At 40.7% G+C, this 288,358-nt stretch overlaps 12 protein-coding genes across 20 annotated transcripts in view; 6 read left to right on the top strand and 6 right to left on the bottom strand.

The window, feature by feature from the left end:
* The window catches only part of sema6d (semaphorin 6D), a 16,208-nt gene extending 9,915 nt beyond the window's left edge, over positions 1-6,293 (top strand). Inside the window, exons 16-19 of one of the 2 annotated variants that reach the window (XM_073465269.1) lie at positions 177-233; positions 746-928; positions 2,013-2,254; positions 2,353-6,293. In XM_073465269.1, coding sequence (XP_073321370.1) covers positions 177-233; positions 746-928; positions 2,013-2,254; positions 2,353-3,474 — 1,604 coding nt within the window. In that variant the 3' untranslated portion in view covers positions 3,475-6,293. The remainder of the gene's footprint in view (positions 1-176; positions 234-745; positions 929-2,012; positions 2,255-2,352) is intronic. The other variant, XM_073465268.1, reaches the window with a different exon arrangement.
* A 22,794-nt stretch (positions 6,294-29,087) lies between these two features.
* On the bottom strand, positions 29,088-31,878 carry LOC140994635 (RING finger protein 148-like). Its single transcript, XM_073464366.1, has one exon. It carries the CDS (start codon positions 31,453-31,455, stop codon positions 30,367-30,369), a length of 1,089 nt encoding a protein of 362 aa, XP_073320467.1. The 5' UTR covers positions 31,456-31,878; the 3' UTR covers positions 29,088-30,366.
* Positions 31,879-38,987: 7,109 nt separating this feature from the next.
* slc24a5 (solute carrier family 24 member 5) lies at positions 38,988-46,838 on the top strand. The gene is made up of 9 exons (XM_073465031.1): positions 38,988-39,144; positions 39,443-39,622; positions 41,425-41,508; positions 41,773-41,876; positions 42,011-42,111; positions 43,830-44,113; positions 44,194-44,400; positions 46,313-46,414; positions 46,498-46,838. The coding sequence occupies exons 1-9, from the start codon at positions 38,988-38,990 to the stop codon at positions 46,818-46,820; spliced, it is 1,542 nt and encodes a 513-aa protein (XP_073321132.1). The 3' UTR covers positions 46,821-46,838.
* A 1,168-nt stretch (positions 46,839-48,006) lies between these two features.
* On the bottom strand, positions 48,007-60,838 carry myef2 (myelin expression factor 2). Its single transcript, XM_073464421.1, has 17 exons — positions 60,677-60,838; positions 57,872-58,074; positions 57,069-57,121; positions 56,096-56,103; positions 55,902-55,995; positions 54,985-55,176; positions 54,742-54,895; positions 54,607-54,656; positions 54,467-54,527; positions 53,286-53,396; positions 52,711-52,770; positions 52,498-52,587; positions 52,278-52,373; positions 52,039-52,098; positions 50,020-50,198; positions 48,552-48,603; positions 48,007-48,390 (listed from the first exon to the last, which is right to left on the bottom strand). Exons 1-17 carry the CDS (start codon positions 60,784-60,786, stop codon positions 48,227-48,229), a joined length of 1,737 nt encoding a protein of 578 aa, XP_073320522.1. The 5' UTR covers positions 60,787-60,838; the 3' UTR covers positions 48,007-48,226.
* Positions 60,839-67,472: 6,634 nt separating this feature from the next.
* On the top strand, positions 67,473-67,718 carry ctxn2 (cortexin 2). Its single transcript, XM_073463726.1, has one exon. It carries the CDS (start codon positions 67,473-67,475, stop codon positions 67,716-67,718), a length of 246 nt encoding a protein of 81 aa, XP_073319827.1.
* Positions 67,719-78,141: 10,423 nt separating this feature from the next.
* On the top strand, positions 78,142-94,435 carry slc12a1 (solute carrier family 12 member 1). 4 transcript variants are annotated; one of them, XM_073464153.1, is made up of 26 exons: positions 78,142-78,381; positions 79,522-79,665; positions 80,681-80,756; positions 81,445-81,540; positions 81,842-81,981; positions 82,869-82,979; positions 83,070-83,181; positions 83,822-83,949; positions 84,165-84,249; positions 84,409-84,566; positions 84,655-84,762; positions 84,854-84,977; positions 85,165-85,266; positions 85,583-85,738; positions 85,824-85,923; positions 86,593-86,704; positions 87,015-87,155; positions 87,721-87,827; positions 87,945-88,027; positions 89,599-89,721; positions 90,406-90,528; positions 92,125-92,236; positions 92,431-92,517; positions 92,678-92,810; positions 93,371-93,438; positions 93,531-94,435. In XM_073464153.1, exons 1-26 carry the CDS (start codon positions 78,142-78,144, stop codon positions 93,661-93,663), a joined length of 3,102 nt encoding a protein of 1,033 aa, XP_073320254.1. In that variant the 3' UTR covers positions 93,664-94,435. The 4 variants fall into 4 exon arrangements, with proteins under 4 accessions (XP_073320254.1, XP_073320250.1, XP_073320253.1 ...); XM_073464149.1 differs by having other exon boundaries at positions 90,400-90,528; XM_073464152.1 differs by having other exon boundaries at positions 89,599-89,740; positions 90,422-90,528.
* A 1,711-nt stretch (positions 94,436-96,146) lies between these two features.
* On the top strand, positions 96,147-99,467 carry dut (deoxyuridine triphosphatase). 3 transcript variants are annotated; one of them, XM_073464353.1, is made up of 7 exons: positions 96,147-96,293; positions 97,042-97,198; positions 97,460-97,551; positions 97,709-97,753; positions 97,860-97,934; positions 98,848-98,918; positions 99,330-99,467. In XM_073464353.1, the coding sequence occupies exons 1-7, from the start codon at positions 96,176-96,178 to the stop codon at positions 99,384-99,386; spliced, it is 615 nt and encodes a 204-aa protein (XP_073320454.1). In that variant the 5' UTR covers positions 96,147-96,175; the 3' UTR covers positions 99,387-99,467. The 3 variants fall into 3 exon arrangements, with proteins under 3 accessions (XP_073320454.1, XP_073320456.1, XP_073320455.1); XM_073464355.1 differs by lacking the exon at positions 96,147-96,293 and adding an exon at positions 96,305-96,488; XM_073464354.1 differs by lacking the exon at positions 96,147-96,293 and having other exon boundaries at positions 96,509-97,198.
* Positions 99,468-100,495: 1,028 nt separating this feature from the next.
* On the bottom strand, positions 100,496-177,100 carry fbn1 (fibrillin 1). Of its 2 annotated transcripts, XM_073464724.1 has the most exons (66): positions 176,873-177,100; positions 176,388-176,674; positions 172,972-173,054; positions 170,085-170,183; positions 169,157-169,252; positions 167,504-167,599; positions 159,484-159,681; positions 158,398-158,523; positions 156,169-156,294; positions 154,894-155,046; positions 154,528-154,791; positions 153,281-153,433; positions 153,076-153,195; positions 152,857-152,982; positions 151,564-151,686; positions 150,378-150,500; positions 148,341-148,493; positions 147,797-147,850; positions 147,102-147,227; positions 146,878-147,003; positions 146,640-146,759; positions 145,053-145,190; positions 144,916-144,966; positions 144,676-144,801; positions 144,326-144,553; positions 144,110-144,235; positions 142,452-142,580; positions 140,898-141,023; positions 138,508-138,633; positions 138,261-138,383; positions 136,885-137,010; positions 136,156-136,281; positions 132,449-132,571; positions 131,488-131,610; positions 131,261-131,386; positions 129,587-129,709; positions 129,199-129,321; positions 128,928-129,095; positions 126,754-126,822; positions 126,535-126,660; positions 125,316-125,438; positions 125,070-125,228; positions 124,908-124,979; positions 124,693-124,818; positions 123,343-123,465; positions 121,531-121,656; positions 121,303-121,419; positions 121,084-121,209; positions 120,565-120,684; positions 119,843-119,968; positions 115,218-115,370; positions 115,026-115,088; positions 114,810-114,929; positions 114,070-114,189; positions 113,852-113,974; positions 113,172-113,303; positions 112,527-112,652; positions 111,466-111,672; positions 109,739-109,864; positions 109,371-109,493; positions 108,577-108,693; positions 105,447-105,575; positions 105,229-105,348; positions 103,625-103,856; positions 103,367-103,547; positions 100,496-102,126 (listed from the first exon to the last, which is right to left on the bottom strand). In XM_073464724.1, the coding sequence occupies exons 2-66, from the start codon at positions 176,588-176,590 to the stop codon at positions 101,746-101,748; spliced, it is 8,745 nt and encodes a 2,914-aa protein (XP_073320825.1). In that variant the 5' UTR covers positions 176,591-176,674; positions 176,873-177,100; the 3' UTR covers positions 100,496-101,745. The 2 variants fall into 2 exon arrangements, with proteins under 2 accessions (XP_073320825.1, XP_073320826.1); XM_073464725.1 differs by lacking the exons at positions 172,972-173,054; positions 176,388-176,674; positions 176,873-177,100 and adding an exon at positions 171,199-171,279.
* Positions 177,101-197,350: 20,250 nt separating this feature from the next.
* LOC140994795 (SHC-transforming protein 4-like) lies at positions 197,351-210,127 on the bottom strand. The gene is made up of 12 exons (XM_073464577.1): positions 209,645-210,127; positions 205,966-206,036; positions 203,484-203,544; positions 203,230-203,349; positions 203,066-203,119; positions 200,726-200,777; positions 200,479-200,605; positions 200,032-200,218; positions 198,950-199,022; positions 197,796-197,880; positions 197,570-197,717; positions 197,351-197,479 (listed from the first exon to the last, which is right to left on the bottom strand). Exons 1-12 carry the CDS (start codon positions 210,125-210,127, stop codon positions 197,351-197,353), a joined length of 1,590 nt encoding a protein of 529 aa, XP_073320678.1.
* Positions 210,128-212,859: 2,732 nt separating this feature from the next.
* On the bottom strand, positions 212,860-234,138 carry secisbp2l (SECIS binding protein 2-like). Of its 2 annotated transcripts, none has more exons than XM_073464406.1 (18): positions 233,893-234,138; positions 228,272-228,480; positions 225,873-226,200; positions 225,603-225,741; positions 224,825-225,048; positions 223,600-223,624; positions 223,313-223,428; positions 222,880-222,990; positions 222,646-222,756; positions 222,078-222,245; positions 221,743-221,884; positions 220,905-221,080; positions 220,646-220,778; positions 220,373-220,535; positions 218,494-218,714; positions 218,041-218,195; positions 217,610-217,829; positions 212,860-216,553 (listed from the first exon to the last, which is right to left on the bottom strand). In XM_073464406.1, the coding sequence occupies exons 1-18, from the start codon at positions 233,911-233,913 to the stop codon at positions 215,922-215,924; spliced, it is 3,294 nt and encodes a 1,097-aa protein (XP_073320507.1). In that variant the 5' UTR covers positions 233,914-234,138; the 3' UTR covers positions 212,860-215,921. The 2 variants fall into 2 exon arrangements, with proteins under 2 accessions (XP_073320507.1, XP_073320508.1); XM_073464407.1 differs by having other exon boundaries at positions 223,313-223,425.
* Positions 234,139-234,289: 151 nt separating this feature from the next.
* Positions 234,290-243,292, bottom strand: cops2 (COP9 signalosome subunit 2). The gene is made up of 13 exons (XM_073464783.1): positions 243,154-243,292; positions 242,552-242,665; positions 242,362-242,439; positions 242,143-242,268; positions 241,947-242,036; positions 241,773-241,850; positions 241,289-241,463; positions 241,009-241,187; positions 240,684-240,736; positions 237,434-237,531; positions 237,256-237,338; positions 235,860-235,918; positions 234,290-234,887 (listed from the first exon to the last, which is right to left on the bottom strand). Exons 1-13 carry the CDS (start codon positions 243,205-243,207, stop codon positions 234,743-234,745), a joined length of 1,332 nt encoding a protein of 443 aa, XP_073320884.1. The 5' UTR covers positions 243,208-243,292; the 3' UTR covers positions 234,290-234,742.
* Positions 243,293-275,820: 32,528 nt separating this feature from the next.
* Positions 275,821-283,336, top strand: fgf7 (fibroblast growth factor 7). The gene is made up of 4 exons (XM_073464716.1): positions 275,821-275,964; positions 276,405-277,065; positions 281,729-281,835; positions 282,372-283,336. The coding sequence occupies exons 2-4, from the start codon at positions 276,780-276,782 to the stop codon at positions 282,585-282,587; spliced, it is 609 nt and encodes a 202-aa protein (XP_073320817.1). The 5' UTR covers positions 275,821-275,964; positions 276,405-276,779; the 3' UTR covers positions 282,588-283,336.
* The last annotated feature ends 5,022 nt before the right edge of the window (positions 283,337-288,358 follow it).

The raw sequence follows: 288,358 nt of genomic DNA, 5'->3' as shown, positions 1-288,358 counted from the left end.
CAGAACCAGAGGGCTTTCAGAGACTCCAGTGAGAGGAGGACACTGCTAGCGAGTGCTTTATATCTTTATCGTTAAACCAAATAAACTGCACTCTTAGTGTCTCTTAGGGATTTTAGTTTTTAGTTTTTACTCCTGAATTCCCATATGCTGATTTCTTGTTCTTTTAATTCTTTTAGCGTTTTTGGGCACTACATCAGCGCCAGATTACAAATCATTTGGCGACCCTACCTCTGGTTAGTTTGATCTTTTACTCAAATGGTTTCTTTCCTTGAGTTCAGCATCTCCAACCCTGTCTTTCCACCACTGCAACCATTCATCTTTTCTTACCTGAATGTCACCTGCTTCATTTTCCATCGTCACAAACAACAGATTCACCAGGCGACATCGGTGCTCTATCTCAGCACAGACTCACTTCCTCCTTTTCACTCATCGATTCCCGTTCAATCCCTCCGCCCTTCTTGCATGCCCACCCACCCACCATCCCTTGGCATCCTTACTGTTGTGTACCAACTCCTCTTTGAACCTCAGTCTCTTTTTCCTGTTCCAAATTGTCTGAAAAAAGGTACTTTGATTGGTCTGTGAATGTGAAAAACACATTTTGTTAAAACTTAACTGTGGTTTATTCACTATTCTTTCAGTCACTAACCTTAAAAATTACCCATTGCCCAAGCGTACTAACCGGGATGATAACAGTATGCTTTACCCACGTCTGCACAGTTTGTTAACAATTTGTTTGTCACCACAGACATGGAGTTTTCATCAACGCCAGTCACTGTCCACCCCAGTGGACCCATACACCCCCCAGTACTCATACCCACTCAGAGCCCCAGCTCTGGGCCTGGTCCAGAGCTCTACGGCTCAGGCTTTGTGCTGCAGGATGACCCAGCCACCTCCCATTCTTTAGACTCTATCCCAGGGGGCCAAGAGGGTAAGGCCCGCAGGGAGGCAGCCAGCATGCTGCATTGAGCTTGATCTGAGAGCTGCCAACAACTCTCACTGAGCCACACAAATGGGAATCCACACATAGACTCACATATGCAAACACACACGTGCACACAACGGCAGCTTTTTAGGGTTTTCAGTAAATAACCTCGCAGATTTTCATTTAGTCTCTTTCTTTTTCATATAAACACTTTCATACATAATTTAAGTTACTATACATATTATATTTTAATGTTCCCATTGTTATCTTTTCTTTAACTTGTAATTTTCTTCTGTTCTTTCTTATTTCTTTCTTTTCAATAATTTATTCAGTCTTCTTATCATTAAACCTTACACTCCTTTTTCTCATATAGTTTCTTTAAAAACTTTTGTTTGGATTTATCTTCTCTCTCTGCCAGTATAGATTTTTTTTAACTCAAGCTCTCTAGTAATAGTTTACCCTGGCTGGTAGATCATTGACTGGGCCTGCTCTGCCACATCATTGTTGTGGCTGCACGGTTGATGACTAACTCTTTCAATGTCTGTGGTTACTAACAAACCTCCAGTAGAGCAGTCGCTACCCCAACACCTGGAAGGCAAGCACTGCTTCTCTATCCTTCGAACAACTCCCTGATCTCTTGAGCGGAACATTGATTTGGCTCCTGACCTCAGATAACAGTGCACTCCTAACCCTCTGGTACCGGCTAAACGCATGACAAAAAGCCTCTCATGGAACGTGGATCAAGGCAACACTTTCAGTCTTCCCTTCTGAACTAACATAGCTCTGCTATTTATAGATGGTGAAATGGATGTGGGTACCTAACAGCTTCTGCCAATTTTCACCATCTCTCTTCTCCATCTGGGTTTAGATGAATAGAAATGTGACAATATTTATGTAATTGGTTGTGGTTGACTGCCTACCTTGTATTGGGGGGGGGGGGGGGGGGGGGGGGTTGTAGAAGCAGAAACTCATGCATGAATGTGTCCACACACAAACATGCACATTTCTGCAGTCGAATGGGGTGGGATGCTTCACTGAGCACTTTGACTCTTTTCACCAGGGGGTTAACCAGTGCATCAATGTTTTGTAGGTGTGTGGGATAACCAAGCAGGTGAAACCAACCAGATGGTCCACATGAACATCCTCATCACCTGCGTGTTTGCTGCTTTCCTCATGGGTGCCCTCTTGGCTGGTCTGATTGTTTTCTGCTACCGAGATTCATTCCTTCGTAAGCCAAGACATGTACACAAGGATGCTGAGTCTGCACCATCCTGCTCTGATTCCACTGGGAGCTTTGTCAAGCTCAACGGCCTCTTTGACAGCCCTGTAAAGGTAAGGCCATAAAAACAGCTCCAGTACTACAGTAGCGATTGAAGTAGATGCGAAACAATGCCTAATCCAACTCTCTTGATTTGTTTTCTTATCCTTAGGAGTACCAAACCAACATCGATTCTCCCAAGCTGTACACTAATCTGCTGAGCAACGGCAAAGACCTGAGCACACCCAACGGTGACACCAAGACCATGATCCTGAGGGACGGCTGTCAGCCCCCTGAGCTGGCTGCCCTGCCTACACCAGAGTCCACCCCTGTGCTTCAGCAGAAAGGCCTGCAGCCCATCAAAAACCAGTGGGAGAGGGCTCAAGGGAAGGCCAGTGGGCCCCGTAAGGAGTCCAACTCGTCAGCCAAGAGTCCTCAGTTTCTCACTGCTCCTCCAAACTCCAACTCCCACCAACCTCACCTCGCCCTGGGACACTCGCACATCCCTAGTGCAGTTGTCCTGCCCAACGCCACACATGACCACCACAGCTTTGACGATGGAGATGATACACTGCCACATTCATCAGAAAAGAAGCTGAAGAATCCAGATTCTAAGGGAAGTAGGAAAGAACAAAAGCGGTCTGTGGATGCCAGAAATACCCTAAATGACCTTTTAAAACACCTCAATGACTCTGTGGCCAACCCCAAGGCCATTCTTCAAGAGGGACAAGGGCCCCGCCCAAGGCAACACCTCACACTGGAGCCCATGGAGGAACTAACTGAATTGCCCCCCAGGGTGCCCAGCCGTGAGGCTTCCCTCTATTCTCCCTCCTCCTCCTTGCCCAGGCACAGCCCCACCAAGAGGGTTGATGTGCCCATGCCCAGCACTCCCACCACACCAACGGGCAGCCTGAGCATGGGGGGTACCCTGGAGAGGCAAAGAGGGGGGTATCAACTCCACCGGAGTGCCTCTCACAGGCAGTCCTTATCCACCTCACCAAATGGGGTAACCATGGGGGTGTCTGTGTCTCGCCAACACAGTATGAACAGAGGGGGTTACATGCCTCCAACACCCCCCTCCAGACTTGACTCCCATGGCGGAGTGATGGGGGCAGGAATGCACTCAGCCCACCCATCCTCTGTATCCCGACAGAGCAGCTACAGTGCGCATGGCTCACTCCCTCGCACAGGGCTTAAACGGACCCCATCGCTAAAGCCAGATGTGCCCCCTAAACCCAACGGGTTTTCACCACAGACTCCACAGATGCGAGTGGTCAATAAGTACAGTTATTGAAGGAGCATGGACACAAGAGTGAGCTCTTGGCCTCGACTGTAAAGCTTTGAGCCCTGAGGGCTTGGGGGGCGGGCTATGGATGGGGTAGGGCCTATTGTGTGTTTGTGTATCGACTTGAGGTGTGTTCCCCCTTTAAATGATATGCACATTCACTCACACTAAAAAGGGAAAATCACACATGTGGCCAAAGATACTCCTTGGAGCTTTTTCGCTCCCTTATGTCTCCATCTCGCTCCCTTGTCACGGTAACCGCAGGATATGAAAAGTGGACAGTGGTGAATCTGCTGCTCCCCTTATATCTGGGCTTGGGTGTCACCCGTTCCCATGTTAGGTACGAGGTTTAGGACACTAGCTGGGGCCGCCACGGCGTCGGTGCATGTGGTACCAGGTTAAAAACAGTGGAATACTTGAAGAATGGGTCTCATTTGTCACTGCCCTTGAGCACTGTCTTCCCACTAATGTGAACTGAACAAAGAAGAGAGGTAGGCCATGCCTTTGTTAGTAAGGTGGCTGGGGGCAGAGGAGAGGATACTCAAAAATCATAGTGTGCGTGTTGCTTAAAATACATATGAGCGCAAACAGCTGAATCAAACAGCAGGCGAACAAAGAAAAAGAGTGCGGATGATTGTGTGAGTGTGAGTGTGTGTGTTGGTTGACTGGAAAGCAGGTTTGTGTAAAGGCTGTGCTCAATGTGGCTTTCACATTTGGTTATCAAGAGTGGTGCCACATGCCAGAGGATGCACCTTAAGACCTGTCTCAGACCTGAGTCACTGTCTTTCATTTTAATATTGTCTCTTCTCTGCTCTTGTTTGGACCCATCTGAACAGATCCAAAAACACATTTTGTGTATCACTGTAGTGTTTCTGGTCATTAGGTTAGACTGGTCATGCTGGGTGCATACTGGGACAGGGTCTCTGTAACTCACTGGGAAATTTTACATAGTACATTTGCTGCTATTGGTTTTAGACATAGGTGTTTGTCTTTGATTTCTTTCTCTACCCGACTTGGATAGCCCTTCATATGGGTGTGCACATCTGCTTGTGTGTGTGTGTGTGTGTGTGTGTGTGTGTGTGTGTGTGTGTGTGTGTGTGTGTGTGTGTGTGTGTGTGTGTGTTATACTGCAGACAGAAGCCAAGAATTACAGTTTTCAGCAACCAAACGCACTGGTAAAATAGACGTGAAAAAACTATTCTCTCCAAGACTGAAACCTCTCCTAACCTCCACTGCCCCTTTGTAAGAATTTATAGGTGGTTCAAGAGACTTCTTTCTTTATGTAGCAACGGTATTAAGAAAAAAAACATTTCTCATCTCATTCTGTAAGTGAATTTTGAACAAAATAATTTGCCTTTATCATGTTTTACTGTGTTATTTAAAAGAATTTACCATATGAACCTAAAGCAACACCAATGGTTTAGCCCACGTGTACGAATTCAACATTTTAGGGCACTTCTGTTCTGTTAAACCTGTGTGTCCCCTAACAGATGAACACTACAACTTTCCTCCTACATTAATCCTATTAAAAAAAGGTATATTAAAACTGACCCTAGAACAATACATGGATGTAACACCTCTGTCATCATCTGCCGTGCTGGTTCTGCAGCCCGTGTTCCCTGTGCAGCTTCCCTGCGAGTGGCCAGTGTACAATCAACACAACATTTTACCAATGTGTCCAAATGAGTCATGCTGGGAATGACAAGATCCTGTATATACTTAAATATTATAAATAAGGATTATAAATATTTTTAGGCAAGTGAACCTGAATCTGTGCATTGTGTGCCTTATTCACAAAACTACTACAGTATATAATATTGGCAAAGTCAATTGGTCCTCTGTATGTTATTGTCATATAGTGAATAAATCATTTTTTATACAAGCAATTTGAAAAACAGCAGGATGTGTTGGAAAATCACTACCTAATCCAAACTGAATTGATGTGGAAAAGAATTTTTTTGACAAGCATTCCACTTGTGAATGCTGGTTGTACAAAAGGACAGTCAGAAAACATATAATTTGGGGTATAAATCGATTTCTCCTTTACTGCCGGTGTTGAAAGGAACGGTGTTAATCCACCACGTGGAGGTGCCATGCAGTGAATGTATTTTCTTGACAGTGGGATGTAGGGTGGTTAGACCTTGTACTGTGGAGCAGTCGGCTCAACGCAGCGCATCCTGCCCACAGCCAATGTATTAACACAGTGTTCATGTGAAAGCCGTCTGTTGGCATGGGCGGCGGTCACGCAGAATCTCAAATTCCCCAGGATTGCAGTGGCAGGAATCGTTTCTATTGGCCAGTAGGGACGACTGGATTCATTATTTGGGTGACATCTGCAATCCTATCCGAGTGTCAGTTGCCTGTTCAGCCCAAAGCCGCATTTTGTTTACAAGTGATGATTGTATGTAAAGACTTTCTGCCTGTCATCTAACCAGTGTTTGGGCTCTCTTTTCTACTCCACACATGCACACTGACGACATCACAGACATACACTCAACATACACTGCTCAACTGCCTTGTACATTGCAATATGAACGGGGTCTTTCTGTTGCAATCTAAATTGAAGCCTTTATATTTCAGTCTGAGCTCGGTGTATGTGCAGATGAACCGGATTTTGTCATGTCATTTTGATTTAAAATACTGTGCAACATGGCGATGCAAGGCCAGCTGTGTATATATGATCTCCAGAGTATTTGAGCGTGTAGATAATGTTGTAAAGTTGTACTGTGAATGTGTAAATAATAATGATGGTCTTTGTTTCATGATATTTTTTGTTGATTTTTTTAACACGGCATGTATAGTTGAAATAAAACATTACTGCACAGAAAGAGTAGTCTTTGGGGGGGTTTAAGTTGTGACATTCAGCCTGGGTGGGTTTTATAAATCAGATCATTATGTCATGTGTTTGCGGTGCAAGAGAGCACGATGGGGAGCTGAAAACAGTTAAATCAGATGCTTAGTGTCTTGTAAATCCAGCCTAAGAGCCATGAGATGTATTTGGTACTTACTGGATGACTTGGATGGGGGTAATTTATGTGTCCATGCAGAGCTCTGTGAGCTGACTATGACAGACTTTAAGAGTCGGCAGAATGATTAAGAGCTTCAGACTATTTTTAGAGCTGGGTTGTTTTGAAGTTTGGGGCCAGTGTAGAGTCAACCACACCAGATAGCATGTGGGAAAGTTTCCAAAGTAGTATGTTCCTGTGGACACCAAACATCTGGACTAACTACTGCTCAAGGCTTAAGATCTGAGCCACCAATGAGCTGTGGAGGAATGCACACACACCAGCACATGCGTGCATTTAGATGCATGCAGCGTAAACATCCAATGCATGGTGTTACGCACAGATAGGCCTGTGATAACATTAGCTGCCAACAACAAAGAATAAAGGAGTGATGGTCGGATGAAGATCACTTTTATGTGTTTCCGATTTGCAGAATGGAAAACAGTTAAATTGCTCGCTCTGTGCATCTGTGAAAGAAATGCTCACACATTCACTGAACTGAACGTCTTATCATAAAGTTCACACAGATACAGAAACAAGAAGAAAAATAGATTGTAAAAAGTGACAACAGGAATGCAGATGTCCAAATCATAGATGTCACGGTGGCTTCGCGGTCTGAAAACATACACCACATAACAGCAACATGGCCAGTTTGAATCTGGACGGAGATCTTTGTTGCATGTCATCCTTCCTTTGTCTTCCCCACATTTCCTGTGTGCCTCTTCATGTTTACTGTCAAACAAAGCAAAAATGTCCAAAACATCATCTTAAACTAGTCTTGCTTTCACACACCAGTCAAGTTGCTGTTCCTGAGCTATGGTGTTGAATAATGGCCAGAACATTTCCACTGTCACACTGAAGTTGACCTTTGACGTTTTTGGATTTAAATGTCATCACTTCATCATTTTATCTTATTAGACATTTGTGTAAAATTATGTGATTATCATATGACTTGTTGAGAAATGGGCAACAATGTGTTTTGTGAAGACTCAGTGACTTTGACCTTTGACCTTTTGACCACCAAAATCTAATCAATTCATCCTTGAGTCCAAGTGGAAGAAATTCCGTCGACGACTTTCTGACATATCATGTTAACAAGAACGGGACGGACAACCAGAAATCTCACTGCCTCGGGCCACGCCTACGCCGGCATGGAGGTATAAAAACAGAACAAAAACTTCTGACCGTCATTTATAATCAACATTTTGAGTCCTAACTTCCTGCGCGAGCTCGAGTCATCGACCGGGAAAAAACTTAGAGTCAAATCTCGAGATTGAAAGCGAAAAGGGGGTTTTCAGCTCACTGATCTGCACACAAAGAAGAAGTGCAAGAGGGCTCTGAGAGAGCGGCTCCTGCTTTTTCGCAGGGAGGTTATGCAGCCCTTTGGCTGTTTGGCCTGGAGGCTTTGTGGCTCATCGCTGCCGTCAGAATGTTGACACAAGTGCTCCTTCATTTGCTTTCAGCAGGACCTCCTGAAAACTCACACCTCCTAGCAACCCGGCTCTGTCTTTCTCACACACACACACACACACGCACAGACACACACAAGGGAAACATTCTCCCCTCTGGGTGTTCTAACGGGGGGTTGGGGTGTGATTTGGTTGGGAATGGGGAACAACAAAGAGGCGCCTCTTGCTATTCTGATGTACATCCCATCCTCTCAATTTATCAGATGGTCTCTTTGAATTAGTGGAGGCAAATCAAACACAGCTAGTGATTCTGTAGCCGTTTCATTCACTTGTCCCTCCGCCTGGCCACACTTAGTCTCATTACCAGTGCCGACTGTTCCCAGACAAAAAGCATGCGTTTGGTTGTCATGCAGACTTGTCTGTGTGTGTCTGCGCACATGTGTGTGTGTGTGTGTGTGTGTGTGTGTGTTCACTCCACTTCACAAGGGACACAGAAAGCAGATGCTACATTTTTTTTTTTTTTTAAAACACACATCTCTTCGTTAAGTCTAAGTGGGACACAGCAAGGTCACTCTTCTTAGATGCAGGAAGATGAAAGTAAATTGCTTAAATTGAAAGAGCAGATTAAAATGTTCACTGAAACGGCAACACACACACATGCAGAAAATAAAGAAACACAGTACATACGAACACACAGAGTGCGATCTGGTCCATTTCTCTGCTTTCTGGCTTTCTCTGCGGCATCTCTTTAGAAATTTAGGGATGGTGATTAAACCAAAAATCATCCATCTGTACTCTTTCTTGTCCTCTTTTCCTAAAAAGCCCGGAGGTGAAAGCAGCAATTACATTTACAAGCCTCAGTCATGGAAAGGTGCTTAGAGGGTTTCTTTGTGGGCTTTCACAAGTACATGTGCTCTCTCTCTGATGCATTAAAATCTGACAGAGTGTTCGGGTAATGCCTCATTCGAAAGCAGACTTAAATGACAGGGCAGAAGACGAAATTTCTCCAAGTTGGATTGGAAAAAAAGTTTTGACATTTGTGCAGTATGGACTCCAGACTCGGGAAAAGCCATCAAAGTCTAATCCATGCGGCAAGAACCCTTACATTGACAGCTGGTTAATGGCACACATTGCTTTGAAAAGTGACTTAAAAGGGAGGCAAGCCGAAGCAAGAAAGAGGACGGGATTGATGAAATCTAAGGAACGGAAGTGCAGACAGAACGGGACTAGTATTTCCTATGCCTTCATGAATAGACACAGACTTTTGGATTGTGAATAAACCACAAACAAAGCGGCTTAATGAGAGTATAAAGCACATACAGGGACTTTTCCCAGTTCTCCGTTACTGAGTTTCAGCCAAGCCCTACAATCAAGAGCATTGACACCACAGACAGAGACAGTGAAAGAGATGGCAGGAGGGAGAGAACTCGGCTGCAGACATTTTAATTCATTGGTACATTATATAATGGCTGCTGATATATCCCTGCAGTGAATGGCTGCTGTGTTACAAAGATAACCTCCACAAATGACATGACAACCTCTTTTTAATGCCTGCATCTGCACTGCCACCTGTGTTTTATCATCAGACATTATTATTTAGGAGGAACATTGAATGGGATGCATATAGAAATAATTATGTTGATACCACAAAGGCAATTTATTACATCCAGTCCAGACATTACTGAAACAAAAAAAGACAATATCGTCGGTATTACTCATAATTTTTTCTCCTTAATTTCTGTGCAGTCAGGACACAGCTGCTCTGTTTCTTCACGTTAGCACATTGTGCACTATTAGAATAGTCATTTTTCCATTCAATTTTTCTCACTGTTTCTGTTTCCAGCATTTGCAGACACCATCAAGCCTGCCAGGGCAGATTTTTTCTTTCAAGTAAATTGCACCTGGATAACACAATCAAGATTTATCAAGATGGATGTGATCACAAGTTTCATGTCTTTTAAGATGAAAGTTACTCACGCAACACCAATGAAGCAGCACAGGCACTCAGAAACACACACAGGCACTCAGTCTGTTCTGTGAAAAGGTCTGCGGAAAGACATGACCTTGTATTAAAAAATGAGCTAATGTTACACAACAGGAAATATTAATGGCGAGTCAAGAGCCGACTGTAAACAATAACTTACTGTAATTAAGCTAGCCTGCAGTGAAATGTTAAGATGTTTGCAAGAAGGCTAAACTGGTCGTGATATCACTAAAGTAAAGGGGTTTAGGCAGCTACAGTACATAAAGAGTTATGTTGCATAAGGTCTCCACACTCATTTTGAATACTAGCAAGGTTTCACTCAACAAAACCAAACTTTATCGGGCATAATGGCTGTGTCCATTACATACATTGGCACTCCATATGTTAGTCCGTACAGTCTGTTCAAGGTGGGACCTCTGCACTGTTGTCCCACTTCACTGTACTGTATAAAAAGTTACATAGACAAGTTGACATCTGTGTCCAGAGTGAGCCAGCAGGACGGTACAGGGGTGTGATGTGTTGATAAAGAAGCTACCAGCCGTAGCAGCCAACTCAAATAAGAAGAGCAGCAGCTGAAAAGGACTGCAAAGGACCGGAGGTCTTTATTTTTCGAGGAGAGGACGAGACAAACCTTCATAAAACAGGAACAGTAAAATGTTATTCACGTGTTATGCCTTTGTTATTGTTCAGAATGGCAAAAAACAAGAAAAACAGCGTAACGTAGGGCCTCCACTGTCGTTTGCTCATGTAGCATTGCCTATGCCAACTTCACGGGAGAAAAAGTTAATTTGACCAAAAACAGAATTTGACTTCTACTTTCGCCAAACGAACAATTTGTGTGCTGCCTATCCCAGGACGGATTAACCAGCAAAGAAGGGAATCGAACTGAGTTTGTAGTAAAGGTAACATAATGTAACGTAGTGTAACATAACACTGACACCAAAGAGTGTTGCTCAAACTTTTGCCTAGGTAAACGTTTGATCATTCCTGGCAGCCTGCACACTGTGACATCACAGATACCTTTGTCTATTCCACGTACAGCTGTTAATTACACTACTCAAAATGACATATGTCCCTGGATATGCAATAAATATCAGATGAAATGGGTCGCATTATTTTTGGGGACCAAAAATATTCACAAAACACAAAATAAAAATTCAGATATTTCAGTGAATAAACAATCAAGTGAAACACTGAATATCCCAAACTAATGTTGAGCAGTGTATGTCTATCAAAATAAAATTAACTTTTGAACTTTTCCCCTAAACTTAGTATAGGCAGCACTATGTGACCAAATAACTGAGTATGGAGTTCACAGGTCACACAGGGGCTAGCATCATCTTTGGCGTGTGACATGGTATTGGATCTAGATTTATGTCATTCAGTATTACCATGCAGAACACCAACCTGGTGATACGGGCCTGTCTGAGAGAGAGTCAGCTGACACAGATAGAGAACAGCGTTAAGAGCGAGCGGAGAGAGTGAGATGAATATCTGTTCAATGTGGTTCTTTAAGATGCACGGTCCATGCTCCAGCACCTGCAAGTAAAGGTACTTATCTGTCAGATATCATCTGCTCGACAGGCAGTGTGTATGTGTGTATGTGCGTGAGTAAATGTGTGTCTTGCAGAAGGGGCTTCTGTTCTTTGGGGCGAGCTGCAGCAAGCCTATCAAGCGAGCATTCACTGACTGAGACTGTAAACACCTGACAGACTCGAACTCTTGTTGCGAACGAGTCACGTGTTCAGGTCAGGTTTTATTTCCACATCTAATAGCCGCACAGCCCTCAACCTGCTTTGTCTAGGTAGAAAAAAACAACTTTATTTCTCCTTTCTTCTCTGTTTCTTTCCACTCTCTTTATCCGCCCCCCTCTGAAGCTTGACTCAGGCCTTTCACAGTGTGGGTGTTCTGGGAGCTTTGTTGGTAAACCAATGGATTATCCCAATTGCTTTATGACTATAGCCAAGCCTGCTATTACAGTGCTTTGTCATCGGGAAATCACATCTTCCCAGACACTCACTCTGAGACACACCCCGACACACACACACCCATTCCCCGAGGGGGTTGGCGAGATCGTACACATCACAGCTGATGGGCTCTCATCACCTGCAATACCCCGAGCCTGGGAAAGCCCCAGACGCACAAATATATACAAACACACATAAACAGCCTGTAACGTAGACCTACCTTCAGGCAAATACTGCAGCTGAACGAGCAGGATGCTGTAATAATTGTTAAAATCTTACACCATGTGCAGCAATAATTCTTCACACAACAAAGAGTCCTTTTAGTTGCTGCTCAAATCGGAGTTACAAAAAAAAAAAGATTACTGATCAGAGCATAAACCTGCATGAAGACAGGCCACATGAATTACAAGAATACTCGAATGTAACTGTGTCCCATGGATCAGATTATGCGGGGCAGTTGTAAGTGTAGCACTCTGCCTTTGTTACCGGGTTTAATTGAACATAGCTTGGATCTGACGTTGGCTAACAACATGAAGTTAGCTCCCTCCTGCATTAGTGCCAGAGCAAATTAATTCTCCCTACAGATCAATGGGCTTATAGTCTATACACATCAGCACTGAGAGATTTCTCAAGCAGGCCGCTGTATCAGCTGCCCAATTTTCTGCCTCTACTTCACAGCCATCCCCTCAACCAACCCTGTTTATTATTGAGAAATGAGATCAGCACGCCGAGGCCAATACAGAGCCAGCAACTTTCTCCTGTTGTTTCCCCCTTTTTCATCCATATTGATACAAACATAAACGTGCCCTCGCTGCCTTGCACAGAGTCCAGATCGATACGTAATGGGCTTCACGCTGAGCAGACCTCTCTGACTCTTCCCATCCTGATTGAACACTGTCTCTTTGTGTTGTTAAGGCGCATCTCCAGTCTCTCAGAGCGAGCGAAGGCTGGAAGGAGGGTAGCTGGAAGGAGAAAGAGGAGCGAGGACAGAGAGTGACGGAGGGGAGAAGATGGCACGGAAAGGAGGGAAGAGCCGAGTGCCAAGATGTTGCACAACAAGCCTTAGTCTTTCCAACAGGCAGAATTATCATTCAGGGCAAAAACACATCAACAACGATCCAATACCCTGGACTCACAGGATACAGCTTAGCACCACCCCCATCCCCAACAGCACATACCCACACATAACCTAAAAGAAGCCTTCAGCCGTCTCTAAATATACCTAAGGAAAATGATATCTTATAGCTCACTCTATAGAAGTTATTGTAAAAAGTTATTCCGTTTTTTTTTTTTTTATTGTGAACAAATCTCAAAAAAGTCCATCTCTAATACTTCTGACCTTTGTCGTACGCTCGCATATTGGCTGGTTAGGTTTAGGAAAACTTTGTGGTCTGGGTTTAATTATTCACGTTACTTGTCACGTGTACAGTACTTCAGGCACCTTATCTACATTAACAAGGTAGAATAACTGGCCCTTGACTTTTGGTTTCAAACAAGACATGCGGTCTCCTGGGTGAAAATTTGTTTTACCTGACCACCCATTCCATTCTCCTCCCAATGCAGACTTTGTCACTCTTTATAATACAGGGTCTTCACCTGACTTCCTCCTTTGCTGCTGTAATAATAAGTACAGCCACCAGAGGTCGCTGTTTAACAAGAAATATAAATATGAGTTGTAAGAAGCTGCTTGTTCAGCGGATCTACATGGTCGTTTTTCTGATGAGGACAGGCTGATTTGTTCCTGCTGAAGATGTAAATATTAAAAGATATTATGTGTACGATTTCCAAATACGACTAGACCTTTGTCATATATTTTGTTGAGTTGTGTACCTAGATTATTGCAAATGTTTCCAACAATGTTCAAACCCAGAGAAATATATATATATATATGTAGTATAATTTTATTCAAGGTAACGGGGTGTTTAATTTGGTCGCCTGACGCTATAACTTCCGGAAGATTGAGTCAGAGAGTGAGGAAGGAAGGACTAGACAAACTAAATAATGGAAATAAAACATTAGACCTTGTCCGTTAACATTTCTGCCTGAGTCAGACAGATTGATTTTCACTGGCAATGGTAGTCATCAAACAATGAAGACAACACCGATGAATCCGCGCTACTTACGTCTTTTGTTTTGATTGAGAGGCCCCTAGTGGCAGAACTCAAAGACTGCGCACATGTAGCTTCATTTTTAAAAAGGGTCAGTAAAAAGTACATTTGTGCAGGACTACTTTCAGATGTGTACACGTTTGGTGCACCAGTGAGTATTTACAGTGGGATTTACCCAAAATAAGTGCCCATGCTCATGGTAATGAATAAACGTTGAATATCAATAACAGAATAAACTTTATAGGGCTTTGGCTACACAAGGAATACCCTTTAGTGACTGCTGATTCTGTTGTTTTTGTTGATAATAAAAAATAGAGCATTGCCATTTTCTTCTGAATAACAAATCTAAAACCATTCTCTTTTTTGGAAAAATGTTTTTGTAAGAAAAGCAAACCTACAACTACTTACAACTGTAGACTACCCAAACTATGCACCAGTCAAAATGGAATGAATACAAAGTGAAATCAAGTTGTCAGGTTTCCTTTTCTTTTAGAAATGACAGACCTAAACCCAGCGCAACGGCAACCAGGGTATTCACTCGGAAGTACTTGCTTTTACAATCATGCTAAGTCTTCTTGTATGAAGTGCTTTTAAAATCAACATCCTGTTGAGAAAAATGGCCAAAACCTTTAGTCCTCCGCAGTCCGCCCCTTGAGTGCTGCTCTTACAATAGTGGCTGGTCAGAGTCGTAGCCTTAGCTTAGCGCTTGCGCCCCTGCATGATGTGAAAAGTAAAAAGGCTGTCGTCTGGCCTTAGGAGCACTTCAAAAAGCCCAAAGCAGTGTGAGCTGCAGCACAAGCGACACACACACGGGGGGCCGGTGGCTTCTGAGTGTGTGTGTGTGCGCATGTGTGTTGCATAGGTGCACGTATATTTGCGTGCGTTTATGCATGTGTGTTTATATGTGTGCAGCTGGAAGTGCGTGGTGAGGGGAGGCCTATTAAAAAGCTGCCTGAGGAGAGGGCTTTCAGTTGGGAATCTATGGGGGGCAGAGAGGATGGCAGGGCCATTGTGTGTCAGAGTTCCATCCTGAGAGCTGGAATTAGAGCCTTTCTCCTCTGCTCGGCTGGAAGACTCTGTACCACCACCGACCCCGTGTTTAATTAGAGCAGCTCTGTAGAGACAGCACAGAGGAGAAGAGAGGGAGCGATGAAGACAAGAGAGGAAAAAAATACATAATCATCAGGGGGAAAAAGGGGAAAAGACAGAAAAATTGGATTCACACCGTTTGGCAATGCTGTGCTAGTTTGATTGGAAGTGTAATGAGGTGAGTGATAACAACATGATGTGAAATATGATGAAGGTTTGCCCCGGTGGTGTCACGAGCATCTCTGTAGCAGGCCACTGATTGGAAATAGCGGCTAATGTGACCAAACTTTCACGGGGTGGATGTGACTTTCAATTCAATTACGCTTCCACCCTTTCAGGACTCCTCACGTAAACAACAACGTCGCTGAATGCACGATATGCCTTTGTGGAGGTTATAGTCCAATCAAATTAGGTAAACAAACATTAATGGATGATAATGAATGTGAGCATTATCTCCAAACAGAGTGGCCATTAATATTGATGATTGTTTTTCATCCCGACGCATCACAAACCGAAGCAACATCAATATTTGTCAGAGCAAATGAGTGCGAGAATGTACATTTATCAGTGATTGGATAACTAAATGGAGAGATGGAGGAGATAAACACAAGCTGTTGTCTCTGCTGCGGATGATCTATCCATTTAGGCTTGTAGAGTTCATTTATGTTAAATGGGCTGATTGTTATAGGAGGTAAACAATGTGTCGAGCTTTATTCCAGGACAACTCATTCCGCTTAGCAGTTAATGCCATTAAGGCCTGCTGGTAAAAGGGGTTGTCTTCCAGTGAGCTGCTTGTTTGTTGTAAAACTGGATGTCAGTGGAAATGTTGTAGATTTGTAGGTGTGTGTGTGTGTGTGTGTGTGTGTGTATGAGTATGAGTGAGAGAGAGAGAGAGAGACTTTAAACGCCACCTGACAAGACTCCTCACAAAGAGAAATGAAGGTTTAGTGATGTTGATGATGGATTTTCTGAGACTCTCATGTCATAACACTGTAAAGCAATTAGATAGAAAAAAACAAGACCTATCATGAGACATCACAAGACTGGCTCTACAGTCACAACACACACACACACACACACACACACAGAAACACACACTCCCCTAGCGTGCGATGTGTGTTGACCCTGGCTATATTTGGGCTTTCTCTCTCCAGTGTGTCTTAATCCTGCTGTCTGCTGTGTTCCACCTGATTAGTCTGATCATTCACTTCTGACAGGCCCATTTCTTAACCCTCCACACATACAGGCGCGCGCACACACAAGGAAGTCACGCACACTCATACAAACACACATGATACATCTCACACACACACACATAGACGAAGGGCAAAAAAAAATGAAAGCCCGGAGAGAGAATGACGTGTTGGCCCAGTCACTCACAAGGAAAATATCCCATCATAGCCTGCAGTTACCAGCGTCACACATCACTTCACATGGCCAGTCGCAAACATTGCCTCATTTGATGTGAGGTGCACACACACAAACACACATAATTAAAGCCAATCAACGCGTATAAATCCCTCTGGAAAAGGTTTCCACACCGAAACATGCATAATGAACCCGCGTATATTGTCCTGGGGGATTTCAGTGCCGAGAGATAGAGAGGTGTGAACTCAGGAGGCAAGAAACAATATGCAAATGTTAGATGCGACTGTGGTGTCGGAGCGAGGTTTCCTGTACAATGCCTGAACAATATTGTCCTTCACCTGCTGAGATCTAAAGTAGTAATCAAGAGGCGTGGAGAGCCGTGGCGACTATTTCTGTGCGGGGGACCTCTCCGACTCGTCCTGACTCCCTCAGGCTACAGATAAGAGTCAGAATAGTGAGTGTGTGTGGAGGTGTGTGTGTGTGAGTGTGTGTGTGTTCATGCATGTAGGTGAAGGGAAGTGTATCCCTCCCCCTCTGTTATGCCATCTCTCCTCGTCTCTCCCTGTCGCTCCCCCTCTCATTGATCCTGTATTCTGAGCGGTTCCTCGACGACCGGCCTGCTGCTGGAGCTGTTGTTGTAGTCGGGGTTGATTTAGTTGAGCTCGCCGTGCCTGAACTCTGAGGGACCGCTCTGCTCTGTGGCTGTAAATTACATTTATTTACAAGGAGGATCAAGAGAGGGAGGAAACTGTGTGAGTGTGGGTGTTTTATCTTTGTTCATGTTGTGCAAGTCCAAACCAACCTAGTTACATTTTCTGCAAAGATAACATGGATAACAAGAAGAAAGGTTTAAACTAATGTAACTGTTAATAACTAATGTTTTGTGAATCATGTGGACTCACCAGAATAAAAGTAAGCTAAGTATGTTTCTGCAAAAGCACAGATGAGTTCAAGCTGAACTTTCTTCATGTTGCAACTTATTGTTTAGGTTGAATTTTCCATTTCTCTCTTGTCACAACGTTGTGCATATGCCCTGCTTAGGTTAAGGGACAAAAACAACTTGGTTAGAGTTAGGAAAACATCATGGTTTGGCTTAACATACCTGTTTTGGTAGCCACGATCACAGATGGAGATGGTTCAACTTCCCATGAAAAATAGTTGGTTGAAGTCGCTACAAAAATGGCTGGAGATATCTCTACGTACAATGTTTTTTGTACCAAATGTAGCAAACGTGATATGCCATATTTGGTAGAAATGTCAAACTTGGGCGTATCTGTGTTTGCAGAAATGTTAAGTGCTAACATTGTATCCTGGCGACTGGGCTAGGCACGCATCTGGTGCGCCTCCAAAGAGCCTACAGATAGCCTGCAGCTGCACCTCCAGACACTTATCCTGTCTGCATGAGACAATCGAGTCTGAGATATTTGGATTCTTTTCTTTTTTCAGAGATCTTTTATTGATTTGTTTGGGAAGATGGCGTACTAGGGACAGATTTGCGAAACCAAAATGAATTTCTATCTTTTCCCCTTTATTGTTATTGGTATTTTTTTTAAACTCTGGAATCATAATTTTTGCTGAACGTTATTTGAACTTGCCCTCACCTGCAAAAAGCCACCAGGATAAAGCCGAGCTGTTGTTGTAAAACACTCCTATCTAAACACTAACTATCTTTTCATGTAAATGACAGTTGTCACAGCAAAAAATACATCTGTTAATCTTTACAAATCCAAATCCGACAGTCTTACAATGGCAAAGCCAGCAGTGACTCAACAGTCAAATGAAATCACGGATTTGTAGATTTGTGACACCCATCGTAGATCAGTTATAAGCCATTAATGGAACAACATAAGATTTGGCTCTCGGCACACAAATTGACATTTCGGGAAAGAGTTAGACGAGAAGGATAAATATGTAGTTGAAGCCAACAGCCGGTTAGCTTAGCTTAGCATGATGACTGGAAGCAGAGAAACAGTTAACCAGACTTTACTTCATGCAACAAAATCCACCTACCAGCACCTCTAAAACTCCTTAATGAACACATATATCTAGTTTATTTATCCACACAAAAACCAAAAAATAAAAATTTACATTCACATTTTTGAACCACTAGACAGAGCTGTGCCAGCTGTTTCCTCCTGTTTCAGGTCTTAGTGATAAGCTAAGCTAATCAGCTGTCAGACGTAGCCTTATATTTAACAGACAGATATGAGAGTAGTCTCCATCTTCTCATCTAACTCTTCACCAAAATGAAAATATCTCCTTACTTTTCCTTTGATTCCACTGGGCTGCACAATATGGTAAAAAAAAAATAATAATTTTGCGATTATTTTGACAGATAATATGATTGCGATATGATTCACAATGAGTAGGAATGATCATTTTTGCATCACAATATTCATTTTTACTGTGTGACTGATGTAACATTTGTTGGCGTCTGTACCAAACAGACCTGTTTCTCTGCAGCACTACAGTTCTTCATTTTAATGCTGTTTTGTCACACAGTTTATCTTTATCAAAAAATTGCAGCTTTATCTTTTGCGCCTGGCCATACTGTGATTCCGATAATATTTCAGTTGCAGCCCCACCACTGATCAATTGTTGGACCACTTACCATATGGCAAAGAGCTGCAAAGCATCTGGGCCAAAATCCATTTATTCAGAATCCACTGATATTTGGTTTCTCATTTTCTAATAAGCCATCGTGTCTGGAGTTATATAAGCTAATAAGTCATTAATAAAAGGTTTTTGGCCACAATTCATCAAGTCTGCAGCTGTAAATGTTAATTTGTTGCTAATAAATGGATTGTCGTCCAGATGCTCTCCAGCATTTTCCAGAAAGTGAGTCATCCATCTATCTGATTTATTATAAGACCAATAATCATTAACCATTCATTAATGCATTAGTTACAACCTATAAACCAATTACAAGAGTTTCTTATCACAAAATGGTGCCACTATTTCTGACATGAAGCTAAAACTTCCATGATATCCCCCTGGTGGTGTCCTAACCTCACCTAAACCACAAATCCCAGCTCAGTCTAGACCACACAGGAAACTCTCACAAAGAGCCCCGGCTGCGGTTTGGAGAAGGTGAACACAAACAAACTTTGTCAAGTGCTTCCCTCTTTCTGTCTCATCGGCGTAACAATCTTCTTCCAGCCTCGGGCCAAGATCCTCTTTTGTTTACTCAACGTCACATGGTGTTCTGGATGACCCTACCTGGAGCCAGGGACTCATATCTGTTTCCAAACTCTAGCTCCACATCCCTCCCCCCCGCTCAGGCCTCAGCTCAACCACAGAACAGCTATCCTCTGGACAAAGGAAGCTTCACTGGGATGTAACTCATGCCTGCACATATAGAAAGTCGAGACAAAGCCGTCTATTCTCCTCGAGCAACAACAACACCTTTTGTCTTCTCTTACAAAAGAAATACACTGTGAGCATTTGCCAGCAAGAACTGAGAGTTATAAACCGCCTGAACTTTTAGTTTAACTAAACACAAAGAGAATACAAAACTATTAGAAACCATGGAACAACAACAACTCAATAGATACATGCTTGTAAATTGAATTTGCGAGGGTTTGTGTACGCACATGCAACCGGCCAATCAGAGGGGAGCTAAAGATACTTGAACAGGTCAAGATCCCTCTGGACAGCCCAGAAACACCCTACTGCCCCTGATGTTGTGATGTTAGTGCACAAAAGAAGTGTGAAGTGTCCCCTCAGGACATATCCTGGATAAAATGAAGTTGTAGTATGTAGGTGTACTGGTGACACCCCGTGTAGATTTGACAGCTGTTTTGCGCTGTGAACAGTGTCTGACTCTGTAACAGAGTTTACAGCAAACAAAAAGAAAAGAAGTCCCTCCTACAATTATGCAATCAGGATCTTATCTCAGACTGAAGTTTGCTGCCTGCTTCTTATCTGATTTCCATGTGACTGCAATACATAAATGTTAAGGTCACAAGGAACCAATATGACGATAATGTTGTTTCCATAAACAAGATATGAAGGTGGGGCAAAGCACAGAAAGATACTAAGCAGACACTTGGCTCAAGTAATTTGGTCCAGGTTTCAAGGAAGGCCCAAGTCAATCTGCAGCATCTGGTCTTCATAAAGGGAAAAAAACATTATGATAGCATTGTATAATTTATTTAACCTGTTCAAAAAGTATGATTATGAATTGAATTTGTATGATAACTGCTGATATTTAGTGAAATAAAAGTAATCACACAAAAACAAATAACTATAAATCCACATGTATTTCTTGATTTCTTTATGAATCCCACAAATATTCCCTCCCCTTCACTTTTAAGCAGTGAAATACTGACAGCCAGACTCAAAATAATTATTTAACTAAACTGACAACATAAAATGAACACAGTCAAGTCAAGTCACAAGTCTTTAACTTCCAAGTCAAAGTCGAGTCTCATGTCATTTGTTTCCGTCAAGTCAAGTTGCAAGTCATCGTAACAGTGAGCTGAGTCGACTCGAGTCTAATGTCACAATGTCACAACGATTCAACTGTGTTCAGTGGTGATCAAAAAAACATGAGCTGAATAAACTGAATGTTCTGAATGAACAGAACCAGCCAGGACCACAACTGTGTGAATTATAAAAATGTTAGAATTACCGCCTTGTGGTCGTTTACCTTCGCACACTGGTCAAGTTGCTTTCCTGAGCTATGGCGTTGAATAATGGCCAGAACATTTTTTGCAGATTATGATTATGACAGTCAAGTTGACCTTTGACCTTTTGGATATAAGATGCCATTACTTCACCAGTTTATCCTGTTAGACATTTGTGTAAAATTTGTCACAATTGTGATATCAATTGTTGCGTAATGGCCAAAAATGTGTTTTGATTCACGTACAGATAAGTAATTTTCCAAAACACATATGCAGCTGTGGTGATACAAATTATCTGTAACTCAATAAAACACAATACACACACAATAACCCCACTGACATATACACTCAAACCACACCAACGTACACAGTCCTCTCCAGAAACTGTTTGATTTGTGTTTCCTAACACCTCAGTTGTCCTTCTGCGTCCTCTGGACTCTGGACTTCTCCCCCATTACTGTATCATCTACCCCCTTCTCTCTCCTTTTCCCATCGACTTATATATGATTTCACAATGTGAAAGCATCTGCTGTAACGTAAGCCAGCAGACATAACCCAGCCTGGCACGGGCACTTGGCATGAATATAAATGCAGAGATGGAAACACATGGCAGACAGAGGATACACAGATAGGAGGCGTATGGATGAACTGCAAAACAGACAGGGGAGGTGTCTCACACCGGAGCCTGGTTTAGTGGTAGTGGATTGTTTGTAAAGTCAGAAATGTTGTGTGATGTCATACTGCTACATACTGAACTATATTATCAGGAGAAGGTGAAGTGAAGGCTGAAAGCAGAAAAGAAATGAATACTGGCAGATCTCTCTGAGCATACTAAAAGATGTAAAACCCTTTAACTGCAATAAATCTACTCTAATTTTCATTACTATCTCTTTAAAAAGGCTGGCGAAGTTGAGCCGTGTCCGAGCACTGACCCATGGTGTACAGAAATGAGGACAAACCTTTGAGTGACTTTTATTACAAAACCAAATGGCAGCCACAGCTTGTGGACAAACTGTGTAGGGAAGCCCAGGCAGGCCTGCGACAGATGGTCAGAGCGAACGGGTGACTGTTGACAATGTGTGCTCCGTTCAGGAGAGCGCATTCAGCACAATGACACAAAACGAGGCAGCAAAGAAGCTGAAGCTTCTGTTGTGTTGCTTTACACACACACACATTAACCCGCACTCCCAATGGAGGGACACACACATAAACCACAACAGGACCGCAAAACACCACGCTGGCAGGATAAGACAAGGTACACAGCAGCACCCTGGACTGACTGGTGCACAGTAAATCTTTCAACTTAGATTTTCTCTCCTCTATTTCAGCTACTCTCTCCTTTAAAGGAGCAGTTCACCCAGAAATGAAAATTCAGTTCTTATCTACTCACCCCCATGCCAGTTGGAAGTCGGGTGCAGACCACAACACATTTCTCGAGCTTCACAGCAAAACAGCGTTGCAGCATTCTCCTAAACAACTGAAGTAGCTGGGGAGTTGTTTTAAAACGCTAAAAAATAACCAAAAGAAAACATAAAATAGCATCCAGCAAAACTCTATGGAAGCCCCAAGATCCCAAAATATTTTTTATTTTGGGTGAATTGTTCCTTTAACACATTTATGAGTGGAAAATGACTTTGTTTTGTTTGTACTGTGAAATCAGTTTTCAAGTTTGCATTGTCATTTTAGTACAGTCCCCTATGGGCTTCCGTACCCTTATGTCCAAATCCAAACACAAACATCTCCCCCTCCGCTCCCTGAGGTAGCGCCTCCTTTGCTTCCCTCTTTGTCCTGCCAGCTCCTGCAATTAAGCAAATGGGTCATTAATTAATCGCCGCAGGCAACAGGACACACGAGGAGTTAATCAGAGTGGATGGATGGACTCCTTGGAAAGCGCGTGACACACAAACACACATACACAATCGCACGCACGCACATAAACACATGGCCACTTTCACAAACAAATGACATTTCTGAAAAGTGAGCCTCCAGTAAGACGCACATGGATAGAATCAGAGAAAATGGCAGGAGTTGATGAAAAGCAGCTTGATCATTGATTCGTGTTGTCAGAGTGTGCTGAGTGGCAGTTTCTTCTGTGAGGAAACTTTGGCTGAAACCTTGCCTCGGGCCATCAGCATTCAGAGTGAGACAAGAGGATATTTTTACAGCGTGTGGTCGTACACAGCTCAATCATCGAGACTGAGGACTGCTGACAAATCATTTTCATGAAGTATATACAAATAGGGGCTATTGATGGGAAAACCACACAGGATTCGTATAGGCTGGATTTATACTGAGTAAATTGGTTTGATAAGTACGGGGCCAGTCCCAGACAGGTGCAGCTCAGTGCTGAGACATCACTTCAGCTGTTGAGACAGAGGCTGATTGTGAATGCAGACATGTTTCTCAGACCTTTTCTGCTTTAAAGGTGGGTTTCTCTTGAGGCACATAGAGCATCTCTTTTTTATCTTTCTCTTTCTCTGGCTCTCGTCCTCTCCCTCTGATGTGTGTGTGTGTGTGTGTGTGTGTGTGTGTGTGTGTGTGTGTGTGTGTGTGTGTGTGTGTGTGTGTGTGCGCCTGTGCAATAGATGATAGATAGATTGGGGTAGGATTGAGGTAATTACATGCACAAACCTTGGGAATGTTTGGAATCTGCACCAGCAGAAGAGAATACCAAATGTGTCCCGCACCACACAGCAGGACGTGGGAACAGGCAGCAACGAGCTCGAAAAAAGTTGAGACGCTGTCTACAAGGCTAAAAGACCGAATGCAATCATTTTCAAACGAGCTGTTTGCTCCTTGTCTTTATTTTTTTCAAAGGAGATATTTGCACATCCAACTAACTAAGATGCAGGTGTGTACCATTAGTACATACTGCGTTAGAATTATTCATACATTTGGCGATGCTGAGCAAGATCTTCTTTTCTCAAATACTCAAGGAAAGTGCCTCAAAATTGTACTTAAGAACAGTGCTTGAGTAAATTGTACTTTTACATTCAGATTTTAATTTTTACTGCAAATGAATATCGGTCCCAAATATCGATTTCCACTCTATTTCTAATAATTGGTATCAGCCCTGAAAAAGCCATATCGGTCGACCCCTACTCAAGACTGGTCATTTCTTCTTAAAAAGTGACTCAATTAATTGACAAATTGCTTCACCGACTTTTACTTTCTGCTCCAACTCTCAGACCAATTATGAGCAAGTAATGACCCCACCTCCACCAGCACATACACAAAAACATACACACATATCAAGCCATCAATCAAGTCAACAAAGGCTGTATTAATCCTCTCATCTTATATTAACATTTCTCCAGTAGATGGCAGACTTTAGTTCATTGCAGCCCCTTTGGCAGCTAAACCAAACCAGATTCAGCACAAAATGCACAAAAGGCCCAGTTCAGTTACCTACAGTACAGTATTTGGAAGCATCGTGTGGGACACACAGATAAATGTGTGACATCACTTCCTTCCCCTGCCACTGAGTCGGCAGGGAAGAGGCGTGTATTCCCCTGACATCCTCCCTCGGCCTGCTAGCCCTTTTTGCTTCCTGTCAGCAGGAAAAGGAGAGCAAAGGAGGGTCAATGTGTCAAAGGACAGGACAGGACGAGGCAGCAGCGACAATGACGACAGGATGAGAGCTGTTTTGTGCAGTGCACTCAGCGCTATCTGATCTGCCAGAGGGACAAACAAGAGGAAGGAAGGGGTGACAACATCACAAGACCCTCACCTGGACAAAGTAGAAACACTGCTGCTGCTGTGGCGGTGGTGGTCAAGTTATCAGAAAAATGTGCAGAACATGTGAGGAAGACGTTTCCTGATTAGAGAACGCCTGCAGCAAACATTTAAGCACTGAAACTACAGCGCCAGATATGAAGCAGAGGAACCATCAGCCACATATCAACTCATATTTTCAGATTAGAGTCTCCATAAGGCAGACACCCTGCTGGGAGAAAAAGGAGATGTGACTAGTATTCTCAATATTTGCACTTCATCACTTCTGAGCCAGTGAGACGCTGAGGATGAGGAGGAGAAGGATTAAATATATCCACCAGAGCGTTTGGTCTAATAGTCAATGTAAGCAGTAAGAGAAGAAAAACATGTTTTATGTTGTACTTAGCCACTAAATGGATTCATTTGTTTCTTGCTGCACTTTTGTAATCAAATTTCCCTCCTTCATTAAGATAATTACTCAGACAGTCTGGAACAACAGAGCCTGAGACAGGAGCAACTACTGTAATTTAATTAGAGAGACTTTCCTGCGCTCTGCTGAAGCTGCACAGCAGAGGGACAGACAGACAGACGGACACACAGACAGACAGATAAAACTTCAGCAGGGCCATTAAAGTGTACAGCCAGTGAAGTACTAAATTTCATTATGGTGGGATTTATTACTCTGTACTTTCCACTCAAGCAAGAAATTGCCCCGCTACCTGAAGACCAAAAATGAAAGGATGGGACTGGCTTGTGAGCAGTTTTACCGAGTGATTGAATGTAACTAAGTACATTTACTCTAGTACTGTACTTAAAGGGGAATTTTCCAAATTAAAGTGTGTAGGTCTCGGGGAGTACTGCTGCATATGTGAAAGAAAGTAGTATAAAGCCTTTTGTTTTTCATCCACTCCACTGCATTTCAGAGACACATATTGTACTCCACCACATTTATTTGATAACTTTAGTTACTAGTTACTTTGCAGATTACATGCTGCAACAGAGCCAAAGTGGCACATTTTTACATTAATTTACTATTCAGCAATAAGATTATAAAAAACATTGATTCATAAAATCCAAAAAATGCTTATTAATAATCAGTTGGCCCATAGTATACAGGCTATACTATACTATAGGCTATACAGAGTACATACATGTAAATATATGTATTATTTACTTTTACTTGTACTTTTGATACTTAGTACATTTAATATCAGCTACTTAAATACTTTTACTCAACTATTATTGGTATGGGTGAGTTTTACCTAAGTAATATTTTATCATGATATCTTTACTTTTACTCAAGAATGACTTTTGGGTACTTTTACAACACTGGTTTTACTTTTGCTGGATTGAATTCAAATTAATTGCGAGGTGGGACTTCCTCCAGCAGGTGGAGCTGCAGGGCTATCATAAACATTTCACAGGAACGATCTGAGACCGTTTGAGCCTGAAGCCTGAAAATAAAGCAGTGTCCTCTTGTATATTTAAACATAGCCCGGCTTCTTATTCTTATTTAATTAAAGTCTTAAGATTTCAGGTTTATCCGTTGCCACAGAAAACATGAGATATATCCTGTGATCAGACTGTACAGGAGCAGATAAGCTCTCAGGTCACCAACACTGGTTAATTCCACTGTTTGATTCCTATCTGGAACTGAAGGTCAAGTGCAGTATTAGAGTACAGCCGCAGACTAGCATGCCATTAAATGAAAACCTTCTGACTCAATTTTCTCTTTAACAACTGCAATAAATCAGAAGAATGCCACCGCTGAGCAGAGCGTGCCTCTAACACAGGGCCTGCCGGTTGTTCCCAGCTCGGCCAGTTAGTTCAGTATTGATTCTCTGTCTACGCTGTGATACCACTATAACCGTCCAACCTATGAAGCTCACAGCCCTGGCCTGAAATCCAGCACGCACTGCCCTGTGAGGAGAAAGGGAATACCATGAGAGGAAAGGCTTGTCTCACCCTCTGTGGCTCTGGACTTTAGTTCTTTTTTACAACTTCTGCCCTGGTTGTTCACCTGCTTCAGTCTTTACACCTTTCACCCTATCACCCCTCACCATGACACAGCACATTCTTCCACCCCAACTCACACACACACACACACACACACACACACACACACACACACACACACACAGACTTTTAAAAACTTGCTCTCATGCAGCTATGATAAATCACCCAGTCCTCCTCGAGCAATTTTTGAGACTTTTGGTCAATATATTAAAATAGCAGGATGTTAAAAGGAAAATGATTATTAACAAAAGCATTGAGGGGCCATCGCAGCAGTGATAGATCACCAGGCATTAGAATGGGGCCAGTATCTAGGAGCCTCTGACCATAAAGAGGCCCAGTACCAAGTTAAAGATAAGGCCTCGGGCCACAGAGGACAATATTAAAAATCTAAAATATATCATTTGAGCATGAATATGTAAATCATAGTGAGACATCACGGCAGCCAAGTGACAGACTACTGTCAGAGTGGGCTGGATGTTTTTAAGGAGGTGGCGGGACAATTTAAAGCCGTGTTTATGGTATTTTTTGTGCCTCAGACTTACCAGATCATAAGCACAGCGTTGACACAGCATGAAATTAAAAACTAAACATAAAGAAACAAAAATTATATAGATTCAACATATCCCTGGTTTGCAGAAATGCACATTGCCAACACTGATTCTGGCGATTTGGCTGAAATGAAACAATCCCAGAAGAAAAGTCACGGATTGGTTGAGATGCTCACTCAACTCATGACTGACACTAAAATCCATGCTGAGGGGTCACACGTGGGTAGGGCTGGGCGATGAGGCCTTAAAATTCAAATATCACAATTAATTTGACCAAATACCCTGATATCAATTGCAACATTATTGTAGGAATGACTGTCAGTACTTTGACAAAACATTAACACGATGAGACTTTTGATTAATAATCATCAGTAATGTGGATATAATGACTAAGTGGCTAAAGGCAAGTATTAGAACAAGTGGAGCAGTCTGGGAAGTTCAGGGAAGTTCAGAAAAACCTGGAAAACATGTATGACATATCATTATAAAATATTAAAATCTAAAACGATATACAGTACAGTGTCATAGAGCCTGACCGATACATGGCTCAGCCGATATGATGCTTTGGGTAGTACATAATGATTCAAATCCCAGTAAAGTTTATTGTTTCAGAGCACTGACGTCATTTTAGACAATAAAGTTTACTGTAAAACTGTAAAATATCCTGCCTCCAGTGTCTTTGTCACAAGTGTTTGATAACCACATCTGATGGATCAGAATGTGTGTGTTGCAACATTATTGTAGGAATGACTGTCAGTACTTTGACAAAACATTAACACGATGAGATTTTTGATTAATAATCAACAGTAATGTGGATATAATGACTAAGTGGCTAAAGGCAAGTATTAGAACAAGTGGAGCAACACACACACACACACACATATATATATATATATATATATATATATATATATATATATATATATATATATATATGTGTGTGTGTATATATATATATATATATATATATATATATATATATATATATATATATATATATATATATATATATGTACACACACACTCCCTAATATTGGTGTCAGCCCCAAAAATCAAGTATCAGTCAGACTCTAAGCTCATGTGACAATAACAATATCATACAAATGTATTGGTATTAAAGGCCCAGATAACTTGAAGGTAAGACCCCTAGACACAGAAATTAAAATAAAAAATTAAAGTAGAGACACATGTGAAATAAGTTCTAGACTGAGTAATGTTTATCATTTCCTGATTTTTCTTTTTTCTTCACAATCCGAAAAAAGAAAAATCACTCTGGCCATGATCCTTCGGGCTTCATCCTAAGAGGCCACAAGACAAAAAGGGGTTGTGGATCACTACAGTAGAGAAGAAGCAATCAGTTTGTAATCATACAAGACTGAAGTCCAGAATGACTCAGAGATATGTAACAGCCTCACAGAAAAACATCTACCGTGATTGCCCTTTAAAACACACTGGAAGGATAATAAAAAAAAACTTTCCATTCCATTCTGCATACAGCTGCATATCTCTACTTGCTCGGTCAGGCCCTTCTACTTATTTGATACGATGATTATCCAGCTCAGGCTCAAGGTGTGTGCGGATCGGCTCCCACCTGTGCAGAGGTAATTACAGTTTTGCGCATCTCCAACAGTCACCAGGACCAAAACTATAACTCTGACAATGAGACACTACTTAACCACACACAGACCCCTCTGATGTAGAGCAACACACACACACACACACACACACACACACACACACACACACACACGTACAGAAACACCATTCTTACAAGCACACATGCTCATAACATTTGGCCTCATTTTGAGGGATTTATTGCTTTCTAATAAGCATCAATGTGATTCAATACAGAAAGTTACATTCATTTTTTTACAGAACAATTTAAGACTCCTGGAATCTGTTCAACAGTAGTGACAATGATTCAACATAGAAAAATATATATTAGGTACCATAATCAGCAGCGTATCCCCAGCAGCAAACAAAGAAACCAAGCAATTCATCAGCTTTATCATTTACCGAGGGACACACTTCATCTCTGAATTGCAAGAATCTTAAACATGTTCAACAATTTACCCATGAGAGAGTTCAGAGGTAGGACTGAATAAACTCCATGACAAATAATTTAAAAGGAGAAAAACTGGAAGACCTGTTCAAGAATAACAATTTGTGTTTGTACATAAAAATCAGCTGTTTAGAGAAGAACGTTTCATACACAGCATTACCTCGATTGAACTTCATGATCAATAAATCTCTCTCAACATTTATATAATTCAAAAAACCGTACACATTAAGATGATTTCCCCCTATCCAACAGACATAACATTTCTAACATGACATTCGTCGTGTTGCCACACAACTACGGGACTTTCTATTTCTTGAGGGCCCTCAAATTATAAAGGGATTTGTTGTTAACATGTTCCTACAGACCATGTTTCGAGAGAGTCACGGCCCCTCAGGTGATATTTTACACTCATCATAGGACAATGTGTGTCATCCTGCATTTCCAGGCAAGGGTGTGTTCATAAGGGTGTGTTTGTGATTCCAGCCTGACGACCTGACAGCAACAATGCCAAAACAAGGTTGTATTGTTTACGTGAACTGAAATAAAGGAAATAATTCTGCTGTGAATTTAAAAGACAATGGTCAATTGTGAGCGATGCAAGCTTAAACATTCTCTGTGGAAGGAAATTTGGCCCCTATTTCAAACAAATAGTCAAATGCTCTGCTGAACTTCCTCTTTAACCAGTGTCGAGCGTGTTTACTATGCAAAACAGCAATTTGACACTGGCAGCACTGCATGACTACTCAGTTTTCAGAATCTACTCTAAGGCACCTGAAAGTTAACTTTATGAACACACGCTTGCAACAAGACAAACAGAAAGAAAAATGCATAGGCATCCCAGCTAATTACACATGGTCCATTAAGATTTCTTCAGCATCCCTGCATTTGAAAATCAAGCTGAAGTCTGATTCCACTGTGCTGGTAATGTATCCCAGATAAATATCTCAAACAGGGGATTTAAGTGTGTCGTGGTTTGTTGCTGTTTTGCTTCCGTTGCTGTTGTTCATCCTCGCACAGCCTCCGACTCGCCCTCGAAGGCCCTGTTGTCATAGAGATGCTGATGTCTCTCTGGGTCAGGGCTCGCTGGATCAGTCAGTGGGACTTCATAAATGGGCTCCCCTCCCGTCACTGTGATCACAGTGGCATCTGGTGGCGACTCGACAGAAAGTGTCTCCTTCGTCTCCTCCTCAACCCCCAGGGCTTTCAGGATGTCGCACTTACACATGGGGCAGGTCCTCCTCTCCAGCAGCCAGGGCTCGATGCAGGCTTTGTGGAAGATGTGGTCACATGTCAGCACTGTCACCACTTCGCCTGCCTTGTAGGAATCGATACACACGGCACACATGTGGGAATCGGAGGTGGTTTCCTCGTCCCCTCTCTTGAGCGTGCGCACTTGTAGACGCTTGATCGCCTTCTTAGCCTCAGATTTCAGCCTCTTCTCAGCGCGCCTGTGTCTGCCCAGGTTGTATAGACGGTTTGCTGAGATAAACACAAAGTAGGTGATGGAGGCTGCTGTCACAATGAAGAAGGCGATAGACAGGAAGTAAAGCCAGTAGGTGTCCATCCAGGGCCCATGAGGGCTGCCTACGTCAATATGCATGTGAACATCCGTCCCATTCTTCACCAGCTTGAATATCTCCATTCCCTGAGTGTTCCCGATCATGATAGCCACAATTTCAAGTGCATCTGAGTGCGACATGTGAGTGGTGCTGTTGCCACTGCCCTCCACATTGTACACCACCACACCAGATGCCCCCTGACTTTTGGCAGCATTGATCTTCTCACTGAAGGTGCAGTTGCCTCTTTTCACCAGGGCTATCCAAGCCGGGGAGCTGGAGTTGCGGTCGTACACAGGATCTGGGCCACAGCCTTTAGGGTCTCCCTTGGGAAGTGTAACAATACCGGAGGCTTTGGCCAGCGGAGAGTTACGACCATACACCCCACACTCACAGTATTTGTCCACAGTCTCATTGTCGTTCTTGGCATAGCTTATTTCCACCACGGCTGTCCAAAACACCAAGCCAGCAGAACAGTGAACAAGCCCTGATAAACACAGCAAAAGCAGCAGGCGGTGTTGTGTCTTCTCACCCATGGTAACGCTCTTCTCAAAACAACAGGAAGCCCCCGGTTAGCTTCTTTAGCCTCTGTAAAACTCCTTTGTTTGTCCCAGTTCCTGGTTTGTTCGAGCCACGACGATCTGAATACAGCTGCAGTTTCACCCAACCTGCTGTCTACCGTAATCTGATATGAGCGGCTGGTAACATAACACGGGCTATGCGTCAGCCACTCACCTCTCGTTATCTTCCTGAACCTTGAACACTCCTTGCAGAGGGCAGGGTGCTGGTATTCAAGTTGAAGTACAGAAAACAAACAGAGCTGTGCTGAGCCAAGGAACAGTATAAGAGAAGGCAGGACACGGTGCACAGGTCAGGAACACGGAGTGATCCTGTGAAACTAATAAAAGCTGCCGACTTTTTCTTGTGTAATGGTGAACAGAGCGACTCAACCAGTTTTTCCTGTTGGGCTTGTTTCCTTCCCCTTTTTTCTGTTGCTGACATCACTGCGGTGTAATGCAAACTGACAAGTCACCCTGTAGCATGTGACAATTCACTCCAAAAATAGATGTTTGGAATAATTAATCAATCAGTTTGTCAACTATTTAGACACCAACTATTTTGATAATCAATTAATTGGTTTAAGCAAGTCCAAATTCTTCAATTCCAGCTCCTTAGCTTAAAATATTTTCCGGTTTCTTTACTCCTCTATGACAGCAAACTGAATATATTTGGGTTGTGGACAAAACAAGACATTTGACGAGGTCATTTGGGCTTTGGGAAACACTAACTGACCTTTTTATGGAAATTTTAATGACCAAACAACTATTTCAGAAAATATGCCATCAACAGACTAAAGGGGCACTTTGTAGTTTTGGAGAAAAAATTCAAATTTAGAGTTTCAATATTTACAATAATAATGAGATATCAATACAAACTCAGAAATATTTATTTTTTTCATAAGTGAATAAACAAGCTGTTCTCAGAGGAAAATAGGGTCCCCAGAACACTGTTTGAAGCTAGAAAGGTGGCAGGGTCCGCCAAATATAAAAGTAAAATATAAAATAAATATAAATATAAATATAAATATAAACAAAGTAAAACAGCATGAAATTGTGTTGTCCTTTAAGTTTATTCAGTCATGAACATGAAGAGAGTTTGTTTACTTAGTTTGTTTAGGCATAAAAAAAATCAAAAATTGAGATTAAAATTTCTTCCCCAAAATAACAAAGTGCACCTTTAATGGACAACGAAAATAATTGTTAGTTGCAGCCAGATAATAAATGAATTCATGTAGGACGTGCATATTGTCATATAATAAAGGTTTCCTCTGTGTTTGGAGGCACTTTTAAGAGCTTTCTTTTACATGGCTAGAATACCAGTGACAACTGAGATGGAAGAGGGTATTGTCAAGTTTCCATTGTATCTTCTTACACACAAGTGAAAGCATGCACGCGCGTGCACACACACACACACACACACACACACACACACACACACCAGGAGACAGAGAGGCTTCCAATGACAAATTAGATGGAGAGCTTCCTTGCCAAGTGGCTATTTTACCTTAGCTCTCCAACACACACAGAGAGAGGAGCTGCTGTACACGGGCTTCTGTATAATATGCTATCAAATCATTTATCTCAGTCGAAGAAATAAAAGTGAGCCGGTATGATATTTATTTTTATGGCTGCGGCTCACAGGCCTTGATAAGAGGAACAATGGTGCTGCTGTGACTCTTGAACTCGTGAAACTCAAATAATTACACAGCAGATAGTAAAAACACAACATGAAACTCATAAATTAACTTTATATGAACTTCAGGGAATATTATTTTGTTCTTAAAAATCCTTTTACCATACTGGAATGAGTTTAGGAATCATATTTTCATAATGTCCTCAAAGACTTTGTGCTCCAACACTGGCATCTACTGGCTGGTCTGGTCAGAGACAGAAACAAACTGCTGCACACATCCAGGCCTGAACACTGTGAACAATAACGGCTGATATTATCCATGATATAAGAGTGTAAGTCAGCTGTTTTTAGTGGTTTTCCATATTGTGGGCTAGTCTGATGATGAAATAACACACCACATTAAAGAAATACCAAGAAATAGAACTGAAGTCACATCTATGGAGATCCAAAGAGTTCACTATTGCATCAATTAATATGTCATTTAATTAATATCTTATGAGTCAATACAAGAACTAGAATGGCACTCAGTAGAGCGCATACCTCCACCAAGGCCCAACAGCCCCCTTTAATTCAATCAAGCCTAATCCAAAATCAAACTCGATAGCCCTGTATCACTCTAAACTTTATCAAAATACTTTTCATCAAAATACTAAACCTGAAGAGGGGAGTTTTTACAACAGCGATGTAGAGTTTATGGCAGAGAAACCTGCCACAAGGGGGAGACAAAAGTTACATACGCCAGTTTTTATTCAATCATGCCTGTAGCGCCAGTTGAAATTAATGAAGCTTTTACTGGTGGTGGTCTGAAGTATTCTATTCCTTGAAGCAATTCTTTATAACCAACAACGACATAAGAGCTAAAATAAAAACAAACAAAAAGCTATTAGTCCATACATCTATAATTAGCTTGTGGCATTTAGCTTTACTTTACATAAAATTAACTTAAATTTCAACACAAACATAAATGTACCATAAGCCTTTACCTTGCTTCCACTTTCAGCCAGGCTAATAAATCACTCTTGTAGTTTAGTTCAACGCCGTAGTTATTTTTCCTTTATCCGTGAATTTCCTTATATCCATGTGATGCTTGTTTACCTTCCTCAATCAATTTACCGTCAATTAGCTCCTTTTCCGTGTCAAAATAAAATATCTACAATAATATATAGTAAATAAAAACCAACATGCACTATGTTGATGTCCTTTACAATGCTTAATCCAATATCAAACTCCACAGCCCAGTATCACTTTAAATTTGAGTCCACCCATAACTGGGTAACCATAATTTAAAATCACCAGATCTACAATTTGCATCAAATAGTCCTCACTCATAGATACCAGCCATCTAGATACACCTGATTTTTTTCATCAAGAAATGAACAAAAATGTTGAAAAATGCCAAATCAACAAACAAACAGACATCGGTAACCAACATAATCTCATTGGCAGTTTTAAATATACACTCACCGGACATTTCATTAGGTTCACCTGTACAATGACATGCAATCCAATGCGACAGCTCTGCCATTAACATTATCTCTTCCTTTATCTGGAACCGTGCAAACATACAACCATTACAGCTCTGGCACTGTAAGGACCCAGGAGCAGATGCACTGTCTTTGTTTACAATGAGTCTCTATCATGCAGCCTGTCCTCCTTGCTTTAATTTTCTGTCCAACTGACACACCTTTAGCAAACAACACTACGGAGGAAGAAAGTTATAAAATCAACTGTTAAAATCTGGTAACAGGTACGACTAAAAAATCTCAAATTCATTCAACTCACTAACTTAAGCCCTCTCTACTGGGTGAAGCCTTGTTTTCTGGCACAACATGGGCATTAATGGTGCTTGTAGCAATTAACATGTTTTAATCTCTTTTGTATTGGCCATATGTGAGCAGATTGTAACTTCTCTGTCTCTCTCAGTTGCCTATAAAAGCTTGTGGATTATTTATGTTTATTATTGAGGCCATGCTGGGTGGTTTTGTTGTAGTGGAGTGCATTATGTGGGCAGGTGTTTCTAGTATTGCCCTTCTCATGTATATAAATGAGGTGGCCAAAATATTAGAAACTCCTTTTCAATCAGATGCAGTCCAGTTCAACACCACTGCAAACTACAACCTCGATAATAAACATGCTTTTGAGGTGATTTTATAGCCACACAACTGTAAATTATTCAGATACATTTGTAAAGCTGTTTAAAAACTGCTGTCCTCCACTGAGTGATAAAAAGTGTCATTATGGAACAAAATGGCCACTGGGGGAAGTGTGGTAAAATAACAAAGACTTAAGAAAAAAGATAGTTTGAAATAGAAACTTTTGAAATTAAATAGAAAATGACCTGCAACAAGCTCTGGTAGTCTCAGAAGAAGTGAGATGAACTAACATTTCATTCATTTGAGCCGAGTTTTCAAAATGTATGGAATGGTTTCACTTTCACTAGTTATATTTCCTATTTTTCTATGATTTACTTATCACTTGACGTTTATTTATTAACCTGAGGGTGGTCTAACACGGCTACACATTTCTTTAACGTCAAAAAATGGTCAAACTACAAGATACCTTAGATATCAAAACACAAACAATAGTAAAGATCTAAAAGCCTTTATCCAAAATGTGATTAATGTGGTCATCAAACTACAGTAAGCTTAAATATGAGAGTGTAGGCTACAGCATGGGTGTGACATGGGCAGGGACTGTTGTAATACTGTCAGATGTTTGTTCTGTTAAATGGATGTTTTTATCTTGTGGACATGTTTGTGTTCATATATCTCTGCCTCAGCTGGACAATAAAGTTTATTCAATTCTCTTTTTTCCTAACAGAAACAATCTAGACTAATTACTCCACACAGGGGCGCCATTTACTCACTCTTGTCCATTATTGGACCATAAAAAACACAGTTTTGACACAGTGATCCATCACAACAGGAGAAGCGTGTGCGGCCTTAATGAGCTGATGTGCTGGGAGCACTAATGCAATATAAATGCCAACAAGTCATTTTAGGAATTAATTGGCATTCACAGAGAACTTCAAGAGCTCGTGCTCAGTGTTTTCCATCCATGCAACCTGCAACATGACCAGCACATGCAGACTTCACAATTTAGTCCAGCGTGGTTAACATAACGAAAGCAATGAAGAACTCACCTCTTGTCCTGCAGGCCTGTCTCTGTTGTGGACACAGACTGTCCGTCAGCTCAGTGTCTCCTGCGTGTGAAGCTGTCTTGTAGTGCGCACGTTCCCTGGTTTGTGGATTTGGGGGAAACTTTGGGGCATGTCCGAGCAAGTCCGACACCCCGTCACTCCGCACACGTGCGCACACACACACACACACACACGCACACACACACACACACGTTGTCCTGACCAAGCTTCCTCATGTGAGGAGTTGTGGTGAGAACGTGGACGCACACACACCCCTTTCTCTCTGTCACACAGGTTAATTTGATTGGCCCACTTGTCTAATTAAAGTTGTAATATGAGAATTTCTAGCTCATAGTTTCAGTATTGACACACTGTAGCTCAATGTACATGTCATATCTATAGATCAGGGGTGCTCAAACTTCTTTCCTTAGACGGCCTAAACTGAACCATAATGTGGGGCAACAGGCCAAAAGCAAACATCTATATTACATATTACTAGGGTCCCAAGTTCCCTCAATAAACAGGCAAAGTCTTACCACTTCCAGAGTACCTTATTTCAGAGGGGCAAAATAAATGTATGACCCTGTTTGAATTGTGCCATGAATCACAAATATGATTGTTTGTGAATTTTAAAGATAATTATGCAGGTCCAAGAAAGTCGCAGTTTGTCACAAACATAGTAAAATAACATTTAGTACTCGTTCAATATACGTCACCCACACCAACATGGCCGCCACCTCAAAATTAAAGGTGAAAATCACAATAAATCTGCTCATATTGATAACTGCAGTTATATTAAGCCATATGACCACACAACCAGCGCCCCTCTGTGGCTGCTCCATTGGCTGATATGTGTATGGATGTATATGATTGGTTGTCTTCTATATATCATTTTTTTCTTGCCTTTACCTGCCTTATTTAAATATTGTTTGGAATTTGTTTCTCAATGACCCTGATGAAGGCAACAAGCTGAAACACATCAGTCTCATAAAGTTGTTCTATATACTATAAGTGTTGCTGGAGCTTTTCGACCTTTAGCTCCACTTATGTGAAAGGAAAGTTTGTCAGTTTTGTCAGATAGCTAATATAGCCTATGGGACTGACTCTACAGGGTTTCAGTTATGGGTTTTGGTGATGACGTCACTAACACAACTGTTGGATGTGTAGTCTTTCTAATCCAGTCTGATATTAGTTTCATGACAAACTGAGACTTTCTTGAGTTGAAAAATGAGCTTTTAAATTGACAATCATCATATATGTAATTCCTGTTACAATTCAAACGGGCTCTAAAGAATCATTTGTCTCTCTCCAATCACTACCATACATATATTTTTTTCTTAAATAAGGTCCCATGGTGGTTCACCAGAAGGGACATGACTTCAGCTCTCTACTGACTGACTTCCTGCACATGTCGCAGGGCTCAGATTATAAAAAATAATTAACAATTAGTGACCCAACATATTTAAAGTGTATTTTTATCTCAGAAAAATATGACAGCAATTTATATTATAATTTATTTATTTATTTTTATTTTATTTTATTTTATTTTATTTTGGCCCATGAGCCCCTCTGTGGGCAGCCCTGCTTTAGATGATGTTTCTGCTATATCCGTATAACTAAATGTGTGAATTGACATTGATTCACAGATAAAAACTGTGTGCTTTGAGACTTTCTGAATTACTCAAGTTATATATTGATTAAACCCCTTTAAAGTTGATTTGATTTATATTATATTATATTATATTATATGGGCGTGGTTGTTGTTCTTATTAGATTGTTTCTTGTTTATTTTTTGTTGTGTATTTTCTCCTTGTTAAGTGTGTGAACACTTGCTTGTTATTTGAAGATGTTAAATACAGTTTGGGAGTATTTGTACTGTACTTACTTCGACTCTGTAACATTCCAGAGGGAAATATTCTACTGTTACTCCACTACATTTAGCCTATTTGATAACTTTAGTTACTTGTTACTCTGCAGCATCAGAGCCAAAGTAGCTCATTTTTTTTAAATTATTTATTTATCAGCGATCAGAAAAATCAAATACTGATTCCAATAATTGAAAATAATGCTGAATATCAGATTCAAACCCATAGTATACATATATATATATACACATATATGTCAAATTTACTTTTACTTGTACTTTAATATATATTTCATAATCATATATTTCTTCATATTACAGGCCCAAAAACGACTGCTTTGTACTAACATATCAGTAAATGAACTGCTGAATGATAAACTCTATTCCTGACACTAATGCACATGAAGGTCAACTTATTTTTTATTTTAAAAGTGAACTCTGACCTGCGCAACTTTAAACCTGCTTTTACCCACTTTTATATCTGACAGGCGTGTAATGTGTGTTATAATTCTGTTAGCAGCGAAGAAACAACTCATTTTCCACGTGTGAAGATGTAACAGGAGTGTGTTTGTGTGGCTTCATTCTGAAATTCACCCCTGATGCGCCTCAGGGCCGTGGTGTGTTCAACTCGACTGGAATGACTCGCAACTCGTGATGACTCCCCCCCATTCCTGTTGGACCTTAAAAGATGCTCTCTCCCCCCCAATAATCTCTCTGCGTGCAGCTCGTAGTGTAGTGTAGTGTTAGATGCAGCGCTCACAGGCAGCTTCAGCTCACATTTAATCTTTTGCAGGCTTGTCAGGCTGAAGAAACATACTGCATGCCTCCCTGGAGAAGTAATTTCTAATTCCACTTCACTGACTGCATTGACAATGAATAAGGGGGCAGCTCTGCAGAGAAAGAAGAGAAAAGATTTTATACCTTACTTTCTAGGATTTGTATTATTTTTGTACTGCAGCGTCCATCTTGTGTCATATACAGCACAATCAGCTGAGGGGACCCACTCTGCCAGGGTGCGTCGGGCTCTGGGTAAGACATTAAATGTGTGTGTTTGTTTGTGGTGTTTTGAATGTGACGAAAGTCCTTGGTAGGTTTGTTTTGTTAGTATAATCTGATTTTAACGCGTCATTATAAATGCCACGGCTCATTTTGGTGTTGTGAGAAATCCATTGTGGCTCAGCAGCTGTGAAACTCATGTCTGATTGGCATGAATCACCGTGAAACTGCTCTGAACACTCCAAACTGTCTCCAGCAACAAGATGCTTGTTTTATGACGGATTTTGTCAGTGATGTTGTGTGTGTGTGTGTGTGTGTGTGTGTGTGTCAGAGAATGAGACAGAGTGTATCTCTCCACAGTCCTCAGAGTTTCCCGGCGGGTTCTTCACGGTGCAGGAGAGGAAGGATGGAGGGCTCGTCATCTATTTTATGATCATCTTCTACATGCTGCTGGCTGTCGCGATAGTCTGCGATGATTACTTTCTGCCCTCCTTAGAAGTAATCAGTGAACGTGAGTAACGTGAAATACCTTGCTTGCGTCATCATTGCATCATTAAACATTGCTATTTTAATAAGTGATGGTAAATGGATCATTTGCACTGGTTTTATTCTTTTATTTAAACGCCACAGCAGTCACAGACATTCAGTGGTAGAGAGTAACTAAGTACATTTACTTAAGTACTTAGGTATAGTTTGGAAGTATTTGCACTTTACTTGAGTATCGCCATTTTCTGCTACTTTATATTTCTACTCTGCTACATTTTAGATGCAAGAATAATCCTTTTTGCTCCTCTAAATGTATTTGACAACATACTATAAGTTACTTTCAGTTACTTTCCAGATTCAGATTAATGCTGCAAGCTTTACTGATCCCCAGGAGGAGGTTCACAAGCTGCTAGAGCCGACTGATATATCGGTTAGCCGATATTATCGAACGATATCAGCCTATTACAGATATATCTGTATTGGCATGTATTTCCTCCGATGTGAAAACTTTTTTTGGAGATTATAATGTATCATGCAGTAAAAGCTGCTTGGGGTAATTTATGATTATTAAATTCCCAGTGTAGTTCCCTCTTTTAGTGCACTGATATCAGTCTGAAGTTTATTTATGTTAATTTATGTTGAATATCATGCCTCTGTGACATGTCTCTGTCTCTGTCACAAGGATCATTGCAAAGAATATGCACATATCAGTCAATATAGTGATATCAGAATTATTTTTTAACTCACCAATATCGACAACAGCCTCAAAAACCAAGTATCGGTCAGGCTCTACAAGCTACCCTACAGTATAAAAAGTACTATATGTGAAATATAAATAAATAGGAATTGGTCCACATTGATGCATCAAAAGAATATAAAATACTGTGCATTATTCTGAAATAGGCCATTCTGCGCAATGAGTCCTTACTTTAAATGCTTAAGTTTTAATGCTAATACTTTTGAACTTTCACTTGAGTGAAATTGGAAATGTTGGACTTTTTACTTGAATCAGACTATTTCTACAACTTTTACTTAAGTATATAAGATCTGAGTACGCCTTCCACTACTGCAGATATTATAGTTTTGGATTGGACTTCAAAGATGTTATTGGACTTTAAAGAAAACTTAAATATGTGGACAGATTGTGTAAATATATAACCTGTATAAATAATATGATATGTAATGTGCATAGCTGATTGAACAGTTTGTTTAGTTGGATTGTAATGACTGGAGATAACTTTCATCAGGCTTTGGTCGTGTTTTTTCAACTCTGTTTCTACTTTTTACAATGTGTGTACCTTTCTCATCGATTATACCGACATCAAACTTAACGGACACTTCAAGTAATGATTGTTTTCACCACCAATTAATTTGTCTATTACTTTTCCAATGTACAATTAATTTACCAATTATTTGTTCAGCCTTTTGAAAGTCTACAAAATAGTGAAAAATTTTCAAATATCTTGTTTTGACTGACCAATGGTCCAAAACCAAAATATATTTGGCTTAAAAAAACAAACAAACAGCAAATCGTCACATTGTAGATATATATTCAACATTTTTGCTTGAATAAATGAATGAAACAATTATCAAAATGATCTAAACTGTCGACTGACTAATTGAATAATTGAGTAGCCGGTAATAAGAAGCTTAACTATTAAAATCTTACAGGGGGTGGATGAATAACATACCTGTATCATAATATATTTCATACATTAGACATGGCCCTACAATTTACTGTTGGACAGCTTATCATCAGATGTCTCTATTATTTTGTCCACATCATGTAAACTGGTGTATTGTTGGTGTTTCGTGTTTTTCTCTCAGGTCTGGGACTGTCTCAGGATGTAGCCGGAGCCACGTTTATGGCAGCTGGGAGTTCTGCACCTGAACTGGTCACAGCCTTTCTGGGTAATCACGCATTAATAGAATAATTACAACCAGCTATGTTGGTGATGATGACAGCAGCAGCAGCAGCAGCATCAGGGTCACTGTCCCAACCTGATGAACTGTGACTCACCGCCATATGGGAACAGAGAGGGACTGTGGCCTTTTATTAGGGCATTTTTTCTCTCAGCACTTGATTATTTTTGCTTGTACTTACTCTGCTTTTTCATCAATGCGTCCACATCGTCCCTTTCCTCAGAGCTAATATGTGCTCTTCATGTGTTTCAGGTGTGTTTGTGACAAAGGGAGACATCGGGGTCAGCACCATCGTGGGATCGGCAGTCTACAACCTGCTAGGAATCTGTGCTGCATGTGGACTCTTGGCCTCTATGGTACAGTCTGACACAATATTCAGACAAAGATTACCCACCTTGTACATAAAGTTTCACCTTTTCTGGGTCAAAGCAGAAGAATCATTGTATATACTGTGTTGTTTAAGCTGTAAACTGTTTATTTTGTTTAACAGGCAGGGCGACTCACCTGTTGGCCTCTGTTCAGAGACTGCCTGGCATATGGCATCAGTGTCTCTGCTGTTATTGCCATCATTTCAGATAACAAGGTGTACTGGTGAGTGCATTTGTTTGCACTAACACAATATCAGGATGTATTTACTTGATCTTCAGACCTTACCCTGTGTACATGTAAGGTGGTTATAAAACACAAAGTCATCCTGCTGTTTATTGCGTCTTGCGACACCGAAAGCAAAAAAAAATAGACCACAAAAACAACTGTACAATAGTGAGTCACTGACGTTTATTACACTGACAGTGCAGAGCAGTAAATGTCCTTTAAATCCTACAACATCACATCATAAACACAGTGATTGCAGTAGCACTCAGTGTTTATGAAAGAATTTCATGTGCAATGGAATTAATTTTATTTGATAGGAACACAGGATGAGCTGATAAAGAGCACAGCTTTATTGTGATCAGGATACAGAACCTCGTAAAAGATGGACTACATTTTTTCTTGGGAAATAAAAAGAAAACAAAACCAAACTGTCATAAAAACAAACAAAAACTTTGAAAACAACTCCAAAATAGTCTCATCCAATGATTCTTGCAAAAAGCTATTTTAAAAATCACCTGATTGACACAAAACACTCTCTGAGGTCATTTATAAACTGTATGTCTTCTGTTGTAAATCTTCTAAAAGCGACATCCATTTGATTAGATATTGTAAGTGACTTGCTCAGATGTTATCACATGGCCGAGGTCCTGTACTTAGGTCACATGATAAAGTTGTATTCTCTGAAGTAGGCCATGGGATTTTAGTCAAAAGCTCCAACAACAGCTTACTAAGTGGACCTTGCATTTAGACTATATACTAGAGTGGGACTGATCAGATCCAATATCAATATCAAGTGCCTTTACTGAAGTAGTTCACTCATCTCATATCAACTACTGATCCACATACTAGTCCAGATTCCATAATCAAGAAAATGAATATATGTAATAATGCAGTTTTAAGCCCATAGTCAAAATGATGCAGCACAAATTAATTACTTAATCAGTAATTAAAGTGTCTATAAAGATATCAAGTAGTCCCCAGATGTCTTGTGCTGGACTGTGAACATACCACTGCAACTGAGTCCTTAGGTTGGAGATATTTTAGTTACAGCTGCAACCATGAATTAATTAGCATTCATCCTATTAAATTAATCGCTACCTATTTTGATAATTGATTACTGAAAAAAAAGTCAAATTACTCTGGTTTCTTTCCTCCTCTGTGACAGTTAACTCAATATCTTTAGGTTGTGAACAAAACAGACATTTGAAGTAGTCATCTTGGGCTTTGGGAAACAACGATCAACATTTTTCACAATTTTCTGGCATTTTATAGCATCTGACTCAAGTCTTTTGGTCTGAGCCTCAAGTAACTCCCAAGTCATTTTTTCTTATGCAAGTCAAGTCACAGGTTGTGTCAAGTCGAGTTGAGTCCTTAGTTAAGGCAAGCCAAGTCCAAAGTTCAGTCCCTTAACCTCCCACAGATTCTGCAGTCTTACCCGCAGTTTTTATGTAACTGGTTCAAAAAGTATGGCAATGAATTGTATTTATACTATAACTGATAATCAGTGAAATACATGTAATTAAACAAAAAACTAATAATTTTGTTAAAGCTTATTTATTACTTAATTTCCTTCCCCATCACTTTTAAACAGCAAAATGCAAAATACAATCTGAACTGAAAAAAGTGGATTGGTACATGTCTACTGTTAAATGCTTAAATCTGTACGGGGGTCATTAAATGAATCTTAATGCTCAAACTGTGTCATTTGTCTCCAGGTATGACGCTGCCTGTCTGCTGATGGTCTACGTCGTCTACATCATAGTTCTGTGCTTCGACCTTCGCATCAGTGAGTTTGTCCTGAGGAAGCTGAGCCCCTGCTGCACCTGTCTGGGTAAAGGATCCGGTGAGAAGACGGAGACGCAGCCTCTGATGGGCTGGAACGACGTCACCAGTCTGCGAGTCCACAGTCGGTCCAGAACAGACAGCGGGATCTTCCAGGACGACTCGGGATATTCTCACCTGTCCCTCAGCCTGCATGGCCTCAATGAGATTCCTGAAGGTATTTTCAGTATGTTTCCACCTCTATGACCCCCTGATGATGTTTTAAGAATCTACTCATTGACATGTTTCATCCAGCAGAGCATAAAAGTGTGTTTGCTGTGCCGGAGAGCGACCTGAAACGGATCTTCTGGGTTCTCTCCTTGCCCATCATCACCCTGCTCTTCCTGACCATACCTGACTGCAGGAGAAGGTTCTGGAAGAAATGGTTCATGATAACCTTCCTCATGTCAGCTGTCTGGATCTCGGGGTTCACATACATACTAGTGTGGATGGTCACTGTGGTCGGTAAGATCATTGCTGAACTTAGCATGATGAGCTTGTGTTAGAATCAGTTCATTTCCTTCGTCTTTGCAGTTGAGCTGCAGGTGGAAATCAGGCTTCGCTCACTGGGTTATAGAGCCTCTGTGGATCACAAGTGTTTGAAACTTGTGAGAAGAAATGTCTCATTCGCAGAGTAGAATCACATGTTGGTCTGCTGGCTAATTCCTGAGATGCCATTGTCCTGGAAAGTTAAGAGGGGGGTTATTGTAGCTCCAGTGGGCCATGTGCCTGCCGAGCCGCAGCAGGATTACAGCCTGCTTCACCCTGAAGGAAACACCGTCATGTGAGCTGTGCGTGTACATACAGAGCGACCCACAGGCATGGGTCCAAGAACAGCTTTACCCCCACCCATCCACAACAGAGATGTAAACTATGAAACTGACCTAGGATCAGGCCAAAAGGGCAGCTTCATCATGTGATGGTGGCAGGTCTACTGAAGTATAATGAGATTATTATCCCCTAGTCGTCAGATAGACTCACATGCGAGGAGAGTTAAGGCTTAAATAAGAGCAGGCATGGGACCGAAAAGGTACAAACGTGAAGTATGTGACTGAGAATGTTTCTCTGTTCCATCTGCATCAACGATGATGATTTAAGTTACAGTGCACAGGCAGGATGGTCATGATTCATTGGAAGTGTTGGTTCAAAATACGAGGTTAAAATTTGGACTCCATAGGAGCTGAAAGGAGGTTTTCCCACAATGGTCTCCAATCAGAATCATAGGTACCACTGAGGACACACAGTTATGTACTTACAAATTTGATAATTGATAATGGGGTAGTGTATAGTGACATGAAAAGAAGTGTGCACTCAAGAATTACACACATATTACACAGAAATTAAAGACATTTAGTAGTCGCCCCTGAACCCTCAACTGGAACAGAAGCAGCCACTGGGAGCGGTTCCATCATTGTGTAAATTTTTATTGGATAAATGGATATTGCTCCTGATGTGCAGGAGTCGCTTTGCACGGTACGCTCTGCGACCAGTGTGTTAATGTTGACTTCTGTTGCAAATGCTTCGAGTGGTTGGTAAAACTAGAAAAGCACTATATAAATACAGTCCATTTAACATAAATGCAGAGAAGAGTTTTGCACCGGAAGTGTTCTGGTTTCCATTTGTAATCCGTTAGTGGTCCAACAACTATTGACAGATCACGTCTGGTATGTGTGGAGAACAAAAGAGGCCGAACAAGTTGGCTATCGCTTGAAGACAATGAAACTTTTAGTGTTTTTCAGCGCATCCATCTTCACGTCTGAAGTTGCTAATTGGACTGAAAAATATGACTGGTGCACAGAAAAGAAAGTCTTTGGCCCGTACAGTCGCTATCCAGTTATATACTGGCTACACCGGAAGTGCAGAACCAATAAGCCTTTGTCCCAAGAGACAGGGGCCAATGGGTTCTGAGATTGCCACCAGACTTACAGATCTGGCACCAGAACATATTGTAAGAGAAAAGATTTACAGTACATATAATAAAACAGTTAAATGTTGACTGAAACATAGAATGTTATACCTGTATTTTCTCAAATGCTCAGAAATTGTACAGAGCTAAATGAGTGGCTACTTGATATTTGCTTCAGTGGGTGGGCTCTGCTGGGGGAGTCCTGGCTACAGCCCTGCCTCCAGTGATAATTTATTAACCCTGTAACCACGGTCGGTATCAGCTGATGGTCTTTACTTGCTTGATGTTGTTGGAGGAGGCAGACTCTTTTCAATTTTTTTGTTACCATTATGCGGTGGTGGAAAGTGCAATTTTGTCCTGTCAAGTGAACACCTTGTATCTCCATGTTTGTGATAAACTGAGGGATGAAGCGTACCTTTATGGGTTGAGAAAATTATTCTTCTTAAGCTCACTGCTGTTATGTTTATGCAGGTGAGACCCTCGGCATCCCTGATACAGTTATGGGACTCACTCTGCTCGCTGCTGGAACCAGTATACCTGACACTGTGGCCAGTGTGATGGTGGCCAGAGAAGGTAAACAGCAGGGTCACATTCTGTTGTGTTCTGTGTGAATACAGATTTAAACCCAGTATGTAAACATGTTTTCTGTTCATCAGGGAAAGCTGACATGGCCATGTCCAACATTGTGGGCTCCAATGTTTTCGACATGCTCTGCCTGGGCCTGCCTTGGTTCATCAAGACTGCCTTTGTGGACACAAACAACCCTGTAGAGGTCAACAGCACTGGGCTGGTCTTCATTTCCTGCACGCTCCTCCTATCCATCGTCTTCCTTTTTGTATCCGTTCACATTAACGGATGGAAGTTGGACTGGAAGTTGGGAATCGTTTCTCTCATCTGCTACATCCTCTTTGCAACTCTGTCCATCCTGTATGAGCTGGGGATTATTGGGAATAATCCTGAAAGACTGTGCAGTGACTGATCTGACCTCCCGAGGACTGAAGCCATATCCTCTGAGACTAACAGTACAAAAACACAAGTGTCAAGCCTAGAATGTCAAACCAAGGAAGTTTTGTCCCCTTTACATACCGTTAAAGATACTGTGCCATGACAGACATGTGCTGGTCACATCTCAAGAAGAGGATGATAATATATATGTCACTAAAGGTGGAAATGTGCCAAAGATCACTCTCTTGTGTTTGTGTAGCTGTCAGACCAGACGCCTTATATGAAGAAGACCTGTTATCAAGCTCTGAGGTGTCTTCTGTCTTACTCAAGAACCATAAACAGAAAATGTGCCACCACAGGAGTGACTGCAGAGTTCAGATAAATCCAGAACTGACTGGTCAGAGTCAAGTAATAAAAAAGGTGTCAACTATAATCACGTGGCCTTGTCCTTCCTTTTAGGTCGGTGGGTGAGTTGGGACAAAGAGGCACCAACTACGCAACACTGATAAGGTTTTATGAGCCCTTTTATAAGTCCTTACCGTCGGCAAAGAGGAAGGGGGAAAGAGCCACAAATAGCATCAAAAACAAAGAACTTTTCATGTTTCTTTTCTTATCTAGAAAGTAAAAATAGATTTACTTGTTTACAGATTACTGCAAAGCTTATATGGACTCAAGACACTGATCCATTCTTAGATTTGTATCAATGCAGTACAATCAAGTGACTTTCTAATGCAAGGTGAGACAAAACTACCAACAATCAGAGATCTGGGACGTACAATAGCTTCCTGTGGTTACTGTTGGACACCATACTACAGCTGAATGATAACTTTTATTGTCCATCAATATGTATATTATTTTCTTGATTAATCTTTTAGTTGCTTGGTCTATAAAATGTCAGAAAATGGTGAAAACTGTCAGTGGTTCCCAAAGACCAAGATGACGTCCTCAATCACTTATCAAAATAGTTGGCCATCAGTTTAATATTTAACAACTAATCGATTACTCGTTGCAGCTCTACACCACACCTAAAAAACTCTGTTCTCACTTTGTTCCAACTGCTGCTGCCTTCGTCATTAATATGGAATTTCCCCACTTCCTGGAAGCCACCGTATGGCAGTGTTGAGCCATAATGCTTTATAGATAAACACCTCAGGCTCAGTTTACACAATGTGAAGAACAACTTCCAGACTTTGATCCCACAAGACTTTACAACCACCAGGTTTAAAAATTAAGAAGTTTATTTGTTCAAATTAAAAAGGGTTTACAAAACAAAGATAAAAGAGCTATGTAGTATATATAAACAAAAGAAAAAGAGAAAAAAAAGAAATGAAACTGTGGACACATGGAGATATGAAGTAACTGTGTTTTTAAAACAAAACAAAAGATCATTGGCAAAAGGGCTGAATGTGGAAGTGTGTTAGCAGGACTTCTACAAAAGCTCTAGGCGTTGCGATCGATGCGGACGTCCACCTCTCGGCCGTTGATCTTGGTTCCATTCATCATCCTGCAGGCTTTCTCGGCGCTCTCTGGAGAGTCGAATCTCACAGTTCCACAGCCCTTTGACTTCCCGTTCTCCATCTTGATCTCTGCGAACATGACCTGGCCTGCAATGGACAAGAAAGAGAGATGAGAGATTTCTGAAATCATAGTGTTTCACAAAGTGTTGATGAGTGGTAAATCTGTCATTTTGGCATTAATGTTCTGTAAATCAAGCAATTAAGATTTAATACATTCTGAGTAATTCATACTAAAGCCAAAGACATACCGCAGTGACTGAACTTCTCTTTCAGCTTTTGCCATGTCAGGTCATAGGACAGCTGCAACACAGAAATCAGAAATTCAGTCAATACATTTGACAACATGAATATAGTTGAGGCAAGAGGAAGGTAAAGTATGTCAAACAAATACGTCATAAAGAGCTTATTATGCTTACGCCAACAGCTTAACTCTACTGTAAAGTACAGCATCAGTAAATTCATCCAAACAACTCAGTTGTAAAAAACTCATTTACAGAATCATTATTACATTAATACATAACAAGTAGGCCTGTCACGATAACAAATTTTGCTGGACAATAAATTGTCCCAAAATTTATTGCGATAAACGATAATATTGTCGTTTAGGTACCATTTTTCAAATATAATGATGTTCTATAAAAATGCAAATTCACCCCTTTTAAAGATCAATGAACATTTATTTTTAAATTAAAATGTAATTGTTATATAAAAAGACATTGCAAATATCCAAAATAAATAAACAAAACAACCAATAACAATGAATGACATGGACTCTCAAAAAAATTAACTTAAATAAAAACCTTACCACACTGAAACTATAAATAAACAACATTTGCCGAAATGCCGGCTTTTCGACGGTATTAAAGGGCTGCATTTCTTGTGCAATGTAGCGAACTACACTGTCTGTTAGTGCGCACCATTTAGCACTGTCACGCTTATATTTTGTTTGCTTAGCAAACGCACCACTAATGGTGGCCTGTCGCCAAGACGGAGACTGCCCCTCTGTAGTTTTGGTAGCAGTGTTTTTTTCCAAGCTGGGAATACTGCATGGGATGGTTGTGCTTCAAATGCAGGTTCAGATTAGTTGTGTTACCACTTTTGGTTACCACCGTTTTGTGGCAGATGCGACATACTGGCTCATTCAGGTTTAGTTGCTCACCGCGGTCATTTGGCTTGAATCCAAAGTGCTCCCACACATCCGCCGTTGATTTTAGCTTTGCAACGAACTCCATGTTGTCATCCAAATCTCTCTCTCTCTCTCTCTATCTCCATTCCTCACCTGTCTCGCATGCTGCACTGTGTACGCCAGGAGACCCGCCCCTCCCCCTCACACACACACAGACAAAGAGTGAGTGATTGACAAGATGGTTCACTCCACGGAGGAGTAAGGAACCGCGAGTAATCAGTCAAGATCAATGCACTGGAGTTAACTCTCTTGACATCCAGTGTCTTTGATAAATGAAAATTATCGACCCCAGAAAACTTATCGACCTCATTTTTTGTTATCGTTAGATTAATTGATTTATTGATTATCGCGACAGGCCTAATAACAAGCATGGGCTGAATCCCATTAAAACCTCGATCTATACTTGGGCATTAACGCATAGAGAAATGTTACTAAAATAGTCATTAAGTGGCTCTGTCTCTCCCATCTAATTTAATACACTTCCAATTCTCTATACTAGCATAGCTGTCACATATCCAGCCCACACTTACATTTCGCACAAAGATCTGACAGCCTCCTTTGGAGCCAGAGCCTCTGTCAGACATGCCTCCACCCATGTGGCCCCCGCCTCCGTAGCCACCAAAGCCACGGTTCATGTCCATTCCTGACATGCCCATACGGTCAAAGCTGGAGCCCATCCGGTCCATCGACATGCTGCCCATTCCACCACCTGCAACACACATAGACACACACACTCTTGTAATGAGTAAACAACTTAAACTAATGTATTGAACAGGTTTGTATATAGAGGTTATTCTAGCTTATGACGGATTTATATTAATTACATTTTAAGACAATATTTGCATACTGAAACTGCCATACACTAACATTACAATACCTTTCACTATGACACATAGCTCTTCATTAAACACTGCATAAACACTGTTAAACTATGTAAGTATTCCATTAAATCAGAACAAGAGCTGTCAGAGAGCCCAATGTCACTGTAACATTGTTTACACAAAGGCAGACTTTGGACAAGTTTGTTTTCTTAATCACAAACTCAACAAGGAAGTCCATTCTGTGCACTGCCCCATTTTGAAGTGTGCAGCGTCAAATGCAAAGCAGACGGCACTGGGTGCAGTGATGTTTGTGCATCTCCAAGCACAAATACATGAAACCAAATAGCAACAGTGCAAAGTGCACAAGTGGATTAGAAATCAGAGGGTGTGGTGATTAATAAATAAACTCTCTGTCAATGACATCACTGGTCTCATTGCTCACAGTGAGGTATGACAACAATTGTTCAACAAATGGAAACAAATGATAGAGAAAATTCCTACTGTTTTCTAGATGATGGCAAAGCAACACATATCTGCAGCCAAACGACAGTGTTATGCTTTTCACGAACAAAACGTGAGAAGCAAGGGCACAATGACCCACTGAATTGATGGGCCGCTATAAACTGATGTGCCAATTTTTAACCGCCCACTCTGATGTGTGTATAATTGTATGGGCCTGTTCTGCAGCAGTCTGGTATCATTTGCATGTGATTTAAATCAGGGTAAACACAGAAGATGGCAGTACACGATGGCACTGAGCTCTGGTGCAATACTTCTTATGAGAGGCTGCAGATTTGTCGACACAGCTGTTCTGCTCCCTCCAAATGGCTTTCATACAGTATAAGCTAGGGCTGCAACTATTATGTTCACTGTCAATCAGTCTGCTGATTATTTTCTCAATTAGCCGTTAGATCTGTAAATGTTAGAAAATGGGGAAAGATGTTGACCACTGTTTCCCAAAGACCAAGATGTTGTCCTCAAATGTCTCCACAATGAAATGATGGGAGGAAAAGAAACCAGAAAATATTCACATTTAAGTAGCTGGAATCAGGGAATTTTGTCTTTTCTTACTTAATATATTACTCAAACTGATCAGTTGATTTTAAAAATAGCTGGTGATTAATTTTGTTTTCATTGCAGCTCTAGCAAAAAGCAGCTGTGGACAGCAGACACTGCAAGAATCATATCAATCTATATTAATTCAAAGATCAATGCAGACCGCTTTTCCTACTTCAGCCACATTATTATGAAGTAAACTGCTGGAGAGCTTTGAAAAATTTCAATTTAAACACTGTTTGGCAAATAGTCTTTTTGTTGCAACTGTGGGCACAACATCATGCACACACTGTCTGTCCCAATGTGAATCACTATTGATCCAACTGCAGTATGCATCATACACCAGTGTACGGGACTTCATGGTCTGTTTAAGGACAACACAAGAGCAGAGCCAATGTTTGTACGGAGGTCATCTGAAAAAAGGACAGTCTCTCAAACATCTGGCCCTCCTTATTACCTATTCACCAAGGCATGACACACAATGACTTTCTGCATCATGGACCTCAAATTCTGACGTTTACATAATTGGCTACAAACATTCAAAAGTCAACAGTAATAAAAGAGGCCCCATGGCTCTGCTAGAGCTGTACCCCCAAAGGTAATGTGTACCTATAGAGGATGAATTGATGTTTAACAGATTTAGAAAAACAGTGGATGGAATATTTAATGTACCTAATCCAGTCCCCATGTGCCCCATGCCACCACTGCCCATGCCTCCTCCAAAACCTCCACCTAAAAAGTAGATAAAGCGAGTTAGTGCAGATTAGATTAGACCGTAACACCATAACTTAACACCAGCATACAGAGAATCAGTCAGCCTATAGACAGACCACCACAGAGGACAAAAAGGCAACCCCTGAACACCCCAACAAACTACTTGCATGAAATCCTATGACAGAAGTATCACTCACCCATTCCACCAAAAGAATCCCCAAATCCTCGATTCATTGGCATGTCACTGTGGCCAAAGTCCCGATCCATTCCACCCATCCCTGACCGGTACATATCTCAACAGGAAAAAAATGTAACCTTAGATTTAAGATAGGGACAGTGCAAAGGTTCTTCTCCCCATTTACAGAATAACACCCCAGAACAAACCTCTACCCAGTAGGAGTGAATGCAGTCTCTTACCTCCCATCCTGCCAACTGGTGCCATGTCTCTCCCTCCAAAGCCGCCCATGTTGCCCATGGTGTCCATGCCCCCGAAGCCACCACCACCGCCTCCACCACCACCACCACCACCACCACCACTCATTCCTGTTAGATGCAGCACCAAGTTTGAACAAAAGTCTCTCATTCCTCCACAAACAGATGATGATGGCTTTCACAGGGAAACTCATGTACTCGCAAAAACCTTACCTCCTCCAAGTCTGTTCATTCCACCACAACCTGGAACATCCATACCTGTGGCAGAATATGTCAGTCAGATCGTGTTAAAGCACACATTATATCTATTTACATCAAATGGGTATATTATATATTCATGGAAAGACATTGTGTGTGGTCTGATTTTCACTGTTAAAAAAAAAAAAAAAAAAAGGTGCTTTCAAGTAAAATGTAGGTCACATCCGAGTCATGTAAGGAGGAGCGCTACCTTTCTTATCTCTTTAACCCACTGCTGCAGGAACAAAAGATGAGCCGTGAAAATGTCAGCTAACACTTGATGGTTGAATGGTTTACACATTAACTGTGTACATAAGGTTTGCCGGAATATTATTACAGAATGATGTTCAGAGTTGTTGATCAGTGCTTCCTTGTGCTACTCGTGATGACCAGCTAGTGGAGATGTATCTGATTAACTTTGATAAACATTTTCTTTCATTTCATTGTATGTAATGTACTGTAGCAGCCCACGTGAGCATTTGCACGTGCACAACACAACTGAAGACACTGATAAAAATATTTCAGAGGTGACTCACCTCCAGGCCCCATGGAGCCCATTCCACCTCCTCCGCCGCCGCCGCTAAGACGGTTGGCATTAATAGGCTGCCCTCCTGGCCCCAGTCCCATGCCAATACCACCTAGACCACCTACACAGAAAACAGAAGAAAATAATTGATTTCATACCGCAGAAAAATTTAAACAAAGCTAGATAAATAATCACTGATGCTACTGACATTCATCATCACAGACTTTCCCAGGAACTTATAGAATGCAGTTTATAAAAAGATAAAAAAGACACATTTAATTTTATAATCCTTTATTGCAAGTGCAAAGCACCAATTCAAAAGTAAGATGTACTGCTTAGAGCAAGGGTGCAACATTTTCCCTTAACTAAAATTTAATGGTGGGCCACGGGCCAAGGCAAACACCTGTACTAATATTTTTCCAGAAAATTGTACTAAATCTGAAGTCCCCTTAACTAACTGACTTCCTGACAGTGTCACTCTGTCAACCATCCCCAAGCTATGAAAAGTGATTACATAGTAGTTGTCCTACATATTTAGAGAGCACTATTACCTCACAAAGTATTAAACAGCATAAACGGATTCATATTACAATCTCTTTAATTCATTTTTGCATTACTTTCACTAGAACATCTGGTGGGTCAAATTAAACCTCGTGAATTTGCCCCACTGGCCCCACTTTGGGCAGCCCTGGCTTAGTGCATACTTTACATTAAAACATATACAGACATTGCCTTTAGGTATAAAAGATGTTATTTATCCACCCATGTGTCATACCATTTTTATTTGTGCAGTATTTCCATATCCTATTTTGGTGCAACATGTCTTAACTTTCAGTGCAGACATCAGACTTTTGTCCATTCCATTAATAAACAAGCACACCGTGGCATGGGCACATACTCTAACTCCACTTGACTGTCTTTTGATATAAGGGTTTTCACTAGACTACTACTTCCAAGTTATTAATGTTTTCCAATAAACCAAACTTATTTCTTTTGCAAAAATAATGTTTGTCACCAGAGTCAATTTAATTGCAGTCTGTGTTTACACCAAAAACCTGCCATTTAAATAAATGCTGAGAAGAATTCCTTCTCATGCAAGTCTCTTAATACCTAACTGCTGTATCAACCACTACTTCTTTTATCATGTCGTTAAGCATGAACCACCATGCAGTGTGCTGATAGTATACTCACGTGGTAACTGAGGTGTTTTTTCTACTTGACGGAAATCATCAGGGGGAAGAGATTTCTCATCCTATAAAACACAGCAAAAGTAAAAATTCATGCTCTCATCCTGTACAGCTGAAGTTATATAATGAATAAAAATAACATACCATTTTAACATGCATCTGTCTGTCAAAGAGCATCTGTCCATTAAACATGGCTGAGTCCAGAGTCAAGGGGAAGGTCACAGTAAAATTGTAAAGCATTGATTTTTTTCTATTTTAGTGTTCAGTTTTGAAGGATACAAATGGCCTGCACAGCCTCTAGCGACTGCTCGAAAGTCACTGTTCCCATCCCGCGACTCTTTCCGTCTTTATCCTCCTTGACGTCGGCTCGTTTCACCACACCTGCCATGCCAAACACCTCCTTTAACTTCTTCCAGCCCACCTTGAAATCCAGCTGTAAAACAACAAGACATGACCATTTTTAATGAACATGAATAATCATGACTGGCTATAGTAAGAAATTGTTTATTACTGTGTCCTCACATTGGCCACAAACACTGTGTTGCCAAGTCGTCCGGCCTGCAGAGCATGGATGACGTCAGGTGGGATGTTAGGGTTGTTGGCAATGGAGGGTGGGATGTTCATCCCGCCAGGCCCCATGTCCTGCCCGCGACCTCCCTGTTGACCTCCTCCCATGCGCTGAAGCACACGCCGAGCATGTTCACCATCAGGGTCCTTAAATAAGAATTACATTACAGTTTACTTCTGAGCAGCCAAATCAAGACAATCATGATGAATCAATCAGGTAATCGTTGTCCACTAACAACTGTACAATGCTATTCCACACCTGATTGTGTTAAACGTGGGGTATTCCACTGTCCATTTTAAATTTAAATTTCACTAAAAGATGTATTCTGTTGTAATAAAAGCTACAATGATTTGTGACCAGTTACACGTTTTTCAGACCTTGAATGGATTAAACCTGCAGAAAATCCACAAGCAATGTGAAAGAAAATGCATCAGCATTGTCAAAGACAATACGGAAATGTATAATCATTTGTCGCTGGAAGTATTGTGTACGGAAGCCCGGGGAGGCAAAAGCGAAAAAACATGGTAAAAATTGGTTTTGGCAGTTTTCTTTCCTCATATTTTTCTGTTAGCAGGTGAAAAATGTGTATTACATCATCACTTTGATTTTTTTGTAACTGCCAAAACCATTTTCCACCTGTTTTACAGACGTAAAAATCTGGAAAAAGCTTTTCTCACCTGTTCTTAAGTCATACACATTGTAGATAAGACAAATGCAATGCAAAAAACAAAACTGAAATCTGCTGCTACTCTGAGGAAAGATGCATCTAAAATAGTGGAGGAAAAACCTATTTCATTTACTTCTAGAAGCTAGAAGAAGAAGAAGAAAAGTTGTGATTTTGGTAGATAACAATTTAGTTTGTTGTTCTCACCTCCTTGATGTTCAGTGGCCTTCCACTCAGGTCATGCTTATTCATAGTTTCTATCGCCTTCTTCACAAACTCCTCATCTTTGAACTCCACCACACTGTTGAATCAGGGAGAGATGAGTCAGAATCAGGAGTCCACGCAAGTGAAAGATTACAAAAAAGAAGTTCTATGCTTGAGAAAGTGAGGTAGTTTCTTACCCACAGCCCTAACCAGGGGGCATCATAGGAGTTCAGGTAGCGCACACATCCAAAGTTGAGGGAGTGAACAAAATACAGTTAGAATCGAAACAAATCACGAGAACATTATAAATCTAATGTATCAACATGCTTCTAGTATTTTCTATAGTGCATGTTGGCCATATCTTGCCCACTGGCTTGAGCCAGCAGGTTGTTGGTTGTGTTTATGTCTACTACAAACAAGATTAAAACACTAATAAGAACATATTATTTACCATTATCTGAAGCAACATTGACAATTAATTGTTTAAAAACAAATAAACAATAATAGTGTACATTTTAGGACAGGTTTTTTAAAAGACATGTGACACTAAAAGATACCTACGCATTGTAATTTAACTGAAACATTGTATTGTTTTGAACTGGACACAAATACCAAGGTGCAAGATTTAAAAAAAAAAAAAAAAGCATATAAAAATTTACATTTTTTGGGATGAACCAGTTTTAGGACTGCAATAAAGAAAAAATGTGTGGTCCACCTTTACATCTATAATAAAAAAAAAAAAAACATTACAGGATCTTTGAAGACTGTTTTGTTCCTTTGAAGAGAGAGCTGTGTCATATAACAAAATTTCAAAATATGATTTTGAGCCATGAGGGTCAATCAATAAGACAAATCACACAACCCACATTTCCCTTTGGAAAATGGCCAAACAAACAAACTTTAACACCAATTGAAATAACAACAACAAAAGCAAAAGTGTACTCTTAGAAGAGTTCATTAGACTACTTTTCCAAAAAATCAACAGGACATCTCCCTTTCAAATGAATATCAATCATTAGCCATCTATCAGGCTCTAAACACAACCTACAGTATCTCCAGTTCAGTAACTTGGTAAGACCCAAAGGATCAGAACCTATAAGAGCACTGGATTAATAAGAGCCTGCTGAGGGCATTTAAAACCTCGTGCAGCAAGTTGGCCACATCACTTACCCTTGACTTTCCTTCTGCATCCTTAAAGAGCTCCACGTATGTAACCTCACCAACTACATGAGACATACAAAGGAAAAATACCAAAGAACAAAGGAATTTAAGTCACCAAGTCTTCAAGTCGCCGGTGGCCTTGGCAATGCCGCTACTGATGGAAATGTCCCATTAATGATCAACAGTCAGCCCAGACCAACATCCCACCAGACAACACCATGCCTTTCTGGGCAGTGACTGAGACACCCAAAGGCCAAGGCCAGAGAGAAACACAGCTACGTTAAACCTGGGAAATTCAAAAGACTTCAACATGATCAGTTTGTCAACAGATTCCATTCATAGCAGTTGAAAGTTTTAAACTGTCCGTTGACCTTTCAAAAGGCTTCTTAAAACCCCCATAATTCAGAGAGTAAAAACATTACAATATTTCATTCATGTTATCAAGATTCACCTTTCAACAGATGCAACAAAATCATTCAACAATCAATTCTACTGATGGTTTGAGGTTACATTTTGGAGCTGACAATGCCATAAAACAAGTGACAATGTAACTAAGTTCATCTTCCTTTTCTCACAGACATATCAGCCCAAACTAAATTGGTGTCCATCCAAAAAAGAATTTATTAAAACTCCAATGACCTAATAGCACACTATGTTGCTTCCCTACTATCCAGAGAAAGCTACAAACTAAATGACTACTGCTAGAAGCAGGATGCTCCATCTGGTAACAAAAGAAAAAGGGTCAAGAAGTTCTAATGAGCTGAGGAGCTAGAGAGAAGGGATGACACCATTCCCATCACTGGGGACATTACCTTTCTCACGCATTAGATCTTTAATTGCCTGCCACTTCATATCATAGGGGATATTGCTGATGAACACCCGGTTCCTATGAGCACCCTTCTTTTCTCCACTGTGTTTGTCTTTGTAGGGATGGTAACGGTTTCCTCGTCGGCTCCCAGAGGACTTCTCTTTACCATCATGCTTTTCTTTGGGGGGCTTAGTTTCTTCAGCATCCCTACAAAATGCACAAAGCTGCGAGTCAGAGAACAAATCTAACAGACCTGTCAATAATTGTGAGAAATAGCACGTACCCATTGTGTGTTATGTATTTTCTTCACCTGTAAGCAACACTTTCTCCCACACAGAATGAGTGGGACAGCTCAACAGCACCTCATATACACCTGGTATTAAAATGCAGTCTGTGTCTGGACAAGTTATCCAGATAAGGAAAAACTGTGTAAATGCGTAGTGCTCAGGATTCGATCAGATCTGCCTGACCACATCTTGAGGTCATCTGACCTGCATTGTGTTTCGATCTCAGAACTGAAGAAACCTCTTGGATGAGAGGTGAAATGTCTTCAAGAAACTAGAAACAAGTCCAGTTGCCTACGATACAGCACTTAGAATGTCAGGTAGGTGTAAACGCATTTCATACAATGTGTTAGTATCCGTACACAACATAACTGTATTCAGCTAACAAAAATATAGGTTGTTCAAAATTTTGAGAGCAAGCGAGCAACAAGGCTAAAAGAGAGACACCATATTCCTGATTATATGTCTCTTCTGTGCCATGAGAGTGCCAAAAGATGTGCCAAGATGTGTGTTGCACTCATCTGTGCAGCTGATCTGCTGTTAACAAGGCGATTAGTCACCGGGTGGCCAACATCCCAGTCCTGTAACATAACTGGAAAAACTGACACAATATTTTATTTATTTTTGTAATAATTTTTTTTAAATAAATTAATATACTGCATTTGCAGAATTTAGAAAAGCGGAAGAATAATTAGGAATCCGTCACAGACAGTGATTCACTAACTTTATAAAGTTTCTCCCCGCTCAGCAACTTACAAAACTGATTTTTTTTTTAAAAGGAGTCTGGGACTGATTTGCCTCCTCAAATTACTCATGAGCAGGTTTTGCTCTGGATGACGGAGATCGAATCTTAATGAAGATAATAAGAACGCATTTAAAATATCAGGTGTAAACAAAAAGGTATGATTGAATTATGTGTTATCCAGGTAAAGACCCCACTTTAAAACCAGGTGTAAATGGGGTGTAGACGTTTCATTGATGGCACTACTTACCTTGAGGAAAAAAATGTCAAAAAGGTTATTTGGAGAGCCCGACCGACTGAGATATTGGTTGGATATTATCGGCCTGTGGCAAATATATCAGTCTTGGCTATGTTGTCCAATATGAAAACTTGTTTTTACAGTATGTAATGTAGAAAAGGTTCTTGGGGTATGTTTTAATCATTAAATTACTAGTTAAGTTTACCCTTTCAGTAGGACTGATGTCATGTTAAACAAGAAAGTTGATTCTTAATCTTTAAAATATCCAGCGTCCGTTTGTCACCAGTGTTTGATAACTATATTTGAGGGATTGCTGCAAAACATCTGTGTATATTGGCCAATATATCAATATCAGATTTATTTTTTCAAAAAATCAAAAATCCAGTATTAGTTGAGCATAGAGCCTAGTTATTAGGTAACATAATGAAATCAAAACTACTACATTTCTATGACAACTCTGTAACGCTGGGACACTTTTAGGCTCCTGTGAGTGTAAAGGCAGATTAATTGATGAACAATTGACCTTTTCCCAACAATTAGGTGTAATATCAAGATACATAACATTCAACATACAGGTGGACACTTGTTTGACACTTTTTCGCTGATTTTTTTTTTACGCCCAAACAAATTAAATAAACAAACTATCTTCCCTTTCATGACTGAATAAACAAACTGACCTTAAAAAAGGACAACACAATGTTATACTTTGTTTATGTGTGGCGGACCCTGCCACCTTTCTAGCTTCAAACAGTGTTCTGGGGAACTTATTTCCCTCTGAGAACAGCTTGTTTATTCACTTATGGGGAAAAAAATAATGTATTATTACTTAATTAATGTTGTAAATGATACATATTTTATTTTTAATTTCTTCTCCAAGACCACATAGTGCCCCTTTGTAGTATAAATAATGTATGGTGAAATAGAGTCTTTATGACTCATATATTAAATAATTGTATTTATGACTGATGCAATAGACAAAAAATTCATAATTTGCAAAAATAATTAAGGTAGCCAGTGTCGTTTATTTATTAAGCCTACTTTACGGTGTAGCATCGCTGCTAATTGGAAGCTTAACTCAATGAAACGTTACGTCAAATCTGAATGAGAATAACAGGGATGCTAATGCTAGCTGACAATGTTATCTGAGATCACGTAAAGCCTAATTGATTATCACATTAGTTAAAGGGTTAAAATAGGTTCAACTCTATTATTTCACATGAGTTTCATTTCGGCATTTAGCGTTAGCAAAATACTAACGTTGTCGAGATTAGCGCCAGTCAGGCTGACCCACTACACGATGATTAGCTATGGCGAGAGAGCACAATTGTGAGAGTCCAGCTAGAATTTATACAGCATACCTTTGACGTCAAGATAGCTACAAATTTAGTAAATATCATAAAAGGTAATTAGCAGCTACAGTGTGTGTTAACAGATGACAGAGGCTTATTGGCTAACAATAGCTAGCATCACAGGACTCCATCTTAGCTAGGCTAGCTAACGGCTGCACAGACGGGACGGACAGAACAATGCATCATCTTTACTCACGTTTTCACGCCATTAGGTGTTTCCTCGGATGTGTCCTCGGTTTCGGACTTGACGGATGCAGTAGATTCCTCTTGCTTCGGCTCCTCATCAAGGCTTACAACATCTGCCATGTTGATTCTATTTGCCCAACACAACGCAAGATGCCCCTGTCGTTACGCAGTTCAAAATGTGCAGTGAGGAGGCTTCTTCTTCTTCCTTGCGATTTTTTTTTTTTGGCGGATTACAACTCCAACGTTTAGTCCACCTACCGCCCTGGAGGGTGTAGCACAGGGTTCACCTCCACCGCGAGATCTGGGAGATGTTGCTGGGCAGCTTGGGTGAATAGAGAAGATTACAGTCGAGGATTAAGCGCAAATATAATGGGACCATTTTTAAAAGAATGTGCACGTGATTAATCTCAGGTGAGTGGACACTTTCAGGGTTTAGCAAGTGAGCAACTGTGTAACTGTGCGCAGAGAGCGACCCCTCTGATGGATGCATATTCGTGCTTCTGAGCAGAACCAAGACCTAGAAAACAAAATCAAGACATGTGCAGCCCACTAAAGCAGTCTGATTGATGCACAGGACAAAGCCAGAGCATCTGAAGTATCTGCTAGAAGCAGTAAGTCCCTGAATACTCTGCAAATGTTGTTATGCTAATGATAGAGTGCAGAATAAGCCAAGCCAATTCATCATTCCTCAAACTATTGATTGATGCACTTTTGCTCTGCTGGAAGAATAATTTCATTTTCTTTATACAATATGCTTTAACATTTGTAGAGAATCTGCTCAGCAGGCCTGTGCAGCAGATTCCACAGCCACAACAAAACAAAAACACTTTTCAGTATCACATAAAGTTGATTGAATTCCTGTTAAACAAAAAACTTTGACAAAGTTTTTTTGACATATGAGGACAAGAACTGTTTGACCTTAAAGGAACAGGAACAACAAATTAAACTTAAGTCATCATCTCACCTTCATGCAGATGGAAGTTTTTGTACCTTTTGATAATGGTGTTTAAACTGTAGTTCTATGCTGTAGTATCATTAACACACACCTAGCCTACGTGTGTACATATGAGCAATAATTCAAAGCAAGTCTTTTTAAGTGTGAGGCTTACGGGTACAGTACTGATAATAGGGGGGAAATGTAGACATTGTAAAGCCAGATGTTACAGTTAATTCACACTAGATCTGCAGAGTCCAAATAGTGATTTTAATTGCATCAGAACCTTCAGTACATCTTCAGGTGAGCTTCTCTGGCTAGGATGTTTGCTATGTTATGGAAAGTGTCTTATTCATATACTGATATTTTGGGTTGCATGTTATAGCCATAAGTTCAACAAATGGTGCAACCTTACACCTGGAAGTAAATACATTTCACTCCATCCAGGAACAGATTCCACTGATAAGTCAGGTGTGATGAAGGACAGATTGCAACAAGTTTTAATTACAACATGGATAAGGTTGACCTGTAGCATAGCTGTGAAGTTAACCTTTAACTTTATGTACAGTACATATTTTACTCTGTCAATAAAAAATCAGGTCAATAAAGTGACAGTACACTGCCTTGATGGCTAGCATACATCCAACAGATTAGTGTTGCACAATTCATACCAAGACAGCTGAAATATAGCTTCATAACTTCGGTTCCCTTACAAAGAACGAACAGTTCGCTCTGAGTTGCATTGAGTTAATGTTGAAGCCTCCCACATAAAGTTAAATGGGAGTATGACTTTCTGCACAGCACTGACAAAAGTTTAAAGTCAGATTTATAATAGTTGTTTTTTTTTGTAGAACCAGACGAGGTCGTTAGATATGATTTTTCAAAGTAGTTACTAAAAGATCCTCTTCCTTGCAAACACTCCTGACTGAAATATTATTTACTTGAAGAAACATGAAGTTGTTTTTACAACACACCGAACAAAGACACAATCAGAAAAGTTACTTCACCCTTTTTCAACCAACAATAAAGTCAAATTGGAAACTCATGATTGACAAGCTTTTTTTTAGCTTTAACTTTGCATTATGAAGTAAATGTTGATTGCACAACATAATGGCTGTAGAATAATGACACCATTGGCGTTTAAAAATTGGTTCCCCTTAAACCTCACTTTAACTGTGTTATTCACTGCCATCGAGCACGAACTCTCCCATATAAATGAAGGCTGACTGGCACTATTTCTGTCTGTTTTTAACGTCGGCAATAATTACTAAATAAATGAATAAAGTCACAATTGTCTTGTGTTACGACTCTACGGGAAAAGTTGTCTTTTTCCACTTGAAATGTTTTGTTTATTTATGGTGTGAATACCACAGAATAACTCAATATAAACCTGGTCCTGACTTGCATATGTCTAATGTGGCTATCGCTGGCTTATTGAAGACATTTTCCGAAGAGAGATGCCAGAATGTTTGTGTTCATCTTTGAATAGTCTTATGAGTAATTACAGCAGTATTTCTATTTTTGATGTGTACAATCACCTGCAATATGTAGGATGTATACTGCTGTATCTTGTTACAAATTACAAATACACTTAGCAATTATATAAACATAAAACTCAAAATGCCGGTATGGGAAAATGTATGTAATTAAAATACTAGTAATTATTTAAATACCAAAAGATATTCTATAAAAACTGCTATTTGAGCCATTTAGTCGCCTCACTATGGGCTGGAATTGGTTGGCCAGCTGTTGAAGAGCTCTGCAATTAAAATGAAGTCATTATTTTGGGTTATTTAGTTTATAATTCAAGTAACTTGTTACTTTATCTAATCTTTTAACTCCTAATGCATGATTTTGCATTGTTGGAAAACATCCAACATGTTTCAGATATTATTAATGATTAACTGATAATCGATTGTCAAGGCAGTCAACTATCAATTAGAATAGAATTTGCATTCCTAGGTTTGACAATAATATTGTAGATTATTATATTTACTCTAAAAAAGTCACGCCATCGTTTTGTCTAACTTACAGACCATGTAGATTTAATTAAGTTGTCAGCCTCGGGAGAATTAGTAATTGCTGCAATCAAGCTAATGAGGAGGCTGAATAAAGTATCTAAAATCTTTGTAATTTCACTGCATCTGCCTTTATACTGTCTTGTACAGATTGTATTATCACAAAAGGGCGTGGTGTAGAGTCCATTAACATTATAGGGGGATACCGTGAGAGCAGTTCACAGAATCATGGTTTTATAGTTCTCAATATCAGTTTTGCTGCTGAGATAAAAGTCTAGCGATCTTTATCCTTATGTCCTATGAACACTGGGCAGCATTCGAATATGCTTTATGCAACAGGTTTAGACTGTCTCAGCAGTTCTTCTTCCAGACACAAAGGAGTCCAAAGCACGTTGGCACTCAAGTAAAAGCTTAAATTGCTTGTTATGACTATTGACAGATACGATAAACAGAAGTGGCAAAAGTAAACATCGTCTTTACTCAAGTAGAAGTACATATACTTATGTAAAAACAGACTGTGGTAAAAGTAGAAGTACTGAATCAACTTCTATACTCAAGTAAAAGTAATAAAGTACAGGCTCTGAAATGTACTCAGTATCAAAGTAAAAAGTTTCCCTCTGAAGACATTTCTTCCGGCCATTTCTGTGCAAAGCTAACTGAAGCTCACCTCATATTCATATAATTCAAAGACAATTAAACTTAAAAGTTAGAATCAGTAGGATTTGTCCCAGCTGTTCACACCACAAAGATAGTTGATTGTTGAGTCTCATTCCCAGGACGTCACATAGCCACATTTTGTGTTGGTAAAGCGACCCCAGCAGCAACAAAGTGAGAAAATGAGAAAATCCAGGCAGAGGGCTGCAGGGTCTCTGCAGATACGAGACACTAACAGATCAAATCAGTTTTATTTATATAGCCCAACATCCCAATCATGCTGCCTCAGTGGGCTATATAGTCGATACAGCGAGCGACAGCCTCTGTCCTTAGACCCTCTAGTGAGGAAAAACTCCCTCTCTGCCTGTTTCCGTCTTCTTACCTCATTTTGTCCCACTACGTCTGCTGTGGGTGATATGTACTGATGAATGTTGAAATCAGTCTTGTGATGTTGGGAAGGCGGCGTGCAATGACGCAAAATCAAACCTCAAATGCGTTAAAACTAAAGGAACGAGCCTGTTTTGAAAATGTAAGGAGGAGAAAGTTCAGATATTTGTGTTCAAACGTAGGGAGGAAACGTCAAAATACTCAAGTAAAGTACAGATACCCGAAAAATTAATACTTCAGTATTTGTACTTTGCTACTTCCTACCTGTGACGATTAATGCTATATCAGCAAATGTCCTCATGTAAGTTGTTGATGTTCTGTTCATGTTCACATGAATGATCTTATGAAACAGCAAACTCACCATAATGGTTTAATAACAATGACAATTCACACTGTCTGCAGCTCGGCCTCATCACTGACGATCGCACACTATTGCGCTGTGACCCCATACTTTTCCATTTCGACCTTGTCTTTTAAATTGACACGAGTGCAATGAGGCAGCGTCTAAAGATTGCATTGTCTGTACAGTGTGACATCTCCTCATCTAATTTGCAAGTGCTGTCCTTGAAATAAAAAGGTGCTTATGAGTAGCTGACTCTGGTGACAAATCACAGCGGTGCCACGCTACCTATTCCTACTCAGTTACAGCCCGGTGTTGACAACACAGCAGGGCTAGGTACGTGCTGATCCAAGGAAGAAGGACAGTTTAAAAGACACTGCAGAGGCATAAAAGTGTGAAGTAAAAGTAGATGTGAGGGAGGGAATTCACCTCTGGGAATTTGCCTGCTGTTTACAACCCAGAAAGAAAAATGAAGCTATCTATACCACTTTTAAGTAACGATGACCACCTCCCTCATGGCATGCCTTATCCTTAGATCCGAGTCACTGCACCACTGTGACAGAAACTACATCGCTGATATGAATTTGCGCTGCATAACAACAAAACAGATGGCCGGACGCTTCACTGCTGCATTCTGTTACAGTGGGCGATCTCATGACCTGCTGCCTGTTTCTCTCCCTCACAGTGATGCTTTTCATTCTTTACAGTGAAATCTATTTAAACACCAGTGTCTTATCCTTCACCGTGTCCAGGGAGGAGACTTGCGTTCGTAAAGCCTTTAGGCAGAGGGTCTAATTCAATTTGACCACAGCAAACTGCACCAATTAAAAGCGCATCATCAAACCAGGCTCGGAGGATAATGCTGTGCTGTACCAAAAATACCTTTGCAGCAGCATTTACTGGCCAGGAGCGGTGAGAGGCGGCATTTCCCCTCCTGGCTAAGCCGTGGTATTCCTGTCACATTTTGGCGGAGTCATTTTTAGAAAAGCCAAATAAGCCGGGGAGGGGAGAGAATGAAGAGAGGAGGAAAAAGAAGAGGCGGATTGCTTGTTTATGCTGCTGCATCCGTCCTGGTGTTGCCGAGGAGGAGGAGGAGGAGGGGGGCAATGTTGTGAATGAGTGAGGCAGCAGAGCAGCTGAGTGAGACTAACAAGTGGTTGCCATGCAGCAGGAGCAAGCGTGCGTGCTTCTGGAGGGAGAGATAGAGAAACAGAATGATAATGAGTAGGAGGCAGCAAGTAAGGGAGCATGAGGAGAGGAGCTGTATCTCCGAGAAGAGACACATATCATAGCTTGATCCTGCCTCTCTCCCCCTCTGCCTCCCTGTTTCTCCCTCTATCTCTCGCTCTGTGTTTAGATGGGAGGCTAGCGTAGCGCATCCAGAATGCCAGCGATGGATGGATTAATGGATACGTGTCTGAGGACTCCGAGGAAGAGGAGTTGCTCGCAAGAAACAGCAGCAACAGGTCTGTAAGGATGGAACGATAATGACGGTGAGACGCCTGCTTTTTCTTCCTGAGACATCCTCGCTAGAGAATCTGTCAATGCAGTCTCTCTCTTTCACCCTACCTCACCCTCCCTCGCTGTCTCCCACACCATGCATACTTGTGCAGCGTCCTCCTCAGCATTCTACTTCCCTCGCCTCTCGTCTGTCTTCCCCAATTCTGTCTGTTCATTCCCCCTGTCCCCGTCTGTATGTACCCTCCCTCTCTCCCCTCCCTTCCTCTCACACGAGCCACCTGCTGCTCGTGTTCATGTTAAAAAAGATTTGGGAGGAAAGAGGATGACAGGAGCAGGCATGCACTTGTGTGACCACACCAGTTCTGGGATCATGTTTCGGTCAATCGCCGCCGCTTTCCTCTCTAATGGAATTACAGTGTCTGGCACGCAACAGGTAGAGAGCCCTTTCCTCTAAAGCAAACATACGTGACGTCACATCTTCATGAGATGAGGCGCTCGCATTGACACCTCCGCGCTTTGCCTATGTTTAACAGCTGGCTATGCACTGCGACACACTGTAATTCCAACCCGACTTAAAGGAATGTATCCATGGCATTGGCTCGTATCCCTTGAACCCGTTTTCCTGCAGTCTCCCTCACTCTTCTGTTCGTGTTTGCCTTTTGTAATTTTCTGCAAAATTCCCAGAGGGGCAGAGTGAGGGAGAGAAAGATCGAAGTCTCCGGACATCTGTTTGATACCACATTCAAAAGAGGCTATTTATAGAAACCTGTAACCCCTCATGCTTCATGGTCAGCGCCTTTCAAAACATTTAAATTGTTTCTCATATCTGCACCGTTGTTTCTCGCAGCCTGCGCAGTGCGTGCATTATATGTGATAACATGTTGATTCAATGAATTCTCTCAACACAGCACTAACCTGAAGCCATCATGTCATCTCTGCCCAGGTAACATGCAGGCTTCCAAACGCCTGACCCTATCAGAGGAGAGATGAGGCACCTAGATGTTGGTTTACCATGTGTAGCGTCCACTACAACCACTCCCTTGCTGCCATGAGCGGAAACGACATGATGGCGCACTCTCTGACTCTGGAGCAGAAGACAGCGTTTGCCTTCGTGGGGATGCTACTGGTGTTCCTGGGGCTGCTCATAGTAAGGTGTTTCCGGATCCTGCTGGACCCCTACAGCAGCATGCCTTCCTCCAACTGGGCCGACGGTATCGAGGGGCTGGAGAAAGGGACGTTTGAGTACGCCCTAACTTAACACAGGGACACGCACATCCATAGATGTCCTCGCAAACAGAACTGCCTATAGATATGTATACACACGAATACACACACACAAACACACACAAGCCCTGCACAACCATTGCACCTGACACTGACACACCATTAAGACATCTCTCTGTGACGGACCGAGCCAAGAGACTGAAGCTGTGTATGTTGTTAAATGTGTGTGTGTGCTGTTAGTTCAGAGCCAGTGTAGAGTCTCTCTACTGTATGTGACTACATGTCTGTTGTTGTGCGCCTCTGAGTGAGTGTGAGGCAGACGCTGTGTCATATTCTTTGCCCTTCTGCCAGGGGGTGTGCATTTCAGCTCATCGATTTACAAGGAAAGCGGCTGAAGCTCCCTTTAACCCACACCTACAAGTTGAATGTCTGTAGAGGTGGTTAGAGGTGGATGCTCGTGGGACAGGGTGGGGATTTTGGGTGCAGTGGGATTATTCAGATGTAGTTTGAAGACTCAGGGACAAGATTCCTTACGTGAAAACAGAGTGGTCGCACCTCTGCACAGCAGAGCTGTTCTGCACAAGAATGTATCTGGTTGGAAACAGGGTATTACGTGTAACTTGTGCTTTGTGGACAAATCAAATCCAGTCTGTTGGTGATCCAAAGGAGTGCTGCTGCTGCTGCCGCTGCTGCTGCTGCTGCTGCTGTGTGTACAGATTGGTCCTTTCCGTAGTGTGAAAGGCATTTGAACAAACTGTGATTTACATTATGGTGTTACTGTTTCTAAATGATGCAAAAACAGCTCTCAGAGTTTGTACTGCTGCTGTCTGTGAGTGATGGTACACTGTGTGTCGCCACAGTTACATGTCCGAGTGAAAGAGAAAAAAACCCCAACTGTTTACTTCCGACAGTATGTCTGCAGAGACATATGATAATGTTGATTTATGGACTGCCAATTGTTCCGTCCGTCAAGCGTTCTGTCTAAAGGTTGGCTGATTGCAAGCACGCCAAAGAACTTTGAAGGGAAATGCAGATTACAAACTGGGAAGGACTTTCTCTCTCTCAGCGCTGCTAGTTTTCTAATGACAAGGATAAACTCTCACTACCTGCCTGCAGAGGAAAAGGTCACATGGAAAACAGGGGTGGGATGTCTGTCAGCAGTGCACCTGAACATCTTTTTCCTCCCGTTTCTCAGCCATCCTCACCCTCTCTCACCTGCTCTCTTCCTTGCCGACAGAGGAAGACAGGACAGTCGGAAAACAGAGATTCGTTAATACGGCAGACTGGTCGAAGTCTTGAGTGTTCCTTTGCTAATTTCTACGGTCTACGGTTTCTCCTTAGTGCTGTGAATCTGCCTTACTGTGACCTTCAATGGGTTTATGTGCCTTCATCTAGAAACATTAGAGCACCTGTTTGTGTGTGTGCATGTGTGTGTGTGAGCGTGTGGGCGCGTGTGGCATATCATGATGACAGATAATGCATCTCCTGACCTGTTGCTTGCTCAGCTGGTGGTAGAGTTTTCTCATTGATATAGATTTGATTCAATGATGTGAAATAAATAGAATTTCTTCACTTTAAATATGGTCGGTCAAATCTTTGTTTTGTTTTTTTTGCAATCTGCAGCGCACGTCAGGTAAAGAATAATGTTTGTGAGATCAGTTGAGATCAAATTGGCTGGGTAGTTTAGGTGACAGTTTTTGGTTAAAGGATTGCAGAAGCTCAAATTAGAGATTTTTTTTTGTTGGCAGTAGTCGTCTGACATTTGCTGCAGCACAGACAGAGTGGGTCTGAGAGGCTGCATTATAGCAGCAGTTCCCAAACTGAGGGTCCCGACCCTCACTAGCATTACTAGCATGTTCTTCCAGGCCTCATGGGAACTGTCACAGTTAGCTTGAATAATGGCTTGCCTCCTGCGCTCGTAGGAAGCAGTAGCATGATATCTCCCTCTCCTCTGGCTCTGTCCCCGAATCCCTCAAACTGGCCGCTGTCACCCCCATCCTCAAAAAACCCGGCCTGGATCCTGACATCATCTCAAACTTCCGTCCTATCTCAAACCTCCCTTTCCTGTCAAAGATTCTGGAACGTGTTGTCGCCTCACAAATCCAAACCCACCTCCACTCTCATGAACTGTACGAACCTTTCCAATCTGGATTCCGCCCCAAACACAGCACCGAAACCGCTCTCCTTAAAATCACCAACGACCTCCTCCTCTCTGCAGACTCCGGCCACCTCAGTATACTCATCCTCCTTGACCTCACTGCAGCCTTCGACACCATCAACCACTCCATCCTCCTGTCCCGCCTACAAACATTTCTCAACATCACCGGCTCCGCTCTTTCCTGGCTCAAATCCTACCTCTCAGACAGACAACAGTTCATCCATGTCAACAACTGCTCCTCCTCCACTGTCCCCCTGCTTCAAGGCGTCCCCCAGGGCTCAGTGCTTGGTCCTCTCCTCTTCATCATTTATCTACTCCCCCTTGGCTCCATCATCCGTCGTCATGGTCTTCGTTTTCACTGCTATGCCGACGACATCCAGCTCTACATCTCCACAAAATCCATCACCCCTGCCACCCACTCTACCCTCACAAACTGCCTGTCAGAACTACAATCATGGCTGCAAAAAAACTTTCTCAAACTAAACTGTGACAAATCTGAAATCATACTCATCGGCCCAAAACCCCTCACCACATCGACCCAGAACTTCTCCCTCAGCTTTGACAACATCACCCTGTTTCCCTCTCCCTCCATCCGTAACCTTGGCATTATCCTGGACAGTACTCTTTCATTCGAACAGCACATCAGCCGCCTCACCCAAACTGCCTTCTTCCATCTAAAAAATATTGCCCGCCTCTGCCCACTACTCTCCTTCTCTGCAGCTGAGACTCTCATCCACGCATTTATCACTTCAAGACTGGACTACTGCAACAGCATCCTCTATGGTTCATCTTCCAAAGTCCTCAATAAACTTCAATACATCCAAAACTCTGCTGCCCGCCTCCTCACCCACACCCGCTCCCGTGAACATATCACCCCCGTACTCCAAAACTTTCACTGGCTCCCTGTCCCACACCGAATCAACTTCAAGCTCCTCCTACTCACCCATAAAGCCCTCCACAACCAGGCCCCTCCCTACCTCACAGACATGCTCCACCACCACACTCCTTCTCGAAACCTCAGATCCTCCGACGCTAACCTTCTCTCACCCCCCCTCAGGACCAAGCACCGTACCTGGGGGGACAGAGCCTTCTCCATTGCTGCCCCCTCCCTCTGGAATTCCCTCCCCAAACACATCCGCGACTGCCCGGACTCATCCACCTTCAAGTCATTACTCAAAACCCACCTCTTCAAATCCGCTTTTCATTTGCACCCGTAGCTGTTTGTTGTCCTCAACCTGTTCTCCCTAAAAACCTACACAGATCCATATCCTTCATACATTGTTCTTTTTTCTACATATTTCTCCTTTTATCGCACCATGCACTTGATTTTATGCACCATGCACTTGATTTTATGCACCATGCACTTGATTTTATTTATTCTTGTATGTTTTCTATTCTTGTAAAGTGTCTTTGAGAGTTTTTAAAAGCGCTGTACAAATAAAATGTATTATTATTATTATTATTATAATGTAGAATGCTAACATAGACAACACCTGTAATTTGTTATCCATGTTGAATTTTCTTCTGGAAAAAGGAGCACATGATATGGGCATGGCCAATCAGGGATGGACATGTCATGACTCTTAAGACCGAATCGGGGCTCCTTCACATTTAAATGCAACCCGTTTTTTTTAACTAAAACTGGGCCAGCAGCATTTTCAAAAGTCTCCGTGTTAGGGTTCATAAAATGCAGCAGTAGTGCGGATGACAGATTTAACGAAGCAAAACTGATAAAACGTAAACATTATAGTGGACGTATAAGTTTCACAGGGGCTGCGATTTTAAAAGTTGTATGAAAACCTTTTAAAAATATATACAGCAGGCCTATATCTCAGCATTCCTTTTATTTCAGCTAAATGAAATAGTTTTTTTAAGTTTGGATTCATTATTTAGAGTTAAACTTAAAAAAGTACGCGGTTAAAACAAGTAAAGCACTAATAGAACAGTGGCCAAGCATTGAGGTAACGCTTTATGATAACCATCATTAATAAATGGTTAATTTATAGTTTATTAAACTTTAGTTAATCGTTACTTAACTGTAAAAAAAAAAAACAATGAAATGCTTATAAACCATTTATTAACCCTTTACAAAGTATTATAAACATCAGTTGCAACTTCACAATAAAAAATTGCTTGTTAATGGCTTATAAAGCATTTCATTGTTTGTTAACAGTGAAATTACTGTTAACTAAAGTTTGATTAACGATAAATTTGACATCTATTAATGATGGTTACTATGATGTGGTACCGAAAACACTGAATTAGGCTATTAAATGTGAATGATTATAATCTTCATTCAAATCGCTCGTTTCACACAAACCTCCTGCAATAATAGTGTTCACAATGTGGGTTCATTGGACAGTTTATCAGTTGTTCTGTGGGATTATTCTTATGCATTAAATATAAAATGAAACATCCACAAAATATGTCACTTGATAGAATAAGGTGTCCCTTAGGAACCAATGCATTAAAGCAATACTAAAAGAAGAGGTGGTGATAATGTTTCCAGTCACACTGTAGAAGTAGATTCTCACACAGGCCCTCCTGATGTGCTTTATTGCACGTGTCGTCGTCTAGAGAGAAAGGAGCTACTGTAGCAGCAGAAGGCGACACATGCAGACATCCATTGACAGTCCTGTGGTGATAAGGCAGGTCCTGATCTGCAGAGCCAACCGGTCTTTCCTCCTGTGGCCAGTTGATACTCACAGAGGCCATGCCACCGTGCACACTTCCCCTCGGCACGTCAGGAATGCAATCATTATTGCGCCATTATCTCTGTCACCTGTGTGACATCCTTATCTCAAATCTGTTTTTAGTGGAAAAACACACACTGCCCTTTTCCTCTTCAGCCAGCAGGCCCAGTAACCTCAGAGGAAGAACTGACCCGACCAGGAACAAGGGTTATAAATCCATCAAATTTTAACAAATGTGTCTGCGATCCATTTTATGTTCATGTCTCAGCATCTTATGTTGTCTGAAATTTAAATAAAGATTACTTTCCCTTCTTTGATCAGATCAAAAGCAGAGACAACTGACCTCATCTTGGCATCCAAGAGTAAAAATTATGAGGAAACATTTCAGAGCTGCAACAATTAATCGATCAATCGATTAGTCAAAAGTCATTCATTTGCCAACTATTTTGATAATGATTTAATAGTTTCAATCATTTTTCAAGTGAAAATGTGAACTTTGAGCTGGTTCCAGCTTCTTAAATGTAAGGATTTACTGCTTTTCTTTGTCATTTATGGCAGTAAATGAAGAGTCTTTGGGATAAAAGAAGAAGAAGAAATCTATTAATCACAAAAATAATTGACAGAATAATCAGTAACTAACACATTTCAAACAGGGCCCACAGTTGCAGTTACACTGTGCATATTTCAAGTGATCCCCTAACATTTTTCTGCATGCAGCAGCAAATAGCAATCAGGAATAATCCAAATGATTTGAAATATACTCTTTTGTAATTCCCTTCCTTTAGGGACACTAATGTAATTCTGCTCGGGCTGCTGCATTTACAGAAAAGAGGATCCGAGTGCTTACAGAATCTTTGTTACATAGACCAATGAGTCAGCTGAATAGTGAACCTTAGCTTTTGCTGATTATCAATCATCAGTTTTATTGCTATTGGTCTTCGGACCTCACATGCTACGTCCTTGATTTATTGTGATAAGACCAGAAGATACAATAGCCTTTCTATTACCAAAGCAATCCAAACAGCTCTAAAAGTGCTGTAATATACATCTGATGGTTCTTTTAGTGCAGCAATTTCCAAAATTAGCTCAAGGCAATCAAGTCAGTGAAGTGGTGAACACTGTAGTCAACATGTTTCTTTTCTTTTATTGAAGCAAGAGTGAAGGCACAATAGCTGTGATCACGTCTGCACATGCATTCATGTATTCACACACACACACAACCTCACATGGCACCAACAGTGCCAGTGACCAACCTTTCCACATTTCTCTTGCAAGTCTGTGAATCCCATTGGAAGTAATTAGCCTTTTTGCGTAGGCCCCTCCAATTGCTACGCCCCCACTTTTATCCAAAGCATGAACATAAACAAGCGCCTTCACACACACTTGACCTCCACGGCAAATTTCAGCCTCGTAGGACAAAATCTATAGCTTCCAAAGGATGGGGCAATATGAGTGGAGCAGCCGACAGAGCTGCTGGTCGCAGCAAAATGAGCTATTTTTATCCTTTATGTACTTTTTCAGATTCACACTACATAAAAACAGTTTCTCACCAGAGATAGTGGAGAATTCTGCTGCTGCTGCTGCAAATGTTGACCAAGGTGACACAAACTTATTTCCGCTCCTCACTGGCCTGCACTGGTGTGGAGCCTGAGCTCAGGTTGTGGACTTAAACATACTGACCACCTCTAGGTCAATGATTACCCACCATGACATAAATTATTATATTATTAATGATTATAAAGTTATTATGTTTAATAATTTACCATCAATTGATTCAAAACTGCTCTTGACTATGGAGTAATGTGCTCAGTTCTCAGATATCCTTTTGTTTAAAGTAAACGTTGATTTCACAATGTAATTGCTCTGGAATCTGGACACCATCAGCATTTAGATTGGCTCCCTATCAACCTCGACTTCACTATGCAATTCTGTCTGCCACCGGGCACAAAATCCCGCAGGAAAATGAAGAAATGTTGCCAGCCCGATTGGTGCAGCCCGGCACTATGTCTATCTGCTTTTATGTCTCCAGAAGCAATCCATTTGTCTTTGTGACGGAGGCGGCAATAATACCACTTGGAAACGCTAAAATGTCTGTTTCTACTTTGAAATAAAAATTAAAAAAGAAATATCACATATTAATATTTAAAATGAATAAATTAGAACAAATAATAAGGATAAGAATCTTTATTTATGTAGCACCTTTCTTAACAAGGTTACAAAGTGCTTGTACAGTGAAGTAAAATCAAATACTGTACAGATGAGTTGAAATGATGCAAATACACAACACCAAATTAAAAACATAAAAATCGGTAATGCCAAAACATTGACAGACAACATTTATAACTATAAGTACTAAGCCAAGAAAAACAGGAAATTGACTTGACCAACCTGCTGCCTTCTAATTTAAAACACAATTTTATAAAAATGAGTTTTTTAAAGTGTAGCCAACCTGACGTCGTCGGGCAGGTTGTTTCAGAGTCTGGGGGCATTTAAAGCGAAGGCCCAGGCGCCATTAGCCACCTACCTAGACTTTGGGACAACCAGCAGAGCCGTATTTGAGGACTTGGCACATATGAGACTAGGAGCTGAGTGAGGTATCTTGGCACCATACTGTGAAGAGGTCTAAAAGTTGACAAAATAAAATCTTAAAAATGATACACAAAACGTTTTTAGAGAATTATATACAGGAGAGTTTTTACATTTTCTAAATAATCATGAAAATCAAATGATTCAGTTAGATTTACTTCAGTGAAACATTACTGGAGGACAAAGTATATGCATGTATTATAAGGGCTGGTTTAGAAAAGTACCTCTGACAGACTAGGCCACGGTCCAACAACTCTGACAGTCCAGAAGTATCGCTGTAGTCTTGAGTCCAGACTGTGGGATAGTTAGCAGAGCCTGAGGATCTGTATGATATATGTGGAAGTTTTACTGCATGAGGTAGTTCTTCTCTTTCTATTTTGGGTTCACTTGATTTGGTCTCTGCAGGATTATAGCACAGATCAGCCATTAACCCTCCACACAGAGATCCTTCTCATTAAAACTCCCGTTTGTTTTTACTCTAACTGCTCTTGTTTGAAACCTAATGAGATCAGTGGGTAGAATAAATTCCATGAAGATTTCAGTTTAAAATCCATATCTGATTTGTTTAATAAGTAATGGGCACGTCAGATTTCTCCTTCTGCATTTATTATCCTAAATCATATTTTTCTTTTGCACTTCAGTATCGATCAAACAGGCGTTGGGTTGTTCTGATAGCTCAGTTATTTATTTTTTTTACATTGTTTTCTAAATCTTTTTGTGTGTGTACTTCAGGGGATATCAGTCAAAATGATGTTTGTTTATCCATTAAAATATTGATTTTATCTGTTTTTGCAAATGAACTCTTCAAGTTTTTCAAGAAAGCATCAGAGGTGGCAAAAGTCAACACATTCTTTACTCAAGTAGAAGTACAGATACTTGTGTAGTAATAGAGTACAGGCTCTGAAATGTACTCAGAGTATCAAAGTAAAAAGTTTCCCTCTGAAGGACATTTCTACTGGCCATTTCTGTGCAAAGCTAACTGACGCTCACGTCACATTAATACAATTCAAAGACTATTCAACTTAAATTGAGGATCAGTAGGATTTGTCCCAGCTGTTCCTAAACGCACCACAAAGATAGTTGATTGTTGAGTCTCATTCCCAGGACGTCAAATTTTGGGTCAGTAAAGGGTCATAAATGATCGATAATTCCCCTCAGATGTCTTAAAACTGAAGTAACGAGCCTGTAATGTAAGGAGGAAAAAGTACAGATGATTGTGTCAAAATGTAGGGAGGAAAAGTCAAAAGTTGTCAGAAAAATACCTGAAAAATCTACTTAAGTACATTAACATATTTGTACTTTGTCACTTCCCACCCTGAGATATGTCATTTTATTTCTGACTGATATAATTAGCAGGCCTATGTTGACTGGAGCTGATATTAGCTGCAGGGTTTACCCACCCCTTTATTTATTGCAGCCTTTTAAGACGTCTTATCAGGGATCCTGTCTGCTCATATCTACACTTAATAACGCTTTTAACGTTGCAGTGGTTCAATAAATGCTACAGATGGTTGTTTTCTGCCTCTTCTAAGCCCTTTGGACATTAACTTGAGTGCAGATCCCCTTGTTCTGTCCAAATCGGAGCATATGCGCCTGCTGCCGCGGACTCGCCCTATAGGCTCAACAGTTCTCTGAGGAGCAGTGCATACTGTGAATTTACTCAAGCAGAGCAGACAAAAGTCCAGCAGGCCTGATAATAAAAGGGAATCACCTTAATCTGGAGTCCGGACTGTGGGAGAGGGAGCAGGGCCTGAGGATCTCGAACTGCACCAAGACAACTGCAGTGTCGCATGAGACGAGACCTAAACAAACAGAGGCAGAAGGGAAGAGTTTTATAGTTATACATCCCCATGTGGAAAGTTTTCTTTCTCCGGCATGACTCAGTTTATTTCTTGAACAAAAATCGCACCAACTTTGAACCACCGTGTTCCCAATCTGATAAGGCTTGTGCAATTGATTGCTTCCTTTCGATCTGCGCATGAAAACATGTGCTGTTTTTTTTCCAGCCAAGGTCAGATTTCCAGTCATTAGCCTGCCTTTCACTGCACGCATAAATCACAGAGGTGTAACAGCAATAAGGAAGTTTACCTGTTAGGAGGTCTTTTAAAGGCACTTTAGAAGTCATGTGGCTTTAGAGAAGTGCCTCCAGCATGTTCCTGTAATTCATGGTCTCATATTAACTCTCATTGTACTCATGACTACGGCTGTTTATTGTGTGCTACCACCAACTTTGTGGCAAACAGAATCATTAGAGATAACATTTATCAAATGAGTTGCCCAATGGCTTAGTCACTAGAGGATTGATTTCCCTCGTTATCACACTACTTCTATTAATTATATCCTACTGCTTATGTGTGATATGAGATTGATATTTTCTTATCATCCCAGATTATCTTAAAATTTTTCCACCACAGTCGTACACATCATAAAGTGTCTGTAACCTTGAAACTTTTCCTTCTTGGTTAAATTAGCGTTCATGTGGATGTTTCCCGATGATTCATCCAAAAGGGCCCATAGGTCTGAGGAAATACTATCCACAGCCCCATAAACTGCAGCCACAGAACAACGTGTGCTGTTACGCTGCACTTCAGACAATAATATTAGTAATCAATTCTCCAGAACTCAGGCAATGAGCGCCTTTATCTCTCGTTCAGCGTTTATGACTTGGTTAATAGTTAAGCAATGCCTTTGTGTCCCCTGGGATGGAGCAAGGACATATCTGACACCCCTCTGTCAGTTTTCTGAGGGTTGATCCAAACAGTTAGCCAATGGCTGGCAGCCTGGGTATGACCCTGGCATGCGGGGTATAAAGGTAGGCCGTCGGAGACGAACCAAGCTTACATGCAAGGAGCTCAGAGCGGAGAGCTCTATAAATCTAATCCTAGCCTAGTTTATATGTCACTAAACAAGGATAACCCTGCCAGTTCATGCTCTGCTCTTTATTGTTGGATGACAGAAGACTTAAGAACTACACTGGGCTTTTATCCTTGAAAATCTGAGAATCTCCTCCAGAATTCCTGATGGAGAGATCCAGATCTAACGGAGGGGAGCATGTTAACGATGCTTATGACCCCACTCTGGATGAACCTCCTCACTACGAGGAGACCAGCCGGGCGGTCCGGCCCTCGGTGGTCAGCGCCTTCGGTCACGACACGTTGGACCGAGTGCCCAACATTGACTTCTATCGCAACGCAGGCAGTGTGAGTGGCCACCGCGCTGTGCGGCCCTCCCTGCAGGAGCTCCACGAAGTGTTTCAGAAGGTGAGTGCACTTCACTTATATTCTCTACATGTGTTTCTGTTTTCCCTTGAATAGTCTGCACACTTTCCTTCTTCCATTAGGCGTGTTTGTCCTTCACCTCACCTTCTGCACAGTGTTTTTTTTTTTGCCTGTTTTTCTCCCCGTGTCCCAAATTCAAGTCACTGACTCTGTAACTGCAGTCTTTGTTCTGCTCCTGAGCAACACAGTCCATTCGCTCAGGTTCAAGACTCCAAAGAGAGCGAAATGAGATATTTTACAGTTGTTTAATCATTCCAACATCATAACGCTCAGTGTCCACAGTTCAGTCATAAATCTCTGCCTAAAAAGGACACTGAAAGTTATTTCTGGAGCACAACAGCCATCATCAAACTTGACACACTTAACAGTTTTTAGTGCTTTTTACTAGGCCGTTATACTGCCTTGTGTTGCAAAAGAGACGGGGTTATAGGTCATTAGAGTTTTATAGGTTGAACTAGGTTAGCGTTTCTGAACTGACAAAAACAGGACAGATCTTTCACAAGCCCTCCGCGGCGGGAAATGAAAGAAATTAGGTGTCGTTCCAGTTTAAGACCGATTGCAAGACGAAGTGTGAAAGTGTAAGGTCATCTATCACCCAGTCGTCAGCAGCCTGACAGAAAGATCTTGAAACGTTTCACCAAGAAGCAGTGATCCACGAGAATCCCCGGATTCATCAGGGAAGACTAAAAACAGCTGACTCATAGTTTGTTGCTGCGATCTTCACTTTTGTCCAAATCTCTGTCTTTAAGTAAATGAGTATAAAACATATCCGAGTGCTCTCCTTAAATCAGATGTCAGGGTGTAAGGAGAGTCTTTCAACAGTCAGTTTTCACCTTAATGGAAAGTTAAAATGAGGTTTTAACATTTTTCTCTTCAGACACACACAGTGCAGCGATTCTGCAGATGCTTTATCAAGCTTCACCCAAATCAAACCGCCACGGTCTCCTCTCCCTCTTGCAGGAGAAAGTCAAACACACATCTCTACATTAGAGGAGAGAAAACACTTTGTACCGGAAGCCACACTTTCTTACTAATGATGCTCTTTTGCACCAAAAATGAATATATCCCAGTACATGATCATGTTTTCTTTCCCTTGTATTAACATCTACATTTTCCCACCAGAATGGAGCGATCTCTGTGCCAGACACCGTGGAGGACGATGGCGAGGGGAGTAACGGGACGCCCTCTGACCCCGATCTGGAGTCTGCCGTTCCCATTGACACCAACAAAGGAGGCGTAAAGTTTGGCTGGATAAGGGGCGTCCTGGTGAGTTATGTTGGGTCATGGCGGGCTCCCTCTGCTTTATAGAAACGGGGTCACTCTACATAACTGTGGCCTGGGCAGGAGGAGGCTCCATGTGACGCGATAACACAGCAGGGCCAAGTGGGGCTTTCAAGATCAGGATCCAGGAGGGATTTTTAGATTTAAAAAAGACCCCTCATATTTTGTTTGGTGGTTAGGGTTAGGGTTGAGTTGCACATGTTTCAGTTTGACATTACTGTGTTTCTATCTTCCACTTTACATAATGAGAAATCATCAGTGATTAAATGTAACTAAGTACATTTATTCCAGCACTGTACTTAAGTACAATTTTAGATACTTGTACTGTAATGGAGTATTTCCATTTACTGCTACTTTATACTTCCACTCCACTACATTTTGGAGGCAAATATTGTACTTTTTACTCACTTCATTTACTTAATAACTTTAGTTACTAGTTACTTTGCATATTGCATCAGAGCCAAAGAACAGCATTTTTTTAAATTAATTAATTTTATTGCCAATAAGATTTAAACAAAATAAATTAATAAATAAATTCTCTTTTCCAAAGCAATATTTTAAACAATACTTTGACTCAAGTATGACTTTTGGGTAGTTTTTACAACAGTTGTTACAACTTTTGCTTTACTCGAGTGTTTCCATTTTAGGTTAGTTGATACTTCCACTCCACTGCATTGTGAGGGCAAATATTGTACTTTTTACTCACACATTTATATTATAACTTTAGTTACTAGTTACCCCAGAGATTACATGCTGCATCAGAGCCAAAGTAGTTCCTTTTTAAATTTAATGTTATTGTATTGGCAGTCAGATTGAATGAATCCCATAATCAGATGAAATGTCCTCGTCCTTGTACGTATACTGAAGTACATTTAATATGAGATAGTTTAAGACTTTTACTCAAGTACTATTTGTATGAGTGACTTTCAGGTAATGTTATAACACAATATCTTTACTACGCCGAAGACTTCTGAACTTAAATTGTTCTTCTCGTCCACAGGTGAGATGCATGCTGAATATCTGGGGTGTCATGTTGTTCATCCGTCTGTCCTGGATCTTTGGTCACGCAGGCTGGGGTGAGTGCGGGTTATATTTCCTTTTTCCTTCTTACATTGCTAACGGTAGGTTGGTACCCTCCAGATTCTGTGTGTGATACAAATGAACTGAACTTGATTGAGGCAACCCATCAGTCCAGGGTTGACAGCTGACACATCCTACATGTCTGTTTTAAGAAATGAGGGTGCTGCTACCAGTGATTCCAGACAATCAAAGGATACAGTCCTCCACTCATTATCAGGGAGTGATTGAATTGGGGCAGATTCCACTGAATGAGGTCCTTTAATAATCTAAACTTGCTGAAGGTCTGTCTGGAGCCAAATGAGCTACGTGTGTGTGTGTGTGTGTGTGTGTGTGTGTGTGTGAGAAGCAGGGAGAAAAGGGGAAATTGTGTAAATGGCTTCATGAGTGTGTTCATTGCTTAAGAACCTATCGATCGGCAGCAGCTTCTGTTCAGGCGCCGTAACTAAATGGTTTTGAGAAGCAGAAAAAGCTGCAGGGAGAGCAGGTAGAGCAGACGGCTGTAAGTTACAGCCCACAGGCTCCTCTGGGAGTCTGACTCTCTGTCTGTGTTTAAAGGTGACTGTGAGGAGGAGGGTTTCATTTCACAGTCAGAATGCTTCATGACTGATTGCTTAAATATAATGCCTGAGTATGTTGTCATTCAAAAACAGTTTTTTTGAGCTGTTACATGTGTGTGTGTTGCAGGTCTGGGAATCGTGGTTATTCTTCTCAGCTGTGTGGTCACCACCATCACCGGCCTCTCCATGTCTGCCATCTGCACTAACGGTGTGGTCAGAGGAGGTAAGACAAAATCCTCATAAACAGAGTCACTGCAGCCAGTTTAAACATTATTTATGAATGCATACAGCCTGAGATAACACACACTCGTCCTGACATAAAATCTTTCACAGAGAGAATGGAATGACCCGGAGGACACTCCGTGTAGATAAAGACACAAGGCTCAGATCTGCACCTGAATGTCACCTCTCGAAGCCTTTTCTCTGTTTTACAGCCAGCCTGCTGAACCTGTCCTGACATCAAATCAATGAATCAATGATGAGGTGATTAATCATCCACCATCCATTCGTTCTGTCATTTTCAGGTGGAGCCTACTATCTGATATCTCGAAGTTTGGGACCAGAGTTTGGCGGGTCGATCGGTCTGATTTTCGCCTTTGCCAACGCGGTGGCTGTAGCCATGTACGTGGTGGGATTTGCTGAGACTGTGGTCGAGCTGCTCAAGGTGTGTGATGTCATAATGATCAGGTGACTGTAGCAGGAAGTGTGGAAATGTCCCATCCAATATATCTAACCCTGATGTTGATCATATATGCAATTATACAGTGTAATTACAACATTTCCACCTTGTAATGACACTGATATGAAGAATTGGCAGACATCTGTTTGAAATTAGTGTCATCTTCATGTGTATTAATACATCTATTTAATAATGTACTTGCAGTGTATTACTGAATATATCAAATTCCATATTCTCTAAATATTAACATATATACCAATTAGTGATGTTCTTCATAGATTATAAAAATATTACCATCTATTTTTCAGAAATATACTATCTTATGCTCGCTCCTCAGCAGAGACAATTAAAGAAAGCTTAACTGCTTGTTAGCCCGTCATAAACACACTTTATTCAAACTGGAGATAAATTAAATTAAGGTCACAGACACAGTCTTGGTTTGACAATCACCTCTGATTTGGTTAAAGTAAATCCTCAATTCACAGAATAAGATAAATATCTTCCAAAATATTCCAGCTCTAAACGCTAGTTACCTAACAGTAGCTAGCTACTGCCAGGGATGGCTAGCCAGGAGCAGCAGCTGTCTGGTGATACGCTGCCCCCTATGGTTTCTGAGCTACAAATAACACCTAATAGACAGTAATAGATTTTTTGAATACACATCAGTAGATATTACCAATGTTTTATCAAAATGTACATTCATTTTATTTTGTTATATTAAGGCAATATATTGCAATATTGACAACATATTGGCATGTACTATCAAATATATGTCCATATATTACAGTGTATTTTTAATAAATGACATTACATTTTTCAGTAAATGTCGATACTTGTTCCATAACTCACTGTGCCTCTTCTTCTACACTCAGGACAACGCTGCCATCATGGTGGATGAAATAAATGACATCAGAATTGTTGGCTGTATCACAGTGGTGCTGCTGTTGGCCATATCAGTTGCTGGAATGGAATGGGAAGCCAAGGTGAGAACAGTATGCTGGTTGCTCGCCAGTCTCTATCCTTGTTGTGGTCCAACCATTACTTTAATCACTTTAATTGTTTTGTCCCTACAGGCACAGATCGTTCTGCTCATTATCCTGCTGGCGGCCATAGTGAACGTGTTTGTGGGAACATTCATTCCTGTGACGGACTCCAAGAAAAGCAGAGGCATCTTCAATTATGACTGTAAGACATTTAAAGGGATCCTCAAAGGAACGGTTCACCCAAAAATGAAAATTCAGTCATTATCTAGCTTTATAGTTGACGAAACAGTTGTGGAGAAAAAGCATTGCAGCATTCTCCTTAACAGCTGAAGAGGCTGGGGACTTGTTTTAAAATGAAAAAAACGACCAAAAAATAAAAAAGGCTCCATACAGCTCCTGTGTCTGCCATAGTCCAGGCCTCCGGAAGTCCTGAGATCCCAAATTGATTTGAAAAGACGTTATGTACACCCTTTTGTAGCCGAAATCTGCGCTGTCGCTACCTAGCTAAAAGCGTTAGCACACACCCCGCCAAAGGGTGTAAAAAGCATCTTTTCAAAGCAATTTGGGAAACTTGGATTATGCCGGAAAACCTGTGTGGAGCCACTTTTTTACATTTTAAAACAAGTCTCCATCTACTTCAGTTGTTTAGGAGAATGCTGCAACACACTTCCCCCTTCTTTCCATCTGCATGGCGGTGACTAGATGATCCGTTTTCATTTTTGAGTGAACTGCTCCTCTAACTAAAAAACTTGGAAGATTTGAGTCGTTCACAAATTGCCGTTTGCCTAAATTGTCTTTCTCCTCCTCCATTTCTCTTCCCTCTCTCATTCTCTTTTTCACAGCGAAAATATTCTTAGAGAATTTTGCTCCAGATTTTCGAGAAGGTCAGAATTTCTTTTCAGTGTTTGCCATCTTCTTCCCTGCTGCGACCGGGATCCTGGCTGGAGCCAACATCTCTGGAGACTTGCGGGTAACATTTCATACACTTTATTACTGAACAGAAAAACATGAGTGACATGTAAACAAGTAAACCACTGTACTCTAAATACTTAGTCAATCATGGCATCATTTTCGGATGCTGTTTTACTGAAATGTATTCAATCATTAACATTTTCGAATCTTTATCTTTACTACTTCAACTATTTTCTTCTAGAATGTGATTTAATCACAGATGTTGTTTTACAGGACCCCCAGGCAGCTATCCCTAAAGGTACCCTGCTGGCCATCCTGATAACGGGTATCACCTACCTGGCTGTGGCCCTGTGTGTCTGTAAGTACAGTAATCCATGAAATGCAACTCCAATAGGTACTTCACTGATTTTGCATTTGTGTTTTTCATATAAAGACATTTTGTCATATTTCTGTGAGGTTGGTTGTCAGACAAAATGAATCCTCAGCAATGCATCTGTTTTTGTCTCTAACTAATCAGCTGCCACTGTTGTCCGCGATGCCACCGGAAACGTTAATGACACTGTTACTCCTGGAGTACCATGCACCGGTCCAGCAGTAGCTGCTTGTGAGCTCGGCTATAATTTCTCCTCCTGTGCAGAGACAAAATGCGAGTTTGGCCTGGTTCACAACGTTCAGGTACATAGCCTCACTAGGTCTAATCCACTTGGAAGAAGAGTGTCTCTTTGTCATCTTTAATGCTCTCCTCTCCTCACCTCTGGTTCAGGTGATGACCATGGTGTCTGGCTTCGGTCCCCTGATCATTGCTGGAACCTTCTCAGCCACTCTTTCATCAGCCCTGGCTTCCCTTGTCAGTGCACCCAAAGTCTTCCAGGTCAGTAATAAATGCACTGCTCTGAGATACAACTCCTGAAAACAAAAACAAAAAAATCTTTTTTCCTAATTCAAGCTCTGTCTCACCTCAGGCTCTGTGTAAAGACAACATCTACAAGATCCTGCACTTTTTTGCCAAGGGACACGGCAAGAACAATGAGCCAATCCGTGGCTACGTCCTCACATTCATTATATCTGTGGCCTTCATTCTCGTTGGTCAGTTCAACTGTTTATCATGGCCTGGCCATCATCAACATCAACATCTACCAAACAACTAAAATCTTATATTACTATTAATCATGCGAGTGACTGTTTACTGGCTTTACTAGCAGAAATGACTTTTATCAATTGAAATGAAGTTGAATTACAATTTGCCTGAGGCTTTTTTTTTTTTCCTCCTTAGGTAACCTCAACACCATCGCTCCCATCATCTCAAACTTCTTCCTCGCATCTTATGCTCTCATCAACTTCTCCTGCTTCCATGCATCCTACGCCAAGTCTCCAGGTCGGTCTCTATTGTCACATGAAATTTGTTCATAGGTGGTACACGTTTTTTTTCTTATGTGGATTAGAAATAAATCACAGTTTTACATGTGAACTGAACTTTTTACACATGTGAACTCAAATTTTAACATTGGTGATTAGCTTCGTCTTATATGAATGTAAAATTAAATGTTTTCATTCTCGTTTCATTACATTTTCATTCTCATCATGTGAATTTCACATTTTCACTCATTTTCACATGTGGCTAGCTATTTTCACTTGTCCAGCAGTCTGCAGTTACTAAATGTGGTCCTTACTCTGTGATGTTTTTTTCCCAGGTTGGAGACCAGCATATAAATACTACAACATGTGGCTATCCCTGCTGGGTGCATTGCTCTGCTGTGTCGTCATGTTTGTCATTAACTGGTGGGCCGCTCTCCTCACATACGGCATTGAAATCCTCCTCTACATTTATGTCACCGTCAAGAAGCCAGGTGAGCTGTGTGTACATGTTTGGAAGTACGTTCACGATGCCTGAATGCTTGAACGAACCTGTTCGGACTCTTTTCTTCTCTCCAGATGTGAACTGGGGTTCGTCCACGCAGGCGGTGACATTTGTGAGTGCAGTGGGCAACGCTCTGTCTCTGTCTGGTGTCGAGGATCACGTCAAGAACTTCAGGTACAATTTCAAAACAAGTTTACAAAAACTTAAAGGGACAGTACACCCCAAAATCAAAAATACATATTTTCCCTCTTACCTGTAGTGCTATTTATCCATCAAGATTGTTTTAGTCTTGGTTGCTGAGTTTTGCAAATATCATCCGTAGTAATATAACGAAACTACATGGCATCAGTTTGTGGTGCTCAAAGCGCTACAAATGATAATTTGAAAAACTCAACAGCAATGTCTCTTTTCCAGAAATCATGACCTGGTTACTCAATATAATCCACAGACCTTGTTGTGAGCAGTTTCACATAGGAACTATTTTCTTTCTGTATCGCTGCGCAGAAGTAAGTGAGCATCTACTCATGGAAGAGTCTCGCGCTCATGATCGTGTGGGATGTCAACATTTTTGCATCCTTCTCGGCTGAGCTGTAACGTTTGATAGTTTGGTTAGCTTAGTTCGCTAGCAAACGGAGTGCCATTATATTAAAGAGAAGGCGGACTCTTCTTCAGCCGATATCTCCAAAACTCTGCAACTCACACCAAAACAATCAAGATGTATAAAGAGCTCTACAGATATGAGGGAAAATATGTTCTGATTTTGGGGTGAACTGTCCCTTTATCAGTATGAAATATAAAAAGCTGAAACATTTTAAATGCAACACATTCTTGTTTCTTGCTCAGGCCTCAGATCTTAGCACTGACAGGCGGAGCACGGAACAGACCGGCTCTCCTCGACCTGGCTCACTCCTTCTCTAAGAACTTTGGACTCTGTCTCACCTGTGAAGTCTTTGTGGTAAGGTTATATTGTAATTTGCAAATGCATAACGATGGATATAAGCAAGGCAGGGCATATCGTCCTCCCCAAATCTTCTTTTAAATATCAACCTTCTATTTAAAAAATGAGTGCAGAGCTCACATGCAGTGGATAGTAGGTGAATATCAAGCAGGGATGAGGGAAATGCCAACTGTCTGGACACCTGAGACTAAAGTTTGGGTTCATTTGTGTCCTCTGAATATAAAAAAGGTGCGTGTAGGATGTCTTTTACTCTCAAACACACTCACGCAAATACTCACATACGGCTGTTTGTTTGTGATGTCTTCAGGGCCCGAGATCAGAGGCCCTGGAAGAGATGAACTCCGGCATGGAGAGGAACCAGCTGTGGCTGAGGAAGACCAAACGCAAGGCATTTTACGCTGCTGTGGCCTGTGAGGAGTTCAGGCAAGGTGCAGAGAGCCTGCTGCAGGTCAGTGTGGTCACCATTTACAAAAACAAACCAACTAACCCAGAAAAATTCATGTTTAACCTGGGAGTTTTGATCAGAGGGAGACGGCAGATTGAAACATTGCAGCGAGTATCTATTGCCGTGTTATGACTCTTGAACCTGATCTGGCTGGGACATTAGTGCAGGAGGAAGAACAGGGGAGAGTTAATGAGGAGCAGGAAAACAGTGTTATGGCTCTGGCTATCGCACGTTGGAGATAAGGCCCCAGTTTATTGTCAGGATTGCTTACTTCAAACGGCACGGCAGATTAAAAGCTATAATTGATTAACACTGCACTGGATGAGTCCCTGCAGACAAAGTGAGATCTGCTGAGTGATCCAGTCATAATTCCTGGCAGTAAAACAGCTTGACAGCCTTCTCGTCTGAGGACGTTTTGAAACTTTTGGGAGATTTTTTCTCTCTTTTTCAGTTAATGGGGACACCAGGTTTTAAAACCGCAGGGTGACATGGTGCCTGTGTTGCTTCAATTAACTGATTTGGGGAAATTTGAATCTTTATGCAATGCGTGTCGTTCTTTTCCCCACAGGCTTCTGGTCTCGGCCGTATGAAGCCGAACACATTAATGATCGGCTTCAAGAGAAACTGGAGGACTGCAGGCACAGAGGGAGTGCAGACTTATGTGGGAATACTGCAGTAAGTCACAACTAAACACACATAAGCACACATGAGAATAATGCACTCATATAATTAACATAAATTGGAGATCTTTATGTTGAACTGGTGTCCTACGTCTCTTTTCCTTTTTGACAGCGATGCGTTTGACTTTGAGTACGGGACACTGATTCTGAGGATGGACCAGGGACTTGATGTGTCGCACCTTGTCGAGGCAGAAGGTCAGTATGAAAACTTCTCTAGGCTGTGTGCTTTAAAAAACTCCTGTATCAGCGTGACAACAAATGTTTTTATGAAGCACCTTTCAAACAAGCTGCACAAAGATAGGTTAGGTAGGAGCACAACAACAGGAAATATGTGGCCTTAAAACTGCAGCGTGAAATGTACAAAGCAGCAAAGATTGATACAATGTAGCAAAAAAATATAAATGTAAGATATATACTCGTAAATAAAAGCATTAACATACATATATGAGAGAAATTATTCGTGTAAATAAGCCACATTGCCATTTGTAAATGTGTTTTTAAGATATTCAAGTCAACCTGAACTGAACTACCAAAAGAACAACAAAAGTAGTCGTCTTTTAAAGCTGCACTGCTGTGGTCAACAACCCACAGTAACTGACTATGATAAAATAACACTGATAAGACAAGATACTTTGTTCTGTAGATTACAGGTATTTATTAATCTGTAGAAATCTTTACGATAACAAAGATAATGGCCGGCTGTAGCTCAAGAGGTAGAGCGAGTCGTCCAGTAGTCACTGGTTGTGTGTGAATGGGTGAAGTATAGAATATTAATAAGACTATAGAAGTGTCAATAATAACATAATTAATACATCTATTGTAAGACATTCATAAGCACTTGTAAGAAACTGGCTGAGTCCTTGATTCCAGGGCTCTGCTATCTCTCTAAAGGCCAATAAAAATAATCTTTAAAAAATGTTACCAAGGGCATTATAAAACATTTATTAACCTTCATAAAGTATTGTTCTCGCTTTAGAGTCGCTCGTACTTGTCAACCCTGAGACCTCAGAAAAGGACGTCTGGGGCTCCACTACCCGAAAAGAGTTTCAAAGATTTTGTTTCCTACTTTCTGGTGACTTCTAGAGAATGAAAATTGCAAAATGCTTTTAATTTTAATTTTAAGGAAACAATGCAGAATAATTCGCTCCTCTGGCATAAAGTGCTGTTCAGTTTTCATCAATCATCAGAAAATTTGATGCAGAAATTTTACAAAATGCATGCCCCTTCTCTTTAAAAGTTCCCATAGGAACCTTGATTCAAGTATTTCTTTCTCATGTAATGAGGACAACGCGCAACAGAACACTAGACAACACACTGCACAGTGTCAGATAAAGAAAGAAATGGAAAAAAAAGGTGTGAAAATTGGGAGAAATACAGGAGAATTGTGACCCCAAGAGGAAATCAAGAGAGGCCAATGAAAAACAGGACTCTCCTGGGACAATCAGTAGCCACAAATAGCATAGTTAATAATGCTAATAAATGCATAATAAATTATGTATTATTCTTAATAAAGCAACAAAAAGCTAGTGTTAATGTAACAATGTCATAATAGTTAACTACTATCAATAATTATAAGAAAAATCTTCTTAAAGGTACTTATAAATGTTTTATAATCTAACAGAGTTAATAAGGGCCCCATTACATATTAACTGATGCTTATTACAAGGCCCTTAATACAAAGCGTTACTGATGATCCTAATAACGCCACTCATATTCACAGTGATTACATGTTTATCATAAAGTGGCAATCTGATTCTGTCTTTCAGAGGAGATGCTGAAAGCGGCAAAGGAGCAACAGGCGCTGGACAGTGAGATGATGCCAAACGGAGGGAAAAGAGGACTGTTCAGGAAGTCCAGGAAATCCTCGCAGCAAGTGCTCACGACCAGAGGTACGGTATTTCTCCAGAGGTTATTTCTGTCTGTGAAAATCTTCCCCGACATTTCAGAGAGGCTTCAGTCTGAGCTATTTAACGTGTCAAAAGACGAGCGTGATCTTTAAATTTGAGGGTAAAAAAGGTATCCGTCTCCCTCTCCTCCACACACTCATATTTCCACTGAGATAACATACATTTAACGAATGAAGCCAATGACACACATCTCTTTTTGGAAACGTCTCCACACTCCCATTGAGATATAATTGAATCAAGCGCTCCCACTAAAGATGACTCTGAGGGTGTAATCCAATAATATGGTCCCTTTCGTTCCAGTTTGGAGAGCATCTCTTAAGAGCAGTCCTTTAACCCAGACAGCAGAGGGTGCTTGCAGCCTCTCACTCAATCTGTCTGTGTCTCACACACACACACACACAGACAGACACACACACGACTGAGCTGCGTCTTGGCAGCACTGCGATGGTCGTTAGTATGCAATCTGAATCCCACTCACTGGAACATTAAACCTGAGAGATGGCTGTTCCTGCTGATGTAGAGCCAGCTCTTAATGTTGATTTGCGCTAGTTTTCCCATCCAACTTAAATCTCCATGCTCACTCAGTGAATTACATCCCCTCCTACTGTTCCTCTCCCACATCCAGTTCTCATTTCTCCTATCTTTTTCTCTCTTTCTCAGTGTCAGTGTGCGGCCCGCCGCCCCCGCAAGTTGCCAAGATGAATGAGAAGCTGTTGGAGGCCAGTGCTCAATTCAAGAAGAAACAGCCTAAAGGCACCATTGATGTGTGGTGGCTGTTTGATGATGGAGGTAGGTGTTGGTTCCCTCGGGCGGCCTTCTCCTATGTACCTCTCTTATAGATTTTAACAGATACGTGCACGGAGACGCATAATGTTCTCCTGGATGCTAATGCAGACAAATGAAGAAAACGATAGCTGAACAATAAAAGAAACTCAATAAAGGAGAACAAGAAAGCAAACTAGAAGTCATTAATGCAAACAACACTTCCTCTAAATGATGCCACACACAAAGATAACTTTCTTATGAATATTTTTCTTTTATAAGAACAACTTTTAAAATATAACCTTGACTTTTGAAATCGAGTTACTTGCCACAAAAATCGTATTAATTGTGTTCTGGCCAAAGCTTCATCTGTCCACCAAATACTGTATAATGGAAGTGCTTTAAAGGGACAATTCACCCCATAAAACATATTTTCTTTTACCTGTAGTGCTATTTATCCATCTAGTTTGGGAGATATTAGCCACAGAGATGTCTGCCTTCTCTTGATTATAATGGAACTTTTCACTGGACGATTTTCGCAGCCAAAATAATTCACAATAATGATATTAATGCATTATGTATAGAAATGAAAAAAAAAAAACATGCTCTCAGTCAAATTCATCTTCACTTTGTTTTTTGCCGTGGTTTATCTGTTTTATGTCAAATGAATAACAGTCGTTATACGAGTGCAGGGAGGTGGAGAGAGAGTCTGTGTCTGTCAGCAGTAGTAAATCAATGAGTAGCAGCCACACAGCAGATCCGCGCCACACACCAGCTAGCTAACAGTTAACTGTTACTGCAGCTTTTTCTTCTTTTTACATTGTATGACGTTTGGCAACCAGTGTTAAGGCGCATTAACAAAGCGAGAACAGAAGGAAGCAGAAACTATTTAAGAGGCGCCAGATTATTTACAAGATATTATCATATGTTATTAACACAATATCAATATTGAATTTTTGAATATCACGATTATTGTCAATACAGGTTGTCAGTAACACCCCTAAATGGAACTAGATAGATAATCCACAGACCTTGTTGTGAGCAGTGGGAACTATTTTCTTTCCGTATAACCGTGCAGGAGGAAGCGTGCATCTATCCACTCATCGACGAGAAACTAGCTTACGTACTGAGCTGTCAACAGCAAGAGCCTCTCGTCCATGTTTCTTTCTGCACGATGATACGGCTATAGTTTGGTAGGAAGGAAATAGTTGCTCACAACAAACTGTGTGGATTATCCTAAGGAGCCAGGTCGTGATTTCTGGACAGAGACATTGCTGTTGAGTTTTTCAAATGCTTTCTTTTGGCGCTTTGAGCACCACAAGCCGAGTGCCATCTAGTTCCATATCATAGAGAAGGCAGACATCTTCACAGCCGATATCTCCAAAATTCTGCAATTCACACCAAAACAATCTAGATGGATAAATAGCACTACAGGTAAGAGAAAAAGATATGTATTTCTGATTTTGGGGTGAACTGTCCCTTTAATTTCAGACACCCCCAGGTGATAGACAGATAAACTGACAGGTGCAAAAACAAATGTGAAATATAAATATACATACTTTGTTTGATAAAACCAACTGGATTCATTGTTTTTTCAATAAAACTGCATTCCCCCTCTCTCAGGTCTCACCCTGCTGCTCCCCTACATCCTCACCACCAGGAAGAAGTGGAAAGACAGTAAACTAAGAATCTTCATCGCAGGACAGCCTGGACGCAGTGATCTGGATAAACAGGAGTGAGTAAAAAAAAAAACAAATTAATGTTTCCATATCAATTATAGCTTAATGGGAGGAAGTTAGATTGAGCAAATTAATTAAAATTCATGAGCCAACACTGAACATCACTTCAGAGGAGATGATATTTAGCATTAACTGAAGATAATTACCAACATTTACATGAAAGCTAATCAGTGTGTGATGTGTTTTGCAGGATGAAGTCTCTGCTGCAGAAATTCAGGATTAACTGCACTGACATTAATGTCATTGACGACTTCCATATCCAGCCCCGTGTTGACAGGTAACTGAATTTTTTATTTCCAGTTACATTAGCGACAGCAGCCCGGAAGGTGCGACAGTAATAGTAAAATGTAATCACCTAATAAAATCTGCATATTATATGATTCTCAAAAGTGAATATTTTCCACATTCAGCTCATGTTCTTATCTGCTTTCCTCCAGCTTGAAGAAGTTGGACGACATGATTGAGCCTTTCCGTCTGCATGAGTCGACAGACTCTGCTCGGGCTGAAGCCATGCGGAAAGCACATCCCTGGAAAATCACTGACGAAGAGCTCAGCACCTTTGAGGAGAAGGTAGGACCACGAAATTAAGACTTTATATACAGCGTAGACATGACTACATAATAGTTTGGTTTGAAGTTGCTGCGTTAAACCAGGGGTCTTTAATGTTTTACAAAAGTACCTTTGCTAAGAATATGTTAGAATTATGTTAATATGTATTTTCTTCTGGACATTTCACCTGCTTGTGAAACTAACCGCTACTCAAAATCTTTTATACCCTCTGCAATTTGTCTGTTAAATGCCATGCAAATGTTTTTTTATTGATTTTATCAAACTATTTATTTACTTTAATTATTCACAGATTTTAGATATAGATCGTCTCAGTGCCTCTCTCCGCTGCATTAACAGAGATCAGCAGTAGCTAACGTTAGTTTAAAAGTTAGTCCACAAACACAAACTAACGTTCGGCTTCCAGCACAACACAAAAGTTCCACAGAGCCCCTTTGAATTAAATTAAATAATAATAAAAGCTATAAATAAAAACTTTAGGTAGGAACTCTGAGAAAGAACGTGTTGAAGACCAAACAGAGCAGTGAAAATGAGGTTGAAATCCAATTATTGCTGTTTTGCAGACCAACCTCCAGGTACGACTGAACGAGTTGCTTCAGGAGAACTCCAAATCTGCTAATCTGATCATTGTGTAAGTATAAACTAACAACACTGAGCCGCAAAGCTTAATCCAGTGTGTTAAGGAACAGTCTAACATACTAACATACTCCCTCCCCCCCGCAGGAGTATGCCCATTGCTCGTAAGGACGTCTCTGATTTCCTCTACATGGCCTGGATGGACATTCTGACAAAGGACCTTCCACCCACCCTGCTCATTAGAGGCAACCACAAGAGTGTGCTTACGTTCTACTCCTGAGCAGCTCGCAGGCTAAACATTAGAGTACAGGTAGCTATAAAGGAAAGAAATGCTGGACCATGTTCATAAAGTGTACCAGAACCTTTGGATGATGTCCTTCAGACCACCACCACAATGTAACACAAGCATTTTTAGTTCAGTCTAAACAAGGACATTCATACTACAATACACTCAGAGTTCTCTGTGAACACACTGTGAATAAGTCTAGTCAAACTAAAGAAAAATGCCTTTCTGACAAATGTCAGACGGTCTAAATGTGAATTTAGAAGCAAAGCAAAGGTTAAGCTCTTTGTGACGATGGACATGTAAGAAAAAATGTTTTTATACTCATGTTATTTTAGCATAGAACTAAAACAAAATGAAATCATTTGGTGTTAGAACAAAGTTAAATTACACGTCTTCCTAACTCGGTCAGACCAGTCTGAGCTCTGGCAGAAATACGAGGCTGCTTTCGATGGTCACACTGAGTGACTGTGTCGGCTGCTGCTGTAAAATAAATGTATATAGTAGATGTCTGAATTCACAGGCTGATATTTTCTGAGCAAACGAACCTTTCATAAATGATTAACAGCATATGTCTTTGAAAACACGATGGTTTGATTCTTTTTTTAAAACATTCTTTTAGTGTAAAATACACTGATACCTTTAAGCTGTTTACCTGTTCCACTGTTTAAATATTTTTAATGTTACTATCACAGTACACTTTGTGTTAAGAAAAAATTAAGTGAAAGAAATGATTGTAAAGACAATTCTTCTGTATATTTTAGCCTATTTTCTGTCTTTCTATTTAAATACATAATTGTGATTACCTGAAATAAAGATTAAATACAAATTTTGAGCAGTTCTTAATCTAGTCTCTGTCATTTATTATCTGATATCGTCAGATATTGTTTGTCCTGAGCAATGTGTCAGTGGAGGGGGGACACACAAGCTGAGGTATTTTTTTTTTTTACGTACTTGCTCATTAACTCGAGTATTTGATTATACAGTTTCTAGTTTTCTGATGTTATTTTTAAAACCTAATATGTGGGTTTTGTATGCAAAACACAAGTATATAATCTAAGCTTTCTGAAAGGTTAAACTAGCCAGCAGTTCATGAGACATTTTGACCAGAATTACTACTATCGCTACATTATACTAAGATTGAAGATGTTGCTCTGTTTTGAAAGACAAACAGTCTGGAGAGATCAGGTTTGACCAAAAAGTCATTTGGACACTTTGCCAGAAACAGTTAGATATTTATTTAGGGGAAATGATTTATAAAAGGTGTTTACAGTTACAGGTCATATGCAGGTCACTGAATGTGAATCCTAATAGTCAACGTCCTGCATGGCAATGCTAATTTTTCCCAGTGGGGGGCAGTAATGGGCTTGAGATCTAAGACTTGGGATATAACTGTAGCAATTATCTCAAGTTTGAGGAGAAAGCCATTAATAGCTTGCTGCACACATGGACCAATGGATTTCACGTACCATTAGTTTATATTATTATTGGATTACAACCCTTATTAAAGAATGAGCAAGAGGAATTGTTTTATTGATTGTTTTTTTATCAGATAGGTTAAGTGGCTATAAGTACTTCACATCTAATTTATGAGGAAATCAATATGATGACTGCCAAAAGACTTACTGTTTTAGCTAGACACACACACATCCTGTAGGTGTTTGTCCTGTGAAATTAGCTGTTAAAACTGCCACACCACTGTATATACATTTACCTGTACTATCTGCTTTAACTACTATATTCTACTAATGTTTAAACTACTGTCCATTATACTGTATTTATCTGATCTATATCTGTTTATTTTATACTGTAGGTGTCACTGTTTCAATTGCTTGTATTTATGCCTATGATGTATACATTTTATTTTGAACTTTTTTTAACCACAACGTTCTCTCTTTCTCACATCGTTCAGTAAAACAACAGCTCCATATTCTGTTTTATAGCACTACACATGATTTTTGTAGATTATAGATATGTGGATCAGAACCAAAGAACAAGGACACAACAACAAAATACAAAACACTTTGAAAAACACGAGACAGCAGTTGACTGTTTTTAGCTCTTTGTTCTTGACATGGCTGACCATATATCCATAAAGTGTCCATTTTCAGCTGTATTTTAGCTGTGATCTTTTTCATAATGAACACCTCATTCATCCTTTGTTGACAACCATAGGATTGTAATAGTTTTTTGGTGGTTAAATCTGGGTCCCTACTCAATACAATGGTTAGATACTTACTGCATGTGTTTGACTCTGTGCAAAGAAGTTGAAACTAATCTAAAAAACACAGACCATACAAAATATAATTAGTTTCAGGTCAGTATGACGTAAACAGATACACTTCTATGCTTTTAATCTACATTTCTATCCAAATCCAGGTTGTATTTAACATTAGAGTCTGTCATAGAGAGAGCAGAGAGAGAGCAGCTGCACGACAGGAGAGGACGTGCAGTGCAGTCAGCTGAGAGGACGTTAGCTCCTGGCTAGCCAGTTAGCCAGTTAGCGAATATGACACGACCGCTGCTCAGGCTCAAGGATCTGCGGCTACGATGCTCTTCGATTTTTGAAGCTGCTCCACGTTTCTTAGGAAGGGACTTACATATTCAGACGCTCGCTCGAAACAAAGGCAAGCAAGAAATTAGGATGGATAACGTTACTTTTAGCAGTATGTCCAGCGTTTATTGACGTTAGCTTTGCTAGCCTGCCTAGCATTTTGTAACAGACCGCTTTGGTCTTAGTATGTGGAATTATAAGCTGTCTGTCGTGTGCTGAACGCGTAAACGACCCCAACACTACGTCTGCTTTATAACTGGTGCCATGCGTAAGTAAAGTGAGGCTTTATTGTCTCATGTTTTCTCAAATGTATTTCCTTGTGCTTTTATTAGCTATGTTTTTCTTTCGAAGGCTGCACTTTGTTTGTATCAGTAACTCTCGCGAGAACTTCTCCCTCTTGTATTACGGCGCTAGGCCTCTCGCGAGGCCTCTGTTTTTCAGAGGTACTTGGTGACGAAAGGGTTGCCATAGTTACAGAGCAGACTTACTTCTTGCCGATTTATTCATGAAAATGTTTTTCTTCATGTGCATTTATGTAAAGACAGTTCTGTAGCAACTTGTATAAGCTATTAGAGTAAACTTCGCTGTATTTTGCGGTGTATAATAAGTCTCTTTAAACGTACGTGTTTTGGAGGCGGGGCTAATTTGGCGCCACTTCCCGCGCGGGAAATTCATAATAGTCAGACCGCCAAGACACTGCAGCAGAAGCTTCGGGGATAGTTTGTAGTAGTCAGCTGTAGCTCTGTCTCCTTCTTAGTAAACTTCAAGTCTTTTAGCCCGGTTTTTAACTTGTACAAACTTTGTCAACATGCCCGTCCTAGAAGTTTCAGATGCTTCAGCAATTTCTCCATCAAAGAGGGCAAGGACAGAAACAAAGCCTGCGGAGGAGAGACCTGTCCTCAGGTTTGCTAAACTTTCTGAGCATGCCACGACACCGACCAGAGGCTCAGCTAAAGCAGCAGGATATGACCTCTACAGGTTGGTTATACTTTAACATTCAAATTATGAGTGGGTTCAGGGGCTTAATGAGCAGCTTGCACCAGGCATTCATACTTTGACCCGAACAGAAGTTGTAATGACTCTCTGTAGTGTAAATGTAAAATGCATTTGTAAATTGAACTGCAAATGTTTAGCTTTTGTTCCTGCAAAAGCTGAGTCTCATTGCCTTGCATGAAAGCGTCTGTCATATGAATATAATGCCACATAAACCTGCTAACTTTAACATCTGTGTTAAAACAGTGCATATGAATACTCCATTGGTCCTCTGGACAAGGCCATTGTGAAGACAGACATCCAGATAGCAGTTCCTCATGGCTGCTATGGGAGAGTTGGTGAGTGTTTCAACTTGCTGATGCAACTCTGGTATTGCAAGTTTTTCCTCCTGTGTCTCAGTGCCTGTGAATTCAGGTCAAGGCTTTCTGTTTCTGGATCATGTTACACCAGGAAGAACAGGCCGTAACGGTCTCTTTTCTTTTTTTCCCTCCTCAGCACCGAGATCTGGGCTGGCAGCAAAAAACTTTATCGATGTTGGTGGTGAGTGTTTACCTACTTATGAGAATCCATGGGAGCAGGTAATGATTTAACCCTTCTCATGTCAGCCATTTTAATTTCTCTAAATGTCTCTGTATGCTCTCCTCAGCTGGAGTTGTAGATGAAGACTATAGAGGAAATGTTGGAGTTGTGCTCTTCAACTTCAGCAAGGAAACATTCAATGGTGAGTAACTGAAATATATCACCACCTTTAGTACTATCAATCCTTAACCCACAGGTGTTATTAGTAGAGTGAGACATTGTAGAGTAGGGGTGCCTGAACATTTTTCCCCTTAGAGGGCCAAAACTGAAACCTAATGGTATTGAATTGTTAAGAGGCAAAATCCCAAATTCCATTAAATTATTGACTACCCAGTGTCACTATGCCTGCCATGCTTGGATTATGAAAAAAGATTAATAATATGGGATTTTACATATTTAAAGAGCATTTTACCTTACTAAACAGTGTAAAGTTTAGCGGTAGTGTTTTTTTTGCTAGAAACAAATGGTAGGCCAAATCAAACCTCCATCTTGGGCAGCTCTGCTGTACAGCCATAATGTTCAGGCTTCTTTGGAGCTCCTCTGAATGAGCGTGATGATTGAAAGTGAAGTGAAACTTTCACCCTAGTTTAGTGTTTTTGATTTTCAGTGTCGTTCACAGTAAGCAAAACATGTCGCGTTTAAATCTGCTCCATGGCCCTTTGGGTTGTTATCAAATTCAACTGTTTGCTGTAAATACCAATGAGAAGTTACATATGTACATATAGCAGAATTAATGAGGTCAAAGCATCTCTGATACTCAAACTACATACATAATGAAACTATCTACTGTGAAAACAATTTTCTTAGTTTAGGAAAACACAAAACTAGCCAAAAGTAATCTTACCTGTAAATTAATGAGCAGTAATTAATAACACTTCCAATATTCTGTTCTCCACATTTGTTTAGAGCTTTACATCCTGTGCAGATGTCTGGAAGTGCCTCACACAGACTGTATATAAAGACTATTATAAATATGTGAAGAACCTTTACAAACAATCTATGCTACAGATATACAATGTACAAATTGTTTCATCTCCTTCTCTTCCTCTTTCCAGTAAAAAAGGGCGACAGAGTTGCTCAGCTGGTGTGTGAGAGGATCTGCTACCCAGAGTTGGAGGAGCAAGAGGTAAACTGACAAACTCAAAGGCAGCATACACACATACACTCAGTTGTCAGATTATTAGGTACAGCTAGCTAAAACTAATGCAGGTTAATATAACAGTACTGCAATAATTCCTACCCTCATAAAGGTTCAAATGAAACTGTACAATTGTAAACAGTTTGTCCTGCTGTTAAATTGTATTCTGTTGCACTGCTAGGTGTTTCTATTATTTTGTTCATCCAATTCGCATCAGCAAAAAAAAGTTAAATGACATGGTGTACCGGGAAAAACAAGCAACTGAGTGTAATTTACTTGTTTAGTCAGATTTCCATTGAACATGTGGCCTTACAGCGGTAGAAATAATTGAATGTTTATGTCAACAGATTAGTTTTGAATGTTAAATTAAAGAAAATGCTTGGTTCTGTGTTCTTTCAGACACTTGACGAGACGGAGCGTGGCGCTGGGGGTTTCGGATCAACCGGACGCAACTGAACACCCAAGCAATAATAGAGTGGCAGAGTGTATATGTTGAAAATATTAAGATTAAGTGCTAATAAAATTCTCTGTTTTGTACTTTGCAGAGTCTGGTGTATTTACTGAGACAGTCACCCACATGTTCTTAGTAGGAGCTTTGAGGGTAACACTAAGTACAGTATAAATCATATGCTTTACTAATGCATCACTCATGATGATTTAATGCACCATTAACAAATGATCAAGTTACTACAACTTTGATTGGTTTACACTCAGTATCACATCAGATAAGGATTGTTGGTTCAGTTACTTCATACTTGAATTCAAGTTGGCTGGATTCAAGTGATTTAAGTTTATTTTTGTAATTGTATTGATGTTTTAATATGAAAATGTTTGCATCCGATGACCAGTTTGATTACAATAATAATAAATGAAATGGAAAGTTAAACACAAACTTAAATATTTGAATTAATACAAAGGTAAATGGGTAAATTTAAAGCAGAAATATCAAGTTGTCACACTATAAATTCATGCTGATGTTTTTAAAGATTTTTGGTGCATTTAATGGCATATTAATTTATTGAGCCATTTGTTTAATTTGGCAGTCTAAGTCCTCATTCTTTCAGAAAACTTTTCTCAGCTGCGAGCAAAGTCTTATGTAACTGGTAGCAAATTAATGTGTGAAGTATAATGGAATGGAACTAATCACATAAAGTCATAGTAAGTTCATCCTTTGTTGATGATGTGCTGCCAGAAAATACCTGATACATCCTGCATTAAATAACCATTATTAATGCATTAGTTAAGCATTACTTAAGTATAGGATTTGTACCATATTTACAAAGTTTTACCCTTGTAAGTTCTGTCTGATAAACTTAAAAAAAAGTCTTCCACATCTCCACATGGGGGCAGTGCAGGACAAGAGTTGCATCTCAGCCTGGTGAGTAAGCCGAAACACATTGTGCTCAGCACATAACTCATTCCATTGGGGTAATGTGAGTTTCACTCACTAAAACATTGAGATCATGTTGCACTCTACTTAAGGTAAACACAACTAGCCACCTGTTTGATATGACTTTGTTACATTAATAATACAGTCTGGATTAATGGGAAAGCACAGCAGTGAATACATATACACCAAAAAATATGTTTTATTGTGAATTTACAACTAAACCCTCACTGATGTGAACAGAGAACACAGACTGGTGTCAGACTGGTCCGTGGCAATGCAGCACTGATTGTACTTGTGAGAGATTTGTGTGGCCACGAAGACCTCAGTGCATAATCATGAAGGCCCAGGTTTGGCATCATCGATGTGTGTCGTGTGTGTGTGTATGTATACACAGTTTACAAAGGAAGTAGTTGGTCATTATAAGCACCATTACAAACCCCTCTATTCCAGGGGCTTCCTCTAGTTTACAAATGCTTCATAGATTAAAAGTGGCATCGATTATTACAGTATAAACACAATTTACATGTAGTATAGAGGAGAGCAGACAGGCTTTGAAGCTAGCTGTTACTGTTGCAAAGACATGAAATCTTCAGAATGGCCGATGGGATTGTATCTTGTTGACTACAGAGTTTTGTATAGTAGTACAGTGCATTCAGAAGTCTATGTGGTCGTGTTGCTAGCACCAGTAAATATGAATTATTCTAGTCAGTAGGAAAGATGGAAAAGCATAGTTTAAATATGCAGTAGGAGTCATTCAAGCTCAGACATGGCTACATCTCAATAGTCCATTGTGGGTTCCTTTCCTCTCCTAACTATTCTCATAATCTTTTACTTTCATCTTCACTCCATTAAATTAATATCTGGGGAAGGAGAAATGTGTTTACTTCCATGTATCCAGGTTGGTTCAGTCGTGTACCTGAGGGGAGGAAATGAATTTATTTCAGACTATTGGGACTCACCCTTTTCTTCCACCTAAGCCGAGTTCTAAAAAACTCAACTTTTTGAGCTTTCTGCAGTCCACATGCCCTTCAAAGTGGCACCTGATTCCACATATCATCATACAACATTAAAACCCTACAATTAAAAACCATTCACACTCTCAATAGTGCTTCACACAGCTGAAGTTGTGTGTCAGGTGCTCTTCATTTGACTGAAATCTTTCATATTGCCTCATTCAGCTGGCATTTTCCACAGAAATTGTATCTATGATATGTAGAATCATCTTTGGCAATCAAATGATGCAGTCCCCCCCACCCCACCCCCTTCATGTCTCTTTGGTGGCGAGCCCTTCTCCCTGTCAGTACCAGTAGAAGTTGCCCCTAACCACTGATCCAGAGTCAGAGATGTTTGGCCTTTAGGGAAGAGTGAGCCTGACACTGGATTAGCAGCTGCCGGCAACATCTGCCTGTCTCAGTCTTGTGATGGTTAATGGAGGATGATCTGCACCCTCATCTTCAGTACGTCTCCCAGCTGTCCTGTGAGGTAGTCTTTATCGTGTCGGTCCTCCAGCTCAGCCAGCTCCTTCTTCCTGTAGAGGGGCAGGCTGCTGATCTGAAGGGAGTATGCCCCTGGCGAGAGGGCCTTCTTCTTGCTCAGATGCAGGTAGCTGACGCCCTCCCTCTGGTTGATCTTGAAGTAGCCTTCGTCGTTTCCGTAGTCGATGCTGTAGCGCACGTGGTCGCTGAGGGTGGACAAGGCCGGGGTGAACTCGAGGATGTGGTCACGGTTGCTCAGGTCACTGATGTTCAGGTGGATCTGCAGGGTGTCCTCAATGTCCACACTGGCCAGGCTGACCACCTCAGTCAGCTGCAGAAAGAAAACAATGACATGTAGAGGATGTAAGACATGTGATCTACAGGAGAGTTTGTTTCTGTCATTAATCAGGGACAAGGTGTAATAAAAGAAAGAGGATGAAGTACTTTTCTCAGAGTAATAACTACCAACACAAGACAAATTATGATTTTATTCATTCATTTAGTCTATAATGGAAACAGGAAAGCAGAGAGAAATGGTGCCAGGCCACCAGCCTGACTGGACGGTCAGTCAGCCTCCGTTTTCCCGGGAGAGTTCTTGCCCAGTGGAGGACAAAATTACATGGTGAAAGTGAGTTTTATATGGAACCAGTCTAAATACAGATGATGTCATCTTTTTCATAATGATGCATTAAAGCAAAAAGCAAGTCTATTGCCAGTTTAAGTACAAAAGTATCAGCATCAAAATATACTTAAAAGTACCAGTAAAAGTACTCATTATGCAGAATGGCATACTTCAGATTAATATATATCATATATAGTATCAATATGTATAGCATTATAATTATCAATGCATTAATGTGTTCATCACTTTAATGTTGAAACTGGTAAAGGTTTATATAGTTTTTCTTCTGGGTATCTTGTGAATGTCCCCTCATGGATTAATACAGTTTTATCTTAATCCATAATATTAAATAATATATTTTATATTTGTTGATTATTATATTTTATATTACTAAATGAAATCTGAAAAGTGACAAGTAACTAAAGTTGTTAAGTAACTGTGGTGGGGTAAAAAGTTAAATATTTGCCTTTGAATTCTAGTGGAGTAGAAGTATGAAGTAGCAGTAAATGAAAATACTGAAATAAAGTAAAAGTTCCTCAAAATTGCACTTGATTAAATGTACTTAGTTACTTTGAACCATTGAAAAAAGTATAAATACAGGGCTGTTTCCATGATTTTAGCAATAGTGAGGCCCTGATTTCATCAATGGACTCCTACCATTGTTAAAAAATGTAAGAAAACTATTTGGACTTGTCTATTAACTGTTCAATTATATTTTCAGTCCTTTCAGGACCTTCACCAAACAGCCAGTAAAAACATTCCTTTATTTATTATTTTCTTGGCCTAAAAGTGGTAAAACACTCTAAATATTGAGTCAAAAATTATATAAACAAAAATAAATAATCGGGTTATAAAACACCAAATTCCCCTAAACATTACAGGGGATATGACCTCGGTGTCCTCAGTGGTAGCTCTAGTCCTACACACTGCATTCAGACAGACAGATTACCTGCATGTCTTCCAGAGGATCCTCCTGTGTTGAGTTGGTGCTGCGACGTTTGCGTCCCTTCTTAGGATAGCCGTTGATCTTACATTCATAGCAGGCCTCAGGAGACAGAGAATTATCATCCACCTCACCTCCCTGTCCAGCACTGGAGCCACCACTAAAGCCAAGACCTGTGACACAGTGCCTGAAACAACAACAGAACCGTCAGTCAACTAGAAACGTCTACAGACAGCTTTCACACACAGTTATTCAGTCACATACCCTTGTCCTGCACGGAAGTATCCAGGTGGGCATCCGCAGAGGTAGCCCCCATCTGTGTTAGAGCAGCCAAACTTGCAGGGGTTCTGGCTGGTGGAGCACTCGTTGACGTCCGTGCAGCCTCCACCCCCCTGCTCATAGTTGAAGCCGGTGGGGCAGAGGCAGCGGAAGCTCCCCAGGGTGTTGTGGCACGACGCTCCCCCGCAGATCTGGCTGTTCAGGCACTCGTTCTCATCTGGGTCACAGGAAGTGGACAGGAAGTAAACAAACAGAGCGGTCATTCCAGTTAAAGGACACAAACAATACTGGGGAGATGTGCCATGTTTTTAAACATGTGGAGAGATTGAAAGTATAAATAGAGGTTAAACTAACAAAAGCTAGTTATTTTGGGGTATACGCGGAGGCAGGCACACAATGACTTTGCCTGTAACTAAGCTTTTTCTAATTTTATTTATTTTGCTGTTGCACCCTCCTTCTTTCATCTGTTCTTTGTCCTAACTGCAACAGGTCACTTTGTCCCTTCAGTGACTCTATCTTCATTGTAATCGTTTGTATTTTTGTCTCTTTTATATTGATTAAACTACAGAAACCCTGAGGGGCAAGGGACATTTTTTTTTGGTGATCCATTTTCTAAGTTCTGAAAAAAAAAAAAAATGTCGTGTGAAACTGATTTTTTTGTCATGAGATTTTTTCTTTTACGAGTGTGGAACTGAGTGAAAAAAAATAAAAATTCTTGTGAAAAAAATGTCTTGTATTCAACAGACAAGGAACGTTTAACTACTGATGCTTCTATTTTACCTACTTAAGCAAATGAGAAGATTAGCAAGCAGATTGGCTATTTCTAAATAGTTATTCTTAATTTAATCTAAAATTAAAACTATTCTTTTTGGCAAAGAGCTGAGGATGACTTGATGAGTCTCAACCTGAGGAAAGAAGCTGCTCTGTAGTCTGGTGGCACGGCAGCGGATTCTTGTGTTGCTACAAACAAGCTTATATTATGAAGACAGGACTTTACCAGGGAATGTTGATAGCTTTAGTTCAACAAAATTACCATTAAGCAACCGATTTTGTTAGCTGTGGGCTTACATGTAACCTACAGTAGGTGGAAACAGTAACGTAACTAAAACAAAGTTTTATTAATCTTACATAGCCACAAACAGAAACATGACTTCATCACTATGCATCCTGCAAACAGCTGTGTTTAATTAAGAAAAATAGTATTAAAAATATGTTAATAATATTCTTTCTTTGAATCACTTTCAAGTAAAGATCAAGATGATCGAGATCTTTGCAGGTGGTATAGGGTCTTAAGGAGGATGTTGGGCATTCCGATTTAAGACTGCATTTCCTCTTCACATGACCTTACTACAGCAAGGAAAGGGTTGAACTTCCACAGGAAAGGAAAAACTTCTTAGATATATTTATATTCTAAGAATCGCAGGAAATAGGTGAAGGATTGATAAGTCGTTTTAAAAAGGCTCCAGACTGGAGTCTAGCTCAGAACATCTGGGCTGCATGGTACATACTTTGGCAACCAAACAATCAGGATGCACCAAAAGGAAGGAATTTTTATATTTGCTGATAAAAAGAGCGGTGGTTTAACTCACCCACGCACTGGTTCCACTGGTAGTGCTGCAGGTAGCCTTGAGGACAGCTGCACCTGTATCCACCCACTAAGTTCTGACAGCCATGCTGACACCTGTGGTTACCGTCACACTCATCCATATCTGTCAGGGACACACACACACACAACGAAATGACTGTAAGAGTCTGTTTTCTGTAGTGAATCAGCTGATACTGAGGCTGGTATCAATTGTCTTCAGACCTTCACAGGTTTGTGCATTTGGATCTAATGAGAATCCCCGCTGGCAATCGCAATTGAAGCTTCCCGGAGTGTTCTGGCAGACGCCGTTGGAGCCGCACAGATTGGGGTCTGATGCACATTCATTGTTGTCTACACAGAGAGGAGGGAAGGTTCAGACAAGGGTAAAACTGGAAACATGATATAAAGGCTGATTATAAACCTGATTTGGACTGCTGAGTCATTTTAAAATTCGTGGAGAGCTGACATGGGTCTCGAATAATGAGGCAGGTCACCGTGGACTGTTGGTACAAATTATCTCAGTCTACAGGGGATTAGGAATAAAATCTCTCAACTACTGATTTAATCTCAGACCAGAGGAGGCTATCATAAACATCTGAGTGAGTCAGACACTCATTTGAGTCATAGCAAAGTAATCAGAAGTGAATGTCCATTTACAAGCCTTCCTTAGAAAAAAGGTAGTAAAGTGAGTTATGAGTCAAGATAACCTACGCAGTTCACCCCAAATCAAAATCTGTAGTGCTATTTATCCATCTAGGTATTTTGAGTGCGAGTGTTGTTGTTGAGTTTTGGAGATATGAGCCGTAGCGATGCCTTCTCTCCAATATAATGGAACTAGATGGCTTGTGGTGCTCAAAGCACCAAAAAAATATATTTCAAAAATTCAGCAGCAATGTCTTTTTCCAGAATTCATGACCTGGTTACTCAAAATAATCCACAGACCTTGTTGTGTTCCATGTAGGAACTATTTTTCGTTCTACCTAACTACATCTGCCAGTTGTGTCACTGCATACACAGAAGCAGGTATCTTCTCATGGATGAGAGGCTAGTTAACCACTACTCCTTTCAGTCTGGAAACAACCCACTAACACCTGTTAACATCTGGCTTTTATCTTCAGTGGGAGACGACACAATCGGCATCCATTCCTGCATCAAATTACTGCAGTAGCCAGGGTTGTTTATCTGTTTTAGCTCCGATTGGCTGTGATGAAGCACAACACCATTTATGGACATGCTAATTTTTGCCCCTTGTCATGCACGATGCTATGACGCATGCTGAAGTTCAGGGCGCTGACTTGTTAGTACTTTTTTATACGTTGTTTAGTCGGCGCTGAGTTTGAAAGAGAGGCTTAAGTAAAAGATATTAAAAAAGTCACCACTGTTACCGTCAGTGGCTTCCATGTCAGTGGCCCCATCAGTTTCTCTCACTCCGGAAAAACTGTGTCTAATTCATAACATTACTAAGACTTTTTTAGTAACAAGTTAAATGTCTTCTGGATGTAGTCTGAGGTATATGATCTACTGCTTTCTACTGTTCCCTGTTTCTCGGGCGCATTCATGATGACGAACGTGACACGCAAGTGTTGTGAAAATGGTATAAGCTAGCTAACGTTCAGCTCAGTGGAGGAGGACACCATTAATGTTTACATCCCGCACTGTCATGAGCATGAGCCTCTTATTCATGAGTACATGTACACTTCCTTCTGCATGGTGATAGAAAGAAAGAAAATAGTTCCTACATGAAACTGCTCACAACAATGTCTGTGGATAATCTTGAGTAACCGGGTCATGATTTCTGGAAAGAGACATTGCAGTTGAGTTTTCTTTATGCATTTTTTGGCAATATGTGCAAACAAACCGAGTTCCATCTCGTTCCATTACATTTGAGAGAGGACAGACATCTCTATGGCCAACACTCACACCAAAACAATCTAGATGGAAAAACATGGTTTTCGATTTTGGGGTTAACTGTCTCTTTAAGCTATTTAGCAACTAACATCAAAGCAGAGAAGGCCATAATCTCTAAATATCAGTTGTTTCATGTTTGATCCTGAGTCTTTTACAGTCCAAGTCTTCTCATGTGTTCCCAGCTTTGCAGCTTTGTTTTCTGAACAGTCAACATGTGGGACGTACTGCTAAAACGCATAGAGGGAAGGTCTGCTTTCCCTAAGCACTACCTGGCAGTTGCTTTAAAGGAAGGATTACTGTCAGTCAGTGTGACTGACAAACATTAATACTGGATAAGGACACGTATGTCTTTACAGCAGCAGCTTGAAGGAGAAGATATATTGGAAGGAATGACAAGCTCTATACAGTCCAATGTGTCTGGAAAAGTGTTCAGGAGTTCAGTGTCCTATACATCAGCTATAGTTCCTGGCTGTTTTATGTCACACGCATGTTTCTCCAACACATCCACACCTACTGTATGTCATTTTTCTGGGGGTAATTCCTATAGTTAAAATTGAGGGTTCCCTGTCTCTGACTCGATGTGAGGTCATGGGAGCTGCTTTATGGTCTGGAAAAAAAGCTTGTGGTAGTCATGGCGATCCAGTGAAAAGTTCCATAACAAAGCACTGCTAAGCTGCCATGACTCCAAACCAGTCCAGCCTAATAAGATCAGTGTGATATCAGCCGGAGTCCATTAACTCTGAATGAGAGTAAGTAAAGGTTAAACAAGAGGGAGCTTCAGGGGTCTTTTATAGAAGATACTATAAGAAGTTACACTGTGAGATCCCTTTTGGATACACAGACAATTGTATGAAAAGCAGAGATGGAATGTAACTAAGTACATTTACGTAAGTACTGTACTGTACAGTTTTGTTAAATTGGCACCAGTGATGTCACTCAGTGGCTAAGTTGCATTGTGGGTAATGTAGGCACCAGATTTTGAAAAGGAAGAAGAATGCGTGGAATAAAAAAAGCGATATCTCTGGTTCTGCCGTGTTGAGTCCAACAGTGTTAAGTGCTAAGAGTGAATGCTGACCAGTGGACTGCTTTTCAAAACCTGGTGCTTACATTACCCACAATGCAATTTAGCCACTGAGTGAGATCACTGGACGTAATTCATCAGATTACATGCATCTTCTTCTGGAACCACAAAAGGCTTTATACTATTTTTTTCCACATACACAGTAGTACTCCCCAAGACCTGTAAACACACTTTAATGTGTAAAAAGTACATTCAGTATCAGATACTAAGACTTTTACTCAAGTACTTGTCATTTGGTTGATATTCACTTATATCTTCCTAAGTATGACTTTTGGGTACTTTTTACAACACCGGCATTGAGTATCTTTAATTACAAAATCCCTGGTTGTGCAGTATTTCTATATTCTGTATGTGTTTATTTACCAATGCAGGCAGTATGATGCTGGGTGAAGCCAGGAGGACACTTGCAGGTGAACCCGCCGATGGTGTTAACGCATAAGAACTGACAGTTATGCTGTTTGGTCGAACACTCGTCCAGATCTGAAAAACATGAGTTGTACAACAGTTAAAGTCAGTTATAAATTTCACAGAAAAGCTAAACTGTTCAGTAGTTTATATAGAGGATGTGTAAGCTGTGTCAGATCACTGTGTGTACTTCTGTATGGGCACTGCTCCTTTCTGTGAGTCGAATTCCAGTCCTTCTACAGTCACTGACCTACAAATGAACTGCAAATGAACCAGACACCGGAAACACGGAGGGGGACTGTAGAGGGGGGAAACTAAAGCTATGGTAAATAAAGATGAAAGAGGCCCTAAAAAACTGAACACCATGTGTGAGCACTTGTTTGGACTCACAAACAAGCCTGATAAACAGAGACACTGCCAGATGCGCTATGTCACAGGCTCTGGATGTAGGCTACACGTTCATGAACAAACATGTGCACACATCGGTCCAAGTGGAGCGTCTTGCGCCGCTGAGCAGAACGCTGGCAGAGCACTCAGCCCACTCAGCAGTACAGCGGCTCTAACCTGGAAACTAAGTCAAGCAAGAACTTCAACTTCAACTTTAATGTCCCCAGGGGGAATTCTGTCTCGCAGCCAAATACCTGCTGCTGGTCTCTACAAGAGCAGCACCCTCTATCCAAGAGCATGCAACTGGGCTTAATGTGTGCTACTCTTGAATATTTAGAGGCTCTGTTTTGCTGTGTGTGTCTCACCTCTGCAGCTCTTTCCATCTTCTTGCAGGATGTATCCGCGGGGGCAGGAACAGAGGTAGCCTCCCTCTGTGTTCTTACAGATGAAGTTACAAGGTTTTGGTGCCTGTATGCACTCATCCACATCTAAAGGGAGAGTGTGAGACAGAAAGAGTGAGACACAGAGAAAGAGTTTGATGCTGCAGCCAGAAATTCCATAAGGGGAGATGATGAGACAGACAGACTCAGGCCGCATTTTTCAGAGGAGTGTGTGGGCAGTCCACCCACGTAGTTTGGGCTGTTTACTAGACAGCAGGAATGAGAACGGGAGGTGGGCATGGTAGGAAAAGAGTCCATAAAGTGTAAGTGCTGGAGGTGGAATCAAGCCTTACCCACACACAGCGTGCCGCTGATGTCAGTAGTGTAGCCAGGTTTGCAGGTGCAGCTGTAGGAGCCCAGATTGTTGATGCACTGACCATTCTTGCACAAGTTCCCCATCACACGACACTCATCAATATCTGGATGGAAAGAAGAAAAGTGAGCTCCAGATAAACTCATCACAAATCAATTTCCAGTCAGTCGCCTGAGATGGAATAACACTGTACATTCTAACTCTTTGGTCCTTTCAGAGAATAATCTGCCAAGAGCTGGATTTTAATAGTGAATAACAGCTGTGTGCCCCTGAGGGAAATATCGCTCTACGCATTTAGTTATGCATCAGTGTTGTGTCAAGTAGAAAAGTATTGATTTTTTTTACTGGCAAAGTAAAAATCAATACTTTGCAAGTGACTACATCAGCCAACAACAACCATCTGTTAATTCAGAACCATATCATTGGTTTCATCTGGACAAATTACTGCTGACAAATTTAAACAGCACAACAATTGATGTCCTACTTTTCACCTGGATGCTTTCCAGTCATTTCAGTACACATACAATATTAACTTGCAGGGACTTGAAACTTGTTGTGCTATTCCATCACCTTGAACAATTTATTTATTGTTAAGGTATGTTACAATGGCAATGGAAGCATTTGAAACATTTACAAGTTTGCTCCACTGCAAGTAAAAGTCCTGCATTCAAAATCTTATACAAGTAAAATAATGTGAGTATTATCAGCAACATTTACTTAGAAGTATTCATTATGCAGTCAAATGTTCCCTATAATATCTGATGTTTTTGGATTTATATTACTATTAATTTAATATTACTATTAACTATACTATATTAATTTTGCAATTTACTGCTGTTGATGTTTAAGGTTGAGCTCATTTTTCACTCCTTTACATACTGTTTGCTAGATTAATCTACAGCTATGCATCGTGTTCTATAAAATCATTATATGTTTGTCGTCTTTCTGTCCTCTGAGAAACACAAATCTCTAAAAGGTTTCATGGTGTCAGAAAAACAGCCTGTTTTCAGCTTTGTGATGATGCATTTCCCAGCTAATCCAAGAGGCTTTTTAAAGACATTGTTTGGCTCAAGAAGTCCCTCAACACATAAAGGAACACTTAATCCGTCACTTGATCACAAACATTAAAATTCAAAATCACCAAATGTAGAGATATGCAGTTTTGAAATTAAAAAGTAGTCTGGAAAATAAAACACTCAAGATCTCATATTTTGAGAACAGTACTTGAGTAAATGTATTTAGTCACATTCCACCACTGCCTCTGGGTTTGATTTGCTGATATCATGGATAATAAATGCAATGGTATTTTGCAGGTGAGTTTTAAATCCTGGCTGTTGTCGCCTCTATGAAAACGAAAAAATGGTTTTCAAATTGAATCAAGCTTTCGACTGCAAGTTACTGAAATGAATAAAACTAGTGGCTGCCTGGCAGGTTGGAGGAAATCTGTCAGATAAATAAACACTTGGAAGTTATGATTTTGGCCTAAATCATGAAAAACTACCAGTTTGGTCATTTTAACAATTTTAGAAATAATTTGATGTTTTGAAAACCCATCTCATGTTCGCTCTGTTTATGAGAAAACAATACTTACTTACTTACGATTACACTCATTAACTGACTGTGGAACATTTGCTTTTGATTGTTCATTGATTCAGTTTTTCACAGTGATATTTTATTCAAAATCAAGTGTCTTCAACAGTAAGTTACCTCTGCCATCAGTGGTGTACCCAGGTCCCTGAGGACACATCTTCTTGTACTGCGTGGTCCCAGGCAGGGGGCAGAGCTCACAGTTGGTGCCCCAGCCTCTGCCTCCATCACAGCAACACTCTGACTTGGTCACCAGGTTTCTGTTACTAGACGTCATCTGACACAGAGTGGTCAGGACTTCGGTGAAGCAGAAGCCTTCACGATTATCTGGAGGGCGGGAGAAAAACATGAGAGAGTGAGACACACATAAAAAAGAGAGGTCCTGAGAAAAGCAGACAAACCACCCAGACAGGACCTGGCCTCAGAGAACCAGACGTAAAATAGATAAACCCACACGACTCTATCACTACTGTCTGTGAGGAGGAAGATAGCCACGAAACCACAGAGTTACAAAATCTCCCTGGAGTTTTTCTCACTGACTTCGGCACATCAAGTCTATCCAGAAGTATATATTTAGATTAGGGAGGAAGGCTGTCAAAGGATTTCCTTGCCCCTATCTTGAAAGTAACAGACGTGCGTTTTTAACGAGACAGTGAACATACTTTAATTCCCACTGAGATGAAAACCTTTTTCACTTAGATTCAATAGCAGGAAACATTTATATTTAACTATAACTTCCAAATAAAAGTGTAATATTTTATCTGCTTGGAAAAAGTTTGGCTATTAAACTGGGTGACTGGGTGAGAGGGGTATCTTTGTGGCGTCTTAAAAGCCATGTCCCTGTCCCAGCTGGTCGATCTTGTTCCATTAATTTACCAATTTATGACGCCTGTAGATTTTTTACAAAAAGTTTTTAACTTGTGGACTAAACTGTCCATCCCAGAATTAAATCTAATTCCAACACTCAATTTCAATGAAAGATGTTGAAAATACACCAGTGAGACCAGATGCCACTAAAATAAGCTTATTTCCTAAAGGCTTAATTTATACAAACTAGAGTAACACAACTAAAGAGGCAGTGAAGACACAACAGATACTGATGAAAACTGACACTGATCTCAAATAAGTGAAGTTAGAGGACAGTAAGAGCACGCTATATAAATTAATAAAAGCATACTTACCGATACATTCAGTCTGTGTTGGGTTAGCGACGAATCCTTGGTCACATCTGCAGCGGTAGCTTCCTACTGTGTTTTCACAACGGCCATTCTTACAGATACCTGGCTTGGCTGTGCACTCATTCAGATCTAACACAGACACAGACACACACACACACACAATGTGAAGATAACCGTAAATATTTGTTACACAGGACTTTTCTATTATATGTCAAACGTGAGGCTAAATTCCACGCATCCCATACATTACATATATGAAGTAATTAATCCTTTTAATCGTGTCAGTTTGTTATTTCAAAGTAAATAATTTGGGTTTTAGAGAGTGAACCTTGATATTTTTGACCGATTAACATTTTTTGTTAAGAATATTCAGATTAATGTTCGATTTTCATGGCATAAGTATGTCCACAAGAATTTTAGTCTTGTGAAACTGTGAATTTGCAAACACCTCTGATGGCTTGAGTTTATTGCATGACCAGTCAATTATATAACAAACGTCCACTAATTACTAGGACAGGATAAAGAGGACAGAATACATAGCTATGAGTACCAAAATAGATTTATTTCATGCAAGTAAAGCCAAGATTTGAGGCCATAAAATAGAATGAGTTCATTATTTCCTACAGTATGAGCGTATGATGATCTTACCAATGCAACCGTCTCCGCTGGGGTGGCGTGTATATCCAGGGGAACAGATGCACATGTATGTACCAATCAGGTTCTTGCAGGTCATGCCTCTGCTGGCGCAATCATCTATGCCATCTTCACACTCATTCTGGTCTGGAAAACAAACAGTATATCAAGCGTAAGAGGGTGCACAAGCATGAAGACATCTATGTGTATGCATTCATTTGCAGCAATTACATCAGTGATGTAACACAGACACTCAGATACACGCTACAGCACTCCAGAGTTTAATGTACCTGCCAAAACCCAACACTGAGCTCTGTAGTGCTAACAGCCGTGTAGTGGGAGGGTTGGTGGTCTGTTTGGAGCTCTAATGTAAACAGTGACGCTATAGACAGTGAGAAGTTCCTCCTGTCTCTGCGCTTCCCTCCAAATACAACCGTTGCTATAGTGCCCCAGCTATCTGACAGAGCGGAGGTGTAAACAGTGACTCGGCCGCTTACAGTTTCCAGAGAGTGTTTTAAGTTCGTCCGAGACAGAGAACTCTTGAGGATCTCACAGAGATAGCATGTTATGTAACTTTATGGATGGGGCCAACATGTCTCTATAAGGTACTTAGTTTATTTCCGACCAACACTTTTCAGTAAAAGGACCGTGACTGAGAAAGTTGAGTGAATGAGTGAGTCATTTAGCCGTAGTACCTTTACACATCCTCCTGTCCTCACGCAGCACGTAGCCTGTGGGACATTTACACTCGTACGAGCCCACAACGTTCACACAGCGGAAGGCACAGAGAAGAGGATTCTGTGCGCACTCATTGATGTCTGGACAAAGAACAGAAGGAAACAGGTTACAGTACGAGTACAGGATTACAAATGCTGCATGATGGATGTGAGAGTGCATATTTAATTTCACATACCTTCACAGGTCATCATTGGCCCGGGCTCAAAGCCATCATCACATGCACACTCAAAGCCACCGATGACATTAGTGCATGTGCCGTTGCCGCAGGGATTGCCGATGTCACACTCATTAGTGTCTGTATTGAAGAAAGTTACATAAACCCAATTAAACATCTTGGTGTTAGAGTAACATATATCAGGGGCCTCATTACAGAAAATGTCCTAACTGCTAATCCTATCTTAACTTAAATTTCAAAGATAGGTAAATATTAGTTTCTCCAACAGGCTAACATCAGTGTTATCTTCTCTAATAACTGTTTGAGTAGCATTTCAATCATAGTATTTGTTGTTGTCATGTCGTGTTGTTTCCCATCTTCAGTGTCATTGCCATACAGACTTAACAACAGTGGTTCTGACATTTTTGGCAGTTATTTTGAATTTAGGACAGGGTCTATGCCACCCAAAAGTGGGATTCCTAACTTCTTAAATACTTCAGGTTCAGTTCTGTAAAAGCTTAGTTCCTGTCCAAGGATAAAAAATGATTTTTTCCTAAATGCAGCTGGGAAACACGTTTCTTTAACACCAAAAAAAACCAACAAATATTATCCCATGCTGAGTCTAGGGAGGATTTCAGACTTAAAAAGTGTCTGTAATGAGGCCCCAGGTGGATAAATCAGTGACAAAGTATGACAGAAACAAAGAGAGGATGGAGATGAGGATGAAGAGAGAAATATAGCAAAACAGTGGATAAACTGACCTTCACATCTGACTCCACTAATGTCCAGACGGTATCCCATGGGACATTCACAGCGGAAAGCGCCGTCCGTGTTGATGCACTGACCATTAATGCAAGGGTCATTGAGGCATTCATCAATATCTGCAATTAAAAAAACATCAACATCAAGTAAATTAAATGCCACAGCTACAATAGAGTTGCAGAACAGGGATGATTAAGTGTTATTGACACACATACCTTTTGGACCGTCATCCTCTCCCCGTTGATATCCCGTATTGGGACAGAGAAGAGGATACGCCTCTGGAACCATAAGATGTGAATGTAATGAATACCATTAAATAATACACATAATTTCATCAATGAACTCGCAAGCACACGAGTGCTTCATGCATATGTCTTGTGTGTCTCTGTGATAAGAAATGTACACACCGTCCGTCTTGCTGGGGCAGATTTCACAGGGGTCTCCCCAGCCTTGACCCGGCATTGGAGAACAGCAGCACGCATCCTTGGAGGTGTTCTGAGGCTTTGGAGCCTGGCAGCGGCCATTTTCAAACTTGGTATAGCAGTAGTTCACACGGATATCTGAGGGTTAACACACAGAGAGAGGACACAAGTAGTGAACAATCAGGGAGAGACTGAATACTGATTTTTCTCGGTGCACATGGGGAAACATATCGGCCGATACTGATATATCTATGATAGGCTGAAAATATATGGAATGTAAGTTAGATTATGACCCATGGACAGTAGAGGTCGAGGTTTTTTCATCAAATAATCTTAAATCAAAAAAGTGCATATATGCTATTTAACCAACATTATATAATATCTATATTTATTTCAGGACATTGTTACAATTTCATTCAATTCTCCGTGAAGTGATGCTAGAACAACATTTCCTTTCAGCATTCGGGATTACAATGTATGTATGAGTAGTATATTCTGATATGTTTGCATCTGTGTCTTCAGGCCATCGTCGCTTCCATGGTCAGTGTGACATCAACTGTAATAACCACCATCATAGATGTTTTGATGTGTTTTATACAAACAACCAAAACCAACTACTAAAAGGGTCATGAATCATGTTTCTATAGACGAATAGGACTGTACATTGACTAAAACAACAACCTATTTTAAATATATTTTAAACCAAATTATGTATTAAACCAAATTTAACAATTCTTTGGTGAAGTTTTGTTTGTGAGGACAGAGGTTCAGAGGTTCAGAGGTTGGCTAAATATCTCTAGTCGTGTTTGCCAGTCTCTCTTCCTCTCTCTGCCTCTGAAGGCTCTTGTTCCTCCTCGACGAGGCAGGCACTCACTTGTAATGAGAAGCATATGGTCGTGCTCTCCTGCTAGCACTGGCCTTCACTGAACTCAACACAAATAAGCTTTCTGTCCACCATAGATCACCCACACATGCACACACACATACACACACACACACACACACACACACACACACACACACCTGGCTCAAAGGCAAGGATCACATACATGAACACCTGGTGCTTTGAGGAGAATGTCAAAGAGTGTCATATTACTTTCTTCCATGAAACTGATTTGTCAGCCTTTCCGCAAAAGAGATTTATGGTACTCTGTGCACAGCTGTTGTGCAAGTGTGTGTGTGAGTGCATGCATATGTGCATCTGCACGTGCGTATGTCACTCTTATTTTGTAGTTTCGCTGAAATGTATGAATCAGTTGCTCAAATATTTGTGCTTTCTTACATCTGTCACCTAAAATGTCCATTTTAAGCATTTTTAAAAAAAATCAGAGACAGAATATAATAATGAAAAAACATTAAAGTTTATTAGAAGTTTACATTTATGAGAAAATTAAGCTCTGAAATAAATCAACACTCGGCCAACAAAAGTCTGATAGTGTTGACACAGATCTTCTGGTGGTGATAGTGGTGACAGACATTTAATGGTCATGTTTATGGAAATTTGCAAAACCACAAAGACATTATGATTTAAAACATATCATTAATTGGGAAGTCCTGTGGCCTCGTGGTTATGAAAACATGCCATATACTGTTCTCGCAATATCCCAAGTATGAATCTGGCCGGGGACTGATGTCGCATGTTATCGCCCGATGTCTCTCCCCATGTCTCCCTAATAAACATATCAGTAATTGGATTGTCTGTTGCTCGGTCACTTAGCATCTGACTGACTAAGCTTTTGTTTAGATCAGGTTGAGGTCAACCAGAACTTGACGTGGTTTGACACAGCTGTGTGCTAAACTGGACTTGATTGCTCGGTCAAAACGAACACAAGTTGAGCTAAACTGCAGGTAAGCAGGGTGTCAGAGCCGCTCAACACAGGTGTGTCGGAGGATCTCAACATCATGTAGTCCACTGGGAGCCAGCATTGCCGATGACTTCCCATCATGCATTTGGGCAATGGAATTTTTATCATCACTCATGAGTTGGGTGGTGACCAAAACAAGAGCTAAAAGACAGTGAATGTTTAAATAATATCCACCATGTGGCCATTAACATGACTCTAAATGAATGAATCTAATCAGTCACTGAGGAAGAGGTGATACCATTAAATGTAATAACACATTTTATATGTTTGACACCTGATTATAGAACACAGCAACAAGGTTCAGACCAAACTACAGGCGCAGTTTAAACTGCAGCAGCTGAGGACGAAGCTATTGGGGTTTAAAGGTCCAATGTGTGGGATGTAGTGGAATCTAGTGGTGAGGTTGCAGATTGCAACCAACTGAATACACCTCGCCTCACCCTCCCCTACGGTGGGGGCAAAAAAAAAATGCAAAAGGCCATCTCTGGAGTCAGTGTTTGGTTTGTCCATTCTGAACTACTGTAGAAACATGGCAGTGCAACATAGCAGACTCTGTGGAAGAGGACCCGCCCCTGTATGTTCTTAGCTCATACTTGTCTTTTGTGTCTTCTTTCGTGTGTTTCTGTTCTTAAAGGATGTTATCATGACAAAATGTGACTTTTTCTACACCTTTACTTTTTTAAAGCACTTTTTTCAAGGGAGATTGTGGGTGTAAAAGATGTACAGTATGTGTAAGGCTGTAGCATTGAGTTTCCCCCTCAGGTGCTTTTTTAAAATATTAACTTGAGAATCATGCGGTAAATTTATTTTGTGATGCTTGATAAAATACAACATACTGTGAAAAAAAATGTAGGCTGGTGTTTAGCACGAATGGTGATACATTAAATTATCGATATGTCACGTCTTAAAGGAGAAATGACACATTCATACTCTTACTCTTAGTGAATTCATAAGCATTACAAGACACCATGGCTCAGTTCAACACACTCAGGGGGTTCTGCAGCTACAGCTATACTTGATCTGACCTGTAGCTCATGGTGGCTAATGTTATATGCTGATGGAATAAGTTTGTTGTTTCACACAGCTAAGTAATCTTACTTTGATGAAGCATAAATGTAAAATTACAAAAGATACTCTGACACACTGGGGTATGAGACAATGAGTGATTAGCGCTTATAAAGGTTTAACTGGCTTTTTGGGAAAATAAAATCTGTTGAGCTGAAAATCTTTCACATTGTGCAGAACTATAAAAAAATGTAGCGTTTAAAATTTCATTCTATTGTATTCACTGCTCAAGGCTCTCTGTCACCTAATACCTAAGATAACAATTTATAATATCTTCTTTCTCTTCTGGGGGAAGGGTTATTATAGGTTTTAAGGGGATACAGATGATATAAAAACAGATTAAATCCCAAAAATTTAAAATATCAATAGAATGAGTGCACAGAGAGAAGCACAAATGGTTTTCATCACGGCATGACTTTCTCCATTGTCTTCGTGTCTGTCATCATTTTTAACAAAAACAATGGTTTTCTCAGTGGGACGGGGTTTATCCTTGTCAAGAAATCTCTTTTACTGCCCGTGTAGCTCACTCTCCACCCAGCTCCTCCTGTTTATCCCCCGACCCTCACTTCTGACACTGGAGAGAAAAGTGTAATACAAACTGTAAACTGCCTCACTGAACTCATGATGTCATCACTTCAGTGTTTGGAGGGGGAACTCCCTAACAGAGGACTCAACGCGCCCCCGCCCAGCCTAAAAACACACATATGTACATAAACACACACACACACACACACACACACACACACACTAGTGAGGAAATGGAAAAGTGATCTGTTCAGAGCCACCCTTGGCCTTGTAGAGGCAGCAGAACCAGCTGGAACACAGTGTGCTATCATGAAACTGCACCACTGCTGCTTAGTCTCCACTCGCACTCAGAGACAGACTATACAGATACACTGGTATTTACACTTTGCACTTAAAACTCGATGCATAAGATAGACCCAGACCCACTGCTACCTCCCTCTGATTGGAGGGCTACATGGCCCTTTACACCGAGGGTTATGAGAAGTCTCTGTCAGTTTAATGTTAATTATAATCATTTTTTTGATAACAAGCAGAAAACAATTGCTACCAGTTTGCTGTACTAGCTTTACTAGCTAATGTTACATTGTTATTGATGACTTGTGTGTGACAGTGCTGCATTTTCACATATTTCAGTGTTGCATTGCCCCATTTACAGAAGATGATTAGGCCACTGTAAAAAAAAGAATTGGTTGCTAATGGTAACCTATAAAGCACTGCTAGTGGCCAGGTAATGAAGTAGTGTTCTTTTTAATTTCATGACTTGATTGTTAGCGTGAAGTTCTGAATAAATTGCGAGCATTCATGCTTTTCTATCACTATCAAATAAATGGCAAATGGCATTGCGATAAAACCAGGATTGCCACAGCAACGCAAGAGAAATCACCACAGCTGAAGACGGCTTATAATAAATGTCTGGCCGCTTCTGTTTACATTCACGCCATCGTTGACGACTGATGCTGTATGAAGGTCTTGAAGGGTTGTCCCATTTCATAGTGGGAGACTTCAACCACTACCCCTTGTAGCTCTGTTATGAGGGGCAAGGGGGGACTTGAAAACAAGGTATAAGGGTAAAAATTGGAGATGGGATGTCGCCATAGATGTATAGCCTCTTTTCCTCCCTCCCTCACACACACACACACACACACGCACAATTACCTAAGCATCTGCGTCCAGAGGCAGAGACCACGAAGCCTTCGGGACACAAGCAGATGAAGCTTCCTTCAGTGTTGGAGCAGGTTCCAAATGTACAGATCTCAGGCGACTGGGAGCACTCATCAATATCTGATACACACAGAGAAATGGCATCAATTTTACAAATGTCATCCATTAAAAGCCTAATTTGTACCATCAGAATTCCACCTTGACGTGCTGCCATGGATGAAGTCCCAGCAGCATGTCATGGTGCATCCACATGTGTTAAAACAGAATGTAATCTCACTAAAGGATCGTTGGATACAGGCGTTTTTGTCTGAAGTAGCCTCAGTGTCACATGTTCCCTCATCACAATGACCAGCTGCTGCCGTTACTGATGCTGAGAATTTAGCGCCGTTCCTCCCTGCTTCCAGGAACAGAGTGCAAAGCAGGAATGTGTTGAAGTCTGCCGAATATCTCTTCATCAGCCCCACTATATAAACAATCCAAGTGTTCTGGCTCGGGCCCACTCCCACGTGTGAAAGGGAGAAGAGTGGTGGTTTGTAGCAGCAAGGCAATTGAAGAGAAGGAGGAGGTGAAGACAGAGCAGAGCTGGTCTTAACTGTGATTTGTGTTTGCATATACGTGTGTGTGTGTGAGTGTTGCATGTAAGTAGGTGTTTTCTGCACTACCTGAAGTGTAGATAGTTTATTCCTGTTTTTATTTGTCACGTTTTTCCACCGTACCTTCACAGGTTTCCTCATGGAGATAGTAGCCAGGCGGGCAGATACACCTGTATGAGCCGTCCAGATTCAGACAAGTTCCTGCGCCACATGTTCCTGGATTCACTGCGCATTCATTAATATCTGAGAAAAAAATAAATATACAAAGGATATACAGTAAAAGATACATATTGCATTGAGGTTAGGGGTGGGTGATATGGTCATAAATTAATTTCAGGATACTTTAGGCTATATTGCGATACACAACATATGTCTCGATATGATGTTTGATAAATAATCATCACTAATGTGGATTTAATGACTAAGTGGGTAAAGACAAGTATTAGAACAAGTAAAACAGTCTGGTAAGGTCAGAAAATTACATCACTTCACTGTAATCTTCACTGTAATGCAGCCTTTAAAGCCAGGAAGAGACAAAACTTATGCCATATCATGATACAACAACAATCTTAGACGGTATATAGTTTCATATCATGATATGGATTTAATATCAGATAAAAATAAAAAATTCCAGTTCCTTACCTGCACACAGTCTGCCGTCTAAAGTTAGCTCATAGCCATCATGGCACATACAGAGGAAGCCGCCCACGGTGTTCATACATTGCCCGTTTCGACACAATCCTCTCTGCGTCGAACACTCATCCACATCTGCTCAACACACAAACACCACAATATATCACATAAACACAATGGCTATCTTGCTTTTCTCTGTTACCGACTCATATCCACGGATGAACGCACCTATGCAGTCACTGTTGTGTGAGTTCTGGAAGCCGGGGTAGCACAGACAGTTGTAGGAGCCCACTGTGTTCTTACAGGTGCCATTGCCACAGGGTTGTCTCTCACACTCGTCCACATCTGAAAAAAAACGGAGAGCATCATCAGAGTTTTACCTCAGAAAAGTGGTCATTAAGTTCATTTGTTAAGGGAACAAATAAACGAGAACTGATCGGAACCAAAGCAGCTTACCGACACACATCGACTGGTCCCGCGTAGTTTTGTAGCCGTTGGGGCAGATACAGCGGTAGCTCCCCAGCGTGTCAATGCACTGACCAGGATTGCATACTGCAGGGTTCTCACTGCATTCATTACGGTCTGAAAAGGAGGAAAACAGTTGTCCCAAAGTTGTGAAATGTACAGACCCACTGACACAGCAACAGCCACAACAGTGGTTGTGGTATATTATCATTTAATGAAAAACCCCTTTGTTTTTACATTTTTATGTAATTTCACATCAAAATCACAACTATTTCTCTCCACTTCTGAATACAAAAAAGTATCTTACAAATGTGGTTACACAGTCTTATAACCGTGCATTATCTCCTTGACTGTCTGTCAAGGCTCTTGCTTGAGACATGTCATTTTAAAGCCATCTTAAGAATAGACGATTGACAGTTCATTTCTTGACTCAAGACATCAATGTGAAACCAACAACTCCTGACTGGACAAACAGCTGACCATCTCAAAGCAGTCATTAGTCTTTGGGCGTATTTTAAAACATGAAGAACTAGAAACTATGGAAATTATATAAGATATTGTAAAAAATCCCCCGAAAATCTCCAGTTACAGTTTTTCTTCTTGTCAAGCTAATCCACTTGAAGTTAGATGTGTAAAGAGTCTGGCTATGTGAGACTCAAATCTGCAAGTGATTTTTTGCATTTACTGATAACTAATGTTTCATGTTTCAAGTTAATTTAATTTATAAAGCACTTTAAAAAGCAAACAGGTGTTTCAGAAAGACAAACATATGAATAACAAATATGTAAATAAAACAAGATCATAGACCATAGACAGTTTTAATCCACATGGAAATGGTATAAAATAAGTTAAAAAGCCAGAGAATGAAAATGGGTTTTAATGTGCATCACACACAGTTTATCCAACAGCCTGCAGCAGGCTAATCCAGAGCAGAGGAGCCGCTACAGAAAAAAAATAATAATTTCAGTTTAACCTGTCATTATGTTACTCTACATATTAAAAAAGTCACCTTATGAAATTATTTAGATTTCATTAAGTTTAATAGTGACTCTAATGACTATTTCGATATTTGTCACTAGCCACAAACAATCACTAATATGAATATGTATTTATTGCTTCATAGGATAAGAATCGGTCCATTAACTCTGTGGGATGTTGACACAATAACGATGATGACGATTAAGCAGTAATAAAATTGTTATTTAATTAAATTTAAAAATATGTCCATTTTAAAATACCCCATTTCACATCCTGCCCTGCAGCAACGCACATTTTTTAAATCAGTGTAAATCTCTGTTAATCACTGTACTTAATTGTCTCCAGCCGCAGTTTCAGTTTTCTCTCACTGGAGTTCGACCGTATTTTTTGTTCGAAGTCGCATGAATAGCTGGAAGCAAACGCTCTTCCTTATATAATAACAAGCCCACCATGAAGAACTTGTCCTCAGCTCGACTGTCATTGTGCTGCCTCCGGTGCTTTATCTTTGGCATATAACGGTGCAGTTCAAAGAGTTTCATATGACTGAGTTTGATACAACAGCTTGAGGAGGTAAGACAGCATAAGGCCACGAACAGACTCAGAGAAGTTCGCGCCATCAGCATGGAAGACGGTGGATTTTAGGCTGCCTCATCTAATCTTTTCTCTAATCCTGTTTCGACTGATTTTAATCTCCACTGAGGTCATTAGGAGTTGACTAAGCTCCTGTTGGTTGAGTGAACAGTCACAACACTAGTAATGTACCATGTAATCTGACTGCCGCTGACACCTTTTATCTCTCATATCTGATCAGAACCACAACCTTACCTAGACACTGTCCAGTGGGGGTGAAGCGATATCCAGCTTTACACTCGCAGCGGTAGCTTCCCGGCATGTTCAGACAGGCTGCGTTCTGCTGGCACACGGGTCCATTCTGACACTCATCAATATCTGACAACAACAGAGACAGAAGTGTTGAAAAGACAGTCATCTACAGGTGAAGCCCTTTCTTCTGGCAACAGGTGAATTTATCTTGTTGTCTTGATAAAATTAGTTGTGTTTAGTAAATGTGTTACTGTCCAGTAGACTACCAAGAATTCTGGTTGGCATGAGGAAAAAAATACATTGTGTGGTTGTTGGTGGATGTTTGAATGGTATCATAAAGTATGTATAAACAGTACCATCAATAAACAGTACTCCATCTGACAATTTCAGCTTAAAAAAAGTTGCTGGAGTTGTCAAGACGACACCTTTAGCCCAGTTCAGACCAAAGATTTGCGAGACAAAACCATTTGTTGCAGCAGCGTGAACTGGCTCATTTCAGCTTGACTACAGTTTTCACGCCGCCTGTGACTGGTTTTAAGAAGTAAAGCACATCATCTGCTTATACAGCCAATCAGCACCTCGTAGCAACATCATCCAGTTAAGTCAGTTATAAACTTTCAGCTGGTCGAGGTGGCAGTTTTGGAGGAAGGAAAGAGGGCATCACCTCATCGATCTGTTTGAGTTACAGCCATGTTTATATGACACAAACCTTAAAAGTGAAATTTACTGCTCCACTGACAACTACACTGCTTTTTCTTGGCTCCACTGTCCACATGCCGCTCACTTGCTTTCACTCATTCGACCACACACTCACTTCACACATCCCAGTTGTTCTCGCCGTTTCATCGATACTAGAAATGCATCTGTAGCAAATAATTCATCACTATACTCACTCATATTTTAAGGCACTACAGATGATATCCAGCTATAGAAAAAGCCTTGAAGCCGGCAGTTGGAGCGGATGTCATTGCTACGGAGATGATACACCATCTCGTCTACGCGTATTGGTGCAAACTGGCAGGTGTTCAGAAAGTTGGAGACTCGTACATTGCAAGTAGTTGCAAGTTTTAACTGGTCCTGTTGCAAATCCTTGGTCTGAATAGAGCTTATGGATGCAGGCATGGCACACCTGACCACATCATAAGTAATAAGAGGGAAAAAAACTCATTGTTTTCTCATGATAAAAGGTTGATTATCTTGTTATCTCGAGATGACAGAGCTCTTTCTCTTGAGATAACAGTATTAAAAAAATGCAAGCATGGCCATTCTTGGTTTCTGTAAAAAAATGCAAAGAAGAATTCACAGAATTTATGTTTTGGCATCAACAGAACTTCAATGGCTTGCAGGACTTACCCTCGCAAATCAGCAGCTTGTCGTTGTAAATGAAGCCGATGGGACACTCACACCTGAAGCTTCCAATCATGTTGATACACACTCCGTTCTCACACACTCCAGGGATTTCCCTGCACTCATCAATATCTAGCACATGAGGAAGAGACAAGGGGACAAAATGAGAACAAAACAAACCTTATGTTTCCTAAAATAACCTTTTAGTGTGAAAATCTTACCGATGACCCGTCCCGTGGTGATGTCGATGTAATATCCTGGTCTCTCACTGCCGCACAGGATCGCAAACTCATCTGAAGGTTCATTAAGACATGAGTTTTTAAAAACGCTCACTTTTAGTTTCTTATGCTCTCATTTGTACAAATGTGCGTATGAGAGCTCACCGGTGCTGGGGACAGGACACTGTTCACAGGGTTTATTCCACGCACGGCCGATGTTATAGGAGCAGCAGCACATCTTTTTGGTCATGTTGAAGGTCAGCTCTCCATCACAAGTCCTGTTGTCTGAGTAGAAGTTCCTGAAGCAGTAGCTCTTCCTCATGTCTGTGTGTTTTAAGAAAAAAGAGAGAGAAAGTTAAATGTATGAATACCATTTTGCTGACTGATACAGGCTCGAGTGTGCAGACCTACCCATGCAGTTGTTCCCTCCATTGACCTGCATGTAGTCCACAGGGCAAATACATGTGTAGTTCCCGATGGTGTTATAGCACTGGCCGGGGCCACAGATGCCTGGTCGTTCACACTCATTGACATCTGCACGTAGAGAAGGACAGACAGAATGTTTTGATGAATACAGTGTCAGATTTACATGCTTTTAGTTGAGGTGTCACATAACTTATTTTGCTTAAAGACTGTGTCTAAAGGAATGCAGAATAAGTGCAATAGGGACAGGTTTTCCCACACATCGACTTTACTTGAGCAAGGTACATTATCAGCCACCCAAGTATATCAGGCAACCCATTTTAGCATTAACTCTTATTTTCTTATCCGTCTGAGAGAACAACGGCATCCACGATGGATTAACTAGAGACAGGAGTTTAGGTAATCCTACATCAGAGCGCAGACGATTGACCAATCAGTGGTGTGAAGTGTTTGGGATCAGTGTGCTAGTTAACTCAGCAGAGGGTAAAAGAACAAAAGAGGATGGCATGAAGCGGCTCTGTTGGGATCATCCAGAACTTTTGCTAAAGGAAGCGCAAAAATAACCGTTCTAATATGAACTGAACTGAACTGAACTGAACCACATCATAAGTTGGTTGGTGAAAACAAGGCTTTAGTGAATGTGCAGTCCTGGTCTTCATAGAGAAGACACCCGCTTTTGTTCTCCTGGCCAATAAACACACGCTAATTAAAATGCCGCCAGCCACATGTCATTGTCTAACCCTTCGCCTCCTCGCCGCTCTGTTCCTATTTCTCTTTTCTAAACACCCTTCTCATGTATCTCTTTTCTCCCCCTATCTTTCATTCCTCTGTCTCTCCCTTCCTTCTTCATCTCTGGCCTGTCTACAGGGGACTCAGCGTACTTCCCCGAGGAGTGGGCTGACCACATCAGAGCCTCGCTCCTCTGGACACAGTTAGTCGCTCAGCTGTCTCATCATCCTGACTGAGCTTTGCTGGGTTAGCAACAGACGGGGAACTAGAGCAGAGATATATTGAGCCACAATGAGCTGCAGTGTTGTCTATGGGACAAAAAAGGTCCAATATTTCTTTGTCGTTTCGCCCTCCTCCTCTCTCTCCATGTGTCCTCACTGAGCGAAGGCCTCGATGGCTGGACTCAATTTCCTTCCCGCGGAAATGTCCCAGGGCAAGAGCTAGAGAGGAATAGGTCACCTGTGTGTGTGTGTAATACCTTCACAGACTCTGGTTTCTGTGTTGAGGGCGTAGCCTCTGGAACATTCACACTGGAAGCTGCCAAAAGTGTTGATGCACTGTCCTCCCTGGCACAAGCCTGGCAGCTCCTGGCACTCGTTGATGTCTGCCAGAGAGAGAAAGGAAACACTCAGTGGCACTGTGGGTGGGTGGGTGTGTGTGTGTTAGCTGTGTGTCTGATGGCATGTTGCCGTCTGACCTTCCAAGATGACGGTGATGGGATTTGGTCTGAAGCCCTCTCCTCCAGGACACAGCGTCTTGTACTCAGCTGGAACACAGAACACAGCACCAAATCACAGTGAGACGACACACAATTCACAATCAAGGTGGTTTTATTGCAGGATTTGGCAGCAACAGTAGGCTGATGTTCAGCCATTGAGTTAAGTCACGTGTCCAGTTGGTCAGGTGCCTAAAAAAAAAAACGTTTCCTGTCGCTCTCTGCTTTGTTTTTTTTTTCCCCGATCAGCCGTCTCAGATCTCAGAGTTATCCACAGGGCCCAGTGGACCGGACATGACTGCAGCGACTCAGAATTACAAAGCGAAAAAGAAAAAGTTTTTTGTTCTTGTCATAGAAGCAAGCATTTCCTTGAGCTGCAAAAGGGTGAGTCATTGCCTGTAATGTTCTGAACCATCTGTTGACAATTTCAAGTTCAAGTTGCACAGAGCTGTCTCATCTTTACCAGCAACAACAATTACAGCAAACACACACTCATTGCATGACAAGAGCGAGCAGTGTGTAGCCTGTGTCCTGGTCGAGCAGCTACATCAGGCCTGATTTACATTGTGGTACATATTTGTGGTTTGTTTATTTAACATGTTAAAGCAAGTTGCAACAGTAAGAGAAAACCTTTAACCACTTCAAAGGACTTAAGGGTGACAAGTGCCAGTTAACTGATTTATTGTCTCCGACACACAAAACAACTTATAAAAGGATCTGACGTTGTTGTTGATCAAAGCTAGCGACCAGAAGGAGACATTTAAAAACTTATTTTTTAGCCCTTGACCTTGACCTAACTTTTAAGACAGTCCGAAGTGTTTGACTCTATTTGTCACAACCACACTCATTCAGTTATGGATGACAGTGGGATGAATAACTGAAAAACTTTGGTTTCAAGGCAAGAAAATACAGTGAGGTAGCAAACATCTCACCAATTATAAAGCATGAGGACATTGTATTGTTTTCTTGGTTGCAGTGATGAAATGTAACAAAGCAAGTATTGTACTTAAGTACAATTTTGAGTTACTTGTACTTTACTCAAGTATTTACGTACTTTTTACTCACTACATTTATTTGATAACTTTAGTGATTCGTTACTTTTCAGGTTACAAAATTAATTTATTTTATTAGCAATTAGATAAATAAAAACAAGCAAACAAAACAAAATTATTATTTTTATTATCAGAAAATTGCTGAATATCAGAGTTGATAATCATCCAGGCCGATAACCCGGTGACCCGGAGTTTACAGTATCTACATACATAAATGTATGTATTATGTACTTTTTACTTAATACACACTTTATGTTTTATTTTGCTAGAAAAATTACTTTTGATACTGCAGACTTGTACTCAAGTACTATATGTATGGGAGACTTTAACTTTTACCAAAGTAATATTTTAACACGGTATCTTTACTTTTACTCAAGTACGACTTTTGGGTGCTTTTTACCACATTGCTTGGTTGTTGTTTTTTAAGTGACTCTGCTGAATGACGCATCAGGAGTTCTGTAATCGAGCTGGATGGAAAAAGCTTCCTGAATGTTGCTGCATCTCTTTTCATGTCGTGGGTGATGATTTATTTCGTCACATTGCACTTGGAACTGAGAGATTTGAAAAGGTTGGTTCATTTCAAAATAAAACAACTAACTTTGGTTAACTTGAGGACCTTTTTAAGTAAGTAATGATAACATTAAAATACAACTGTGTCCCCAATCCTTATCACTTAACACTGAGAAAATCATGGGCACAGCCATACACAGTATGGTGAGCGCTGATAAACAAACCCTTGTGATATGAGGTGTGTGTCACTTGCATTTTATTGTCCTTAATTCGAGATTATTGGTGATGTTGTTGAAGCGTAAGTTGTTGTTAAATATCCATCTTAAACTGCAATGTGTTTTTGCTGTGGTTGCATTTGCCAGACAGTTGCAACAGACGAAGAATAAGGACAATAAACAAAACTAAAACATCAATACACAGTAAACACAGCACAAAATTTACTATGTGTTGACTCAGGTGGGCCATACATTTAGAATCAGCAATTGAGGTTCACTGTGGCCATCAGGAGGTGTATCATGTCATATTCAAAAGTCCTTTCCACAAAAATAAAAATGCATACTGACACAGAGTGTAAAAAACGATGGGCTGACTCACTTGAGTTGACGGAGGGGCATGATTCACATGGGTTTCCCCAGCCCTGGCCGAGGGAACAGCAGCAGGATGCTTTGGAAACACCAACTCCAATCTCATTGGAGCAGTCCAAGCTCTCTGACGCATCTCCCCGGAAACGAACATCAAGGTAGCAGCTTCCAGAGCGAGTGTCTGCATTCACACACACACGGTTCAGGTATACAGGTGTGTCCTGCCTTTGCTTCAGAATTTGTTCTATGATTAGCATATATCATGAGCACTTGTTGATTCTCACCTACACAGCCCACCCGGGTGGGGTTGAGCTCAAAGTCGGCAGGGCAGTTACAGTGGTAGCTTCCAGGGATGTTGACACACATCCCATTAATGCAGATGGTTGGGTCTGCACATTCATTGACATCTGAGACAGAAAGACAAAGCAACAGTCTATAAGATGTCTTCACCTCTATAGAGCTATATGAGTTTTTCATTTTTTGTTAATTAGTCATTAATTGCCACAACAGGAGACAAACAGTGACTTCTCCTCTGTGAAGATGAGAGCTGTTCATCTCTTCACTGCTGTTGCTCCACTCTTTTTACACCCTTTCAAGTTTCCTTAGCTCACTGGGGCATAAAGAGAGCATCACTGGGGCTGGCAGCTGGACCGGTGTGTCGACTAGTCTTACCTGTGCAGTTGCCTCCACTCCTGTCCAGTTCATAACCAAGGTTACATTCGCATCTAAAAAGTCCCGGGATATTCTGGCAGCGTCCATTGACACAGATGTCAGCAAAGGTACATTCGTCTATGTCTGTAGAAGAGACAGAGGGAGAGAGGTAGAATGATAAAGAGGGGGAGAGAAGGGAGAGGGAGAGAGGCCCAGCTGTGAGGGATTAGTGGATCATGGGATCATGGTGGAAAATTGGCAGCCAGCAATAGGAAGTGAAGGCCGCTCACCTCTGCTAAAGAATGACAGTTCTGGGGCAAAAAATGCCCAGACAGATCCAGACAGACACACACATACACTAAGAGAGCAGCAGCCAAGGTTATGAAATTGTGCTCTTCCACATCATTAGACTCTGCGCAAGTCATTACTGTCCAGTCCTGCCTGAGTTGATACAGGGAGGACTGGACAGGTTATTTCAGGATGTTTGACACATCAGCAAAATGAGGTCAGTCTGCTCATTCAATTGAATCCAGCAATGTCTTATCACTAAAAGCATGAGTCACATTCGTCTGCTACCAGTCGTACATGTGTTCAGACGTCGACTCTACAGTAGCTCAGCTAAGGATTTCATACAAGATCCCTTGGTTACAATTTTCAATCTTACATCACCTTTAAATTGTATTCTACCAATGTAAATTGTACATCCCAATCAAAATGTCTCTAAAAAGATCTAATGTCTACCTAGATAAGACAAACCTGGATAGCATGTACACATATCCTCCAGGTTATGAATGCAGGTGCATGCAGCTTTGTCTCAAACAAGAATTAGAGTAAAATAAAAGACAGTTTCCAGAGCAGTGTATGTCATTTCAGTCAGTGGGATGTCGGGCACTAGCCCAAGATGACTTCAATGACTCTTTGCACTTAAGGCAAGCAATAATGGGTGAAAATAAGCATTCCTTCCACTTAGTCCATCGTTTTTCTGCATCAGAAAAGCTAAGACCTTTTTCACTTTGTCATTAGCCAGATAAGATGATGTTCAATTAACTGTAGACATCATTAAAATCTGTGCCCACTCAACCTTGTTTCTGAGTTTTAAGAAAGCTAGCTGGCTAACGATTGTAAGACAACGTTAGCTACATTGGTATCTAACGTTAGCTATTTTCTCATGTTACTTTTGTTTTCAATAATGGACTGTGATATGAGTCAAAATAGCTGGAAAAACTAAAAGCTAAATACTAATATTTACAAGAGAAATTGTATTGGCGGCTAATACTTTAGCTAACCAGCATAAACAAACAGCTTTGACTCACCTACTTTTGTGAAACTCCTTTTTTTAAGTTACTTTTTAATAAGACAGGTTTTTTTGACTACTATTTGTCACAACCAAATGTGATGTTGAAATGCAAAAAACACAAAATCTCTAACTACTAAGTTGTTGTCAGTCCCTTAGCTATGGCCTCACAGCTCAAAGCACTTAGATGCTACTTCCCATTTCCAAAATACTATCTCATAAGTTCCACTTGAAGGCAGCATCTGTTTGGAGCGGTTGTTTCTCCAAACAGGAAAACAAACAACCTTTCACGAGAGTAACACCAGACCTTTTTGAATCACTCAGCATAATTTAGGGTGGGGGCACCAATTCAGAGATCTGGAACCACGATAGTCGGGACTGGCAGTGTTGTATTGCCTTACCCTCGCAGGCCTTGCCGTCAGGAGTGGGGATGAAGCCCATGTCACATTCACAGCGGAAGCCTCCGGGCAGGTTCAGGCAGTGGCCACTCTCACACAGGTTGCCGTTCTCTGCACATTCATCGCTGTCTGTAATGTTGATCACACACAGTCTGTAAACATTAAAATGCATTTGTGTATCTTTTAAAAAGCAGAACTGTTGTGCAGGATATGGGTTTTGTGTGTGTGACCTGAGCAGTAGAATCCATCTCCAGAGAATCCCTCCTTGCACGCACAGCGATATGAGCCCATGGTGTTGTGACAGTCCGCATTGTTGCTGCACATGTGTGTCCCATTGGAGCACTCATCCAGGTCTGAAGCACAACAGAGTGCAAAAGTAATCACATGCATGCAGAAAATAAGGCTAGTAATTTTCAATATTTTTCTTATTGTTAAAGGTGCACTATGCAGTATTTGTTTCCAACACCTTGGGTTGGTGGTTTGCCAACTCAGAGTGGGACTCAACAAATAATCGATCTTAAGACAAAATAAGACAAAACAGGCAGAGGGCAGGGTCTCTGCAGAATGCAGCAACGCACTTCTGGTGGGTCATAACTGACAATTGAGAGGAATTATTTTTGTATGAGTCTATACATTGTTTTTTTGGAAAATCCTGCATAATATACGTTAAAAAAACCCATGAAAGGACAGAAAACAAATGCATTAAGGGCCGTCCACACAAAGAACGGTCACTTTATCCATCCACCAAACCTACAGAAAACCTACAGAAGGATATGTTTCATCAGAAATCAGATCAGAGCGGTTGGATAATCCAACACTTTGTTCTGAGAGTTTAACTCTATTCATTTTTTTGTATGAGTCAACATCAATTAAACCTGGCGATGATTAAAGACTAGATCAGTGAAGACAAAACGAACTTCAGAGAACCACTATGGAACTATGCCTCAGGTAAAATGACGTTTTTTTGCTGCCTAATATAAGTTTACTATGTTGAATAAATGGCCAAGACTGAGTTTTTAGAATAGACTATCTATGAAGTGTTTCCAGAATGCCATCAGTTAGAGTAGCTTGTATAAATGGGGTCATCATAGTTTGCAGATGATACTGTATAAACTACAGATTATGTCGACTATTTCAATGGACCCATTGAGTGGCGGCACTCTCCTGTGCGTCTGAGGTCATCAGCCTTACCTGTGCATTTGAGGCCGTTGCCGATCCACCCTGGAGCACAGTTGCATTTGAAGCTGCCGGCCGTGTTGGTGCAGGTGGCGTGTCTGTCACAGTTATGAGCTCCGATCTCACACTCATTGATATCTGGCAAAGAGGAAAACAAAGAGGACGCCATGTAAATAAAGAAAAATAGACGCTGCTCTGATGGTCTAATGATTTGGGTCTGCATTCTCATTCCAGTGGGGTTCTTGGCATTGTGGACCGAGTTGATGCTTGGTTTGAATTGTATAAAGACAGCAGCAGGAGACGACAGAACTAAGTCTTTCTGGGTCACTGTCTTGATCCATCTTGGGCTGTATTTCAGAGCAGAAGGCAAAGAGACATTCTCATGATCTCTGATACTAATAGCCTTCCTGCAGAGGTTTAATGAGCAGCCCCAGTCTCTGGATTTTCATTGTGCAAATCTGTCCAGGGAGCTATAAAAAAAAGACTGAGAGGGAGAATGATATCCTAATGCTGAGGCCTTGTTCTGTCTGCTCTGTCTGAACGAGTATTTCTGAGGTTATTTTAGGCAAAGATTTCCCTCTTCACCCACAGACCCACAGACGCTGCACCTCTCATGTGAGGCTTTTGTAACAGCCCTCGTTTTAATGCTCATGTTTGGTTTTCTCACCACCCCAGATGTCAGGTTCGGAAATTTAATCTTTCCCAAATATAATTTCTATAAAAATGTGGTAATGTGCCAACTCTTCAAATAAACATTCCTTCACGGCAAAACCATTATAATTACATCTGAACACTGCCAATGGATGAAATATCGAGGTACTTAGTAGATACCATGTGGTTGTAAAAATACCTCTGTATATGGGCTAACCTATTGTATGTGGTCCTAGATTCTAATAAATGAACAATAACAATTAATGAGAATAATTAAATTTGCTATTATAAAAATCTGCCCTACCAATAAAGCTGTTTACATCCTGTAGGGTGTAACCGATGAGGATCTCCATGACGCAGCTGCTTCGTGGTGACATACTGCGAACGTGACTCAGGCGGTTCTGACATTATCAACAACATGGCACCATGGAAAAAGCCTGTATGGGCCTACAAAAATGATGAATGCTAATCTGAGCCAAAACAACTCAGTGTAACTCTGACCAACACAATACCTGGCCTTGAGCCTGACGACTGAGTGTTTCAGCTTTGATAGCTGGCTTTGTATGTGTGTTTGCATGTGTGTGTGTGTCCTCAACATCAAGGGAAGCCATGTCATGAACTCGATCAAGATGTTAGGACTTATCAGCCAATGAGACACACTCCTGTCTGTGTGTGTCTGTCTTTGTGAGGGTAGTAATTCAAAACACTGTCAATTAGAGATTAGTGCTGCTGGTTTATAGTCTTCCTGAGGAGAGGGTACGGTATATTTACACATTTGATGACGGGGTTAATATGAGGGCTGAGAGCAAATGAATCTCTCTGGATTACAGACAGAATTAAAGATAATTTCCCACAATCCTTTGATGACAGAGCGAGCACAACAAACATATCATCCATCAACACTGTGGAAATATAAAACGCAAACAGGGGTTGTTGCATGCAAGAAGCGTGTCAGCGGTCACAGCTGGTGTCAAAGAAGAGGCTTGATTTAACTCGAGCTAATGTTTGACAGATGAAGGGCGAAAAAGGATACAAAGGGATCGCAGAGGATTACACATCTGCCTACCTGACTGCGTAGCTGTCTCACAGTTTGTATGCCTGCCTCGCTATATCTCTAAATGTCTGCAAATGTTAAGTGAGTCAACAGTAATGACAGAAACTGGTACAGAACACCTTGACTTTGCTAACATTAGCTATGACACAACACAAGCTGGTGGTCCCACCAGACCAAGCAGAACCAGTTAAAATGAGATGATGTGACTAAATGCTAAGTGTCAATACTGTAAGATCATGTTATATAGAAATAAATACAGGCTCGACTTACTTACAGAAGCACAAGTGGGGAAGACTCAGTAATGTCAGGTAGGCTACACTACATCCACCTAAAGTTTGCTAGCAATAGCTAATAGCCACCACGAGCTAATGGTCATACAGACTGAGCAGCTAAAGTCGGACTATTGGCCACAAATATCAATGACGGGATAATGTTAAACATGTAAAATGTGGCCATAAGCTAAGTGTCAATACTTAAGGGATGATGGCTATAATTAGCTAACATTAGCTGCCATAAGCTACCGGCCATACTAGACCAAGTAAGACTGTGGAAGTGAAACCCCTGAATCCACTGGACTGACCGAGGGTGTGTTGTATTGCTTATTCATTGTATTCATTTTTAAGAGGAAGATTGTGTTATTTCTTGTTTTTATAGTTACCGTCTTTATCTCAAATTCTTTGACTATTTTTTCACTTAGCTTAAAGATGATAAAGTCAACACTAAATCCTCCTCCCTGATCCTCTCTTTAAAGCTGAGACTCTCCCAGCCTTGTAAAGTCCACCAGTACATCTCCACCCAGTCCGAACTTTCCAACACACACGCAAAGACACAAGAGCGTTAAAATGTACATAAAAATACTTACACTCTGCCCCTGAGTTGTTGTGGAATAAAAAAAAGGGGAAATAATTCTAGTGGGAGCTTCATCAACAGCTGGATCAGATCTGGGCTTGAGAGCACCACTATCTCATTAACACACACACGCAAGAAGATTTAGTCCACGCATACCAATGTGGTCGCATCAGGCAATTCAACAATGACAACCAATTTCTTATGCATTTTTCGTATGAATATATCGGAAAGGGATCCGATCCAAAAAGAGTAGCGGGTTTTGTTCTCTTGTCCATAACAAGACATCCTGCCTGCCTGCCTGAGAGGAATTAGTGTCTTGATTCTTTGGTATTCTGGGGCTGAAATTCCAAGCCTGTGAATCAGACCCGGCTGCTTTACTGCAACTCCAGCTTTCTCAAAACAAGGAAAATGGACATTTTAATTGGATTAGAATGAGCAGGAGTGTGTATGAGTAAGTTAGTGAGCTTGACTCATACTTCAGACAGACCTGTTTATTTGCGTCTGAAGAGAGACGTGCTGCTGCTGACTGTGTGTCTGATTCATTTCGATCACTGATATGAGGTCAGATAAGAACACTGGCCAAACTCAATCCCAAACTTTTAAGTGGGCATATAAATCAGACTTAACTGTGGCTGGACAAGGAGTGAGTCTAAACTTGCAAAAAAAAAAGAGTCTACCGGCCGGATGGGCTTTGTATTTATGTGTTCTGGAGCTGTTTCAGGTGATTACGTGCTGCAGAACCAGTCCAACCATCACGTAATGTTTAACTGACCTTAATGAAAGAGCAACAAAGGGATAAACAAAGGTGCAATGTGATGCATGCATCTGACAGGAGATAGTGATCTCACTGCTCCTGCTGCTGTTGCTGTTCGTGCATGTGAGTGTGTGTTTGTAAGCGTGTTTCTCATCAAGTCAGACAGGAGCTCTTGAATGAGGGTGAGTAATGTCAGAGCTGCTCCTGGTTAGCCAACACAGCCTCTCATTTCTCACCTCTTCCCTTCGACTTGCTTTCACTCCTAACCCGTTCACACACACGTGTCTCCTTCAGCACTTAATCAGCAGTAGCCTGTGACTGACTCACCGTCCTTTCACTCCCGTCCACGTTCCTGCACTGACAGCACATTTTGTTGTGGGCAGGCTCGCTCACGTGTGTGTTTGTTTCGCTCACCTGTGCAGCCTGTGGTTCCCTTGCGTACAGAGTATCCCAGGTCACAGTGACAGATGAAGGATCCCTTGGTGTTCTCACAGTTCCCGCTCAGACAGATGTTTGGGTTCAGCTCACACTCATCCACATCTAGACGTGGAGGGAAAAAAGGGTGAAACAGTGAAAGAGCAAGAATGTTAATTTGCTAAACACAACCACAATAAATGAAAAGTTTATGACGATAAATAAAACTCAATCAGCTGCTGTTGATTCTGCCTGCCAAGCAGGTTTTAATACGCTGTGATATATGCAAGTAAGTCACAGAAGAATGACATCATGAGCTATATTAAGGCTTTAAAATGTGTTTACTTTTAATAAATACAGCAGTAACAGAGTATGTGTTCGTGCCGACGCATTTAGAAGTCCGTACATCACTGATGTCAGGTTTTTGTTTTCTCACTCAGTGGAACCAGACGTCTAAATGTCACGCATTCCTCCCTGCTCAACCCAACTACCACAATGTTCACTGTCTTATAAATCAACAACAACAACATCGCCCTCTGTTCTCTCTCACACAGACTCATAGATCTGAGTCATTAAGTCTGATTCTCATGACTCACATGTTGGATGAGCCTAGAGTTGATCGTTACGTTGTTTTTAGTAAATCTCTGAGAACTGGGTCTAATTAGTGCAGAGCTGCAGAGGGTGTAGCTGCAGTGTTTTTATTATGAGCATAAAAAGTGAATCCATTACCCAGACAGGTCTTCATATCTTCAGACGACATGAAACCGTCAAAGCACAGGCACTGGTACGTCCCCGGGGTGTTGGTACACTGGCCTCCGTCGCAGATATCTGGGCTTTCCTCACACTCGTCAATATCTGAGGATTGAAAACAGATAGGCAAATTAAAAAACGAAATGGGAGCAGACAAATTGGAGAGAACACATCGAGACGCTTCTGGGGCATATTTATCTCTCCTATACAAGGCAGAATACAGAGCAAAACAAAAGTATCTGGTGTACATTTACTTCTTCACTCATAAATCAACGAGGTCAATTGAGGACAGAGTTTATTATGCTATTATTATGCTGAGAAATGATGATGGAGTAATTTTCAGCTCTTCTTTTGCATAAATTACACTGAAATTACCCTCGTTCAGCCTTGATCTCTGTCTGCGTATCTGTGTTTGGTAACCAAAGGAATATAGGTCACCAGAGTCAACATGACAGTGGGCTTGACAACACATGAAGCCTACAGTCATGGAAAAAACTAAATGCCCTCAACAAGAGAAGAGCCAGAAAACTTTACCAGATAAATAAATAAGCACCATCATTATTTGGTAACATCATGAAGCCAGTAACACATTAAGTCTTTAAATTGAGTCTTTTTCTCAACAGCCCAGTGTTTGCTTTCTTTGAACACATTTTCTCTATAAGCCAGGTTTCCTGATCTTCATCTTCGTTCCTGCTTTTAAAGGGACAACTCACCCCAAAATCTCACCTGTAGAGCTAGTAGAGCGAGTTTCGGAGGTATTGACCATAGAGATGTCTGCCTTCTCTTGAATATAATCGACCTGGCACTCAAAATCGTGATCTGGTTGCTCAGATTAATCCACAGACTTTGTTGGGGGCAGTTTCATTTAGGAACTATTTTCTTTCTACAGAAAGAAAGAAATGAGCATCCACTCATTGGCAACTAGCACGAAGCTAACTAAGCTGATTTCTGGAAAGAGACATTGCATTTTTTTTGCCGCTTTGAGCACCTGAAGCCATCTAGCTCTATTATATTGGAGAGAAGGCAGACATCTCCACAGCCAATATCTCTTATCTAGATCAATAGATAGCACTACAGGAAAGAGAGAAAATATTTTTGATTTTGTGGTGAACTGTCCCTTTAAATGAGGTTTCTCTAAAAGCAACATCTGAATAGATTCTGTACTACAATTTTTTTTTAAATCTATATGAAATGCTATGACCAGCAAATAACTGAAAGGCAGTTCTCTTTAGTAACAAGTGCAGCAAAAGATTTTTAAAAAGAAATAGTACTGCCTACTGAGTAACACATAATGAGAGACACAGGATAAGAGATGTATTAACACAGACAGGGAGACAGAATATAAAGCTTCTTACCGGTGCAGCTTCTCAGATCAGGCATCAGGGCGTATCCACTGTGGCAGCTGCACTCATAGCTTCCCTCTGAGTTGGTGCAGAAAGTCTCACAGCCACCGTTCTCGATGGTACACTCGTCGATGTCTAAGAGGCAGAAAAACACGCTGCTCAGTGCCCAAATACTGCTGCCACTTAACCTTCAGGTCGCTTCAATAGAAACAAAAAGAATATGTCTGAATGGAAACAGTGTGACGTGTTCAATCCTCACCGACACACTCGAGTCTGTTCTCTGTGGATTTGTATCCCGTGTCACAGGTACACTGGTAGCGGCCGATCATGTTGACACATTGGCCGTTCCTGCACAGCCTGTCGCTCAAATCACATTCATTGATGTCTGTGAAAGAGAAAGCAATGATCAGCCTCTAAACCACAACATTAATAAAAAAAAGAAAAAGAAAATGTAAAGCTGAAGTAAATGGAATAAGTCACATGATGTTAAATGTCAATCACTTGTGCTTCAAAGTGCCATTGAGCAGGGTGACACTAATTAATGTATTTTCATTATAACTTAAGCTGTTCATTATTTTTCTTAGCTTATTGATTAGCCATTTGGTCAATAAAATAAAATGAAAAAAAGTTTAAAAATGCCCATCACAATTTCACAAAAGTGACATACTCAAACTCCTTGTTTTGTCTGACCAACAGTCCAAAACTGAATGATTTTCAGTTTAACATTACAGAAAAATGACCAAGAAAAAAAAAACCAACCAGCAACTATTAACATTTGAGAAATTAAAACAAGTCATTTTTGGCATTTTTGTTCTAATGACTAATTGTTGAAGCTCCACAGCCAAACTTAACTGCACAATTAGAGCTCTAACAGACCATTAATCACTGTTAGAAACTGAAAACTGACAGATGTTTCATGATGGATTCAAGGCCTACTGGTGATAAAAGGACATTTTTCAGTGATGAATCTGACACCACTAAACACACTTGAACATACCCATCTGTATGATATTTCGCTATACGACTAAAGTTTATTATCGTTTTAGCACGTGAACGTGTTACTTCACCAGAGATAATGAAGGGAAGAGCTCAGAGGGGACGAGGTGGGCAGCTTTCAGTTCTGCTTTCATTGTTTTTATTACTTTGGGTGGTTAAAAAGAAAATAAATAAGCTTAAGGGGCAGCAAATGAGCATTAGGTCATGGACTAAAACCTTCACACTGTGCATGAGGTCATCACAATTACACCCAGTGAATAATGCACAATCAGCTCAATGCTTTTAACAACACATGGGACTAAGACTAATGAAAGCAGCGGAGAAGTTGGCCTCTTCTCTTGTTCTTGGAGAAAGAATGCACTGTTGCTACTTGAGCCAATATATTTCAGCATAAAGGGCATTTACAGAATGAGCAACAAAACAGCCTGTATACAATACACTGAGTCTATGTCATTTATCCAATGAGAACTAGGCACATAACAACCTCTAAAGGAGGCAGCATCCAGAAAACAGAAATTTCAGAATCAAAGCACTCGACAAAATGTTACGCAAGCAGCAAAAACAAACAAAAACAGCTTCTTCGTTTTCTGTTATTTTCTTTTTTGGAGTGCCTGGATTGCCTTTGGAGTCACCCTTTTCTTCCGTTTACCAAGAGCACCCGACACAGTTTTTGCCTACATTGTGGTAAATAGAGCGACCACTCTTATCTTTTTTTACTGTACAAATGGTCACAAGATTCAACCCCATTTTCAAAACAGTTGGGACGCTGTGTAAAACGTAAATTAAAACTGTGTCAGACAACCAACAACAGTTTAACAAAGTGTTCCTGAGCCCATGTAGTAACATCCTTTATATAATCATGTCTTTCACAAAGTGATGAACCCTCGCCCCGACCTTTGCTTGTGAACGACTGAGCCTGATGCTCCTTTCATACCCAATCATGATACTATCACCTGTTATCAGTGAACCTGTTTAGCTGTGGAATGATCCAAACAGGTGTTTTTGGATCAATCCACAACCTCCCCAGTTTTTTGTTTCTCCTGTACCAACTTGTTTGAAACATGTTGCTGGCATCACATTTTGAATAATCATATATTTACAAAAACAAATGAAGTTGATGAGGTTAACATTAGATATATTGTCTTTGTACTGTTCACATTCTGTTGTGTCTATGTTTCACACAGCCTCCCAGCTTTTCTGAAATCATGCTTTACATTTTAAAGCACAAAAATGTAAAAACTCTTTTGCTACATAACTGCAAAAACTCTCTAATACTAAAAATCCTCTTTCATTTCCCTAGGATTTTCTCTCCAAGTGGACCCTTCTTAGTGCACACATGTCAACAATCACACTCGTCTAAAGTTCATATCAGCTCATCTATCTATCAAAGAACATTTATCCCACATATACACAGACCTGACTCGCTCGCTCCCACAGAGCCCCAGTGAGCCCACACACAGAGGCAGATGGAGGGGGACGACCCTCCCCTGTCCTTCAAACCGCCGCTCTGTGACAGCATCTCCTATTACTTTACTTACTTTCACTCTTTTTGTCTTTCTATCATCTCTCAGGAGTAGAAACTACATTCTGACAGATTTGTCAAAAAAAAAAGGAGGAAAGCAAAAAGAAAGAAAAAGTGAGCTCATCACTCACCTAAACAGGCCGACCCATCGGGTGCGATCTCGTGTCCGTCGGGGCAAACGCACTGGAAACTGCCCTCATTGTTGACACATTCACCTCCGCGGCAGAGCAGAGGGTTCCTCTCACACTCATCGATGTCTGTTGGAGGAAGAACACACACATGTACATTACACATAGAGATATTTAGTGTTAGGGTTCAGTCTCCAAAATAAACATTTGCCAATATGAGAGGCCGATAAAATGAAGCTTTATTTATGTGCACAGAACACAAACTATTATCTAAGTAGTTTTCTTATTTTGCCCATTGAATGTATACATTTTTAAAAGCATTGTACAGTTTATGATCATGAATTAAAGTAGGGACAACTACTCCAGGAGAGACTTGACGCTTTCTGCAATTAAGAGAAAAAAAACCCAAATATCGGTATTGACATCAGCCAAAATGAGTTGGAAAATATCAGCATATCATATTAAAGGAAAAATCCAGCGCCACATGTCCCTAGTTTATATCCACATTTATATATCTGTGTAAGGAAAGAATACAAGCTGCAGCTCCATGGCTGGTAGTGATGTAAAGCATAAAGATTGACGGTAACAAAAATGAAAATCTAAAAGAAAAAAGTGTTTTTACTTGTTATTTATTTTTGTTAGCCTGCTAGCCCAGTCAGTACAGCCTATGATTGCATGTGGGCAGGGTTGCAATCATTTCCATTTCCAGCCCCAGCTGCATTTTTTGCCACAGCGTGCAAGTTAATTTTGTCTCGCCAATTTTGGTCTAATGGCGGCTTTAAGCCAACAAAAGTATTGAGACTCCATTTTCTGTGTACGATTTTCCCAAGAATAAAAAAAAAGGAATCAAACGGCGTCAAAGGCAGACCAGAACAGAAATAGAGCATTAAGTATTTTCACAGATGGGAGAACATTAGGACTCGTAGCTGCATATAAAAATCATTTTGCTGGGCAGCTGATTGCGTGTTGCTCACATGCGGGTCAAGTATGTAATAAAGAACAATTATCTTTAAGACTTTGTGGGGCAGTTTTGCGAAGTGATTGTGACAACAGTTGGGCAGAAAACTCTAGACTCTTTCAACACCCCACGGGGGTTTAAATAAAGTCAGTTAAACTCTCCTTCCCTCTAACAAATACACATATATGCACACAAATGCACACAGCCTGGAAATTTCACATTACATCAGCCGTCTAAACAGAGAGGTCCAAGTCTGGCATGTTAGCCTAAGCACCTCATCCAGAGCTTATGGCCCAAGAGGGAGTGTGGCGGAGATGGCTGGGTTGTGATTGGGACTGGGGTTGTGTGGCAGGCCTCCTCTATACTTCATAGGTTGGCAAAGCTCTCTGCTCTCAGATGCTACCACTATAACAGGGTGTGCAAGAGAGTTGTTACAGAGATCAAGTTTCTCACTCGTGTCCACGCAGACTAAACGAGTTCATATGAAAGAGTGCTGTCTCTGCATGTAACTGTGCAAAGTCATCTCAAGCTGAAGAGGTGATTCAATGTATGTATTTGTAGAGTCTGCAGGTGTCGCTGTGCGAGGATTCGTCACTCACCCATGCAGTTCTTCATCATCATGAAGCCGCTCTCGTAACCTTCGAAGCACTCGCATTCAAAATCTCCTGGCGTGTTGATACACCTGCCCTGTCCACACAGGTCTGGAGAGATGCGGCACTCATCGATGTCTAAAGGAAAGGAATGCAACAGAATTCTCCTTTAAACTGCACTTACATTCACACATGAAGGAAAGAAAATCATTTTGAGAACTATCTGTATTTATCATAACTATAATATAGAGAGGTATCAGTCTAAAACACATAGTAAAACATTTGTTTTTGTCAAGATTTTCAATTCAATAACAGTGATTCAACACTGGAGTTATACACTGATAAGATCAGGAGTAAAAAGCACTGATGCCAACTAATGCAATATAAGTGCAAGGCAAACAAAGAATAAAAGCACAAAATATTTAACAAGAGGTTACTCCATGAAAGAAAGACCATAAAATAAGATTAAGAGGTGAATTTAAGGATGATTTAGGCAGCCTTGGCCCTTCTTCCAAAGTCTGAAGCTGAAGGCCTGATCCCTTTTTGAATTTAATCCACATTTTGAAGTACTTAACACAAAGACTTTGGGCTAAGATCTAACTCATGCAGGGTTAAAAGGTTCCTGATATCATTTACTTAAGTAAGAGCCTATAAATCATTGCAGAAAAAAACCATAGCACTGGCATTCAAACCTAGAATGATGTGTGCACATTTGAACAAAGCAGTAATGTAGCTAACCAGACAACAGGGACCAGCTCCAACAGGTCCAGAGCAGCCAGACTGCCATTAGACTGAATGAGCTGAATGTAGGCACCGGCTTCACACCACTTTACTGTAATTAGTGTTGGCACAGGGATTCAGAATAGGGGACTGATGAAGAACGGTTCAATTGAGATATTGTCATAGCTGATGTTGAGCAAACATTGCAGCCAAAAAGAGCAGCTACACGTAAATCAGCGCTTACATTAATGCCAATATGTAAACAGCTGATTCCTGAAGATCTTCTAATTAAAAATCAATCTTTGTAGTCATTGAAAGGTGCAATATGTTAGAATCTTTTTGAAACATTCAAAAATTAACTACAACTATCAATGTGAAGAAATAACAGTTTTGACAAAATTGCATGTGTATTGTGTTGCATAGATATCTACTGAAGTTAACATGCTAACCAGCTAGCCCTGGCCCATCTCGGCCTAAAGCTCCTGTGCTTGTGGTGTAAACCAAGCTTAAACTCTGTACACTAGCTACACGGCTAACTGAGCTAACTAGCTAATGGCAATCAGAAAATAGTGAAATATGTCCATCACAATTTTCCAGAGCCACAAGCGGCATCTTTCAACTGAACAAAAAATGTCTGAAAGCCATAATATTAAGTTTTTAATGATCTAAAAGACAGCAAATCCTCAAATTTGACAAAACTGGAAAATCTGCAGACCAGATTTTATTTTTGCTAATATTATATGGTAAGGACAAGATCCGAATTGAACATAGTTGTCACTGGTTTTGTTTATATTTTGTCATAAATCTCAAAATTAGGCATTTCAGACAAACATTAATGGATGATGTATGAAAACAGTAAGTTTAAAAGTTTAGAAAGAGAAAAAACGAGAAGCTAGACCAGCAGGTGTTTCACATTTCACACAATTGATTGTTTCAGTGTTACTCACCAGTGCAGTTTCTCTCATCAGAGTCCAGAGCGTAGCCGTTATCACAGCGACAACGGAAGCTGCCGATGGTGTTTCTACACCTTCCATTTGAGCACAGGGTGTTTATCATCCTGCATTCATTTATATCTACGGTAAAGAGCAGAGGGACAAAGACAGGTGAGGGACCATCAATGAAACAACACATGCAGTCTATGCAGTCTGTGGACGGTACAGTACCTTTGAGGAAGGGTCTGCCGTTGATGAAGTCACCCCTGTGCGAGAAGCCGGGACCACGGGGACAGAGCTGGGCATAGTCTGGAGTGCCCTTTTCTGGACATTCGTCACATTCAGGGCCCCAGGCGACACCCACTGAGCAGCAGCAGGCGTCCACACGGTGCTTTCCTGAGATGGGAGCCCCACAGCGCTCGTCCTCATGGGTGAGGTAACACTGCTCCGTACGCAGGTCTGGAAGTCACCAACACAGAAGAATATGAAGTGGTATGAATTATAGATTTAATGCAAGAGCTTATCAGGCAGAAAAAAACATGAAGTTGACATCAGTACCACCACACATACACAGTACCCACCAATGCACGTCCTGCCACTGACGTCAACAGTCATTCCTGGAGGGCACTGGCAGAAAAAGGAGCCCGGCGTGTTGATGCATTTGCCATTGATACACACTCCGGGAAACACTTGACATTCATCCACATCTGACAGTCGGTAGAGGAAATAACAACATCAACAACAGGTCCAGAGTTTCATATTATTCTAATAAAATGAAAATTTGAATTTGTGGGTCTATGTGGCATCAGACTGAGCCTCACCTTCACAGTTATTTCCTTTGACTCTAGCAAAGCCTTTACCACAGATTGGATCTGAAAAAGGAGAATGCAACATCAGTCACAGCAGTTGTATAAATCGGAATGTGGCTAACTAAAATGGTACATAAAGATCATCCCACCTTTTTCACATTTGGCACAGGGGCTGTTCCAGGCCTCTCCCAGTGTGGCGCAGCAGTGGGACTTCAGTGTCGCCCCGTTGATGTTGACCTCACAGCGATTATTGACTATCTTCAGCCAGCAGGTGCTCTTAGTAGTCTCTGTGTTTGAGACAAGCCTTATAGTTACTTAACATTCAGTTAAGTGAAAAAGATGTGAGTCAACGTGTTCTTTGATGCCAAATATGCATTTAATGAGAGAATCTTACATTCAAAGGCTCTATATTATGATGCTCATGTTCAGGTTAATACTTTTATTTTGGGTGTTGACTAGAAAATGTTTACATGCTTTAACCTGCAAAAATATTCTCATAATTCTCATACTGTCCATTGCTGCAGCACCCCTATTCACCCTCTGTCTGGATGCTCTGTTTTAGCCCAGTCTGCTCTGATTGGTCAGCTCTCACAGGCCTGAGCAGGTGTCAGTGCCAGTGTTTTTGCAACCACAGCCATGCTGGAGGCGTGGCTGAGGGCATTGACTGTATAGTTGTAACATCACAACCTTACGGAAGTTATGATGGCTCGTTTAAAGGCACAGTTTCTGAATACAGGCTCTCCATGGACTGAGCGTTTTGATACTTTAACAATATTTAAATAGCACCTAGTCCTGCTGAAATCTGACTTTCTACAATATGGGATCTTTAATTAATCTTCATAGCTGCTCTAAAGTAAAAAAGAGTGCTGATTGGTTTAGGAGAAGTCTATTTCCCATAGACAAGAAAACTGTATCCTTCATTTCAAAGGGTTCCAAGTTTGGTCATTTTGCCGTAATAAGGTGGGGACAGTTCTGGTACAGCTATTAGAACAATTCTTTCTCACATTGTTTAATGTAGTTCAACTGCAGCAAGTCTAAACTGGAGGTTAAACAGCTTTTTTGCGTTAAAAACATGCATCGTTTTTTAACCGCATTGAACTATTTTTAATTCTTGATACTATTAAATATGATTGGATTGAATGAGGTTTTGAGGTTTTGTTTCATACATTTTTTAAACTATTACCTCCACCAAGGAGGTTATGTGTTCACCTGTGTCCATTTGTGTATTTGTTGATTGGTTGGTTTGTCAGCTAGATTACACAAAAACTACTGAACGGATTTCCATGAAACTTGGATGGAGGATGGGTCTCGGCCCAGAATAGATCCCATTAACTTGTAATGCAAATCCGGATAATGTAACAGATCCAGGAATTTTTCTCTCACTTTCTCTAACACTGCAAGATAGGGTGTTTTTTTTTACATTTTCATTAATTTCTCAGGATATAATGTATGGATCTTGATGAAAAAAGCATATTTATGTGGCTGGTAGCTACGAGTGAGTACAATATGATGTGGATCCTAGACGTGGTGAGCTTAAATTATGATTGAGTTATGGGGGGGTTTAAAATTTAGAGTGATACAGGGCTGTCGCGTTTGATCCTTGATCAGGCTTGATTGAATTAAAGGGGACTGCTGGGCCTTGGCGGAGGTATGCGCTTAAGTTTTAGCCATTCTAGTTTCTACATTGAATAATTTTGCCAATTAAATCAAATCCAAACAACACGGTGCTCACTTACCTATACACTCCAGCCCAGAGGTGTCCACTGAACTGCCCGATGAACACAAACACACAAAGGACCCTAGGCTGTTCCGACACTCTCCATTAATACAGGGGCTGGACTTACACTCATCCACATCTGTGGGAGACAAAAACAAACACCACGTTTTCCATCTCGTATCAATCTGATATAACAGATGGTACATGCAGTGATGAGGTGACATTGTACTGTTCCACAGGATGAACGAGTCTCTGACCTTGGCAGATATCAGCCTCAGGATCAAAGACGTATCCTTTGGGACACTGACAGGTGAAGCTGCCTGGTGTGTTCCTGCACAGACCGTTATCACACAGCATCCTGTTCATCAGACACTCATCGATATCTGAGGAAAAACACATACAGAGAGGCGTGATGACTTTCTTCACACTGGCTTTTGAAATGAGGGCAGAATAGTTTCATTCAAGTGAGCCGTTAACCTACCGATACAGTTTTTGCCTGTCAGGTCGACCTCAAAGCCTTCATTGCAGGTGCACTTATATGTTCTCAACATGTTCTCACACACCCCATTCTGGCAGATGTCAGGGTCGAGGGCGCATTCGTTGATATCTGAGAAGGCAAAGAACAACCTGTTGAACACCACAGCAGGAACAAAACCTGAAGCAATAACCACAGTTTTAAAGTCCCCTCCGCTCAAAAATGTGTTTTTATTCTTGTTCCTACTGTTGAATCTTTGAGCTTCACTGTGTAGAAAGATTTACATGCAGAGTTTGACACTTGAAGGCTGTTTTCACATTCATTGTTGAAAGTATAAATTTTCTCTGAGCTCATTGAAAATCTGATTTTAAGAGGCGGGTCTATGAGCGTGATTTGTGACATCACAAAAAGTTTGCAAGTTTGGAAGTGTGAAGTTGAAACTTGAAGTTTCCAGTGCACAAACATTGATAATAGACTTTAGAGTGAAGTAGAAGATGTCTTGTGTCCAGCAGTTAAACTTATATAAAATAAAAAAAATAAAATATTACCATTTTCATATATTCTGGAATTTTTAATGAGGGGAAAGAAGTAGGTCCCATTTTGAGGATTTCAATGTTGTAATTATACTTTTTTTCTGCAAAATCATGTCAGACACACAGAGAATATCAATGAAACACACACGATGATCTTGCGTTCGTTACCTCTTCCGTCGCCAGTTATGCCGCCACCGTTGGGGCACAGAGCCAAGAACTCAGCTGCAACAAAACACACAAGCAGCAGAGTTGGGTTGATAAAAAGGAAGAAATAACAGAGAAAATGTCACATTTGCCAAAATCCCAGATATCTCAAAGCAAAACATTTAATACCATGTAATTATCCATTTCCATGCTTTGTCATTTGGCCCTGATGTATATAAAACCGCCTCCTTAATGTGGTGCAGCTCTGGCGTCTTTTGATTTAGAAACTTTAATTGGCAGGACTAATGAGAAGTGACTTTATGGCGTGTGTGTGTTTGTGCATGCGTGTCAATGTATCCTAACTGTGGGCTTTTGTCAAACAACTTCTTAACAATTATTCTGCCATTTATGAAATCAGAGATGTTATTTCAGAGAAAACAAAACATTCTATCAGGTCATCCTGACTTTGACAGGTGTGTTTTGAATTAAACTCAAGCTGTGTGTGTGTGTCAGGCAGCAGGAGGTGGCTCCATATGTGTAAAGGGTGGAGTGATTTGAATATCCGTACCAGAGCTTTGTGGTGGGCAGGGTTGGCAGGGCTCTCCGTAGGCGTACTCGTTGCTGGCACAGCAGCACTCTGACTTGGTCACAGCTCCAAATAAAGGCCTAACACACTGCCCTCGCTTGTAGCCACCATAACACGAACTGCGCATATGTGTGTCTGTTTGGGACAAAACAAGGCAGACGGAGTGTATGAGAAACAGAGATGAGAGACCTGGAAAGAGGCTAGAGGCAGAAAGAGAGAGAGAAAGGGAGGCGAGAGTCCGTGGCTCCAATAAACAACAACACTGGCAAAACAAATGGCTGTTCTCCCTCCATAATATCCAGGGATTTGAGGCATTCTCCTGCGCTGATATCATCCTGACGAAAACTCACCCAGACCGAACAACAGCATTTCAACACTTCTCCCGCACAATACACAAAGAAAGGTCATTTGGGGGAATGTAGGAATGTTGAAAATAAAGGCATAAACAGATCTGCTCTCCATGTGCCGGTCCAGGGGGATGAGGGCAGGAAAATATTTATCAGTACTGATCACCGCATGCTCATTAATGGGAGAGAACATGTGGTTGCAACAGGTTAACAGGATAAGCTGTTGGTAAAGTTTATTACAACGTGATTCAGTTTCTCACTGAACTGGAAAATATTTGTGTTGTGGTTACTCTGGTTTAACTGTGCGGACAGTTGTGAGAATAATCCTTAAAAGTATGCTCGCTCTTCAGTCGCTTAGAAAAGTGAGCCAAACATTTTGACAAAAGCGTCATGCAATCATTGTTGAATACAAATATGCAAGCCTTCACTAGAAACCTAAGCATAAAAAATAAAACTGAAAAAGTTTATTTGAAACTGCTCTGTACAGTATTAGTGAACTTCAGCCAGATTCAAACAGGCGGGCACATTCTGGATACAAAAAAAGGGTATTTAAGTAGCTTTCAGTAATCCCTGAAACCAAAAATGCATGACTGTCTAGCTACCTTCACCTTAAATGTACTACAAGGGACTTTTAACACCTGATGAAACAGCCTTAATGTAATACTGATGCCTCTATATGACCTACATAAGGAAACAAGACCGACAGCAAAAAGATTGACTATTTCTATAAAGTTATTCTACATGCCTGTCACCGGGTCGGATTCTGAAAATTAAAACTATTGTTTTTGACAGAGTGAGTTGAGGAGTCTCACAGCCTGAGGAAAGAAGCTGCTTTGTAGTCTGGTGGTACGGAAGTAGATACTCCTGTATCGCCAGATGGCAGCAGAGCAACTAGCTGCTTAACGTAACATTTTATGTTAGCCATGTACCGAGCTATATCTTGCACTTGGCTTACTTTTATGAAGACATAACATTACTAGGAAATGTTGATTACAAAATTACTACTGCCAAGCAACCAAATCTATTCGCTGTATGTTACCTAGGGAGCTTACAAGTTTTGAACAGGTTATGAAACAGTTTCAATTCAATACTGATCCTTCTATATGAACTACATAAGCAAATGAGAAATTTGGTGAGAAGACGGGCTATTTCTGTGTAATTATTATAGTTATTCTTAATGCCTGTCACAGGGTCGGATTCTGACTTGTCTGGGTTTGATAAGTCCGTAAATGAAAACTATTCTTTGTATGACAGAGTGCTGAGGATGAGTTGAGGAGTCTCATGGCCTGAGAAAAGAAGCTGCTCTGCAGTCTGGTGGTACGGCACCAAAACAAAGTTAACTCTCTTTCAACCTTATCATCTTTTGTCCAAAGGGGCTGTCAAAATCAACAAGACATAAAAGTTCCTTGTAGTAGCTTTAAAAAAAGAAAAATAGTATTAAAAATAAGTTAGCCAGATCAAGACCTTTTCAGCAGGAGGCAGTGGTGCTCATACTGATTTTGTCCAAAGGGGCCGCCAGAATCAACAGAAAATGAAAGTTCCTTGTAGCTGCTTTAAGAGCGTGTTGATTTTGAACTGAAACTGGTGTGAGATTACAGTTTGAACCAAACTGTTCAAACATAGAACCAAAATGAGCACATGAACCATTCCTGGAAACAAAACATTTACTCACCAACACAGACGCGTCCATCCAGGCCCACTGCCATCCCGGCCATACACTCACAGCGGAAGGATCCCTCTGTGTTGACGCAGTGGCCGTTCATACACATGCCTGGAGTCTCACACTCATCGATATCTAGAAACAGATACAGAAACAAAATTTCTTTAAACACTTCTCTTCACATAATGACTGGTACGAATCTATTAAAATAAACCAATTTCCTGTTGAAGCTGTGGTTAGTGAAGTCCTCTGGTACTTGAGTCATTAAAAAATGCAGCCGGAGCTACAGCACAGCTTCAACCAAGGAAACATTCTTTTCCTTCCCCTTGATCCCATCAGCGTATTACAATAATTATCATAATGAGCGTAAACAATGATATGGCATGCACACGTAAGTGTGTGTTTATGTGTGTGTGTTCTGTCTGGCTGTGTTGGGGGACAGACAGAGAGATGATGAGGCCCCGGGGCCCCTTCAGACTACACATCTCATTAATGAGTGCATACATCAGCACACTTCACCCACACCCTGCTCTCCTGTTTATTTATTCTGCTCCGACTTAACCAGGTCAGTGTCTCCGAGATCAGACGTCTGTATGCGAAGCCATGTGGAGAAAGATGGCTGCAGGTTACACGCTGAAAAGACGGCTCTGTACTTGTTGGTTTTTGGTTTACCCCTCAGAACCCCGTGCAGTTTCTGGCCGTTTATTACTCCTGCCACATTTTTAAGCACTGTGGACTCGTTTTTCAGTCCTGCACCTCTATGAAAACAGCACAATCGTGGCTAAAAGTAGGAAGACCTAAATAAAGCTTTATAATGCCATAAAGTATGAAAAAAGACAGACACAAGTTGAATAATTTACATTAATTAAAATCCTGATTGATTTCCATACAGCATCTCATGGTGGTTGATCTCTCTTCTCTTTGCACTGAACAAGTTTAGGGAAGGCCGTCTGCTAGAATTTCAAAACAGGCGGGCCCCAAATATGTCCAGCTGGCCTGCCAGGATGCTGAGGGATTTTTCCAAGGTTTTTAGGGGGATTTTTGGCTTGTGAGACTCACATAATAGAACCACTAACATGACAGGGAGGTAGCCACCTTCATTCCGAGCCCAAAAACCAAAAGAACAATTGACTTGAAATATATGGTTGTGGTGTGGAGGCGTGATTTTGACGATCTGTGGGCTTTCTGACAAACACACCTACACACATGCGTCCACTGGTGTCCAGCAGGTATCCAGGTTTACAGATGCATTTGAAGCTGCCGTCTTCATTGATACACAGTCCATTGAGGCACATGTTCCTGATCAGACACTCGTCCTGGTCTGTGGGGAACAGAGAGACATTGATAGACTCATAGCAGTGCATTTAGACATGAAGATGACATGGTTTAAGGCACAAACTGGTGGTTTTGCTTGGATCAGCCCATTAACAATATCATATATTTTATAGTATCACAAAATAGATATAAACGACATTTCACTTCACATTCTGCCTTGACTTTCAGATTGTTAAAGAGCTTGAGGTTAAACAATGCAGTGTCAAGCAAAGAATATTTTCAAAACCCTCCTTGGCGCACTCAAGGACACTCAAACATTGGAGAATTGATAGTTTGCACTGGCGAGCCACATATGCTGTCAGAAAATCAAGTCCAGAAGACAAACACGAAGCAAACACAGGAGTCAGGAAATTTTGGACTAGGAGTGTTGCTTTTGAGCAGCCAACTCTTTCATTTTGGGTCTTGGAGCATTCCTGAGCAGAACAACAAGAGCAAATTTCAATACAATCCTCACCTAAAACGTCAATAATGTAATTTGACGAGAGAAGATATAAGGGAACACTCGATCAGAACTAGCGTTTAAAGCTGTTCCGAGCTGTCACACTGAAAGACGGTGAAAAGACGGTCGTGATAGAACGGGGGCCACGTTTTCAGAAAATCTGTCCTGGAAGATATTAGTGTTGCAGTCAGTTGCTCGCATGAAAAATGACAAAAAGAGAGCTAAGACAGAGGAGTTCAAACCCTGGCCTTCCTTTCTTTTTCTTTTTTATCTCGGCACTGTGTGAATGTCATAGTGTCAGTTTCAGAAAGTTTCAGACTACAGGCCACTTAATGCTGGCAAGTCCCTGTGATAGATTACCTGCCTAAAGCAAGATTTTAAGACTTTAGCAAACTAAAACAAATGGAAAGAAATGGGTGCCTGCAAGGTAAGAAGAAATATTAATAACATGGAGTCCTTTGGAAAAAAAGGTTGGTTGTAATATAAAATGTACATTTCTGTCGTTAATGGGCTGAAACACACAAAACCACCAGAATGATCATTTAAAATGTGTTCTATTACTGCACACGCTTCCAAGAGGCATTGGTATTAAATCACCACCTCCAACAGATCCACGGTCCATTAAACATAAACATTACACATACTGTGGTTATTACAGAAAACTACACTTTTAAAATGTCTCTACTCCATAAATGCAGATGTCAGAACTTGACAGACCTTGACAGTTTTTGCCATCTGCTGAAATCTCAAATCCAGCGTTGCAGACACAGTGGAAGCTTCCTTCAGTGTTCACACAGCGCCCGTTGTTGCAGATACGACCATTGGCAACACACTCATCCAGATCTGGCACAAACAGACAGCACAGTAAACACATACGTCCTCTTAAAATATGCGCGTACATACAGTATGTGTGTCCGCTGTGTGTTTATGTGTAACCTCTGCACTCTGTCCTGGTTGAAGTTGTCTGGAATCCAACAGGACACTGACAGATGTACGACCCAGGCGTGTTCACACATTCTCCATGTGCACACGGGTTTCTCTCACATTCATCATCATCTAGGGAACAAACGTAAAGCTCATGAACCTTCTTCACCTTCATGTACCTGCAGCTAAGTGCTCAAGAAACTCGTAAGAAACTTACCGATGCACTCTCCTCTTCCGTCCAACCTGAAGCCCATGTTGCACTCACAGCGATATCCAATCCCTGGCATGGGGATACATCTGCCGTTCAGGCAGAGGTTGCGGTAGGCCTGGCACATGTTGGTGATGTTCCGGGTTTGGATAACAAAGGGACCTGAAGGAAACATTCACACATCTATGGATCATAATATGGCTAGTGATTTTTCACCAGCATCTGTTTCATTTTTTTGTTCTTTTGTGGTCTTAATTTACCATACACAACAGAAATGTTACATACAGCATGACCCAACAAAGCAGCATTGCCAGACAGTGTATACATACTTTAAGAAGCCTAAATTCTGCCAATCTACCTTTTACTAAAAGTTCCAGAGGAAATGTTACTGCAGGAGATTTTGCACTTGGCTAATTAAAGTCTTGACATGGTCTGGTCTGCAAACAGACTTTACAGAGAAACAAGCAGCCCTGCGTCAGTGCACAATTAAGGTCTTAGTCAAAGCTTTCCATCAGTGACATGTAGCTCGTTAGCTGCAGGGTGTGGGTTGCGATTGCTCAAAACGGGGATTTTGAAGATGGCAACACAAGATGAGTGGGAGGTCGATCACCCGACATCCTGTGAGTAAAACCAGAAAATATGAGTTTTATGCTGTATATGCACGTCAGGTCTGACGATGTGTCATTTTATGAGCGTGAACCGCCATGACGTCACCCTGTGGTTTATTACTACTGTACTGTAGCCTTGGCTTTGGAATTAAGGTTCACCATTTTGGTTTTGGAGCCAGAAATGACCATATTTAGACAGAAGTTGGATCTGGGGAGGACATCCTGATGGATCCTGGATCTGACTGAGAACCCAAGGACTCCTCGTGTCAATCACAGGGTAGCTGGACCTAAACCATACCTTTGCTTTATTGGGTATTTTACTCAAAATGGGACCATAATTTATAAAAATGAACATCATGCTGTATTGAAGAAGACTTGACACTAAAGATTGACACCATAAACTCATCAGGAAACTGTTTACTGATGTTTTAAATCAAGTGAGAAGTAGGGTCATTTTCTCATAAGCTTACATACAATCACACTTCTTTTTGAAACCAGTGGAGTTGCCCCCTGCTGGCTACTGAAAAGAATGAACTTACATATTGATTTTACTTTTCAGACCCACAAACTCATTTTCGTTCATATTTTATAGTTCATTGTGTGAATGTGAACCAAACACAAGCAGGAAGCAGGAAGCAGGAAGCGTACCTGGCGGAGGAGGCTGTATAGGTAGTTGTCCTGGAATTTGTCCTGGATGTATGGGGATCTGTACTGGAACTTGGCCTGGACCCTGACCGGGTATTTGGCCAGGGCCTGGAACCTGGATGGGAATTTGACCAGGGATCACTCCAGGAACTTGCCCAGGAGTATGACCAGGATATGGAACCGGGTAGATGCCAGGTATGTCAGGGGCCCCTGGGATACGGCCGCCATTCCCATCAGGTATCTGGACGCACAGTTTCTGGTACTCTTCTAAAATGAGCACATGTGAAAAACAGCAGGAGGTTAGCTCTGTGTTGAGATACATCGATGAGAACAAGAAATTTAAAGCCGTGAGATGGTGAGTGACCCCACCTGTTCCACGAATGGGGCACATTTCAGGAGTGGACCCATCAGACCAGCAGCGTCCGCTATCACAGCAGCATTGCATTTTGGTCAACAGCTGCGAGTTTTGGTTGGCGCAGCGCCCGTTCAGCAGGCTAGCATAGCAGTACCCACCACGAGCATCTGTGGGAAACAGCACAGTATGAAGTCTGTTAAAGTAACCGTGCTGTATGAAATATGGTATGCATTGTCTGCATGTTGAGCTAATTGGCAGGAGTACAATCAAAAAGTAGTCGACGTTGCTTCAGATTTTCCATCATTTGGAAGAAGGAAGCCACTTCTAATAGTCATCACTTCCTATTCATGAGAACCTTTCCTACATCCTGCAGGTTTTTGGCACTGTGCACCAGCATGACTAACCTCTTAACATAAATATATCATGTCTTGTTTTACACCCAGCCCATCCAGCGTATTCACATGGAGAGACTGACACTACTGGTTGGTTGGTTGAGCTCGACAAGATCTCAGGCAAGCGTAGAGTTGGTTGGAGGCCCTTAAGGGGCCGGAGTTGATGTTAATACTGGAGTGTTGCTGCATGGGAAACAGACTAAAATGTTTGGCGCAATCGTCTTCTGGAGCAAGAAACTCAGACATTCCTTCCTCACAAACATCCTCTCCTCGGGGGGTAATGTGAGCGTGTGTTTGCATATGTTTGTGTGGATGCATGTGCGTATGCATGCACGTTTGAGTGTGTGCGTGTACATCTGATGGACTATTCCGCCCCAAATTCCTCCCTTGTCTGTTCTGGGTCAAATTGGGCTGAACTTGCGAGCTTTACTGGCTTCACTGGTGATGGTGTGTATGTGAATACACAAACTGTTATCAACTTCCCAGGATGTCGACTGTTCAGTGACACAGATGCACACACTTAACTGTTCACAGGCACACACACACACACTTAACTTCTTGCAGCAATGATGTCAGAAAACAAACTCTCCTGAGTACAAGAGGAGTTAACTTCACTTCTCTCATCATGGTCCCTCCTCAGTTTAAAGAGAATATAGCTCATTGTTGTGGAACTAGAAACAAGCAAGTGACTACTGACCTAAATTCTACCAGCTGGAACGTTGGACGGATTTCAATTCTTTCCGCTCTCAGTGGAAAAAGGAAAGAGAATGAGGCGGCACCTTCTTCGCTCAGCTGCTTCGTCTCATATTTTATCTATCCTAGTACCAATGAACCTGAGCAAATACAATGAAGTCGATTGTCTTGTCTTTTGGAGAGGTGTGTGACAGTCGTACCCACCTATACACCTGGATCCGTCCACAGAGGTGTAGTATCCCTGGGGACACTTGCAGAAGTAGCTGCCAGCAGTATTAGAGCATTCACCTACACCGCAGAGACCTGCTATGTTTGAACACTCGTCCAGATCTATGGAGAGGAGAGGAGAGGAGAGGAGAGGAGAGGAGAGGAGAGGAGAGGAGAGGAGAGGAGAGGAGAGGAGAGGAGAGGAGAAAACAACAAAAAGTATCAAGTATATAAGATTTTAGAGTGCTTGTGTTTTTTCTATGTCACTTAAAACTGCATAGTCAATGAAAGGAATTAAACTGAACTTGAAATGCCTTCAAGAGTGACTGGAGCACATGTTGGCAGTGACAATGGAAATAAGGCATTGTCACAGGATATTAAATCCAGGGGCCTCTGTAGCTGCTCTTCTGTTCGCACCGTTAACCACCAAGTGCATATCACCATGCACAAAGAAATACACTGTAACTTAGACCCGTTTGAAACGTCTCTTTTACACAGTCCAGAACTTTTCCGGCAATTATTTCTGGGCATAAAATAGCACATTTTTTACTCTGCAAATGAGAGGCACGAAACGCTGCTCAGTCTGTTTCACCAGCTTTGGACTTGGTCTGGAAATTGTCACATTCGTGGCTTAATGAGCCAATATTTTCTCACAGGCTAACTGTAGGTCTTTATTAGTGGGAGAACAGAAGTGATGCAGAGAGAAAGAAAGATTTTATTCAAGATCAGTCAGCCAGAAACATAAAAAATATTGGGAGTCTCCCAGTGGCCACAACTATAAAGTAAGACAAGCCTGTGATTGGACACCTCTGTAAGCCACTCAGAGGTTGATAATTAGGATGTAGCTGAGATAAAAATGTCTTTGGAGTGGACATAAGCTTAACTGACTGTCTCTCCATTCATATTATGCATCGACATACCTGGCCGAGAAGCTGTGTGGAAGGTCCAGTGTGCGTGATTTGGAGGGATTCAGGGACCATAATGAAATATAATATTGGCAGAAATGGAGTGTAATATTCATCATTATTCTTTCATGAGTGTATAATCACCTAAAAGTATGAATCATTGAGTTTTTGTTACCTTAGTACGAGCCTTTTATATCTACAGAGGGAGAGGGTCTCCTTTCACAGAGGACCCAAAGAACCATGGTGTACTGCCATGTTTTACAGTAGCCCAGAATGGACAAACCAAACAGTGGCTCCAGAGAGGGCCTTTCACATTTTTTAAGTTTTTAGCAGAAAAAATGGGCACTGATCTGATTCCAGTTGGTCGTGATCTGGAACCACACTGCTAGACGCCACTAAATCCTACACACTGGTCCTTTACAGTCTTTTAATTTTAAATGTGTCTGGAGATGAAGACTGATGAATGTGGCTAATCTGAATTTGTCCAGAAATATGCTTTGAAACAGAAAACAAACTTTGTTGTGAGCCATTTCCCTTTAACTGAACTACACTTGCAATCGCAATTAATGGCGACCTAAGTTGAGCTGTAACAGTAGCTAGCTCAGTTAGCTCAGTTAGCTCAGTTAGCTAGCCTTTCGTCCATGAGTAGATGGCATCTGTCCTCTGCACGGTGATATGGTTGTTGGGTCTGTGGATTATCCTGAGTAACCAGGTCATGTTTTCAGGAAAGAGACATTCCTGTTGAGTTTTTCAAATATATGTTTTGGGGGGAATTTTGAGCACCACAAGCCAACATACATTTACAAACATTAGCTAGCATTAGTCACCATAAGCTCTTACCAGACCAAGTGAGGCAGTAAGAGCAAAAACCCTCTAGCTGTTTTGATTTGAGTTTTCTTCCTCATGAACTCTCTTTTCATTTGTCGAGTTAAAATGCGCTATTTCTTCTTTAAAAGTTACATAGCCTCACTTTAACAGCGACAGAATAACCACAAGACGCAGCATTTATTTCAAGACTCGCAATTAAGTGTGAAACAGGATTACTGAGAGAAAGCAGAGCGTCACTTCGGTTTAATTAAACATATTTCAGGGGAAGGGCAGAGTGTCTTATGTGTGGTCTTTCCCCACAGAGTAATAATCGGAAAACCACAACTGAGGTGAAGTTAACCACAACTAGATGGATGTGGCTCTTAACTCTACTTTCACATTGTTAATTAGGAACTTTGAAAATAATCTTTTGAGTCTACTCTGTCATTCAAGCTAACACTGAAAGTCAGACACTTCACAGGTTTAATGTGACGGCTGCTAGCTTGATTCTTACCTTCACATTTCTGTGAGACCTCGTTGAACTTGTGCCCAGCGGGGCATTTACATTCAAAGGATCCCACTGTGTTGATACAGTTTCCTCCTTGACAGATGCCAGGGATGGCCTGGCACTCATCCACATCTGTACATACACAGCATACAATTAATACACACTCTAACACACACAAGAATACACACACAGGCACATTGATTAATTTAATCTACAAAACAAGAGAAATGACAGAAATGGTCAAATAAACCTACAATATGGGCAGTTTACACACACACTCATACACAGACTAGTATAACACACAAATCTGCACACGCCTGTATGTGCATGGATTGAGATTGGGTCTGTTTTAATAGTCTGGCTCTGACTTTCCTGCGATTAACAGAGTGACAAGGGAGAAGAGAAAGAGAGAGAGGAATGTCTCCTGCAGGAGGAACAGAAATCGAGGCCAAGTCAACTAAGAATGAGATAGAAAGAGGGAGGAAAATCCAGAAAGGTCTGCAGTCAAACTGACGCTTACAGTTAAAAACTGACTTTGTGAGTCACATTGGTGATTAAATTCAATTCATTTCATGGATCTGACAGATTAAAACGTAGGTCTCAGGCTGAAAACCTCCAGGAGGCTGTGACCTGATGCAGTCCCAGAGTACTCCATGTTCCTCTGGGCCCTGGCTCAGGTCCGCCTCCCCTGCAGAGGTTCTGATGTTGTTGGGTCTGGAGCAGGCGGGCAGAGGGCCGTCTTACCAGAAATGAGCTCTCCCACGTGGCAACGCCACTGACCCGTGTTACTGACTCTGACAGTCCCGCCACAGCGGGTGTCTGCGGGCATTCCATACACATGTGGGAGGCACTGCCACCCGACCCAATTTAACCCAATTAGAACTAATCCCCTGCAGAGGGGCTGATGGGTAGAGATGAGGGGATGACAGAGGGAGAGGGGTGAAGCCAGACGAGGAGGGAGAAGGAGTTAAAACGGGCAGAGAGGATAGAAGCAGAAGTTTAATTGAAGACGAAGAGGGGAGGGACAGTGGCAGAGAAAAAACAGAGACAAAAACAGAAAGAGAGACAGAGACGCTGAGAAACAGACTTTACCTTGGCACGCCCCGGTGCGGTGGTTTGGTATGAACCCTCTTCGGCAGGGGTGAGGCTGGGCTGGGCACATCTCACAGGGGTGACCCCACGCCCGTCCCACTGTGGCGCAGCACAAAGTCTTTGTGCACACAATGCCTGTGAGCTGGCCTTGACACATCTGGTTATTCACCGAGGCGAAGCACGGCCCAGTGCGGTAGTCTGCAGAGGCAAAGCAGGAGTACGATTTAGTGAAAACTCCATTTTGTCTCTTTATTTTCAGTAACAACTAGGGCTGAGCGACATGCAAAAAAACAAATGATATGTGATTATTTTAACAGATATTACAATATGGGTCATGATTTTAGAAGCAATGGTATGATGATGATGTGATTCTTGCTGGGGTCTGTACCAAACAAGAAATTTCCCTTACAGCTTGAGAATATCATTTGCTGGCTGGAGCATCTCTGTGGCACTGCTATGCTTGATTTATTTTGCCTTTATCAAAAAAAAACTGCAGCTCTTGGAATCTGGATATTGCACTTGGCCATATTGCAATTTTGATAATATTTCAATAAATCGTGCAGCCTGAGTGCAAACATAATGAAAAACAGTAAAGTTTGATAGCCGGTCGAAAACATAAACAGAGAGAAGAAATCAGAATAAAACGTCTATTAGTCGAGGCATGTGAGATGAAAAAATGCAAAACTGTTAATTTGTGAAACATTTCAACCAAAACTGTGGTAGAGAAAATCCAAACCAACGCTGAGGAGCCTCGAAGCTGAACTCGATTCTGCGAGTGAATAACTGTCTGGCATAGACAAACAGAAACGCTCAAACTGAATGTGATTTTGCATGACGTCTACAACTCACTCACATTATAAGTGATGAAAGTGCTGCAGAGCGGACAGTAACACACTCCATAAAGAATGCATTGTCTGGTCCTGGCATTTTAATCGGCCTGGCTCTCAGGTGCATTGTACGTGTCTGTGTGTGTGTGTTGGAGAAAAGCAGAGATAGGGAAGAGGTCTGGAAAACCTTTTAAAGTTGTGTGGGCGGCTGTGGAGAGTAATAGGCACGAGCTAGAAAAAGTGAGGACACCCAGACGAAGAAAAATCAATCTGGTGAATGTATCATACGATCGTCAGTTTAGTAAAATGGCACATTTACCATGTAGTGTGCTGCTTTTTATTATTTTTCTAGTAATACACAATCTAGGGAATAGGTCATCATCGCGAAGGCCGGCCGAGTCTGACTGACAGGGTGTGTCTATGGAACACAGTGGGTGATTTCCACGCTAGCTTCAGCAGCTTAGAATAAAAACTAAAAAAGCTTATGATAAATATGAGCTCAAGAGTGTGAAGAGAGTCTCTCCATCGAGATTCTTCATCTCTCCTCGCCTTCAAACTGGTTTAAACCTAATTCCCTTGATCCCAATGCTTGCATGCATCTATCCCCACGCTTCATCCTCTCTCCAAACACCACTCCTTAGTTGCAAACTCCCCGCAGATTTAATAAAATCTCAGAATCTTATCAGGTGAATGATTGGAAGATGGTGAAACAGTGATAGGGACAGAGAGAAAGAGAGAGGGGAAAACTCATCCCTCCCAAAAGAATCTGGCCGAGATCCAATGGCAAAAATCATTTCCACATTTCACGGCAGACAACAGACAGCGAGAGGAAAGAGAGAACCCAGTTCCAACAGCGCAGTCGTTTAAAACAAACGAGACATTGTGCGTTTCCCGTGTGGACCGGGGCCCAGCCCAGACCCGTCACGTGCACCACAGCCTCCACGGTCTCTCTGCCTCTGGCACCAGTGCTGTGTGAAACAGAACTGGGTCATCTCTCCTTCTCTTTCCCACTCCCTCCTGCTCCGGCTCTACTGGAGACCAAATGCTTTTGATTCTTAGTCTTCTTCTCCGTCACCCCAGCGTTGGAAAGTAACTAAGTACATTCACTTAAGTACAGTTTTCAGTTACTTGTACTTAACTTGATTTTTTCTGTTATGGGCAACTTAGTTTACAGACTGTATAAAAGAATGGACGTCGCCTCAAGGTCTGAAAAGTGAAGCCAATGTGGAAGTACCTTTAACCTGCTGTCTTCCTAATGGCCAAGCAAGAGGCAACTCCACTTTTTATAGATGCTTATGAGAAAATGACCCTATTTCTCAATTGATTTATGACTTCAGTTAACAGTTTCCAAGTGAGTTCATGGTTTCAATGGGTAGTTTTAAGTCTTCTTCAATACAGTATGGTTTTCATCGACCATATTCCCACAGCTGCCACTTTCCTCTGATGTCACAGTCATGGTGGGAAGCTCAAATGCTGGGAAACAATGTTATGCTGATATGTTCTAGGTTGCAAGTCGACTAAACATAGAAAATCTGACAAATTCTTATCATTTCACAACTTCCTGATTGATAAGCTGATGATGGATAGTGAAAGTTTGGAGGGACATCGGGCGATATTTCAAATAAGAACAACATTGATAACCCATTTGCTAATGCTAGCATTCAACAACTTCCTAGCTTACATTACTGCTTGATCACATCCAGTGCATTTAACTTCCCTTCTGAAATAAATGTGTCCAAGATGTGTGCTAACATTTTAGAATTAATTTAGGTCTTTTCTATTGAATCTTGTAACACTAACAAACAGACAGTCACCTCAGAGGTGGCTGATGCTAATGTTAGCTGTTGCCTAAAGGAAGCTATGGAAGAGACCCTGCAGCCCTCTGCCTGGATTTTCTTATTTTCTCACATTGTTGCTGCTCACGATGCTTTACCAACACAAAATGTGGCTATGTGACGTCCTGGGAATGAGACTCAACAATCAACTATCTTTGTGGTGCATTTAGGAACAGCTGGGACAAATCCTACTGACTCTACCTTTAAGTTTAATAGTCTTTTAATTATATCAATATGATGTGAGCTTCAGTTAGCTTCGCACAGAAATGGCCAGTAGAAATGTCCTTCAGAGGGAAACTTTTTACTTTGATACTTTGAGTACATTTCAGAGCCTGTACTCTATTACTTTTACTTGAGTACAGAAGTTTAAGTATCTGTACATCTACCTGAGTAAAGAATGTGTGTACTTTTACCACCTCTGCCAACCATTCCTTTTAGAAGTTAATGTATCCTTATTTTTTTATCATTCTCAACACGTCCCTTGTGATACTTAAGTAAAACTTTCTGCTGTACTTTTACCTTAGCTCTTTAAACGCAGGACTTGTACTTGCAGTGGAATATTAACAGTGTTGTACTTCTACTTTTAATTAAGTAAAGGATCTAAATAAGTCTTCCACCACTGCTTTCAACAATGTTTAGCTTTAAGACAACAAACTGAGCCAGTTGCCAGGTATCTTCTCTATCTTAAAGCCTAGGTGACATTATATGTACCTTTCCTACAACAACAAAGGATATAGGAAAGGTAATTACAGGAGCTATGGAAAGTTTTTATGTGGCGCCGATATAAGCTGAGTGTAGCAGACTCTGTGAGGAACTCAGGTTCTCTTTTCATTATATTAAGGTTTATGTGTTATTACTGTCGGGCTGCTACACACAATCCATCTGACATTATACCTGCTCATTACAGCTGTAAGTGAAAGAAAGCAAGCACTAAAAACACAACGACCTGCGCATGAAACACAGCAAACACAAGTGCAGCAGTGAAATAGTCAGCTGAGGTAAACAGGGAGAGGCGGACAGCTGTAGGGTGAAAGTGGTGTCATTTCATCTGTCATCTTACTGTCTCTCTGTGAACTGCATACAGCTGGGGGATCCACCCATGTCCTCTACATCTGGGAGCAATCGCACGTGTTCACACACAAACGCACTCAAACACACACACACACACACACAGAATCTCAGCCAGCGTCCCAGCCCCTCATCCGCAGTCTAGCCAGAGATGATCTCAAAACAGACCCAAACTCCCAAAAATGTTGCCCTTGTTTTTGCTTTTACTGCTCTACTTTTGGAAGCATGTTGAATTATTATCATGGCGGCTTGAGTGAACATTCATCTTAACATGGGAGTTTGTTTTGACCTTCATTAGCGAGAGATTTCACGTCGTAGCAGAGGTGAAGTCACTTTGGTGAACACAATAGAAATGTCGGCTCCCTCAGTGATCGGTGAGTTTATGCACAACAACAACCTCGGTGTGAACAGGAGGGAAGCCCGGCGGGAAGTGGGTCAAAAGAGTTTCCTGGATAAACTCCAAAGTGTTTGTACGCACACACACACACACACACACACACACACACACACACACACACACACACACACACACACACACACACACACACACACACACACACACACACACACACCTTTTTCGCATCCGCCCTTCCTCAATCTACCTCTTGCAGATGGTGCTCACAGCATCCTTGCATCCCTTAACATATGTTTAAGATGTGCACATGCAACTGTGTACGCGCATGTTTGTGTGTGTTTCCATGCATGTGTTACGGGGTCTTATATCTGGGTGGGGCCTTCCCTAATGACCCGTCAGCAGATTTCTCCATCCTCCCAGGACTAACAAGTCGAGCACACTCTGAAACACACACATTGAAACACACACACACACACATGGTTATCTTTCTACTGAGGTTTGCATTGGGCTAGAACAGAGCCTGATAGGGGAAAGTCAGTGAAGCATTAAGAGACAAAAGAGCCCCTCAGCTGACTGACCGACTTCCCTGTTGTGCTCTGGCTGCTGACTTATTGACTGTGTAACTCACGTGTTGCCACGTCTCAGTCCAGACTTTCACCACTATCCCAAGTGAGCTCGATGGCGTCACAGCGAAAGCTCGACTTTATTGCTCCGTAGCTAAACGACTCTGCAGCGGGAGCCCTGCTTGCAATCAGCTGCACTGCGGCTGGATCTCACCAATCCCACATTCCAGCCTAAATCACATTTGTAACCAACAAAGAAGATGTTGATGTACCAGGCTGCATTTTCACAGCAGTCAGCTGTGCCTGGTGGTGGGACCACTGCTCAGCAGATTACCAGACACTTTGGCAGCATACGACTCAAAGTCACACAGCTCTGCAGTAGTGATGTGCTCATGTTCAGCCTCCTGATTGCACCGGGATCTTTCCCCATCTGAGAAGAGTCCTGAGAGCAACTACTTCTCCCCTGGTCAGATCACGTGTTTGTGGAAAACCCCGTGTTCTTGCTAATGCGATAAGATCAAGCCGTAATAGGGCACAGTTCTGTAAATTGCATTAAAAACAGTGTGGGGTCATGCATGTGAACATGGATGTGTGCACACATGTACTTTATGCATGTGCTTGTGTTTGTGTGAGAGCACAATGGTTTTTCCCTTGGGAGGTGATGGATCTTAGCCAAGGAAATTCCAGTGAAAGTAACTTAACCCAAAACACCGCTGTATCCATTGGCCTACTTTCTCGACCTCTCTTGGTGCAACTAAATGCAAGATGAAGGACAAAATAACTGATGAATCTACAGGGCTGCAAATACTGATGCTTTTCATTATTGATTAATCTGTTGATAATTGTTTTGGTTAATAATTCAACAAAGCCCTGTAGCCTAACATGACATCTTCAACTAGCTTGTTTAGTCCAACCAACAGTCTAAAACCCAAAGATATGCAATTAACAATGAAAAGAAAAGTCAGCACATCCTCACCTTTCAGAGGACCTAAATAACCTAAATGTCCAATCAATCGTCAATACTGTTGTTGACTTATTATCTGTCAATCAGCTGAGCACTCTATACTGTATTATGCTATACACTAATAGAACAACATTAAATGGATCAACAAATTAAGTGAATAACATTGACCATTTCGTTACATGCAATGTTTTGCTGGGAAACCTCGGGTCACCACCCACCCTAACAGACCAAGTGCACCTCCTCTTGGAAATGCCACTCCCCGATGGCAGTGGCCCTAGCAGGACAATGATGCCTACCACACTGCAAAAACTGCTCAGTAATGACCCATGAAACATGACAAAGAGCTCAAGGCATCAACCTGGACTCCCCAGATCTCAAGCCGATCGAGGATCTGTTGGAGATGCCAGAAGTCTGATCCACAGTGGCGCCACCATGGATCGGATCTGGCTCAGACTTATCGAGGCATTGGAAACAGGACCTCTGGGGGTGTCTTGTGGTGTCTGGCACCAGGGAGTTGGCAGTGGATCCTTTGAATCCTGTGGGTTGTGAGGATGGCACCTCCAAGGATCTGACAGGTCCCACAGATGCTCGATCTGATTGGAAATATGGGAATTTGAAGGCCAGATTGGCAGCATGAGCTCTTTGTCATGTTCCTCAGGCTATAGAGTGGTGTAGTTTGTAGTCCTGAAACCCTCGTCTCAAAGTCAGTGGGTTTTTTAAATTGGTTTTCAGTTAAATGCCTGAAATAAGGTCTGTGGTTACCACAGGCTTAAGATATTTACACGTTTTGTTCTAAGACATAAAAAACACCATTAAATGTCCCACAATTGCTAACAAGTGTCTAAATGAGACTACAGAGATTGTCACGGACATTAAATGTCATCACACCAAACATGGAGACTCATCTACATGATTATCTTGCTGATCAAAACGTGTAAGTATCATAAACTTGTGTTTGCCAAAGAGATTATTTTCGGCAATATTCAAAAATCCCACAGGCTTTTCGTCAAAGGAGTCAGGGCGATGCTAACTTTCTGGTTAACCTACAAAAATACATCATCCCTACACCACTCTATTCCTGAGCAGATTTTTTAGTGTGTCAGGGTGAAATTTCCTGGGGGAGACCACTGACCCCTGCCATCAGGGAGTGCCGTTGCCATGAGGGTTTGGGTGTTGCTGGTCTGCAGCAGGGTTTGGGTGGGTGGTACATGTCAGGTGGCATCCACATGAATGCCAGGAACTTTGCATTGTAACAAGATGATCGATGTTACGCACTCACTTGAATTTGTGTCATTTTTATAACACAAATTCAGCACAACATACTGTGTTAAGATAAATGACTGAAGATGGAAGTTGGTCTCCAAGCAGCTGTTCCCAGGCACACACAAAAACACAAACAGACAATCAATAAAGATCTGCCTGTTTCCACTCATAGAAAGACACTTTCACTAAAGCAGACAAGACTCTACCATTCATGGAGCAGCAGACAGCGAGTGGCCGGATTTAATGCTTGTCATCTCACATAGAAGTTTACATCATTTCTTCAGCAGAAACAATTACCCAAGACACAACAACAGAGAATTTCTGAGAATCCTTGTGTTCCCTGAAAAATATGAATATCTAGAAGACACTGTGAGCTTAATCTGAATCCTTCAACAGTCTCACAAACCCTTGGCCAAGCTCCCGCAGGAAAGAGTGAAAACCAACGTTACAACATGTAGAAGTGTGCCTCAGCAGATAAGACCTGGCACTAACCCACCAGGCAACCAGATAGTATCTTATTACTTGCAGGGTTGAAGAAAACACTGATTTAGACCAAAGGACATATCCTCAGCCAGACCCAACTGACAGGCCTCTGAAGCATGGCCTCGTTAAAAGGGACGTTACTAATTAGGAGCTCTGCTGCCAATCCAAATATTAGCTTTACAAGGTCACCTCTTTGACCTCTTTAGGTCATCACTGCCACAGACCCCCAGCACATACACAAAACATACACGCACGCCTGCATGTGTGCACGTCTCAGTCACAAAGACAGGGCAGACCGCCTTCGGTTTGCGTGTGCTTGTATACTTTGGAGCCACATGTGCCAGAGAGCAACCACAGGAGGTTGGGAGGTCTTCGGTTAACAAACAGCACACATTTAGAGAGACGTTACACTCCCCAGAGCATCGTTTCAGAGCAGATGTGGAAAATAATGGTCACTTCTGAGCTCAAGCTTGACATGCAAATGTTCCACAACAAACCACATTCCTGGAGCGGACGGCATGACGAAGCAGGAATCGTCCACAGTCACAAAAAACAACCGCCATTCAGCATCAGGTTTTCTCCAAAGTAGCACGAGTGGCTTTGAGGACTACTGCTATACAGACAGTGTGATGTAAGGTGAGTGGCATTGCGGCGCTCTTTACCTCTCTCACACTGAGCTCCGGTGAAGCCATAGGTACACACACATCTGTTGGGAGCCACACACCGTCCTCCATTCAGACAGCCATTTTCACAAACCGCTGGGGAAGAAAAGAAAGACAAACAATGACACTGACGTGAGGACACTGCTGTGATTTACAAAAAAATCAAAAGGATATTTCTGGCGTAAACAACTTGGGTTGTGTGTTTGCATTTTCGTCCGTCATTTATATTGGTTACGGTAACATCGCAGTCACTAGATTGACTGCAGAGATCTGGGAACACGATGACATTGCTAAAAAGGAGTCGATGGGGCAAGATGTTCCGTACACTGTGATACGTAGATGTTTACTAGGGTTTCTTTCCAGTTCATATTTGTTTTCTCTTCCACATTTGGGGGTATTTGACCAACTGACTGCTAATGATTCTGGCCCCATCGCACTTCTTTTTTGAAATGTTGCCATGAACACGTCTCAGCAAATAGCTTGGCAAGTACAGAGTTATTACCAATAGGAAGGATGGCCAAAGTGTGATAAGTGTCTACCATAGGGACCGACCGATTGTTTTTGTGAGTGCCAACAACAATACGGATTATTGGTAAATAAGGAGATCATATAACCAATATTTGGAACCAATATACATTTGCAGTAAACATGAAAATCATTGTGTCAAAAACAGTGATCAAATGTAACTTAGACACAACTTTACTTGAGTATTTCCATTTCTGCTTTTTTATACTTCCACTCCACTACATTTTGGAGGCAATTATTGTCCTTTCCACTCCACATGTATTACTTAAGTAATAGTAACTTAAGTAACTAGTTACTTTGCAGATTCCTACCAACTCTCTGTTTTATCTGCCATGAAATTTTGGTAATCATATTTCACTTTTGCCACTTTCACTGCACTTTCACTGCTTGAATTTAGTGGGGTATCCGGCGTATATGCTGGCTGAGAAGCCTTTTAAATGGTGTGCAGATGGAGCCTAATTGGCGCTCCAAATGCACTGCCAGTGTGTTAATGGTGTAGAGCCCAAAGTGAGTACAGAAAGAGGCATCAGAGCTCAAGTAGCATATTTTCAAATTGATTTATTTGATCAGCAATCATACAAAAAGAAAACACTGATCTGTCAATCAGAAAAATATGGATCAAAATATGGATCAGATGAATCAGTCCCTAGTCTACAGACACGCTACTGGTTGTACTTGGGCACAGCCAAGCTATGAGCTAAGTGCTAATGCTAGCATGGCAACGTGCTCTCGATGATGATGTTACCATGCTGATGTTTCACCATTATCAGCATCTTAGTTTAGCCAGTTAGCATGCTAACATTTACTAACAAGCACTAAACACAAGCTTAAAAGGGAAAAATGTGGGGAATTGTAGCTTATCTTTGTCTTCAATAAATCAAAAATGATGTTTTTTAAAAGGTCCAGTATGTGGGATTTAGTGTCATCAGGCCGTGACGTTACAGATCGCCAACTGAACACCCCTTCATTCTCAGGCAATGAAAACACAAGTTTTTAGATGATTATACACAAATTAAAACATAATTATGAATTTTACCATCTTTGCCCCTAAATCCTACACACTGGACCTTTAAAATATGCTGATAGTGTTGAAGTGTGTGACAGTGGTATGTTCAGGATGATCCTTACGTTGACCGCAGTGGTTTCCCACGTAGCCTTTCTGACACAGGCAGTGATCCTCTGCACACGATCCCCCGTTCATACAGCGAATATTACAGTTCTGGACTGTGGGCAGAACAACGCAAACACACACGGACAGAGACGTACACACAGAACAACACTGGGGTTAAAATCAAACATACACGGCATATTAGATTTACAACATAAACAAAATGCACTCTGAACCATGTTTCTTGAAAGTTGTGCTCAAATATATTTTCTTAGAAATTTATGGTCTGCAAACAGATGAGCGCATTGGGCTGAAGCGCTGCGAGCTGCAAGAGAGCAACATGGAAGAGATGTTGACCGTGGACGTCTTCCAAAAAACACACACACCCAAACGACTCACACACACACGCGCAACAACTCACGAGATTGACCGCTTTTTGCAAGAACGTGATTGCAACATATGTCAATTGCTTGGGGCAGTTTCAGGGATGTTTTCAGGAGGTTCTTTGGCTTCGTATCGAGTATTTTTGTACCAGGCTAGTTAGTGCTCATTACTCATGATGAGGAGAAGAAAACTTAAAAAAACAGATGCACAGCGTGGTCTGAAGTCAAAAAATCTGAGCCAATTATAAGCTCTTTAATTTTCATCCTAGAAACTGCATATTTTCTGTCATCTACCATCTGTCATTATTGTTTCTGCATGGTGAAATGTTTTTCTTTAGACTACAGCCCCTTTTTATTCAAAAAATGCAAAGACAGGGGTGTGGTCTAGGCCGTGCTTTCCAAAAAATGTTTCGACATACACTCCTATTAGAATAAATCATACCATTAGCATGTTTATATCTTGGCAAACAGTAACCCCCCATCAATGCACACTTTATAAAATAATCCATCAAGCTGATAACAGCGAGTTCACTGCTTGGGAAATGAGGAGGTGCTGTTTAACAACCTGACTTGGATCCACAGGATGGGGCGATCTGTCCGTTGGGGCAGGTGCACATGTTTGGTCTGGAGCAGAAACCATCTCCACATGAACTCCGGCAGATCGCTGCAAAGAGGAACATGACACTCGGTCAAACAACATAAAAACGTCCTCTGTCAGGTGCAAGATAAAATAACAGTCCAACGCTCGCTTCAAGGCGCCAGGCTTTGTCTTGATTGTGCGTGAGAGAAAATTTATGTTATGTATCTGGTGCTTGTCAGCCTGTCCGCTGGAGGGTTTGGATTTCATGTTTGAATTTAACTTGGTGCAACGTAGGCCACGGTCTAAACCTCATTCTGAACTCTCATCTATAATATTTCAAAACTCAAACAGACCGCAGCCCTAATATGGCCAAATCTTCCTCTTAACCTTCATCATGGTTAAGTTATAGAAGCCCTCTTGGCAACAGCTCCGAGCTATTTTCTTCTTTGAGTTCTGTTGCCATAAATGTGTGTGATTTCAGTCGGCGCAGGCTGTTTTCGCTCAGTTGTTCTCTTTCCCACAGACTGTTGTTGGCATGGTCTCCTGCCCCCTGCTCCCATCAGGTAGAGTCCAGCCGCTGACCCCTACTCCCTGAACCCCACTGCTAAACAATGTCATTAGAGCCACGACAGGCATCCGGCCAGCCGAACAGCCAGACTGCAATCACACAAGTCTACAGCCTCTCAGGCCTTCCTGTCTACTGAGGGGTGAGAGAGGGTGAGAGAGGGAAAGAGAAAGAGGGGAGGGGATACAGAGAAATAGAAAACCAGAAACCCACTGCTGTAAAATATTATAGGGTAATTAACACCTTTAAACAATTCAAAGGCAATATTTTGGTTTGTACTGGTGTAAAGTCTTATAAATGAGCCCGATTTATTTGGCAAAGTGACAAATTTGAGTCATGAAAACAGTTTTAGCAGCCCTGTACAGGAAAAGTAAAGAGATAAATCAAGAAAACATATTTTATTGCCATCTGGGTTAGGGTTTAATAATTTGCAATAGATGTTTTGCATATATAGAGATATTTAACATGACTTATTATAATTATTCATGTAGCTTTGAAAAGGTGGACCATGTTAGTATAAGCTTTCTTCTTCACCTGTTCACACTCCCGCACACTGCTCTTGCTCAGCATCACAATTTATTCATTTTATGTCATTCAGTTCCCTCTGGATCTTCCTCAAGAGTGTTTCAAACAATTCTCACAACAACGGTCTGAAATAGACAATGCTCCGCCCATTCATTGTGCACAGGTGTGGGTCAATTCTCTTGTGGGAGTGTCTCTCAGTAAACACCAGTGGTGTGTGTGTGTGTGTGTGTTTCCAACACACCTGTTTCCAACACACCTGCAACTGAGTTAGTTAGATGTGCAAGTAACTTCTGTGATTAAAACTCTGAAACCATCTCAATGCAACAAAGCTCCTGAAAGTGTTGGCTGTTTTTCCTGTCATAAGAGGTGGACAGTGGACAGAGTATTGTACTGAAGTGCTTTTTTGAGTATCTGTGCTTTACCTAAAGGGTAACTCCACCAATTTTTGTGCTTACAGGCCTTGGGGAGTACTAATGCATTATGTGAAAAAAAAATAGTACAAAGCCTTTAGTGGCTCCAGAGGAAGCTGCATGTAATCTGATAATAAATTGCCTGCAATGATGTCACTCAGTGGCCAAGTTGTATTGTGGGTAATGTAGGCACCAGTTTTAAAAGCAGTCCACTGGTCTAGCATTTCAATCCTCCAACACTGTTGGACTCATTATGGAAAGTTTTTTAAAAAAAAAAGATCAGATCAGACTCACCTTTTTCATTACACATAGTCTTCTTCCTTTCCATAACCTGGTGCCTACATTACCCACAATGCAACTTAGACACTGAGTGACATCATTGGAATTTAACAGATTACATGCAGCTTCCTCTGGAGCACAAAATGCTTTATTCTACTTTCATCACATATGTAGTAGTACTCTGCAAGACCTGAAAACACACTTTTAATGTGTAATGTTTAATGAATCCACTACTGACTCATACTCATAGCTAGTGAGCAAAAATGTTTAAGGTGCACTGTGTAGTTTTGGAGATAAAAAAATCAAACTCAGAAAATTGATATTTACAGTATTAATACTGTTATAATACAAACTCAGAAATGTATTTATTTATTTGATATTGTATGAAATTGTGTTGTTCTTTGAGGACAGTTTGTTCGGTTTATAACCAATGACAATAATCAATGAAGGTTTTTCTCTTCTGATTAAAATTTCTTCCTCAAAACTACATAATGCACCTTTAATGTTAATAACTAACATCCTTTCAGAAATGTGTTTTAATCTGGTCAAAGAAACATCAGCACTATCACCAAAACTCTAAATTAAACGGGCCCCAGGGTTAAAAACAACAATGTGTCCACTTTAAAAAGAAAACGTGCTTCTGAATGCTTAAATATTTATATATAAGTGAGTAATGCAGTAGTTTCACTATAATAAATATTTGACTGAACAACTTTGCATGTTGGAATGACACTTGTCTATACCTTGACTTAAGTAATGTAGTTGTGTACTTTGCCTACCACTGAGTATTACTCTTAAATACCTGAAAACTAGTCTCTTGTCGGTGTGACCTATAGATTTCATCTGACAGATTCACTTAAAAAGTGCAATAAATAAAGTTACAGTTCACAATAACAGTTTATTCCTAATGTTAATTTGATACTGACCAAGTAAGAGGTTGAATTCATTTTTATGTCTGGTCTGCAGGAGTCAACTTCCTTTTGGATTGTTTTCCAAAAATGTAGAAACATTTCCAGTAATGTAACATGCATTCACTTTGAATCCCATGTGGTGTAAAATGCTCCAATAAAATAACAATGGAGGTGATACTCACGAACAATGCACTGGTTCCCTCCGGTCAGAGTCTTCCAGCCAGGGCAGCAGTAGGCGTTGTTCCTTGATCCACATACATTTGGTCTGTGGAGGAAGCAGAGGTTCAGATCACTCTCAAATCAGGTCCATTATATTTATGAAGACCATAATTAGAGATTTTAGAGGGCTTTACAACCTGTAAAACACACAACACCTCTGTGCTTAGACTCTAGATTGCACACTACAGATGAAAGCTCACTGATCACTGATCCACAAACTGTAGGTCTCCTGTTTGTTGACCCCTCTGCAGAACACCTCATCAGACACAGCAGGAATAATAGCACATTGCTCATGGACGCTTCGGCAGGGGTGACAATTTGCATCCTGACCCAGTTTTTTGGGGCAAAGGATCAAGACTCAGTCATCATATGCTCACCTCCAGGTCATTCAAAATTCCAGTGACATTTGTGGGATTAGCAAACTCACAGCCCCTCCCAAGATGCTGAATTATTATTTTACAAGCCCCCCACTCATCATAAATAAACTTTCCAAAAACATCTTGTGCAACAACACTACAGTATAAATTGCCAGAGATCATGTCCCCACACTCTGAAGCAAAGCCAAACAGAGCTCCAACAATTAGTCGATTAATTAAACCAAAGAAAATTAATCGCCAACTATTTTGATAATCAATACATTTTTTGGTCGGTTTTCAAGCAAAAATGTCAAACATCTGCAGGTTCCAGCTTGTGTGGAGATCTGCTGCTTTTCTTTGTCACTTATGACAGTAAATGAAGAGTCTTTGGGTTTTGGACTGTTGGTTGGATAAAAGAAGCAATTTGAAGACGTCACTTTTAAGATTTTAAAAACATTTTTTTTGTCATTTTATAGACAAAACAATTAATCTGGAATTGTGAGTTGCAGCCCTGAAGCCAACTTATAGCTCCACATCATGACTGTCACAAGAAGTGAGCAGTTCAGTCGAAGAGAGATTTTCTCTTTTTTTGTTGTCGTAATCCTTCAAACTATAAAGTTTTTCACAAGAATGAAGTGTAAAGACATGTTATATGGCATGGTTTCTTACCCCTGCAATCATCTAGAGACCCCTTAGATTCATCTTGTCACCCAACGGGGTTGCGATGATTCAGGAGGCTCACTGAACCCTCTAGTGGCTGTAGCTAGAAGTGCATTGAGGGCAATGCGCCAAAAACAGATTGTATCGCTCAGTTCATGTATGTCTACAGCTGCAATTACAAATAATTTGATGCCTGTAGTGACAGCAAAGGTATGTCTTTGTGAAACTTTACTGTTTCATGTATCCAGATAGTAATCACAAGTGCGGCCAAAGAAGCTTTTGCATTTTATAGCGTAATAAGGCATGACATTAAGCTTAGGTGATTAAAGTTATAAGCAATTGTGCACTTATGTATGGGTTAAAAAGAAATGATTTTCTGTGCTTTAGATTATAACCAATCCAGCACTTTATACCATTTTAAATATCTTTAAAGAGGACGCCAAGAAGATTTGGTAGACGATCAATTTTTCTGCAAAGAAAGAGAGACGCTTTGAAATGCTTCCTAGTTTGTGCGATGGTAATTCTTGTAATATTCTATCACTCATCGGGCATATTAGACAGGATATGAAAATGCACCTGCTGTTATCCTAATTATTACCTCCGCCAAGTAGGTTATGTTTTCACTGTGGTCCATTTGTTGGTTGGTTGGTTTGTCAGCAGGCTTGCACAAAAACTGCTGAACCAATTTCCATAGACCCTGTTAACCTCGATCCAGATGAAGGGTAGGATCCAGGACTTTTCCTCTCACTTTCTTGAACATTGCAAGATAGGGTGTTTTTGACATTTTTGTCAATTTCTTGGGGAATAATTCATGGATATTGAGTTAAAACTCAGACATATTCAGGTGGCATTTATGAGTGAGTACAATTTGATGCAGATCCTAATAAAAATCTGGATCTGGCAGATTTAAATGTTTTCATAGAGGGTAGTCGTTTTTCAGCTGCTTCACAGTAACAAACAGGGATAGAAACCTGCAACTAACACCAGTGTGCAGCTGAGATAATGAAGAAACACAGGTATGCACTCTACTGAGAGCCATATTATTTTTTATGTAAAGGAAGTCTCTGTAGGACACATTAAATATCTACCCTTAAAGGTCTCAATCTACTGGACTATGCTGACAAGTATGATGTGTGCCATTGCAGTGATTTAGATATTGTGAGGTGCGGTCTGGCATGCAGCAATTGGTACAAAATATTGTTTCTGAGGAAAATAATTTGCAGTAAAAGGTGTTTTAAAACATTTGATGCACCTGTAAAAGACATTTCATCTGACATGAAGGTGAACCTCTGGGCCATCCTGCCACCTGCAGGTCTGTGACAGGCCTACATACTATACTATGTAATCACTATGTATTATCTTGGGGCTCGATGTATATACTGTACAAAGTAACTTTAAACAGATCCACGAGATGAATAATGAAGCCTGTTGGATCTCTGCAACATTCTTATAGCGGTAAGTCAGCGTGACACAGTATGCAGCCTGTATGCACTTCCTGCCTCTGGACCCAGATGTTCTGATAAATTAACTTAAAGCATGTCAAATAAAAATGCCAGCGGAGAACGCTCATTGAGCTGTAGACTGTGTGACCCCTCATCAGCTGTTTGCTGTCATCGCTGGACACTGAAACTTCTTTCTCCTCTTTTCTTTTTTGTCTTGATTTCCTTCTGTCTGTCTTTCTCTTTCTTTCTCGCTCTCCTTCTCACTCACACACTCACACACACACACAACCTCTCCAGCAGTGACCCACTGTGTACAGCTGCAGATGTGATTTATCCACAACTGGGGTGTGGTGTTTTTGGCCAGAAAGAGGATTAGGCTGTTAGTCTCTCTCTCTCTCTCTCTCTCTCTCTCTCTCCCTCTCTCTCTCTCTCTCTCTCTCTCTCTCTCTCTCTCTCCCTCTCTCCCCCTCTCTCTCTCTCTGTCTCTCTCTCTCTGCCACAGCCACACACGACCAATGGCCTCCTTTGTTTGGATGTAATTTATTATTGCAGTCAGCAGGAATGTGATATTCTTGCCAGTATTTAATTACTAAACTTTGCTCCAAACTTCCCATCACAGACAATGTCACTCATGGGTCTCAGTCTGCCTTATTAAAAAACACACACACACACTCTCTCTCTCTCTCTCTCTCTCTCTCTCTCTCTCTCTCTCTCTCTCGCACACACACACACAAGTGTTTTCTGACCTTCAGGTTTTACGTGAGAAGAGCAGACACCTGCTCCGAGCCAAAGCATTAAACACACGCACAGATGCTCATTTTAAATTAAAAAGTTAGGAATGAAACTCGCATGCAGTGGAAGAGGAAAAGAAGAGAAACTGTTCCCAAATTGGACTCAGGGGGATTATCATAGTCACATTACCCTCTGAGGACGTCCGTCCCTCCCCTCCTCTTGGCCCTGCTGGCTCTGGAGTCGGTCGGCTTGGTCATCAGCTCGCTGTCCCCGGTGTCCACCACCTCTGCAGCGTTTCTCAGCTCGGGGCAGAGCGACAGCAAGGCCACCAAAGCCACGGCCAGCTGCGGCAGCCGTCCTCCACACTTACTGTCCGGCATATCCACTCTCATGTGTACAAGTCCAGTGCTCGGTAGAATAAAAGTCTCCTTGACTAGTTTCCCAGTCCCGTCGACCTCTGCAGTCTGGAGTCAAAGCTGCAAAACAATGCAAAAACATTAGTGAGAGGCGCAGAGGAGAGTGCAGGAGATGCTGCGCACTTAAGAAAAACTCTGAGAGGAAGTTTGTGTGATGAGACTTTACTCTTATTAAGTTAGAGAATCATCAAACCGCAAAAAGTTGCAGCGTAAAAGTAATACCGTGCACAATTACGCACGACAGAGCGGTTACTTTACCTTGTCTCCCGGACAGGAGATTCGCCTCAGACCCGACAGAGGACTACTTCACTTTGACTTGCAGGTATTGCTGAATAAACGTTTAAGAAGCAAACTGCGGAGAAGTAGGAAAGTCACTGAAACGCTTCGCTGAGCTGCTATAAATAGATGCGCATGGTAACTTTTGGAGTCTGCTCGTGCGCATCCAGTCGCGTGTTGACTCTGCAGAGATAAGTTAGAGGAGCTGATGCATTCCAGAGGATGAGAAGGGCAAAACTCACTGTGTCTCTCCCTCACTGCACAGCTCTTTCCTCATCTCTCACTCTGCTCAACTTTCCCCAAAACTGTTTTTTCTTTTCTTCTCCTGCTCTCGCGATACAAAAGCCTGAGTGCAAAAAATGCACAAGTTAACTGCGGACCTTCAGCCAGGACTGTTAACTGTTACAGTCATCTGACAGTTAACACAGAGAAGACTGGAAGTAGAAGAGGGGAGAGCTTCTGACACACTCGTTAACCTGAGTCGAAGTTTGATCACTAATAATCAACTTTGACATCTTTTTTTGTATTTAAAAAAATACACCTGTTCATTCTGTAGTACAATTTTGGGGTACTTGTACCTTCCTTGAGTATTTCCATTTTCTGCTACTTTATACTTCCACTCCACAACATTATAGAGGCAAATACTACTTTTTACTCCTTTACATTTATACCATAACTTTAGTTACTAGTTACATTGTCGATTACATGCTTTACATGTATTAAATACTGAATACTGAATGTATGAATTATTTACTCTTACGTGTACTTTTGATACTTAAGTAATATCTGATACTTTTACTCAAGTTGGACTTTGGGGTACTTTTAACCAAACTGTTAATTGGTTAATTAATGTTAATAAATATGTACTATTGCTTTATGTATCAGTAATACGGCCTTTATAAGAACAACTGACAGGTTACCAAGTTTTTAAAAATCTCTCTCTCTCTGTCTCTCTCTCTCCACACACACACACACACACACACACACACCGCACGCACACACGTATGTATGTATGTATGTATTTATTCTTTGTATTTAGAAATAATGACACAAAAATGTTGGTAACCTTAAAAAATATTAATGGGATTCTCATTTCTTAATACTTCTTTAAGTCTGCAGATATAAATGTTAATAAGACATTAAAGATCCCCTCCCAACATTTATTAAGGCATACATAAAATCTCTAATGTGTTTCTGACAGCTTTTGTGGGGATAAAAAGTTAAATCACCACATTAAAATCCTTTAAATGGCACCTAATCCTGCTCCCTCATCAAACATTCCAGAATATATAAATATGCAAATATTTTACATTTCACAAGTCTGACTGCTCGATACAAGATGTCTCCTACTTCACCGTGAAGCCCATTCTCAGTGTTTGTGCACTGGAGGCTTACACGTTCAGCAATGATTGTGAAAACAGCCTCCTAGTGTCAAACTCTGCACATACATCATTCTACTAAGTAGAGCCCTAATTCAAATGAAGGAGCGAGAAGAAGAAAAACACATTTTTGACTGGAGGGGGACAGCATTTTGCTAGAGCAACCATTTGAATCCACTGCTGGAAACATTAGTACGTTTCTAATAAATTGTTTTCGGTGCAGATTCCCCGCTGCCTGTTTCCAGAAGGCAGTTCCTCCTGATGAACTAAAAAAAAGACAAAAAGATAAAGCAAGTATTTTGCCTTTTCTTGGAGGAGAATTAACACTGGAAAAGGGATTTTTCATCGTCTGAGAATCAAAAAGTTGTTGATTTAGTATCTGATTGAGCTTCTTGGTATTATGGCTTTATGAATAACATGATGTCAGTGGTGGAAAGTAATTTGATAAGTAATTTTTGCTTCAGCACATTTGCTCAAGTACTGTACATAAGTACAGTTTTGAGGGACTTTTAGCTACCGGAGTAACTCAGTTCTCTACTGCTTTACACACCTACCACACCATAGTTCAGAGGAAATTTACAACAGAATTGATCCAGTTTTCTGTGCAACAGCAGCGCCAACAATAATATCACTTGAAAACACTAAAAAAGTTGGGAAAAGTTGTCTGTTGCCTCAAGGTCTGAGTGCTTCGTCTACCAGTGGATGATGGTTAAAATATTTGGAATTTTCTACAACAGTAGGGAACGAGGCATGATATACACAACGACAGCAACTTGGAATACATTCATTCTGTTATCTTTTACACTAACAATCACCTTTTCAGATGAAAGTGTTCAGTGTTTGTTTCCTCCATTATGCAGCTAGCAGAGAGATGAGTTAGGACGTGGTGAAGCCTTGAGCAGGAGAGCCAACAACAAAAGAATAAAAGTCATGATGTGGAAGTATGGAGGCAGATCCCTTCAAAGCCCTTCATGAACGCATCAACATTTCAAATTGCACACAAAAGGTCAGGCAGGCAAGAAAGGGAGTTTACAAAGGGAGTAAGATGGAGAAACTTATGAAACTGAAGATGGGGCCGCCTCCGACACTTTGGTGGAGAGGTCGGGGGCTTCCAGGGCGTGTTATGGGCGGCTGCAGTAGTCGAAAAAAGAAGCTTTGCAGGGAGACTGATTCGAAAAGTCAAATAAGATGGAGGTTATTGAGAGCAAACCTGCAGGAGTGCACTGAGGCTGCACTCTGCTGCCTGACAGTTGGTTGTCTTGAGGCATACAAAGACTCTTGGCAGTGTGTTCAGGAGCAAACGTGGTCTTGTCAGCAGTGATGGAGAGGCCTTGCAGAGGGCAGGACTTTCCAGGGGAAAAAAAGCAGCGCGGTATTGTTGAGACTAAGTTTGAGGTGGTGGGCAGGCATCCAACTGGAGATGTCAGCAGGGCTAGTGGAGATGCGTGCCTCAACCTGAGTATCAGAAGATGGAAAAGGAAAGATGTGGAAGTTGGGTTAATGATATATATACTATCCTGAACACCACATGAAACACTGCGTACGGAGAGATGCCTGTTGGAGCAGCTCAGGCAGGTCACAACTATTTTCTTTGGAGAGGAGGTGAAAAAGTGGGCTGTGGTGTGGGTCTCAACCTTCTTTACTGATGATATTTTATGTGACTGTTATCTTGATCAAAACTGTAAAATCGAACGTGCAAAATCAACTCATAATCCTGAACAAGAGCAGGTTGAGGCCTTGTTCGGACATGTGTGAGAGGATAACGAAGAGATGACAGGAGGGGAAAAAGCTGATAGTGGAAACAAATGTAGTGGAATATACAGTGAGGAGGTTTCTATTGGTTTTAGAGTGATAGCACAGTTGAGAGGGGAGCCAGGAGGACTCTATATTTGCTGGGTGTGGCTGCAGGCATGAATCAGTGTGTGTGAAAACTATCACTGCACTGGACAAAATTCCTCAAAACATACAGTGTATGCAAGGTGTAAATATTTACCGGACATAATTCCACACTAAATGAGGAGGAATAAAACAGTTTTCATATTATATCCACTTGGACAAAATGAGGATTTTGAGAACTAAAGTGTATTTAGTTAGAAATCACTGAAAAAAAACAACAGTTTAATGCAAATCAACCATCATCTCTCTCTGGCTGAGGCCACTCTCTGATCAAGGTTAACTACTTTAAACCACATTTTAGTACCATTTAAAAAGTTGTATATACTCAGTATGTCAAACATTAATTCAAGATTCATGTCAGACCTCAGCTCTGGATTTAATGTATTGCTCTGTCACGGGCAATTGCCTCAACCTTCCATCATTATACAAAGCAGCTGGCCAACAGGATTTACTTTCACCCTTAAAACGCTCTTCCATCATGTACTTTATAACCTATAACCAAGGCAAGACAGGGACTCATTGACTGAGCTGTTGAACAAGCACTTTTTTAACCTAGCTAACATGATTTCCAGTAGCTGCAGCAACATTATATAAGTCTTAAAATCTTAAAATAACCAAGCCTCTAATTGAGTTTGATGGCACGGTGTCTTGTAGTAGGGTGAATGGTGTCTCTGTCACTTGTTTCTGCAGTACGTAACTTCAGTGAGAGGGCAGGATCACAGCATTGCACACATGCTTACCTCAACATACAAGATTTCAACACACAACATTGTTATGTAATGAGTTTTGTTTGTAGTTAGCTCCTACATTACATCTGACAGATTGTTACAGACCTGGGATTTGTATTTACGACAGTGTTGTTCCACTTAGAAACTGTGGGGGGCGCCAAATCACACAAAATGCCAATATCTACACAATGTTGCTTTAACAAGCACAGTTACACTCAGATCACCTTCTCTTCCTTTGTTTATATTCCTCCCCTCTGCTACTGAAAAAGTACATTTCTCTCTTTTGTTCTCTAACATTATTATTATCTTGGGACTCCATATCCCTGTGCTCCATAATAATAAGTGATGAGAAGGTAAGTATGTTTGGTTTAAGAAGGAACTAGTCTATACTATACTATATACTATTGGACTTGTTGAAAGATAAGAACATTGACTACTGTAAATGGTATGTACAGTATGAGTAGTGAGGGATGGTGGCAGAAGAGACAAAGGTCCGGAGGAAAGGACTGAAGTTAGTGGAGGAATGAGAGAGTCTGGGGGAGAGGCAGAGGGCAGAAGTGGCCACTGTTGATTGGAGTGGATTGTTTTGACAGTAAGACAGCCTCTCCCCGGTCGTCCTGGAGCCTCGACTCTCTCTCTCTCCGAGCTGAGCTGAGATCAGCCTCTGACACATAAGTGACCTGGGTGTGAGGAGTGTAAAGTGGTTTGGGGTGTGTTGGTGGGAGGCAGAGACATCTCACTGGCTTTGACACTAAGAGACTTTTGACGTCGGGCATCGACAGGTTTTCATTTTAGCCTTTCCTTATCTCAGTAAGTAAGTACACTCACCCAAGTACTGTACTTAAGTAGTTTGACATTTTAGAAATTACACGTATTTGCTTTCTTGCTGTTAGTTAGATGAAAAGATACAGCCAGCAACCAACTAATCTGAAATTCAGCAACACAAATACAGTCTCTAAAATGACAATAAAGCTGAATCCACACCAATGTGCAATAAAAGTTTAATATTTGAATGTACAAAACGTATTTATTGCAAAGAGAGAGATTATTTTTAAACTTTTGGGATTAAAAAGTGGATTTATCTTCACGTCCGTTTATCAACCTGACTGTAGCAGCGACTGGGGCTGGAGGGGAGGGGATAGAGAAGAGAGAGAACCAGAGTCTCTGGTGAGTGCTGAGGTAAGTCAGAGTTTGACCTGAATTCAAACACACCCTAGATGTGTGCCGCTGCTCGTTTGTTTACGACTAATGTTCAGTAAAGTAATGAGGCTGTTTAGGCCAAATAAATACCAGAAGCTCAACAGTCAAACTCGCCTGAGTAAAAATCACTTTGCTGGTGGTGAAAACACCCTTAAAAATCTACCATTTCTATTTAAAATCTATCATGATTGAGACAGAAATGTTAATGGAAAAGGTGATTTTTTAAAAGTTTTATTCACATTATTTGTGTCCTTTGCCTTGTTCAACAACTTCCCTCTCAATTTTGGATAATGTAGGTACACAACTCAACAAAATATATAGCAAAGGTCAAGTCGTACATATTATGTCTTTAAATTATCTCACCTGAGTTATTTTCTCAGTTTTTACAGAAGGGTTGCAGAAGGCATTATACAACTGTTTTCACAAGCTAAGTTAAACTCAGACGAGTAAACTCATCATCATGTTGGCCGAAGGCCCGTTAATGGATCAGTAATTATAAACAGTTAATCTGAGGCGTACCACTCTGAGAGGCAGTGGACATTTTCGATAACAATGCACCACTGAAGACAAGCATATAGATACAAGTGCACTCAAACACAGCAATCCCTTACACACACACACACACACACACACCACATTGTAGGAGTGATGTCAGAGCTGAGTGTAATGCAGGATTGTTTCTTGAGAAACTTCAAGTCATGGTTCTCGTCAACAAGATGTAGTGTGGGAGAAACTGATGCCAGGCCCAGCTGGGTTGCCCTCTGCTCTTCATCACCACAGAGGAGGTGTCATTTACAGTAAGACACCACCTCCCTACCCCACCCCACCCTCCTTTGAATCCCCCTTTACCCACCACCAACTCTTACCCCATCCTTTCCTCAGTTAATCCCCTCACTTGGTCACTGAGCGTGGGTTTCATTTCGAGGAATGTTTACTCCTCTGGCCTGAGCTAAAAAGCCTTAAATAGCAAAACTGAGAGAAAGGTTAGACAAACATTTTTGAGAGTTTAGTCAGATTGTTTCTGTTGAGTATTTCAATATCAAACAAAATATCCCTCAAGTTATTGTCATTTAATAATAAAACTCTGTAGTTTACTTGTTTCTTACATGACAGGAGCTCATTTTTCTCCGGCTATATCACATCAATATTCTCTTCACCAACTAATTTTCTTGCTTATGTGTTTCATATATCCCAGGGCCGTTTTTAATAGCTTAGATTGAGATTGTCTCTCGCTGTGCTGCGAGCAGTAACTGTAGCGAGACTTTCTCACACTGTGTGTTGTCTTTGGCTCCAGCAGCCACGGTTCATTTCCTTTTGTCTTCTGCAGCACAACTGCTGCCAATATTCATGTGAAATATTTCAAGAAAATGAGCTGCAGCAGAAATGAGTCTCCCCCATCTCTCTCCCCTCCCTCCTCCTCCTCCTCTCTCACTCTTTCTCACACACACACTCTATACATGTGTGTATGTATGTAATGGGGCTACTCGTGATTCTTGAGTTTGGTTGCTTTTTCATCATGAGGATAAAATAATGATTGAATTATATCAACTGTTCAGGATTGGTCATCTATTATCACATATGGTCTCCCTCACTAACACTCACTACACATATTCAACACACTGCAGCAACACAGAATCAAACATAACCACAAAATAACTCGGAGGAATCCCTTTTCGCCTCCAAATGGATCATTTTCCTTGAGTGTACCTAGGCGCTGCATGAACTCATTTCCCTTAAAAACCGTTTCCCAGAGAAGAACAGAATAGAATTTTTCGGGTCATAAAAAGTTGTAATCGGTACCTTTAATGGTCAGGATGCCTCTCTTAAGCAGCAGCTATAAGGAGGAGAAGGAGGAACACGGGGTTGACAGCATGAGTCATCTCTGAGTGTCCGGGTAGCAGAGTTTAATAGCTGATGTACTCACCCTGGATGTTTTTGGACCATACTCCTCAGCCTCTGGCGTCATTCCCAATTAAGAAAACAGGACATTGTATCAGCACAACACCCCCCATGGATGGAGAAAAGTAGTGAAAAGGCCCCTTGCATCCTCAATGTCATCCCTAATAAGAGCTTGTATTCGTGGGAGCAATAAACCCACTTGAAACAGTTAGCATAAACACCCAGGAGTGTATGTGCATAAAGTTTGGATGTATGGAGATTCATACACACTTGCACCAAAGAAGACTTTAGAGGAAAAGGTTGACGATTTTGGAATCCGTCAGCGAATAGAAAGCTACAGCCAGCAGCTGGTTAGCTTAGCTTAGCTTAAAGACTTGAAACAGGGGGAAACAGCTAGCCTGGCTCTGTCAAAATGTAACAAAAATCCACCTTTAATCCACCTCTTAACCGTACTAATTAACACTAATTATCTTGTTTGTTTAATTCATACAAAGTTGTGTATAAAATGACAATTGGTTTTACTGAGCTTGTGTGCCCGACTTTTTCTTGACCAGGAGCAGTGACTTTCTTTGGTCTGCACTGTTTGCCAGACAACCACATAGTCACAACAACACTATGAATTAGACACAGGGTTACCAAAACCTTCTTAAACATTGAATTTAATGACTTTTCAAAGACTTCCCAGGTCAAATACTATTAAATTTAAGGAGCTAATATACATAATTTGAGACATAAATCAAAGTTAATTTCTTTTACAACACTGAGAGTTTTTATAATGACAGCGACCAGGCTTTAAAGCAACATCATGTAACCTTTTTTACCTTAAAACACCAGCAATTGTAATGAATTATAGGTGTTCCTGTTATTTTGTCCACACCCTGTGTCTGAACACAGACAGATTTATTCAGGGTCTGTCCCCTGTAGGGCACAGTGGATAGTATTTTTGGCAGAAGCCATCCATCCAGGCTGGTCTAGCCGCCCACTTACAGTATCTCCCCTCCACATGTGATTTACGCTGCAGTCAGTGTCCCCCCACACAAATCTGACCATCTTAGGGATGGAAAACATTCCCTGGTGAGTTTTCCCGCCAGGGGTTCGCCGCCACCATTTGTAAGAGACACTCAGCTCAGATGTAGAGACCCATAAACACACTCCATGCAAATAGACACATTGAGAAATATACTCATATACACACTACTCCTGTATTAATGTGATGCCTTTATCACTTCAGATATAAATACTTTCCTTACAAAAGGGAGAACAGAAGAGGAGGTGGGGAGGAGGACAGGGGTTGTCATTAAGATAGATTACATGAAAAGATGCCAGTGATGGAAAAGAGAAGACAGAATTTAACCCTTGAGATTTTGTTGACTTTGGTTTTGGTTCGTTGTTGTTTGGGGTCCCGCTTGCAGGTGCAGCGGTGCTTTGAGCTAAATGCTAACATCAGCATAATAGGATGGCCACAATGACCGATGCTAACATGCTCATATTTAGCCTGTTTGTAGCAGGACATGTTATCACTCCTAAACACAAAGTACAACTGAGGCTCAAGGGAATATCATTATGGTCTTTGGTCAAAATTATTGGACAAACACAAACTTTGATCTGATGATGGTGCAAGATGACAGTAAGATGGTCACTAAAGTTATTACAATTCATCCTGAAGTGCAACACATTTTGCACAAAATTTGTGCAAAATTTGTTGCATTGAACAGCATAAACTACATTTCTCTGCTCATGCCTGGGTGTTTTGTCCTTAGAATGGACAAGTTTCTGCCTCAGTGAGGTTTGAAGTGAACCAGGATGTGATGTTTATTAAAGATCCTCCTGAGTTTCTCAGATATTTGCGAAATAAGGAATGACGATGTTGTTACATTTTTCTCCTCCTCTCTGTCTGTTCTGGAGTTTTAGAGGTTTTGACAAAGGTCAAGTTTTGGTAGCCACAGGTTTCAAGTTGAGGCAATGTTGAGGTTTCTGTCTTCTTCAGTGTGCACTGCACAGTCCAAGAAGGACTGTCTCCTCTAACATTTTCCCGCATGAACTTGATGTTATTGTCCACAGCATTTATATGTTCTGTGAAGGCTTCCACTTCCCCTTGCTCTGATTTTGACCCAGGTGTCGTCCACATACCTGAACCAGTGGCTTGGAGCAGTTCCTGTGAAGGTAATCAAGGCTCTGCTCTCAACTTCTTCCATGTAGAGGTTGGCCACTACTGGGAACACCAGTGAGCCCATGGCACAGCTGTGCTTCTCTCTGTAGAAACCTTCACTGTACTGGAAGTAGGTAGTCACAAATGTGGTCTGGGGTGAAGTTGGTTCTGCTGAACAGAGTGCTGTCCTGTAGCAGCCGTTTCTTCACTGTATTTACCACTACTGGGAATGGGAATGCATGTAGAAAGTAATGTGACATCATAAGAAACCATTGTTTTGTCTGAGTCCAGTGTTATCTCTCTCACCTTGTTGGTGAAATCCTGTAAGTTTTTGATGTGGTGTTGAGTGTTACCGACCAAAGGAGCTAAAACACTGGCTAAGTGCTTGGATATGTTATAAGTAACTGAGTTGATGTTGCTGATGATGGGTCTGAGTGGTGCTCCTTTCTTATGTATCTTGGGGAGTCCTTAGATGCATGGGATTGCTTCCCTGGGGTATAGTCTGTAATATAATGGCCTGTCAACAACTTGGTCCTTTTCCAGTTTTTGCAGATATTGTAAAACCTTCTTTTTGTAGCTACTAGTAGGATTTCGCCTCAGTGTCTCATAGGTGTTAGTATCACGAAGTAGATCATTGACTTTGGTGTGGTAGTCTGCTGTGTTTAGCACTACAGTGTATCTCCCTTTGTCCGCCCGGCAAGATGGTGATGTTCCGGTCTCTTTTGAGTTGTTTCTGATGGCTGACTCTGTTGCTGTGATGAGATCTACTACCGGTATCTGTTCTGGAGTTACTGCAAAGTTTAGACCTTTGGCAAGGACATCCTTCTCCAGTTGGGTGAGCTCTCTGTTGGACAAGTTTTTCACCCACTTCTCTTGTACGTCTGGATGTGCTGTGTTGTTGATGTCCTTATTTCTCCAGGTGAGAGCTTCTGTTTTATGCATGTTGCTTTGATTTGCCTGTAGAGTTTGGAATTTGTGTGTCTGCCATTCCTTACCTCTAGTGTGTTGTGATGCTTGTGCCTTCTCAACAAACTTGGAGACATTTTCCAGGACTTCGCTTGGTAGCAGTGATGTTAATTCCTCTAATGTCTGGTCAGTCTTAATAGTGAGTGCATCGATGGTGAAATTAATCTGCTGCACTCTTTCATTGAGTAGCTGGTTTTGAGCCCTCCGAAGGATCCTTGTGGCTCTGTGTCCTTTCACCGGGGAACCCAGGTGTAAGCGCTATTATCCCGTGTTACCTGCATCTCAAGTTGAATCGCAGGTGGTTCCTGTACTCAGCCAGCTTTCTTGATTTAATTCATATTCCCGTACCACTTCAGGGGCATTCCTCCCAAAATGGTAAGCAACATGTTGATGAAGGTTCTCATTCATCCAGGTCATGGTAATTCTAAATGCTGTATCATAGGCCACTGAATGTGTTTGGTCGGTAACACTCAACACCACATCAAAAACTCACAGGATTTCACCAGCAAGGTGAGAGAAATAACACTGGACTCAGACGAAACAATGGTTTCTTATGATGTCACCTCACTTTTTACATGCATTCCCACTCAAGAAGTGGTAAATACAGTGAAGAAACGCCTGCTACAGGACAGCACTCTTTCTAGCAGAACCAACTTCACCCCAGACCACATTTGTGCCTAACTTGACCTCTGTCTGACGACCACCTACTTCCAGTACAGTGAAGGTTTCTACAGACAGAAGCACAGCTGTGCCATTGGCTCACTGGTGTCCCCAATAGTGGCCAACCTCTACATGGAAGAAGTTCAGAACAGAGCCTTGATTACCTTCACAGGAACTGCTCCAAGCCACTGGTTCAGGTATGTGGACAACACCTGGATCAAAATCAGAAGAGGAGACAGTCTGCCCTTCTTGGACTGTGCAGTGCAAACTGAAGAAGACAGAAGCCTCAACATTGAGGTGTACAGAAAACCTACACACACAGATCAATACTTGCTGTTCGACTCTCATCACCCACTGGAGCACAAGCTGGGGTCATCAGAACCCTAAACCATCAGGCTGACACCGTGCACACTAAGACAGAGGGGTAGGAGAAGGAACAGAAGCACATCAGGTGAGCACTTAAAACCTGTGGCTACCCAAACTGGACCTTTGTCAAAACCTCTAAAAGATCCAGAACAGACAGAGAGGAGGAGACGGGAAAACATAACAACATCATCATTCCTTATGTCGAAGGAGCTTCTGAGAAACTCAGGAGGATCTTCAATAAACATCATATCCCGGTTCACTTCAAACCTACCAACACACTGAGGCAGAAACTCGTCCATCCTGAGGACAAAACACCCAGGCATAAGCAGAGTAATGTAGTTAATGCTGTTCAGTGCAGCCAGGACTGCACAGATTTGTACATTGAGGAGACAAAACAACCTCTCCATAAACGAAAGGCAGAGCACAGGAGGGCAACTCCTCAGGTCAAGACTCTGCTGTCCACTTACATCTGAAGGAGAAACATCATTCCTTTGAGGACAATAATGTGAACATCTTGGCCAGAGAAGACAGATGGTTTGAAAGAGGAGTAAAATAATCCATCTGTGTAGAACTGGAATGACCGTCTTTAAGCAGAGGAGATGGCCTACAACATAATTTATCACCCACCTACAATGCACCACTGAGTTCCCTCCCCAGACAGCTTAACAACCATTCACACCTGAGGGAACGACGCACAAGTGTCCCTAACGACTCTGAAACTCAGAGCTCACACTTGTAAGGACACTCCCACACAGAGTTTAAAAGTTTACAACTCCCCTCCAGTTAGTTAGAACTGAAGATGAGAGGTGAAATGTCTTCAAGAAACTGAAACAAGTCCAGTTGCCTACGATACAGCACCTAGATTTGCCATGACCTGGATGACTGAGAACCTTCGTCAACATCTCACAAGTTGTTGTTGATGGCGACCAGACATTTCTAAAATGCTGCCTTCAGCTGTGGTGATTTCTTTTGTGTTACTGTGGCAAACCTGGTATTATCACAGGGGCATTTGCTATTTATCTGATGCAGACAGAAAAACATGTAGCCTCACAATTTGGTAACAACTTGTTATTATCAATCTAGTCATCAAATAAAAGAGAACACCGCCTCATTACCTGACCACAAGCAGTACTTTATAGGCTTACATTAGCAATACCTGCTCCTTCAGTCTGCACTGATATTATAGGAGCGGTACCAAGTGAAGCAACTTCGCTGCTGGACTTTGGATGAATTTTGGCCGTCATATGCAACACCATAGCAATGTAACTTTAGCTAGCTAGTTAGCTATTAAGACATCAGCAAACTAGCAATGATTGTTTTATACTTGTTTTATACTTGATTGTAGTAAAGAAGGACAATAATACATTGAAACGACAGTGAGTTCTCATACTCGCTTTGAAGTGTGCCTCTGAAAAACCTCAGTTTGAAGGGCCATGTAGCCCTAACACTGGAATAAAGTGGTAAAGGCAAGGGGTGTATTGGGATTGGGCCTTAGTTTCAGGTGATTATACACTAATGAAAACATTATGAGACCCTTTGAGAGCTCAAACAGAACTAATGCTTCATTTTCTGTACCTTCTGAAACATGCCATCAGTTTAAAATCATGTATATAAGCAATGCTCATGAAATTGGAAAAAAAAAGTCAAGAAGTAACAACGCGACAAAACAATAGTGTGTTTTTTGAGCTGCTGAGATGTTGTCCTGGACCACAAACAGAAAGTCCAGCATGACCAAGAATCACTGAATCATCCCTCCTGGTGTTTGCTAGAATCCAAGTTTTGATCTCAGCCTCTGCTTGAAATCCAAGGGAGAAGTGTGAGCTGCTGGCCAAAGCATGAGGAAAGGGCAGAGGAATGGAGAGCGAAGAGCGAGACCAACAGTGGAGGAAAAGTCGCGTTCTGAGGCCGGCCAACAGAAAAAGTTTTGATTCAAGTCTCCCACATCTGTCTGCTGCTGCCTCGTGCAAGAATCCTGGAATCCCCCACCCCCTCATCATCACCGTGTCACACACACACACGCACACACACACACACACACAAATGCAGATTCGATTCCAATCCACCGGCACAGGGCATGAAAACAAACATTTTGAAGGAAGTTCTTAAGCCAAGTGGCAGATAAGCATGGCTGCTAACTGAACATGAACACACACACACACACACACACACACACATGCACACACACACACGGACACAAAGTCATACTCTTGGAGCAGAGGCTAATGGCATGAACTGACAGTGACCTAGTTTCCAAAGGGGCAATGATAAAGAGAGAGTGGAAAGAGGTAAAGAAACTCCAGGGTATGTTGTGCTTGAGGACACAGTGTGTTGTGCGTATGAGTGCGTGTGTGCATGTATGTGTGTGTGTTTCCGCTCAGAGAGGCCTGCCAACAGCCAGCAGTCCACACACCCATCAGAGATTCGAGATGAGCCATCATGCTAAGCTGGGGTAGAGGGGAGGTAAAAGAAGTGAGGCGATCACTGTGGGGGTTACACACACACACACACACATGCACACACACACATGCACACACACACATACACGCACATCTATTCTGCACCGGCCAACAGCAACTTACTGTATACTCATTTAACAGAGACTTCTGGCTCCCTACTCTCTTCAGCGTGCCCTCACTGGTTCCTGACTTTCGGAAACAGGAAACAGAACCAGGCACAGAAACCAGGCCGTCTCGTTGTTTGTGTGCATTTGTTTGCGAACCTCACATGACTCACGTGTCTCCTCCTCTGCGCTGTCTCCGGAGGAACATACGTGTAGATTTTGGCATGCCAGTAACTGCTGCAGCGCGGCCTCGTCAGTGGCCAAGTCTTGTTTTGTTTCCTCCCAGATTTGAACTCTATGTGACTCTGATAACATTGAAACGAGGAACAATTTCATGCTCTCGTACTCTGGCCGCTTTTTATGACTTTAATTGTTCCATTAAGGCCCTTCAGGGTCTGGGAATGCTTTGTCATCTGTGTGTGTGTGTGTTTGTGAGTCTGTGTGTGTGTTTAATGTTAATGTCCTCAGGCTCATCAGCCCTCCAGTTTATTCTATAAAGGAATTCAAAGAGATTAGGCTTTTTAATGCTCTGGATCTGAACCAAAGCCACAGAACCTGAAGATTATACTGAATGTTTATTATTTCCTGTTTCAGAGTCATGTCACTGGCTGGGTTCAAGGAATGCACACACATGCACCAACAAATGTACACACAACAAGTGGTTGCATCGGTTAAGGTATTGTGTCAACTCAGGGAGTCTCTCAAAACCAACCTGCTGACTCAGTTAAGTTTTTCCTGAAAGCTTTAAACCTCTCAGCGTCTCATGCTGATGGAGAAACTTAATAATGTCTGAATTTATTACTAGAGCTGATGAATTTATGTTTTATAATTAAATTATCATAAAATTAGTTGCAGCTGACCACAATGGTCATTTAGAGGAAGCTACTGGACGTCATTTAGTGAGTTCAGTCTTTTGTTTACATGATTACAAGAGTTAAAAAGTGCTTACAAGATAAAATGAGATAAGATAGAATTGAATTAATCTCGAGAGAAAAAATTCTTGTGCCAGAAAGCTGTGTAGAGGACAACTACAGTTTGATGACCGCTGGTAGAAAAGATCGCCTACGGGTACAGTAGTATGGCTGCAAGTAACAAATGTTTTTTTTATTGATTAATCAGCCAATTTTATTATTTCTCGATATGTCAATAAATCTTTGGATTCCTAAAATGTCAGGGAGTAATGTTTCTCACAATTTTTCCAAAACTCAAGTTGACTTATTTAAACAGCTTGAGTTGTCTGACCAACAGCCCAAAACCCCAAAGATATTTTGTCTGCCATTATAGTGGGCTAAGAAAATATTAGCAAATATTTATTCTTAAGGAGCTGCATCCACTTATTTTTTAAGGATGTTTGCTGAAAAAATAACTTCAATGATTTATTCACTGTCAAAATAGCGAGGAAGAGTTTTGCAAGATGTGTACTAGTATTTAAATTGTTTTATCTGGTTGCAGTTACTGTATGTTAAATGCTATTATGACCAAAAAGCGGTCATCCACAATGACCATCATGTATTAAATGCACAGTACCCTCGCTGGCGGTCTCTCAATCACAACAATGAAAACATAAGTAGTGGTTTAATGATGTCTTGAAGTAGTGTGGGGTCATGGGAATTGTTGCTTTACTTTGTTAAACAACCACCATTGTTGGTGAAAATCTCCCAAAATGTTCACTGAGATTTAAAAGTTTTTTCCAAGTTATGTTTAGTCGCGTTGTCCAACTTCCTTCCTTCATCTAACGTTTCCTCTGAAGTTATAGCAACAGGCAACAAAAACAAACACTTCGTTACCTCAGAAAATTCCAGTTTTCTGAGATTTTGGATATTGTTGGAAACATTTGGGATAATGCAAGTACACAACCCAACAAAATATATGACAAAGGCCATAAGATCACAGCAGAGGAGGCTAGCATGTCTTCAATAGCAGTAACTAAAATGTGTGAATATTCAAGTAGTAATGAACTTGGCCATATTGCAATTTCGATAATATTTTGATTAGTTGTGCAGCCCTACACAATTCATATTAATCCTAAAGAAACTATACTTCTCTTGCCTTTTATATCCTGAACAATTATTCTTGATTATCTATAGACCAACATTAGCATCATGTTAATAACCCAATGACCCAGATTCTCAGTATTGGTTTTACAGGTGCAAAACAACTTGACCTCCTTGTGAAAGAAGTCTAACAAGGGACTTGAAATTCTGATCCAGCTCATGTTCCTCCCACCACACAGGTTGCCAGCTGCTGCTCTGACATTAATGAGAGGCCAGAGGTCAAACAGTGACCTCACAGGTTTGACAACATGTGACCATCAGCAGGCCTCACAGATCTCAAAGAATCACACACTAGGTCATCTGTGTTCTCGGTGAGCTGTTTTGGGCGAGGTCCTGGTGACTCAGAGAAAATCCAGAGGGACGAAATCGAAGCAGGAAAATAACTTGGTTGAAAAATCACACAATTTCACACTTATGATAGCTTTCATGTTTATAGATGATAATTATCTGGGTTTTAGTTTGGTGAGAGAGACACTTTCTGTTTCTGATTGTTTACTGGCTGAATCCGATAAGATGCAGATATCATCATCATGTTTAACTTGTGTATAAAGTGCTCAGGAAAAAGTAGAGATAACACTTCAAGCACGCTCATTTCCTGTTCCTTGTGACATACAAAATTAGCCCTCTTTTGACACCCCATAAATTGGGGATTGTGGGAAGTTTGTGAGAGTCCGTTTGACAGAGCTATCCGAACAGAGAGGCTTTAAGTGTTGTTTTTCTTCAGATACCCTATCAGTGTTTGTATCAGCCCCGAGCTGAGCTGCTTCCCTCCCCATCAGCTGCCAGTGGTTCCCTGATCTCAGCCTAACAAGCTGAGGGTGATTAATGTGGGCGAGACCCTCCGAGCCTCTCAGAGGACGATGAGGGCCACAGCCCGAGAGCAGTCAACTGCATACTTTGAGCACACAGTCATCTTTTTACTTCACCCAAATCTGCGAGTGACAGGCTGCTGAAAGCTGAGGGAGAAGTGTTGCAGCCATTATTATAGGCTGTTTACTACCAGTCATTTTCACTGCTAAGACACACATCTGTTTCAAGAAACAACCAATGAAACGCAGGCTGTCACTGTAGTTAACATGTATGTGTTTGTCATATTTTATCATGAACATGTGACACATAAGATTATGAAGGAATGGAGTTGTCACATAAACAAATGGAGAATTTTAGACAACTAGCCAGAGACTGTTGGACCAATCAAGAAAACATATTTTGGAAAATGCTGAGGAGGAAAGAGCTTTTGTAAAGACTGATAGCGCCATCATGTGGCTCAAAGAAATCAGACAGTTAAAAAATGGTATTCAAGTCTAAAGTGATTATTTCTCCAGGTGTGGGCTCAAATGAACAAACTAAAGTCACAGCAACATCTTTGGGAAAGAGGAACATGTCTTTTCAGTTATTAACTATGACAGATATTACTTTTAAAATAATAATTTAAACAGGTATTTGTAAGTTGTATAACTATAATCTGAATTTATTGCATTTTCCAGATGTAAAAATTCAATTTAAACTAAAAGACATGATGCACATTTTGCTTTTTTACTGTACCTTACAGAATGTGCAATAATGTGCTTTGAACAGTGTAACTGTGATACCCAGCATGACAATCATGTCCGTTGAGTTTCTCTACATTGTTGGCAGATTTTCTGTTGTTTTGTCATATTTTGACAGCCTAGTCTTATACTTACACTTTAAGACACACTTTGGTCTCTCTGGTCCAGGGAAAGTCCAAGAGTGTCTTTATTTGTATAGTGAAAGGCCAATGATGGAATGTAACTAAGTACATTTACTCAACAAATGTACCTGCGAACAATTATGAGGTACTTGCACTTTACTAGAGTATTTCCACTTCATGCTACTTTATAGTTTCACTGCACTACATCTGGAGGCAAATATTTTACTTTTTACTCCACTACATTTACTTGATAACTTTAGTTGCTAGTTATTTTGCAGATTACATTTTGTATCAGACTGGTGCATTTTTAAATAAATGTATTTCAACAGCATTTGGATTAAAAACACACACAAAAGTGTTGAATATCAGATTGAATATCAGTCTGCAGCTAATCTCGAGCTTATAGTATAGTGTAGTACATATACTGTATGTATAATTTTACTATTAACTGTAGTTTGGATACTTAAATACATTTAATATGAGATGCTTTCAAGACTTTCACTCAAATTCCTGTGGGTGACTTAACTTTGGCATTTAACTTTGTTCCATGTAGCAGCCACAAGCTTTGCAGCTTTCAATGGCATCTGAGCCGTACAACTAGTGATTTCCCAGTTTGGCACCATCTCCCTGTTGTGGTGAAGATTTGATAAGAAAACATGAAACTAGCTTCTAGATTCCTGCTCTTAAGTTGTCTTCATTAGATTTGCATAAAGTCTGTATTGTTGTTGGAATCAAACTGAACTTAATAATGTCATTCTCACTACATGGCTCTTTCACATTTTGTGCGGAACTGAAGTTGCTCTCAAGTTGAAGCACCGTGTGAAGTTTTAGTTGTGGAAGAAGGAGAAGGGTCATAGTTAAATGTACAATCTCCTGTCTGCACTTCATCGTGTGAATTTGTGTGTCGGTCTCCAAAAATTGTACCTGTTGCTTTTGACTTCATGTGTCTTTGGCCACATTTGAGACCAACTCTTCTTTGTCTCTGTGCACCACATAGCCTTGAGCACCTTGATTGGCTGTTCTCAGTAGAAATGAAACCCAGGTATTAAATCCATATTTACACATGACTATGAAATGTTTGAATGTTTTTAGTGTCGCTGGAGAGAAAAAAAACAATGTAAAATTCCAACTTTTGCAGTTTTCTATAAGACGACCACATTAAGTCTCACAACTTTTTTCTTTTTAAAGGAAAGAGTTTTTAATGATTTATTTGTTATTTTATTATTACTAAAAGTACCATGAGTGGATAACAACTATGATTTTGTTGTGCATCTCTGGCTGCTTGATGATAATTAAAATTATTTTGAATCTTTAAAACTTGTCACAGTTGTATTGTGAAGCTGATTGCTGACCAGTTAGTGACAGTAAACAGTAGCTAAACTTGGATTATGAGTAAAATGGCAACAAAATGCTTTCAATCTTCTCAGTTTAATAATAAATTGTCATGTTGTATTGTGATGTGAGGAATCATTTCAAGGTGTCTTGAAGCGAGTTGTTTGGTCCACTAGCGAAGAAGAAGAAATAAAGTTGTGTTTTTGTGGTCTGAGGTTTAACAAGAAAGAAAAAAAGAGACAAAGCAATAATCCATTGTGTAAAAGAACTGAAGATGTATTTGATTACACTTAATGGGGACCAAAGACAGACACTATTTGCATATTTGACAGCTTATCCGAGACTAAACTGGTTACAAAGAGCAGTTGAATTAAACACTCATAATGTAACAAACAAGCGCGATGAAAAGTTGTTTTCAAAAGTCGAGCATGGGAAACAGGGACACAGAACAATAACAAATCAAAATGAATGAACACGAGACAAATTTAGCCTATAAAAAATGATTCTGAAGGTCTGCCAACATTCTGGTAATTTCCTCCCGACACCAGTGATTGTGCTTAAACTTTGAGTAAACACCAGCAAATTCAGCCTGAGAGACAGAGACAGGATGTTCTGCAGACCAGCAGCTGTTCTCAATACAGGGCGAGGCTCAGCGTGCACAAGTGTTGTTTGTTGTTTAGTCAAATGTTGGGAAAAATATTAATAAACAATTCACTGCACATATACACACATTAGATGTAATTTGATTACTTTAATCAGAAAACATTCTTGCTAAAGGTGCTGAGGGCAGTGGTGGAAGAAGTATTCAGATCCTTTGCTTGAGTAAAAGTACTAATACCACACTGTGAAAATACTCCAGGAATTCCAGGAAAAGAATAAAAAGTACAAGTACTCATTATGCAGTAAGATGTTCCCTGTGTTTTATTATCATAGCTGCTGTTCTTTGATTAATATCACTGGTGCATTAATGTGTGTGTTACATTTGACTGCTGTAGATGTTTAAGGTTGAGCTCTACTTTATATACTGAGGGGTTTTTAAAGAGTTTATTTAAAAAGTACAATATTTGTTTCTAAGATGTAGTCGAGTAGAAGTATAAATCTGCATAAAATGGAAACGTACAAGTAAAGTACAAGCACCTTGAATGTGTACTTAAAGCTGCTACATGGAACTTTTTTGTTTTTTTCATTCTGGCGCCCCCTGTGGACAAAAGTGAAACGAATAACCTTTGTTTTGGTGCTGTACCACCAGACTACAGACCAGCTTCTTTCCTCAGGCTGTGAGACACCTCAATTCACCCTCAGTACTCTGCCATTAAAAATAGCTTTATTTCTTATGAGTTATCCAACCTGAATAGGTCAGAAGTTGAACAGGTGACAGTCATCAGTCTTGTTGCTCTCGTTTGCTTATGTAGGTCATAAAGAAGCAACTGTATTAAACTGAGATGGTTTCATAACCAGTTATTAATTTCATAAATTGTACCAAATGTACTTAGTTACATTCTTGCTTGCGTACATTGAGCCTCAGCTCCAAAAAAATATGTAGAGAACCGCTGCTGAAGACTAAATATACATGTGACAGTCTGTGTGTGAATATGCGTGTTAGTGTCTTTGCAGGACTGGCTGTTTCAGACACAGCTCGCTGCTTCCCGACACGATGGGCATCTGGTTCTCCATGTGGAAACGCACCAGGTGACCAATGCTCAGAAACACCTGATCACGGGTCCGCACCTGCTCACACAAAAACACACGGACAACGGGATTACATAAGGCCGGTTGTGCATGTGCATGTGTGCATAAAATCCAACACCACGACTCTACCTGTCCATGTGGATCAACCAGCAGCAGGTGGCGCACGGTGGCTCCCTCCATACCACTGAGGACATACTGACCAGAGGCAGAGCTGCTCTCTCTGACCAGAAAATCCCCACTACAGGTGAGGAGTGACTCCGCCTGCTGTCTTCCTAACCTGTGATGAAGAACACAGTTAGTGAGAAAGGAGGAGAGAAAAGTTGTTGCTTCACGTACAGGGATGTGAACTACCAACCTGCCATGAAACCAGCCCTCCTCCTGGATCAGGTCCTGGATCTCAGAGAGAGGAGCGCTCTGTTGAGCCCTGACCTCACATTCAACTGAGTGTGATGGAGATACAGCAGAAGAAGAATGAAACAGAACAGAAGGGTGGGGTTGCTCCAAACAGGATTAACTTTAAACCAGGATTATATTATTACTTATAAAGCTATTCTGTTACAACAAATAATTAAACTTATTTTCAAATTAACAGTTTGAATTCGAGACTGTTGTTGAAATCCAACCTAATCTTACCCTGAAGCTACTTTTAAATCAGTTCCAGGCTCCAATTTAAACTCTTTGAAATTTAAACTGACAGATCAAAACTGAGCGAGTTCTCTGAGGAAGAAATAATGGACTTAACGCCAGTTGAGTTTCATAACAATTGTGCATGTTTAACACACTGCAGCTTCACTTCTATAGACTCAACAGAGAAGTTGGAGCTGCTATCAAACATGACATTAAGTGGAAAGCTTGCTGGCGCCACCATTTCTTCTTCTACAGCTCTAATAATGCGAAGCTCAAAATAGGGTTTTTCATTCAAATGTAACTACATAATGTAGAAGTGATGGCTTTATTCATGGGCTTTTGTCAGTGATTGTTTCTGTACTGTTTTCAATTGTGGTTTAAGGGCAGACCCTCCAGGAGAACAAAATAAAGTAAAAAATAAATAAATAAATAAAGTAAAAATAAAATAAAAATACAATTCTTAACTAATAGATATCACCATGAATATTTCCCAGTTGTTTATTTACATTAAGACAATGATTTTTTGATAAGTTTTCTGCTTTTGTAAAGTAAAATATGAAATTGAGGCATTATCTCATGAAAAGTGCACTTATTTGTATAAATGTCCACCACAGAACTAAAATAAACACCTAGATTTGTAGATGCCCCTAAATCCTTTGAATTAATACGTCACTTACGCCATTTTTCTAAACTAGGTTTTAATTTAAATCACACAGCACGCATGGGTTGAAATCTAATTTAGTGATTTTAAACTATAATTAATCTTTAAACTGCATTTTCACATGCACCAAAATACAAAACTGTTGTTAGATACAGTACATGTATACAGACACACAGACACACTATTTCAACTTGTGCTGGAAGTGTGCTGATGGTTTTTACCTGCAGGTGGAGCTGTAGTTTCTTCTGTGATGGAGCAGTTCTCATACAGTGAAACAGGCTGAGAAGAACAAACCTGCAACAACACCAGATGAGTCATACACACAAGACAGAGATCTGTGCGCGCGTGTGTGTGTGTGTGTGTGTGTGTGTGTGTGTGTGTGTGTGTGTGTGTGTGTGTGTGTGTGTGTGTGTGTGTGTGTGTGTTCAGGGAGCAGTGATGGCCTTAAAGGTGAGACATGACAGGAAAGTCTGACTCAGTTCCCACACTGGAACAATCATTCTGGGAAGTGAACAAGAGGTCTTCCTGTCTTCCTTATTACCGATCACTGAGGATAACACTTACAGCTCAACTGTTTCTGCTCAGGCGCCAGGAGATAAAATTACATTATACAAGGTGTGAGAACATTTGTGACCAACACATTTATCCTGGATAAGGAGAGGTGACAAAATCATCAACACGAGGTCCAACTTACTTGTTGCTTCTGAAGCTTTCAACCATATTTTACAGTCTTCCTCAGGGGATAAAGTTTCCCCTTTTGCAAATTAAATATGTTTTCTATATATGTATATATGTAGATCTGATTTATAAACATTCATTCAATCAATTAAACAGTGTTATAATATATGTACAGTATATATATGCCTTGTAATTAGGTAATATCAGGATGTGATACAATAGGCTATATAATCTATGTTTCTATTTAATCAATATGTTAATACACTATTTCATCATAATATTCCTCTGATGTGATGTGACAACTGGGCAACTCAATCTACGGAGGCAAGGCCCTGAGATGTGGTTGATGGAGGAGGCAGAGAAGGTGAAGAGGGAGAGTGATAGAAACCGAGGTACAACAAAAGTGAACAGACGGGCGTTCACTAGATGGAGAGCGCTGGTGTTGTGTAAAAGTCTGTTCCCCTGTCGATATGTTTCCCATTAACACCGTGAGATGTGGCTGAAACTTGAAAACAACGAGTTGGACTTTGTGGTTCCTGTCAAACTTCTGTCTCTAGGTTCAAAACAGATATCCAAGCTCAACTGACTGAACACTTTGTGTTTTGGTGTTAGAACTAACTCTTACCCGCTGGAGGTCAACATTGTCCTCCTCCCTTGTGAACCGCAGGTCCTCTGTTCCACCAGCAGGTGGCGTCTTTCCTGGGATCATATTATAGTAGTCACGATGCTCCCTGACTTCACCCTTCTGCTCGGCCTTTTGGTCTGTTGTTGTCTTCTCTGGGCTCCATTTGTGACAGAGTCTGACTGCTGATCTGTGCACAGAGAGTCACAGAATAGAACAAGTGACCTAAGATTGAGAAACTCTAAAAAAAATTTAAAAAAAACGACTCAATTTTCACTTTGAGCAACTTTGCTCTCATAAAAGAATTATTGAATGATGCAGAGTAAGTCATGGCTGCATTGAACTACTTAAATACTGTAGGTGAGCTATACAGTTTATTAAATAGGACATGTGGCAATTAATTGTACTGTGTGCCACCAGTAAGACAGCTGCAGTAGTCAAAAGGACAACCTGGGATTGTCGCAGAGCTGCGATGGCGTGTGGTTGAGAAGTTGTCGGAAACGAGTCTCGAAGGCCTGACCGATGCTGTTGATGACCTCACCGGCTCGACCCTGAGGACACTCCAGGATGTGACACGCTGACAGAGAGACAGAAGGAGAGAGAGATGTTTGGTCCATAATAATGACAATAAAACAATGAAGAGAGGAGTCCAGTGGAAACCTGGCTCGTCGTAATGATAAATGAATCTGTCTCTTACCTCTCTGATTGAATAGATCCTTGGCAACATAAGCAATGTAATCTGCCATGTCCTGTGAACACATAGAGAGAAAAATGAATTCATTCATTTTCATTCATTCAACCTTTATTTATACTCCCTCATTTGCAATCATATGAAGTTCATTTTAAATCAAAGAAAAGGAAAAAATAACAACAAAGAGTTATATTGACAAAGAATAGAAAGTCCCACAATTGAATAATAAATAACCATTAAAAAACACTTAATTTACTGTGGATAATGAATTTGATCAGTAAATTAAGATAATTCAAACGTAAATTAAATTATGGTTATGTAAAAGCCCTAAAACTTTCCAACCACGGTGGGTAATTTGAGAGATAAATTGGGAGAACAATAAGGTAAAGTGTACTGAATTTTAATGATGATAACAAACATGACTTAAAGCCAGACTATGTAACTTTTGCTGAACAGTGGCCACTGTGGCCACAAATGGCAATTACAAGATGCTATATGCAAATATACATTGTATACAAGTAGATGAGAATGATAAAAAATAGAAAACCAACTAAATAAAGTCAGTCACACAGCTGTAGGGACAAGAGCTGAAAATAACAATAGCTATAAACTCTACGCGCAGCACCTCAGTAACATGTGACCTTTAAATTAAAATTTAAATTACTTTTATCGTTTTTCCCTCTCTTTTTTCTACACACATTATTTCCATGTGACGGAAATCGCAATATGAGTGAAAGTAAAAAAAACTAAATCAATGCAGCTCTGTTAATGTCTGAACAGCCTGCAGGACATGTCAGTTATCGAGGCCAAACAATGCCTGACAAAAAAAACCTCTGGTTTATGTTTTGGTTAGCGTCCATGAACCTCCGTGTGTTGTTTTCAGTTTGAACAAACAGGGAATACCAATGCTGGATACACACTGTAATATTTCATTTTAATGCTGCAAGGTTGAACTGGCTCAAAGATTAGAGAGAACAGGAGGGTCGTTTCTCTCTGGTGAAGCCATGGATGGGATTACAGCTCACTGTTTAATTAATTAGCTAAAATAATCTTGCAGCGTGCTCTGAGCCTCGGCTGAGTTGGCTCGGACACATGGAGGATAGCATAGGGGAATTAAAATCAATCTGCCACTGAGGCTTTATGGTGAAACACATTCAGCTGAATCTGCTTTTATCAGAGAGCCACTGACAGGGAGTGAACTAATTAAACAGAGAATACACACGAATGACCGCTCACTGAGAATGTCTGCATTGTTTTCACCGATTAAACATAGGTCATGCTAATTCTAAGCGCTGTGTCATAGTGTGTGGGAGTGTCCTTACAGAGTCGTTAAGGTCTGAGCTTCAGAATCGTTAGGGCCACTTGTGATTTGTTGACCCAACCGGCCTTCATGTGGGTTGCTAGGGCTAGGTGAACCCAGGTGTGAATGGTTAAGCTGTCTGGGGAGGGAACTCAGCACTGCATTGTAGGTGGTAAGTAATGTAAGTAAGTAATGTCTTAGGCCACCTCCTCTGCTCAAAGATGGTCGTTCCAGTTTGACATAGATGGATTATTTCACTCCTCTTTCAAACCATCTGTCTTCTCTGCCCAAGATGTTCACATTGTTGTCCTAAAAGGAATGATGTTTCTCCTTCAGATGTAAGTGGACAGCAGAGTCTTGAGCTGAGGAGTTGCCCTCCTGTGTTGTGCTATTAATTTATGGAGAGGTTGTTTTGTCTCCCCAATGTACAAATCTGTGCAGTCCTGGCTGCATTGAACAGCATAAACTACATTACTCTGCTTATGCCTGGGTGTTTTGTCCTCAGGGTGGACAAGTTTCTGCCTCAGTGTGTTGATAGGTTTGAAGTGAACCAGGATATGATGCTTATTAAAGATCCTCCTGAGTTTCTCAGATATTCCCGCAACATAAGGTATGACAACATTGTTAAGTTTTTCTGTCTCCTCCTCTCTGTCAGCTCTGGATCTTTTAGAAGTTTTGACAAAGTTCCAGTTTAGGTAGCCACAGGTTTTAAGTGCTCCCCTGATGTGCTTCTGTTCATCTGACATCATAAGAAACCATTGTTTTGTGTGAGTCCAGTGTTATTTCTCTCAGCTTGTTGGTGAAATCCTGTGAGTTTTTGATGAGGTGTTGAGTGTTACCGACCAAAGGAGCTAGGATACTGGCTAAGTGCTTGGATATGTTTTAGGTAACTGAGTTGATGCTGCTGATGATGAGTCTGAGTGGTGCTCCTTTCTTGCGTATCTTGGGGAGTCCATAGATACATGGCGCCGCATGTATTGTGAATTGTGTGTGTTTGTGTCACTGAATGTGTTTGTACATGTGCGACATTGAGAATATGAACGTACCGGGTCTCCTCCTGAGGCAAATGAAATGGCCTGCATGGGGTGATGGGCGATCTTCTGAGGAACAGAAGAGAGAAGAAAACACAGAAGCAAAGGAAGGTTTTTTTACTCCACAATCCAGATGTGTGTGACAGTTATGATGTGGTTAAGCGTGTTGAAGCTGTCACCTGTAAGGAGGATGCAGAGATCAGAGTCACACTGTCGGTGGAGACAGCGAGGATTACCCTCCTTCCAGAAAACTGGAGGTTGATTTGACCCAGAACAGCAGACGGGGACTTACAAACAGGCTGGGGACAAAAATCAGTTATTCAAGTCTGACTACATTGATGTGTGGTTGTGTGTGTGTGTGTGTGTGTGTGTGTGTGTGTGTGTGTGTGTGTGTGTGTGTGTGTGTGTGTGTGTGTGTGTGTGTGTGCCTTACCCTTTTTGTTTTCACTGCTGTCTTGGCTGATGTCCTCTCACACAGTCTGCTGATTGCCTCTCTGCACACACAAACACAGATTATAAACATGTACACACACACACACACACACACACACACACACACACCAAACACAGAGACACCTTTGTAAATGTGTCCAGTGTGCCGAGCTAACATGTGACTGACATGTGAGAATATGAGAGGAGAAAACTTCAGTACAAGAAGCTCCTCTGCAGTATATCGCCGACTTAGAATGTAACTAAATACATTCATTCAAGTACAGTACCAAAGTGCAATTATTACCAAAGTGTAATTACAATTTTATGCTACTTTCTACTTGTATTCCACTACATTTCAGAGGGAAATGTTGTACTTTTACTGAAGAGTAGTAGAGAAGAGGAGAGTAGCTCAATGGTGGAACAAGAAATCAGATCCTTCACTCAAGTAAAAGTACCAATACTCCATTACAAGTGAACATGCCATGTCTCTGGGGTTTAGTTTAGCCATTTCTTGTTAAATTTAGCAATTTTCATCATGGTGTTTTGTTTTACTTCCTGTCTTTGTCTCTTTCCCACCTTTGTAATTGCCCTGGTTTGTTTCATTGATTTGGTCCATTGTTCTGTACATGTTCCCCTCTTTGAGTTGACAATTCATTTGTATTTGCTGCATGTGTTGCCTGTGCTTTATCAGTTTGTACTTTAGTTTTTACATTTCCTTAGTTCTTAAATTTGCTTCAGTCTGTTTCCTCCATTTCTGTTGCCTGCAGGTGTATGGATTCAGTTTAAAGATATTAAAGCTCAGTTTTTGTACTTGCCTCTTGGATTTGGGTCCATTGTGCAGCTAGTTTTAACTACTACAACTACTACTACTACTACTACTACTACTACTACTACTACTACAGTACAGGGCTGTAGCCAGGATTTTAGGAATACTGAGGTTGTGCCCTCCACCCATCCATCGAGAACATTTTAAAGACTATAGTATAAATCTATGCATTTCTCTGCATTTCGACAGGACCAATAGTCGCTTAGGAAATAATATCAGTGCCAGAACATAGATGAAAATAGGACTCAAATTCAAACAGAAGAAGAAGAAGAAGACGAAGAACAAGAAGAAGAACGAGAAGAAAAAGAAGAAGAAGGTATTTGAGGTATTTTGGTTGGTCTCTTTTCAAAGGGTCACAAGATAAATCCTGGGAGTCTTGAGATGATAAATGGGGTGAGGATAAAAAGTCAATCAGTCAATGAAGATCTTTCTCTTCTGATTAAAATGTCTTCCCCAAAAACTACATAGCGCTCCTTTAAAGTGAGACTGTGTAGCTTTCACCCTGCCTACCTGGAGTCCTGCATTCAGGTCCTTTCTGCAGCTGGTTTTACTACTACTGTTTTATTACAGTGGTTGGTCTCCTTCCAAAGGGTCACAAGATAAGTCTTGAGATGAGAAATCGTAAAGAATAAAGTTCTGCTCCACAAATATTTTTCTATGTTGTCACAAGCTAAAGTCTATAAACTTATTGTATTTTGTTTTATGTAAAAGTTTTATGTAAAGTTATTTTGAAAAGTAGTTTGGAGCAGCATAAAGGCACTGTGTTTTTTTCTTTTGTTTGTTCTGTTTTGCCTTTATTGGATACTAACTCTTCCCAGATTCAATTTACTTCTCAACTAATGCTTATTACAAAGACTTTAATTCTTTGATAAAGTTATCTATACATATACAAAAAAACAAACAATAAAAATCAGATAGATTACACAAAACATAAAAAACTGCATGAAAAATAATGAAAATGAAATACTGTTTTGGTTAAAAAAATATCTGACCATCAGGTCGGAGAGGTCAAAGCACACAAACACACACACACACACACACACACACACACACAAGTAGAATCCCACTATCTACAAAGCAACACATTTTTTCCAGGAATTGCTTTTCTTCTCCTCCAGAACAAATTGTTTGCAATGGATCGAGGTCTCTCTCCCTCTGCCTCTCTCTCTCTCTCTCTCTCTGTCTCTCTGTCTTAATAAGACTATGAGAGCTCATTAGGAGGAAATTCATCTAATTGGATTTTCTGCCCCATCATTCAGCAGCGTTGTTGTGAACAGAGGTTACTGTGTCCATCGGTGCTTTTGGCATCCTGCTCTAGGATGTCGATATCAAATGCTGAGGAGAAAGCCCCGGTTTATGAAACATTATACGTTTAATTTGATTTCCCTCTTTGAAACATTTTTTAAATAAGCCACACATGACTTGTTTGGCAAATATGCAGCTTCCTCTTTTCAGCAAAACATCAGCTTTTTCATGCTTACTTTCATTAAGAGGCCGTGTCGGCAGACAGATATACTGTACGTTTTCATTTATCCCAGCATAATTCTGTGTGTGTGTGTGTGTGTGTGTGTGTGTGTGTGTGTGTGTGTGTGTGTGTGTGTGTGTGTGTGTGTGTGTGTGTGTGTGTGTGTGTGTGTGTGGTGGAAGGTCCTACTACCGTGTGACTTGCATTCTCGTGTCAAAGTCGAGAGTTCTCATGGACTGGGTCACCTCCACACTGCCCATGTACTAAAAGGACAAGAGGAAAACACAACAAAACACCAGTTACACACTGATTGTAGTGTAGAAAAAAAATACAGAGTGCTCATGTTTATATCCTTTTACTCCTCAATTTATGATAAATCAGACAGCCTGTGAGGAGACAATCTGGAAAGGAAAGGGGAAGAAAACACATTTCTTTCTTCTTCTTCTTCTTCTTCTTCTTTGATTTTATATTGATTTACCTCTGGATAAGTTTGCCTCTCATCCATAAAAATCACAGCTGAAAATGTTCAAAGGAATATCATTCTGCAGTGGAGCTGAAGTGTTCATGACCCATATATACAGATTATACAATGTGCAGTTGTTGCCTTTGACTTTTAAGGGATCACGAGCCAAAAATCCTGGAAATTACTGGACAGCTTGTACAACATTAAAGTGTGACACTAGATTTAGGATTATTTCACAGAACACAGAGCTTATTTTCAAATGAACAGAGAAGATTTTACAGCAGGTTTTTGGGGACAAAGTTGACTTAAGTGTTCAGTTTAATTAGTCCAGGTGATGAACAAAATAATTAAACTTATAGACATGATTCAAAGTCTAGTTTGGGTTCTTACTATAATTTCCTTCTCACAAAGTCATTGAATACACCATTAACTATTCACCTTAACAGCTTAAAATGTTATATATGGTACCACTGTAATCCTTGAGCATCTAAACATATGTGTAGACATATACATGTCTGTGTTATTGTGCTTGTTTCAGGATGTAATTGATGCAAAAAACATAAGAAACTGAAATATGTGATCAAACCATAAGGGAAGCTGTTCACTTGCTCTGAAACGTTTTGCAGATGACAGCCAACTGTATCTGTTGTGTCCGATGACCTCAACTATCTAAGTTGATGAAGTTGAGGAAATAGCAAAATATGAACCTTTGTTTCTCTTTCCTAAAATGTTGTCTTTTATTGTCTTTAGTGTCTGTAGATGTACTGGCATGTACCTCTTTTACCTCATGTAAACAAAAAAACAAAGACAAAGAAATGCTTTTATTTCAAAGCCACACTAGAAGCTGTGTGACAATAAATGCATGTGCATGCATATAATAAAAAACACCAGTGCTAACATGTTGATGCATAGCAGGTAAAATGTTCACCATCCTAAGTTAGCCTGTTGGCATGCTAACATTTCCTAATTAAAATAAAATAACAGTACAGCTGAGGCTAAATGTCATTAGTTCTTCAGGTATTTAGTCATGTGTCAAACTATGGCAAATTAATAATGGCACTCAATTAAGATTTGCAGTCTGGGAAAGGATACAGAAGTATCCACTGCTGTACCACCAGACTATAGAGCAGCTTTTTTCCTCATGCTGTGAGGCTTCTGAACTCATCCGCCACACTCCACCATGAAAAGTTCAACTTTGTAACTTATTATTAATCATTAGTTCAGGAATACCGGATTTTTTTCATACTTTATTTAACATTGTGAGATAGGGCTTTTTTTTTTAACATTCATTATCTCTCAGGGAATAATGTGTGGATCTTGATGAAAAAAAACTGGCATATTTATGTGGCTGATCTATGAGAGTACAATTTGATGTCTATCCTATCCTCTGGTGATCTTAAATTATAGTGAAGTAGTTAAGGGTGATTTAAAACTTAGAGTGATACAGGGCTATCAAGTTTGATATTGGATTATTAATCATTAGTTCAGGGGTGCAGTGTGTAGCATAGGGAACTACAACTGGAGTTTCTTATACAATCTTGTGCTCTATAATTAATTAAGTTAATCTCGAATCTTGAAAAATTAAGATTTACCAAATTGTTACAATTTATCCTGCAACTCTTCTTTCAAATGTAAAGTTAATCCAAAAAGTTGTTGATGAGACTTTCACACAAAACCTCACAGTGTCCGGTGATCACAAGATTCATTAAGATCCATCGTCTGGGACCCATGAGTGTCTGCAAAAAAATTGGTGCCAGTCTATTGAGTAGATGTTGAGATATTTCATTAAGTCATTAGGATCCATTCTCAGGGCAATGTAGTTATCTGTACCAAATTTCATTGAAATCCAGCCAATAGTTGTAGAGAAACAGGAAACCACTACTAAACAGAAATGTCAGTCTCTTGGTGGCGCTACAGGAACAGGGACACAGGAAGACAGTCACAGTTGGTGCTGAGGGGTCAGTCTATATAAGGACGTCATAGTAAATGGTGTGTGACATTCATTGTTTTTTGTATTAATTTGAATGTCCAGCAAAACATGTATCTGATCATTATTAACAATAATTTACAACAACTGAGAGCACTTTGCACTGCAGCATACTGCAAACTATTCTAGGTTTAAAGCAGCCACGTCAACTACAGTCAACAACAGCAAGGAGGTGAAGGAGAGAAAGTCCCCAGACTCCCTTAAAAAATCACTCAATTTTGTGAGTTGTTGAGTTAAGAGACACTCTATAAACTTTATGAAAGGCTGCCAGTGACATATTCTTAATTACTTGGGCCTTCTTGTAAATTCAGCATATGTTATAGACATGTTTTGTTTTCCTAGTGCACACATTCATGTATAGGAACAATCAGAGGATCACTGAACACAATGGCCCTTAATCCTTTGGTGTGCATGAGTTAGACTGACCCAGCCGAACACAGCACAACTATATTTTCTCTCTGTGACTGTTAGAAACTAGTTATAGCGTCTTCACACGTGACAGTCGCTCCTTACACATTCATTTCTGCTGTCTTAGGTCAAAACTGTGGGATGGTCTGTCCATAGCATGCAATTCTGCACTCAAGAGTTAGTTTTGCACCTTTTGATCTCTATTTGATTGTGAGGATATGAAGAGAATCAAAGGTTAGTTAATGCATCAGACAATATTTAGGCCATGTGCTCGAATGAACTCCAGCCAGCCCCACTTCCATTGGCCATGAGCTTCAGCAGAGCAGACACTAGAGGCTGGAGGCAAGATTAGTAAATCCATTGATGGACCAGACTTAAATCAATACGTGTGTGTGTGTGCGTGTGTGTGTGTGTGTGTGTGTGTGTGTGTGTGTGGGTGTGTGTGTGTGTGGGTGGGTGGGGTGAGTGGGCAGGAGGGAGGGAGTGTAATGTACGTGTGTGCTTGTTTATAGAGGACAATCAGAGAGTCCGTCCACAGGCCCTGCTCCTAATCACCCATGCGGACACACCTCCGGTTCTAGGACAGCATGGGCTCTGCCGATACCGGATACAATCAAACACACACACACACGCATGTGCACACACATACACACACAGAAGCAGAGCAGATCTAGAGAGGAGCCAGGATGAGTCACTACTGCCTACACAGGAAGCTCTATCTGAGAGGGAGGGGGTGAATGTACGAAAGTGAGTGTGGTGGTGATGGAGCATGAATTTGTGTGTGTCCTGAGTTCACGCTTGTGTTTGTGTCGCCAAAGGAAGGAATTAAACTGCCTCAACTCTCTGCTGGGACCATGGATATGAGGTTATGAGCTTAGGCAAATTGTCAAAAGTGAAAAAAATGAAGATTAATCGGGCAAAGGAGCCTCAAACACACTCTTGCTGCAGTTTGCAACACAACCAGTCCCATTTCTCTGTGTGTAATCATGCACTGTCATTGTGTTGTCAGGTACCTTGATGTGATGGTGAACCGCTCTGTTCGCTGCAGAGGAAGTCTTCAAACAGCACAAACCGTCTCTGTGTTGCGAGCAGGGAGGGCAGCTGGGGGTCCAGGGGAGGCTGGCCATCCGGTGCAGGGTGATGGGTCTTTTTGTGCAGCTCAGAGCCGAGGGTCCGATCGATAGGGGCACATTGAGGGAAGGTTGGCTACAAAATCTCTGATCGGGCCCTGAGCCCCACTCTGTCGTCGACAAGGGTCTGTCAGTGGGTCCAGCTGTCTGTCCCCTTAGGCCCCGCAGGGAAATTGGACTTTGCAATCGGATGTTGGCCATGCGGGGGATGAAGTCCCTCAGGGTGGACGGCCCGTGGTGAGTGGGCGCCCCTGGATCCAGCTGGGCGAAATCAGAGTCCAAGCAAAGGTCCCTCTTCAGGGGCCGATCCTCCAGAGACGTCAGGGAATCGTTGCGCAGACGGCTGTATTTGCTGCGCTTCAGCATGCCTGTAGATAACGAAAGACGCGATAGAATCAGATGCAGTACAGTGATTTTCATCCACACAGGCATGTGTAATGACTTGAAAAATGATGAGCTACCTGGTAAGAGTCCTGTCTGTGATTTGAACCTGGGTAAGGTTTGCTCTCTCATAATCTGGGAACTGGACAGAGGAGAGCACTGGGACAAAGTAAAAAAGAAAAACCTGCCATGAAAATAAAAATCAGTTATTACACCCAGATAAGGCAGATCAGATTTGAGATAGCAGAAAAAAAGGATAAAGTTTAGAATTTTTTCAGTTGAAATTTGGGGAATCTTCTGAGCATCTTGTGTCCCGTGTCCTCAGATTATTAGATTAGATTCCAAGAGTACGTGACGGCAGATTCAACTCACCGGTGTGGGACTGAGCGATGTCCTGTGGAGTCTGAAGTCCAGTCTGCTCCGCTGTACTCATGCTGAGTGCAGTCCCATCCTCCCGACACACACACACTCTCTCTTAGTCTCCAGGCTTCCACTCCTGCTTCACCTCCACATCAACTTTCTGACGCACAGCAGAACTGTGCAGATTTTTTATGAATGAACTTTGTCTCTCTCTCTCTCTCTCTCTCTCTCTCTTTTTTATGAATGAGAGGCTCTCGCTCACTTCCTCTGTCTCTCTGTGACGCTGCATGCAGATGAATGTGTGAATGGAGCGGGGGAGAGATTGACAGACGGCCCCTGAGGCTCTCTCTCTCCCCCCCTCCCTCACCCGTAAACTTCCATCCAATCACAGGCGGGTAGGGTGACTCATGCTGTACACACACACACACACAGACACAGACACACACACAGACACAGACACACACACACACACACACACACACACACACACACACACACACACACACACACACACACACACACACACACACACACACACACTTATACACTGAAGCAGAGCCAATACAGTACATGAGTGCTCTATTCCTCTCTCCTAACATCAGTTGCACCTCTGAGATGCTGTTAAAGTGTGTGATTAATACATTATCATCTTGGTTTTACTCATAGATCAGGTTGACACTGAAAGACATTTGATAATATAATATGCAATGCATGTAATTTTCAAATGACCTGCATGAGCATACATGAGGAAGAGGATTTATGAGACATTTGCATTTCTGCTTGATTCCAATCAGAACAATACACAAGAGCCGACTAAAGACTGCTTTGCACACTGTAGTAATTCCTGATTAAAAGATTATTATCTAACAAGAGCAAATAGCAGGAAGAGAGTAGCTGTACTTCCATACATAGGGCCTGGGATCACAGGGTAAATTTATGATATTAAACACACAGAATGTAAGTTGTGATCTTATAACTACCTTTACCAAAATGTATCAACACGACACAGTCAGAAATGTCCACAGACGAGGACATGTTTTAAAATTGTATTCATGTTACATGCAAACAGGTTTAGCAACTCCCTTCCTCACTCTCTGATGTACCATCTGATGCTTCCTCAGAAGTTTTAGCAACAGGCGACCAAATGAAACACACACTACCCTTGAATAAAATAACAGATTTCTCTGAGTTTTGTAAAGGTCTTGTCATTTTTAGACATTTTAGCTTAGAAATGTTACAATTTCTGTCTTTAAGAGCGAGGAACTTTCTCAGTCGTAAGGATTTTGCTTAAAACCAACACATTATTAAAGGACAACTGTTTTTGACTATAGAAAGGCATCACAAGTCTTCAACACTGAGTGCATTAAGCAGTGTGCAGCAGAGCTTTGTCCCTTTCTAGTGGTCGTTCAGTAAAACTGCAATCCAGGCCTGCAACTGACTGTTACTACATCCATCATGGAGGTTTTGTTTTCGCCCCATGTCCGTTTCAGGAATCCATCAATTTTTTTCTTACTTTCTTTAACATTGCAAGACAAAGGCGTCAGTCAGTGTAATCTGACATGGATCGTAGGTCAGGTGAGTATAAATTATGGTGAAGCAGTTATGGGTGGATTAGGATTATGGATTAGTCTTGATTGAATTAAAGGGGGCTGTTAGGCCTTGATGGATGTTTGTGCGCCACTGACTGCCATTCTAGTTTTAATTATCCATTATTCTGAAGTCTATTTTCTCAATTTATGGATGCATCATTTTTTCTATTCCTGCAATAAATTAACTTCTTAACCTTACAGTTATATTGTTCAAATAGCTTGTTTTATCCAACACAATGTCCAAAACCCAATTTACCATCATATATACAACAAAGAAAAGCATCAAATCTTTACATTTTAGGGCAAGAGAGAAAGAGAGAAATTTTGGTAGCTTTTGCTTGAAAATTACTGAAATGAAAATAGTTCCAGATTTATTCTCAGGTGATCTGCTTCGACTCTACGTTTGGCTGCATGATAAGGTTAGAAAAAAGTGATTATTTTAACAGATTTAATATGATTCATGCTTTAATTTTTGCATCACAATTTTCATTTTCACTATAAAACCTATTAAAACTGTGATGATGTGACCAAACAAACATGTTTTCTTACATCTGGAGAACAAGATTTGTAGGTCAGGACATCTCTGCAGCACCACAGTACTTCATTATAATGCTGTACTGTCACACATTTTACCTTTACCAAAAAATTGCAGCTTCTTGCGATTTGGATAATATTTTAATGAATTGTGCAGTCCTAGCTCTACTGCAGTCTGCAGTGTACACGCTGATGAAACAACAGTAGATAAAAGAAGAGACATCAGTCAAATGATTTACATAAACATTTTAATGATGTTAATCATCAGTCCATATAGGTTAAGATAACAGGATTATGAGAAACAGCCTCTAACAATGTTGCTAGTGATGTACAGTCGGAAGGAGACGGTCTTAAATATCCATATAAAGACGAGGAACACGCTGAAAAAAGTACTTCATTGAACCGTTTTTTTTGTTTTGTTTTGATTTTTTTTGTTCACATTAGTTACAAGACCTTTACCAGTACGTATTTACATAGTGCAAAAAACACTTGCTGTCAATGAACATACTTCAAACACTTTGATGGAAGTCAGAGCAACAAAAAGCCTGCACACAGCGTACCTTTTATCAAACCACAAATACTTTCATGAGCATGATATCCAGTACACTGTCATCTCCCATCACACGGCTTCACATTGCATACAGCCCGACATACTGCATTTACTGTACACACACTGCCAACATCACCATCGACTGGCTGAATTCTCGCCATGATTCACTCTCAAATACCGTTATCAAATTGGATTCCAACTGTTTAAATGTTAAAACTATCAAATGGCTTTAAGAACAGGATGATTGTATTTTTTTAATACAATGCAAAATCAAAATCTCTTTTGTACACTTGTATTTACAAGGGTTTATCATGAGCATGTGCACGACTTTGTGACCACTTGTTTGACTTCCAGTGGTGACTCTGACCCAGTCAGGGACGATGCTAACAAAATTTGTCTATAAACTCTAAAAGAGCTCTACAAGGATTCATTTCAGTTGTAAGCGAACATCAGATTTTTTGTAAACTTGGGTATTGGTAAATTTGATTAAAGGTCCCATATTGTAGAAAGTAAGATTTCCATGTCTTCTGATTATAAAGCAGGTCTAGGTGATATAAAAATACTGTGAAAGTATCAAATTTCTCAATGCACAGAGAAATTCAGAAACTGTGCCTTTAAACGAGCAGTCGGGACTTCTGTAAAGTTGTGATGTCACAAACAGAAACAAGGTGGGCGGTAGCTGCTCAGGCCTGTGAGAGATGACCAATCAGAGCAGAGTTGGCCTTCTGGGAGGTGGGTCCTAAAGAGATAGGTGCTAAAACAGAGCATTCAGACAGCGGGTGAACAGAGGTGATGCAGCAGTATGAGAAACATAAAGTGTTTTTTGAACAATAAAGCATGTAAACTTTTTTTTAGTAGACACCTAAAATAAAAGTATGAACCTGAAAATGATCATAATATGGGACCTTTAATACCAGTAAACACTTGCATTTCCTATTCATTGATGTGGTTTAAGTTGCAATTTTTTAATTAAACAGTTGACGATAAAAAAAAAACTTTTCTTTTTTCTAAATAAAACACAAACTTTTTTTCTGGGTGGAAGGACTTAAAGTTCTGCCAAAAATGAAAATGCAGCCATTATCTACTCACCTTCATGCAAATGAGGTCAGGTGAAGTTATGTAGTCCAAAAAACATTTTAGGAGCTTCACAGCAAAACAGTGTTGAAGCATTCTTCTAAACATATGAAGTAGCTGGGGACTTTTAAAACAACCAAAAGAAACCAGTAATGGATCCAGACTGCTCATCAGTTGTAATCCAAGTCTCCAAGATCGCAAACTGATTTGAAAAGACTTTTTTTTTTAAACACCCTCGACTTGTGGTTGAGCTTGTGCACCCACTTCAGACGGGGTGTGCTCTCAATTTTAGCTTAGCTTAGCTTCAAAAAGGGTCTTTTCAAATCAGTTTGGCATTTCAAGGTTTCTGGAGACTTGGATTACACTAGATAAGCTTGATGGAACCATTTCATGTTCTTGTTTACATTTTAAAACAAGTCCCTAGCTACTTCAGTTGTTTGGGAGAATGCTGTAACGCTGGTTTGCTGTGGACTACGAAACGTCATCCGACTTTCCATCAGCATGGAGGTGAGCAGATAATGACTGAAATTTCATTTTTGGGTGAATTTATCCTTTATAAATGTTGATACATTTGATAAAGAGGCTTTTAAAAATGGTGTTAGCTCATTAGCAAGTAAGAGACAGCTTGGGAGCACCCCATCAGACAACAAACACCACCAGAGAGAACAAAACAGGAGCACTTTTTTATGACGCACAGACAGCATCTGGGAACTCAAGACAATTCCAGTCGGAGGAAAAACAACCCCAAATAGTTTCACACTGGGCAAGATCAGTATGACAAATCATTATATGCTGTAGTAGAACCACATAGACAAGGTTATATATACACAAAGCTTGTTTTGCTTCTTAGAAGTTAAGTCGTTTGAATCATCTGAACACAGAATGGGTCACTTATTATTTGAACATTACAAAACACTCTCTGAAGACTGACAGGCGGGAGTGGTTTTGGTACAAAGACAGAACCCCTGACACTGTAATATCCTGTGAGGAAAGCTAACCAAGCAGTAATTAAAAAAGCAATGTCTCTCCTTTACTCATGGAGCAGACAGGTGAAAAGAAAAAACACACACACATACACACATTATTTACAAAGATAAAGCTAATAAACACAGCAAAATAAATGCAAACTATGTGCCTGCAAAACACACACACACACACGCACACAAATACTTGCAGAGCTGTAAACCTTCTGAGCTCTGTGTAAAGTTAAGATGGGAGCCGAAACCTTCCTTCTCTGTGAGCTACAGACAGCAGGTTCAACATGTCAGCGCTCATCACTTGCTCCCAAAAACGTCCCCGACTCTCAAGGAGTTCAGTTTCGGAGGAGGAAAGTCATAGACTTCCCTCTGAATTCAAGTGTAGCAGGTTATGGGCAGAAGAAGTAGTGAGGGCATCGGTTTAAATGACCAGGTGAGCGTTGGTTTCAATATCTAATCCCTCAAACTGTGTTGGTTTTCGTTTGGTCTGCGACGCTATGCGTTTGTATGTTGGTCAGTTTTTCTGTAATGTTTTAAAGGTGTGTGTGTGTGTATGCATTGGTCAGTTGGTTGGATACCTGAGATTATGCCTGGTGTCAGGGGTTAGAGACGAAGGAGAAACACTGCTGGCTGCTGTGAAGATGGATGTGTGAGTGCGACAGAGGGAATGAGTGTATGTAAGAATAAAGGTGCCATCAACCGGCTACCTTCTTCACCTCCACCTGCTCTTTGCCCTCAATCACCGTCTCTGTGATGTCCGCTGAATAGAGGTCCTCCTCGTCCTCGCTCTGCCCTCTCTCTACTTCGTCATCTTCCTCTTCCTCCTCCTCCTCCTCCTCTTCCTCCGTACTCTCCTGACTCTTTCCCAGCTGCAGGTTTTCCAGGGTCTTCGACACCCAGGATTCGATGCGGCTGCTCAGAGTGGGCACCTCCACAGAAATAGGTTCAGGAGTGTAGTCCTCCTCCTCCTCGTCCTCCTCCTCTGCCTCCTCTAACATCCCGGGGACCAGGGTGGAGGTCGTGGAGGTGATGGAGGAGTTTAGCGGGCCCCTGCAGCTTCCATCCAATGAGCCTGTCTCTGTGCTCTGCTGAGATGCCAGCTCCAGCCGGTCGTCGACTCGGACCTCGTCTCTCTCGCCGGTACCCTGTGTGAGAGGCCCTGTCCTGGGCGGGGGAGCAGTGGAGGCAGGAGGGGCGGTGGTGGGGGTGGTGGCTGCCGGAGCCTCACTGTCTTTTTGGGCAGCTGTGGGAGGTGTAGGACGACTCGGCTCAGGCTCAACGGGCTCCAGGGCATCTGAAGTCTCCACCATACTCCTCCAGTTGGTCTCTGAAGGAATGAATCGATTTGTTATGCTCCATTTTCTTTTTCATATCTCAGCAACATTACAGACAGTGATGTAAAGTAACTAAGGACATATACCAAAGTACTGTATTTCACTTTAACTTACAGTTCAGTTGAATATTTCCATTTTATGCTACTTAACACCTCCACTCCACTGCATTTCTAAGGGAATTATTATACTTTCCACGCTGCTACATCTATCTGACAGCTATAGTTTCGAGTTAGTTTAGGTTTAAGATTTTTTGTAAAAAAAACAAACAAACATGAAATTATCTTATAAAGATTAAGATGAAATCTTTGCGACTTGTGACCTCTTACAAAGTGTCTAGTGGACCCTTGTCACATCAAATATCTATGAATTGTTAGCAGTTCCACCAAAGGGAGATTCCCCATCAGATGGTTTCATTTAAACCACTGTTTGAGGCACAAAGTGGTCCAATCATCTAGTATAAAAAAGGCAATATATACGGAAGTCATAAAATGAAGGGGTTTTTATGAGCAGATCTTTATTTTTCCTTCTTTTCTACCCCTTTAAGGACCTAATCCCAATAATCCCAATTAAGGTCTAAGCCTTGAACCCTCACACACTAAAGTTGAAATCACCTGATAAATTAGAGAGGCCGCAAGGTTCCAAAATGGTATAAATAGGAATGGGACAGCACTATGTGACATTTAAATTTACCTTGTGGGCTTAGGATTTTTATTTTAAAATGTATGATAAATATAAAAAACAGCACAAATAGATACTTATTCAGTGAGAAATGAAATGCAGAATTATGGAAATTGGCCATAAAGGGCTCAAAATGTCTGCCATGGAGCCCTCATGCACTTGATGATTTGACAGTTGGACAGCCCTAAACCCTCATGGATGTACCGGAAATGCGCCTCAAAGTCTGATAAATGTTAAATCTGTTAGTGTGGACGTTGGGATTGGGCCAATAATTTCACAACCCTTCAAGTTTATCTACTGACACTTTGGTTTAGGTCCAACTTCCAGGTTGGGAATCACTGGATTGAGAGTCAAAACATGTGGGATCTTACCATACTCCTTCTCATTGACCTCTGAGATGGGCTCAGAGAAGATGGAGCAGAAGGAGATAGCAGAAGCAGCAGAGTGGTTGCGGGAATGGCCCATGTGGTGCGGGACTTTCTTGTCGTTTTTCAGAGCCTCCTCGGCCTGCTCCTGCTCCAGAGCTGACACCATGTCCTTGTAGGCCTTCCTCGCCTCTTCTGTCAGAGACACCAGTCGGTTGAAGAGACCCTGGAAGAGAAGGAGGGATTTAACCATGATGATCCTGTGTGTCCAAGGTGTTTCCTTCCGGTCTCTGCTGACCTATTGTCCACATTTCATTTGTTCAATCATTCACCTGACATTAAGATAGGTTGATCGGAGTGATAGATAATAAAGTATAAACAGAAGTTTATTACAATTAAACAAACAAAGAGGTTTTAAGTGGGTGGTAGTGCTTTACCTCGGCTCCAGAAAAGTTGAAAATGCCGACCACACTAACAGGCACTAGTTTGTTGACGCAGCGTCCAAGAGCCTTTCTGCCCAAAGCAAAGACAAATGGGATCTCCTGCTCCCGAGCCATGGCAATCACATTGTATAAAGCTTCATCCAAACCACCTGCAACACAGTAAACAATTAGTGACTCAAATGTACCAAAAATATAAATAAAGTAAGAAACAGAACAAAAAATACCAGCTAATGACTTGAACACAAGAGTGCAACAACCTGCTGTTTTGGTAAAATCCAAGTGAGGCTTGGCTCCTTTCAAATTGTTTTCACATTATTATTTAAAACATTATTAAAATAACATCATAAAATTTTGATTAGAGCAATTTTACACGTGTTTGCAGCTAGGATGGTCAGACTTCCGATGATCTGATTAAATACAGACTATATAGTCTGTAACATTCATCACCTTTGGCCTGGATCTTCTCACAGTTGGGAGAGATGATGACACACTTGATCTTGTGCAGCTTCATGTGCTTGGTGACCTCTCTGAGACCCATGACTAGGCGGCGTTTGGATTTGGCCTTGGTGGGATCCTTCTGGTAGACCCGCTCCTGGAAGCGAACCAGTTCCTGCAACAGCAGCGTCACGCTCTCGTCGATCTCTTTACTCAGCACTTGGTTACAGTACCTGGAAAAAGCATGAGAGGAAACATAGTGCCGGTTAGGAAAGTGTTTTCATCTTTAGGGTAGTCTCCTATAGTCAGACCTATCTCCACAAAGTCTGGCTGAATCCATTATCATCAATCTGGTATACGCAAAAAAAAATGCTCTGGATTGTTTGTATCTCATCATCTCCTCATCAAAATCGCCTCAGGTGGTGCAAAACCAAGGAAGGTGGGCTGGGAGGCGAGCCCTGGCATTAAAATGGCAAAATGCCCGTAAAAGAAAAGGTAACAACTGTTAGCTTGTATACATTTGTACTGTTAGTGACCAGGTTAGAGTTACTTAACAATTTTAGTGCTTATGTTGCCTGCTTGGTGGTTTTTGTTATCGTTTCCCATGACGGGTATTTTGCAAAAACTGTAATGCGCAGACAGCAGAAGGGAGGAGAATGCTGACTGAGACAAATGAACAATGGCAGGCTTATAGCCACAGTATACATCAGGTGAGCCAAACCATCTTTTGCATGCCTAGCAAGCTAACAATGATGGTTGCTAATAATGTTGACTGCCAATAATAATGTAGTGAAATGTTATTTACAGACTTCAGAACTTAAACTATTACTTGATTATTCAATTAGCCAATTGACAAAAAAAAAAAAAGAATCCGCACAATTTTGATAATCGCTTCATTGGGAAAGTATTCCCTCGAGCAAACTGCTAAATATTCTGAATACCTTTAGGTTCTAGGAGTGTTGGTCCAACAAAACAAACAATTTGATGATGTCAAAATGTCTTTTTATACTAGCTTCTGATATCTAATACACCAGAAACCCCAAAAAAGGGGTTGCACACTCTTGAAGAAGATCAAGAGTTGAGAGTCTTGAAGAAGGCCGGAACATCATCTAATTAAAGAAAATTGCACATGGAGCCAGAATGTGTGACACTTTTTTCACTTTCTAGTCAGCTGCTGGTGATCAGCACCTCATTAAAGCCCTTTGTATGTGTTACCTTTCTAGGATATCTCATGCACCAAACAATCATCTGAAAATAACAGCAGCAGACTAAGGAGTCTATTGCATAGATTATATTAATTATTGGTTGAGTCTTTGTTGTTGTTGTCCTTCAAATTAATCAAATTTTATGAAGCTGTTTATGACAACTTTGCTGCAACTGCTTGTTGGTAATGCTTATGTTATCATACTTTGTTGGTACACGATCCCCAGCATTCTGTTTTGATGAAATATCTGTCGGACGGTCGACGCAGTGTGGCCTGAGGAACAAGTGTCCTAGAGGTCAAAGCTGAGAGGAGGAGCTTGGCTACAGAGGCCTTTGGATGCTTTGAAATACAAACTCTGTTAGAGAAGGGCGGGCTGGGACAATAGGCCTACAGCTGAGGACATGGAGGGACAAAGCTGTGTTTGTGACCGCTGGCATACATTTTTGCTGAGAAGGGACAATGTGCTAGGCATCTGTGCCATACTCTACAATTCTTTATTGTACAGTCCCGCCCTTAAAAACACCCATTAACTTTCAGAGCTTCTCACAGTCAAGGCTCTGTGATGTTTGAGTGGGACAAGTATTTGATTTTTCCGACTAATTTTTTTGTTACCATGTTGTGCATTTTTGAGACATTTCAGTGCCGATTCCTACAAACATCTGCCCCGTTCAACTAGTGCATACTTACTCCCTGAAACGTCGGCTGTGGATCTTGGTGATGGCGTTCGAAGCCATTGGACTCCCAATGCCAGAGCTGGCAGGAGAGCCCTGGGATACTGGGGTGATGCTATACGGAGAATTCTGACTGGCCGGAGAGAGGGAAGCATCACTGGGCACGCTCAGACCGTTGTCTGTGGTACAGAACAGAAACAACAATAAGAAAATATATCATGGACAGAATAAGTATGGGAGCATCCAACAACTGAAATGTGATCCCTTTTTAATAATAAATTACCGTCACCTTCTTGGGAGGCAGGCTCTCGTGGAAGATCATCCGTAAAGTGTAGACTATCCTCCCCATGCTCCTCCTGGCCTGAAGACTCTTGTTCTACACTCGTCTTCCCTTTCTTCCCTTCACGTTCCTTCAAGATAATCTAGCAAAACACAGAACAAAAAGAATGTCAAACACAAGGGCACTTAAAAACAACTGCAGGTTCAAAGATCTCCATTTGTAGGCTAAATAAAAAAATTCTTCCTCCCATATTTCCGAAATCATTAACCTTCTTAAGAGCTGTTGGCCGTTTCACTTTAGGGATTTCTCTCTCCTTCCCTCTCTTGATACGCGGTGCAGTGTTATCCAGGGAATTATGCGGGGCTGAGTATGGCTGCTGATGACCCTTCAACATGGACGGCACGTTGGTGGAGCCTGAACCGTGGAATGGAGTAGTTGTTCCAACTGCAGTGAAGGACAACAAAGTTAGTTTACAAGCACAATGAGAGTATGTGTACATGAATGCAAAATTCAGGGTACTGTCAGTCACAGTTAGTCACAAGTCAGCTACACAAACGTGTACAAAACATGTAGGTCGTACAATCAATTAACATGTTTTCATGGGATCACAGGGACATTTATAAACACACAAAAACTACACAGTGGGGCATGGGGAAAGTCCTAAATTATAGAACTGTAACAGCTACTCAATATGCTATAAACTTTTAAATTAGTAGCTAACTATTTGATGATTGATTAATCAGTCACAAATGTGCATATGTTCTGGTTCTTTACTCCTCTATGACATTAAACTGAATATTTTTGGGTTGTGGACAAAACAAGACATTTGAGAACGTCATCTTGGGCTTTGGGGAGTATTGATCAACAAATTTCATTATTTTCTGGCATTTTAGAAACCAAACAACTAATTGATTAATCAAGAAAGAAGTCAACAGATTAATCAACAATGAAAATAATTGTTGCATGCAGCCCTACGAGATTTCAAACAACAAAACTAAATATGCAAAGAAGAGCACTGGCAAGAAGTAGACCATCACCTCCACTGAATAAGTTATTTGTTTAATTTTTTATACTGCTTGTTTATGTCTCATAGAGTTAATGAGTACCTGTAAAAGACAGTGGCTTGGTATTGGTGAGCTGTCTGGCCTTCATAGCTTGCTGATGTTTCTCCAAAGCTGCCAACATGTCTCCCAGGTCCAGCTCCACAGAGGTTTTACTCTTCTTCCCTGCTGCTTTGGTGAATGCCTCCTGCCGGGCAGAGAAAGAAAAGGCAGAGCAAGGTCACAAAAATGAACCAGTCAAATAATTGAAGATCAGAATAGTAACATGGGGTGGGGACCAGAGTTGATGAAACAAGGCACAGAAACAACAAGCCATTACATTAAAGCTATTCAGTGTCAATCCAACCTACATGACCAGAAGACACAGTGCAGGTGTATACCTGTAATTTCTTCTGTTCCATGCTGATCTCAGAGTACTCCTGTGCAGTGGCCAAGGCAGCAGCCAGAGCCTTCTTCCTCTGGCTCTTGGCCCTCTTGGGAACAGAGGTGGTGATGGGGATGGGTGTCTGCACAATGTTGATAGGAGAGTTTTCTGGTAGGTTATCCAGCTGTGATGCATGCAGAGACAAAACAAAGTATTTAGTCAGGGTGTAAATATCAACCGATACAAGGATGGATCCACAACCACAAAACCAAATTCTACAAAAAAATGTTTTATAGTTGTCTTTCCCAAGTGCACTCTCTGCACATCTCTGCCTCCAACTAATCCAAGAAGGTAACATGTACACTGACAGTAAAATTACAGAGACGAGCAGTCAACACAAGAAAAGTATTGCAGCTAATCAGCGCTTTTATTTGTTTAATTTGGTATTTTTAATGTGCCCATAAAGATGAAGATGATAAACAAAAAAAACACAACCCTAGTTATTTCTAAGTCCTGCAAGCAGTCAGAACATGACACAGAGAGCCTTTACAGACAGTCATCCCTAGGAAAACACCTTCTCTTACCAGGTTTTTGGGCAGTTTAGGTTGTGTGTGTGTCTGGGCTGCAGCAGATTCTGGTTTGGTGTTGCGCTGAACAGCCCCTCCTGTAGCCAGATCTGGGAACTCATCTTCATCCTGACAAACATGTAGAAAACATTTCAGTAGAATAATTAAACTCTAAATCTATAACGAGTGTAAAGGTAACAGTGCTGCATTGAGAATGCATTACAATGACATGCATAAGAAACCCTCTCTCACCTCAAAGTAGAGAGGCTCTGGGGTGAGCTCAGTGCCAGTGACCACCGCTGGCTGTAGTCTTTGCTCTGGCTGGTTCGGCGGCACACGTCCTGGATAGCCATTGTGGAAATCCTGAAAAGCAGAGACGCACAAACAACACAGGAGTCAGACAGGGTACCAGTAGTATTTAATACATTTATTACCATCTTTTTTGTATTTTAGGTGATATATTAGGTTGACTGGTGGATATTTCCCTGTGAATGGATGTTGTTTAAGTTGTTTGTTGACTATGTGTGACGGACACTGCAGATGTGAATTATGTTACACATTGGTGCAACTTAAAGAACAGGACATTTTTGCCAAAATTAATCACATTTCATCTATTCTCATTCCATATAACATGAGTTGCTGGTCTGACATAAATCAGCCTTTTACTCAGTGGGATCTACTGTACCTGTGAGAAGTTTCTCTGTTCGGGAGTCTTCCTCTGGTCTGCTCTGTGAAACTGGCCGTTCCTGTCCCCCCAGGACTTCGGGGCAGCCTGAGAAGCTACATTCACCCAGGTACCTGCTAGAGGACAAAAACATTAACATTGATTCTCAGGTTAAACAAAATCATCACAAATTTCTAATATGTTATATAGAGGATGGATCAGGAATTTAGCTATGAAATAAAGGTGGGAGGATGTGAAGGGAAGGAAAGACTCCTGACACTTCGTTCAAAAACATGCATCAAGCTTACCTGTCATTACACCAGCCTCGACTCCCTGTACAGCACAGAAAAAGGAGAGAAAAAGCTGAGATGTCTAGTGTTTGTTAAATATGTTAGTAACACTGTGAGGTAGCTTATATAAGGACTACATTACACCTCCCCCACTGTTATCTGATCTGCTGTTACACAAGTGAAGTCTTGCATGTTGTGATATTTCTTAGTTGTTCCTCCTGGTATACAGTATGAACTATTGTTACTAGAAAAAAATGCCATGGTCATAATATTCATTAGCACCTTTAAAAGTTTGATAGAGTGCAAAGTGTATGCTACTTATGCAGTTAACATACCAAGGAGAATCAGAGAATCAGATGGGTGTAAGTGACATTTTGGGTGAAAATGAGCTACATATATCAAATTAGTTCTTGATGAGCTCTTGCAAGTGATACAAGGTATAAATCCATCCATAGTTATAAATCAAAAACTAGCACTGAACACTCTGAACTATTTGGGGTCAAAAAGACAAAAGTACACTTCTGTACATTTAAAAAAAAACTTTCTTTTTCAATTAATGTCGAAATATTGTTCATCCACACGTTTATAAAGTTTTAATATTAAAAGATTTAGTTTAGTAAACAAAGTCAGGACAAATAATGGTCATTTTTTGTTTCGGCTCTCTTTTAAAATTGGTCAAATGTCACCTCTCCCCCCTCAGTAAATGCTTTTTGTTTCCTATCCACTGTCCGCTTAAGATTTATTTCAGCTCAGCAACAGTCGGACAATTTGCAAAAATTGCTTTATACTTGCAACAATCAAAAAAGCTTTGCTCTAAAGCATTTCTTGATTTCTTTTCTTCAGCTTGTAGACCTGACATGGTAGCTTTTGCAGAAGAAAACTCATAACTCTGTAACTTGAAGGCTGTTCAATCTCTTGCAACCAGCTCCACCAAATCAAAAGTGAAAACCAAAATTTCTGACATCAACCTTTAATAACATAATAGCCTATCTCGATCAAGTTATTTTAATCACTTTTTTCTAGCTAAATTACTTGAGCATTTTCACCTTGCTACTTTTCTGACTTGCTACCTGCACAGCTATCTTTATTTTATGCTTCACATGTTTACAATAACAATTTCAAACCTCTTCCTTAACAGCACCGAACCAGAATCAAGGAAGTAATGTTCTATCAATTTACTCATTATCAGTTAAAACAAAGTCTACAGTTTGGGTCTGGGGCTGAAGTTAAGTGGCCGACTTACTGTTGGTGCTGCTGTATTCTCTGCTGTTCGCTGTGTTGCCCCTGTCCCCTGGTTGTGTTTGGGGCTACAGTAGCCGCTGTCACTGTCTATATCTGCCTCACTGGCGCCCTGCTCGTTGTAGATTTCACCTGGATGTGACGCCCGTCTTCTCTTTGTTCGGTTCTTCCACAGCAGGGGACTCGCCCGCTCAGCAGCACCCCGACCTGACACCTCACCAGGGAAATCTGAGGGAAAATAAGGAGAAACTTAGACCTGATGTGAACTTCTTACACAGTGTCATAAAGACGCATAAAAAAGCATTAACTCTCCAAGTTAATCAATGGAGACTTGGACCAACTTTACTTTGATCGATGACGTTTTTCATTTGGCTTTAACAACAACAACTGAGTAGCCAAACTGTTTACAGACGCTCGTTAACTATTTTAAGAACAGAGACATCATTAATGACATCGTGAGCTGACACATATTAACCTCCCCAACTGGAAACTCTGCATTCCAGTTCTTTCAGAGGTTAAAGACAGACATCATCAACATCAACCTGTAGGACCAGACAACAACTCTTACTAGCATTGTTTCCCGCTTCCTCACTGACAGGAAAGATTCATGTTCACAGGCAACAGAGCTTACTGTAACAAAGTCTGGAATGTTTTGGGCTTCAGCTTCCTTTCAGCCACAAGACTGACGAAGGTCAGTGACGTTGGCTGGAAATTCAGACTCATAGTTTTCTCACTGCTACAAACAACAGGTTGTGGCTCTTAAAAAACAGACATATTCTTACCGGTCTGCTGGGCTGCATCCACCAGCATGACTGTCTTGGTCCTTCCATCAGGCCCCAAAGTACACACCTCCTTCTGCACAGCTACACTCCTGGTTGGAGGCCGGCGACCTCTTGGAGGCTGGCAGATACCCAACTGCTGCTGTAGGAGAAAGAGAAAGAGGCAGCGGCATGCTTACTTTAAATTGAGGATGAGGAGGGATACTTTAGTCATACAAATAATATGTGATGTTAATGTGACAGCATCACAATGAGGCTGTTGACCCTCTGTACCTTTGGGAGAACACTAGGTCGGATCATGCCTCTCCCCCTCTGACTGGCCATCCCATAAGCCGGCCCCAGAGGCAGCGGTCTTTCGCTAACATCTGCTGAGACGGGGTTGACCACTCCAGCTTGCACAGGACCTGCATATGTGCCAGGGAAGGGCTGATAGAAGCCCATCACAGGTGGGCACGGAGCAGGCATGATCTGGTAGTAAGCATAGTCATTGGAGACAGGAGGCTGGGGGGAAGACAGGATGGGGTAGGCCAGGTATGAACCCCCAGGGCTGGGGTTAGGCTGCTGCCAGCGCAGCTCCCCTCCATTATACATCGGATGTTGCCTGTAAAGCAGCAGAAACATGAATTATTACTGATATTTTACTACTTCCAGAATATGTGATATCTTTTAAAATCACTTCTCACAACTTATCTTCTAAAAAGTCTTCTATTTAGGCTCGTACTCCACCGTGTCCAATTTGTGTTGTTGTTGATTCGCCTCAGTCCTAGTTGTTTTATTTAGTTGTCTTAAATTGCCCCCAGGGGACAAATAAAGTTTTGAATTGAATTGAATTTATTCCTGGTTCAACCATGTAAAGCAACTTTGTAACTTTATTGTGAAAAAAGTGCTATATGAATAAAGTTTATATATTATTTTTATCATTACTATTATGATGATAAAGGGCTGCAACAATGAATCGATTCAGCATTTTAGTCATTTTTCAAGCTGGTCCCAGCGTCTTTGTGAGGATTTGCTGCTTTTCTTGACATTTATGACAGTAAATGAAAAGTTTTGGGGTTTTTGACTGTTGTTTGGGCAAAAGAAGCAACTTGAAGATGTCACTTTGGGCTCTTGGAAACAAGCATTCTTCACAATTCTTTGACATTTTATGGATGTAATGATAAATTGATTGAAGGTATGGAAAACATTCTGGAGAAAGATAGTTGATAGTTGACTGATAGTTGACTGATAGTCTCACTCCAGGTAGTCGAACACAGACGCTTTGGGTTAGAATACGGGCCGAATACCAACCCAATGTGTCAGCATTTGACAACCCAGGGATGAGATTCAACAGTCAACTATCTTTCTCCAGAATTGCCTTCCCCACCTTTAATCATTAATAATTGGCAGATAAATCGATAATGAAAATAATAGTTAGTTGCAGCCCTACTATCATCATTATCATTATATTATATATATATATAAATAAATATATAATATAAAGTACATGTATAAAGTATATTATTATAAAGTACAGATTGAAAATAAAAATAATATTAAACTCTGTATTGGCAGATACTCAATATTAACAAACACAGGTACTCAGTTAAGAGAACCATGATTGTGACATCCTGAATTAATCGGCTTGCACTTAATGATTATTTTCATTATTGATTAATCTGCCTGTTTTTGGCAATTAATCATTTATTCTATAAAACGTCAAAAATTGAATTCAACATGATTTCCCAGAGCCCAAAGTGAGTCTTTAAACAGTCCAAAACCCAAAGACTCGATGATAAGGAAAAGCAGCAAATCCTCACCGTTAAGAAGCTGGAACTAAATGTTTAATATTTTTGCTTGACATATGATTAATCAATTATCAAAAGTTGGCAATTAATCATCTTTAAATCACCCAATCAAATAATGAAAATGTTTTAGACTTTGTTTCCCACATTTAAAACATTTCTCAGTTTGTTTTTTTCCTTAAACATGTAGCAATGTGAAAACAATTAAATGTGTTCCACAAATAAGATTAAACCCCCTTTTGCAGGAGAGGGGTGATGCCCAGGTTAACATCTGTAAAGCCACAGTGATGTGCACGATGGTTTGTTAGGGGGTGTGTGTACATGGTATGTGGTACAGTTGATAAGGATCCAGATGACATTTTCACAGCCAGTCTACTATAGCGAGCATTTCCTTGCATTCAAATACGGGGGAAGGAAACAAAAGAACGGATGTGTGCAGGATACAGCAGATCACTGTGGACAAAGACAGAGCCACTGGAAACATAGATTGTGGTTCCATGTAAACTCTGCAACTCTGGGGAGGTTTCCATTCATAATTAAGCAGTTTTAAACTTTGGAGCATCTAATGGCTCAAACTCAGTACGGTGTTTAAAAGGATCTGATTGTGATTTCCTTGTCAAGCACATTTGGGACACGGTGTTCTTTTCTTCTTGTTATAGTAAACGGGGCAGTAAATGAGTTATTCTGAAGATGACAAGGGTCCAGAAGAGAGCAGATTGTTCTTATGCAGTGCAAAACAGGGACACCAGACTTTACACAATGCCACAGGAAATTGCAATATTTCTGCCAAAGTTAAATGCATTTGCAAAATCCATGATTATCATGAACCACAGTTGACTGCCTTCAGAGTTTCAGTCATAGCCAAATCCCCCCCTGCTGTGACAGTACCTGTTGGGTTGGTTCTCTTGGACGAAAGGGTAGCAGGTGATGAGGTAGCTGGGTATGGGAGTTGTTTCCACCCCTCCGTTGCCTCCTCCTATACCTCCACCCCCTCCTCCTCCGCCTGCCTCTCCAGATAGACTCATGCTGACGAGGGATCCTTCGAGACCTTTCTTCTGTGGGATGAACGGTTCCACTTCGGCTGAAAGCTTCACATCCTGCACAAAGACAAAAGAGCAGCCATTACTGTCACACTGTGAGAAACAGCCACCAATTAATGACTACATGAGTAAAAGGTCTACACCTAAGAGCAGAGTAGGGCTGTATTGACTAATCGATTAGTTGTCCACTGCCAAATAAAATCACCAACTATCATGACTGTCTACATGATACAACAGATTATAATTTTTTTATTACTGTTCTTGACATCCCACACCTATAAAATGAGATAGGTGAAAGCAACACTTCATATCAACATGGATACCATGTGCCAATTATGAATGAACCATCAAGGTTCATTCATAATTTGACTGTTTTTTTTTGTGGATAGGTTTGTATATTAAATTAATCTTAAACTATTTTGATAATCTATTAATTGGTTTGAGCAATTAAATAAAGGCAGAAGTCTCTGATCCAGCTTTTTAAATAGGATTATTTTCTGTTTTTTTCCCCTCCTCTCTGACATTAAAATGAATATCTTTGGGGTTTGGAGAAAACAAGACATTTGAGGACATCATCTTGGGCTTTAGGATACAATGATCACCATTTTCACCATTTTCTGAGCAACTGTAGACCAAACAATATGTTAAACAAGAAAACAACTGACAGATTAATCAACAATGTAAGCAATCATTAGTTGCATCTGCACTCTAGGGATTCAAATGTACAAGAATAATTAAGCAACTTCCCACCATCAACTCTCAAAACACTGTAAAAACTTAAACACTGTATGCGAAGAGCTATGCCCAGGCATTTTAAGTTATTAACTTGAGAACTGTCTGATACAGAACATCGTCTACCAGCAGACCAACAACCTTTCATTCTAGTGATAATCACAGCTGAGCGCTACATTTCCTCAGTGTTCCAGTTGGTTTACAGTCTTGTATGACTACAGCCATCAATAAAAAGGGTATCAGGCCTTAACACAAGGACATAAAACCATTTTATGTACAAGATGTTCAAGATGACATAACACTCAACTGCCAGAGGATCCAAGCAAAGTACACAGCATGTCTAGAACTATAATTATTGCCTCTCGGTTGTATGCCTCTGTTGCCAGTGAGGTTGCAGTTTAGACCCATATCTATCTATCTATCTATACATTATATATATATATATATATATATATATATATATATATATATATATATATATATATATATATATATATATATACACACATATACATATATATATATATATATATATATATATATACATATATATATATATATATATATATATATATATATATATATATATATGTATGTAGTCTGAAGGAATTTAATAAAACGTACTGAGTGTAGTTCTTGACGAAATGAAGGTTATCACTACATTATTCCAATGAATTATTACCAGTGAGGAACAAGATGTCTTCATTTAGAGATTCTTACAGAGGGGGTAGGAGGAGCTTTATCACATGGTGCAACAACGATCCCGTGATGCCCAATTAGGGGTGCAAATTTTAATTATTTCTTTTATTGATAGTCAGCTGCCTTAACAATCGATTAATAATTTATAACATATGAAATACGTTGAACATGTTTCCTTTAGAAAACGGTTTTAACCGCTGACATGATCTATGTTTGATGTAAAATCAGAGTCGGCTGGAAACAACCTTATTACAGGTTTATTAGGCTTATTAGTAGTTTCGCATGTAGCTGGGGTCTTTTCCACATGAGGTCAGTATAGATTCTGCTGCTGCACAGATATGGCGCTGTTTATTATACCTTGTGTGATCGGGATTTTGGGTTTAAGATTGAAGTACATTTCAGAATTGCACATAATTATCAATAACCAACTTAAAACATAGTTGAACAGCCTCACTCCCTTTATCTCTCTCTTCCTGTTTGTGCCTGCAGGGGAGTCTACCTTCAAATAATCTTTGAATAGTTCCCAGTGATTATCAAATAGCTTTTTTGCTATGAAATGCCCTAGTATGCTTGATGGAAGTCTTTGTGACCATGCGGTATAAGGTTACTCCTCCTGTCTCTTTTCACATGTGCTTATCTGTTAAATCAGATGCTATAGTTGCTAGCGAAGTTCAGAAACCTGCCATACAACATCAGGTTCTTGCGGGCGTCCATGTTTTCACGAGCAGATGCACTGGGACGTATCTAGATTAGAAGTCGGGAATACCGACTCGGATATATCTTCTTCCAGATTGCAATGGATTGTAGCATAACGTCTCATCACTTCATTATATTATTCTACATTTGTGTGAAACTTTTTCATAATTAGTGTAGCAAAGGCCAAAAACTGGTTTTGTGAAGTCACAGTGACCTTAACCTTTGACCACTAAATCTAATCAGTTCGTACTTGAGGTTAAGTGGATGTTTGTGCCAAATTTGAAGGATTTCCCAAAAGATGTTTCTGAGATATCGCATTCATGAGAACAAAAAGGACGGACAGACGTATGAACAACCCTAAAACATAATGGCGCAAAGCAAGCAGCATGAAAATGCTCCAGCTACTTTCACAGTCAATTTCTCATGTAACTAAAGAAATCTACAGCTGGATAAACAGAGCTGAAGAACATAAACAATGACCCACTTCTTGTTATTATCTACAATGAGGCGAGTCTCTGTAGCTTAAAGCCATCATGAGTCTACAGCTTTTTTTAAAAGGTACTTAATTACAAAATGTCTATCATCTTCCAAGCTATGGATGAAACCACATTCAATATAGATAATAAAATAAAAGGGGTTATAGTAGACACATATTTAAAGCTGGTGATTGAGGCCTGAAATGTTATGTTGTTTATTTTCCTCAAAGCCTTTGAGACTTAACCACACAGTTATTTTTTTTATACCACTTTTAAACTGACAAAAAGTTAAGAAGAAGGAAACTGAAGTGAGATGGAAAAGGATGATAGGCACCTAGAAGAACTATGAACCCTGAGCAACACTGTTGCACTACAACATTTCACTCAACATAGCGCTTTGGTGCTGTCAGCCAGCAATTCTGTCAAAAAACTAAAAGCACAATAATGCACTAACTCGAGGTCTTCTTCTTGTCAGTTCGGTTTTATGGGTCTCCAGATTTATTACCCAGGCAGTCAGGCTGTAGGAAATACTACAGCAGGCCACTGAAAGGCCACAGATTACAGGTCTTGGGTCTTAAAGGCCGGTTGGGGACTGAAACATTAAGTACTTGCAGGCTCCATCAGCCACTTCAGACAACATTTTTGTAGACACAGTTCCCAATAGGCAGGATATGCTCACTGATGACACCAACTAACCGGCAGGTCTATGGGTCTCCTTGATAAAGAAGAGTAATAATCAAATATGAAAACATACCATTGTTAGATGTATAGTACATATCAAAACCAACGAGACAATGCCTTCACACATTGAACTGCACACTTTAAAATGTAGATCTCATGTTAAAGTTAAAATACATTAATATAATATTTGTGGCTGCAAAAAACAATTATTTACACTGTCTAGACTTGTTTTGTCCTTAACCCAAATATTTTAGGTTTACTGTCATAGAGGAGCAAATAAACCAGAAAATATTGACATTAAAAAAGCTGGAGAGCATCTTTCACACCTCTGCGTGCCCCTAATTTGACATCACAGTGGCACTGGACTGACCCAAGGTGGCCGCTCTGCCCAAGAGGTCCCATTTAAAATAATCTGCTATTTTGCAAAGGAAGAGGAGAGGTGACAGGGTTCAGAGGACAAAGACGCCCCCTCACTTCTCTGCAACAGTGGTCGGGATGCATGAATAGAGCATCAGTGCAGCCAGTGGATGTCACACAGACAGCTATTGTCTCCCACTGATACTGTCTATGGGTGGTTCTCTCACTTTTTTTTAGGTAATCTATCCCATCCAATCTAAACAAGCTTTAGAGTGAATAGAGCCTGTTAAGCATTAAGCAATTCATTGAAAAACAAATGACATTTGAAAAGAAAGATTTTACAAACCCTTGGGGTGTAATAGCAGCCTCAATGCCCAGACCGATACAACCACACTAGTCTGTCTGAACCTGTACAGTATAGCTTATAGGGTGTTGTTATAGGATTAAGTTTGAGAGGATAAAGTAGGGACAGTACTACAAGATAAGCTTATTATACAGCAAGTCGTAATGTGGAGGCTTCATGTGCAGTCGTGGTGAATCCTGAATTTTGAACAGCAGCGGAGAAATCTATATAATAAAAAAAAGGCTGTGAAGCAAAAACAGAGCTGGTCAGAGGCTCCATCTCCTCATCCAACCATGTGTGTCTCTGTGTATGTGTGTTAGTGAGAGGGTGGGTGAGAATAGCTGTGATTGTGAAAAAGGCAATGAGGTCAGACCCAGATGTGCATTCACTGGGGATGACAGATCTCGGGGTAATTAGACTGGGGGTGACTGATCTCACAAGCCTCTGTTTGTGTCAGCATTTAGTGTTACTCTCACACCACCAGTTGCTCAAACACTATCAGATGGTATCTGACCTGAAAGGAAAGGTCGGGGCGGGCTGTGCAGAAGGTAAAGCATATGTAATCAAGCTTGTAAGACAAGAGGGGGCAGAACTGAGGAGTATCACAACACTAGACGACACATTTTCTGATACAGTTTGACCTAAGGGGACCATGTTGTCAGCCAGAAAACACCACTGTGCTGTGTGCAGACCAACAGGTTGATCTGAGGCACTGGCAAAACGCCCTGAAACACCAAACCCAACCGCAACCAAACTAAACTTTCTGCATTGCAAACATCGTCAGAGGAATGCCATACATGCTGAAGAACCAGACATTCCTCTGTTGACGATCCACGAAACCTCTCCGCCTCCCCGGACAACAACACTCATGCACACATTCCTGCTCCTCTTCTACCTGACTGAAACCTTTTTACCTCTACAGATTGTGATCAAGCAATACGTGTTGAAAAACACTGCTAGCTGTGGCTGCATCTGACAAGCGCCGTCAGATGACAGCTGGGATATTTAGTTTTAGCTAGCTGGCCAAGCTAATACTTAACTTAGGCTGTCTTCAACGGCTTTAACGTCAAAAATTATTGTCATGTAAATTAATATAAGCAATGTTGTAAAATGAGCGGAAACATATGCACTGCAATAAAAGACATTACGTGCTTTATCCGTTATCTTTTGTTATGAAGTGCGCTTGCCGTTAGCTGGTTTAACGTTAGCTTGCTAGCCAAATCTGCACTGCTGCTTCACAGGACAAAACACCAAAACCTACCGTGCTGCTCGGAGGGCTAATGACCCAAATAGCTAATTTAAGTCACCACTAAGCATCTCTGCTATTTCTAATAACGTTAACAGAACAGCGGCTTCTTGTATAACGTTAACCCAAGTCCGATTTTGGGCCTCAGAAGAAAAAACTAACGCTATGCCCCCCTCTTCCAGAGGCTAAAGCTTTAGCAGGACCCCAACAAAAGCAGATAATGTTAAAATAAACTGTACCTTATTGTCACTAGCGTCCATGTCAGTCACCAGCGCCGCGACAGACCGTCATTGACCACAATGCGGACGTCAGGATGCGGGCCTTTTTAATTTCTTCATGGTAAACAATAATCAGCGAAGGCTTACAGATACTCACACCCAATTCCTACTAACCGCTAACTAGACCCCACCGCTAACTGTTGCTAGATGCTGCTGCGTCAGCTAGCTGCGCTCGAGCGGACTAGCCTGTAGCTTCGCCTCCCTGCGAGTGAGCCCACTGCTGTCAGAGTGGAAATGGGAGTCACCTGGAACGGAAACCGTCGAGGACCATAAAGCTCTGACGGACTGGAAAATACAGTACGTCATGCATTCATGGAAATAGTTTCAAAACCCAAAGATAATCTTTATCTCTCACGCATGACAGTTAAAAAGAGTTTATTAGAAGTTCAGCCCGTCACACTTGTAAAAACGTAGCTAGTCAAAAGCAGCTGAATCCTTTTAGTGCTGAGAGAACTCTGTTTATTACCAACAGGCAACAGTATACATTAAAATACTGTGTACAAGTTTTCATACACATTTGGACTTTTTATTTCAACAACTGAAGCATTTGTGTGTTGCACATGGAAGGATCTGCCAATCAGGAACATGAAAAACAAAAATAAGTGTCAGTGATTTTCCTCTCATCACCACAAAACAACACACTTTGAACACGTTCTCGGGGGTTCCTGGAGTCTTCTTGAAATTGGTGGCATTCTCAAAAACCTGTGCTGTGTATCTTGTATCAGAGGATATACTTGAAGAAGCACAGTAGCATACTTTATGGATGTATTAAAACATGCCATTTTTCCTTGTCTCTTGATTTTACATGCCATCATGTGAGCTTGCTAACAATGGCTTGGTTGAGCGTGTTCAGCTGATTTGTCCATTTGTCTAAAGCTGTGTAGCGAGCCCCTCCTCTCTTCTGGTAGTCCAGTTCTAGTAGCTGGTTGACTTGGTCGATTCGGCCGTGGATTGTGCTGGGGGAAAAAATAAAAGAGTGAGCAGAGAAGCCACATGTTGTATGTTACATGTTATAAAAATAACTCAAATCTGGGACATAAAAGGCAGTCCAGTTTCTTCACACAACTTAGTCAAGCTCTCATAGTTTGCTTTGAAATGCCAATTACACAGTTCCTAGAGTCTCCCTGCAGTTGAACTGTACGTTGCATCTGACTGGCTGCTAATAAAGACAGCGAATGACGACAATAAAAAAAAAAAATCTATGTATCAAAATTTCTTGAGAATGCACAGTAATTAAAATCCTATGGGCGCCCAGATCAGAATTTTTGAGGCCAATCACTGATTGTTGGAAGCAGAATTAGCCCATCACTGATCAGAAAGACGTTATTTTACTTTATTTCATTGATAGTTGTTAGTTTTTACTGACATAATAAAAACACCATTAAAATGTTGAGAAAATTAACACTTATATTCATTTTGCTTGATTCAAAGAAAGAGGTCTAATATAAAAAAAATAATAAAAGTTATCTGTAAACTGTGAAAAACAGAATTAAGAACAAATTAAGATGAAACATTTTGAATGAATATAGGCCAATTATGATTGGTGGACGATCAATCGGCACACTGTTAGGAAATCCCCCAAATAATCTCGAAGACAATGCTTTTTTATTCTTAAACATATAAGTTAGTATTTAAGAAAAATAAAGTTTAAAACATTTCACTGAACAGAGTACAAAAGAGTTATTTGGTGTTTTCTCTTCCTGCTCGGTCATTTACGTCACAGAACCGGTAGAACTGGGGATGTGAAGTTGTAAAAAGCAGCTCACTATTACGGTAAGACAATCAATTAAGTACATACTGTGACTGAAACTGTCAATTCATGCCGCCTGACTCTATTAAGGGCCAAAGGATGCAAACTATGAGGAACTATTTATGGGAAGGGATTTTTTTCTTCAACTTCTCAGCAGACATGTGACGGATAAACTTACTTATCCAAGATGCACTGCACCAGCAAACTCTCCACATCACACACATCAATGTTCAGCTCCTGAAACACAAGGCACAGAGACTCATTCTCACACCTGTGCAGTATGTGAGCAACAATGTTTTAACATTAAAGGATGCACAGAATTCAACACACAATGCAAATCCCATATATTGTGTTAGATGTGTTGCAAAAGACCTCTGGAGAAAGTCTATCCTGCAAGTATGTAAACTAATAAGTGATAACCCTAAGCCCCAAAATACAGAGAATGGGTTGAAAAGCATCAACAGATACCCTCTATGCACAAACATAACTGATGACTGTCACACGCACTGAGCGATAAACCAGAGACATGAAAATAAACGATTGTTACTTCCTCATATTACTGTCTTTCCTTATGTTACATCATTTTAAGTAAATGAAACCCTTAGTAAAATTATGGCGACAGAAGAAAAACCTATTTGGCATAAAAAAAAGCTGTTCTTTTACAAAAAAGTAAAGAAAGAAAGAAAAAGTCAAGGGGAATAAATCTGAAATGTACAAATAAAGTTTCTGATAGCGTAGCTTTTAATGTGTGGATGTTATTATCATGCATGGTTAATGTTAATGCTGAAACTACATCTCATTTACTTGTATCATATGCTAATGTTACCTTGCGAGATCACGTGATCTCGCAAATCCATTTTGCCGTGCTTCAAATCATGCGCTTGTGGCTGAACCAATCAGTGTCCTATGAAGACCTACTGGCAGATAAGGGTGTGGTTTAGCTGCGACGACCACTGACAGAAACCACTGTTTGTTCGAAAACTAAAACGATGGCCTCCAGATAAGATAGCATAGCTGCTATAGCATCAGTTACATCAGAACTGCAGACTACATTTCATCGAAAGAAGAGCAAAGAACGGCACTGAAAGCTTTTCTTGATGGAAAAGATATTTTCACTTTTCTCCTGACTGACTTCGTCAGGAAAGTGAAGGTTGAAGGTAGCGCTTTCCAACTGTTGAGCCCTCGATAAAGGGTGATAGACAGACGGCTCGTCAAATCAACTGGCAGGTGTTTTTTGAAAGTGCTTGCCCTTTTCCAAACCAACAGTTTGGAAGGACAACTTTCGAGATGGTTCTGTGTAACAAACCATCTGGCAGCTCTGGTACATAAACAGCTCTCAAATTACTAGCCCTGCAAATCCAGGCCAACATCAGTTTTTTGCCTTGATACTTGCGACTGGAAAGTGTGTGAATTTCTTGGTGCTTTCTTCTAGTTCGACTATTTTTTAAAACTGATATGACTGATTGGCTTTCAGTACAGATCAAATGATTGTCTAAAAATATCCCAAGAGAATATGAGTAAAGATAAAAGATAAGGTGACTGCAGAGGATGTTGTTTTGATCATGTGGGCTTACCTTAGAAATGAAAGGGATGTGTATTCTCGTGTACGGTTTGATGAGTTTGATAAGTACTTGAGTTCTAATGTTCCTCAGGAGCTCTGCAACACAACATCACATGATCAGCTTCAAAAAACACAAAGTTTTCCCAACACATTAATCATGCGTGTGGACTGAAGTCACGTTCGCCACTCACCCTCTATGTGCTCTCTAATGAAGGGGTCGTCCATTATGTTACTGTGATTTGTTTTCAAGATTTTCTCAAATTCAGTGATGTCATTGTTCTGGTAGGCGCTGGAAGGAAAAACAGTCAGTGTTGTTTTAATATATACATTGTGTCTCCGTGACCAAAACATAAACTCTCGTCCTGATAGCTGTCAAACACATTTCAAAATATTAGACTTTTTGTAAACACTATTCTTATTACAGTTTTGGGTGTGCATTCTTAGTTTCTTATTTATGAAATACAAATTTCAAATATATGCACTGAACCTGAGCAATCTGAGACAATGCCTTTTATTGATATAAACATGAGGACAAACGAGCGCAAACAAGGAAGCAGAAGACAACAGAAGGCCTGACGAAGACAATTGTCATGCTCCACACCTCATACAAATACTGTGAAATGTACACCAACGTTGTCAGGACATGTTGTTGGGACATAATTCTGTACTAAGAGGAAATGATACAAGGCATCCATGAAATGTTTTGAACATACTGCATACCAAACTGTGCCAGAACTTATATGGGGACAAAGGGAATAAGTAGTACAGCTGAAATAGTGAGCAGACAGGCCACACAGTAAAGGCGTCATTCAAGAGATAACTATCCATTCAAAACATTATGTGAACAGTTTTCACTACAAGTCCTCTGGATCCATTTTTATAGTTTTGGATATCAACAATAACGTTTTCCACACCAACTTTGTTATTATAGGAAGATGGGTGCACTTGAATAAAAGGTGGGGTTCTGGATCTTGTCATGATGTTTTAGTCATAGAGTGGGTGGCTTTGTACCTTCACACATTTAGCCAACAATACAGTAGTATATAATGATATGAACAGGCAGAGCATGTTATTTAAGCCTACTATTTGCAAATAAAAAGGTGAACAACAAAGTCATTAACTATGTTAATCTGTTTGCTCTCTGCATTTACTTTGGTTCTCTTACAGTTAGGTTAGACGACACTAAATACCAAAGTGGTCTCACTCATTATTGTTCTATTTGTGCTAGAGATAGACCGATATGGTTTTTTTAGGGCCGATACCGATACCGATTATTAGTAGTCAAGGAGGCCGATAACCGATATTTGGAGCCGATATTAATTTGCAGTAAAAGGGAAAATATTGGCCTTGATGCAGTTACATTATGTCTTAAGTCTTGAACAGCAATATCCTGCTCCTCTCTACAAGAAACTGTCAAAGACAGCTTCAGGACACACTTCACCTAACAATATGTCATTTTCTGCTGCTTGGGATCTCTCAATCAACATAGAAAAAGGTAAAGTAAAATAACTTGGTAGTTAAACAGCCATTATTGCCCTACAGTTTTCTCTCAGACAGACGGTGCTTTGCTGTCAGTTTCTGCAGCTTCTCATGTGGCACACACACACACACTTCTTTATTAATTAACTTTTATTTAGTTTTCTTAATTCTCTAGCCATCCCCTCAACGTGCTTCCCTGCAATAAAACTAACTGAATTTTACTCACACACACACACACAAACACTTCTTACTTTGATCACTTACTATTTCCCTATCAATATTATCAGCAACCTTGTTTCAAGTGATTAAACCGTTAAAAACACTAAATAGCCTGCAGCACCTTCACTTTAATAATCAGTGTTTATCATAGGAACAGACAGCTGCCGCTAACTATTGGGCCTCACGGTAACGTCAGTAGTTACTTTAGAGTTGTACAGTTTCGCTACAGTCTGCTGAGCGTCCAGAGCCAGAAGGAGAAAGCGGACCGGTGGGGCTACCGGCGGGCTACGTTACTATCACGGACTATTTCCATATCGATATGATCAGCAACCTTGTTTCGAGTGATAAACAAGCACGTCTGGAGTGACTGCGAGCGGAAGGGAGAAAAAAGTTTTGCCGAACGGAACCGGCGCTGCTCCTGGGGGCTCGGTTTCGAAGGTAAGTTAAGGCAGCAGACTCGCCCGAAATTGTAATAAACATCCCAGTCCTCTACACTCAACCACTACTAGTAACATGACTGAGCCCATTAACGTTATATAAACATACGCGGCAGCTCTGCTCGCTCGCGGTCCCTCCAGACGTGCGTGTTAATCACTCGAAACAAGGTTGCTGATAATATCTATATGGAAATAGTCCGTGATAGTAGAAGTCTGTGTGTGTGTGAGAGAGAGTAAAAACCTAATGAACTCAATTCAGTCCAGTTTTATTGCAGGGAAGCACGTTGAGGTGAAGGCTGATTAGCATTAGCGTAACGTTAGCCCGCCGGTCCGCTTGGCTCTACACGCTCAGCAGACTGTAGCGAAACTCACGTGAGCACTGTGCATGCACAGCTTTCACTGCTGATTGGCTGTTACCTGTGCGTGTAACCAGAGCGTGTAACCAATTAGATGGTGCTGTGGGTGGGACAATGCTGGAGACAGAGTAGTGACAGCAGACAGAGAGGCGCGGCTGCATCAGAGCCAAAATAACCCAGTTTTAAATTGATCTCTTATCGGCCGTCGGATTAAAAAAAAGGCCGATGCCGATATGCTTCAAAATGCCGAATATCGGCGCCGATAATCGGCCCGGCCGATAATCGGTCTATCCCTAATTTGTGCTCCTTACTAAAGCTGTGGTTGTCGAGATGGTATGAGTGACATCTCAGAATAAAACTGGTGAGTCAAGTGGAGGTATGTTGGTTGCTTTCAACAGGATAAAGTTGGAGGTTGCATATGTGACATTACACGGTTCACATTGTGAAACGGTCACAGTATGGTTAGGTTTAGGCACATAAACTACTTAGTTAGATTGAGGAAAGGGCATGATTTCAGTTTAAATTATGATAATACTTACACTCATCTAAGTTGAGTGTCGTACATAGGATGTTACTACCAGTGAGTGAAGGGTGAGGGACTCGATCAGAGTGGACGGGTGAGTCATACACAGGACTTTCACATGGGAGACCAGGGTTCAGTTCCCTTGTGAAACAAAGTTATTCTAACCCAAACAATCATTTCTTACTCTTTTACACCATTATTAAATTTCCCCAAATTTTCAGATTAAACGGAAATATGAATCTACCGTGTGTGGAACCAGTCACATCGCAGTCTTTTGCAGTTACCATGTTGTTGCCTGGAACACGGCCACAACCACAGCTTGTAATATGTTACTTATAACAGTAACAACCAACACTACAACACGCCTTGGTGGCGCAGACAGACCTCTGTATACACCTTCGTAATGAGGGGGAAAATACATGCTTACCTTACTAAGTTTGTCATTGCTAGAATCTCCGGGTCATTTTTGTATGGTTTGGCCTTAGGAAAAAAACAATATGAAAAGTTATGCCTGGCACTAAAATGTCAGTAAATATCAGCTGATAAAGCACAAAAACCTCTCTGAAACACTTTCAGCAAATCATTCTGATTAAAGCCAGTCTCTCTGTGCTTTATCAAAAACTCAACTGCAAACTGCACAAACTTATGTGGCAACCATTAGTCTGTGCCTTATCCCCATAGGTTTCATATTCTTACATGCTGTTGTAATTATTAAAAGCAAACATTTCAAACAGTAACAATTACTTTCATACCTCTTGAGAGTCAAAAGGATTTATTCCTGACTTCATCAGCATGTTGGCTAGGACCAGGTACTTCAGGCATGTCGTCCTTCTTGGGCTCCCAGACTCGTCGTAGTTTTTAAAGGCCTCAAAGAAGTCTGTGTGAGCTTTCTCAAACTCACCCTCTCTTAAATGCATCTTGCCACCGCACTCTGTACAAGAGTAAACAAGCACAGGTCATCCAGCAAACAGCTATGACAGTATAAACTAAACAACTGCTCTATAAGTGAAGGAGACATTTACACCATCATACCTCTGATAACTCCCATTATGAGCGGGTGAGGAATGGCAGATTTAATATGAAGTGACTGCTCATACAGGGCTTTCAATTTCTTGTTGTTTTTTTGTGCTGTGTACATCTGGATCTCCAGAGCATAGATCTCCAACAGCTGCGTGCCTTTTTTCAGGTCATCTTCTCCATCATCTGTCTGTAGTCGTCATAAAATTAGAACCACTTATTAGATCATTATTGCTGTCAAAGCTACATATACATATAAACAAATACAACTTACAGCAGTATTTTCTATTTCATTTAATCTGTGGCTATGTGTTTCAGAAAGAGCTACTGCAACGCAAGGCTTATTTATTGTTATTCTCATACTGATAATTAACAAGCAATTGATAAGTTAAGAGACAAAAATGTATCTGCACGGTAAAACCTATTTTTTGTACCAAACTAAGGAAACACATTATTAAATTTACAGTGAAAAAAGAAAAAAAGACAAAGACCTAATTACCTGACATGACTGGTGAAGTTGCCGGAGGATCTTTTGCAATTTCCCATACTCTTCTCTCTCCAAGTACAGCTTCCCTAACTGCAGGGGAACAACACAAAAACATTTCTGAGGTCCTGTTGTACTAAGAAATTATGACACAAGACTACCTGGGATCAGCGAGGAACCTCTGTGTACCTTTGTGTTCGTTTTGAACCACAGTCTGTCATTTTTGGCATCTTTCAAAGCCTCCAGTGTGGTTTCGTAGAACTCTTGTAGCAAGTCCATCTGGAAACACAGGAAAGGCATTTCAGGGTGACACAGATTTAAAACACCTGGTACTTCAAGTTTCAAGGACAGAACATATATAACTGCCAGCACCGTCTATCCATACCTGTTTGGAGGTAGAGATGTAGTCCAGAATGGAGTTGATGGACTTCTCTGAGTAGTTCCTGGTGACAGCACTTCTGATGTATGTAAGGAGCTGCTTGTACCTGTTCATCATCTCTGGAAAGTTGGTCTACACGATTGAGACACAGAAGAGAAACACTGCTTAAAGATTCATATCTGGTGGGATGGATAAATAAATAATAGCATACGTTACAATGCATACCAGCTTGAAGTTGATTTTGATCATCTGTTTCAGTGCTTTGAATCCCCATTCTCCTTTCTCTCCTTCTAGTTCCAGTACCTGTGCATACAAGAAGACCAAGAAATGTCAGAAAATATGGTGCTTTTTAAATGAATTAGATGAACAGAGAGCTACAAAGAAGTGTTATTATTATTATGGAGTACAACTCCACCTTCTGGAAACTGCTGAGTGCTGCTTTGGGATCATCCTCCTTCAAGGCTTTGGAGTTGTAGTACTGGTTCTCCAGGTCCACATTTGGCTCTGAATTGCTGTCCTCTGAGTATTCCTGAGTATGAACATATAAGTGCGAGTTCATGTCACAAAATCCAGTTCAAAAACAGATACGTTTGCTCACAAATCATAACAGAAACTCTTAGCTAGCTAAGACACAGGACAGGATAGCAGATTGCTCGTGAGTACAATTCTGCAACATGACCGTTGAGCTAACCTTACGTTAGCAACAGCTTGCTAACTAGCCGGCTTGGTTTGCTCTTCACGCCTGTAACTCAAATTCAGCGTCAGTTCAGAATATAAACTCTACGTTTGCTATTTAATGTGGTTACTGTTTATTGATTTAAGCCAGCTGCATTGTAGCTTAAACCAACTATCGTCAGTCAGGTAGGAAGCTAACGTTAGTCATCGGCTGTCAGCTTGATATTAGCCAACAAGCTAACTAAACAGCTAACGTTAGCTAGCCCGGTACTTCACTGTTAGCGCTCAGCGGACAAACGGCTGAAATTGAAGCGCAAGCTGAGTAATTTCTGTTGTAAATACCAGGTCGTAATCTTCTTCATCATCACACATGAAATCGTCCTCCATATCAGACATCTTGATGGTCTTCCTTGCTGTTATTCAGAGACAGACAGTAGCCCGGCCTGTGCTGTGTTTTGCAGCGATGGTGAAGTGGTGTGTCGGGGTGGCAGGAGGCAGCAGCCTGATTCCGTCCATAGATGGCGCTGTCGGATCGCCTCAGACACATGAATAACTTCACACTGTAATACCAGCTGCAGTCCTCTGGATGCTGTGGCATGTGAGGGCTGCAGTTACACTGATTTTAAACAATGCATTATAATATTATAGCACATTTACTCTAGTACTGTACAACCTTGAGGCACATGTACTTTACTACATTTCAGGTGCAAATTCTGTATTTTCTACTCAAATGCATTAATTTAATATCTTTAGGGAGTTACTACTTAATTTCTAGATTCAGGATATACATGCAACACATACTAAAGTGTGTCTTGTAACATGTATTTATAAAATATTATGCAGCGCTACAGATATAACATTGTTATGCACATAGATCTGTGTTCAAAATCCAAGAACATAATATAAAATAAGGATACAGCACTGATAGCAACGTTTCTGCAGCATAGTCAGACCTTTACTTGCAATATTATTTACATGTTGCTCATAACAAACAAATAATAACACATGCTTGGTGCTCCAGGTATATAAATAACTGTATATCATATATGTTCTGTAATTTGTGTAGCATGTACCGTGTAATGTTTTCTTTTGTTTGCTTTATTGATTTTGAATGCAAGACTTTTTCTGCGATACAGAATTTTTACTTTGTGGTATGGCCCAGCTATGAAAAAGTTATTTGGAAAATTGAGTTGTGTTAAAATATTTTTCTTGGCTTTCTGGACTCTTCATTTATTTTAGGAACTTTAGCAATTGATATCAAATGCCACAATAATTGTGGGGTGATCACAAGTGGTGACGAAGCAAAAGCGACCACGCAAACACAGAACAACCTCAGCCACCACACACACTGTACCCCCTGGTTCACCAGGTTCATCTGATCCATCGGTGGTGAGAAAGGTTTGACTAAAGCAAAGTCAAAGACAACAGACAAAACTACACAACCTACATCAGAGGTTAAGGGGTGAAGGAAGTACTCAGATCTCTTGCTGAAGTAAAAATACAAAAGTTTTATCTGCAAAATGTAATTGAAGTATTAAAAGTGAAAGTACTTTTATTTACTTTGGAAACTGATGGGCACTTTACTCTGTAACTAAGAACATGTTTTAATAAGATGATTGTATGTTTTGTATGAAAAATCTTAATCCAACTTGTCAAATAAATAAAGAGAAGTACAGTATTTTCCTCTGAAATGTATTGTACAAGAAAGGTACAAGTACCTAGAGTACATGAGTAAATGCACTCTGTTCATTTCCACCACTGTGAACATCCCATGAACTCCAGCTGTGCGTGTCAGATTTCAGTCGGCCCTGTGAATCAGGTTCATGTCAGTTGGATTTCGTGACTGTTCTCTCAACAGTCTTGGCTGCCACGCAGAGACCACTGGCAGCATCACATCCCTCTCTGGCCTCTCTGCGTCACTCGGGAGGTCAGTCCACGCTGAACCCTGTGAGAGATTTCATTACCCGAGAAATTACGGTCCTGTTCCCGAAAAAGTTACTCAATCAGCTCGTGTGTCATCAACTTATGTGTCATTAGTTTATTTAAAAAAAAATTGATGAGTGTTGGTGAAAAACTCAAGTTCGTCATCCTACACAGTCAGTTTGGCCATAATATTTACAATATCCAGACATGAATCACCGACACCAATATTAAAGCGAAGGATTTATTCACAGACTGAGTTATAACTTTAAAGGCATTAGGACTGTCCAGAGTAATATCACTTGTGCTGGTGTGTGTGTACAAATGTGTCAGAAGGAGAACTTTCCTCAGCCATATTATCTTTCATGTGTGCTCTGACAGAGTTATTACATCTCTTACATAAAACCACGCTGCGGCTGTCTGCTCGTTTCACAGAGAAACCAAAATATTCCGATTGCTCTGGACTAACACTCGGCTGGTGACCTGTGTGTGTGTGGTGACGTGATTCGAGATGTGCACACCCTTTTGTTGCATGCGTGAGACGCATTATTCTAGCAGCAGTGGTGTGTGTGTAGTGCCTGTCAGCGTTTCATTAATTACACTTGGTTTGCATCAACATAAAGGACCTAATGAATGAGCTGCACTCCGTGAGTCTGAGACAAAAGACACATGGGCGCTAATACACCCTGACGTGTCATCACAACACCCACACTACCTCCTCAAATTATATGGCGTGAGGCCTCTTCACATACCTGAAATGCACTGTTATCGCCACAGACCGACTGATCTGTCAACGCGGAGACAATCTCTAAAGAGTGGATTTCCCAGCTGTGGTGGGAAGATGCTGCTGAAGAGCTTGAAGGGCAAAGGAGAACCCTCCCAGTTCAAGCTTAATACAACTCTATCTCAGGCACCAACTTGGTGCCAGAGACTTTTATTTATCCGACTGAGACAGGGGGATGGTGTGATAAACACAAGTTCATCATGTTCAACCTTGCCATGTAAACCTACTAACCTTATTTAGAGATCCAAAAGTTCAGTATTAAGCCTTATAAACACCTCCGTGCAGCCATCGTCATTTCAGATAATCTTTGCTGATTCATTTGATAAAAATAGTACATTGATATTATTCCCTTGGCGTTGATGTATACACTGGGTTTTATAAGCCGTTTAATTTTTGGTTGCCAAAAACTGTTTTATGCCGAACCTAATAACCTTAATCGAGTTAATATAATCTAATATCTGACAGTTCCCTTAAACATGAGACAGAGTCTTTTTGATATATCTCCAGCCTGGCATCTGGCAGCAAAAGCCTGTGTACCTCTCTCAGCAGGCCGCTTGCTTGTATACTCTCCACAAATGGCCCTCACCACTAAAGTGCTTACACTGTGGTGCTAACCATCGCTGTACTGCTGCCAAACTCCCTTGTAGATCATTATTCATACATGCACACAAATGCACGCACAGTCACGCAAGTCATATAGTGTAAACAGTATGTGTATATATAAATATATATGATCTAATATACACACCTGCTTAATCATGCGTGCCTCTGCATGCACATGCTGTTAAATACCCCAAGAACCTGCACGGTTGCCAACTTTGTACAATCTGCCCTGAGGTCATCATAGCTGCTCTCACTTCTCAACTTGTGCAAGATGCGTGACAAGCCGGTTTGTTTTTCCCTTTTTATTTTTTTTGTTGCTGTTTTCATTTTTACAAGGTATGTAGAAGCGTGTCTCAATTTTATGCAACAACTTCCATCAACCGGGGCTGTTATTCCAGATGAAATCCAACTTCCAAGAGCTGAAACAGCCGCAGCAGCCAAGTCCACACGCAGCCCCTCTGCATCACACGCTAACGTGGTATGTTTGCGGTATGTGCTCTGAGTGGGGTTTGTGGGTGTTGGGGTGTCTAGAGAATTGGGGTTTATTATAAATGTATGGGGGGTTAGGCAATAAATAAATATGTCCAGTGAACATTCTTCATTCAGATTTGGGTTTATAGTCCCTCATGTTTCTATTTAGGTGAGTGAAACAAATAAGCAATGAACAATGTTTGATTATTTTCTTGACTAATTGATTAGTTTAGTCTATCAAATGTCAGAAAATGATGAAAAAATGTCAATCAGTGTTTCCAAAATGCCCAAGATCTACAATCCAAAGATATTCAGTTTACTGTCAAAGAGTTGGAAAGAAGCTGTGATCAGAGAGAATTTTGGCCTTTTTTTCGAGATTCTTCAAAATATTATTAATATAATAGATTACAGTCGATTAACCGTTGCAGTTCTAAACTTTAGAACTTACGCAATTTTAGACACAACCAGGCTGGACAGGGCTGATCTGGGATGAGTTCATCGGCTTAATTGTTGTTAAGTTTTCAATTTCATCTTCAGAGTCAGTCTTGCCAAGAGTCAGATGAGAAGATTGGTACCACGCTCAAATCTGTACAGCAAATGTGAAGCTCCTGCACACATTCCAGAAGTTTGCCTTCATTCGTTTCAGCAAAAAGCCTTTAGGAATTCAGGTGATGTGGTATGAAGAGTCACAAAGAGGTCCACGTTTTGTGAGGAGGTAGAGGTGGATGGATAGTTCCATCAAACGACTTCTAAACTGTGAACCACATCTTAGAAAGGCTTTCTGGCAGAAATTCCTGAGGCGGACCACTGTCTTTGTAGCTTGCGTCAGTGGCCGTTTATGTTTAGCTTAGCATAAAGACTGGAAGCAGAGGGAAACAGCTAGCCTGGCGCTGTCCAAAGGGAAGAAAATCCCTCTATCAGCATCCCTAAAGCTCATCAATTAACACGTTTATCTCATTTCTTTTCATTTGTGCCAAAACTGAAGTATAAAAACAACACATAGTATTACGGGGGTCATGTGCAGGACTATTTCTTGGCCAGGCGAAGACTCCAGCATGTAAGCAAACTTTGTTTTCGTGCCGTACCACCAGACTTCTCGTTTTATATGTTCAAATCCGCCAGTTTTCTTATTGATAGTCCCCTTTCATGATATTGTCATAAAACGGCTAGTATTAAATTGAGACGGTTTCATAACCCCATAAAACTCCTGGTAGTACATCAATGGATGACTCCACATCCAACATTCGTTTAATAAATAAGAAATCTAAAGTCAGACAGTCTGTGGTTTATGTCAACCAAAATTCCTTAAACATTCTGAATGGCAAACCCTGAAGTCTCCCTACACAATGGTCGAGTTAATGATATTACTTGTTCGAGTACAAGAGAAGTTGGAAAGAGTTTGTTGTTGTTTCATAACTGCAAACATGTCACCAAGTCCAGCCAGCCAAAGCTTTCCTTGCAGCACAGGGCACCAGCATATCCAACCTACACTCGCTGATGTGATCCCACAATCGGATGGCAGGCTAACGGCTCTAATCTTCCCTGTCTTTAGCATTCTCTTTAAACAGATGTGGTGTCCAGCTTCCAGGTCAGGTCCAGGATGCAGAGTGCAGGATGGGACTATCTCCTTTCTTCTCCTCCATTGTTGCTGCTGCATGTCCTCCCCCCTCTATCCTGCCACGCTCATCCCTGTGAGTTTAGTTTAGAAAATCAAACCAGTAGACGTGGTATATTTAGATGCCCTTACATATTTCAAATGCCAAGGCTGAGGCTATGGGATTGGTGGCTTCCAACTTCACGTTCATGCAAAAGCAACAGGACCACATTGACTGCCAGTCTGACAGAAGATGTGTGACCCTTTACATGCTTTCATTAACATGAGACAGTGTCAAATCCTTTGGCAGACAGGATGCTGGTTTATACAGAGTGAATGCATAGCGATGAACTCACCTTCTGTTGTCACGCTGCCGACCTGTCAGAGTCAGCAGAGTGATTTATGTCCTTAGCTGACAGCCGAACTCAGAAGAGCCACAGCTGTGAAAGTGCTTGTCAGAAGTGGAGCAATAAAACCTCCGCTTGCAAATAACTCAGCTCCTGTTGAAAGGCTTGCATGTGTCTTTAGCCTCCACGTACTGTAAATATAGATCAAGTACCGTACCAATTTCTGGAGGCTGACAGCATGCCTACTTTTGCTGGATTATTGTCTTCTTCAGAGCCTTTTTCTTCTCATGTAAATTTCTCTCTGTATATGATTTGTCATTTCTTTCTGGTTTGCAGCTGTCATGGCTTTATTGTGTCATCTGCCCTGACTGTGACTTGAAACGATCACAACGGGCTCAGGAAGGTTGCAACAATTGCAAGGGTAAAAAATCGCCCACAATGGGAAACATTGTTCAATAACCTATTTTCTAGAAATTAAATGTTTGACGGAACAGAGCAGAACAATTTAAGAAAGTCAATCACGCAACGATGTAAATGCAAAATTAAAGTTTGCTAGTAATTCTTAAAAAAATGTGATTTACAATTTTTTGTTTGTTGAAAGGGTGACAGTGTTGTTTTCCCTCTATATGTACTGGATTGTATGACTGTAGGATATTGCAATATGATTCATGTTAGTGGGTGTGATATTTTAGCATGACTTTTTCATTTTCACGACAAAAAACCCCAAACTGTTTGAATCATGATGATGGATCGTTTGTTGGGCTCTGTACAAAACAAACATGTTTTCCAACATCTGGAGAACAAGATGTGATGGCCAGGGCATCTCTGCAGCACCACAGGAAGAACAGCCAATGCTCATGCTGGTGCTAATGGGGGCCCTCATAAAAAAGAAAAGAAAATAAAAGAATGATGATCTTACATGCTTTACTTTAATACTCCACTGTCCGTAGGAAGGTTCTATGAGCTGTCTCTGCCTCGGTACAATGAAGATTTGGAATGAAAACGATGTAGCTCTAACTTATATCATTTCCGTGGGGTTTCCCACTGAGCATACTCACTGATGGTTATATATTGTATGTTTCCATATGTTTGTGATTGTTTCTCTTTTGTGTCGATTTAAGCGCAGTTCAAAATGTGCTTCACTCTCTGTAATGAACACTATAACAAGCAGTAATTTTAATATCGCCAATGTGTCCCATTTTGCTGTTGAATGTCTGGATTAAGATCAGTGAGTAATTGTTTCAGTGTGATCCATCACTTAAAGGAACAGTTCACCCAAAAATCAAAATCCAGTCTTTATCTACTCACCCCCTTGCTGATGAAATGAAGCCTAGTGAAGATTTATAGTCCAAAAAACATTTCTGGAGCTTCACAACAAAACAGGGTCGCAACATTCTCCTAAACAACTGAAGTAGATGGGGACTGTTTCCATAATCCAAATCTCCAGAAGCCCTAAAATCCCAAATTGAATTGAAAAGACGTGTTTTACACTCAAGCTTGTGTACCCACTTCAGACGGTGTGTGCACTAACGCCTTTCGCTTAGCAGCTACAGTGAAGATTTCAGCTTAAAAAAGTGTTTAGATAACATCTTTTCAAATCAATTTGGGATCAGGGGGGCTTCCAGACACCAGATTACACCAGACACACTGTACTGTATGGCTGTACGATGAAAACAAATTCCCATCTACCTCAGTTGTTCAGTAGAATGCTTCAACGCTGTTGTGTGTCTTTTGGACTACAAAACTTAACCAGACTTTGCCCCATTGGCGTGGGGGTGAATAGATAATGACTGAAGTTTCATTCCTGTTCCTTTAATGTCTGTAAAATACAGATTAGCTATTGCAGAAATCCCCGGACGTAATATTTACCCTGGATTCAACCTGCATTAGCTTTGCAACAGATGATGCAACCATTTTTCTTAAACATACTGTACACAAACCTGTATGTTACAAACTTTCCTTGGACGTTCCAAGCAAAAAAAAGAAAGACCTGAAATGATAAAAAACAACGCCCCAAAATTTGTTGAGCCAGAAATTTGTTGGGAGCAGGACCAAAGCTCACAGTTGCACGCAATAACATAACTTACATTGTAAATATGGCAGAGAGGCTGCTGTAGCCCTGTGTCTGACCTGTTGTCACTCCAGCAGGCTCTTACGTTTGAGGCTAAAGTCTCTGAGAATCTCCCAGATCAAATAAAAGCCCTCACATTCATCCATTAGGATCTACTTTGTTTATTCCTCTTCCAGTGAGTCGGCTGTATTGTGAGCTGAGAGCGGTGGTCTACAACCAGGGAGGCATGTGAGATTTTCCATGGTCAGTCACGAATAGCAACTTTCCATTCCAGGGAAGCAGGCTCCTTGCTGAGAGATTACTTTGATGTACGTTATCAGTCTCTGAGTGCCCTCAATGTTAAATGGCAACAAATTACAGTTCTGGGAAAGACAGAAGGCATTTAAGTGGAAGGAAAACATCTTTAACATAGTGTGGACTGATGACCATTCAATGGCTTTAGTCTTGTTTATGTTCGGGACAGCAAGTGTCTGTGTTGGTGTCTATCTGGTGGTGCACACGTGCATTAGCTGGTGCATCAGTGTTTGGATACAACTTGTGTCTGGCCCTGTTGCACAACCTCCCCAGAGACGGATGATCCACTGTGATCTTCCACTTCCTACACTCGATGAAATCGCTGCTCGTACAAGATAAGGAGCTGCCCGCGGAGGTGACACACATAGCTGTTAACACTGTGGCTATGGGTTAAGCAAATATGAACTCACAGAAATTTGTCCAATCATCACAGATCACTGTAAATTGAACCAAACCGCATCAAAACCACATTTGTTCTCCTCTGTGTCAATAGTGCATGCATAAAAAAAAACACTACCACAGATGATGGTGTGGTTAGCAACATTTAGGCAAGAAAGTTTGATCTGTTTGAACTAATGTTGATATTTTCTAGCTTGTGGGTGTGGGGGCCCTGAATGTGTATTTTTACTACACATTATGATTATTTAAACTGTCAATAGACAACTTTTTTTTTGCTTTATCTTATCATTATGAAGTAAATACCGATTCCACTGTGTAATGACTGTCAAAAAATGACACCATGCACCTATGGATTGGTTTTCTTTAATTCTTGCTTTCTCCATGCTATTTGGTCTGCTGCCTGGCTGGATTTTCATTCTTTCTGCTGAATCAGTAAGTAACAAAACCTGCCTGATAACCGCACCAACAGTAATACCACAGGGAAACGCTAGGAGGCATGAAAGTTGAAATGTTGTCTATTTCTGCTTTAATATGCTAAATAATTATCTCTCTTCAATATACCACAATAATTTGGCAGCTTTTTTTATCCACTGTGTCAGAGGGAAAAAGCCCATGGCTCATGATCCCAGGGTCAGGGGTTAGATTCCATTTCTCTTTATAGGGATTAATAAATGTTCCTCTTCTTTTTTACCTGATGGTGTTTTTATGGTGTATTTAGGATTTTTTTGCCTTTGTAAGCATTGTAATTAATGTAGAGTTTCAGGTAGAGTTTCTCTTCGTCTGAGGTCCCATGTGAGTCAGGTCCTGTTGAACCTGACTCACATGGCAGCATACATTTTTAAAGTTACCCTCCCAGGTTACTATAAAAATGTATTCTGATACAGTTAATAATTACATGTTAAAACTAGAACTTGTAAGCTGTTAGTAATCCCCTTTTTTACTGAATGTATCTGTAATCGTACATATTTTTTCTGTAACTTTACCACAATACAGTTACCCTTTTTGTATCCTAATAATGTAACCCCATTACATGTATTCTGTTACTTCCCAAGCCTGTGTTTAGGATACTAGGTCCAGCGGTGCATTGGACGACACTTTGCGTGCAGACGTTTTATGAACTCAAGCTCAGCTGCCACAATATTTTATATTTATGGGAACAATATTCGTGCTAAGTATGATAAAACAAATGTTATTACACATATCACAATCTATTATTGATTTAGATGAGACATATGGCTCAGGTTTAGCCATGACCAGAGCGGAGGCTGGCCGACTGCCAACGCTTCCATGTGATTGTAGACTCTGATGCTTGTAAAGGGGAAACAGTTTCCCCCTGGAGTAAACTCAGGGGCTTAATGCGTAACATGCAACACAATATAGTAAATCTATATCATTCACAGTGTTGTCTACATGTAAACTGTCTATGCTATGTTGAAGTCTGCTGACCACATATTTACACAGAAGCAACAGGCTATAGTGAGTAGCGTGTGCGTATGCTCTCAAATGAATACATGCGACCAAACCTGTGAGGGCTCAGCCTGAGAAAGATACATATATTGTGTTTTGCGTGATTGCATTTTTTTTTTGTCTTGGCCTGTCATGACCCACTAAAAAAGGGTTGAGAACCCACTATAGGAATTTTTACAATCTGTAAAGAGTTAAGAGGCGGCGGAGAAGAGGGTTTACAAATGGTTCTGGGCACATTTCCCACAGAGGCGGGAATTCCATCCAATCTGGAGATGTTTACCTACAAAATGTGGAAGCATGGTGCAGTGTCTATGTGTCGGTATGTGTGTGTTTGTGTGTGCGCATGTGTGTGTGTGTGCACGTGTGTGTGTGGCCAAAGGGGACCCTCGGCTCTCGTGACTCTGGCTGTGGATAGGAGCAGGGGGAGGGGAAGATACTATCAGGCCCTGATTTTGTGGTTATGATGACATCCAGATAATACCACGCACGCACAAACCCACACACACAATGGATACGCATGCACAAGAACCTCTTCTACTCTCAGCCTGCCACCACCGGCCTCTTGCACACACACAGAAACAGACACACACACACCAAAGCCTGAAAATTACAGCTTAGCATGCAAGCATTGAGCAGATGGGTTGCCTAATGACTGTTGTGTACAGTGCAGAGGGAGTGTGCTGCTTTCCCATTACACGTCCCCCTTACAACTCCTTCTAGACCCCAAAGCACAGGTCTGGCTTTCATTTACTTTATGTCTTAACTGGCACTAGCATGACATATGCAAGTTGCAGGTGGTCAGACTATGAAAAAAAATAAAAAGAATGAAAACATATCGGAGGCTGCTCTGCACTTGCTTGGTGAGAATCATCACTTGTGAATTGCCATGTGAAGGTTGTTATCTATGGCATTGATTACGTAACATCATCAGATTTGTTCCTTTATTTTTATACCTGTTTTTTCGCTAATGCTGCATAACGTGATGAAAGTCCATTACTGTTTAAGTGTCTGTAAACAACAATCCGTTTTGAAGAGGAGGCTTTAGTAAATGACATCAGTGTGTTAGCGTGAGAGTCGGAGGTAGACTGCTGTGGATCTGTCATGATTGCTGTCAAGGGATGATTACTTTTAGATGATCTCATTTAATGATCTTATATTTTAAAAGATATCACCCCGCTCTCCTATCATTAAAGGGGGATAATTTGCCTCTTATAAAATCAACCTGGGCTCATTTCCTCATCCTCGGGGAATACTTGGACGATATTCGTGTGTATCAGCGGATTTCCAGGGAATATAATCAATTGAAATTGGAAACATTCAGCAATAATCCATTATTAAAGTTAACACAAACAGACAAGACTAAACCCCCCAGCATTGATGATTTACTCTTTGAACAGTACACTACTCTTGTCTTAAACTATTTACCGTTTTTATACAAATTACTCTCGGAGATATTTCATTTTTATAGAAATGTCTTCAATTTTAACTAATCACTTGACTGAAGATGACTGAAATACCTACCTGACCTGAAATTCCCCTGTGGTTCAGGAATGACTGAATATTCTACAGCCTTTGTATCTTGGTGATGCAGCCTCTCAGGCCCTGTCCACACATACACAGGTATTTTTAGGACAAAGCTTTTTCTCTGCATTTTGGGCTTTAGTACACATGTAAACGGCACTTTAAGTTGCTGAAAATTTAGCTTTTGGAAAACTCATGTTGGGTGGTCGAGGGGATGCTGGTGGCATGACAGCTGGGTGAGAAGGCTGCCAAGACAGAGACCATGGTTCGAGACTATGTTTCAACATTTGCAAGTACAAAGCCACCGGATATTTTTTAACAAGACATCGGGACATTTTCTAGCCATATTTCTGGCGACAAAATCAGGTATTTTAAGCCAAAACATGATCTCTTCCTAACCCTAACCAAGTGTTTTTTGTGCCTAAACCTAACCAGCACATGAGAACAGTGTTACATAACATTGAAAATTGAACCCAAAGAAATGTAAAGCTGCAACATAAAGAAATGTAAAGTTTAAACATATCTATGGTTTGCAGAAAGGTATGTAAATTGCCAACATTTATTCTGCCGATCGGGGATAATATACTGTAAGACAGATCAAAAGCAGATTTTCCTAGACGCTGAAGCAAAAATAGATTACTCTTGTGTAAACATAATTTGTTTTAGTTATACTGTAATTTTGGTTTTTCTACAATGTTTTTGTTTTCGATCTGTAATTTTATTGTTTATCCTTTCATTTACATCAGACTTAATTTCCGATCTTTGTCTTTCTTGTTTCAATTTGTTGTTTAAGTCGCTGTATACTTAAATTTGTATCATTATTGTAGAAGGCTAGCAGCCCCTAGGTCGAAGCTAATGGGGATCCAAATAAAGAAAAACACAAATAAAGAAATGCGTGACTGTTGACTTTGTATACTTTGAGTTATCCCCTCAGTCGACTCTACTTGTCTTTTTAGTTACCAATATACCCTCTTTTTCCAGCTGGGGCCTTGTAGAAACAGGTTCAATAAGAGCTGTAATACTATCTTAAGCCAGTCGTGCCAAAACACAGTGCAGACTATCAGTTTTGCCCTATGGTATTCTACATTTCCACTACTGTCATTCAAGATTAATGCTGTAACATTCAACAACTGTCAATCCAGTGGAGGGATCTGCTGCCTGAAAGGGTCACAATGACACCGTCTGACCTGTTTCCCATGCACACACACGTCGACAAACACATTTATGAAGCCAAACCAACTACAACACATTGAAGATGCCACAAATCAGGTCACACTCACAGACCTACATTTACACACACCTATCTTTATTACTCCTTCCTTTTAAGAGGCATCAGTCAGCAGCTTGCTCAGAGCCATATGAGAGAGCGATTGATGCTTTCTTCGTGTGCGTGACCCCTCTTTATGCATGTTCACTGGGTGCGTGTGGAGGAGACAATAGGGATAGAGAGGCCTGTCTGCAGGCCTGTCTTTACCTAATCTGCTGTTGCATGCTAAAGGTGGTGTGTCAGACAACCATGAAGGTAACTTCAGATGGACAAACGGCCGCTCTGAATTACATCACTTTGAGAGGATTCCTTTGTTTCTGTGAAACCAAACACATCCACATGAATGACACGGCAAGCCGGCTGCAATTGAGACGTCTGCGCAGGAAGGCGTGTTGAACTTCTGTTAGTCTCAATTTCTCCCCCTCTCGCACGATATCTCATCCATGATACAGCCCCTCCTCATCCTCCTCTCGCTCCCCCTCCATCTTCATCCTCATCACTCTGTCTCTCTGTGAGGCACAGCGCTGTGATATCTTATACAGTCTGCACTTTTGACCAAAGGCCCTGGATAATGGTTTTCAGATTCTTCAAGGTGGCCTGAATTCGTGCCAGAGCTGAAAATGGAAAGCAAACACGAGTCCACCACCCTCTGTTCCTACTTAACTCCAATGTAAGCTGATTATTCAGGTTCTCAGAAAATTCTGTCATGCTTTTTCATGTGAGACTCCCATCCTTGAATGGCCACGCCGACAGAGCGTGAGTTTGTTTTATTACAGGCTGTCTTTATGTAATGCAGTCAAATATGGAGGAATCAGTCATTAGTATTAGAGAGAGCTCTGGCGTGCTCCAAGAAATGTGTTAACAGACAGCCTTGTGAAACTTGTACATGTGTCTGTCTCTGATGAAGTTGCAGGTTGTCTGTGGATTAGTAAACACATTGTCGATGTTCTCACATTATTCTGAGCGCTTTAACAAGCTCTCCTTTCGTCCCACATGGCCTTGGTGTGTGGTTCCCCTGACCACACAGCTATGTTTATTCTACCAGCCTCCGTATTTTCGAGTCATACAATTGTTGTGGTTTTGGAGAAGCCCGTGACTCGTCTAGCAATCCACGATTCCAGTGTGGTGCTACTACTGGACAACTTAAAAAATTGAAATGAAATAATACCTCGGTGATATCTTTCATTGCTTTGGTATTTGCTACGTAAACAGCCAATGTCTCAATCAGATCAGTGACACATTATGCCTGTGAGGTCCTGGTGGGCATGCAATGACCAGACAGCTGGGGCTATTTACTATGAATTCATGCCAAGGTGAGAATGTCTGGGCAGACCGTGAGATCTCAACTTCTTGATGAATCCACCAGGGTTCATGGGAAACATCTACAAGTTTAAAAAAAGACAAACAAAAAAAACACATCCTGCTACTGGTGGTCTTCACTTCAGTCTCGGATCCTCAAAGATCAGTCTACTGCTGGTTTTATTTGAAATATTATCATTATTATTATGATTTGGCCATTTTGTGTCTCTATTGCTGCTCCGATTCTAAAAAAGTTGAGACACATAACACATTAAAACAGTACAAATATATTTAATGTTTTACCTAATTAACATCATTGATTTTTGTAAATATCAGCTTGTTCTCAATCTGATGGCAGCAACACATTTGGAACAATTTGGGACGGGGCGACAAAAGTCTGGGAAAGTTGTGGAATGCAAACACAAAATGAGATGAGGCGCAGGCTAGTCGCAAACGTGCCCTGTCACATTTATTACATGTTTATAAAGTGACTTTCACACTGGAAGGTGAAGGGGACGCTGGTGGAGTTACAAACGACAAGGCTGTCAAACGGACGACTGCATTTCAAGTCTGGGTTGCGGCATTTGTAAGTGTGACACCACTGGATGTTTTTAAGGAGTGCTGGGGACCTCTCCAGCTGTGTTTGTGGCGACCAAAAATGATGTTTTCCTAACCATAACCAAGTGTTTTTTGTGCCAAAAACTATGCAGAGCATAAGCACAGCAGTGTGACAAGAAAGAAATAGAAAATTCAACCTAAACAGACGTACAGCTTGAACTTGGTTTCCGTGGTTTTGCAGAATGGTACTAACATTTATTCTGGCGAATGGGTTGTGAGGGGAGATAGAGACGGGGAATGGCACGTAATGAGGGTCCCCAGTCAGATGTGAACCAGGCATGTTGCATTTCATGGTCAGGACCTTAACCTCTTTGTCACCAGGGGATACATGCACTATGATTATTTATGTGGATTACACAGCCTTTCATATACCCAGGAGTTAACACACTGTACATCATGAATGAGATGACAATGATATTCCTGCAGTGAGGGGAGCTCCAATTTAAAAGTGACTGATTAAGTAAGTGACGGTGTCGCTCAGTACACTGCGTTCAGCCTGAGGATTTGAATATAAAGATTAGAGTTGCAGTAATGAATCAATAAGTTTGCTTTGAGTAACTTTTTAAGAAAAAAAAAGTAAAAATTCTCAGAATCCAGCTTCTTAAATGTGAATAATTCCTGGTTTCTTTACTCCTCTATGACACTAAACTGAATATCTTTGGGTTGTGGACGAAACAAGACATTTGAGGACGTCATCTTGTGACACTGATCGAAATCTCTCACTTTTTTCTGACAATTTATAGACCAAAGAAATAATCAAATAAGAATATCACTTCCACGAGGAGTAGTGCCACTGTCTTGTACAAATCTCCCAAATTTCTCATGATTTTCAACTAGTCATATGATTTATTTGACAGCTCTAACAAAAAGATGCCGCGGCTGTTTATGTTGTTGTCCTGTGTTGAGTCTACATATCCTGCGTATGTATATCCTAATGCCCTTCTGCCACAACGGCATCTGTGCATTCCTCTGCACCCAAACTTTCATCCAGCTCTTTTCAAAGAGGCCCCGACAGAGCACCGAGACCACTGTTTGGTCAGACCACAACTGCAAAACCACCTTCGGGGATATGGCAGCCCACACTGTCTGTTTCAAGAACATGGAAAGCACCACAGTGAGTGTTCAGCAGACAGCTTTCCCCGACCTCGGCAGGTTTTACAACATCACTGTAATCTTCTCCGCTGTGGCCCCAGAGCTACACTGGTCTGTGGTGCAGATGAGTGGTGTGACCACAGAGAAGTCACACAACAGAAACTATATTGATGAGCTCTGAAACTGATTCATGCACGCATTCCATGATACAGGATCACACAGTCTGTAAACTGGGGAGTATTTAATGTGAACTAGTGTGTCCAATTGCTGAGTAAGGCCAGAAGTGGGCTGGAGGGAGAGAATATAACTCTCACTGGCTCTCACGAATTGTGTAATTTCAAAGATCAGATAGAGCCAGCACTTTGGAGCACGCACAGTGCACCCGACAAGTGATGATATATCATATATCATATACCATATATATATATATATAATTCACATTATAGAGGAGAAATCTCTAGACCATCACATTTTCTAATTTATTAAAATCTTTGAAAATGTTAAATATTTATTATTTTGTGTAAAAGGTAAAATAAAGACAGAGAAATTTAATGTCACGTTATTTTTTAGACTTTTATGTGAGTGGTTTCCTTTTCTTTGTGTGTGCCATCAGAGTGTATTTTTGTGGGGTTCAGATATTCCACTGTATGAAGCGCCCCTCCCCAACCACACACACCACCCTCCACCTCACGCACCCCCAGCTGTATAGGTGTGAGGTGTGTGTCTAATGGGTGGGGCAGGCCTTCCTGCAGTCCTGAGAGGTGATGAGGCCAGTAATCTGCGCTGAGGGGTGGTCTCTGAGCCTGCCCCAGCCTTGGCAGGACCCCTGGGCCCAAATTGAAAGCAGACGTGTTTGGAGTTCATTCTCTGAGTTACTACTGTTCAATTGTGATTTACAAGAGTGTGTGAGATATGGAAATCTCTCACGCAACTCAAGATAGGGGCTGAGTGAAAGCATATTGTGAAATAGGCCCCTCCACCCTGTGGGAAGGACTAATCTGTAAACTCATGCTATCCCTCCATTTGGCCAGGACTGTTTATTCAATGTTTTCATCCCTTCAGCATGTCATCGTCTCAAATAGAGGAACTATGTCCTCTTTGGTTAATGGAAAAAGCATGGCATCAAGAGAGGTGATTCAGGCTTTTCTAAAAGTCGTGCAAGGTTAAAATATTTTTTTGACAAGTATCATCCTCAATTAACAACTACCGTATATAGATAAAAGATAGTGTCTGCTTTGATAATAAATCCATAAATAGGGTCCTAAATTAGCACCACTCACCAAATGTGAGGAAAAACCTACTCTGCTGAAAAAACATAAATGAGGTCAGTTGCCATGGTGGGTGGCTAAAAAAGGCCTGCTTCACTACTCTTTCACTATTACTACTCTCCACTATTCTTCTATCGCTACAACACATATTTGACTGACCAGGTTTTGTTTTACATCACCGCACACCGGTGGCAGCATGCAATATATGACGGTAAGTAATTGTATTATAATCCTTGGATTGACCCTCCTTGTCTACTGTTGTACAACAGGGTACCACACAGAAGAATTTCATGTAGCATTTGCCAAAGCTCATAATAACATTGTGTAATTTGCAGTTCTTCTATAGTCACTTGAAGTTTTTTTGACTTTATCAGACATTGGTCGAAGATCGAAGAGTTAATTTTGGACCCTGCCTCTAGATAGGATTATTACAGTTCCTGCAGTACTTGACACCCTCTCAAATAAGTATTTACAACAACTTCAACAGGTAAGTCTTGATGTACAATTTTATTCACAGTTGCAAAATTAAATTAATAATTGAATTACTAAATATTGCAGGAACATTGCAGATGAGTCATCTTTCACTTACTGTTTTTGACTGATGGCCCTCAAATTAGGACTGGTTAAACCTAACCTGGCACCAACTATGGCCTGAGTCTAGGCACACAATATTCAGCCTTTGGTGTTGCACCTGTCCTGGTTGACAATGCCAATAAACGTGGTTCAAAAGGAAGCAAGGACACTGGAATCAATGTATTTTACACTCTGTATGGCACCAGGGCTATGTGATATGACAATATGTTTCGTGCGATGAAAGAAAAATTCCATTGTTTCATTTCCTGCGCTGTTGTTATTTCATTGTGTATCAAATCAAGCTCTTTGTGGAAATGCTTTTCATCATTTGGACAACTTTTTGCATTCTTGCGCACAGCACGAATACAAAGACATTTGCATAAAGGCAAACCTTAGAAACACGAGACACAGAACAGGGGAATTTCCAATAAGAGGTCGGACTCTGACAGGCCAAGACGAAATAATGAACGTGCTTAAAACAGGGGCTACTTCTGTCACATGGATGTGGTTTGGGTATGAAAAGTCTGACATATGATTCAAAATGTAATGAGTAATAGGTGTTTCCATGTAATCATTTTATATAAACTACAGTCAAATAAATAAACTACTTTATCATTGTATTTGTAGAAAATATTATCTGGATATGAAATGGCCTAAATCTGGATGAGATTTTGGTAATATCGCACTATACCGCATTTTCCAAGTTTTTGCAACCACTGACTCAAACAAACATCCCGGAACGACAAATCTACCATCTCTGCTGTAGTCCAAAACCCTTTTGAATTACCACCCACAACTGTAAAAGCAGGCAACATGTTAAAGTTACAGATTTCAGCTTTCAGAAGGCCGAATAGAAACTGTGAAAAAGATGCATGCAATTAACAGACAGCAACAGATTACTTTTTAAATTTGACTTTTCAATTTTAGATCATCTGAATATAATGCACAGATAACTGAAACATTTTGAAACTATTAATTGAACAGTTCATCTGTATTAATCTATTTTTTAATATTTTGCCAAAAAATGTCAACAGTTTTCACTGTGCGTGCTTTGATACTAAGCAGAATGGCAGTTAAGTAAATCTTCAAGTGTTTCTTATGACTTATTCCCAACAACAGATGTCACAGGTAAACAGAAACACATGGCACCCTTGTAGGTTTAGCAGTTTGTTTTGTTCTAGTGGACGACAGCAGCACACACCTTTAGTTACAAACCAGGCCAGTTCAGGTCAGAGCTGATCACAAAAGTTATTTCCTCTGGCCTGTGGCCTGGCCTCTCGCATGCATGTTGCCCCAAATGGGTCTCTGTTGGACACACACACCCAAACACATACATATACACAACACGCACCAGGCTCTTTCCTCCAGACAACACCTGCTCTCCACACGAACAGCCCCTGTTCATCCATCTCTGTCTCACTACTAAACTCTCCTGCCCTCACAGTAAGTCTTGGCTTCCCAGGTGATACAGGACCTTAATGAAACACTTAGACAGTCTGACCTGCGACCTTGCCAGAATAATGCTCAGTCAGTGACGTTAGCAGGGAAAGATGAAGGTCGGGATATAAAAAGGTGGATGGATTTAGAGGTATTTGGTTGAAAACATGGTAATATCGACTATTTGACTTCGCCCATTCCTAGTATTTATGAAGTGCTTTTGATAAGATTTTAAATGATCAACATACTGTATACTGTGTATCGCAACATAGCCTAAAAATGTCAAGATACTATTTTAAGTAGAACCCGACCAATACTCGATTTTTTGGGCATATGCCGATACCAGTATTAGGTAGTGAAAAACTCTGATATTGATATGTTGGCAGACTTGGACTGGGTTATGTCACATTTGCACCAAGACAGATACAGAGACCGATACTTGTAATTTTAGTACTTTACTCTCTCCTTAAAAGCAAAAATGCCTTATAGGAGAAGTCTGTTCAGGGACCTGGAAGCAGTTGGAGAAACAGTTTTTACTCTGTGCACCTTACTCAACCTGGACACCTGAACTAAAATGAAGAAATTGATGGAATATCAGCCCATTATTAGACTACATGAAAAAATATATAAAAGTATAATTGTCAAAAGGAGCATCAATAAGTAGAGGGCAATACACTGTTGCAGCATCTAGTCTGCCTCATCCAAAGTAGAAGAAACACTGGCACTTTTGTTGTGTTGTTGTCACGGTGCTTGAATTCTGGGATATTTGTCCGTAAATTCTTGTCCTATTGGTTTCATATTAAAATTTGATGATGATGAAATTGCCTTGTCATTCATGTGGGAGGGTTCAGCTCTGTTGAGTCAGTACCCTTAAAAGTACCGAGTTCGGTACCCAACCCTAACACAACAAGGCGGAAATCGGAAACAGCTAAGAAAATTGTAACTGGTGCATCTCTAATTGTTACTTTCATAAAATATCAATACAATGAGATTTTGAGGATGAGGTAAAGACAACACTGATGCCATATCATGATATAATGATATCCAGAATCTAAAATGATATACAGTCTCATATGACAATAACAATATTACATCACCATATTGCCCAGCACTAGTTAAAGCACAACCGATACTAGTATAAAGTTTGGTGTTGATAAATTGGCCACTACACACACATTTTTTTGCAATGGCCCCTCAAATGTGGTTATCAAACACTTCCTACAGTTTAACAATAAACTTTATTGTCTAAAATGACATAATTGCACTGAAACAACAAATCAAATTACGCCAAGCATCTTTTTTTGCATTATAGCCTCTTTATTAAAAAATCTAAGGTTTAATATTGTCCCAACATATGCGATAAACCTATGATAGGCTTATAATATCAGCTAAAAGATATACTGTATCAGTCTGGCTCTAATTTTAAGGTCATATCACCCAGCCCTAATAGATCATCACCTACATAATCACAGAGCAAGCTCAAGGCCAATCATGTCAGGCAGACAGAGAAACGTCCTGGCGAGTTAGCTGCTATCAGGAATACAAAGGGGGTAATGTGACTGTTCTCCCTCCAACATCAGCTCCTGTTCCTCTGCTCTGCTTCTCCCACCCCCACCATTAAAAAGACATCCATCCTTACAATGAGACAGAGAGGGAGGCACGACAGAGATAGAGAGGCGCTATTATCTGACTTGTCAAAAATAAAAACCACATGGATACATCACGCAGACGTAGACAAGCCTCGGCATGCGTACACACAAACACACACGCCGATTCACTTGCGACATCTGCATAGATGGTCCGCGTAGACAAACAAACATGAATGATGACTCACTTGTGGATGCAAATAAACACGTAGATACCAATGAGATTAGGCTCAGTGTTGAAAGCAACAGATGTAAACTTGACAAAAGATATTTGTTTTGCTCCGTGTTGTGAGAAAACCTTGCATGTAAACTCCCATCTGTGCGTGCATCTCTGTGTATATGTCTGTGTACAAGCAGTCTGAATCCATGAACTTGTCATCCTTTTGTAATGAGGGTTATGAAAATAAAACACAAAATACTGGCTCTCGTTATCTTCTGTCATAACACATGACACAGACATTCCTCTCAGAGGCTAATGAACAGTTGAGTGACTCAGTGTTATGGTTATGGCTCCACCAAAGCCAGTAGCTATGAGAAGATTAAGGAGGACTTCAGATGGATCCAAAACGAGCTCTGCCCCAGAAGGAATCTTATTTGGTCTTTCACTCGAGGCAGATTAATTCTGACCACGAGTCCTTTTTGTCTGCTTATTATTTTCACTAATTACCATTGCCAATACAAGTGAAGGACAGCTGATTAGTGTGTGTGTGTGTGTGTGTGTGTGTGTGTGTGTGTGTGTGTGTGTGTGTCTTATGACTGTCCAGAGGTGTCTCCACTCACTCCCTCGCTGGCCCCTCCTGCTGTCTGTATGCTGGCAACAGCTCCAAACCGAAACTCAAGTGTTCCATACAAGTGATTCACAGAGCGTTCACTTTTCTTGTTTGTTTTTGGGCTTCGGTTTTTGTTTTCTGAAAGTAAATTTACTTTCACACACTTCGTGTTGGCCAGTGGCAATCAGAAGTACGAAGATCTTTTTACTTAAAGTGGCGACAAACAACTTTTCCCTCTTAGCGTTTCCAAGTGGTTTCATTGTTGACACCGCTGTGGCAAAGACAACTGGATCATTTGAGTTTTCCTCCGAGTCACACATAACAAGAACACAATGACGAAACATGAGTCTATTGAATCATTTAGTCTATAAGAGAAATGGATCGTGAGTTAACCTTCCTTTTCCCAGGTGACCGTGAGCCCAGAGGCAGACAAAATTGTACAGTGATAGCGAGGTTTATAGGGAACCACTGTAAACGCTTATGGTTTCATTACTCTATATCCATTACATTGTGCAATCAACATCTACTTCATTATGATACATTGAAGCAGAAAACTTGACTATTGTCAGTAGAGTGGTAAAAGTAGCAATACCAAACTGTTACAAGTTAAAGTCTTATTTTCAAACCTTACTTGAGTAAAAGTACAAAAGTACTTTCAAACTAATCAAATATCTAAAGTTGTAAAGTAAAGGTGCAGAGTGACTCATTTAAAATAAAAAATTATATTACTCCATTATAATTATTGATGCATTAACATGTGTTGCAGCAGATAATTGTGGGGCTCAGTGTAACTACTTTATATAGTGGTGGGTAACTTAAAGGTCCAGTGCGCCAGATTTAAGGGGTTTTATTATTAGAAATTGAAAATATATATATTCATAATTATGTTTTCATCAGCATATAATCACTAAGAATCGTTTTGTTTTCATCACCTTGAAATGAGCTTTTTGTATCAATAGAGTGAGCGGGTCCTTTCCCACGAGGTCCACCATTTTGAACCTCCATGTTTCTACAGTAGCCCTGAATGTACAAACCAAACACTGATTCTAGAGAGCCTTTCATGTTTTTTGCATTTTTTGAAGTCCACTAAATCCTACATACTGCACTTTTAATCTATGATAATGTATCATAATTTATAAATTAATCTATATGTTATATGAAACATATGAAACTGCAAAGTAACTAGTAACTTAAGTTATAGAATAAATGTATTGGAGTAAAAAGTTTAATATTTTCCTCTGAAATGAAGTAGAGTATAAAGTAGCAGAAAATGGAAATACTGAAGTACCTCAAAATTGTACTTAAGTGCAACACTTGTACGTAAATGTACTTTTCACCACCACATTATATAGTGTGCAAGAGTTTAAAGATGTAAAGCAGTGAGCTCTAACATATCACTGTGTGTGCAGCAGTGTATACTTATCCGCACTCCGGATTACAAACAACATTTTTTCAATAAAACTGCCAGAGGGATCACCAATGTGTCTGCCGCTGGTGTTGAACAGTGTAGGTGGACACATCCTCATTAGGATCATCACACCCAGCCAGGTGGTGTAGGCCAGCACAAACAAGAAAATACATACGGCTTCACAGTGGTCAGCCAGTTTAATACCACACAACTAGAAGAATTGGATTTCTTTAAAGTGGAAACAGACAATTTCCCCCCTTGTAGCATTTCCAAGTGGTATTATAGTTGGCGCCACTGTCACAAAGACAACCGGATTGCTTTGCATTGTTCTCAAACTGGCAACTACCAACAATACAGAGCACAACTTGAGTTTATCCAATCATTTAGTCTATCATGAAGATGTGAAAGCAGATAGAAATGGTGCCAGGCTGCCAGTCTGACTGGATCTCCAGTTAGCCTTCATTTTAAAAAGTGAGATTTTGTGCCCTGTGGTCAACAAAATAGCACAGTGAAAGTGAGGTTTATAGGGAACCAATCTGAACATTGATGGTGTCATTATTCTACAACCATTACATTGTGCACTCAACATTTACTTCAGAATTATTAGTTAAAGCAAAAGAAGCTCTTGTTCTTGCTCTTGCTCTGTTCCCAGCTTAAGTTAAAAAAAATAACTGTAAAAGTCCAGATGGCTCAAGAAGTTTAGTTTCAGTCTGCATTGTAATATTTTTAGTCACACTGGGATCGGGCGCCGGGGATGGCAATATCAGTCATGAAATTTTGAACAGTCAGTCATGGCCTCCAGAGGACAAAGCCAAATAACGTTGGTGATCCCCTGACTTTTCCTCTTGTGTCACTGTGGGGTTTTAAAAGAAATTTCTTAACAACTTTTGGATCGATTGCAATACAATTTGGTACAAATAGCCATGGTGCCCATAGGAGAAATCCTAAAGATTTTGGTGATTTCCCAACTTTTCCTCTCGTGCCTCCATGAGGTTGAAATTCAAGATTGTAAGTGAAATGTATCAATAACTATTGGATGGATAACCATTAATGTTCCCATGTTCCCCTCAGGATGAATTGTAATAACTGTGGTGCTCTTTTGTCCCCACAGTACCGCAACCCTCGTTTTCACATCCCCATCCAATGCCAGATTCATGCCAGGCTCATTAAGTGCTCCATTTAGCTCAGTAAAGCCCCACACATGGCTCTTTTCATGAAGTTAATACACTTGTTTGAACCTCATACATGTTATTATCACTGCACCCTGCTGTTTGAAATCCCCCCTTACTTTTTATGATAAGACTACAATGTAAAGAGCTGTACGAGCCATGGCATTTTATTAGCACGCTATTTGTTAGTCAGTTTTTAAAAAGCATGTTGTGCTTTTTACATGTGATTATTATTGTAAAACAACCTGCACTACAGCTGTATGGCTGTAAACACAGAGACAGACGTAGATAACGTGACAAAGATGCAACTGCTGGAGAAAGACAGTGAAGTGAGAGCGAGAAACAGGACAGGGAGATTAATGCATCTGGAAGTATTTTGTGTCAAAGAGGAAAGCAACTGTGGTTTCCAAAATCGTCGTGACAGCAATCACCCAGAGTACATTGTTATCTGATGTATTAATTTCAGATAATTCTCTAAATAAAGCTGTCTTTAGACAACACATGGCTGCTGGGAGTGATTAAGAGCGGTTTGTATAGTTCGATTCTGATACTCAACTTAGCAACAAGTAATGGCATGTTTTCACTAAGATAAGTTTACAAAACTAAAAAAATATCTGATATATTAAGAGCTAAACTCAAATTTATGTAACATATGTATTATGGTATCACTTGTCTATTTGCAGTATTATTGTGACCTGTATGTAACAAGCTACTTTTTGAGCTCCTGATAGTTGACTAAGGGTATTTGGATATGAATTCATTCAAAACATAAAATATTTCATCTGTGTGTACAGGGAAAGTTGAACTTTTTAAGAATGAAAAGATTCATCATATAAACGAACACCGCAGTGAATGCTCTGACTAGTTATCAGAATGGAGTTTTAGTCCAGTATCTACTAGACTAATATAGCTATGTTCTTCTTCATCATAATATAAAGCTAGGATAACAAGATGGGTCAAAAGCAAAGGACCAAATCAAGGCAGTAAATAGGAAAGAAGAGAGGGAGAGCGAAAAGCAAAATAAAAACAAGACCTCCATGTTCAGTAACCTTGACTTGTACTTTAAATTTGGCATAGAGTTTGCCCTTAAGCGTCTGATCATTTTTCATGGTTTCCCCAGCAGAAATATTTTCCAATAAACAATTTACTTTAGTGACAATTGTACCGTGAATGTTACAGGCTTCAGACCCAGAGATGAAGGTTAACAAAAACTGAGTGGTGCTTCATGTGGACGTGACCACAGCAATTTAACCTTCCATGAATTGGCTGAACAGAGAAAAGGGCACCGATACAGACATAACAAATGACAAACTAGAATAAAGACAATTAGCTCTTACCACCCACTGTTTTGCCTTGGAGACGGCAGTACTGTGTAGACCTTTCAGTGACTGCCAGTCACTATGAAAAGTTACATAGATATGATGTAAAATATATCATATATATTGGTCAATTAGACTTTTGCCAATTACGTAAATGTGCTCCTTTCCTTGTTGTTAAAATAACTGAGGTACAGTGTATGGCAGAGCACATACTGTAACTGAAACCTTAACAGAGACAAAGGCTATGTTCAGACAACAGAAGAATCCGATTTGTTTCTCCGATCAGATCTAAAAGTAGGAGTGTCCGCACTGCTATTTGTTAATGATCACATTGGATTTTGGGTCCAGACGTCCCCAACACATCTGCGTTTGTTGATATGTTAAAGACATAGACGTCAGTAACTCCGAACGCTAGTGACGCGGCCTTCCAACACAGAAGCATCAATCAACTCACTCTACAAACAATTACACTGTCAAGGCACAGAGACCGTTTATTTCAGTGTGACTCCATGGACTATTGTTTTCTGTGTTGTCTTCCATTCTTCTCTGCTAATAGCAGCCTGGATCCTGCTCAGCTGCATAGATACACTTCTGTCTCTCTTGATCTGACGTTGCTGTTGTGTGTCGCACTGTGAGCTACACAAAGTGCGCTTTGAAATCCAATATTAACGGCTAGAGTGTTGGCAGTCTGAACATAGTCTAGAGTCTACAGCCATGCTTTGAAGCTGTATTACATGCTGAAGTCAGCATGCTAACATGCTCAGTACTACAATGCTAACATGCTAACACCATTTTTACTTCTCAATGCCAATTCCAATGCCTGAACTTCGTGTATCTGCAGATAATGAGCACTGATCTGATACCAGTGCATTCTAATACATAAATTACGTTTATTTGATCGGTTTTAATTTACTGGATTGGAACACCCCTCTCAGCAGGTATGATATTTTATATTGATATGTCATTAATCTTGCAAGTAGTTGGTCATAAATCAAAGTATCAAACAAAGTAAAATTCTGAACCGATGATGGTCTGGGATGAGTTAAGGATAACCAAAGTTATTACGGTTTCTAGGTTAGCTATCCACAAACGTCAAACAAAAGGATTTCAATCTGGGCCAAATTTGTAGACCAGCTGCCCAACTGACAATCAAATATATATATATATGTATATATAAATTAGGCGGACCACCCCAGGAGGAAGTGGGTGTAAAATGGTTAAAAAAATTGATGCACTTCAATCAAAAAAGTGGGATTAGTGGAAAGACAAAAGTGGAAAATGCTGCAGAGATAAATTCACTAGGAGACACATGGAAGTAAGTGGAATCCCATACTTGAGAGAATACGACATTACATGAGGGGTAACGACAAGATTCTTGTCCTTGGTAAATATAAAAAAAACTGGTAAACAGCTAATGACAAGTTAAATGGCGCACAAAATGACTCATTTGTACTCCAGAAAACAGCTGGTATCTTTTCTTCATGCATTTATGCTTCAAATTATAAATACGAACTGAATTAGAGGTTTCTATGTAAACTGTCCACCGTCCTGACTCAGAAACTCAAAGTGCTTATTTTAGAACCTCTTTCTCCTTCAAAGCCACTCAGGCGGAGTGTGTCTTTATAAGCAAGGCTCTGTTTTTTCTGATACATGAACAGATATGGTGAGCAGTTAAGACTGTGATCCCTAACAGCTGTTCCTGCATTAGACGGGATCAGAGTATTCCCCCGACGGTGAAGCACAACGCCAGTTCACATTCTCTAACAAGGCCGATTACACCAGCCCTAATGCACTGCAACTGCCTGCAACATCACAAAGAGTGACTACCAACAAATCAGTGCATGTTAAACAGAAAACTTCTAATGTTAACTTTTCATAACAACTTCATCACTACTTAGTATTTCTGTTGCTAAATTTGTAACTCTCATACAATCTGGCAACACAGTCAAGTTTGACTAAATGTATTTCATTCAATACATTCAGAAGAAATCCTTGTGGGTAATTAAATCTATTGGGGGAGACCAAGGAACATTAGGAACCTCCATCTCACACTTCAGACCAGGCAGAGGCAGCAGTGACAACCTGAGCTTTAACCATGTGTCACCTTTTACTGCACTAATGCTCAGTGTGTCAGCAGGACCCAGGAAGAGAAGCTTCAAAGAGCTGAGCAGAGTGGCAGTGTGTGTATGTGTGTGCGTGTGTCATTGTGTAGACCCATGGTGTGTTTGCGAACTGCAAAGGCTGCTGTCAAAGCATCACTATTCGTCTTTGTACACTACCTTAAATGGTGAGTACAGCCTCAACACTTGGAAACTGTTGTTTTCGTGAGACAATATTTAACTTGGAAAAAATGCAGTTTTGTCACATTTGAAGAATTTCAGGGAAATTGAGAGCTTGTTTTTGATTTGGTGAGATTAAGTTTTTACAACGTGCAAATATTCCTTTTCATCAAGGCTATCTTAAATCAATCAAACTGATGGTTAACCCTGGGAGAGGCATGATATTGGCTGACAAAGCACAGCAATCTATTTGAATTTAAGAGTTTGTTCCTGATCTTTCCCCAGAGAAACAAAAGTATTTCACTTTTCGAACTGATCTGGCTTTATAACCTGTTTACCACTATTTACAAAAACAATCATCTGTTCCAAAAGTTGCATCACTCTGTGTGCGTGTGAATGACTGTACAATGTTCGTACGTGTGTGAGTGTGTGTGTTCGTAAGCTAGATATTTATAGTTGGAGCTAATGTTGTGAGGCTCCATCCCGAGAGATCCCCAATTATCATGGAATTTAGAAAGCAAAAGCTAAACCCAAACAGTCTAAAACAGTGCTAAGAATAGACTGACCTTAGACATAATCCATTCTCCTGGCATAAATGCAGTCATATCAGTGTAAGACAGGGTAAAGAGCACAAACACACACACACACACACACACACAGGCTCTTCTCCCTCCAGGAATGCTTTTAGAGTGTTAGAGCAGACACTGTGTGTAGGCAGATGTCTCTGCAGTAATAGTGGAAACTATCATAAATTGTGGATCTAGCCTCGTGCAAACGCTCCAAGAGGTCCTTCAGATACAATAGGGTGATATATCACAAAGCAATATTCCTGTCCAGCACTGGAGGGATTAGAAACAACTTTCTCAACAACTGCTTATCCAGTGAGCCTTCACCAAATGAAATGATTTGCATGATATAGTTCCAATTAGAAAAATTGAAAGTAAATCCCAGAACTCTGGTGTGTATAATGCGGAACCATGTCTGAACTAGCCAACTTCAAACACAAGAAAAAATATTAAAACAATGACTGTTTCTTTAGCTATGTCTATGACAGTAAAATGGTACAGCAATGTAGGAAAAGTTAGACATAAGCCTAATAAACAGATAAACTTAACAAAAAGCAGCAATGAGGCCGACTAATGGAAGTGCCACTGTGAATTTATTGCTGGATGAAGCAGACAGACGCAGAGCAGAGCTCTGTGACTGGAGCTGGAGGTTAGTCTGAATTTGGAGTTGGAACGGGATTTGAGTTCATGGTGAGCTTGCATGTTTGCGTGTTACACTGCAATCATCTAACCCATCACAGACTCTCTACTGGCTGCAACAACGTTCAACATAACATTCAACAATGGGAATCAATTAAAAGGAGTTTTAAAACGATTTTAAAAGCTGACCTCCGCTCGTCCAGACAGCATATAACTCAGAAAAAGAGAGAAAGAGAGAGATAAACAAAGTGGAGAGGCAGACTGACAGGAGTGAAGGCATTGAGATTTAAAGAGGTTCACTCACGCATGTTTAGTGTGCCTGCCCGTGAGGCACTTCCTATGCTACTGTAAACTCCAGACAGCTCTGGGCCTTTGATCCTTGAACGGCAGCAGGCAGCCATTCAGGCTATAAAACCAAACTACCTGCACACACACATACAGCATGCAACCACAAACACACACACACACACACACACACACACAAGAATAAAGTACAGGAAATTTATGACTACAGTAAATACACTATACATAACGTGTCAACTGAGGACACATACAGCTTTCAGGTCTCCATGGCATTGCATTACTCTCCAATTTCACTTCTATTACACTAAGTGATACTACTACCACCATCTGTACATTGTTATAATAAAAAAAACATTATTAATAAGTTAACCATTATTAGTATAATAAAGGAAAGAAAGAAGAAAAGGTAACAAACAGGACTGTCTTCAAATCAATCATTTGAATAATCGATATCAATTCATAAAATTCTGAAATTGATCTTTTGATAGATTTCTATTCTAATTTTTTCTTATTCTTAAAAATGCACAAGGTTAGAGTTTTATAGCATTAGCTCTCTCGTTTTCTTTTATATCCATGCAAAATTGGTATTATTTTATTTAAATATCCCAACTGAATCAACATTAAATCGATTCAAATTAAATTATGGCCTTGCGAATTGGAATCAAATAGATACAAGAAATCAGTGGGGAATCTAAGCTCCAGTAATAAATAACAAAAAAATGCAAGAAAAAAAACATGTAAGCTAAAAGAACAGTGTCTCCAGATGTGTTTGTAAGTAGTGATTTAAAGTCCTCAGGCAGATCATCTTACAGTCTCAGAGCTCAGAGGCTAAAAACACAAATGAGTTGGAAGGAACACAACAGTAAGAGAAATCTGACAAGCAAAACAGGGCACTACTTCAGCAGTGAATGCTCAAAACCAGATCCTACAACAAAGATATTTGATCTGTTCAGAACATAAAAACTAATCTTATGTGTTGTAAGCCTAAACACCTTTCAAGAACAAAGTCAGGGCACCAAAACCTAATATGTTGAAGAGGGTTTGAAGTCTACTGCTTCCTCGTCTCCCCTTTCCTCATCATGTAAGATCAATGGTGTCGCCCTTAACCTGTCAACGTGGGACTGTTGTAAAAAACTTACAAAGAGGTACATTTAACTGCTGCAATCAACTATTCAAGATATGTTACAGCTGCATGCTGTTGGACTGCTCAGCTGCATAAACTAAACCTTTACATTGTCACATCACTTGGCTTTCAATTATGGCAGCAAAGTTGTTAGACATCTCCATGCAGTCCCCCTTTTCATCATTTCCTTGTGTCCACTGACCCAACCCAAGGTGAGAACAAGGGTCACTAGTTGAACAACTGCTTATCCAGTAAAACATACCCTCCATTCCTTCAGCACCCCAACCTCAAACCAAATGCCATGAAACGGTCAGCACGTGGAGGAGTGACAGTACTGGAAGTGACCTTTCCCCAAGTGGTTACTGGCTGGAATGGTGAGATATGCAGCTACTTAGTGCAAAGGAAGTGGTGGAGAGCTTTCCAGTCTTCCAGTCATTTTACAGTGGCTTGGGAAATAATCCTAAATGCCATTCTCTTGACTGTGATGCTTTTTAATTATCAAATTGATTTCCAGCAGGGATGGGCAAGGCTCCCCTGATTCCTCAGGCTATGGCCTCTCCATGAAACGTCCTCTCAACTTAACCGACATTAAAGAACTAGCAGCAATGAAGGCCGACTGTTGTGCTGCTTTACGTTGCCTACGTCTTGGCCAAAAAGACAATACAAAGACTACAGCCAACAGCCAACTAGCCTTCACGTTCTGCGCCTACGTGTGAGGAAATAACTCTCTGTACCATCAGATGGGGCTAGTCTGTAGTCATCATTCAAAAAGGGAAACCAGAAGAATCCGGACTGCAGATATACAAACCGCTGTAGCATTTGCCTATATTTTTCACCACCCTCTCACTAATATAGTCACTTATAATCAAGAACTTGTTTGATAAAAAGTTGCAAATCACGTTAGTGAAGGTGGAATGAAAAATAAAATGTGTCATGGATACTACAATGACAGCCCCAAGGGCCCCTTTCCTTTTCCATTTCTCTTCTCACGCACTGATTGCCTTAAGTGAACGGCTATTCAGAGTGATTTCTCTCACTAACGGGGTCCGCTGCCAATTCAACATGCTCATTTGACAAAAAAGCAAAAACCAAACACCCAGCGTTTGCCCCAACATTGACCGATGGTCGGCCATCGACCTGGTGTGCCAGGGCACTGATCCTCAGTTTGTGCTGTGTGTAAAAGGGAGGTCAGCTTCATTGCAATGGTATGGCTCAATCTCCTGGACTGGCTCCAGCTCCCTTCCCATCATTCTGAAGGCAAGTCCTCCAAGGGCTGCCCAACTGGCATGGCACTATAACCCAACACAGATCCTTGCAGGAAGTGAGCCCACATAGAGACCCTGCGTTGTGTTGAGCTTGACCAGACCCTGTGGGCCCAGCCACTAAGATCTCGCCTGCAAGCACCCCTTGCAGGCCTGTCTACAGGAGGGGGCCCCAGTTTCCAGATTCCAGGCAAGGTCACTCATTGCTGTGAGGCCAATTCATAGGGGTCTTGGAATCGCCTTGTCTGGCCTCTCTCCTGGTAGCAATTTGCCAAGGGGGACCCATCCAGGTGCAACTTTCCCCTGACAACACAGCTTCTTGGGTCACACAAACCCCTTCACCATGAGAAAGTAGCAATTGGATTGTCGGTCTGTACTGTAAACTTCTAATGAACTGTAGTCCACCTACATGAAAAAATAGTTTTATTCTTTAATTAATTACTAATTAAATTACGAAACATTAATTGAAAAAAATCTAGAATTTTGCATTAATTTTAATGTCTAGTTGTTTTTTTGGTATTTGTAATAATTGGTGCAGAGTGTGAACTGTCTTCGAGGTGATAGAAGGGACAGGTGAACAGGTCAGAGTGACACCTAATAGATCAGGTCTTTACGACCCCCAGTTTAGAGATGAGAAGGAGACCTGCTGCGGCCAGAAGTCCCTCTCTCTCAGGCCTACAGCCCTGACCTCCTCAGGGGAGCACGTCATTAGGGACCATATAAACTTTTGAAGTGGTGAGTCCAAGGAAAGGCCAGGTATGTAAGGCAATAAATTGTGACTTAGAATACAAACACAAAACGTGAAAGAGCGCATGACCCCTGACACAGAAATGACTACTTCTGAGCACTTATGTCTTCTGTTTTTCTCCCCTTGGATGGATACCTGCCAGCCATGACTTATTACTTCCCATTATTACACTCAATAAGAATGAGAAGTAAAGGGCCACTTTGAAGTTTTTTTTCTTTTTTTTTTACTTGAGTCAATAAATCCGCACCAATGATTCAGTGCAGTTTAGTGAAGCCACTAATTAATTGTGACATTTTAAATGATAGGGGAGAAATTCTTCAAAGCTTTGTCATTTGAGCAAATATCTTAACCATCACTGAAGTGATTGTGAGTCACTATGAGATCTGTAAAAAGCACAGACCTATTTAAATGCAAGATGTTTCTTGTAAAAAGGCAGAGGTTGTAGCAAGTTCTGCAAGAGTGAATGTGCATGCAAATGTTTTTTAAAGTATTTAGTGCATACCAAGGAGAGCCCGCTATTCTAAGAGTTCATAGCTCCCTCTCATGTCCGGTGGGTGAGTGACAGTGAGAGGCAGGCAGAGGGTGTTTCTCTATTGCATCTCGGCCAGGGACAGCTGACTGGTTGGGATCTAATTGCTCTCAAGTGAGGTCAGCAGGAGGCATTTATCTAAGCAGAGTGCACAGCGACAGTGGAAGATGCACAGAGTCAGCCTGCCAGAATCAGGGAGACATCTATGGGAACTGACAGAAGCTCCCAGCTCTTGCTCAGCTTTACAGCATTACTGGACTTGGTTTACAACAGAGACTTCAGCTTTAGAACGAAAGAGTCTTCAAATTAAAAGTCTTGCTGAAGGGGAACACACCTCTGACAACTCCTGTCATCACTCAGAGCACATGTAAGTCATTAAACTATGGATTTATTTTTAGCAAGAAAAGCCACATAGTTTGTTTGTTTAAGTGTAAATACTGCATGAATTATATGGAGGAGATAACACACCATAGACTTTTGAAGTGATCCAGTGGCACTGATGCAATATTTCACTGTTGTGTGTTTATGATGGGGAGACATGCACGTCACAGTACGCCACAGAAATTTTTATTTACTGCTAGGAAATGTTGGATACATATTCATTCGAACACATAACACCAGAAGCTTTCTGAAAGTTGTTGGACAATTTATGGCACTCTAGACTATCGAACTAGGTGAATCCCAGTGATTGTTTACTTTTTGGAGCTGCTCGAACAAAGTCCTCCAATTTATAAATGTACTTGCGAGTGTAACTATTTTTTCAGCTGCATTAGCTAGAATCAATAATCTCTACTTTTTATTTTTTAGTGACATCCTGAGTAACATTTCCTGAACTGGATTATGATGTCCCTTGTCGGACTATGGTCAACAGAGGATGGAGCAGTCATCACTCACCACCACTGAGGATTAAAGAGAGACACCATCTCCTAATTCTGTCACCTGTCTTCGTCACACCACTCTCCAGCTTCAGCCAACCCCAACCAGCTTCACAAAATCTCCTCCACAACTACCCTGTCTCAACGTCCCACTAGGAATCCCTGCTGCTGGAACAGGGACCCGGAGGTCACAACACAAGGGTCACCAAGTCAGGGGTCAGGGGGTCGCTGGGCTGTGGAATAGCATACAGATCTCTATCTCACATTTCAGTATGTTGTTCATTGATCCCCACTGCATTGTATTATAATGCGCAAATGGATGCTAACATGGAACCTTCAAAATCTGTTCTCGGGACTGTACCTGCATGCGATCTTCCTGTTCGGCAGCGTGTGTGTGGTCTACAGTGACCGCACACCTGAGCAACTTGCCGCCATCATGAACTGCTCCAGACACGAGCGCCACACCAGGAACTACGACTACATGGAGGGAGGAGATGTGCGCATCCGACAGCTGTTCAGCCGCACGCAATGGTTCCTAACAATTGATGACAATGGCAACATCAATGGGACTCAAGATTCCACCAACTGCCACAGTAAGGATGACTCTTTTTCAGTGTTGTAAAAAGTACCCCAACACTTGAGTAAACGTAAAGATGGCGTGCTAACATGTTACTTTGGTAAAAGTGAAAGTCACCCATACGAATAGTGTGGGATAAAAGTCTTAAAGCAAAGTAACTAGTAACTGAAGTTATCAAATAAATATAATGGAGTACAAAAGTATAATATTTGCCCCAAAATATAGTGTAGTCCAAGTACAAAGTAGCAGAAAATAAAAATACTCAAGGAAGATACAAATACCTCAAAAATTGTATTTGAGTAGATTACTTGAGTAAATGTAATCAGTTACATTTGTTCACTGCTCTCTTTGTCAAATTATAATAACAGTAGTTCCGTATAAGAAAAAAAACACCACTAATTTGCTAACATATTACTTTGGTAAAAGTGAAAGTCACCCATACAAATAGTAACTGGTTAATCTTAAAGTATCTAGCAATACATGTATTTAAGTATCAGAAGTTCAAGTAAAAGTAAATTATACATACAGAACATTCAGATGTATGTTTATACTGTATACTCAGGAGCAATTGGTTATTGGCCTGGCAGATTATTGGAGGCGATATAACATTTTTCTGCTACTTTGGCTCTGATGCAGCATGTAATCTACAAAGTAACTAGTAACTTAAGTTATCAATGACATGTAGTGGAGTAAAAACCACAATATTTCCCTTCAAAATGTAGTGTAGTCTAGTATAAAGTATAAAGTAGCAGAAAATGGAAATACTCAAGGAAGGTACAAATACCTCAAAATTTTACCTCAATGCAGAATTTGAGTCAATGTAATAAGTTATATTTGTTCACTGCTCTTTTTGTCAAATTATAATACCAATGGTTTGGTATAAGATCATCTACATTTATTAGAAATTTAAAAAAACACCACACATTTGCAAAAATAGTACTTTTGTAACAGACCCATACAAACAGTAATAGGGTAATCTTAAAGTATCTGCTAATAGATGTACTCAAGTATCAAAAGTACTTAGCCTCAGTACTTAGCAGCAGAAAACAGAAATACTCAAGAAAAGGTACAAATAACTCAAAATTGACCAAAGAAAAGTAGTTGAGGAAATGTAATTAGTTACATTTTGTCTAATTATGATACCTGTGGTTCACTCTTAAGTTTCTTGGTATTTGTTAGTGATAAAAAAAACACTAATTTGCTAGAATATATTTTCCAAATGTGAATCTTCTGGAAAGTAAGTGCATTTCTTTAGTTGTGAAATCTTTCCACTGAGTCAGTAATGAACCGTTGGCCTGTCAAGGTGACAGAAGCACGTGGGAGGTGTTATTGGACAGCGTTCTCCACAGTGTAATCACAATGTTAATGGGTCATGTGTCTCTGTTAGAGCAGCCAAAGTGACAGAGCTAAAATGAAGCAGGTGGGGACTTTGGCTTGTTAAACCATAACACCATCTAAACACAAGTAAGTAAACTGAAGGGTCTTGGAGACGGGTGGGTGCCAGGCCACCGTGACCTCAGACTCACATCTGTTTATTACTTTCTCACAAACTTGCAGTGTTATAATGAGATCTCGGGACAACACATTTGCAAGAATATTAGGAAAGGGAGAATTAATGTTGGCCTCCTGATGAACCTGTGATTAGTGTCCAAAGTCACTGTTCCATACAACTAAAAGCAAATAATGCATGGCAGTTAAATACTGAAAGGCTATTTCTATAACTTATATTTTCCTCTTAATGTGGTAAATTGTTAGACTCACTGCTGCAGAACCAACACTTTCCAAAGTTCCTGTTTTTAAGATCCTAATGGAAATCTCTGTCATAGTGAGGATGTTTTAAGTAGTTATCATTTCCTCCTATCTGACAGTGTCTCTGTCTGGAATGTTGGCTTCACAGGGAAATGCCTCATAGTGGATGGAAAAGATGCTTGTGCAACAATTGGCAGTGAAAGACAGAAAAATTGATACACCCATATGTGGCTGACAATCGCACGCTAAAAGCATAGAGAAACTTAACCAATAAGCCTTTGAAGAGACAAGCGTGTTGCAGATATATATATGTAATAAATCATTGAGTCATGCCTCTTGGCTGAAGTTAACAAGAAGTCCCAAAGAGCTGATTGCATAAAGGTTTTTTTTTTTTTTTTTACAAAAAGAGAACACAAAAAAAGAAGAAACCAAAATGAGACACTTGGACCTGCATTATGTTTGACTTCTCCACATTCCATGTGCCTCTGCAAAAAAATATAGGTTTATTCCAGTCAACTCATCTCTTGCGCCACACAAGTTTTTCCTTATATGTTGAAGGGTTGTTTTATATTAGAATGTGGATACTGTTATTTCTTTATTTGCTTATTATTTCTAAGCTTCTGTAATTGCAATGTATGGAGAACTCAAATGTCTAAAACAAACAAAATAATAAATGGTAAACATAAGCGTATATGTGTCTAAGTGAAAGACCACGGCAAAGCTTAATTTGAGTTTAAACTAAAGGTGATAATAATATCAATAAAAACTTATGTTAAGCCACAGCGTAAAGCATATAAACAACTCTCAAGGAGGCAGTTAACAAATTGTAAACCACAGCATGACAACTGACAAACAGAGAAGTCAGTAAAGTTAGAAGTAGGTAGAAGTATGTTTTAGATTCATTCTCTACTAAGTCACCCAGATTGTGGCATAAAAGACCTGCTGTTCAGCCAAACGATTTTAAATTTGGTAACACTTTATAATAACCATAACTAATAAATAACGAGCAATGAAACGCTTTATAAACCATTTGTTAAGCAATTGTTTATTGTAAAGTTTGAAAACCTGTTTTGATGTTTTATAAAGCATTTCATTGTTTGTTCACAGTGAAAAAACTATTAACTAAAGTTTAATTACCTATATTTGGTAATACCAAACTGAAATACACATAATCTGATAATAATATGGTGGGTTTTTTTTTGTTTTAGACCTGATGACAAAGCAATTGAAAGTTATGAAAATGTATTTGCTAGACATTACATGATGTCAATGTATTTAGTATGAAGCAGTAGACATTATGATAGAATTTGTCTGTACATATAATAATGCACTATTCCTGCAAGGCCATTGATTGTACAGTAAACACCGGATTCAAACTGTTCAGAAGAAGCAGGATTAGGGATTACCCACAAGTTATTTTACTTAGCCAAGGGGTGGACCAGCGTATGATAACAAATCTGTTTAAGCTGAGGATAGCCTGAGAGGCTCTCTGCATCAAAGCCAAAATGTTAACAATATGTGCATGTGTGTGGAAATGTGTTCCCTCGTTCCACAGTAGACCAAACAACTGTAGCTGTTACATGTAATATTATGGGAATAGCAATTCCATGCTATATGCGGTGTATGAGGTTATGCCTCTTAGCAAGCATAAAAACACACTTATGGAAGCTGCATCTACAGTTGCCACCAGTGTGTGGTTCGTTTAGGAATCGTTGGTAAACTGACTCAGAATGTATAATCGCTTTACAAATTATTCACAAATGTAGCTCTAACCCTGTTAATGTGAACTTTAAGACCTTACCCAAGTCACGTCAGATGAAGAAAATCAAGGAGGCAAATAGAAATGCAGACATAATAAATATGAGCGCACAAAGGGCAACGATATTAAGTCAAATATCAAATATCTGAAGAGCTTTAATAGAGTTCTTCCCTTTTTTTCTCTGCCTGTCAAATGAAAGCTTTTCTGCAATATGTTCAAACAAACATATCACAGAAAAATATGGACCTTGTTGATGTCCTTATAAATACTTATTTTTGTCTTTGTTTTACTCTAGCTTTAGGACGTTAAAATTAATGTTTTGTTTTGCTTTTATATGATGAGACATTTTATTGAGCCCAGTAGATCTGTATGACTGCAGGACTAATAATCAGTTATCTGTGTATTATTACTGTGATTAAATGGTAAAGTAAAATGCATACTTAAAAGTCCTGTGAGATACTCAGCTCCTTCAGTTTCAGGAGGTTTGGAACATCCCTGTAACAACTACTGAAAATATTGTTAATATTTATATGGGTACATACATTTCAATGTATATATTCATATTTATTTGAGATTAGGTATATTTTTTTGTATAACTTTAAAAGTTTTAATTAACTTTAGCCTTTCAAAAAGGCACATTGGCCGATTTCAAAGCATCAAGCCTAAAGACATTACATTCACTGTGTTTCAAAGCAAAAACAAGTACTAACTGCTTTTCAAAATATTTCCATATATAATTAAAATAATGCCTCCAGGTATGTTCCCTAGAAATATCGAATCTTGTTCTGAAGTTGCATAATCCCAAACCACAAAAGTTACGTGTGAGTGTTTTCACTCTCCCACAGACTTGAAGGGCAGGCCTCAAAACGTAGCGTGCAAAGCAAATGCAAGGAGGTAGTTTTCTCAATCCCAGGAGAGTGAGGCCTAATCTGTCTCCCATATGTGCTATGGCATAGGTTGTGGTTTGTGTAATGGCCACCCAGGCCAGTTAACAAGGCTTGAATAAAGCCAGAGAGACCACAGACTGATTAACCACAGGAACTTCCCTCCCGTTTGTTAATGAAGATGAATGTTGAGAGCAGCGTAGAGCTGGAGTGAAGGCTGGATGTCAGTAGTGTCTTATCTGTCCTGTGATATGTCTCAGTTTTCTGAGTGTGTGACTGTCTGGCAGGTATCCTGGAGATCAGGACAGTGTCTGAGGGCGGCATACTGGCTATCAAAGGAGTGAAGAGTCAGTATTATATCTCTATGAACAAGTCTGGACAGCTGCAAGGCAAGGTAATATTTTTTCTCAGTGAGACATTTTTGCACTGTATATACACTGAACAAAATATCATGATATTTTTGACCAAATACCTTGATATCAATATTGCAGCAATATTGTTGGGATGACTAGTTGTACTTGAGATCCACCAATCAATCGACCAGAGACCAGAATTATACGGTTGTAGGCATTATCAGCCGATATATGTCAGTTGGCCAATATTATTGACCGTTATTGGCACGTGACAGATATGTCGGTATCGGCATCTATGCTGCCCAATATGCATCAATATTAAAACTCTTTTTTAAGAGTTTATAAGGCAGAAAATTATGATTTATAATCCTTAAATTCCCAGTTAATCCACTGTTTCAGTGCACTGAAGTTCATTGTTAAAACTATAAAATATCCTGCCCCAGTTACATATCTTATCACATCTTATATTCATATCAGCATCGGCCATTTAAATAATCAAGACAACAAGTGACAATTAAGAAAAATACTAAAAACATCAATTGTATTATTTCACTAATGTGTGCCTTGTCCTTTCCAGAGGATCTACAATGAAAACTGCAACTTCAAGGAGGTTTTCCTAGAAAACTACTTCAATGCATACTCCTCTGCAAAGTGGACTAAAAATGGCAAAGAAATGTTCATAGCCCTGTCTCAAAAGGGAAGGCCGATGCGAGGGAAGAAGACCCGGAGGGAGCACATAGCATCTCACTTCATCCCTATGAAGTGCAGGGAGGACGAAAGGAGAGTGGACTGAACGAGCAGAGGACTAATGAGTCGCAAACTGTGTATGATTTCAATCACATATCATATATGTTAACAGACACATATAAGACCATTACCAACATCACGCTCCACTCTCCTCCATTTGTAGATTGTTTATGTTATGTTCAATAATATGTTGTAATTTCCATTAGATAAAGCAACAGATATCAGATGGGCACATTAAACCATCCCAAACATCCTCAAATAAGATGTTGAAACAAGAAAATACTGACGTATTTGAAATAACTTTGACTGGTATACAAACTGTAAAACCACTGTAGTCTATTCAATATTATTGTTATTTTGAATTAAATATTATATTTCCTTATAAAACAGTTAAGTGTTTTCTTATAAAACAGTAAAAATGTATTACGCACAGTCGGGGCTGTATCCTTTTCCAAAGATGATCTACACCCGGCCAGATGTGGAGACCTGTGTGCTCGACAGAAAGGTCCAGAATAGAGATTTGGCTTGGCCAAGATGTGCTGAAGCAAGCTGGACTTGTCTTTTTTAATGGTACAAGTGCTCAGAGCACATAAAACAGGGACACAATGAATAACAATAGCATGTTCAGTAAAATGAAAGTATGTAGGATGATCTGTTTGTGAATGATCCGTCTCGATTTGTGTGTCCGTCTGGATTGAAAACTCTGATCAAATGCTTTGTAGTTGTTCACTGATTCCCTGTTCATTATCATGGTGTGATTTTGAAATGCTAAAATATTCTGCTGCTGCTGAAAAGATATCCAGATTAAAATACGAAGTGAACAACATAAAAAATGTGTATGCGATGCAATCTCTTTTCATCAGGAGGGAATAATCCTGAGCACTAAAACATCACATACTGATTCAAAAGGAGATTTTTTATTTGTTTTTGTTATCACATCACATTTTTACTAAGTATGACTAAGACAAAAATGTAACCGGATATAATATATTGTACGATATCACTGGAACATCCTAATACTGGCGATCAGCATATGAATGTACATTTTACTACCTTACTGTGCAACTGTTTAAAGGGCCACTATGTAAGTAATGGTGAGAATTTTAGTTTATGACATTCAAAAAGTCAACTAACTATATCAACAGAATAACAGATAACAGTGTTGTTGTTGCTACTGAAGTTAGCATGCTAATGAGCTAGCCCTGGCCCATTCTTCCTTCTAATACAACGTTGTACCTCAAAAGGCGCTGATCCGATAGCCCCCGTTGTTTCAACTGGGAAATCTGCATAGGCATTTAACATTTAAACAAAATAAATTCAATGTCAATATTCTGACAACCATTTGTTCTACCAAAAAGAAAGACACACTGTACACCGTCTGAATTCAAGTTTTTCTCTTATACCGAACTAAGACGGGCTTAACTGTTATGTTTAATCGTAAAAAACGCTTCGTTCCAACTCAATATACATGAAATAAAACTCACCAAAACAGTCTTTCCACAATCACCTTATCCACATTTCACCAAGTCAGATGTGAAAATATTCCAGCTCTAAGCTAACAATAAGCTAACAATAAGCTAAATAAGCTAACAATTATAGCTGGCGGAGAGAAAAGTGTGCAGCGGTCGTCAATTCCCTCGGGTGATGTGGTACCCCCCATATTTTTGGAGTTACCTTCGAATTCTGGCCTTATCTTACATGTTGCCCCTTTGTTTTAAAGATGGCTTTAATGAGCTTTTTGAGGTGCTATAAAAACTCCAAAACAAACTCACAGGAACAACGTAGTTTTTACGGTTAACATGTTGATAGACAATTGCCTATTTAAACATAGAACAAAATGGACGTGTTTGGTGCCATTTTTCTAATATTCACAAGCACCTTTCCTACTTTTGTCTGGGTTTTGAGATATGTTACTTGTTGATTTGCTAAATGCTTTATCTATCATCAACAGCCACTCTGCATGACAGCAAGTCATTCTTTCACACCAGACGTGGTAATTTACAACCCTCATCTGTGAGCAGTGCTGATTCTCAGTGGATCTGGCAGTACTAGCAAGCCTTTAACAATATACCAAGTGTTTTAATTCTGTGTTAATAAAAAAAACTATGAAGTATTCATGAAACTATGAACTATGAAACTATGAAGCTGAGCAGCAAACTCTGGAGAGAATTGAAACACACCCTCAATAAATCAGATTTGAGAAATAAAAACAGTTTTTTTCTATCTGCATGTTGACCGTTACTAAGAAAGATGACCTCATTATTCAGTCAAAACCTTTTAAATATCTGCAATCTCAAGTGATTTGGTCTCATTTTTGAAACAGGATAAAATTTTATTATGATAAGAACAGACTATGATTTAATTTTTCCCATGATTTTGATCTTATTAGAAAATGACTGCTTGAGTTTTAGTCTAAGCTAATCTTTGAATATCATTTGATAAAATTTTGTTCATACAGCCTCTAACGCCATCATTCATGCAAGTCTGTAGAGAAAACCTATTACACATTAAGCAACTTCAAACTCTAAAGTTACGGCAGTCCTCTGGAGATATTAAGCAGTCCATTTCCAGCTTAGCTGATTTAATGACAAGATAATCAAATCTGTTGATGTTGTCTTTAGACAGATTGGATGCATATGGTGAAGAAACATTTGGGAAAACTTAAGTGTCCTTTGTACAATCCTCGACATGATGATCTACATGACTAGGTTCGCTCAAACTGATAAGAGAGGTTGAGATGTGGTAATACAACTTGAGGATAAATCTACTAATTTATGATGGAAGATAAAAATACATCGACATGGTCAAATGTCACATTAATTCCCTCTGAGTTTATGTTGCATTGAGTATAAGTGGAGTCATGTCAGTGGAGAAAAATATCGCAGACATATTGGCAGGGTGCCTACAGCATTTGATCATACAAAATTACCTATAAACACATGTGTGCAGACACACACACATACACCAACACGGAACACGAGCTTTACCTTTTGCCTGGGTTCACATCTGGCTTGGAGAACCCCTGTCAGATAAAGACAGTCAAATTGAGAGAGCCAACCCCTGAAATACGTTTGACCCAAACAACATCTGAGCAAGGTGAAGGCTTCTGCCAAGTCACGCAAAGTTAGTCTTAGCAGATAATTTGTAACATGCTCAAAATGTAAACACATTTCAGACTCAAGGCTGTGTATTCCCAGCAGGACGAGGGGAGGTTGAAGCCGACGAGAATCAGAGAGAAATGTCGTAGACGTGAAGCCACGGTCTTCCAAGAGAAAAGACGCAACCAAGGCACGCCAGACACATAAATTACACTTACAAGGTGTTCCAAGAGAGATGGAATTTGTTTAATAAAATGCTCCTGATATCACAAATCATTGTCATACTTTTTTAATACTTCTTTTCTTTTTAAAATGTGGGATTCCCATGCACTTCTCTTCATCTGCTGTTCATTAGAGTTATCAAACTACAAAATTATGAAACCGGCTATACTCTTGCCAGCAATGACAACAAGTTTCTTTATAATAAAAATATTGCCTTGTAATGTGGTCACTGAATGTGCGCAAGTAAACAGTTTCACCAGCAAATGTCTAAATAGTTATTATTTTGCCTAATTAATAATAACATCACTAATTTCTGACTAGATAAGGGTCAAATGTGAAGGTTAATAAAACAGAGAATCTAAAATTCTATATTAGCTTAAACCACATCAATACTTGAAGTGGTGAGCTCTGGTATTTATAGTACATCAAGTACAATTTTACATTACAATATCACTTTAAAGTTGTGTTATTGTTTACAAGTACAAGCTTCTTCATTGCCTTTGCTCAACAAGCAGCTAAAGAGCTACTGTGCAGTTTTATTGGCCTCCAGGGATAAATAATGGCTCTATGACAATGATTTACTATTCATTGCAATGCTTTACAACAGCAGAATTATATTTGCATTTATGTGGAAGCATGAAAACAGAAAACCACAGGTGTCCCATATTACAAACAGCATGTGTAGACAAGGGCAGCGTCTACAGGGAGGTTGAAGGAAGTCTGACACTGGTTGTGAGGAGCACTGCAGGGAGGGATGGAGAAAGGGGGGAGGATGAGAAAGGAAGGCAAGTGAAGATAAACAGGGAGAGAGGCTGGGGAGTCTCGTGCGATGTGGAGAGGTGGTCTTGGGGTAGCGGGAGGGGGGAGGGGGAATACGCAGCTGAACTGATACATTTCAGGGCCGTAAACCTTAATTTCCCTAGAGGAAATCTGTGGTTATGCAACGCGGGGAATTCTTTGTTTGCAGACCTTCGTACGGAACCCCCAGAACACCAGATCATTGTGAAAGAGGGTCGGGACTTCAAACAACTCACCACAATAACTTTTCCCGACATTGGATTAATTCCACATAAAGATAATAGGTTATGATCAAAAGAAGATGTTTATTATCAGATCCAACATTTAAGACTGGAAAAAACACTTTTCAAGTCCACCATGAAATTGACACAAAGGCAAATGCCACTTACGGCTTTCAAAGGCCAGTTAAACATTGGGAAACTATTGTGGATCACATAAAACAAAAAACCTAAAATGCCCAACAACAACACTGTTTACAGGAGTTACAGCCAAAATGTCACCTGATTAGTGGAAAAATGTAGATAGACCACAATTTGAAACATGAAAATTCTAAACAGGTCCAAGTTTATTACCTGTTGTAGGTTGAAAAGTCTTCATCTCATCAGAACAGAAAAACGACCATATAGGCCAACTGTGATAGCAGCTTATTACAACCCATATTGACGTTTCTTGTTAGGTGGTGACCTCTAGTGGCCATATAAATTATTACTGCAATAAAGGAGGAAGTCAGGTGAAGCAGTATGAAAAGCAAAAAAGTCCACTTTCCAATGCGTAATTTGGAAACTAAAGAAAGTTCGCTCGGTGTAAAGGATTCTCATAAATGGAATTTATAGACTGGCAGTGACTCATGCGCATATATATCTAATCTGTGTATGTCTCAGTTTTCATTGCTGTTTTAGTGCTCCATTGTGTCAAAGGTGTGAAACCGTTATTCATTTGCAAGTTTGACAACAGCTTTCTTTCTGAAAATGTCAATGACTTCAGTATCCTGCAGAAGTGGTGCATTATTTTCACTCAGCTTAGCAAGTGTAATGTTATCTCCAGGGTCACGTCTTCGCAATAAATAAAAGGTCCAATGCCAATGAGTCACACATGTCTTTACACTTGGCAAAGTAACACAACCCCGACCTGTCATGAATCTGTCTGCCTTTAAATCAGTCCTCCGTGTTTATAGCCCTTTAGAGGGATTACTAAGCGTATTTTGGCAGAACAGGCCGTGTGCATTAAATGTTGCACTAGAAACAGACTACTCGTCACTGTAACGACCTTTCAAAGCAGAAGTATCGCAACAAAGATGTTTTGAGGTCTCACTTTACCACACCAAAAATCTTGCGACCATCCCAAAGGTACAACATAGGTGCATTACTGTAATGATTATCTAAATTGGGATATTGTCATAAAGAAGTCACATGACACAGTGTCCACCAACCAGAGAAGATGCATAGGAAAAAGAGGAATTACCTTTTTTGGAATGGCTGAAAATTGAGAGTTATATTAGTGGTTGTAAAATGCTGGCAACTGCTGATATTAACTATATTTATATATTGCATCAACATCACTTTGAGTGGATAATGTTGCTTTTGTGTCCAACAAATACAATGCCAACTCTGCAACAGTACTGATGTTTTCTCAGAGTTTGAGGCTCTGTCTCTCAGATGCTGAGAAAAGAGTCTGGGAGTGTGAATCAATGTTGGCATTG

This window comes from Pagrus major, chromosome 4 (assembly GCF_040436345.1).
Source record: "Pagrus major chromosome 4, Pma_NU_1.0".
Taxonomy (NCBI): Eukaryota; Metazoa; Chordata; class Actinopteri; order Spariformes; family Sparidae; genus Pagrus; species Pagrus major.
Note: the sequence above shows the minus strand (reverse complement) of the source record. Positions and strands in the feature narration are given on the sequence as shown.

Coding starts and splice junctions, on each gene's coding strand:
- LOC140994635 (XM_073464366.1), bottom strand. CDS start 31,455: ATGGGTGAGAAGACACAACACCGCCTGCTGCTTTTGCTGTGTTTATCA.
- slc24a5 (XM_073465031.1), top strand. CDS start 38,988: ATGAATAAGGGGGCAGCTCTGCAGAGAAAGAAGAGAAAAGATTTTATA. Junction 39,623..41,424: donor CTTAGAAGTAATCAGTGAAC/GTGAGTAACGTG, acceptor TTTTTCTCTCAG/GTCTGGGACTGTCTCAGGAT. Junction 44,114..44,193: donor CCTCAATGAGATTCCTGAAG/GTATTTTCAGTA, acceptor TTCATCCAGCAG/AGCATAAAAGTGTGTTTGCT.
- myef2 (XM_073464421.1), bottom strand. CDS start 60,786: ATGGCAGATGTTGTAAGCCTTGATGAGGAGCCGAAGCAAGAGGAATCT. Junction 54,528..54,606: donor GACAGATGCATGTTAAAATG/GTATGTTATTTT, acceptor TGTGTTTTATAG/GATGAGAAATCTCTTCCCCC. Junction 53,397..54,466: donor AAAAACACCTCAGTTACCAC/GTGAGTATACTA, acceptor TTTTCTGTGTAG/GTGGTCTAGGTGGTATTGGC.
- ctxn2 (XM_073463726.1), top strand. CDS start 67,473: ATGTGTAGCGTCCACTACAACCACTCCCTTGCTGCCATGAGCGGAAAC.
- slc12a1 (XM_073464151.1), top strand. CDS start 78,142: ATGGAGAGATCCAGATCTAACGGAGGGGAGCATGTTAACGATGCTTAT. Junction 81,541..81,841: donor TAACGGTGTGGTCAGAGGAG/GTAAGACAAAAT, acceptor TGTCATTTTCAG/GTGGAGCCTACTATCTGATA. Junction 82,980..83,069: donor GAATGGAATGGGAAGCCAAG/GTGAGAACAGTA, acceptor TTGTCCCTACAG/GCACAGATCGTTCTGCTCAT.
- dut (XM_073464353.1), top strand. CDS start 96,176: ATGACACGACCGCTGCTCAGGCTCAAGGATCTGCGGCTACGATGCTCT. Junction 97,199..97,459: donor GCAGGATATGACCTCTACAG/GTTGGTTATACT, acceptor GTGTTAAAACAG/TGCATATGAATACTCCATTG. Junction 97,935..98,847: donor CAGCAAGGAAACATTCAATG/GTGAGTAACTGA, acceptor TCCTCTTTCCAG/TAAAAAAGGGCGACAGAGTT.
- fbn1 (XM_073464724.1), bottom strand. CDS start 176,590: ATGAGAGTGGATATGCCGGACAGTAAGTGTGGAGGACGGCTGCCGCAG. Junction 115,371..119,842: donor CTCTGGACGCAGATGCTTAG/GTAATTGTGCGT, acceptor GTTAACCCTCAG/ATATCCGTGTGAACTACTGC. Junction 109,494..109,738: donor CAGCGGCACGCTGTGTGTGG/GTAAGGCTTGAT, acceptor CTCTCCCTTTAG/ATGTGGATGAGTGCATACAG.
- LOC140994795 (XM_073464577.1), bottom strand. CDS start 210,127: ATGCTGAAGCGCAGCAAATACAGCCGTCTGCGCAACGATTCCCTGACG. Junction 203,120..203,229: donor TCTCTGCATCCTCCTTACAG/GTGACAGCTTCA, acceptor TCTGTTCCTCAG/AAGATCGCCCATCACCCCAT. Junction 197,881..198,949: donor AACTACAGCTCCACCTGCAG/GTAAAAACCATC, acceptor CATCACACTCAG/TTGAATGTGAGGTCAGGGCT.
- secisbp2l (XM_073464406.1), bottom strand. CDS start 233,913: ATGGACGCTAGTGACAATAAG. Junction 223,625..224,824: donor AGAATACAGCAGCACCAACA/GTAAGTCGGCCA, acceptor TGTGCTGTACAG/GGAGTCGAGGCTGGTGTAAT. Junction 220,536..220,645: donor AGAGCCTGCCTCCCAAGAAG/GTGACGGTAATT, acceptor TCTGTACCACAG/ACAACGGTCTGAGCGTGCCC.
- cops2 (XM_073464783.1), bottom strand. CDS start 243,207: ATGTCTGATATGGAGGACGATTTCATGTGTGATGATGAAGAAGATTAC. Junction 242,666..243,153: donor ATGAAGAAGATTACGACCTG/GTATTTACAACA, acceptor GTTCATACTCAG/GAATACTCAGAGGACAGCAA. Junction 242,037..242,142: donor ACATCTCTACCTCCAAACAG/GTATGGATAGAC, acceptor CTGTGTTTCCAG/ATGGACTTGCTACAAGAGTT.
- fgf7 (XM_073464716.1), top strand. CDS start 276,780: ATGCGCAAATGGATGCTAACATGGAACCTTCAAAATCTGTTCTCGGGA. Junction 277,066..281,728: donor AGATTCCACCAACTGCCACA/GTAAGGATGACT, acceptor ACTGTCTGGCAG/GTATCCTGGAGATCAGGACA. Junction 281,836..282,371: donor CTGGACAGCTGCAAGGCAAG/GTAATATTTTTT, acceptor TGTCCTTTCCAG/AGGATCTACAATGAAAACTG.